This window comes from Diplotaxodon limnothrissa, linkage group LG16, assembly GCF_057381915.1.
Source record: "Diplotaxodon limnothrissa isolate DT_005_m linkage group LG16, D_limnothrissa_male_GT1.1, whole genome shotgun sequence".
NCBI lineage: Eukaryota > Metazoa > Chordata > Actinopteri > Cichliformes > Cichlidae > Diplotaxodon > Diplotaxodon limnothrissa.
This window is the reverse complement of record NC_140611.1, coordinates 22,597,427-22,841,706: the sequence shown is the minus strand read 5'-3', so window position 1 is coordinate 22,841,706 and position 244,280 is coordinate 22,597,427. Positions and strand designations below refer to the sequence as shown.

At 40.4% G+C, this 244,280-nt stretch overlaps 11 protein-coding genes across 14 annotated transcripts; 4 read left to right on the top strand and 7 right to left on the bottom strand.

The window, feature by feature from the left end:
* The first annotated feature begins 11,551 nt into the window (after positions 1–11,551).
* Positions 11,552–44,457, top strand: osbpl6 (oxysterol binding protein-like 6). Of its 2 annotated transcripts, none has more exons than XM_085373709.1 (22): positions 11,552–11,701; positions 24,216–24,338; positions 24,670–24,723; positions 25,682–25,795; positions 25,881–26,051; positions 27,804–27,945; positions 28,114–28,217; positions 28,653–28,745; positions 31,734–31,902; positions 32,550–32,680; positions 35,418–35,525; positions 35,923–36,054; positions 36,856–36,943; positions 38,314–38,567; positions 38,817–38,954; positions 40,414–40,477; positions 40,682–40,760; positions 41,279–41,423; positions 41,669–41,813; positions 41,917–42,043; positions 42,219–42,341; positions 44,346–44,457. In XM_085373709.1, exons 1-22 carry the CDS (start codon positions 11,552–11,554, stop codon positions 44,455–44,457), a joined length of 2,766 nt encoding a protein of 921 aa, XP_085229835.1. The 2 variants fall into 2 exon arrangements, with proteins under 2 accessions (XP_085229835.1, XP_085229834.1); XM_085373708.1 differs by having other exon boundaries at positions 27,801–27,945.
* A 4,484-nt stretch (positions 44,458–48,941) lies between these two features.
* On the bottom strand, positions 48,942–71,276 carry prkra (protein kinase, interferon-inducible double stranded RNA dependent activator). Its single transcript, XM_085374230.1, has 8 exons — positions 71,074–71,276; positions 68,589–68,764; positions 68,013–68,094; positions 66,366–66,444; positions 66,150–66,267; positions 65,973–66,067; positions 65,713–65,875; positions 48,942–49,684 (listed from the first exon to the last, which is right to left on the bottom strand). The coding sequence occupies exons 1-8, from the start codon at positions 71,109–71,111 to the stop codon at positions 49,533–49,535; spliced, it is 903 nt and encodes a 300-aa protein (XP_085230356.1). The 5' UTR covers positions 71,112–71,276; the 3' UTR covers positions 48,942–49,532.
* Positions 71,277–75,164: 3,888 nt separating this feature from the next.
* On the bottom strand, positions 75,165–80,136 carry casp10 (caspase 10, apoptosis-related cysteine peptidase). The gene is made up of 8 exons (XM_085374241.1): positions 79,892–80,136; positions 78,832–79,109; positions 78,611–78,716; positions 78,270–78,405; positions 76,386–76,480; positions 76,045–76,162; positions 75,469–75,967; positions 75,165–75,353 (listed from the first exon to the last, which is right to left on the bottom strand). The coding sequence occupies exons 2-8, from the start codon at positions 79,104–79,106 to the stop codon at positions 75,176–75,178; spliced, it is 1,407 nt and encodes a 468-aa protein (XP_085230367.1). The 5' UTR covers positions 79,107–79,109; positions 79,892–80,136; the 3' UTR covers positions 75,165–75,175.
* A 2,302-nt stretch (positions 80,137–82,438) lies between these two features.
* On the bottom strand, positions 82,439–84,319 carry LOC146616183 (protein FAM237A-like). Its single transcript, XM_085375231.1, has 2 exons — positions 83,953–84,319; positions 82,439–82,542 (listed from the first exon to the last, which is right to left on the bottom strand). The coding sequence occupies exons 1-2, from the start codon at positions 84,317–84,319 to the stop codon at positions 82,439–82,441; spliced, it is 471 nt and encodes a 156-aa protein (XP_085231357.1).
* A 7,529-nt stretch (positions 84,320–91,848) lies between these two features.
* Positions 91,849–113,028, bottom strand: adam23b (ADAM metallopeptidase domain 23b). 2 transcript variants are annotated; one of them, XM_085373836.1, is made up of 26 exons: positions 112,953–113,028; positions 112,095–112,312; positions 111,574–111,650; positions 108,382–108,445; positions 107,542–107,624; positions 107,329–107,392; positions 106,118–106,195; positions 105,604–105,666; positions 105,362–105,427; positions 105,101–105,169; positions 103,145–103,311; positions 102,888–102,972; positions 102,706–102,793; positions 101,549–101,600; positions 100,651–100,750; positions 100,500–100,571; positions 100,321–100,407; positions 100,149–100,229; positions 99,982–100,032; positions 99,837–99,900; positions 99,641–99,746; positions 97,525–97,644; positions 97,088–97,256; positions 95,390–95,501; positions 94,015–94,105; positions 91,849–91,894 (listed from the first exon to the last, which is right to left on the bottom strand). In XM_085373836.1, exons 1-26 carry the CDS (start codon positions 113,026–113,028, stop codon positions 91,849–91,851), a joined length of 2,349 nt encoding a protein of 782 aa, XP_085229962.1. The 2 variants fall into 2 exon arrangements, with proteins under 2 accessions (XP_085229962.1, XP_085229961.1); XM_085373835.1 differs by having other exon boundaries at positions 105,604–105,674; positions 106,123–106,195.
* A 4,997-nt stretch (positions 113,029–118,025) lies between these two features.
* On the top strand, positions 118,026–120,964 carry cmklr2 (chemerin chemokine-like receptor 2). 2 transcript variants are annotated; one of them, XM_085374491.1, is made up of 3 exons: positions 118,026–118,162; positions 118,953–119,053; positions 119,140–120,964. In XM_085374491.1, exon 3 carries the CDS (start codon positions 119,184–119,186, stop codon positions 120,258–120,260), a length of 1,077 nt encoding a protein of 358 aa, XP_085230617.1. In that variant the 5' UTR covers positions 118,026–118,162; positions 118,953–119,053; positions 119,140–119,183; the 3' UTR covers positions 120,261–120,964. The 2 variants fall into 2 exon arrangements, with proteins under 2 accessions (XP_085230617.1, XP_085230618.1); XM_085374492.1 differs by lacking the exon at positions 118,026–118,162 and having other exon boundaries at positions 118,897–119,053.
* A 1,287-nt stretch (positions 120,965–122,251) lies between these two features.
* On the top strand, positions 122,252–129,763 carry LOC146616180 (NADH-ubiquinone oxidoreductase 75 kDa subunit, mitochondrial-like). Its single transcript, XM_085373743.1, has 18 exons — positions 122,252–122,448; positions 122,804–122,907; positions 123,775–123,882; positions 124,032–124,108; positions 124,252–124,333; positions 124,468–124,598; positions 124,684–124,869; positions 124,986–125,120; positions 125,216–125,330; positions 125,439–125,584; positions 125,663–125,791; positions 125,883–126,012; positions 126,099–126,259; positions 126,363–126,517; positions 127,516–127,691; positions 127,778–127,912; positions 128,064–128,136; positions 129,425–129,763. The coding sequence occupies exons 1-18, from the start codon at positions 122,370–122,372 to the stop codon at positions 129,514–129,516; spliced, it is 2,214 nt and encodes a 737-aa protein (XP_085229869.1). The 5' UTR covers positions 122,252–122,369; the 3' UTR covers positions 129,517–129,763.
* A 630-nt stretch (positions 129,764–130,393) lies between these two features.
* On the top strand, positions 130,394–136,279 carry ino80da (INO80 complex subunit Da). The gene is made up of 10 exons (XM_085374242.1): positions 130,394–130,619; positions 132,179–132,425; positions 132,513–133,327; positions 133,444–133,546; positions 133,626–133,850; positions 134,042–134,151; positions 134,362–134,495; positions 134,621–134,844; positions 134,995–135,152; positions 135,249–136,279. The coding sequence occupies exons 2-10, from the start codon at positions 132,208–132,210 to the stop codon at positions 136,277–136,279; spliced, it is 3,018 nt and encodes a 1,005-aa protein (XP_085230368.1). The 5' UTR covers positions 130,394–130,619; positions 132,179–132,207.
* A 7,313-nt stretch (positions 136,280–143,592) lies between these two features.
* Positions 143,593–159,506, bottom strand: stk24a (serine/threonine kinase 24a (STE20 homolog, yeast)). Its single transcript, XM_085375212.1, has 11 exons — positions 159,014–159,506; positions 154,024–154,254; positions 150,058–150,114; positions 149,828–149,936; positions 149,149–149,306; positions 148,464–148,649; positions 148,193–148,335; positions 147,885–148,089; positions 147,736–147,804; positions 146,611–146,747; positions 143,593–145,606 (listed from the first exon to the last, which is right to left on the bottom strand). Exons 1-11 carry the CDS (start codon positions 159,053–159,055, stop codon positions 145,573–145,575), a joined length of 1,371 nt encoding a protein of 456 aa, XP_085231338.1. The 5' UTR covers positions 159,056–159,506; the 3' UTR covers positions 143,593–145,572.
* A 2,148-nt stretch (positions 159,507–161,654) lies between these two features.
* On the bottom strand, positions 161,655–168,731 carry slc15a1a (solute carrier family 15 member 1a). Its single transcript, XM_085374893.1, has 22 exons — positions 168,696–168,731; positions 167,986–168,073; positions 167,583–167,724; positions 167,071–167,190; positions 166,868–166,967; positions 165,696–165,786; positions 165,467–165,550; positions 165,273–165,355; positions 165,071–165,157; positions 164,900–164,989; positions 164,767–164,811; positions 164,621–164,653; positions 164,440–164,528; positions 163,609–163,690; positions 163,382–163,501; positions 163,116–163,259; positions 162,988–163,034; positions 162,720–162,827; positions 162,511–162,622; positions 162,194–162,331; positions 161,997–162,104; positions 161,655–161,885 (listed from the first exon to the last, which is right to left on the bottom strand). Exons 2-22 carry the CDS (start codon positions 167,990–167,992, stop codon positions 161,655–161,657), a joined length of 2,061 nt encoding a protein of 686 aa, XP_085231019.1. The 5' UTR covers positions 167,993–168,073; positions 168,696–168,731.
* Positions 168,732–170,277: 1,546 nt separating this feature from the next.
* On the bottom strand, positions 170,278–225,680 carry LOC146616176 (dedicator of cytokinesis protein 9). The gene is made up of 54 exons (XM_085374633.1): positions 225,459–225,680; positions 215,310–215,426; positions 203,874–203,963; positions 201,753–201,835; positions 200,808–200,877; positions 197,389–197,484; positions 196,904–197,038; positions 194,005–194,179; positions 193,349–193,401; positions 192,520–192,594; positions 192,287–192,427; positions 191,257–191,469; positions 191,024–191,146; positions 190,587–190,669; positions 189,587–189,709; positions 189,252–189,331; positions 188,932–189,119; positions 188,725–188,790; positions 188,541–188,633; positions 188,317–188,440; positions 188,111–188,229; positions 187,573–187,659; positions 187,372–187,461; positions 186,268–186,383; positions 185,848–185,917; positions 185,615–185,740; positions 185,458–185,529; positions 184,672–184,818; positions 184,492–184,575; positions 184,246–184,357; positions 183,001–183,179; positions 182,782–182,898; positions 182,415–182,526; positions 182,195–182,328; positions 181,806–181,970; positions 179,788–179,902; positions 179,598–179,664; positions 179,448–179,495; positions 178,630–178,766; positions 177,701–177,816; positions 177,449–177,586; positions 177,162–177,344; positions 176,923–177,036; positions 176,547–176,762; positions 176,217–176,274; positions 176,007–176,113; positions 175,608–175,730; positions 175,378–175,491; positions 174,077–174,223; positions 173,775–173,985; positions 172,971–173,161; positions 172,772–172,872; positions 172,291–172,429; positions 170,278–170,840 (listed from the first exon to the last, which is right to left on the bottom strand). The coding sequence occupies exons 1-54, from the start codon at positions 225,627–225,629 to the stop codon at positions 170,715–170,717; spliced, it is 6,480 nt and encodes a 2,159-aa protein (XP_085230759.1). The 5' UTR covers positions 225,630–225,680; the 3' UTR covers positions 170,278–170,714.
* Positions 225,681–244,280: the final 18,600 nt, after the last annotated feature.

The following is a 244,280-nucleotide window of genomic DNA, read 5'->3' as shown; positions in this document are numbered from 1 at the left end:
TAATTTCATACTGCAGTGGTGTATGTGGAGAGTGAAAAGGTGTGAGTGGAGAAGTGCTTAGTGCATCACATGAAGTCCTGCAGGAGTTTCAAAAAGGAAAGTTTTAAACCAAATCTTTAAAGTAGAGAGGGTGCCTGTCTCCTGAATCCAAACTAGGAGCTGGTTCTGCAGGACGCGGTCCTGAAAGTCGAAGGCTCTGCCTCCCATTCTACTTTTTTAAACACTAGGAACCACAGGGAAGCCTGCAGTCTGAGACCAAAGTGCTTCATTACTGTGGTGTAATCTGAGGTCAAGACTTTGTATGTATTTCTGGATTCAACAGGGAGCCAATGAAAAGGAGACAATATTGGAGAATAATGATCACTTTCTCTTCCCTATTAGTACTCTCGCTGCTGCATTGGAGGCTTTTTAGGGAGCTATTAGAATGACCTGATAAGAATGAATTACAATAGTCCAGCCTAAATGCAATAAATATTCAGTTATACTATGATACATGGTTTTTCTGCATCACTCCAGTAGAGGATATTTCAATTTATGGGGGGATATTGGGCAAATGAAAGAAAGCAGTACTACATGTTATACTTGTTTGATGTGCACACTGAAGGAGACATCCTGATCAAAAATGACTCACGGTGTTACTGGCAGTTAAGATAATGCCATATATAGCAAGTATCCAGTTAGTTACCATGTTTTAAGTAAATTTGAGACTACTTCTCAGACTACCTTAATCTACTTGGACAAACAAAGACTCATAATGAATTTCAAAGTAGGCTTAAATATGCTAATAGATATTTATTCCTCCATTTTTACAGTATATGTAACATATATAATTGTATAACTCCAACAAAAATGTGTTACAGTACTAAAGTGCAAAGTTGAAGTATCAAATAATCACAAATACCTACTGCAGAGAAGAATAAGGTTCAAATATTTTAATTATTTTTGATTATTTACACCTATCAGTAATTTTAATACCAGCAGACTGACTTTTGTGGCTCAAAAACACCTCTACTAATTTGCCAACGCCAAAGCTCATTCATTCCTGTTTGCTTCCCATTGGCTATAAAGCTGCAACCACACAGGGTCACGCTTGCATGCTTGCACCACCTCGTCTGTCTACACTCCGGCCCTGCTCCGAGTCCGAGCTTAGTGTGACTCCATGGCCACGTTTTGTGCGCAGCCACCATTCACCGGTATTTGATCCATTCCGGCGATTTCTTCCCGCTCAAAGCCAATCTTGCTGCAGGGAGGAGCGAGCGGAGTGCAGCTGAGCGGAGCAGAGCATCATCACAGCCCGCATTCAAGAAACAGGCAAACACAGCACTTTCCCCCCCTTTTTTTAATGTCACTTTCCATCACGTTCTAGCCTACAAGCCTACAAGTCGTTAACACGAAGAAGCAGCTATATCCCATGTGGACACATATGGAAGCCGCTTGTCTCTGAGGAACTGGGAATCTCTGCCCAGTCAAGGGGAGACCCGCTCAATTGTTTCCTGCGCCAAGAACTGTAAAGACATGGTCATCACACGACATCTGGGGTAAGGACACCAGCTTTTCTGTCCCTCTTTCACAGCAGCCTCAGTGGCCACATTAGAGCTCACATTAGAGGAAACTATCGCGCTCCAGCAATGCCGTGTTGGATTAGGACGTAGAGCCTCTTCTTCCTCCATCCAGCCGCTCTCTCTCACACACACACGCAGACCTCAGCTCTCATCCTTTTGTATTTGCATCCTGAGTGAATCACCAGTCAGACATGACCACCTAGCCGCTGCTGACTGAGCTAACTGCTGCTAGTCGTTACCACACGGGGATGATGATGATGATGATGATGATGATGATGGTGGTATTATCCACGGCTCCAGCACATCATCATCACCACATCGTGATGAAGCCCCCTCCCCCCCCCCAAAAAAAACAACAACACACACACACACACACACACACACACACACACACACACACACACACACACACACACACACACATAATGAAGCATTAAAGTAGCAAGGCTGATGATGTAGACGTAATGCGTCACTGACATTTTTACCTTTTTCACTGAGCTCCATGCTTACTGCTCCAGTCCCATTTAGACTAACTCCATGACATGCTGGAGCATTACTTAACAACACGACCTCCCCCCTTCATAATCTCCTTTACCCCACTTATTGTGCTGCCAGTGATGAAACTAATTGAGAGTTAGCCAACTTCTGGTGCCAATGACAGGACGGCTCCACAATCTAGCCTCCTTTTTTACCCCCAACTGAAGGTCAGCCAGTGACTTTGCAGCTGTTTAAAATAGCCTCCAATCACATGAATTAAAGAGCAGCAGAGGAGACTGGGAGATCTCAGTGCATCTGTAGTTTTTGGCTGACATGCCTTCTTGAACAGGGGGTGATTATTGATTCTTTTATATACAGTACTGCTCGCCTCTTCCTGCTGAAGGTGCCCCCATACCATTTACATTATATCCTTGCAGAGCATATATGCCTTAATGACTGATAGAGGGATTGCGTTCTGGTTATTCCTTTCTTTGCCAAGCAATTAACGTAAAGTAAAACAGTAATTACACCGACTGACTCGTTAAATTAGTTGAGAAATGCAAGCAGAAAGTTGAGGGTGAGTTAAAGCAGTATTCAGACGGTCTGATGACTCATGCACGGCCATCCCTTGTGTTTGCTTTAATGAAGGGTTTTTGGTAATTACCAGCACGCCACTTGTTTATTCTCTCTTATTAACCTCATTTGCTTTGTTTTGTTTCCTAGAAATAGGGTGTTTGGTGTCAAATTGTAGGGATACTGTTGAACTGGGATTATGGAGGCGTTTAAGTCAAACATCTAAAGCTAAATGCTGCGTTATCTCAAAGGGACTTTATCTGAATCACAACATTATATACAGTAGTTCTTAAGACTATTGCACTGTGTGATACCCAGGTCTACCCAGGTGATGTAATATGCAGCGTTGAGAAACCGGCTCTGTCCAGTTGGGGCTGTTTTTTAAAAAACGTATTTGTAACAAATCAGACAAAACTACTTAGTTAGCTGCTCATTGCTTCCAGATGTCGCACGAGATCTACGTCCATCTAAATGCGCAGGTAAATGTTCAATATCGACCGCCATGCATTATTAGTCAGCTGTAAACTCAGACACCACTTGTCCTCAAAGACCCTGTAATGTAATGTAATATAAGAACACGAGTCTCCCTTTGTTGGCTCGCTTTAAATATGCAGCAGTGAGGGGGTGGAGGGTATCAGTGGACTTGTTTTGCTATAGCGTGCTGATCAATAATGCGATATTCTGTTCCTTGAATGTGGTGACAAAACAAACAAGCATGTCCTTCTACCCCTGTTAGGGCGCTGGTACCATCACACTTCATCGTATTACCTGTTTGTGACGAGCGGCGCCCTTAACGCCTGTGTGGCTTTGCGTTTAGTGTGTTGACAGCAGCCAACGTGAAGTTTAAAGTGACTTTGAAATGTGTTCCAGTTTTCACTGGTTTGTTTAGTTCTGGGTCTTCCTGTGGTTGACATATTGAGTGTCTTAGGCTCAAGTTTGCTTTCTTCATCCTTCTCAGATCTCACAGAGCAGGGCGCGAGATAGTGGGATTGCCTTCTCCCCCTCAAAAGCCCTGTAGTGCTCTTCTCGGCTTGACCTCTATCAGAATGGATGATAGCTGCTCCTTAATTTGTGGACCTCTTGTTGATCTCTGATGGAGACCTGTGGCTTTGTTCTCGCCACCCTGACTAGGAGAAAGACCCTGCAGGCTGTAGGAATGTGCATGTTACTCAAGGAAACTGTTGTTATTATTGCTGGTGCTGTAAGTTTGCGGTTTCCTGAAACGAGTCAGTTAGTCACTCTTTTTGTTGTGTTTCGTTCCCTTAAGGTAAGAGAGATTATAGAAGAACAATTCAACATAACCTTTGTTATCCTGTGTGCTGTGACTGCATCAGCAGATTTCTTGCACCAGGCCTCAAACATTAAAAGAATGAAAAAACTGAACTCAGTGCTTAAATGTCACTTTGTACTGCCCGAACCTCAGAATTACACTTTTAATATTCCACCAGGGAAATTTTTGGTGTATGTAATATTCAGTTATACTATAAAAAAGACAAGATACTTGGTTTTTACATCTTTACTGAGCTGCCGTATCTGTCAACTGCCCGAGCAGTGACTACAAATCCTGCAGCCTATCTGCTGATAGTCATGCCACCGTGAAATCCCCCGATCTTGCCTGATCCGTTTAGTACTTGGACATGGAGACTGTCTGTGAAAACCAAGTACCAGAAGTCTTGGGATTGGTGTGGCTCAGGCAGTAAAGCAGGTCCTCCAACAGTCAAAGATCGTTGATTTGATCCCCGGCTGTAAGAGTGTCCTGAACCCAAATCTGACACCTCAATATTTACAGCATTGTCAGCAAGGGTAATGACCACTCTGTAAGTTGTATATATGTTATAAATACACTGGTATTGTAGCCTGTATTGGCAAATTAAACCCTTGCTTGCTTTATGCCAAATAATTAATTTAGCTTGTTTGTTCAGCTTGTCGTAAGTGTCCCCAGAGGGTAATGAGCACCTGTTGATGGCGCTGATCTTAGGTTAAATTATTTTTTCCGCATAGAATTTGTTTCAAAGTTTTCATCATTGCCTTTGACTGTGAAATCCCCTCTCCTGAAACTCAGTTTCCTTCCTGGAGCATGAAATGAGATGGAGAAAAGTTTTATGTGACTGAGCATAGAGTGCATTTTGGAGTAAACAAGAGAGATGGGAAAAGGCAAGTTTTGGGGGTTTCTTCTCTTTTTTTCTAGATAAGTGTGTAATAAGTGTGTAATACATCAGCACAGAGGAACAGACGACAAGGTACAAAAATGCATCTTTAATTACTGTTGCCCAGCTACCATGCAGTGCAGGTTTACTTAAATAAAACAATATATATTGGCACTGGTGCATACATATATCTGTATTCATAACAAACAGTATCATGCAGTTGCTTTAAGGCACTACTCTACCCATTTTCCTAATCAACTGTTGGTTTAACCAAAGGCTAAACCTGCAATAAATAAACAACTGTTTAAGGTTTTTAATATGTATTCTCCATTATTAGTAACCATCTTACTTATCATATTAAGAGTTTTTGTGTCTTTATCTTTAATGTGTGTATTTATTATTGTAGATTGTAGCTGATAATGATTTTTCTATAGGTTTTAAAGGTCAAACTACGGATGGACATTACACACCACCTTGGGTATAAATGCTGTGGTCTGTGGCATGGTTCATGTGCCATACATTTGTCTATAAACATAAACTAGAAGTAAATAAAAATTACGGATCTGTTCATAGCACATCTTCATGTCATCGGTAGAAGAACTATCGCTCTGATGTTTCACAGGATCATTCAGCGGCAAAATGTCCTTCCATTTTTTAAGGTTCGGTGACGTTTCTCAACTTGAGGCATTCAGAAAATGTCGACAGAAAGACCCTCCCAGCTGCTTACAACTGCCTCTTTTGTTCCTTTACATGTCTGAAAGACAACTGAAGGATCCTCTTTGTCTCCTAGGATCGGAAATCTTAGAAACCACAGTCCATTATCTGACTTTCAGACTTTCAAACCATACTATCACAAGGGGAGGTTAAGGAGGAAATTGAGTGCACATATTCTTTTGTAATTATAAAAAAAAACAAAAACAAGGAGCCTTTTCCCTTTGGCATATAGTGTGCAGTGTTTGAGTGAAGTACATAGAACAGTATAGTTTTTATTGCGGTCTCACTCAGCTCACTTCTATTCAGTTTTATTGCTTTAAATGAGAAACGCTGAAGCACAGCGGAAGCAGATGCTCATCCATCATCCATCATTACACAGAATATAAGCCATCAGGGCCGTAAAAACAATAAATGAAAACAAGGAAGATGAAACCAATAAATAGGAAGGAGTTTATATAAGATTACATTGGCTTCTTCTTGGAGCATCTTTGTAGTTTATCTACATAAATACACCAAACAGAACTGCACATTTATAAAGATGCTATAGTGTTTGGTTTGACTTTGCAGAGATCTTGACCAGGTGCTTCAGAGGTGTTCGTCCTGTCTGCTTAGAGCTGCACCATAATCACAGTGACTGGATTTAGAACAATAAGCTCATGACTCATCGGACGTTCCCCAGCACGATGACTGGCTTTGTGTGGCGCAACGCTGCCGTCCGTCTAAGTCAAACAGACATTTATGATGCTGGCACCTGCATTTTCTTGTGAACTGAAAGCTTCGGTTAAAGCCCCAAACCTGCTTGTTGTGTCTCTGAGCAACGGGCTTACCAAGAATGATCCGATTCAGTACGTAAATGCCGACTCTTCTTTTGTTTGTTTTTGTTTGGCTTTAATAAACAGAACATTGAATTCATGTAGTCAGTGTTGAAACTATATCTTCTGCTGAAGTGAAACAAATGAAATGAAAGCTCGGTTGCATGCTTTCACTTGACTTTTGCTTCAAGGTCAGCAATTGTTACTGCAAATGCTAACAAACTAGAGCCTGCATGCTCGCAGACTAGCAACAATATAAAACTGTTAAACTTACACTCAATGTGCTCATCACTTTTGCTTTCTAATTAGGTCAAGGGGATTAGATCTGTTAAATAGATGTAAGTGGAATACGCTATCTGGATGGATTTAGTGCCGTGTACTGTAGCTTAGAGCCTTGGCTGGCTTAAGAGAGTGCAGGATGATGACGTTGTTAAAGGATCTGAATTATAGATTACAGTGTGTGAGTATGCTGCATGCTTGCTTGTGATCGTGCAGAGCTCCTCTGTAGAGTCTGCATTTCCTTGGCTCAAGGGAGAGCCTAGCAGAAACATCCGGCAGTTAAAAACCACAGGTTGCTCCAGAGTTGAATACAGTATCTATGAGCACCATGCTGACTGTGCCGTGACACTGTGTCACTGGCTGTGGCAGGAATTGATAACCCTGCATTTACACACAGTTTTCAGAGGAGTCTTTGTTATTGGTAAAGTTTTTTTTGTATAACCAGTTTTGTTTATTTGGTTTTCATTTCATTATTAATGAGAGATATTTTAGTTTTGTAGATTTTAATAATCAATTTTTTAAGGTTTCACTCTAATGCTGTGTGTTTAAGATTATCCTACAATATAAATGTTTTAGTCTCGCCTGATTTACTAGATATGAGCATCATCTGTCTATTTTGATTATTTAATAAGGTCTTCAGCATTTAATAGGTTGATCTAGCTAAATTAGATAATAAATAAACAGGCCACATTACCGCTGTTTGCTTTGCGTAAATTTGGCAACCTCTCGAGTAGGGCTGGGCTATATCGTACCGTTCACGGTAATACCGGTGCAATGTTGGGCAACGATAGGAAAATGAAACATGGCGATAGAATATGGGTAAAACGCGCATGCGCAGTGCCCATGTTTACATATGCACATGGCGGAAAAAGCATGGCGGCGACGCAGAATGAGAAGAGCGAAAGTGGATCGTTGAATGAAACCATGAACCTGAACTGGTTTGTAAAAATGCTGCAGCTTCACTGGTGTGGAACTGGTTTAGCTTTCGTCCGTCAGATACACAACAAAGCACTATTTTTGGTAGAGCATGCTAGCGGACCGTCGTTATTACCGTGTTGTTTGGAAAATACGGCGCACTTAAAATCAATCCTTTGATTTTTCTGAAAGTCGACAGAGCCCCTTATAATCCCGTGTGCCTTATGTATGAACTCTGGTTGTGTTTACTGACCTCGAAACGATTTTATGTGCACGGCGCTCGAAAATCTGTCAGATGTTTCAGTACGACTTTGCTGAGCTACGAAGCCGCACCGCTTGATGGATTGTGGGAGCGTTACGGCTATCGTAGGCGGAGCCTCGCGGAGTGATACGTGCTGTGCTTCAACATAATGTTACCGTATTGTGTGTGTATAACCTCTTTTTAAGTGTTGTGGATGTTATACACGGTTATGCTGAGGATATGTCGGCCAGTTTCCACTGGAAATGCCTTTTGGTTAAACTGTCAGCGAGGAGTTTGCACTGTTACGTTTTTATATAACTTTAATGCACATAAAAACAGCTGCTTGTTTCAGTGAAAATACATTGATGGTTTTTTGCACTAATAAAGTTGAGGAGTTGTAAAGTATTTTGTCTCGTCTCAATTATATCGTCAGTTATATCGTTATCGCAAATTTTCAAATGTATATCGTGATAAATATTTTTGGTCATATCGCCCTGCTCTACTCTCGAGGTCCAAAAGCCACATCGTCAACACTGAGGCGCTTGATAAAAAGAGATATTTGCCCTTGTAAAAGTCCAATAACATCGTCGGTGTCAAGTGTCTCAGTTTCTCAGCTGAACAGTGTTTGTTTTCTACTGTCTTGCGATCGATGTATGTTTTAACAGTGGGACCTCCAGAGAGCTCAGACAATTACAGAGCAGCACTGCAGGCAGTATTATGGGTGTCAGCGTGGCGCAACACAGTGCCATGACTAATGATGAAAATGAGTACACCCTGCTGCTACCTGAACATAAGGTTAACCAGACATTTTGAATCCAATATAAATCTTTCTCCGCCTTCACTGTCTGATGTTTTAAAGGTTACCTCACTGGACAGTGTTCTCTTGCTTGTTTGTGTGTTTATGAGGGTTTATACAGTTTTAACTGGTTTGTAACAATGCAGATAGAGCAGATGTTTTCCTGTATTGATTTGATGTCCTCTTCTAAATTCAATCATTATGATATTTGTAATTAGATGTTTAAGGATTTATGTCACAGTCTTATGGGATGATCTCAGTCTTGTGGAGGGGAGGCAGTGGTTGTAGTTGACAGTTAAAAGTGGTAGTTGCCACAATTCCTAAATTTAAACAGAGTTCAGTCTAAGGAAGTACAAATATATAGTTTGTCCCTATAGGTTAGAATAACGATCCACCAGTTGTGAAATTCTGACCAACATACCAATATTTTCTTTTTTTCATACTGTTTTAGTTCCTGTTTGGTCTCCATAGTAACAAAAAAAAAATACTCGTTACAAAAATACAAAAATAAATGACCTTTTTGAACATTTAGCCCATAGGTGTCAAACTCTGTCAAATTTGGCCCGCAGCCTACTTACATTTGGCCCGCGAAGCCATACCAAATTACTATCAGAGCTGGCCTACTGGTATTATGCAGCTAATATATATATTGTTTAGTATTAAGCTTTGCTTGTTCCATATTCAGTTTTTCAGCAAGACGTGTTTGAGTCCATAAGAAAAGATTCATTCTTATATCTGGAGGAATAAATATATTTCAATAAATATTAACGTTAGCCCGCGACTTTGTTCCAGTTTTGAATTTTGGCCCACTGTGTATTTGAGTTTGACACCCCTGATTTAGCCCATCCGATAGCAATGTGACAAAAAGATAAATAAACAGATAAATACATTTAGGTCCATAATTTATTGGGCAAATATACAATTGTTCTAGTTTCGGCTCTGTACACCAGCACAGCAGATTTTAAAACAACAGCTGTTGTTTGCTTAAGTCCAGACGTTCAGCTTTCATTTAGGGAGTTTTACAAAATTTTTGTCATTAACTGTTTAGGAATTCCAGCCATTTCTAAACACAATTCCCCATTTTTGGTGGTTAATAAATAATTGGACAGTTTGTTTCCAGATGAGGAGACAAAAATGCTCATCAGTCAGTTTTGTTATTTGATGACAAATAAAGCAGACATATCTGAAGTTGATTAAAAGTGTTGAATTTGTCACGGTTCTGCGTCAGTGACCCAGTGTTTTGTGTATTGTTATTGTAATTTGTGATTTCTTGTGTTTAATATAAGTTTTGTCCAGTGCCTCTGAGTTAAGTCTGTGGATTTCCTGTTTTACTTTGAAGGTCTGTCTCGTGTTGGTGTATTCTGTTTTGCTCACCTGGTCTTATTTTGCCCAATTGGTTCCAGCTGTTCCTCATTCTCCCGTCCTGCTTGTGTATTTATAGTGTGTGTCCTTCAGTCCTCGTTGTCCTGCCATTCCTGCCTGTGTGTTCCGTTCACGTGTCTTTTCAGTTTTGTATTTTACCAACAATAAAGCTGAGGTTCTTTTTGAGTTTATTTTTGCCTCCATGAGTCCAGCTCTTGGGTCCTTTTCCTGCCTGCCTGCGCACAGACCATGACAGAATTTTGGTCAATGTCTGTTGTGTTTAAATGTTAGAAGTTCTGTATAATTAAACTGACTTGTAACTTTTCATTGTAGTTTCAAATATAAGGTCCGAAGGGGTATCAGTGGACATGAGGGATGTCATCATATCCAGAAGCAAACTAAATATACTAATCAGAGAGACAGCAAAAACTTTAGGAGTGGCCAAATCAACAATCAGGTGCATTTGCAAAAAGAATGAATGAACTGACGAGCTCAGCAACACCGACAGGTCTGAAAGAGCACAGAAACTAAAGTGCATGATAACAGAATTATTTCCATGGTTATTACAAATAACTTAACAACATCCAACTCAAGTTGTACTAGAATGATGGAAAGAGGAGAGAAAGCATTCCACATGATCTGTTATGGTGGAGGTAATATTATTGCACAGGCATGTATGGCTTCCAGTAGAACCGTGCCACCAGTGTTTATTCATGATGTGACTGCTGATTGAAAGGGCTGAATGAATCTCTTCTCAGATTCAGTATAATGAACCAAAAAATAATGACCAGTGGCTGAAGCAAAGGTCCCGACAAAGCATGTCAAGGGAGTAAACACAGCATTTGGTGATATCTGTGGGTTATGGATTTCAGGCAGTCATTGACTGCAGAGGATTTTAATCCCATATTTAAAAGAATTCTGAATTGCTTCATTTTGAGCCCCTGAAATCCACTGTGGAGGTGTACAGAGGGAAAACCAGAGTAATTGATGTCTTTGTCCAGCAAGTTATAAATGTAACTGTATTGGCGAGTGACATCAGTAAATGACATCACATTTGCTGCTATGCCAACATCAGTTAGCGCTGACTATTTATATATTAGACCATTATTGTGGCCAGTCCCTAGTTAAAATTGAAACAGTCAGTTTATATATCTTTGGATTTGTGACAATTGATTATCTCATTAATTAACATGAAGTAGGAATGTCATTAGTTGCAGTCCTCATATATAAGTTGAGTTTGGCTTTCAGATGATACAGTGAATAATAAAGGAGTAATCCTGAGTGGCGCTGGTCTCATAGCCAACATAATGAAAGGCTTATTCAGTAATGCACTTGTAATGAGAAGAATCTCATGCTTCAAAGAAGAGCTCCGGGTGTCTCAACTGAATATCACTGAGTGAAATTTACATACTGAAAATGATGGAGGATATTTTTCGAAAGCCTCAGAGAAGCCAAGATGCTAATTTTAGTCACAGGCCGTGTGATTTACTGCCTGCTATAAGCAACCGAGGTGTGGTGCAATGAGGAAGCTGAAGTGCATGTGCTAGTGTAACTTCCTCACTCTTGTGTTTCAGATGAACAGCAAGCAGTGATCACGAGGAAGTGTCAGAGGATGCCCCAGATCTGCGGGGCCTAGTGCAGAGGGAGGTCCACAGAGCCGCACGGTGCCCACAATGTCTCACCACCAACACTATCAACAGCGAGGCCCCCACAGCCGCACCATGAGCTCTGAGGAGAGGAGCTCTACGCCGGTGAACAAGATCTCGACGCCAGTCCACAAGAGCACCTCCTCCTCTTCCTCCTCCCAGCGCGACAGCCGGCAGGTAATTTTCAGGCCACGGGCAGAAGAATCCATCTACAAATAGATTCCAGGGATGGCAGGACTTTGAATGAATGCAGCTTTAGCGGAGGTGGAAAAGGCAGGAGGCAACATTAGTTTGGAGTGCTGCAGTCTTCTATCAGTGTGACTGTTTATGCAAGAAAGAAGAGCTATGAGGGAATGATGAATCATGAAATATTCATTCAGCAGTTTTAGCTTTTGTAGCAAGAACAATCAAAGCTATTATAATGCACTGACATAATTAATATCAACTGCCATCATACAGAGAAGTTAGGCATGTCATGTTAAACTGTTCGTGACTTGAAGATGTGCAGAAACAGGATGTTTTTGCTTTGTTTTGTTTCCCTTTTTTTCATTTAAAATAAAGCCAAGTGTATAAACTCGCATTGCAACGAGATCAGCAGGGGAGGCTCCATGTAAACATGAAACCTCCATAAATACAAGTGCTGACAGATGGCTGGGTAGATGAAGAATTTTTAGTCAAGTTAATCTTAACCTCTGTCAACAACAGCATGTGAAATATGTAGCATCCTAGCATATCAGAAACCAACGAAGGAGTGTTAGGGCCACATTAAGAAAAATATATATTGTTGATTGTTTTGAGAAAAAAGTCGAAATGTGGAGATTACAGTTGTTTCAAGACAAACTGCCAAGCTTCCTCTAACCTCTGAGTTACTGAAATCGTACTTCTGAATCAGTTTAAGTAACAAGATAGGAAATTATTTCTCTTATAGAACGTAAACATATTGTGGTGATAAGTATAAGGACGTTGAATAGATGGTGCAGAAAGTTGCATTTGGTCACACGAGGATGTTTGTTGTATCACAAGACGGCTGATCATTTGTTTCACTAACATCATCTTAACAATGCATTTTGTAGCGGGTGTAGCAAACGTCGCAGTCTGTCTTGAAACAACAGCGATAAGCTCCACATTTTGACTTCTTTCTTGAAATACATTTTTGACTTTAATCTCAAAATTTAGACTTTCTCAAAAGGATCAATAATGTGGCCCTAATACTCTGTCGTAGAAACCCTTTCAGTGGTCTTACAGCCAAACGCTTCATATAATTAATCAGGTTTTGTAACCCACTTGAAGAAAATCAGCGATCTTGGCTTGAGTAGCTAAATGCTATAGGCTGAATCCCTGTCTGTGTACAGTTTAAAGATCAGCGCTTATGTTTAACTGATTAATTAACCAAAGATGACTTAAAGCTTGGGGAAAACTCTTCTTTGGTAGTGATTATAATTTATTAAGATCCAAAAGTTGGCTGATTTTCAGTGTTCGTTACGCGGACTGGTGAGCGGTCGATCGGCCACATGTATGTCTGATTATGATTATGTTTCATACATGTGGAACACGAGCACAGTAGCATAGGCAAATACACACAGTTGCAGCCGTACGCTAACATGCCATTAGCATGGAAGTTCTTCGCTGTGAGTGAAGACTTAAAGTTCGGCAATATGAACGGGAGGGGGACCATTACAGAAACACTGCTAACAACAAACCTTCTCAGACACTTAAATCACCTTGAGTCTGTTGAACATTTTAAAGAAGCTAACAGGAAAAGGGAAACATTACCAGAGCTCAGAGCCAGCAGCAAACTGGGAGCCTCGGTATGAGCAAAGGATCAATGGAGCTACGAGGAAAATTATCGAGGGAAAACAAGAGGGGGGGTGATGTTGTCGATTCGTTTTGTTTTATAAATCCATTGCACATGCTTTTGTTTGGCGCAGTAAAATATGACAGATAAAGGGTTGGGTGTACAGCAGCACATTTTCACTTAATTATTTGTACCTTTATTTTCAGTTGTTTCTATGAGAGACGATTCTGTAACTTACTGCAGTTTGGAGGAAATGTTGTTGTCAATGAAGTCAATTATTTCTGGTAAAAACAAACAAACAAAAAAATTGCAGTCAGCATCAGCGGGTCACACATAGAAAACAACTGGAAACTGGGATCAGCCAAGAAAATCTCTACCTTTGATCTGATGATTAAGTTTAATTTCCTTGTTAGTAAATAGTAACCATGCAGAGACATACAGTAGGGTAAAGCATTAGAAAACAAATCATTAGGTGACTTTGCTAGACTTCTTTTAAGGATGTAAGAGGACCCTAATCAAGCGAGCAAAGAGCCCCTCACAGCATTACGGACCCAATGAATCCCCTCTCTGTAGTTGTCAAGGGCTCAGGTTCATTTGTCACTCATATCAGTAAAAAAAAAAAAAGGACTCTAATTTCACAGCTCACATGAGAGCTGCTTAAAATGAACCCCTGTCGTAAGCCACCTGAAGCCCATAACCCACCTTACCTCGTTGAGCTGCTGTGTCACTGTGGCTGTGCAGAAACAGGACACCGAAACTGGAATCTCTGACTACACAGCTTTTCCGTCGGCACTGCGTGATGAATATTTCATGAGGGACAGGCGGAGGCTTGGTGCTCCAGTGAACATGTGGCACACTCTGGTGAGCTGTGTGGAGCTTTGTGTCTTCAGGAGATGGCTCTCGGAAGAGAAAACGGAGCTGGTTTGAGAAATGGGGCCTGTTAGAAAAGCACAGTCGAAGGCGTGCTGCTTGATGAAGCAGACACTCAACCCTTACAAACTCTCTGTTCACTGTTTCTTTAATGTTACCTACTCGCTTTTGAAAAAAGGTGAAAGGAGAAATATTTTATTAACAAATTTTTTGATTGTTGTAGCTGTCACGGTTAAGCATTTTGCTTTTTGCTTGCGCCTGCCTGAAAATAATTTTTACTTAAAAAGATTCACGTTCAAATTTGACATCCCTGAAACTGGCATATAAGCCATACCAAGTCCTGTAAAAAGCTAGGTACAACCTTAGTACTTCCACAGAGAGTCAGAGGTTAAGAAGCAGCCAGGTGCTGCTGATCACATGCACTTGATTAACTGATCATCAGCCAGTTTGAGCACCTGCAAAACACCTTAAAAAGTTTTTGTCAGTTTGTTGGTCAGGGGCATTCTTCCCAGGAGTAGACGTCCAAGCAAATTCAACCCAATTCAACCTTGCAAAGCTCAAATAAACTGCAAAAAACCCAAGCGCTACATTTCAGACTCTACAGGTCTTAGTTAGCATGCTAAATGTTAACGTTCATGAAAGTACAATTAGAAAAAGAATAAACAAATATGGCTTGTTGTTAGAAGAAAGCACCTTCTTTCTGAAAAGAACATGGCAGCAGAACATAGGTTTGCAAAGTTGCATCTGAACTACAAGACTTCTGAAACAATGTCATTTGCACAGATGAGACAAAAGTGGAGATATTTGGGCATAATGCACAGCAGTACACTTGGCTAAAACACACTATATCAGCTGAAACACCTTATATATATCAACTGTCAAGCACAATGGAGGAAAAGTAGTGGTTTGTGCTGGTTTTGCAGCCCCAGGATCTGTGCAGCTTGCACTCATTGATTCAACCTTAAACTCCTATATATGCCAAGGTTTTGTACAGTCAAATGTAAGCTAATTTATCTGACAGCTAAAGCATAGCTTTAATTGGGTGGTGCAACAGAACACTGATCCTAAGCACAGCAGCAATCTATAGCAGAATGGCTGAAAACAAAGAGGTGACCTTAAGAGAGCTGTGCAAAAACAAATACCTACAAACCTAAATGAACTACAGTAATGTTGTAAAGAAGCGTGAAATGAAATTCTGATAAAGTCACTCAGAAAATAATTACTTAATAGCAGCATTGTGAAGACCCAGTGCAGACTTTCTATAGTTTAAATATGAGATTTATAAATGCCATAGGTTGTACATGACACAAGACTTTGTAAATCACAGTTAAACACAAAAGTGTCTTCACAGGCTCCACAGGGTAAGGCCCAGTTCCATCCTTCCACTCTTGGACAAGAGTAACTCTCTGTGACTGCCGAAGGCAATCCTAAGTGAGGATAAAAATATTGCAGCAGGCTTCGGGATGCTCTTATCATCTCTGATGAGAAATGGCAGATTTTATAATCATCATCTGTTCCTTTTTTACTACTGTCAGATGTATATTGAGATCATTTCACAAAAATGAGCCCACTTTGTTTCCCTTTAATTCATACGTTTACAAGCACGTCGTCATTCTTTTCTTCTATTACAACTGATAACAGCTAACTAGTGATGAACGTTATTCATTTAGCGCTTCTCAAAAAAAAAAAAATAAGTGCCTACAGGAAAATTCACACAGACTAAATCAGCAAAATAAATTTAAAATTAGGCCACAAAGAAGAGGGAAATCTTTCCCACGGCATTTTTGTGGTTTGTGTTGCGCTGTGCCAGATATTAAAAAATATGCCTATATTCTCCAAGTATCATGGAGGAAGGAAAAGGGGGCAGTTTTCTGGCTTGCACCGCTGCAGCGGCGCAGGAGTCGCTTCTGATTTTTCCCATGCTCTCTCTGCAGGTGGACTTCATCTAGTTTTCTGAGCACTGCAGGTACTTCTTTCATAAGGTCCTTTGAGTGGCTATTCTGGCTTTCACTCAAATCACCCAGCCCCCCTGATGTGTGGATGATTGTGTGATGATCACATCTTAAACAGATTATTAACTGATTTAACTGCGAGGTTGTTTCCAACATCAAAACACGTCTGTGCTGATGTTATGTAAAGTTATACTGGCGCTTTCATTGCATTCGTGATAGCAGTATTAGTGTTTTCTGTGCAGGCAGTTTGCTTTGAGAAGAGTCAGTACAGCACATCTTCCCTTGGACCGCAGATCTTAAGACCTTAGCTAGCTTGGCCGGGCCTCAGCGTTTGTGGATAAATGAGAGTGGGGGCACTTTGTTTGGGGAAAGCCTTAATGGGATCCTGCCCCCATTTTCAAATCAATACATGTCACTTCTCTCACTGCTGACGAATCCTGTTCACTCTGGAAGCCCTCATGAGAGCAATTAGAAGCAGCACCTGCAGCAAGCGCGAGCTGGCACCGACTCACGCACACAAAAATACACACGATTCTGTGTAGATGAAGATAAATGAACAACTCAACGTGTTGCTGCAACTATCAGTTAATCCTCTTGTTGCCTGTCATTTCCTGTTCGATAAGACATTTTAACTTAGAGATAATCTGGGTGGAAATCACACTACTGTATGTGTTTGAAAAATATTTAGGAAAGGTCCCTTTGATGGAAGCTGGCTGAGATTTATGAGAGCGGGGAAATCAGTGATGAGATCAGTTGTGTTTTTATGGTAATGGCCAGAAATCACAATCTGCTCCCTCGTCTGAAGATGTCTCTCTTTTCAAAGTGGTTTTCAGTCACCAGGTGTTTTTGTTGTGTGAGATCATTGTGACAAATCCACTTCAGAAAAGAGAACTGAAATTAAGACACTGAAGTGGTTTACCTTAGATCAGGGGTGCCCAATCCCGGTCCTCGAGAGCTACCGTCCTGCAGCTTTTAGATGCATCCTTGTTCCCACACACCCGAATCAAATGAATGGCTTGTTATCAGGCCTTTGCCAAACACGATGGCATGCTGAAGAGGTAATCAAACCATTTGATTCAGCTGTGTTGGAGTAGGGATGCATCTAAAAGCTGCAGGATAGTAGCTCTCGAGGACTGGGATTGGGCAGCCCTGCCTTAGATTAACACTGAGTCATGGCCGCTTCCACTCAATATGTCAAGTTTTTGCATATTTTTCTCCAGGATATTAACCCCACTGATCCCTTTTATAGTCTGTTATTTGGGCAGAAAACTAGCTGATGCCATTATATATTTAGTTTTTACCTGGTTATTATGTTTAGCTTTTATTTATCCACGCAAAGACCTCTTTTTAAAAAAAGTGTTTCAGCTTGGCACACTACAATTTTTAATATTTATCTAAATTCATGTGACATAGCAGACATCCACTGACTACTGGATTATTTGCTTAAAGGCTGATGGGAGTTTCTCAACGCAAAGAATTGGGGTATTTTTCTGTGGACAAGCCTGTCACCTGATCTCAGCCCATTAGAGCTTTTCATGCTTTTCTAGTTATTAAATACAAAACTTAAGGCAGAAAGATGCACAAACAAGCAGCAACAAGCAAGCAAGCAACTTGGCTGCAGTGAAAAACAAAGGAAACATAATTCGGTGGTCTCGAGAGAGCTGGGAGTCATTTTAAGATTGGGATTTTCATCCAAATGTTAAAGACAATCATTATTTTTAAAAGGATGGTAGGTTGTTACTTGCTTCTGAGACTCTGAACATGGCAGACATAACTTTATAGTCTTGTCACAAAGGATCCCATGGCTGTAGAAAGCTACAGTGGATAGTCCTTCATGTTTTGATTAGGCAAATATTGACGCCGGATGCCCTGCCAGATGCAACCCCTAAGAGATTTGTGTTTCCTCCCGGGACTGAACCACTTGTTAGGTAAATGTGTAAACCACAATACTATGAAGCCACAAAAAGGAGCCCTTGCATATAATGCACTGTATTAAATCCCTGTGAGAAATAGATCAAAGCAATGGTACACTTTGATGGTTAAAAACAAAGCATAGGCGCTTAAGTCAAGTTGGCTAAATGACTGAGGCTTAAACATAAATGTAACGAAATAAGTACAAGAATGAAATAGAAATATTTCTTGTGTCAAACAAGAAAAGAAAATCTCTAGTCCAAATGGTTGGCGTTGGATTTACTTTGTCAAATACCTGTGAAGCGTAAGCTTTAAAAGTTCAGTAAATAAACCGTATGGAGTTCCAGTACTCATCCTCGGTTATGTCCGTACGTGCATGTGTTTTACAGAAGCAGCTGCAGTATTTCACCTGCAGGCTAACAGGGGACACATGCAGACTTTAAGGCTGTAACTGAATCTGCGGTGGTGTTTACACAGTGCATGACACCGCGCTTCTCTCAGGGTGTTAACGTCCCATCCATGTAGCAGTCTGCTCGCCTACTCCACCGTTTACTGCTCAGACGAACGCTGCGGTGAAATCCATCCTCGCGACAGGTCTTCTGTGGTTTTTAGCTGCTAAAATATAATCTTTCAGCGCAGCTTTGGTAGCTGAGTTTATAACGTAAAGATTACAGTTTCAGTACCTTACTATACAGGAAAAGATGTATTTTAAATTAATTTTTGTGGATTCAGTATTCTTTAACACTTCTCTACCTTCACCTGCTATCTCTTACCTCACCTACCTACCTCCACTCATGTAGCTTAAGACGACCCCACCTTTAACCCCCTAAATTATTCCCCTTTAATTCTATTTTAATTTTATTATATCTTATTTCATAGTTGTTTTATTTTGGTGAGCCTGGTCTTCCAGCGCTGTAGCCCATCTGCCTTGGGGTATTTTGCTTTCAGAGATGCTCTTCTGCATATTTTGGTTGTGACGAGTTGTTATGTGAGGTGCTGTTGCCTTTCCTATCAGCTCTAAGCAGTCTGGCAATTCTCCTCTGACTTCTGACATTAACAAGGCATTTTCAGCCAGAGAAGTGCCGCTCAATGGGTATTTTCTGTTTTTCGGGCCATTCTCTATAAATCCTAGAGAAGGTTTTTTGGAAAAATCTCAAGAGCTCAGCAACTAAATCACCTTTTTTCTGATGCTCAGTTTGAACTTCAGCAGGTCATCTTGACTATGTCTACATGCCAAAATGCATGGACTTTCTGCCATGTGATTGGATAATTAGATATTTGTGTTGAGTAGTTGAACAGGTGTTTGTAGAAGTGGCCAGTGTAGACTGATTTTCTGTTGAACTAACCAGTTAATCCACTTATTGTTGCAGCTGTACTATTACAAAGGTCTTGAAAATGTTTTTGTAAGATCACATGACTGCTTCTCCCTGAGCCTGGTTCTGCTGGATGTTTCTTCCTGTCAAAAGGGGGGTTTTCCTTCCCACTGTCGCCAAGTGCTTTGACATTGGCGGGTATCTAATTGTTGGGGTTTTCTCTGTATTGCTGTAAGGGGTTTACCTTACAATATAAAGCGCTAGGGCTGTGCGATATGACCAAAATCTCATATTCTCATCCGTAAACTCTCTGCATACTCTTTCACGTGATTCAGTTTATTTTGAAAAGTCTCAACAGGATCTTGAGCTTTATTGTGAAAGTGTTATGTGAAAAACAAACAAGCGGACAGCGGAGCCACGCGACGCTACGGTTTTACCGGCACTGTTGCTAACGACAACACCTATAAACAGGCGCTTGTCTGTCTGTAGTGTTGTTATATTAAATATAAGAGAAAGAGAGAACTTTAAGAAATTAATATAGCACTACAGTGGCCATCAAAACGATGAAAAAATGTTGCTGTAAACTTTATTTTACTACACCACAAAACAAACGTTAGCTTATATCGTCATCCGATCTGTATCGTTATATCGAACAGCCCTATAAAGCGCCTTGAGGAGACTGTTGTTGTGAACCTGAAATCTCATGAATCTCATAACCGACTTGTTAACGTAAAACTACTTAACAGCAATCTTGAGATACGATTTATTAATTAATGGACGAGACGAAAAGACCAAATGCCAGTTTTCTGGCCTTTATTTTTTTATTTTATGTTATTATCGCTTCTTTTTTGTTAGAACTTTCTGTTTTATTGTCATCACATTTTAATACGACTTGAATACACTTGCGTTGCGTCTGGTCTGTGTAGTACAGCAACTTAAAAACGGTGACAGGCTCTAAATGTACAGCAGCGTCAGACGTGCAAGAGAAAGTGGCCATCTGAAGTGGGCTGTTATTGTGGCCTCTGATATTTATAGTGCTGATTTAGTGTAAGGCGTCCCCAAGGAGTGTTTGTCCTTTCTCCTGCTCAGAGAGACCTTAACTGTAATAGTTTGATTCATTGCAGTATTAAAAGGTCTGCTTTGCTACACTGCTGAGTGTCACTGCAGGTGGTGGATCCCAGAAAACTTGGCCTATGAAACTGACACAACTAGGCTGTTAGATTGACTTAGGTGATGATCAGGATTGTAGAAGTTTCTTTCGACTACTCAACATAGTTTTTTTTTTTTAAATATATTGGTATCTCATGATTTTATTACACTGATATAGACTCGAGTATCAAGGGAGATATGAAAAGCTATTCAGATGTTTTGGATCAAGGAGCAAACTCTTCTAAATCCGGACATAGAAAAGCAGACAGCCTCTCGCTGATTCTGCCACAAGATCCTTCATTAAATGGGTACACTCACCAAGAGCTCATTCAGCTTTAAATTATTCTGCAGGAAGATCAATACATGTAAGCAGAGTACAGGAAATCACTTTGGGTTAATTCAGCTCTATTCTCCGGGTGAAATTACAAAAGCAATTTCTCTCACTGTAGCAGTACTGTCCATATAAGCCTGGATGAGAATATATATATAAAAAAAGTACATTTTGAGTTTTATTTATTTATTTATTCATTTTGTCAGGGTTAGGGGTGATTCATAATTTTACTGCATTTCTTTTTGTCTACATGAAGTCCAAACTTTATTACCCCCCTAAATAACATTTATTTATATAAAATAATAATTCCCCACTCACCCTGCAGGTGCTCTTTGTTTGTCCTTCAAGCTTAGGTCCTCCATCAGAGGCCTGTGAGCTCCAGGCTGATGCGCAGTATCTTTGCTGTTCCTGTCTCTGGGACATGCAGCTGGATGGTGTAATGGCAACACTGCTCTCTTTGGAACAATAGGTTGAGAGTTCAAATCCAGCGAGGGTCTCACAGACAAGGCTCCCTCATAATACCCCCAAGCCTGCCTTGCATTCAGGACACACTGATGAGAGGTGGGCTGCTAGGACAATGACGTCGAATAACTGACAAAAAAATGTGTATATAAATGTCACTAGTAGTGTAATAAAGATTGGATCGGCAAATGTTAATCGTCCCTACTGCTGATGACAGAAAAATAACTTTACTCCTATGTCTATCTGTTATATAGCAGTATCTAAATTACCATTGATATATATTTTTAGAAGATTTTTTAGGTTTTGATTTACACAGCATGGTAGTCTGTTCTACTTTGGCAAAGTCAAATCATCTCTATGACACTGAGTTTAACAGGACTACATTTTGATCTTCTTCAGCAGCTGTGGCTACCAGTACTCAAGCTTTTTCTTAATTGCCAAAAGCAAACATACAGACCTGTCCAGTGGAAAGGCATACTATGGAATGGCACCTGGCTCAGAGTGATGTGTATTCCATCATCAGAGGGTGACTGCGAGGCTCTGTATGAACACCCATGACCTTAAAACTTTAATTAATTCAGTATGTCTCCCAGCCTTGGAGTCTGTGGCTTTTAACATATGGTTGTTAGGAATTTATTTATTTATATCCCTGATAGTTTGGGTTCTTTGTAAAGAAAACAGATGTATTGCAGCATTTGCAGCTCTATCCATCTATCTGTCCATCTATCCTGCTTATCCTTATCAGGGTCGCGGGGGTGGGGGGGGCTGGAGCCTATCCCAGCTGTCATAGGACAAGAGGCGGGGTACAGCCCGGACAGGGCGCAGGCTTTATTTTGCATGCTACTGATTTGAAGCTGCCTCAGATAAAACCTAGTAAGTTTGTGTGTAGCATTTTTACCATCATCACGCAGCTCAGATGATCTATTTTCTCGTAGTGTAATAGGTACAGTGCTACCTCTTAAGATATGACTCCTTTGCGCAGCGAGGTACATTTTGCTAACAAAGTTGAGCTTTTCCTCTACCCCAATTTCACAGGGCCACTCGGGCGAGCAGCTGCCCTCAGTGGAGCAACATGACCTCATTACCAGACAGATCTGTTCACCTGGTCATTAGATTAAACAAGCTGTTGCCTCCTTGTGTTAAATGTCCCGCAAACCAAGGTCAGGTGTTGTCATGCACACCCACAGAGCTGTCTCCAAGGTTGCAGCATCACATCATGCAGCGTGAAGCCACCGGCTATTAGTTAAGTTGCCAGAGATGCTTGTGAATTTTAAAGTGGGGTTTGCCTTAAAGGCTCTGCTGCTACTGATTTAAGTATGAAATGAAAACTCTGACCTACTTCACTGATCGTTACAATGAATGTGTTCCACATTATTATTTATTTATTTAGATGGATGTCAGATGGTTGCCTGGCAACCTTAGCAAGCAACCTCACATACATTACCTTCATTCAGCCAATGCCATGTTTACTTAAGGCAGAAGGCTTCTCAACCTAAGTATCAAACATGCTCCAACTTTTAGAGTTGTTTGATTTTTAGGCCATAATCAAGGTCTAACAGGACCATAAACTGAAAATGAGCACCAATATGTTGTCATTTCACTTTCATCTTTATCTAATAGTCAATTTCAATTACATTTTTTTATTCAATTTTATTCATATAGTGGCAGATTCCACCAACAGTTTCCTTTAAGGCACCTTAAATTGTAAGGTAAGCGCTTTGGCAACATTAGGAAGGAAAATCTCCCTTTTAACAGGAAGAAACTTCTGACAGAACCCATTTCAGGGAGGGCCGGCCAGCCGCCTTGACCGGTTGGGGGTGAGGGGAGGAAGAAAGGACAAAGACACAAACTTTAAACATTAGAGCATTACCGGAAAAACACCCTTTAACCAGGCGTTAACCATCACACGGCTCATTATCAAATCATTCCCCACACACATTGCCAAAATCATTTTCAGTGGCTATGTTGTATCATTTATTTAGCGATATGCTTTATTGTTAAATAAACACATGCTCTGTTCATTTCGTATCATTAAACAGGTCACCGGCAACCTGACTAAGGTTGGGTTAGAATTAACATTTGCTTTAGTAGAAAGAGAGAGACTATACCTGAAGATATTACCCTTCGAGTGAACTCTCATACAGTGTAGCATTCCAGTTTTACTCTTAAAAGCTTTTCCATTTGATTAAAAAGAGAACGATGCTGAGCAAAATCTGACTCCAACAACAAGCCCAGACTGCTCACTGGTGGCCTGATGGATGTTAAGAGGGTTAAACTGTGTATTTCACCCCAAAGTTTGACTGACAGATTACTACTTGGGGGTTAAAGAGCACAATAAAACACTACCAAGATGAACTGATTGTGGTTTGGCAGCTCTGCTAAGTGGAAACAAAAACAATTATAGGATAAAGTAGGGGAATGCCCGTTTAAATAACTTATAAGAATATCAAAGGTTTCTAAACAAAATAACTTCCAAAATGGGTTATGTGAGGTAGTAGACATGTTTGTCACTCTGTTGTGCATTTTTCTGCCTTTAAAACCTGTATGACAGGAGGATGTCTTACCTGTCCCTGCCTGACCCTGCTGTCCCTCTACTCCAGAGGCGTCACTTTGATTTACTGACCCACTAGGAGCAGGAAGAGCACAGTCAGGAGAAGGCTAATGGAGTGGAAATGCTGAGAGAGCAGGAGGAATTTCAATGGGGCAGTTTTTCTTTAAATGTGTGGCACGGGGGGGGGAATAGAGAAATGTTGCATATATTCCTGCTGCTTTCACCATGAAAACAATCACACGACAGCTGCATCTTATCTTTGTATTATACAGAGAGCGCGTCCGGATTTTCCTTCTTATTCTGGAGGAATAAGTGGATTAATTCTGACACAGCTGCATATTTTCATTTCTTTTCTAGGAGGCAGACAGCTGGGAGATAATCGAGGGGCTGAAAATTGGTCAGAGCAACGTCCAGAGGCCTGATAAACACGAGGGGTTTATGTTGAAGAAGCGGAAATGGCCCTTGAAAGGCTGGCACAAGGTAAGATTCATGGGTAAAGTGAGACACAAAAGCTATTGATGTGGGACAAACATTTTCACATACAGCCTCTATCTGGTTGTTAACAGGTTTCCTGTTCAATAAAGTGTCATTATTTGAAAAAAATTCCCTTTTTCATAAACCCTCCTTTATCTTCTCTTCCTTCAGAATGAATCCACAAAATATTTGCATGAACTATTAGAGAGTTGATTAAACAAGGATAAAAAATAGACTTTGCATTTGCATAGAATCTGCAACGTTAACAGATCCAGCAGGATTTGTATTCAGTTTATGCCCCTCCTGTCATTTATTTTTGTGCTTGTTTCCTCTACAGCGTTTTTTTGTTCTGGACAATGGTATCCTGAAGTACTCCAAGTCCCCCATTGATGTAAGTAACCCTGACTGTAACCTACGGGCAGAAGCGGGGCAGACTGGGCTGACATCAGTTTTGCTTGGCAATGAATCAGCAGAAACATCAGCGACATGGGTCACAATGTTCACTGTGTTTCAGCAAGCTGGGTCACTCTGCAGAAAAGCAAAAACTTCTTTGGCAAACTTTCCATCACTGGAAGGAAACCAGTGAGTCCTGCACATTCTGGAGTTATTGGCATCAGTGGTACATGAGCCCTTCTAGTTAAAAGTGTTTAAATACTGCTAACTAGACAGTACAGACCCATTCGCTGACTTCTTAAATGATCATTACATTCTCAACAAAGGGTCAGTGTCTTTGCTAGTTTCCCACTTTTCTTGATTAAAGCAACTAAAAGGGTAGTGTGTATAGATCTCTGTTAGCTAAACAGTGATCAATGCTCATTTTAAACATGGCCAAAGTTACAAATAATGAAGTCATTGCACTAAATGTGCAGATAATCTCTGTGAGCCAAATGCTCAGTCAAATGATTCAGACAGTTTTATTTAAAACCAACATTATAGCTGGCTTTGAGCACAGAAGCCCCGCCCACCTGCTGTTCAAACCTTCTGTTTGCTTGAGGAGCCCAATTAGAAGAAATTGATTGGTTTGTCTCAGAAAGTAGATGAGTAGATGATCTGAGCAGCAGCACCAAGGCCATATGACATGGAGCTGGAAATGAGTATAGTAGGTCCACTGTAAGAAGAGCACTGGTAACCTGCTAATCTGAAAATAAAATGTTAAATATATTCAAAGCTTCCTGCAGTCGAAGACTTTTCTTCAAGTCACTCAGCCAAACAAGAATCAAATCAGTCTTCTCTGGCTGGTATTGTTAATTGATTATTGTTACATTGTGATATTTTTACAGTAAAAAAATAGTATGAATTACAAATATGTGGAGATATATATACATACATAACTCTGTCATTGTCTTTAGATCCAAAAAGGGAAACTTCATGGCAGCATCGACGTCGGCCTCTCAGTTATGTCTATCAAGAAGAGGGCCCGTCGCATCGACCTGGACACTGAAGAGCATATCTATCACTTGAAGGTAACACTGATGATAATAATCCATCACTGATACAAGCAGTCAGGTGGTGACAGAGGTCGAGGCTTATTCTTCCCCTCGTCTTTAGGTCAAATCTCAAGACATATTTGATGCCTGGGTGTCAAAGTTGCGTCATCACCGGCTTTATCGGCAGAACGAGATTGTGCGGTCTCCCCGGGATGCCACCATGAGAACATTTCCTCCTTCGGCGGCCATGGATTCCCCCCAGCCCACGCCAGCTGTGGTAAATGAAGTCAAGGTGAGCTCTCTTCTTCCTTATGGCACTATTTGTGCTCTTTCTTTGGTCTAAAATTGGCCAGAATTTCTGATTAAAATAACTTTTGAATTATCTGTGTATGTAGACTCATTTACGTTGTGATGCTTGACATAAGCAGACATTTTTAGTCTTGCTTAGTGCTTTCTTGTTTGGTCAAACACCAATAATGCTAAAGGCAAAATAGCTTAAAGCTCTTAAATCCTCTTAAAAGCTCAATTTCTTTGACTAATTCTTGTCTGGGACTGTCTGAGAGGTAGCCAGTGCAGTTAACAGTTTTCAAGAAAGGATCCATCGCACAAGCCCCTGTAAAGCAGTATATTGTGGTTTTTACACAGCAAACAGGATGTAAAGTGAATGAATGAACTTCAGGTGATCCTTAACTCTGAACAAGGCTCCTGGTCTCTCTTCTAGTTTATTTTCTAGTTCTCACATATAATATGAAAGTAGTATTGAAAGCAAATAAATAAGAAATGCCTGACTGATGCTCTACACAAAGAAATCAGAACATTTTTCTACCTCAGAAAAAAAGACATTTTGTTCTCCCTCTCAGAGTCTGCAATTACTTATTCAAGAAGAGCATAACGGTTAGTGAGAGATCTCCTAGTTTTGTCTTTATTGGAAACTGGGATAACGCACCAAAAACATCATCTGTGAGAGAGAGGAAGTAAAGTTCGCGGAACATTCACAGTAATGACAGACATAATGCTCACACATGACTGTTGTCGTCAACCACACCTGACAAGTCAGCAGTTTTATTTATGGATGCCATTGTTGTACGAAGTTGGACCTGAAAACTTGCTTCGCCTCACCCAGACGTTTCCCCTGAATAATAGCTAAATAATATCTGCCTAATGTAGTAAAGTTGATGAGACAGGTAACTAAATCTTGCCCATTAAGACAAGAAGGCTTGCTTTTCTCGGCTGTTTCCAGTTAGGCGTTAGCCTCGGTCCCTGCAGGTGTGCTTGAAGTGTGCGTAAATGCGAAGATTCATTCGCTGCAGCTTCTCCTGGGAGTGATGCTCCATGCCACACGGAGGCCGTTAGAGGTGATCAGTAGGATTTGGATTTCGAGCATCTGGCTGCGGCCTGATGAGCTCTCCCAGAAGAACAGCTTAAATGAGAGACTCTGGTCCTAGAGTCAAAATTAACTACTGCTTCAAAGACTCGGAAGGAAGATAGGCAAGGTGCTGTACAAATAAGAAGCGTGCAGTTTCTGTTCATAACAGCATATTTTTTTCCATGTGAGCATTCATATTAGCTGTGAGCTGCTGACAGCGTGCAGTCCTTTACTTTTGGCTGCTGAACAGATTCACCGCAGCTGTCACACACAGGTTGCGTAACCCTAACCCAGCGTCACTGAAATTGCAAATCTAGACCAAAACTTTCAACTATGTACAAGCAAGACAGACTTTCTTGCCTTCACTGTCAAAAATCATTGTATATATTGTAACAATCTTCCGATTTGATTTGATTTCAGTGATGCACCAAAGGAAAAAAAAAATCTGATTGATGTAATTATATTGGTTCTCATTTCTTCCTCTTTTGTCTGTTGCAGACAAGATTACATTGATCAGAAGAACATTTCATACATTAGCTGGAACCCTAATCCACAGTATCCTTTCTTTAATGACATAAGTGCTTCTTGTATATCTATAGGTATCATCGGTGCCTGATTGACCACTACAGTAGTTTCCGAAATGATATTTTAGGCTCTGTTATTGTGTCACCACAGCAGACCAAACCAAGCAGCTTGCCATGGCAGCCAGCAGCCCCCAGTAACAGCAGCACCAGCAGCCTGCCTGCATCCTACAGTAACGGACAGAGTAAGGTGGTGGCATGGCTGCAGGAGTCAGAGGAAATGGACAAGTGTGCAGAGGGTAAGTGCACACTTTCCCTACGCTTCTAACAAATCTGATTTCACAAGAGGAGTGGATTAAATCAAGCCTTTGGCACGGCAATAAATCCGGGAGAGATGATTTGGTGACCATTTCGTGACACATAAGGCTGAATGAGATCGTGACCGCGCGTGTAAATTTTATTTTCAGAGCTCGCACGCTGCCAGTCCAACCTGACCGAGCTGAGCCGGTTATTGCAGAGTCTGGAGATTCTACAAAGGACACAGTCAGCGCCCAACTTCACAGATATGCAGGTAAAACAAACACACACATAAATACACACACATACAGCAGAGAGCAAGGGGAAACAATTTAGTGCAATCCTGCATTGTAAACTCAGGCTAGCTGAGGCAGTGACGACGGTGCGACCTCTGCAGTCACCTTCAGTACCTGCCCGTCTAGACAGACGAGATCCAGCGATACTCACAGGACACCTGCTGCTTTTCTGACTGATCAGTATCTGTTAATTTATTGTGTTTGTTTTATATCGTGGAGCTTTTTGTTTTGTGATTTTTGGCTGAAATGCATTTTTAATACCATACATTCCCTTTTTTTTTTGCATGTAACCCATCAGTGTCATTTCACTGATCTATGTCTGTGGTAACTTTCTGGTTTTTTGGTTTGTTTTTTGTGATGTGTTTGTCTTATTAACCACATTTTTCATGCTCTGACCCACGTGTGCCCAAAAGACCAATTGCGTTGAGTTATCAAAGAAAGAAAAGCGCTTGAACAGAAGATGGAGAACAAAAAGTGTCGGCAAAGATGCAAAATTCCAGCTTCAGGTACCTGTCTTCAGACGTCTACACAAACACACACACACACAGATGCATATGTCACTGTGAGAAAATCTCTAAGTCTCTAAGCAAAGCATTATTCAAGTTTTTACTTATAACATAATAAGTGTAAATTGTGGGGTAACTGAGAGGTCTGGCTTTGATACGTGCATGTGTAATCAAATTGTTGTCGAGCAAATTGGAAGTGTGGACAAGCTTACGACACAGAAGCCAACAATTTTGTTTCGGCCTCTTCTATTGTTGCTCGTTTTTCTCTTTTTTGTTCTTTAGTCTGCAGTAGGGGTGGGTTCTTATAATCGATTCATCGATTAAAATCGATTCTGGCTTGGATAACGTAAAATCGATTCATTAAAATCCTGAATCGATTTTTTTAATATAAATTTATTTTGCCCGAAATGCCAGAATCTCTGGTGACATCTCACAAAATTTCAAGAACCACCAAACTGTTAAGACAGTAAATGAGAGCAGGTACACGGATTCTGCACATAGACTTAAACACACAGCGCGACCTGCGGATCAGAATCAGTTAGATGTCGCCTTTCTCACGGTCGGGGCTGAAAGCCGACAGCTCGCTGATTCTGATCTGTCGGCGGGTCCACGCTTTGTGTTCACGCCCTTTATGAGCCGATTCTAAAGCTGTTAGTTTGATCTCTCTCCAAACAATATTGACCGAACCAGCAGCAAAAGAAGATCCAAACGCTTCACATAAACATCGTCATGTATTCACTCTGACTTTTACTGTTTTGCTTCCACCGCGATGCACAGCTCTCTCTCTCTCTCTCTCTGTACTTCAAGAACAGTTTCCCTTTCTTCATTATTCGCTTGCTTGTTACGCACAAGTCTACTGTTGTTTACAGCGCTGTCAGCCGCTGTTTTTTTCCCTTTTACATTCTTCCGAAAAGAAAACCTCATTTCTGCTGTTCAATACTGAACAAATTTAAACTTTTTAAAATTATTCAAAATGCAAAACGCTGTGTCTGTAATAAAACCGCTGTAACTTCAGAGGTAATGTTCATATGTTGATTAATGGTTTTCTTTCGTTTTTGATGTACTGCTGAATATTTTATAAAATCCCAGGCCAGGAAAATCACCTTCATGTTTTTCTGTGTTTTATCTTCAGCTACTTTGACACAAAGGCATCTGCTGTGACGCTCACACCTGTGATAAGGTCTTGCGTGTGTCAGCTTCCTTTTTATTGATACAAAAATATGTAAATGTACTGATCTGAATTATAATATTTCTGACTGTCAAAATTTCCCAGATTTAAATCGAATCGAATCGAATTAAATCGAATTAAATCGAATCGTGGATCGAATCGATTCGGGACCTTGTGAATCGGAATTGAATCGATTCTAGAAATCAGTGACGATACCCAGCCCTAGTCTGCAGCTCCACTTGTTATTGTCGTGCGGCTCGGCCTGATTTTGCTAATATATCTTAATTTTGCACGATATATCAGTTTGTGCAAAACTGAATGTGTGTCCATGCAACTTTATGCACTTTGTTAAACCAGTCATAAACTTTTATTAATCCCATTAGTAGTAAAATGTCATTACTGCTCATTGAATGCATTTTTTGTTTCACCATGGCTCCACGCTAAAGCAATTTCAACGGACCCAGAATATTTTCACTCACGCTAACATCTGCAATCAGGCTATGAAGATGGTTATGAACTCGATAAATCATCTTAAGGTTTATGAATCTAGCTGCGAGCATTTTCACATGGCCACAAACATGAACAGTGATACTGCTGATTTTTACAAAGGAAGATAAAACTGTGATGCTGAAAAAATACAAAGACATTAATGACATAATACAGAGTGAAAGTACCACAGCCTGTGCAGGCAAACCCGTGGTATGTGTGTGGTATAAGTGCTTTGGTGAGTAAGAGTGGAAAAGATCTATTATATTAATAAAGTTTAGCCTGTTTGAAGCCAAGAAGGAAAGCGCTGACAGTGTAAATTAACAACACTATCAGTGCTGTGTCATTAAGACGGGGGAGAATCTGATGGATTACAATTGTTATTCCATGAAATGTATATTTATGTGAGGCAAAGTGTATGTGAGACAGTCTTAATTGAGAAAATGCATAAACTGAATTCAAATGTAGGCCTAACTCTGTGTGTAAATTTGAGATAAGGTCAGAAAATACAATCGGTGTTCTCTTTTAGGATCATAGGCTATATTAATGCTTATAGAAAAACGAAATTGCTGTAAGCAGCAAAGTGACATCTTCCGGTAAAGATAAAGATATGCAGTGGTCAGAAAGCACTTCCAGGAATGCTGGCCCATTTTCCAGAGATTTCACTGGTCTGTGGGAGGTGATTTCATACCTGTTGATCTGTTATCTAGAGCATTACATTCTCCAGCATGGCCTATCCTGGTAAGATGTTGTTCCCAGGGAAACCTGGGCTCTTAGACACCTATAGATTTCATGAATAAAAGATTGTTACTCTGAGAGAAGACTATGGAAGCATTTCCTTCAGTGTCGTTTTTAGGAAAGTAATTTTAAAAAGAATCCTCATTGTGGCATGTTGGCATCTCGTGTCAAACCGGGGACCAAATTCTCAACACAAACGTCCACATGCTAACAGAGGCGTGGATGTGACACAAACTCTGTGCATGAACAGAATACAGATAAACCAGGAAAGTAACACACTAACTGCGTCGGTGTTAACAGAGCAATAACTTCATTAACTTTTATTATCTGGTGATATGCTAATTAGCTACATGCTCTTATGCTGTTTAGCCATTTTTAGCTGCTAATGCCTGGTTAAAGCTCTTGTCAGAGGTCCAGTGCTTAAAGGCCCTTCAGATAAAGAGTGAACTGGAAATTTATCAGAATAATGTTTGGTCTTGTCAGATTTAGTTCTGTGGTTCTTAGAGATTGTTTTGGCTGCAAGACACAAAAAGAAGAGCACTGTTGTGCCACACGGGTGACTGACAGTCAGCCTCTGTGATTGTCTCTCTCTCCAGGTTCCTCTGTCTGCCAGTATGTCCCCTGTCCGCCTCCACTCATCCAACCCTAACCTGTGTGCCGAGCTGGTGGACTTTCAGCCCCCTGTCTCCCGCTTGACAGACAGTGTAGAGTGTGCCAGCGACTACATTAAACTTCAAGAGGAGTTCTGCATTATTGCCCAGAAAGGTACGAACGCAGCATGTAGGACAAGGTGGACTTTATTCTCATACTGTAGCTGCTGATCATCATTAAATGATCTTCGTGTTTGTGGCTGTAATGTGACAAAATGTGGAACAGTTCAAGGGGGCCGAATACTTTTGGAAGCCACTGTATATGAAGAGAGAGACAGACAGAGAGAACAGTACTGCACAAGCAAATAAAGACAATAAATGTGGTTTATAGCAAGTGAAGGGCTAAGGAAAAGAGACCGGTCTTTATACTGGTTTTAAATTCCTTGCAGGAGAAGGGAAATCTAATTGTTAATGACAAACTGTTCCACAGTTTAGGGCCAGCAACCGAAAAATGCACAATCATGGTTTTAAAGTCAGTGTGTGGGATGGACAGCAGCGATAGCTCAGCAGATCTGAAAGATATGAAGGGCGAAGTAAGGGGGCAGCACTTTAGTGAAATGATCTGGTTCTAGTCCATGAAGTGGCTTAGAAACCAGTAAACCAGCACATGGTGCATGTTATGTCTCATTCTTGGTACCACTGTGTGACTGATTCTTACATAGAGAGAGCATTGGCGAATAGCGACAGAGGAGCTAGCGATGCCTTTGAACCGGTGCGCGGGTTTCTAAGTTACTGCTTTTCTTTGATCCTGTCTCTCTGCAGTCCACTCGCTGCTGAAGTCGGCCTTCAACACTGTGGCCATAGAGAAGGAAAAGATCAAACAGATTCTGTCTGATCAGGAGCAGCCAGACCAGTCGGCCCAGATCAACTCTCTCAGGAAGTCTCTGTCACAGGTAATGAGCTCCCTTCAGTGGGAATCAGAGTAACCCATGATACGATCCCAGAGACATGCAAGGAGGAGATATGGCACAGAAAGGACGCTGAATAGAAATCAATGAGAGAATTCTGTAACACGCAGAAGTCAGTGATCTGCTTTACAACAGCTGAGTAAAATATGAGCCAGTCATCTTTTTGAAAAAACATCTCAGTTACAAATTCAGTGTTACAGCTTTCTCACCAAAAGTCTAGAGACAATAATAAAATGGCTCCTGTGGCAAGATTTTCTTTAAGCCAGATGCTGATGTTAATCTAACAATATGATCGTGATGCTGTTATGGAAGAACAGTTCTGTTATTATTAATATGTTGCACAATGTCTGTGTAACCAGATATGAAAAAATACAGCTAAAAGGCAAAATGCAGGATTAATCTAGTGTTTGCTGCACTGCAGTGACAGTGTCTATAAGTACTATCATCATTATGTAGTTTTAATAATGTGTTATTAAAGCTCCCTCTAGTTTGGTCTCACCTGCTTTCGGCCATCTTGACAGAGTTTTTCTCTACGGCGACTTAGCTTTACTCGATTAGCGCCACTGTGAGAAGTCAGGAAGTCATAAATCTGGCAGCTGAAACTGGCTGGAGACCATTTAGAGCACCTGCATGTTTTAATGAAAGCCTCAGTATTTGCCACCAGTCTATCTACAGCGTATCACCAGAGGAGGCTGGAGGACATGTTGCCGATGTAATCTTTGGTGGTGATGTCTCTCTTCTCCTTCTATTTAGTCTTTGCCAATCTGTTTTCGTGCTACAAATGCAAACTGTGACGCTGTATCAACATCACAGTTAAAAAGAAAAATGATGTGTGGAGATGAGAGCCCAGGCAAGTGAGCCGTGAACGTCCAATCATCTTTTCCCACATTAATTGGTGAGCGGGAGAAATGTGCAGTGCAGTTCATTAACTCTTCTCCTCAGGGCTGTCTCTCTACCACCGCGATTTAATTGGACTGTTCCTCTGCTAACAGTTGACATCATTTCACTGAAATGTTTCACTCGCTGTTTTATCTCCGTTTCGTTCCTAATTGGATTCTTGTGTGACACGCTTGTCGCAGGATGGAGGTCAGGTTTGGTGGCAGAGCTCTGTGGGAGGTTGATAATCAGGAGTTGTGGTTGCTATAGTTACAGCTGCTGATGTCAGCTACTGTAATCCCCGCAGGATATAAGTGAATGTTATTGCCATCTTAGTTTTATGTATTTAATATTTCCTTTGGCATACAGTAGGTACGTTTATACCTAAACCTACATTTTCTATTTCTTTTTTTTAAGTTTTGATCAAACATCTGCAGAAAGGAACAGCATTGCATTAACTTAATTACATTTTTGGCCACCTGATGAACGAGAGTCTAATACTTCCTCTCTTTTTGTCCCCATAAGGCTTTGAGGCTATTGTGTGGCTCTTAATCAGCTAAATACTTCACTCTGTCCACCAGCTAGTCGCTGTGACTCCTCTCCTCTTCTGCTGCTTCACAGTGGATTTATCACAACTATAAACTGCCCTCTTCAGTTGTAAAAATCTCTAAATATAGTCATGAGAACAAGTAAGAGAACAAGACAAACTGACAACATTTGGACCTCAGGAGTTAATATTGGCCTGCCCTTCATGTATGAGTATGTGAATAATGAATTAAACCTGTGGTGAGTGAACCATCACTGGACACTGGTCATGACCAGGTAAAGTAAACAAAACACACTACCTGGCCACTTTGGTGCAGCTTAACTTAACACAAATCTAACCAACCACCATGGCAGTAGACATCATTGGGATTACCTGCTGAAGTTCAAACTGAGCATTCGAATAGGGAAGAAAGATGATTTTGTGACTATGAACATGGCATGGTTGTTGGAATTTTCAGAAACTGATGATCTACTGGGATTTCCCCAAACAATCATCTTTAGGGTTTACAGAATATGGTCCAAAAAACAGAAAATACCCATTGAGTTCATTAGGTGAAAATTCCTTGTTCATGTAAAGAGTCAGACAGATACATCAAACTTGTAAGAAGATGGACTGGAGCAGCAGGAGACCACTTCTCTCAGCTAAAAACAGGAAACCGAGGCTTCATTTCACAGGTGGCTCATCAAAATCGGACAACAGAGTGCACTCAAATGGCCTCCGCAGTGACCTGATGTCAGTCCAATATAGCACCTTTGGGATGTAGTGAAAACGGGTGATTCTCATCATGGATGTACAAGCTCTTGATATGGACTACAATCTCTGAGGCATACTTTTAGTACGTGGTTTTATGAAGAATTAAGGCACTTCTAAAGGCCCACTGGTTTCAAATCTAGCACTAGCAAAGTGTGTCTAAAAAGTGTCAAGTGATTGTAGAGCTGAATATTGCTGCAAAGTTGTTAAGCACAGAACATTCACCTGAGATACTGGGATGCAAATCCCAGTCAAAACCTATCATTGACATATTTTCGCCCCTTTGAAGCATGCATATGCTCTTGGTCACAGTAAATGCTTTTTATAGATATTCTAACTTTAAAGAAAACTTTTTAAAATCTTGTGACTTTTTAAAATCTGTGGCAAAACAAGAAAATAATCAGTCAAATTGTTCTTTTTTTTTTACAGAAAAAGCAGGATGCAAATAATTGTTTTCTTTATGAAGGACTGAGCCAATTCTTTTTATCTTTTTTTACTTCAAAGTTTCGTGTGAGATTTGAATGTCAGAAAGCATTTTTTATTCTTCAGGCCCTGTCGCAAAATGCAGAACTTCGAACTCGACTCAACCGCATCCACTCTGAGTCTGTCCTGACTGAGCAAGTTGTGAGTGTGAACATCATCTCCACACCTGATGAGGTAGCTCACTGTCTATCACTGACAAATCTCATTGCTTACCCTGATATTGATAAAGCTACAGCTTCGGAGGCTCGCCAGGTAGTCGATGTATTTGCTTCCTGCATTTGTCAGTTGGCTTATTGATTCTATAGACTGATGGCCTTTCCAGTACAGCCTGGCAGGTGAGCTTCAGAAATCATTATTCTATGCAGGACCTGACATCAAGGTTAATGGAAAAACTGACTAATTAGAAACGGATGGGAGGTTGCCTTTTGGCAAGGAGACACATGCTGCAATATGAGCACTGTGTTGTCTTCTGGTTCTGTTTGTCTTCGTTCAGGTCAGTTTTGGTTCTTCAACCTGTCATCATAGCAAGAAATAGTGAACGCCTCCTGCATTTGCTTGTGTTTGCCTGCAGGCCGGGGAACAGATGGGGATCCCTCTGACTCAGCAGGCCTCTAATGAGAGCCGACTCTCCATGTCAGAATCTGTCTCTGAGTTTTTTGATGCCCAGGAAGTGCTTCTGTCAGCCAGCTCGTCAGAGAACGAGGTACAGCGGGGCGGATGAAGAAGCGGAGTGGATGTGGTGATGGATGTGGATTTAGTAAGGTTAAACTATACTGCTGCTGTAAAGTCAGTGAAAAACATCAGCGTGATGCCTGTGTGTGTGTGGAGACAGATTTAGTCAGTAATTAATGCAAAAGTCACGAAGAGCAGAGATGGAGTGTAAAAGAAACGTAAACACAGGAGGGCTCCTTCGCATCTGCCCGAGGCCTAATCCCCGAGTCATGCCTAAGAATCAAAATGATCCTCTTCCACTTTATGCTTTGTTAAAAAGCATCAAGTGGAGGAGGATGTTCGGTCCATCACTCAAATCAACCATTTCTGCCTCCTTCCCTTTTTAACGGCTGTGAACATTCTGCTCCAAATATACTGCGTATGGCCCCTGAAGACCCATCAAGCATTGTAGCTCCCCAGGCATGCATTGAGCCATGCTGAAGGATTACTGAGCGTGGAAATTCATCATCCCCCCTGGCCTGTAGCTCTAACGGCAAGCCTTTTCGCTCTTTTTTTTTGTCACATAAACTGGAAAAGCAGCTTTCACCCAAAGTGGCTACAACATGGCCCTTTCAAATGTGACCTTATTTTGTTTGCTATATATAAAGTATGAATACTGCAGTGTCTTGACTCATGATTACTGCAGTGGGACAGATAGCCGGCATGCTGCTGCAGTTTGTTAGGCAATGGCAAACTGCAGTGCACGCGTGTGTGTGAGTGTGAGGCTGTTCTGATCTGTTCGTGTTGTACTACTGCACTGCCTCACTCCCCTGTGTACCTGTTCCCCTCACAGGGTTCAGACGATGAGTCATATGTCAGTGATGTGAGCGATAACATTTCCGAGGACAACGCCAGCGTGACTGATAACGTCTCCAGACAAAGTAGGTCCAATTCTGCGCCGTCACGAGCAACCGTTGTTTGTACCAGAACAAAAGGACATGAGAAATTAATAAAGGAGGGGGAGATCCCACTCAGTCCGTCAGCCGTGCTGCTTCTACAATAACGTCACATTCCCACGCAAAGACACACACTTTGCAAATTCATTTATCAGTGCTGCAAAAGCAGTTGACTTTGCTATGTTGCCAAGGGCAACAGAAAGGGGGAAAAAAACTACTCAGGCTCCCGCTAGTCTGAAAGTTTTGGAAATGAGCTAGAATTGGTGTTATTTTCTCATGGTGAGTAGTTATCTTCCAGTAAAGCGTCCACTGTCACCAGCACTTCAGGATTAGCAAAGGTAGATGTCACAGTCGGTGGAGATTTATTTATAATCTACGTTATCTAGGTCACAGAGGAGCGTGACATCATCTGCAGGGTTACAAATTGAGTGTAAGAGCTTATGACACTACCTGAACACACTGTATCAGCATCTATATATGTAAATCTAGGAAGGAATCCAATGATGTGACCACTATTCTTTTAAACTTCTTTAAAATCAACAAACATACATACAGAGATTTCTTTATTCATTACAGGGAAAAAATATTGCTTAAAAGCTAAATTAAAGATGACCTATTGTGCTAATTTATGACCCCATATTTTTAATGTTGGACACGACTACTTTGCATGATTCACAGCGAAGAGTAAACCTTGTTTACCTTACGCTGGGTCAAGTTCACAAGTATCTATATCAAACCGTTTTAGTCAACTTTCTTCTGATTGGCTGCTCCTCATAAATCTGTGGTTTTTAGCAGGCAGGTGGGTGCGTTTGTGTTCTCGCAGCCAGATCTATGTGCCTGAGACGATCGCGTCTTTGACATTGCCCGGATCCAAAAGAGGAAAAAGCAGCTTGAAACCAAATGTTTATAAGAATCTTAACCCTGAGCTTTTGGCTCACAAGGATTACTTGTACATTCACTGACATCATTGTTTCAGACTTTGTGTAATATGACCGTCTATCACTGTAACAGCACAACTACTGGTGAAGTACAAGAGTCGTTTCAGTGTATTTGATGTTGCAGCTAAACCTGAACTAATACCATGTCCTCACTACTTAAATTACAAAGTCGGCATATATTAAACAAACTAAGAAAAAATAAGAAAAGTTTTTTCCTAGAATATAAAAAAAAAACCATCCTGCTGCATTTTACACAAAGACTTGCAACACGACCAAAAAATGCTTTTTTTTTTAATTCTTTGTTATAATTATACTTAATTAGGCGTTTCTAGGACTAGCATAGCCTGTTGCAGATAATTACACCAGATGGATGTTGTAATAATGATTCCTTTTTTTCATTATTTATCTTTTTTTCAGTGGCCAACGGAGACTTTGCTGGCAGCGCCTTTCGTAATGGGCGGCGCAGCTGCTTGTCGGCACCCTGTCCTGACACCAGCAACATCAACCTCTGGAACATCTTGCGAAACAACATCGGCAAAGACCTGTCCAAAGTGTCCATGCCTGTGGAGCTCAACGAGCCCCTCAACACCCTGCAGCGCATGTGTGAAGAGCTGGAGTACAGCGAGCTGCTGGATAAGGCTGCTGAGACCGAGGATCCTTTTGAGCGCATGGTAAAGAAGTCGCCGGAGCTTATGAAATGAACTGTTAATCAGTTTCCAGTGTGGTGATTCATTAATTCATTAATGTGTGATGTCACACTGCAAGCCACAAGCTAACATATATGCCTGTGATGTGCTGCCTCCTGTCCTTTGGATAACATTTGAATGACAGATTCTGTTGTTTAGCTTATTCGTGACAAAGCCTGTTATGAGGAGCCTGTAAATCCACTCTGTGTTTATGCTCTTATGACTCTCGTTCAGGTTCTCGTCGCTGCTTTTGCTGTCTCAGGCTACTCATCCACTTACTACAGAGCAGGTAGCAAGCCATTCAACCCGCTACTCGGAGAGACTTACGAATGTATTCGGGAAGACAAGGGCTTCTGTTTTTTCTCTGAGCAGGTAAGCACCTGCTCACACAGTTCAAAATGAGTCAATTTTAAGCAATAAGAAGGAATTTATAGAGTAGCTCATTTTTTTCCTGAGGAGGTCTCATTATGTTGGAGAGGTCTAAAAAGCTCGGTGGAGCTTTCCTTGGAGTGCTTCGGTTTAACCGCAAGGTCTGTGCCTCGCCTCAAAGAACTCGGTTTTATCTAATTTGCAAGAAAGCCCAGTGCTTCACTGTGCTCTTATCTGGAAGAAGACGAAACATAGTAGGAGATATTAAAAAAAAGAAATCAGGTTGAGTTTCTATAAATGCTGTCACATGTTTGCTCCAGAGGTTAGATTAGCTGAAAACTGAAGCAGTGTTGCAAAGTGCTTCTAAGAAACACAGAGTAAAAGAAATGGAAGGAAATTATTTTAAAGAATGTTTATATATATGAATTAAAATAAGACTCAAGTGCAACATCAAAATAACATCAAAATGGCTTGTGACAAATATGAGGCAAGCGCTGCTCTCCGAACGGCGACCGTCTTTTGTCTTTAAGCGTGCGATGGGAACAGTAAACAGTTTCTGCCCAAGAATCTGAGGCTGTGCACTGGTTTGCATACAGGAACAACAGTTTCAGTATATATTCTGGGGCCAGGACACGAAGGGCCTTAACAGTAATAAGTAAAATCTTAATATCAGTTCTAAAAGAAATGGGCATCCAGTGTAGTCATTAAGACTGGTGTAATATAACCAGTTTTCTTGCTTCTTATGAGAAGGCTTCTTATCGATACCGATTACAATCCATTACAATAATCAAACTGAAATTAAGCATAAATCATAATTCTGTTGTTGGCTGAACTACTTTAATAACGACGGAAAATCAGTGGGTTACACTTCAGTTCAATGTATTTCAACACTGGGACAGCTGGGAGGTTATCCCAGCTGTCAGAGGTGTGAGACTGAGCAGGTTGCCCGTCCAACACAGGACTAACACAACACTGTAGCATTTCTGCGTGTGCATGCATGGGTTCTGTCCAGATAGTCTGGCCTCTTTCGCACAGTCCAAACACATGTGTGTGTGGGCTCTCAAACATTACACTGGAAGATCTTTCCTCAAAGTCTCAGAGTTAAATCTGTAAATACAAGGGTTCATCACCAACCTGACACAGAAAGATATAAGCTGTTGGGCTTCCTGCAAGATCAGGGAGTTTCATGCTTGGTCTTTTGATTTCCCTGGGGAAAATATTCCCAGACACCAGGCATAAGTAATTCCAGTGTCTAGCAGGAGAGTGCAAGTTCAGCATTCAGAATAAATTTACAGTGAAAAAAAAAATCACAATTTCTGTGAACCAAAACTGTCAAACGAATATTATAGACAAAATTAAAATCGTCACAATAAATGTGTAATTAAGAGTAGTGGCTGTATATGATGTGCTATCTAAACGACAGCTGCCAGACTCTTTTACTATATTTGATCTTTTCTCGAAGGTGAGCCACCACCCTCCCGTCTCCGCCTGCCACTGTGAGTCTAAGAACTTCACCTTCTGGCAAGGTATGTTACCTGTCTAATTAGTTAGGGATTTTCCTCACAGGAGATATGGCTTAGTGTAGACCAGCCAGCAGGACTCAATTAGCCTTTTTAATAACCAGCGGAAATTGTACAGAGTAAACATAAATGTTATTTGGTATGATTTTAGACAAAATGTTAAAAAAAAAAATTATTTTAATGGGATATTTTTGTTGTTTTTCTTTCCAGATGTGAGATGGAAAAACAAGTTCTGGGGAAAATCAATGGAAATTTTACCAATCGGGAGTGTAAATCTCATGATACCCAGGTAACCTTCACCCAGCTGGTGTGCATGGTAATTGAACATGAAGGCGCAGAGTTTGGTTGGTTTTAATGCTTCATGTCACTGGGATTATGTTAATTGCCAGGTTTCTGCTTTTAATTGCCTTCATGGAAATATCGAGATTTTAATGATGACTGAGAAATGCAGGCTTGTGTTAAATCAACAGAAATTAACAACAAAAACTTTATTAGTTCTGTCAAAGCTGTTAAAAACACCTAAGAGCCCCAGAAAAATCCAGCATCCTCAGAGTTAATCATTTAAGCTCCCCTTGCTCTAAAGCCAGATTTGTTTTGATTGGCTTGATTGGATTTATCACAAGAATCTACTGTATGGATCAACCCACAAATAATAACCTCTTTGGGGTATGATTAAAGTGACAACCTCACAGAAGTCGAAAAGCACTGAGGTTACACAGAAAATGAACATAGCTGTATCACCTACTTTAATAATCTAGCCTTTTTACACCTGCAGTACCTGAAGCTGTTTTTATTGTGGCTTTCTAGGTTTGGTGATCAATACGAATGGAATAAAGTTACCACCTGTGTACACAACATCCTCAGTGGACGGCGGTGGATTGAACACTACGGGGAGATTACCATCAGAAACATAAAGAGCAGTGCTTGCCTCTGCAAACTTACCTTTGTCAAGGTGAAAAATAATTGAGATGATTTGGGTAGCTTCTTGCTTCTTTGTTGTCTTCTCCTCAACCAGTTGTATGGCAATGGCTGCCTCTTCCTGAATGAGAAGTCTCTTCCTGTTAAAAGGGAGTTCTTCCTCCTCACAATTTTCCAGATGTTTATAATGAACCGTTTGGGGTTTCCCTCTAATGCTCTAGGCTGGTTTAGTTTTATATATAACTTGAAAAAGCTAACAGTGAAGTTTATGTTTTTTAGGGAAACTACTGGAGTTCAAATGTGAATGAAGTTCAAGGATTTGTGATGGATCAGGAAGGAAAAGTGATCCACAGGCTTTTTGGAAAATGGCACGAGGGTGTTTATTGTGGTGTCCCACCTTCTGCTAAATGCATCTGGAGGCCAGGTAAGAATCAGTTCTCGCTTCACTCTCACAGCGGGACTTCACTCAGGACTAGCTGTACAAAGCTTTAAAGCTAAAAGGGGACTTTGTTGGCTTTCCTCCCCAGGCTCCATGCCCACAGACTATGAGCTTTACTACGGCTTCACCAGGTTTGCCATTGAACTAAATGAGCTTTGTCCTGAGTTAAAAGATGCCTTGCCGCGGACGGATGCCAGATTCAGACCTGATCAAAGGTACAACATCACATCTGCACCTGGCACTACGAGCTGCTAACGCTGCATATTTTTGCAGCAACTGAGTAAAAAGAGTGTGACTGATTTCTTCCGGTCTGGCTGCAATTTCATTGAAGTCAGTCTGCTGGTAGTAGTTTTTCTCCTCATGTTTACAAATTCTCATCCTTTCATTTAGGTATCTGGAAGAAGGTAACTTGGAAATGGCGTCATCAGAGAAGCAGCGTATTGAGGACATGCAGAGGGTCAGGAGGAAGTGGAACGATGAGAACAACATCAAACACGAGCCACGCTTCTTTAAGTAAGGATGCACAAAGCAGCAGCCAGATGTGCATTATTCACCTTGTAGAATGCGTCGCTTTGTTTTTTTATTTCGTTTCATGTTCGGTTTTGTCTTTCATTGGCTTTGATTGGCTCCATTCAGACAGCCTACTACACACATCTCAGTGTTGAAATGAGGAAAATATCTGGACTGATTAAGTACATTAGAATGAAAAAGATCTCATATTTTGGAAGAATACGGGTAAAAAGAGAAGAAGCTGCTATGAAGCTGATTTGATTGGGGAGCTCTTGCTCACTAGCAAGACCTTGTCTTATTCTCATGAGGTAGCTGATCAAAACATTAAGCCAGACACATCACCTTATTAGGCAGTAATTGCTGACATCAGAAGTGGAGAGAAGCCGTGTTACACAAGATGAGAAAGAACCGGAGTGTAGATAACCACGTAGTTATGGGCAGTCTACAAGTACTAGTCTTTGTCTGTGTTGTGTTGTAATCACATGGCATTGTGTTGCCATGCGATTACATGTGAGAACATTTTGTAACCAAGTGCAATAGAACAATCAAATGTTGTACAGACGCATTCATTTGCTCCTCTATTGCAATAATTTGATCAATATTTGTAAGAGAGGATGTGACTGCGGCTGTGTCAGCATTTTTCCCATTTTTAGGATGTTTAGCAGCTCAACGTTTGCATGGAAAACTCAACATTAACATTATTCACATTCTTTGCAAATAATCAAATGAAGCACAATTTGGTGTCTGTAGGGAGATTTATAGATGAACATGAAAATCTGGGTTAAAATGCATTGTTTTAAAAAATTATGTATGTTTATTATTATGTATTGTCATTCTTATTTTAACTGGCATTGTGTTATAAAATGGGTTGTACAACTACAAAAATGTGAACACGACAACACTTCAATTCAAATTAGTCTATAAATCTCCCGGTGAAAGGATACACTTCCTCAGAGATTTTCGTCCATATTGATATGATAGTTCCAATTTCACTGCATCCCAAAGGTGCTTTGTTGGAATGAGGTCTGGTGGCTGTGGAGCCCATTTACAGTGAACTCACTGTTGAGTTCAGAAAACCAGTTTGAGATGATTTGAGCTTTGTGACATGGTGTGTTATCCTGCTGCAAGCAACCATCAAAAGATGGGTACACTGTGGTCATAAAGGGATGGACATGATAAGCAACAATACTCAGGTAGGTTGTAGTTTTTACATGATGTTCAGCTCGTTCTAAGGGGACCCAAAGTTTATCGGGAAAATATCCCCCACAATATTACACCACCAGCCTGAACTACTGATGCAAGGCAGGATAGATCCATGCTTTCATGTGGTTTATGGCAGATTTTGACCCTGCTATCTGAATGTCACAGCAGAAATCGAGACAAATTACATTTTCAGTGTTCTGATTGTACAGATGTATACTTTTGGTGAGCTCTTAGCTGACAGCTGTGGTACCTTCTGTGGTCTTCTTAACATGAACAATACAAAAACATGGATCCATCTTCCCTTGTATCAGCATTTCAGGCTGGTGGTGGTGTAATGGTGTGTTTGACCCTTTGATACCAACTCAGTATTGTTTAAAGACTACCTGATATTGTTGCTTAGCATGTGTATAACTTTATATCCACAGTGTACTCATCTTCTGACTGGTTTTTCTGAACTTGACAATGAGTTCACTGAGCTCAAATAGCCACAGTCACCACATCTCAATCCAGAAGAGCACCTTTAGGATGTGGTGGAAATTGTTAGGTGGAGATTGTCAACATGGATGTTGCAACTGTGCAATGCTGTCGTGTCAATATGAACCAAAATCTTGAGGAATGTTTTCAGCACCGTGTTGAATCTGTGCTATGAAGACTTCAGACATTTCTGAACTCAAAGGAGGATCCAACCCAGTATTAGAGGGTGGTGTATCTAATAAAGTGTCTGCTGAGTGTATGTAGGGAATAGTGTATTTCTCCCCATTGCCTTTAGGTTTACAACTTCCACTTTTGTCTTTGTCCTTCCAGGAAAGTGGTTGATGCCAATCACAGGGAGAGATGGGTCTCCAACAACATGTACTGGGAGCTCCGCAAAAACCCCGGCTTCATTAACATGGAATCTACAGTGACTCTATGGTAGCACATGGATCTGTGTTTCCATCATCACAGACGAGGAGGCTGTTACCTACGCACAATAAGGTGTTAAGAGAAACGCGACGATGATGAAACATCTTTGTGCATGGATACGAATGACTGCTGAGCTGAGGGAAGGCCCGACGCCCAGCGACCCTGTGGAGGGTCACCCATCCATGGAAACATACCCTAGGATCACCTTCATTGTGCTTGTCGAAGCTGGGTCTCACCGCGCCTATGTAGATGTTTCCTCAGCTCTGTTGACTTCCCAGTATGTCCTTGCCTTAAAAAGACACCTGTACAAGTCACACGATTAGGCGCCTTTAAGTTGAAGCCATTTAATTTCCAACAGCAGTTTGGGTAGACTAGTCTATGAAGTAGACATTTTGATTACCTACAGATTACCTATGATAACATTGCATGTGTAGAGAGCAGCTTTCACTGGTACAAAGCCGTATTTACTATATCATCAGTTATTGTAGAAAAAAAAATAGGTATTTTTATAAAAAATATCTCGGACTCAGAATTTAGTGAAAGAGAATTATGTGAATTGGCAGATTTTATTTATTTTTGCCTTTTAATACTGTCGACTCTGTCGGATGGCAGCACTCTCTCCCGGGAAACAACTCATTTGAAATTAATGTCGACCGCTGTGGAGGAAGTACGGGGCTCTACAAACGCCGTTTTAATGAGTAACTGAGCTGAACATGTGCTGGGAGGTGAGGTGTGATTTAAACGCGAGGCGTTTCGGCCCTGTGGACTGTCAACACTGATCTGTCGTGACACAGTGCAAACGGAAGGACGATCTTCACCTCAGCAGCCCCAGTGTCTAATAATAACCATTCTTACACAAAACCAACTCGTGTGAATCACACAGTTACATAAATGCATACATAACTCTCTCCACTCTGTTCCCGAATGTGAGAGTTTCATTCAAATAATGGGCGCCTACACGTCCGAGTCACGAGTATAAGAAAAGATTTGTACAGGTTGCAGCGTTCTCTCAGATCCTTGGGATTTTTGTAGTACTTCATTTATTAACGAAACGTGAATAGCAGAGTCACATATTTCCATAAAACAGCCGCAGCTTGAAGATGTAATTATTTTGAATTAATAAATGAGTAATTTTCCATCAGAGTCTTGTTACAGTTTACAAAAAACCCAAAGAGATTTTTTTAAAATCATCTTTATTCTGATTAACAACCAAAAAGAATCATTTACAAAGATATAGAGCAAAAAAAGTACTAACTGTATTCATTTATAAATCTGTTACCAGCAGATATTTGGTATTTTTCTTGATATATTACTCAAACCATCTATAATTTATCTTATCATTAATTGATTAAGGAATGATTTAATCTCGCCGTGACTCAATCACCAAACCGCATGCAGTCGTAGTTCATTATGAAACACCAGAGACACCTACAGGTCGTCCTGTAAAAATGAAAGAAGCCAGATTTTCAGATGGATACTGTAAAAACATTAAAACGTCTCAATGTGTCTGATTCCCCAGAGAATTTACTGCTATGCTGTGGGCTTCTTCAAAGCACCAGGTTGAAGTTTAGCTTTAAAATCTTGCCTAGTCTCCTCTTTTTTTGTTTTACAGCTAAAGAAAAAAATAAAAGGGGGCGCCTTTAAAATCAACCCGAACACACGCGAATAGTTCTTAAAGCTGAATCTCTTTGTTCACAGCTGCAGGGCGAGGAGGGGAAAGGTGAATATAAATATGTAGAGCGAAAACTGTTTAAGGCAAATCCATCATGTGTGCACTGATCACACCGTAGATTAACAAACCAAAAAGTTAGAACTGCTTTGCATCCATGTAGTTTAAAAGATAAAAAACAACAAGATACGCGTGGATATAGTTTTATTTTTCCCTGATCACGAACTTAATGCTACAACTCAGCAGCGTCGGTTTCACTTGCTGTGCCTTAATGCATTTATCAATGCCTCACAAACACACAACAGATGAGAATACCCGAGCCAAGAAGAAGGTATGCCATTCACAAGTCAAACGCCGCACATTCTCCATAGTCCGCCTGCCTACAGATGATTAAGTACACTGAGCATTTAGCCGAGGACGGAATACATTAAGGGAAATTTCTTTGACATTAGAGGAGTAGAAAAGTTTTAACTGTATAACGCTTGCAGTGTCTAAAAGTGTTCTGCACTGCTCTGCTACCCCAACATGTAACTGATTCATTTTTGGTGATCACAATAAATGCAGCACATTTAGGGGGGGGAGGAAAAAAAAGTGGGGGCACTACTGCAGCAGCTGATTTCTTTTCCCTCCTACATCAGTAGCTGTGGAGGTAGGGCCAGTGCTTTGTGTAGTGTTTGGTATCACAGAGTCAGAATGTAGTGGAGAAAAAAAAGAGAGAAAATCCTCCAGCTTTCTTCATCCATTTTCTACCTGCATGTCTAGAGCTTGCCAATGAGTGTTGCAGATGCCTTATAAAAAAAGGTTTATGGTTTCTGAATTGGACACTTTTTTTTTTGTCGACTGACATGTATCATGAAGCACTATGTCAGCTCAGTTTGGATCAAATCTATTTCCTGATGGGTACCTTCTAAAGTGCAATTTTAACAAAGTACATATCTTTCCATGAACACTGTACACTGCTGCTACATAGTGCTTGTTCTAATAAAACTGCAAAACTCAAGGGATGAAGTTCTGTGGTTTGTGTTTTTTAAAAAGGTAAGTGTTCTTGTACTCTGATATTTATGTTTCATTTTCATAAGCTGTCCAATGGTCCGATTCTGGCTCCCGGGCCTTATGTTTGACACCCCTGGTTTTCTTTAATAACAGAAATTGGAGCTCCCACAGCACACCTTGGTAAGCATAGAAACACATATGACGCAGTAGTGATATCCACTATTTTTTAAGGCTAGTACCTATGTTTTAAGTTGCTGGGGAAAAAAACACAAACACACAAGCAACAGAGAACCCAATGACAAGGACTTCTTTGCTAGGTGCTCCTGTTAATCTGCACAGCAACACAAATATCAAATCATCCAATCACACAGCAGTGACTTAGTACATTTAGACATATAGACATGATCAAGTTGACCTGCTGAGGTTCAACCAGAGCAACAGAATGGCGAGGAAGGGTGATTTAAGTGACTTTGAATATGTATGACAGGCTGGTCTGGCAACTTCAGAAAGTGCTGATCTATTGGGATTTACCCAAACGACAGAGAATGGTTTGAAAGGTGAAAATGTCCAGTGACTGCCTTGTTGCCAGACGAGAGAGTGACCAGATTACTTCAAGCTGACAGGAAAGCAACAGTAACTTAAATAACAACAGCCAATGTATGCAGGGGAGCATCTCTGAACACACAACACATCAAAGGCTGCATCAGCAGAAGACCACACCTTGTAGGACTCCTGACAGGATCTTCACATCAATTCACATGTGTTACCAGAGTTCAATGATGGAAGATTAAAAAAACTGCCACTTGGTCTGATGAGTTTCAATTTCTGGTGCAACATTCAGATAGTAGGGTCAGAATTTCACAGAAATAACACAGATACATGGCTTCATTTTATCTTGTATCACAGGTTCAGGGTAGTGGTGGTGTAATGATGTGCGAGATACTTTCTTGGCACACTTTGGACGCCTTAGTACCAGCTGAGCATTTTTAAAATGCCACAGCCTGCCTGAGTATTTTTGCCAACCACGTGCATCCCTGTATGACCCATAATGCACCCATCTTCTAATGGTTGCTTCCAGCAGGATGTGTCATGACAATTATTTTACTGTATTTACAGTAGACGACAATCTAATAGAGCATCTTTGGGAGGTGGTCCAACAGAAGATTCCCATCCTGGACGTGTGTCCAACAAATCTGCAGGGCCTGTGAGATGCTGTCATGTAACTATAAAACAAAATCTGTGAGGCACCTTGTTGAATCTATGAAATGAAAAATTAGGATGTTCCAACCCAGTACCAGGAAGGTGTACCTAATAAAGTGTCTGTTGAATGCATATGGATAATAGTGTTGTTTTACTCATTGCTTTCAGGTTTAACTTTCACTGTTGTCATTTTTCTTCTATGAAAGCAGCTGATGCCAGTCACAGGGAGAGATGGGTCTCTGTACCTAATAGAGTGGCCAGTGAGTGCAAATATCACTCTTTAGAGTAAAAAAACCAAATTCAAATAAATAAATTACTGTATTTGACTTTTCTTTGGGCCACTTTTTTGTTATAAAACAACACAAATTAAGTAGAAAGCACCCATGAATTCACTCTGATGTAATTAGCTTTGTACCAATACTTAACAACGGGCTGGCTGATGAATAAATGGCTGTCCAGCGGTCATCTCCCACGGGACGCATTTCAATCAATAACACAACAGCCGGCTCCTGAAGGCGCCACAGCAATTTATTCTCTCAGTAGGCTCTATTGCACGGCCATTAACACACGCCAACACTCATTAACATTTATTTAATGTTATTTCATTTATTTACTGGATCTGAACACTTGTTGTTGCTGCCATTTTTCTCTACCAACAGTAAGTTCATACAGCAGAGAACACCAGTCAGTAAATCTATTAAATATAGAGCAGGTTTTACTTCTATAGCTATACAGAGGCACACTGCAACAGACCAGCAATCATCTTTTCTATTCCGAGTCAAACTGATAAAGAGCGATGGATGAGTGGAAGTAGGACAAAATAAATACTAATAAGAAATAAAAACATGGCCTGTCTTTCTGTCCATATGTCACACTAGACAAAATGTATGGAAAAACTAGACATTCAAACCACTGACTGCACTCACACTGTGTGTAAAAAGATACAAAGAAAATCGTTTGTAATATTCTTCCACTTTTCATCACATACTTTGGGACATTTAAAATAAAAACATAAAAACAACCACACTTCCGCTCGATTCTTTTACAGTTTGCTCGCGAGTATAAATAGAGGTGAAAAATAAAGCTGATGCTTTTTCGGGTTACTGCGCAGTTGAGTCTACTTTGCCATGTGCATGATTACAAAAATATACCCGGGCAATCGCAGACTGGGCATCAGCTGATGTATGTGACACTGTGGGTGCAGCGACTGCTGGCGGCGCCGTTGTTTATTTGATGGAGGCCTTGATGTACTGTAGTGCGCTGTGGGCTGCGTCGTTGTGGGCGTTGCTACAGGAAATGCCTGTGCCGTGGCACACGGTGACAGGGGTGGTGGACAGCTCTGCCAGGCACTGATACTGCCCGTTCACTGTGAGCTCATCTGCAAAACAGTTGAATAGTTAACATCTTGCAACACATATTTTACAGCCACAAGCTGTGGATAATGGTTTCCATTATACTACAGAATTGAATTTAACTCTTCCCCCCCTTGGACTCCTACTGGGAGTAACCCTTGTTTCTCTTTTTCTGAACGTAGAAACTCAACTTGAGCACTAAAAGTATTACAACAGGCCTGGTTCACCCATTCACACACATTTATACAAGCACTTTTTCCACGTCTTAGTGCTTTCTAACATATACATGCCAACAAATGCATTGGAGAGCAACCTGGGCTTCAGTACCTTGCTAAAGCATACTTTGGCATGCAGGCTGGATCGAACTACCAACCTTCAGATTAGTAGATGACCTGTTTTACGACTCTACAGGCATTTTACCAGGTAGGTTCCATCACAATTAGCAATCTTGGTAGACACAGAGGATGTGTGCACAATTTTTGGCCTTTTGTTTACTTTCTTGTTCTCTATGCTCCTATTTCCTCTTCTCTTTCCCCCTCACCCCCCACCCTGTCATGACAGATAGCAGCCACTCCCTGAGCATGCTTCTGCAGGACGTCTCTTCCTGTTAATAGGGAGTTCTTCCTCAGCACTGTCGCCAAATGTTTGCTCACAGGAGACTGATAATTCATTCATTACTGTTTGAAAATACAACCCAGTGTAAGGTTCATGTATTAAATTATATAATGATAATAATAATTAATGATAATATTCATCATGATTATTGTTGTTATTATTTTAAAATTCATTGTTTTACTAAAAAAAACAAAAAACATAGTAAAACACTTAAAAAAAAAATAAGATGCCAAATTACAATTATTTAATCGCAGTTGTGAACAGGTAAATGTGTTTTAGCAAAAATTTAAAATTAAAACAAATCATTTTACGAGGACTTAAATGTCCTTTGTTCCCCTTTTGTTAAAACAGAGAAAAATGCACCACAGACAAATACTGAAGAAGGAAATGGTTGCCTTATATTTACATTGTCTACAAACTCAAAAACCAAATTTCTCTTAGAAATTTAGATTTGCAAATGTGAACAAATCAACTTGTCAGAGATATTCATCTCCACTTGAAAAAAAACAACCCCACAAAACAAGAAAACTGCAGCAAACACCACAATAATAAACAGCATGTCCAAATTAATAAGTCTTCTAATCAGATATTGATGCTTCTTTACTATGTGACGCAAAAATAGGAGACAGATGCTTTTTTTTAACTAGTTAAGCACCCAAATAAAAAAATCAAATGTTTCTATGTTTGAGTCACAGCAACTTTGACAGTAACATCTGCAGTAATATTCACGTCTCTAATGACATCTCACAAGCGTTCGCTTTATTTTGATACAAAGACTGTTTACACAGTTTCTAATTGCAGAGAAATACATTTATTTTGGTCATTTCATTGTCGAGCAGAAAGCTCACCCTTCTTGTTATACCCTTTAGATGAACAGAGAGTTTTTTTTAATTAACTACATATTCTTTAAATAATGTTCCCTTTTATAAAAAGTAGGATAATTATTAAAAAAAATTATTATAGCTCTGTTACATAGGAAAAAACTGTCTTTTTTTCTGTTGTCTCTTGTTTAACATTAGGGACGTTTGTGGCAATAAATTTCTTAATCAACTAAACAGGTCACTTAAGAAATATTAAGTTAGATTTGAAAACTGTTTAAAAAAAAACATATCCCCATTCCACATTCCAAAATGTCATGTGACAATCTGATTGGCTTAGGAGTGATGATGTCACAAGGATGTCACAAGGATCCTTTGAAGTTTTTCTATAAATAGGGGTGAGAAACAGCAATTTTCAGTTCGTTTCTTCGCAGCCTTTGTGTTTGCAGCCTTCAAACGTTCACTACAGAAAAATTTGGAAACCTCTCAGAGTCATCGGATACAAACGCCAACATGTATCCAAGATTACGGCAACCAAGACAAAAAGATTTCGCCGCCTCTCCTTCCACGCGTGGCCGGCCAATTTCTCCAAATGGCCTCTTATCCATCCAAAGGGCATTACAGGAGAGTAGGAATGAAAACAACCATCTCCAGAACAAAATTCGACAAATTGAAGAAGAAAAACGTCACCTGGAGAAGAAGTGCTTACAGATGGAAGCACAAAACAAACACCTGGAAGAAACACTACAGCGCCAGCCCGACATCAACATTATTAATGAGGGCTGGGGGATCAAGTTTGCTCAAGCCAGAGAGCAGATTGTATCCCTCATCAAAGAAAACAAGAAAAAGAGCGCTGAAGTTAAAGAAATGTCCGAGCAGCTTCAAGGCAGGAAAGCGACGATTGATAAAATGGAGTGGGATCTGCAATACATGGACCAAATGAATCACCTGCTCCAAAGAAAGCTTGATGAAGCTGAAGAAAAAAATAAAGAAGTCCTCCAACAGAAGGAACAACAGGACACAAAGCAAAAAGACCTGCAGCGCGAGCTCCAAGGCATGCAGGAAAAGTACAGAATGGTGAAGGCAGAGTTGGAACAAACATTGGTCCAAAATAAAGACCTCCTTCAAGAGAAAGAGCAACAGAAAGAAAGACTGCCAGAAGAAAAGTGCATTATCAAGGACTTTGAGAGTAAAAATCAAAAGTTGCAAGGATTCTGTGATGAACTGAAGGTCAAAACAAGTGAGCTGGAGGGAGAAAAGGAAACACTAGAAAAACGATGCTCACACATGCAGAAAAAGATTGATCACATGGCCAAAAACAACTCAGAGCTCATTAAGGGGATATTGTTGGAATTCAACAACTTGAAGCGGGAAAACACAGAAATGCAGGCCCAAAAGCAAAAACAAGACAAAACGCATGAGGACCTGCAGTGTACGCTCCGCGATATCCAGAAAAGAAATGAGCAGCTAGAAGGCCTGCACAAAGAAGATCAAGTGAGAAATGCAGACCTGCAGAAGGCAAAGCTGACACAGGAGGCAACATCCAAAGACCTCAAAGAAAAGCTTGAAGAAACACAAGCAACATTAGAACAGGTGGAACAAACATGCAAGAAACTAGAGAGGCAAAACACAGAAACCATCGATGAGTTGAGAACCCTCATCCTGGACAAAAAGGCGCTCGTGGAAAAGTCCATGAAAAAGAAGAAAAGATTCTTCAGCTTTTTCCGGTAGAGGGACAATACTGCTTCTTCAACTGATGTAGCCCCGTCTTGCTCCACCTCTGTTCACCCCCCCCAACCAGTCCCGGCAGTTGACTGCCCCCTCCTGAGCCTGGTTCTGCCGGAGGTTTCTGCCCGTTTAAAGGCAGTTTTTCCTCCCCACTGTCGCCTAGTGCTTGCTCAGAGGGGATTGTTGGGGTTTTCTCACCTCTACCTTGTTTCTTTATTTACTTGTTAACTTTTTGCTCTTACCTCATTTAACCTTGTTTCGTTATTTACTTGTTAACTTTTTGCTCTTACTTCATTTAACCTTGTTTCGTTATTTACTTGTTAACTTTTTGCTCTTACCTCATTTAACCTTGTTTCGTTATTTACTTGTTAACTTTTTGCTCTTACTTCATTTAACCTTGTTTCGTTATTTACTTGTTAACTTTTTGAACTTACCTCATTTAACCTTGTTTCGTTATTTACTTGTTAACTTTTTGAACTTACTTCGTTTTACCTTGTTTCGTTATTTACTTGCTTGTTTAACTTTTTTTTCAACTTATCTAACAAAATAAAACAGTTGAATTTATCCTTTGAGTATTGTTCATCTAATCTTTACAGAGTTTTTCCAAAACACTTTCAAACATTCAGATCTGTCTTTCATTTTCTTCTTGAAACCTCATGAACGGTGAACTAAAAACTCTGGAACATGGTTTGAAACACTGAAATTGTTTCAGCTGAAACTGGCAAAGTCATACGTGCGTGTGTGAGTGTCACAGGTGATATGGTGTCACTAGTCCGGTCATCATGTTTAGGCTCATTCATTCCAGAATTATTTAGGCCAAATCTTTAAAACAGCGTCACTGCACACACATTTCAATCACACAAATGCAGGATTAATTCTTTGCAGTATTTTATCTGATTTATTATGAGAATGTCACGCCTGATCATTTGCGCCCACAACATCAAAAATGGGGGCAAAAGGGAGGAGACCACGTTTAATCGATTATAACACGAGGTCAGAAATATAAGTGCTGACATGAGTAGTGTCCACAGAAACCTCTGAATCTCAGCTAAAAGCTCATGTAAACCATGTCTACAAACACCAAACAAAGCAAAGACACCAGACAGTTAAAAGAGCAGTTACTGCACCATGAATCTGTGGACAGGTAATATCCATATTTTGATTTATGATTTTCTGGAGTTAAATGTGAACCGAAGCATATTTTCAAACGTGTTATATGCTATAAAATACTTTTAAAAATTAGGTGAGGGAAATAAAAAACCATTTTTTCTATGTTTGAGTCACAGTAACTTTGACATAGTAACATCTGCAGTAATATTTACAGCTCTGATGACATCTCACCAGTGTTAGCTTTATTTTGACACCAAGACTGTTTACACAGAGTTTGTAATTGCAGAGAAATACATTTATTTTGGTCATTTCCTTTTCAAGCAGGAAGCTCACCCTTCTTGGTATACCCTTTAGATGAATACAGAGTTTTTAATTAAATACATATTCTTTAAATAATGTTCCCTTTTAGAAAAAGTAGGATAATTAAAAAAAACAAAACATTTATTATAGCTCTGTCACGTAGAAAAAAACCTGTCCTTTTTCTGTGGTCTGTTATATAACATTAGGGGTGTTCGTGGCAATTAACTTTTTAATCGACTAAGCGGGTCAAGTAAGAAACACTTAAATATTAAGTTACATTTGAAAACTGTTTAAAAAAAAACATATCCCCATTCCACATTCCAAAATGTCATGTGACAATCTGATTGGCTTAGGAGTGATGATGTCACAAGGATGTCACAAGGATGTCACAAGGATCCTTTGAAGTTTTTCTATAAATAGGGGTGAGAAACAGCAATTTTCAGTTCGTTTCTTCGCAGCCTTTGTGTTTGCAGCCTTCAAACGTTCACTACAGAAAAATTTGGAAACCTCTCAGAGTCATCGGATACAAACGCCAACATGTATCCAAGATTACGGCAACCAAGACAAAAAGATTTCGCCGCCTCTCCTTCCACGCGTGGCCGGCCAATTTCTCCAAATGGCCTCTTATCCATCCAAAGGGCATTACAGGAGAGTAGGAATGAAAACAACCATCTCCAGAACAAAATTCGACAAATTGAAGAAGAAAAACGTCACCTGGAGAAGAAGTGCTTACAGATGGAAGCACAAAACAAACACCTGGAAGAAACACTACAGCGCCAGCCCGACATCAACATTATTAATGAGGGCTGGGGGATCAAGTTTGCTCAAGCCAGAGAGCAGATTGTATCCCTCATCAAAGAAAACAAGAAAAAGAGCGCTGAAGTTAAAGAAATGTCCGAGCAGCTTCAAGGCAGGAAAGCGACGATTGATAAAATGGAGTGGGATCTGCAATACATGGACCAAATGAATCACCTGCTCCAAAGAAAGCTTGATGAAGCTGAAGAAAAAAATAAAGAAGTCCTCCAACAGAAGGAACAACAGGACACAAAGCAAAAAGACCTGCAGCGCGAGCTCCAAGGCATGCAGGAAAAGTACAGAATGGTGAAGGCAGAGTTGGAACAAACATTGGTCCAAAATAAAGACCTCCTTCAAGAGAAAGAGCAACAGAAAGAAAGACTGCCAGAAGAAAAGTGCATTATCAAGGACTTTGAGAGTAAAAATCAAAAGTTGCAAGGATTCTGTGATGAACTGAAGGTCAAAACAAGTGAGCTGGAGGGAGAAAAGGAAACACTAGAAAAACGATGCTCACACATGCAGAAAAAGATTGATCACATGGCCAAAAACAACTCAGAGCTCATTAAGGGGATATTGTTGGAATTCAACAACTTGAAGCGGGAAAACACAGAAATGCAGGCCCAAAAGCAAAAACAAGACAAAACGCATGAGGACCTGCAGTGTACGCTCCGCGATATCCAGAAAAGAAATGAGCAGCTAGAAGGCCTGCACAAAGAAGATCAAGTGAGAAATGCAGACCTGCAGAAGGCAAAGCTGACACAGGAGGCAACATCCAAAGACCTCAAAGAAAAGCTTGAAGAAACACAAGCAACATTAGAACAGGTGGAACAAACATGCAAGAAACTAGAGAGGCAAAACACAGAAACCATCGAGGAGTTGAGAACCCTCATCCTGGACAAAAAGGCGCTCGTGGAAAAGTCCATGAAAAAGAAGAAAAGATTCTTCAGCTTTTTCCGGTAGAGGGACAATACTGCTTCTTCAACTGATGTAGCCTCGTCTTGCTCCACCTCTGTTCACCCCCCCAACCAGTCCCGGCAGTTGACTGCCCCCTCCTGAGCCTGGTTCTGCCGGAGGTTTCTGCCCGTTTAAAGGCAGTTTTTCCTCCCCACTGTCGCCTAGTGCTTGCTCAGAGGGGATTGTTGGGGTTTTCTCTCCTCTACCTTGTTTTGTTATTTACTTGTTAACTTTTTGCTCTTACCTCATTTAACCTTGTTTCGTTATTTACTTGTTAACTTTTTGCTCTTACCTCATTTAACCTTGTTTCGTTATTTACTTGTTAACTTTTTGCTCTTACTTCATTTAACCTTGTTTCGTTATTTACTTGTTAACTTTTTGCTCTTACTTCATTTAACCTTGTTTCTTTATTTACTTGTTAACTTTTTGAACTTACTTCGTTTTACCTTGTTTCGTTATTTACTTGCTTGTTTAACTTTTTTTTCAACTTATCTAACAAAATAAAACAGTTGAATTTATCCTTTGAGTATTGTTCATCTATTCTTTACAGAGTTTTTCCAAAACACTTTCAAACATTCAGATCTGTCTTTCATTTTCTTCTTGAAACCTCATGAACGGTGAACTAAAAACTCTGGAACATGGTTTGAAACACTGAAATTGTTTCAGCTGAAACTGGCAAAGTCATACGTGCGTGTGTGAGTGTCACAGGTGATATGGTGTCACTAGTCCGCTCATCATGTTTAGGCTCATTCACTCCAGAATTATTTAGGCCAAATCTTTAAAACAGTGTCACTGCACACACATTTCAATCACACAAATGCAGGATTAATTCTTTGCAGTATCTTCTCTGATTTATTATGAGAATGTCACGCCTGATCATTTGCGCCCACAACATCAAAAATGGGGGCAAAAGGGAGGAGACCACGTTTAATCGATTATAACACGAGGTCAGAAATATAAGTGCTGACATGAGTAGTGTCCACAGAAACCTCTGAATCTCAGCTAAAAACTCATGTAAACCATGTCTACAAACACCAAACAAAGCAAAGACACCAGACAGTTAAAAGAGCAGTTACTGCACCATGAATCTGTGGACAGGTAATATCCATATTTTGATTTATGATTTTCTGGAGTTAAATGTGAACCGAAGCATATTTTCAAACGTGTTATATGCTATAAAATACTTTTAAAAATTAGGTGAGGGAAATAAAAAATCTTTTTTTCTATGTTTGAGTCACAGTAACTTTGACATAGTAACATCTGCAGTAATATTTACAGCTCTGATGACATCTCACCAGTGTTAGCTTTATTTTGACACCAAGACTGTTTACACAGAGTTTGTAATTGCAGAGAAATACATTTATTTTGGTCATTTCCTTTTCAAGCAGGAAGCTCACCCTTCTTGGTATACCCTTTAGATGAATACAGAGTTTTTAATTAAATACATATTCTTTAAATAATGTTCCCTTTTAGAAAAAGTAGGATAATTAAAAAAAACAAAACATTTATTATAGCTCTGTCACGTAGAAAAAAACCTGTCCTTTTTCTGTGGTCTGTTATATAACATTAGGGGTGTTCGTGGCAATTAACTTTTTAATCGACTAAGCGGGTCAAGTAAGAAACACTTAAATATTAAGTTACATTTGAAAACTGTTTAAAAAAAAACATATCCCCATTCCACATTCCAAAATGTCATGTGACAATCTGATTGGCTTAGGAGTGATGATGTCACAAGGATGTCACAAGGATGTCACAAGGATCCTTTGAAGTTTTTCTATAAATAGGGGTGAGAAACAGCAATTTTCAGTTCGTTTCTTCGCAGCCTTTGTGTTTGCAGCCTTCAAACGTTCACTACAGAAAAATTTGGAAACCTCTCAGAGTCATCGGATACAAACGCCAACATGTATCCAAGATTACGGCAACCAAGACAAAAAGATTTCGCCGCCTCTCCTTCCACGCGTGGCCGGCCAATTTCTCCAAATGGCCTCTTATCCATCCAAAGGGCATTACAGGAGAGTAGGAATGAAAACAACCATCTCCAGAACAAAATTCGACAAATTGAAGAAGAAAAACGTCACCTGGAGAAGAAGTGCTTACAGATGGAAGCACAAAACAAACACCTGGAAGAAACACTACAGCGCCAGCCCGACATCAACATTATTAATGAGGGCTGGGGGATCAAGTTTGCTCAAGCCAGAGAGCAGATTGTATCCCTCATCAAAGAAAACAAGAAAAAGAGCGCTGAAGTTAAAGAAATGTCCGAGCAGCTTCAAGGCAGGAAAGCGACGATTGATAAAATGGAGTGGGATCTGCAATACATGGACCAAATGAATCACCTGCTCCAAAGAAAGCTTGATGAAGCTGAAGAAAAAAATAAAGAAGTCCTCCAACAGAAGGAACAACAGGACACAAAGCAAAAAGACCTGCAGCGCGAGCTCCAAGGCATGCAGGAAAAGTACAGAATGGTGAAGGCAGAGTTGGAACAAACATTGGTCCAAAATAAAGACCTCCTTCAAGAGAAAGAGCAACAGAAAGAAAGACTGCCAGAAGAAAAGTGCATTATCAAGGACTTTGAGAGTAAAAATCAAAAGTTGCAAGGATTCTGTGATGAACTGAAGGTCAAAACAAGTGAGCTGGAGGGAGAAAAGGAAACACTAGAAAAACGATGCTCACACATGCAGAAAAAGATTGATCACATGGCCAAAAACAACTCAGAGCTCATTAAGGGGATATTGTTGGAATTCAACAACTTGAAGCGGGAAAACACAGAAATGCAGGCCCAAAAGCAAAAACAAGACAAAACGCATGAGGACCTGCAGTGTACGCTCCGCGATATCCAGAAAAGAAATGAGCAGCTAGAAGGCCTGCACAAAGAAGATCAAGTGAGAAATGCAGACCTGCAGAAGGCAAAGCTGACACAGGAGGCAACATCCAAAGACCTCAAAGAAAAGCTTGAAGAAACACAAGCAACATTAGAACAGGTGGAACAAACATGCAAGAAACTAGAGAGGCAAAACACAGAAACCATCGAGGAGTTGAGAACCCTCATCCTGGACAAAAAGGCGCTCGTGGAAAAGTCCATGAAAAAGAAGAAAAGATTCTTCAGCTTTTTCCGGTAGAGGGACAATACTGCTTCTTCAACTGATGTAGCCTCGTCTTGCTCCACCTCTGTTCACCCCCCCAACCAGTCCCGGCAGTTGACTGCCCCCTCCTGAGCCTGGTTCTGCCGGAGGTTTCTGCCCGTTTAAAGGCAGTTTTTCCTCCCCACTGTCGCCTAGTGCTTGCTCAGAGGGGATTGTTGGGGTTTTCTCTCCTCTACCTTGTTTCGTTATTTACTTGTTAACTTTTTGCTCTTACCTCATTTAACCTTGTTTCGTTATTTACTTGTTAACTTTTTGCTCTTACCTCATTTAACCTTGTTTCGTTATTTACTTGTTAACTTTTTGCTCTTACTTCATTTAACCTTGTTTCGTTATTTACTTGTTAACTTTTTGCTCTTACTTCATTTAACCTTGTTTCTTTATTTACTTGTTAACTTTTTGAACTTACTTCGTTTTACCTTGTTTCGTTATTTACTTGCTTGTTTAACTTTTTTTTCAACTTATCTAACAAAATAAAACAGTTGAATTTATCCTTTGAGTATTGTTCATCTATTCTTTACAGAGTTTTTCCAAAACACTTTCAAACATTCAGATCTGTCTTTCATTTTCTTCTTGAAACCTCATGAACGGTGAACTAAAAACTCTGGAACATGGTTTGAAACACTGAAATTGTTTCAGCTGAAACTGGCAAAGTCATACGTGCGTGTGTGAGTGTCACAGGTGATATGGTGTCACTAGTCCGCTCATCATGTTTAGGCTCATTCACTCCAGAATTATTTAGGCCAAATCTTTAAAACAGTGTCACTGCACACACATTTCAATCACACAAATGCAGGATTAATTCTTTGCAGTATCTTCTCTGATTTATTATGAGAATGTCACGCCTGATCATTTGCGCCCACAACATCAAAAATGGGGGCAAAAGGGAGGAGACCACGTTTAATCGATTATAACACGAGGTCAGAAATATAAGTGCTGACATGAGTAGTGTCCACAGAAACCTCTGAATCTCAGCTAAAAACTCATGCAAACCATGTCTACAAACACCAAACAAAGCAAAGACACCAGACAGTTAAAAGAGCAGTTACTGCACCATGAATCTGTGGACAGGTAATATCCATATTTTGATTTATGATTTTCTGGAGTTAAATGTGAACCGAAGCATATTTTCAAACGTGTTATATGCTATAAAATACTTTTAAAAATTAGGTGAGGGAAATAAAAAATCTTTTTTTCTATGTTTGAGTCACAGTAACTTTGACATAGTAACATCTGCAGTAATATTTACAGCTCTGATGACATCTCACCAGTGTTAGCTTTATTTTGACACCAAGACTGTTTACACAGAGTTTGTAATTGCAGAGAAATACATTTATTTTGGTCATTTCCTTTTCAAGCAGGAAGCTCACCCTTCTTGGTATACCCTTTAGATGAATACAGAGTTTTTAATTAAATACATATTCTTTAAATAATGTTCCCTTTTAGAAAAAGTAGGATAATTAAAAAAAACAAAACATTTATTATAGCTCTGTCACGTAGAAAAAAACCTGTCTTTTTTCTGTGGTCTGTTATATAACATTAGGGGTGTTCGTGGCAATTAACTTTTTAATCGACTAAGCGGGTCAAGTAAGAAACACTTAAATATTAAGTTACATTTGAAAACTGTTTAAAAAAAAACATATCCCCATTCCACATTCCAAAATGTCATGTGACAATCTGATTGGCTTAGGAGTGATGATGTCACAAGGATGTCACAAGGATGTCACAAGGATCCTTTGAAGTTTTTCTATAAATAGGGGTGAGAAACAGCAATTTTCAGTTCGTTTCTTCGCAGCCTTTGTGTTTGCAGCCTTCAAACGTTCACTACAGAAAAATTTGGAAACCTCTCAGAGTCATCGGATACAAACGCCAACATGTATCCAAGATTACGGCAACCAAGACAAAAAGATTTCGCCGCCTCTCCTTCCACGCGTGGCCGGCCAATTTCTCCAAATGGCCTCTTATCCATCCAAAGGGCATTACAGGAGAGTAGGAATGAAAACAACCATCTCCAGAACAAAATTCGACAAATTGAAGAAGAAAAACGTCACCTGGAGAAGAAGTGCTTACAGATGGAAGCACAAAACAAACACCTGGAAGAAACACTACAGCGCCAGCCCGACATCAACATTATTAATGAGGGCTGGGGGATCAAGTTTGCTCAAGCCAGAGAGCAGATTGTATCCCTCATCAAAGAAAACAAGAAAAAGAGCGCTGAAGTTAAAGAAATGTCCGAGCAGCTTCACGGCAGGAAAGCGACGATTGATAAAATGGAGTGGGATCTGCAATACATGGACCAAATGAATCACCTGCTCCAAAGAAAGCTTGATGAAGCTGAAGAAAAAAATAAAGAAGTCCTCCAACAGAAGGAACAACAGGACACAAAGCAAAAAGACCTGCAGCGCGAGCTCCAAGGCATGCAGGAAAAGTACAGAATGGTGAAGGCAGAGTTGGAACAAACATTGGTCCAAAATAAAGACCTCCTTCAAGAGAAAGAGCAACAGAAAGAAAGACTGCCAGAAGAAAAGTGCATTATCAAGGACTTTGAGAGTAAAAATCAAAAGTTGCAAGGATTCTGTGATGAACTGAAGGTCAAAACAAGTGAGCTGGAGGGAGAAAAGGAAACACTAGAAAAACGATGCTCACACATGCAGAAAAAGATTGATCACATGGCCAAAAACAACTCAGAGCTCATTAAGGGGATATTGTTGGAATTCAACAACTTGAAGCGGGAAAACACAGAAATGCAGGCCCAAAAGCAAAAACAAGACAAAACGCATGAGGACCTGCAGTGTACGCTCCGCGATATCCAGAAAAGAAATGAGCAGCTAGAAGGCCTGCACAAAGAAGATCAAGTGAGAAATGCAGACCTGCAGAAGGCAAAGCTGACACAGGAGGCAACATCCAAAGACCTCAAAGAAAAGCTTGAAGAAACACAAGCAACATTAGAACAGGTGGAACAAACATGCAAGAAACTAGAGAGGCAAAACACAGAAACCATCGATGAGTTGAGAACCCTCATCCTGGACAAAAAGGCGCTCGTGGAAAAGTCCATGAAAAAGAAGAAAAGATTCTTCAGCTTTTTCCGGTAGAGGGACAATACTGCTTCTTCAACTGATGTAGCCTCGTCTTGCTCCACCTCTGTTCACCCCCCCAACCAGTCCCGGCAGTTGACTGCCCCCTCCTGAGCCTGGTTCTGCCGGAGGTTTCTGCCCGTTTAAAGGCAGTTTTTCCTCCCCACTGTCGCCTAGTGCTTGCTCAGAGGGGATTGTTGGGGTTTTCTCTCCTCTACCTTGTTTCTTTATTTACTTGTTAACTTTTTGCTCTTACCTCATTTAACCTTGTTTCGTTATTTACTTGTTAACTTTTTGCTCTTACTTCATTTAACCTTGTTTCGTTATTTACTTGTTAACTTTTTGCTCTTACTTCATTTAACCTTGTTTCGTTATTTACTTGTTAACTTTTTGAACTTACCTCATTTAACCTTGTTTCGTTATTTACTTGTTAACTTTTTGAACTTACTTCGTTTTACCTTGTTTCGTTATTTACTTGCTTGTTTAACTTTTTTTTCAACTTATCTAACAAAATAAAACAGTTGAATTTATCCTTTGAGTATTGTTCATCTATTCTTTACAGAGTTTTTCCAAAACACTTTCAAACATTCAGATCTGTCTTTCATTTTCTTCTTGAAACCTCATGAACGGTGAACTAAAAACTCTGGAACATGGTTTGAAACACTGAAATTGTTTCAGCTGAAACTGGCAAAGTCATACGTGCGTGTGTGAGTGTCACAGGTGATATGGTGTCATTAGTCAGGTCATCATGTTTAGGCTCATTCACTCCAGAATTATTTAGGCCAAATCTTTAAAACAGTGTCACTGCACACACATTTCAATCACACAAATGCAGGATTAATTCTTTGCAGTATTTTATCTGATTTATTATGAGAATGTCACGCCTGATCATTTGCGCCCACAACATCAAAAATGGGGGCAAAAGGGAGGAGACCACGTTTAATCGATTATAACACGAGGTCAGAAATATAAGTGCTGACATGAGTAGTGTCCACAGAAACCTCTGAAGCTCAGCTAAAAACTCATGTAAACCATGTCTACAAACACCAAACAAAGCAAAGACACCAGACAGTTAAAAGAGCAGTTACTGCACCATGAATCTGTGGACAGGTAATATCCATATCCATATCCTTTATTTTGATACAAATATTGTTTACCTCATTCTGTAATGGCAGAGAAATACATTTATTTTGGTCATTTCATTTTCGAGCAGAAAGCTCAGAAAACCCCTGAAGGCCAAACAGGTTAAAGTTAATTCCCAATAAAACTAACTGTGAGATATTGGACTACATTGCTGTCTGTATTATTGTTAAAGTCATAAATGATCACCTTTAAAGTGTTTGTGTTGATAACATCATGTACAGTAAGACAGGCATGGAGAACAGCACTGACTGGGAGAGCCTTTGAACAGATGACATACTCAATTCAGTTCAACATATAAGACTTTAAGAATGCACAAGCATCTACCTCAAATCTATTTTTTTAGTCTATCATCTGTGATATGATTATGTAAAATTATAATGTATTGTTCATCTCCCTTAAATAAACAGGCAGCCTTAATGTGTGAAATATTCATATATTAAAACACTCAAATTTGTCTGTTGTCTCAGTGGCTGATAGTGTCCCACAGGTGTCAATGTGAGCTTGAAGTCATTTATATTTTTTAAGTTGTTTAATGTGTAGGTGCTCAAGATTTTGAATGAAAGCCTCGGAACTTCGGCAGCACAAAAAAGTGGCTATTCTTTGTGTCCATATGGATCAGTCCCTCTTATTACCATTATTTCCTTATGCCATAAGTTGTCTAGTTAAGTATCAGACTAACGTTTAAAGCTTTTACTTGAGTGAAGTAACTCACGTTACTGCTACTGCTAAATAATGTTAGCTAAGTTTACAGCATATTCCATAAATCACCATGCCATAACTAACTGCTATAATAGCGCTGCCGTACTGCATCACACTCAGTGCATTTCAATCATTTCTCCAGTACGTTTGATAGCTAGCAAAATAATAATAATAATAGCACGTGATATGTACACATACTCGAAAATTATTTACTAGGACTCACATTGGTGTAACTTTGTGCTGAACATTTGTGTGGTCAAGATCTCTGTCTAAATAAATAAATAAATAAATCTGGGCAAATTCCCAGATGATTAAACATGCAACTATTTTGCTGGTAATAACTGGAGTAAAGAAATCAACCGCCTATTCATGCAAGATAATTCATAATTTTGTTGGTTAGGTCTGATTATTGGGAGGGGTCATAACCCCCCTGGAAATTACGCCCCTGAGGACTCACCTGTCATGTGACTCAAGAGTCCAAAGTCCACCAGTGTCGTTTTCTATCAAACACTCATTAAAACAGCAAGTTAGTGCATTCATCCCCGACTGTTCGGCGGAGGGGCGGGGTCACACAGTGGTGCATGGCAGCCCAGGTGGAGAAATTTTGCTTTTACACTTTGCAACTCGTTTTATTTCTCTACCTGATAAGAAAACTATTCGGTCATATAGTTATTTGTAGTGAATGAAATACGGCTTCAAGCATGTTTCAAACCTTGAAAAGACAATACTAAAATTCAAGAACTTTCACGGATTTCAAGCACCCGTAAAAACTCTGGGAAGAGCAGATAATTCAAGTCTTATTGACACCAGCCTCACTGTTCAGTCACCTATGCTCTTTCTGCTTCACTCTTTTCTTCTGTCTCACACTAACTGTGAATAGTTGGCATAAGAAAGTTTCTCTCTCTCTGCCGTCACCAAGTGTTTGCTTAAAAGGGATTGTTGTTTTTTTCCATTTCAATATAAACTGCCTTGAGTTGACTATTGTTGTGATCTGCCACTGCATAAAGATAATAGGGCAGCACATGAAGCAGGACAAAGCTCCAACTATCTCAAACTGGTTTCTTGAGCATGACAACGAGGTCACTGTACTCAGATGAACTCCACAGGCACCAGATCTGAATTAAATAGAGTGTCTTTGACTGTGGTGGAACAGGAAATTCACATCATGGGTGTGCAGCCAACAAATCTGCAGCAACTGTGTGACGCTGTCACGCCAGCATTGACCAAAATCTTAGATGAATGTTTGAAGCACCCTGTTGGATGTATGCCATGAAGAATTATGGCAATTGTGAAGGCAAAAGGCATCCGATCCGATCCCAGGTGTAACGTAATGTATGGAAAATGTCTTTCGTCAACCTCACATCTGGGGTTTTTTTTGTTGTTTTTTCTAACACCCTCACAAGTGCCCCACTACTCTGAAGATTTCTCAGTATTAACCATTGGAGCGGTACATGGCCTCATTTGGGAAAGCACAACTGCATAGATGACCCAGTTTTATTATTTTAAAAAGGGATGAAAGTTGAGTATTTAATCAAGACGTTAAATGCGTTCTATGATTAGGGCGACGGGAGTTTTTCTTTGAATCTGATGTGAGTGAGGGAAGCTGGGAACCACATAATCTGAGTGGAAGGCACCAGTATTGCTAACAGAAAAATACAAATGCAGTTTGTTTTCTTACCAATATCAAAGTATGTGACCTCAAAGCCTTGTTCATTGGAAAGGTCCAACATCATCTGAATGTAGTCTGTGTTGGGAATGCTCAGCGGGTTTCTCCTCAGTAAAGATATCTTCTCTGCCATCGAGTTCCTTAAGTTTTCAAATCGCACACTTGGTTTAGGACCCTGAAAAGTAAAAACATCACAACACAAAAGAAATTGCCTGAAATGTTGAAGTTGCCTGTAGACGTCACACAAATGAGCCAAGAAAGATCCGACATACCCATGTGATTTCAGAACAGCCTGATAGACTCTGAAGCTTTGCCACAATTTTCTCTGCAGCCACTTTTTTTGCAGCTTTTTTTGAATTTCCTACACCTGTCGAGAAAAAAAGATAGAAAGTTAGGACAAACGAGCAAAATCTTAGAAATTTTTCTTTGAACGTGAAAAATAATCGCACCCTTCTCTGACAAGGACTCCAATCGACAAATAACCGTGAACTCTCTCTTATGTGGTGGACCAGCCTCTGTTAAAACTGTGTATTCAGGAAGATGCCATCCTCTTTGTAATGCTAACTCCTAATGTGAACGATAAGAAAAGATCATGAGGGAAACACAGTTCATTTCATACATATGGAAGAAATGTTCTTGCATAAACACAGCCATGGCTGGCACACCTGGAGTAACCCCACAGAGTTAGGATGATTGTTTGTCTCTGCTGCCACACCATTACTGTCAGACGTCCCAGGAACATTCCTGCTTGGAATTAAAGAGAAATCACAAGAGTGTCATAGTATTTAGTAGGCGCTACAAGTTACAAGCACAAGATTTAATCTAAGATTTCTCAGGCTGACTTCCCTCCTGCAGCATAAATACAGAGCTGTGCTAAAAGTCTTGAGTTAACCCTCATTTTTCTAGGAAAATAGTAAATTGGTACAACAAATGTACAACCAGGCATTGACATACAAAACGTACAAGGCAATAACAGAGTTCACATCATTCTAAGAAGCTTGACAGTCAATATTTGGTATGATCACCTTTAACGCATCTTTCTCCAGCACAGCCTAAACTCTTGTCAAGCTTTCTTGTCATTTCTATAAGTAGTCTTCAGGAATAGTAAAAGATTTCTGACAGATACTCAGAGCTCTTCTTTGAGTGTTGCTGCCAGATGTATTATTGTAATTGCTAAAATAATAAAGTGGTTGCCAAACCGATGCCCATTCAGATGGTACTGCTGGGTGGATCAAAATCTGATAGTTGACAAGATCCCCAACACCACTGGCTGAAATGCAGCTCCAAGCCATGACAGAATCCCCACTGTATCTTTCTGATGGCTGTAGACACTCACCATGCCTCTGTCGTGGCCTTCTCTATACATAGTGATGACAATTTAAACCAAATATTGTTCATATGTTTGTTTGTTTTTTCCAACCTTAAGTTTCCTCAAATTTTATAAGGACACACTGCACACCAATCTGAGATACTCGAAGTTTTTAGCTAATAGGTTTTTTGGAATCATCCAAAATTGGTCCTTTGCTATGTTATCTGTTAAGTGTAGCCACAAAAATGGTTTATTTTTTGAGTTATGTAGCTTTTTATTGCTTGAATGATTGATAGGTCAGTGTTAGGTGGCTTAAAAAACAAGAATCTTCTGAAAGTGATGATGACATACAAGGACTGAACTGAGTGAAAGAGCAGCCAATGTTTAAAAAAACAAATAACTCTGAATGACCTTCAGAAAGACTGAGGAACTATTGCTTAAAACCATCTTAAAGAATTCAGGAAAGTCTGACTCCTTGATAGTAATCTATACACAAGGAGTGTATAGTCATGGCTTTTCCACAACACTATAACCAATCCTTTGACAGATGTCACTATGACAACATAACCAGCATTATTTCTATAATTCCAATTACTGTTTTGACTTCAGTGTTTAAACAAATGAAAATAGTAAAAGATTCCTGTCATATTCTTAAACATTTGTGTTTTATGCTATAACAGCCAGTGTGAAGTCTATAAAATGTCCAAAATGATTCAAAATGCAGACAGATTGAGTTGTTAAAGTTCCACAACACTGGCATGGTTTTGACTGAAACTAATTTGGGATGCAATTCATTTTTTTCATTGCTCATTAATCTAATTATAGCCTTGACGATTTACCCAGAAAATGAACATAAATTATCGTAGCTTTGCTGTTGCCAACTTTATTTGGCAGCACAAAGTCCGCTTGCTATTCAAAGAGGTAAATATTCATTATTTGCGAACCTCTGAGGAGTACAACTTTTATTTCCAACCAGTAATTTAAATGATTACACTCTACTTACATGACTCCAGCATCTATGTTCATAGCTTTTAGAGCAGCCTCTGCAGCCTGGTGTTTAGCAGCCTTTTTACTCGGCCCTTGACCTGAAAAAAAAGACCAATCAGTTGCCTGTGTTATACAATATCAAAACAGCAATAATAATAAACCTAACTGAAAGCCACAGTATCCTAATCAAATGTAAAGTGTGAGAGGCTAGTGGGAAGAACAAAAAGACTTCAACTTTGAAGCCTTTTTCCCCTAAAGCATAGGCTTGGTGACAGATGTTAAATACAGACACTAAGTCATTTCTCATCACCTCAACATGAAGAGCATTCCAACTGCTTCTCACCCTTTTTCTCTGGACCTGCACTTTTCTATGCCTGAAGTGTGATATCTTTGTTAAAAAACAAGGGATATAGAGGGTAAATTTAAACACTTTGCTTCAGCAACAGAAGAGAAATTCAACAAAGTGACAAAGAACATATTGCAGCCTGAGGCACTCTCTCTGAATTACCACGGTGCAATTTTCAATTCAAATAAAAGCCCTCATTCGGTGACAGCCAGCTATCAGCACAGCAGGGGTGACAGCGTAGCCTACCTATGCCGCTTACGTCACCGACTGTCACGCTGAAGACAAAGCTGGGCTGGTGAGCCTCTCCTTCAGCCCTCTCCATCACGTACACAGGAAGGTTTCCGCTTTTCGTGCCATATTCATGCAGGATCTGTATCGGTGTTTTCCCCGAGTTGCTTTTCTGTGATTCGTTTGTATCCAAGCTGCACGTAGTCAACACAAGGACAGACAAATTATGAGCTATGACTGTAATAACTGACTCATTAAATTTGAATGACAGAATAACAAATGACAACAGGATGACTGATTGTGCACTTAAACTGCTTATAAAGTGAAAACGTCCATGTTTTCCCAGTTTTATCAGCCCTAGTACCAAAAATGTAATTATATCTAATTTTTGTCTTAAAACAAACAACAAAAGGCTGTCAATACAAAATTGTTAATGAACAGAATTTTAGAGGCCAGAATAAGTCAACTTTCTACCAGTTTGCCTTGAAAATTTCTCTAAATAATGAACTAAATGATTAATCAATGAAATAACAGTTTAATCAAAGAACTTTTTGCAATTTCTTCACTGTTCCATAACCATGGCAGCGACACAGATCATCTGAGACATTATCGACTGACAAGAACAGGAACTCCTTTATACTGTCTTAGTTTGTAAATGACTGGTTCTTATGTAGCGCTTTTCTACTCTGTCCGAGCACTCAAAAAGCACTCAAAGCGCTTTATACAGCTAATTCATTCAACCAATCACCCATTCACACAAGAACTTCTAAGCTTAAGTGCTAAGTATCTAACATACATACACATTCACACTCCGATGGATGCATCAGAGAGCAACATGAGGTTAGTATCTTGTCCAAGGATATTTGGCATGCAGCCTGGGATCGACCACCGACCTTCTGGTTAGTGGCTGATCCGCTCTGCCACCTGAGCTACAGCCACCCCAGAAAATGTACAGGAAAAGTATTTAACAGTGAGGATGGTAAATTAAATGGAGCAGTTCCTTTCTGAGTAATGCAGTCTAGTGAGTCTATTAAAGTTTTAATTGCATCTATTATGTCTCAGACTACACTATTGTAATTCCTGTGACATGCCACTTCATTTTCCATATTAGAGCCCGACTGATATATCAGCCGGTATTAGCTATTTGCATACAGTGTATCAGAAAATAGCCATTTATTGGCTTTTACAAACAGCTAATAAATGAAAATTTTAATTAATAAATAAAAGAGTAAAGAACAGACAGTAGAAACATCTTTCAACTATAGTATGAGTGTTGATGTTACAGAGTTTTGCAGCTTTCACCTTCACTTTGTTGTGTTGGCAACACAAAAACCCCAAATACAACAAACAGTGGAACCAAGCAGTCTTGAAGAGCAAAAACAAGTAATCCATGACTTGATGCAGCAAAAAAACTTTCTATTAAAAGTGAATTGTCATATTATCCTAGTAAGAACAATAAATAACAAATAAATACCAACACTTAACAAATGTTAGAGAAATCTGTTCATGTCTTGAGTCTGAAAGAAAAAAAACCCAATTATGTTGTCCAGTATATTGTTGTTGACTTTTTTTAAATCACCAAATATTGGCATCCTATATCAGTCAAGCTCAATCGGAGAAGACTCATAGAGGTAGTGAAAGAGGACGTACAGATGGTTGCTGTGGCAGGTGGCAGGAGATGAGCTGTGGAGACCCTTTAAGGGAGCAGCTAAAGGAAGATGATGATGATTCTGACACGCATTGCTAAAAATTACAATTAAAATTAAATTGAATTAAATTAAATTAAAAGCTCTCTTTTTCTCTGCTTGCACACACTATGTACAGCAGAGGTTTCCCCAATGTGCCACATAAATTACCAAAGCAGCTTTTCAGACTATATACATTTAAAACTGTGAGTGTCAGTCTCTTTGTTTGTAGACTGTAAGGAGGGTATTGGGCCTATGGAGATTCACATCATGGGCGTGCAGCCAACAAACCGGCAGCAACTGACTGTGCGATGCTGTCATGTCAGTATGGAGCAACAATCTCATTCACCACCTTGTTGAATGAGGGAGCACTGAAGGCAAAAGGTATCAGTCATCATCTCTACCATCAGCATCATCGCCCCACGTTTTTAACCCTGGAAGTTGTACCTCCACCACCATCTTTGTTATGACTGAATTCCCATTGATTACAGCTCTAGGATATTTGGCTACCACCTCTTTCTCTCTGATGATGATGTCTCCTTTTCATACAGAGCGGATAGCTGTGGTGAATCAGTGCAGACATTTTTTTTTATTATTTAACGCCATTTATTTAAAAGATTAGTGAAAGAAGCAACACGTAAATACAACTTAAGACCAAATACTTGGCACGACTTCAGCTGTAGCTTCTAGCTAATATACCATAATATGCACTTTAATTTAACTACATTATTATTTGACACAAACTAGATATGCAAGCGGTTTGGTTGATTGTGCACCGTTACCTCGAATCACATAACTACTATCAATAAAACACTGACCTCGCATCCTCGCTTTTCACTGCTGGTGATTGAGACATGTTTGCAGCTCACGGTTCCTCACAGGTCTGATTACAGACTCTGTTCCGGCCAAAACAACTTTTAAACACGACGATGAGATATTTTTCTGGACATCTAGCAATGATTCTGTGATGGACATTAAGTGGCCTGTCAACGCTAGCAACTCCTCACTGTACTTTCGCCGGGGAAACAATCGCCAGTTTAACATTATATCAACATCCGGATCAACGCGGGTCAAACGCACGTCAGAATGTGTGAGCTAAAGCGTTTACTGCCACCTACCGGTGAGTCCTACCTATTCAACTGGACGGGACAGTGTCCCCGTAAAACATGTTTTAGATCATTTTTTTAAATAAAAAAAAATCTAGATTAAATTGTAAAACAAAAAAAACCGTTGTATCTTTAAATTTACAGTTACTATTTCTACTACTGCTACTACTACATAATAATAATAATAATGATAATAATAACAATAATATAATAATAGCTGGCATTGACAAAAAGAACACAAAGAACAGCAAGGCTTGTTTAAACAGCAATAAATAAATAAATCAAAACAACAGGAAACTAGGTATCATAGATTGAGAATCTAAATGATAACATTTTCTGCTGGTTAAAGCCTGGCTATAGAGTAGAGGTGGTTATGGTCTGTCCCCACAGTAAGAGTATGATGCAATTAAATCTAATGAAGTTGCAATGGTAGCACTGTAATTTCCCAGTTGCTGTTTTTTTGTTTTAGTTTTTCATTTGATGTTTATTTTATTGTTCGTTGATATTGTTCTGCATGAAAAAAGCCAGTTCAAAAGAACAATCCTGCTTTCCATGTGGGTACTCCAGAAGGCTGTTTGAACAGTGTTTAGTAGATGAATCCTTAAATTACATTTACTGGGGTAAATAACAAGTGGTTTGGGTGGATAAGGAAATGCATTCCAGACAACCTCATCCCATTCGTGAAACATGGTGGTGATGCTGTCATTGTTTGGGTCTGTTTTTCTGCATACGGGCCAGGACAGCTCACCATCACTGAAAGAGCAATGAATTACATGCTACGCCTCCGAATTCTAAAGGAAAATGTTGGGAAATTTGTCTGAAGTGAATCTCAACTGAAAGCAGGTTGTGCAAAGCAATCAAGTGGTTCTACAAAAGGACGGTCATAGAGAAATTGAGTTATTATATTTAAACCAAGAGAAATCTCATGAAAGAGCCCGAAGTAAGGAAACATACCAAACACCCAAAGCTTTAAGACAACTGAGCTTAAAGCTTTAAGCTTAAGGTTGTGTAAGACTGATATGACTGTCTACTGTTTTCCTAATAATGTTAGGCTGATATTTGTTAGATCAGTTTAGCTGGGTTCACTTTATTACCTTTTACAACTTGCAAATTCTAAAATTAAATAAAGCACACAGTAAAATGCCACATTTGGAAAATCGGAACAAAGGCTAATTCCACAATTATTCATAATTTTGGAAATTATATTCATTGGTGTATATTTCTTAGACCATATTTTTCTCATATATGTATTTAATGTAATTTTGTATGCATAGTGTATTGTGGTTTTATATAACTGAATGCTGTAAATCTTCATTGTGCATTGTGGATGTGAAACACCAACGAGGGACAAGGGTTTGGAAATTAGGGCGCATTTTGATTCACCACTGAAACACATGAAATTGCCTGTAGAAGCCAAAGTTGGTCAGGCCACACTGTTAGCTATGGTTGAATTTCATTCGATCCTGACCTCAACTCACCAGCTTGCCTCTATAGATGTACTTCTTGCTGACTTACTAAAGCAGGCAGCTTTTTTAATGTCAGGGGGTTGGTAAGTAGTTAGGAACCAGATTAAACCCATTTGCTTTTGTATTTTAAGTCCTTTTATAACTTTTACCCTGCAGTACTTTAAACTGGCTGACCATTTCAATGAGCAGGGGACACACTATTTCAGTTATAGTCTACAACTTGCTTAAATTGCTGTCATTCAAACACTCTGTCCATCCAGAAAGAGCTCCAGTGTGGGCTGAAAAGTTATGCAAATTCATAGTTACATTTAATTTTACCATAAACTCATATAATACACACCTAACATCCTAAAGGCAGTGCAGGGCAGGGAGACTGATCTGGGTGTCTGTCAGTCGGACACAAGCAAATCAGAGAAGCAGTTCAAGGGACTTGTATGGAGTCGACCTGAAGGTGGAGACAGAGGTTCAAGTGCAGGGTTTCTGCAGCTCAGACATGGTCAATAACAACAGGAAAGTCAAATCAAACCTACAAAAAACCCCACAGCCATGACTAGTACGAAAGTCATTCTTCGGGTTGTGTCATAGTTTATGTTTTGCCTTGTTTGTCTTTGTGCTCCTCCTTTCTGCTGTTCCCTGAAAATTTATTTTTGGAGGGGCAGACTTTGTTATATTTTGTTGTAATTCAGCCACCAAAGTTTTGACTTATCCTTTTACCCCCCAAAAACAATTAAAAAAAAATAAAAATCATGCACTCACATAGCAACTTTCTCAGTGTGTTCCCTGGTCACGTCTCTGTAGAAGTTGCACTGGCAATCCCTGTCAGACCTAAACATCTACTATTACTTTCAGCACGTGAGCTGCTCAGCTCAACAAAGGAAATTACTGAATGCTAAGAATGTTCTCATGTTTTTGGCACTTTCAGTATATGGTTCAGTGTCTCCCGCTGCAGTCTGGTTCGATAAACAAGACTCAGAGTTAAAGTTGGTGTGCTGATCACTCCATTAGTGAGTGAAAATTGTTGCAATACACATAAATCTCTGTCATATGTTGAAGCCATTTGGAGACAAAACAAGCGAGTGAAGTCTGTCTAAACTGCGAAAGAGGAACTCTTATTTAGTAAATGTCTATGAGCTCTATGTTGCCATGGTAATGTTACCTGTAATATTTTTCATAGCAAAAAACTTCTGCAAGAAGTCGAGCATTTGGAGGGAGAAGCAACAAACAATGCAGTAAAAGGAGAAGGCGGTTGATTGACAAGTGTGACTGGTTGTTACATGGAAATATGGTTTCAACAGATTATCAGTATGTGGAAAATACTTGCGTGCTGAGGTGTTGCAGCGATAGGACGAACGTTTAGGCAGCCTGTCAGAGCAGGTACAGGAACAGAGTGAGGCCTTTCGCTCTGAGTCACACATTCTGTAGGCGTAGCTTTGTCACATTTTACTTTTAATTGTTGCAATTTTTGTTGTAGAGATTTGGACTCCCGATTATTAGACAAAGTCAAACGAGGCTAAATGTCAAAAGGTTCCTTTTAAATCTTAACACATTACTGACTACAAAATATACACAGTACACATCTAAAGCGTTAATGATTGCGGGAAAGGCAGCTGTGACTCACTGTCACGAGGTGGATGGATCACTAAGGAGGCTGACGTTACAAAGTTTCTTGTGTAAGGCAAGTCTTTAACCTTCACTGCGTTTTTGTCTTGTAAGGATGGGTGTGCGTTAGAATTACAGTGCTTGTTGACAAAACATTTTTATAAAGAAACTGAGAAGTATTTTTTAGTAGATTCTGTATTTTGATGTAATGCAGTATTCCTTGATTCACTTTTCACTTACAACAGTTAATTAGGAAAGTAACAAAACGGGGTAAAGTTTGTTTGCTTGTTTTTTAAAGAATGAACAATATTAATTACTCTGGTTACATTTCAATCAATTCTGGCACGGCTCCATATGGAGCTGTGCCAGCAGACTGGCTGCCAACAGACATGACATCCAATTGCAGACTCCACTGCAAGGCTTCATTCATTAGCATCAATGGATAAGCTCTATGGCACTTAGAGAATGTTGTTATAATCCAACACTAACAGCAGAATTAACATTTAACTCTTAAAAACATCCTGATCAAGAGCATGTTAGCATAAGTAGTATATGTTACCACGGAGACCTGGTGAGGTTATTGAGAGCCACATTTATTAAGAACATTAATCCTGATCACAGAGGACTAAAATTCAAAATATTCTACACAAAACTGCATTAAAAATATTTTGATAGAAAACTTCTGCATTTCAACAAATTGTTGCATTTAATTCTTGATCTGCATCCACAGCTCTGAAGTAACGTAAAAATCAAGAATTTGACGATGCTTTGTGAATAGATGGAGTAGGGACGTTGGGAACCGGAAACACCACCTTCTTCCTGAGTGAGAAGGCTGGCTGAGGCATCTGCTTTCTTTGACCATACGGATCACTCTTCTTGCTAACATCTGCATTCACTTTTGTCAGGATTGACATGAGATCAAACTCCCTAGGAAAAATAAGACACAGGGTGAGCTAATGTACAGCATTTTTGTAAAAAAGCATTCTTCTTCATTTTAAAAAAAAAATAAATTTTATTATATTTGATATTTTGGTTCACTAACCTGGGCACCATCTGAACAAGGTTTTGGCACAAAGACTGAATAAACCAGGTGCCATTGGTTCTCTCTCTGAAGGAAACATGAAAAGGAACTGTGGCCATTCCCAGCAGGAAATCTGCACTATTTGGGATACCCTGTTTAGCCTTTATAGCATCAGTCCAATGAAAGCTGTATGCAGAGCTATCAGATTCAATGAAGACAGCTTGCTGCTCGTTGTTTCCCTGGCAGGCCTGGATGAAAAACAGCTTGGGCTTGCCCACTAAAGATGGGCAATTTAATCCATTGAAAAGGTCCGTCAAATCACTGATCTTGACAGTGGATCCATCCACACCGTACACGCTGCCTTCCACACCATGACTCAGAACACAGCACACTACGCAGTCAAACCGACTGTGGTCTCTTTTGCCAAGCTCCTTGAACACAGAGAGCATCTGGTTCGTGTCACAGTCATGGTGGCTCTCCACTTTAAAGCCGAGCCACTGAAACACACTCTGCAGACATTCTGGAAGAAACAGACGATCTAAGGATGATGCAGGACCACAAACATGAAGCGTATATTGACTGCCAAAATTTGCTTACTTTGATCCACTTCAGTTCCTTCCCGTTTCCTTAGTTGGCTGGACTTACTGAAGTTATCGTTGTTAACAATTAAACAGATGCCCCTCTTTTCAGATGTCATGGGATATGTTCCCAAGCCCTACAGAGATAAATGACACAGATTACAGGGAAGACATGATTCAGTGCATTACTTGTAAACTTCTATTTGATCCACAAGTTAAACTCTGGAATGAAAACTAAGTATACAAAGGGAAGAATGATCTGCCTGGAGGGCTCCAGCTCAAATTAAATGTAGTGCCAGGGCCGTAACCAGTGATTACGATTTAAGCATGTCACATATATAAGAAAAAAAATACACACACCTCATCTTGTGTGTTTGTAGATGGCGATATCGGCATGGTGACGGACTCCTTTTCTTGAGTTGATATAGCATCAGTTGTCATAACAGGACAGGTGACTGCAAAGAAGGGCAATAATTGCGGGGGGAACAATTATATTTCAAGGTTTTAAACGTCTGGTATTATTTCACAAAAAGCTAAACAAGAGTTTAGCTATTGTTTGAATCACGACTGCTCGTCTCAGTGCTTAACCCATTCGATTCAGTTTAATTTATACAGTGCTATGTCAAAACAACAGTTGCCTCAAGGCCCTTTATATTCTAAGGTAAAAGGTTTTGCGACAGGGAAGGAAAAACTCCCTTTTAACAGGAAAAAACCTCCAGCAGATTTAGGCTCAGGGAGGGGCGGCCATCTGCCGCAACCAGTTGTGGGTGAGGGGATGAAGATACCAAAGACATGCTGTGGAAGAGAGACACTGTTTATGTGACTGACGCTCTTTTTTTTTTTTTATCTCCCCATAAGAGGAATGCAGGAAAGTCAAATTCAAAGATCATTAAAAATGATTTCAAAACAAATCTTTGACTAATTCCTGACTGAAGCTAATGATTCTAACAAACTGATTTAGAGTATTAAATGACTTTGCTTGTATTCGTATGCAATAGTGATACAAAAATAACCTAAGTAAATTTTGATAGACTTAAAAAAAACAAAAAAACAACCCATAATAGTAGTGTTTCAAACTGTAAGCTTAAGACAAATTTGAAGCCCGCTTCGAACCAGATATGGCTATCCAAGCATCTAAATGGAATGCAAAAGGAAATATGACTTTTACAGTTAGCTGGTTTTCCAAATGGGCCCCTCCCCACTAAAGATCGACAATTGCCCTGATAAGGATCAGAGCAAACAGAGTCCTAGCTTCGCTCTAGTAAAAACATAAACAAAAAACAGAACCATTAATAAGATGGAATGTGACTGTAAAGTGAAGTGAAGATAAGACACAGCACCCTCTATTTAAAGCAAATGGTCAAAGTGCATGCCTGCCCTGCTTTAAGGCTATGGTTACATAAACTTTACTTATGTCTTTTCACAGGCATAAAGTCATAAAGCACTGTACAACAGTTAATAGAATGGAAAAAACAAACAACCTGAAAAAGCAACCTGTCAGAACAGAACAAAAATAATGAAATAAGATAATAATATTAATAAAAAGAGAATGTCAACAGAAGGCCTGGCTAAACAGGAAAATTTCAACAGAAGGTTTTGACTCTTCAGAGTCGCAGAGAGAAACGTAGCTGAAGTGGTAAACTGCTCCAGAGTCTTGGTGTCACAAACTGAAAGCCTCTGTCTGCAAATGAACACTGTGAGAAATAAGATGTTACAGTGAAGAATAAAATATTACAGCTGCATTTAATCATTTATTCCAGGGTTAGTGTTTTGGTCCATCTTCCTCCCCTCACCCTGTTGGCATCAGACAGCCGCCCCTCTCTGAGCTTCTGCTGGAGGTTTCTTAATTCAGACGTTAAAAATAACTTTTTCCTTCCTGCCATCACCATGTGCTGCTCATACGAGGTTGTGTGATGTGATCGTTTACGTTCATTTCCTTATTATGTAGGATGTTTACCTTACAATACAAAGCGCCGTGAGGCAACTCTTGTTGTGAGTTGTAGAATAACAATGGACCTAGAATTGAACCTTGTGGAATCCCACAGATTAGAGGACCTGTGTTTTTGTCCCAACAGAAAAGTAATCTAATTACCTCAGCATAATTAAAATAGAAAAGAATAGAACTTTGTTTCTTTTCCATCTTTACTTACAAAACAAAGTAAACAGAATGGCAAATAGACTCAAAAATAAAATCAAATGAAACTGAAATTACATTCAGCAAGAGACGTTTTGTGAATAGCTTACCTCGCCGTTTTTTAAACTGGTTGATCTTAGCATTCAGCATGGGACACACCTCCCTCACTATGGTCTCCAGGGCGTTTAGATTACTTTCGCTAAGGTGGTCCATGCGCTCCATCTCCAAGAAGACTTCCAGTGTAGTCTGAAAATGACACAAGGTCTTTGCACTGATGGAAAAATGAAGTGTATGTGCGGAAGTTCTGCAGGTTTGTTCAAAGGAAAATGTGACAACGTATGGCAGGCGATGCTACGGGTAACAAGTACACATACATAACACATTGTTATAAAGAAGGACTAGAATGAAATATTATGGGCTACATTTACCACATTTCTGAAGGCGCACTTACAATATGTTCCCCCAGTTTTCTACGTGGGATCATCGTGTTTAACAAGAACTTCACTTCTCTCAGATCACCATCAGTAATTTCTTCAGAGAGGCTGTAAAGAAGCTTCCTGGAATTACGGAAAAACATTTGATAGAAATAGCTTTACAGATTAAAATTTATTTTTCAATGTAAACCTAAATCAGAAAAACGAAACAGTACGAAGCGAAACATGAACGGCATACCTGTAGGGAGAAATAAAGCTCGTTGTTGTATGTGGAGCGAGACAGAGATCCCGGATCAGGGCATGATGTTCAGTAGTGACCAGAAGCTCGGTCAGGAGCTGTGGGTTCTCAGGTGAGAGATGGTCTTGTTTCATCAGGCAGGAGAAGAGCTCACTGGCCGTTTCCACCTTGTTTGGCTTTTGGTCCAGGAGGTCAGTGCAAAGAAAGACCAAGGCTTTCACTTCATCTTTAGACAGTGCCTTACCCACCTTTAGCAACAAATTTTGGAATTCCATTTCCTGTATTTAAAACAAAGTACAAGACTTTCAGAAACCAGAAATTTAAATATGTAGCCTAGGTCTGTTGTTTAACTATGCAAAGTGGTCACATCATGCAAATTGCTCCTTGGAGAAATGACTCAAAAATAGTCATTTCAATAATACTTTTTTGCATTCTAGATGATTTTACGTCTCTTACGAAAAGGCAAATAAATAGGGCTGTCTTGATGTTGTACGTTTTCTCCGTTGTTATTATTATTATTATTATTATTATAGCATGTCTAGAATATCTTATTTGATGTCTAGAATACAAAATTGATGTATCTATAACTCAACGAAAGCTGCCCCTTACTACCAACTGCGCCTCATAATTCCAGCTGACCATGTCCATCCACCCCTTTATGACCCCAGTATATCTATCCTCTGATGGTTGCGTCCAGCGGGATATTACACCATGTCACAAACATCAAATCATCTCAAGGTGGTTTCCTGAACATGACAATGAACTCGTTGCACTGAAAAGCCCTCCACAGACATCTTAATCCAACAGAGCACCTTTGAGAGGTGGTGGAAGTGGAGATCCATATCATCGGTGTGAAGCTGAGAAACCTGCAGCAACTGTGTGATGCCATCATGTCATGTCGTTTTAACCTTATTGAATAACATGGTAACACGCAGAGTTTACTGTATTCTCATTTTTCAGTTAGTCTTATGTCCCGGAAAATACATTGCATAACTTCAGCACACTTAAAGGTAACCCATGGTAGCCATCTGTGCTCAAACACCATCTCGTGCAGAGGTACCTGTATGGACACGCGTTGACAGCTTGTCTGAAGGACGACGACGACGATACTGGTTGTTTATGTCCACATACTTCAAGCGTACTTCATGTTGTCGGTGGCTGCTGAAAAATGGTTTAACTCGCCATCGAGAACGTCACAGACTTCGTAGAGCAACTTTTCAGTAGTTAAAGTAAGTCCAGGCGAGTAAGCAGGAATCGAAAGTGAAAGAGAGTCTGCCGCATCGACAAGCTAGTTACTGTGCGGATCACTTAAATGTAAAGGTGAAAATATAGCAACCTGTTTTCACTCAGTGGGATGTGTACTCCAACCTGCCATTATGTCAACAACTACCTGTGTGACGCACGTGGCCTCGATCGGGAATCACCTCTGCGTAAGCCTGGAGTCATGTCTGGTAGTGATGTGCGGATCGATCCTGAAATATCGATTCCTCCGATACCAATCATTTATGTTCTAGAATCGATTCTCACATTAAAATATCGATATTTTAGTAATTTAGAGTAAATTTGTAGTTTATCATTAACAGGAACACAGTGGAAAGAAACTATAACATTCGGATTGTCTACATTCAAAGGAACTACTTCCTCTTCCGCCTTTCATAGTCATGTGCGAAATACGGCTGTATAAATGTCTCGCAGCGCCTTGGCGTGCGCACTCACAACAATGGCTGAGCGTAATTGTGCGGACGTATTTTACCTCCACAAACAGCTGAGACGTGGTTTGCGATACATGTGGTAAAAAAGTGCTCCAAGAGTGAGGTGTTGTGGCCGTAGCCTACTAGGGAGACATTCAAAAGGTCTGTTGGGGGGGGGGGTGATAAATACATTTTACAGGGTTTATTTATCGGATAAAATACGTTAAATCACCTTTATTATTGGCCGGCCCGGAAACAGCGGGGGTGTCCAAATTCAGAGGCTGCTTCCACTTGAGCACCTGGCCTTCGCGGTCTAAAGAAAGCCGGGTTGTACGTCACGAGCTCCCTCGGTGGAGGGTGAATACAACCGGGCGCTGACGTAAACTCTCGACCGTCTCACACTTCTCTTTAATCATTTTCTGTTTGACGTTTATTCAGCTGTGTGAAAACCCCGGAGGAACCCTCCTGAGGGATTAATAAAGTTAAATTTAATCTAATCTAATAACTTTAATCTCAGCCAAACCGATTTACTCACGAACAAATAAAACACTGAAAAAGCCAAACAATAACATTTTTAAGTTATCAAAGTGACTTGTATATCATGTTTCTATATGATGAACCCTGCATTATTAAGTGATAAGAACAAGTAATCTGATGCCCTGTAATCATTATAACGCTATAATTTGAGATACAATAAATAAAATACGTTTTTGTACAAAGTATCGGTATCGGATCAGTATCGTCGATACCACCCTGAATATTACTTGGTATCGGATCGGAAAGGAAATCAGTGGTATCGCACATCACTAATGTCTGGGCAAGTCCCCGACGAGGCAGGTTAATAATAAATCTAGATTGAGTAACTATAAAGTCTGTAGACTAATAAAAGAAAAGTGCTCACTCCTGTTTACTTTCAAAATATTATGATCACTGAAACATCAAACTCTGCCTTGTGTCTGCTAACAGGATTTCTTTTATACCCATAAAAGACAAATCTGTGTTGCTTTCATCGTTCATTTCCTAATGAATTCTCTGGAAAAATGTAGTTTTGAAGTCCATTTTTTGTTACAGAAGCTCACCCAAAGCACTTTACAGGCATACTCAATTTAGGCCTCCAGTAATCCAATTACACATAATAAGACTCAGACATACGATGATTCAGATGTGTTGTGTTTACTTGGTCCTTAAGACAACTCTAAAACAGTGGCTCTCTTCAAACCCAAACTAGTTGTCTAATGGCAGAAACATTCTCACTCCCATGTTCCAGCTGCTTATATTCTACATGTCCTCCATTTCACCTGGCAGAAAAACCTCAGATCAAATTAGTGAGCAGTTTGAGTTTGGAGGAAATTCTGCTTAAATGTAGATCAAATCGCATTTCTTGTGAAGTTAGAGTCTGACAGCCAGGTTTTATTTGCTGACTGATTTATTTTGACATTCAGTGAATTACAGCTCACAGCAGTGAAAAAGCATTTCTGCCTAAAATGAACAATCGGGCACTACTATTCTGATGAAAAGACAGCCCAAACATTATAACAAAATCACAACTCTTGATATGAACAGTACATCAGACAAGATTCAAATCTTAATTCAAAATAATAATTTTAATAATAATTAAAAATTAAAACTGCATAATCATAGCGGCATGATTTGAGATTGATAAAAACAAGCTGTAGTCATTAAAAGGGTGTGGGGTAAAATTTTATGTTGCCAAATTTTTTTCGCTTTGAAGTGTTGGATAACAAAGCTCAGTGTCCTAAAAGTAATGAGGTCTCACCTCCATTCATGTTTACATAAACCAGATCCTATAAGTAAAAGTCACTTTAAGAAAAATCGAGTTTTTCTTCTGGGAAAGAATGTTTATAAAAAGCTATCTACTTTGAATTATCCTTAATCTTTTCTAGTAGTTGTGCGTTTTATTTTGGCTCTGTCTTCAGGGTCTTGATTTGCCCTCTACGTCTCACTCTCACATGGAGCCACGCGTGGGACTTTGCTCCTGAGCGGTTGAATCTGAAGGATTCTGAAGGAAGGGGGAAAAAAAGACAGAAAAAATGCTAAGCATGTTACAAAATTCATGGGGCAGTAGATGCTTGTATCAAAAGTCAATTGCATTAAAAAAAAATAGACATTTAAGTCAAAAAGCATTGGTTTAAAGCTTTCAGTGCAAGAGATGCAGTAACTATGGCACTTTGGCTCCACATTTGACGCTTCACTAAACAGCTAAAATGAAACAACAGAGAAAAGCCTGCAGTGAGAAGAGTGATAATGGGGTCCTGTGACTGACCAGAAAGCTAAAAAGAGAGGAAAGCAGAGATCAGGCAGCCACAGGGAGCCGTTGTAGTGAACCGAGTAGGGAATGGGTGTGTAAAGCTTTGCAAAGGTTGAATCCCAGCTACAGTCAGATGCAGGAGCTGCAACAAGGTATAAAGATGCCCAGATGGTTAGGAAAGGATAAATCCAGTTGATTTTTATAAAGGAGAAATTAATCGGGATTAGCAACGATTGTTATGTCCCAAGACTAGGGTTGCTAACCGTCCCTTGAAAAACGGGATTGTTCCGTATTTAGAAACAAAAGTATTGAGCTGAAAAAGGGACGCACTTTGTCAAATGGTTAAAAAAATAATTTCACACAAAAACAAGAGCTAAAAAATTCCCCCCACTGGGAAGGGTGAAGACAATCGGGTCGCCCAGCCCTGGCCATGAGGTGTCCCTTATTTATTTTTCAGGGAGTTGGCAACCCTACCCAAGACACTTCCCCCTAGGATGATTCCCAGGTTTCTTGCCATCCCAGCTGGCACCACCACCACCTCATTGTTAGTGACCTGTTCTCTGTGAGAGGACACTTACTCAGCTCTTTCCAGGGTAGAAATCTAATGTTCATTTCTCCCTTTAAGTTTCACCCTGTGCTGTCGGTGTATGACAACTTTAAGTAGAAAAAGACACCTTGTGTGAAGGAAGAGTCACAGTGAAACAGACTTCAACACAGCAGAGCTGCTATCCAACAGGTTCCAGACGCTGTGGATGTTATTACAGTCAGCATCCCCACTGTGAAGCTTCCGATTACCCGTGTGGTTTTCTCCTGCTCAACAACAAAGCTCTGGTTGTCTGTACCACAGTTGTCTCCCCCATCATCTATTAAGAGAACATGTAAGCGAGTCTCACTGATGCAGGGGAGAAGAGGTTTGACAGAATTCATACGTCGACATTTACTGAATGAAGGTGTACAGCCACACCTAATCAATTATAAATGCATGAGGAGCATTTTAAGGAATGAAAAACTACATTTGATAACTGCAGGTGAGTCGTGGACTTTAATCTTCAATTCTCCAGTATAAATACAATTTAATATTAATTTTTCTTTTATTGTAAAGAAACTAAAAGATCCTACTTATTTGTCTTTGCAAGGAGAAGTGTGTGGTTGAGTACTCACTGTCAGTAATGAGGGACTGGACAGCAGTTATGTGTCGACGGCCCAGCCCATGACTCCTGGACACAATGCAATTTAGATAGATGTCCCAGAAGACTTGGGCCAGGTCCCAGAACAGTGCAGTGTGTTTGCTGTTGTTTGAAGCCCTGAGTGACTCCATGAGGTCCCAGAAGGCAGGCACTGTGTCAGCAATCCTCGGAGAGCGCATCTCCAGCAGCAGAGCCGAGGACGCCTCCCAGCATTGCGGATTGCCCCGATGGGCCTTCAGGGGGTCCACCTGACCTGGCTTCTGACCTTGCAGTGGCACGGCGCACATACAGGTCAGTATGAACACTGTGGCTATGCCCATGTTATTTAGCACCAGGACCATCTGCAAAAGAGCACAGAGCAGCTTTTGTATTAGATTGGAGGTTTTGCATATTTAAAATATTAAGAGCAGTCATAAACACTTTCGCACAGCATATTTGAATATGCTACATTTGCAAGTGTTCAAGCTTTACTTTGACCATTTGTTTTTCTGGCAAATAAAAACGTACTTTTTGGGTTTATTATTCATTTTACACTCCTCGGATCTTTAAATAAATTAAAAACAAAAGAAAAAACTGGAAACCATTACAATATTGTACTTAAAGCCTTGGTATTCAGCCCAGCTTTATCAATAAGTGTTGATGGGGGTTTAATAAATATGTTTGGTCTTAACTGACGCCAACGCTTCCCTCCTTTTTATGCAGTGTTAGACGAACGCTTGTCATGTTTATTGACATTTCTTAATATTAAACTTGGTTCATTTCCAGTCTTTGCTAAAGTTTTCACTATGGCTTGCATTCTTTGTCGCTTTCAAATCTTTGGCATCAGAAGAAAAACTGCAGCTGGCTCTTTTAAAATAAAAGGAATGAATAATTAAGCGAATTGTGATGACAGTCTGCTTTTAGCTCAGCTGCAGGGGAAGAGGAAGTTTAGAGAGCAGTGCAGTTGACACACTAGTGAAGTCTCACCTTTATTCAGTAGCATGCTGGAACCTGTGAGGACGAACACCTGCAGCTGTTGCATGTCATACTGAAATTTTGTTTAGAGAAAGCACGGCCTGAAAACCTGCTGTGCACAGTTTGTGATGTCCAGTGTGTTTCCTAGAAAATAAAGTCAGTAGTGCTGACTTCAAAAACCAAAGAACTCATAATAGACTTCAGAAGGAAAAAGGCAGAGATCCAACCACTATTCATAAATGGGGACTGTGTAGAAAGGGTGGCAAGCTTCCGCTTCCTGGGAGTCAATATAGAGGAGAACCTTTCCTGGAGTGTGAACACCTCCGAGCTGCTGAAAAAGGCCCAACAGAGACTGTACTTCCTGAGAATTCTCAGGAGGAATAACATCACACAGAGACTGCTGGTGTCCTTCTACAGAGCCACCATTGAGAGTGTTCTAACTTACTGCATATGCATCTGGTACACTAGCTGCACAGGGGCTCAGAGGAAAGCACTCCAAGGGATCATTAACACCGCCCAAAAGATCACTGGCTGCCCTCTCCCCACACTGGAAGTTCTACACAACGCCCACTGTTTTAAAAAGGCCCAAAACATCATAAAAGACACCTCACATCCTGGCCACTCCCTGTTCGAACTGTTGCCCTCAGGCAGACGGTACAGGGCAATCAGAGCAAGGACTAATAGACTCAAACACAGCTGTTATCCAACTGCAATAACACATCTGAATACTACAAAAAAATGTCCATCACGCCACTCTTGTGTTAATCTATGCACGGTCTGAAGCATGTGTGTGGGAATGTATGTGAATGTTTTACTGTTATATCTTATTAGTATTTTAAGTATTCTATCTATTTTATTTATTGAATTTTATTGTTTTATTTATATTTTGATATTGCTAGGGATGATGCAATGATCGGGGACTATTCTTAATTTCGTTGTTCTCATGACAATGACAATAAAGTTTCTGATGATGAAGCTTTAGATTTAGGTAGACTCATGGGCAGAGGAGTCGTTTGCTGCCAAACTATTGGAGAATGAATTTTAATTTTTGTAAAACAGCACTGACAGGACCTAACTAAGAAGTGCTTTTAATACTCAAGAAGCAGAAATCTGGTTGAGATTTTCTTTCAAAATGTATCATTGGTGCAACTAACTTTGTGTACCCCAGTACTTTTCCTCAATCGACTCATACTTTGATATGACACAAAATACTGAAAATGTTAATAACTCCTCGTTTGAGTGATCCCATACATTTTTACATAATATTCTAACTACAGTAAGCAATAAAATATAAATGTGTAGAAACAAGACTTTTAAAAAAAAAATTTACATACATTTTTTAGAAGGAATTAAATAAAGCTTTATGTTTATTAATCAATTAGCTTTAGAATAATTGTCTGTTGAGTGATATGCATGTATACGGAGTGGAAAAAAGGTTACTAAAGAAAATCCAATCTAGTTTGTGGCTTCAGTAAAGAAAAAAAAAGTTTTTTAAAAGTATTACACAAAGACAGATTAGCCGTTTTAGATATTTTTAACAATAATCATTTATCCAGAAAAACAAGTACAGAATAGCTTTAGTGAAGTATAACTTAAGGTGATACATATGATTAAAAAAAAAATCCACACTTTAAATGCCACGTTCATGCCGCTTGTGATGGAGGCATTACGAGAACCTTTTTCTGTAATATTTAAGATGCGATAACTGAAACTAAAGCCTTATTAGCTCCCATTATATTTTTCCCTATTCAGTTTTAAAGATCAGCTCTCCAAATCCAAACACTAGGCCTAGAAAGGTCTTGCTCTGCCTAAAAATCCAAACCTAAAAAAATTATTGTTAAATAAAATATTGTACTTACCACTTAAAGCCTTGGTAGTCAGCCCAGCTTAAGCGTTGATGTGGGTTTGGTAAATATCAGGTTGGTCTTAAGTGACGTTAGTGCCTCCCTCCTTTGCGTGCAGCGTTAGTCTAACGCTTGTCACAATTATCAATCACCTTTTTTCTAAGCATCATTTCTGCAGATGAACAGTGGCAGTTTAATATTAAACAATTCTGAAATTATCAATTCTCTTGATCACATTCAGGGAAGCATGGGAGCTTAATTTAGAAATATTTGCTATCGTTTATTGCATAGTTACATAGTAATGTGGTTATTTGGCTGATGACTGTTGCTGTATATACAAAATGTGTAAGAACTACAAAAGGAAACTGCTGAAATGCAATTTAAAAAGGCAAGATATTATAATTCAGTGGGAGGTTATTGATGTTTAATGCGCATGTACTGTAACGGAAAGGACATTTATAATGATTCTGCACCCTGATGCTGGTTATGTGGAGACAGAAGCTACTAACTCATCATAATACTTGAGTTAACTGTCTAATGTTAGTTTTTTAAAAACCAAGCAATTTTAGTACAAGAATGTTCAGGGGAAGTTGCAGTTTACTTCCTGTCCACCTGCTGCAGACTGACCACACTTCAAAGATTTAATATATTTTGCTTACTGCACAAGTTTAGTTCAAACTAAGAAGAAAACATGAGCAACCAGATCTCAGAAACTTTGCAGCTTCTGCCAACTGTGAAAAACTTGAAGACCAGTCATCAAGAGTGGTGAACGAGTTACGTTTCTATGCTTTTACTGAAATGTCACAAGCATACCTGATCTCAAATGCAATTACTTTCACAGTGAGAAGCCAACACTAAATGTCCTGGGTGGGTTTCTTACTCATTCATCCTTTTCATGATGTAAAGAAGTAGACTTTACAACAGTTTTACTGCAAAGGCTAAATTATAACTTTTAAACAAATACCATTTTCATATTCATACAAGAAATGTATTGTTAGGATACTTCTACACAGGAAGAGATGCAGCGGAATGAAAATCATCATCATTATGAGAAATTACGTGAATCATGAATACTTCTACAAACCGGCAGGGAACATTTGAGTGACTGCATGTTCGACATTATGGTATACACACCGGGGTCCCTCAAGGGGACCGTGTGGTCTCCCAGCAATATGGATCCAGGCACAAAAATCCCAAGATTCAGACTCTAGTTCACTCACTTTCAAATATTTCATTTCTCTAATGGAACCACAAGGGACTGCACTCAGTAAAGGATTTATTCATCAACAAGGTTTTTCCCACATTCCGGCAACTGCAAGAAAAATTTGACTTGCACAGTAATGACTTTTTCAAATACTTACAGATCGGAAGCTTTGTAGGGAGGCTTTTTCCATCTTTTCCAGATCGGCCCCCAGACTCTGCCTTAGATAACTTATTTCAGTTTGATCCACTCAAGAAAGGACTAATAACAAAAATTCACAACGCATTGTCACAACTGGATGGAATTATCACACTTGACTATCTGAGAGAGGCCTGGCAGTGTGACCTTGGTACGAGAATTCCAGACAATCAATGGACAAAAGCCCAGGAAAATGTACACTCTTCCTCTGTTTGCATTCGTCATGGACTCTTACAGTTTAAAGTGCTACATAGACTCCATTTATCAAAGTTGAAACTGTCAGAAATGTTCCCCAATGTAAACTCGTCCTGCGAAAGATGTAAACAGCAACCTGCTTCACTGGCGCATATGTTTTGGAATTGTTCCTGTATAGCAACATATTGGAATAATGTCTTTCATATCTTGTCTAAAATTCTTTTTAAAAAAACTTAAGCCAGACCCAATCTGTGCTTTATTTGGAGTGAAGCCGGTTGTTGTAGACCTATCAGCCACCCAAAATAATGTGATACGTTTTGTGATGCTGCTGGCACGCCGTTTGATTCTACTAAATTGGAAACAAAAGGTGCCTCCTACCACATCAGCGTTAACACAAGGTGTATTGAGACACTTGCAGCTGGAAAGAATTAAACTCCTACTAAAGGGGAGGTTGGAGGAATTCCATTCAACCTGGCAACCTTTTATAGATCTCTTCAATACTGTACAGATATAAATGATCACTGAGCCTCATTGGTAGTTCGATAAATAGCATCCTCTGTCCAACGTTCTTTTGTTGTTGTTGTTTTTGTTTTGTTTTTACTTTAATTCTTATTGTATATATGTAATCATTTATATTTGAATCTTAGTTGCCTTTATGATAAAGAACACTGGAAAACCAAATAAAGAGATTTGAGAGAAAGAAAAAAAATACACTTTATGGTTGATGACAGGCTCATGTTACAGTAGGTCTGCATTGTTTTGTATTAATCACTTTTGTCACTTGAGTTTCCTGTCAAAGTCCTTCCCAGATTAATAAAAAACAGATTCACGTCTACCTGAGCTTGACGCATGACAAACAGACGACCTGACGACGATGATGAACAAAGGGACCCTAACACAAACATACGCAGGCTGTAATGAGGGAATGTGCAACAGGAGGGAAACACAGCTGGACCTAATTTGACATAACGAGATAGGGAGGAAACAAACTGAATGCACTAATGCAGGACTATCAAAATAAAACAGGGAGCAAGACAAATACTGAGACGAGGACGAAGAAAAAACGTGCAACACAGCGAAAGCACAGTGACAGAAAGCTAAAGCCTAGAATCTATAAATATAATACAAGTCCACACAATACGAGAACCAAAACCATGAATGACACAAAATCAAGGAATGTTAGAAAAATCCCAAAACACATGAACACTAGTTCACGGATCCAGTGCCATGACAGTGACAGCATGGGGCAGAATGGAGTTTCTTTGCATTGGTGTTAGTTATTGACCCCATAGTCCCCCCCCCCCCCGCATTTCAAATGGTTTGTTCCACCTCCTCAAAGTTGCTCTTAAATAACACCAATCACACAATCAGGAGCTGCTAGCAGTTCATTGAGGATTTAAAACAGGGGTCCCCAATCCCAGTCCACGAGGGCCGGTGTCCCTGCAGGTTTTAGATCTCACCCTGGGTCAACACACCCGAATCACATGATTAGTTCATTACTAGGCCTCTGGAGAACTTCAAGACATGTTTAGAAGGTAATTTATCCATTCAAATCAGCTGTGATGGATCAAGGACACATCTAAAACCTGCAGGGACACACCGGCCCTCGTGGACTGGGATTGGGGACCCCTGATTTAAAAGAAAAGAAGACAAACGCTTGGATAAAATTTGTCCGTAGTTTATTAATCAGTCCAACTGTACATAATGCAGTGAGAGAGGGACACCAGACAATGATTAACATGGAGGATTACAACGATGCCAGTGCTATGGCAGCACCTGGAATACACCGACAATCAGCTGGACTGGAAATGATAGCCCTGCACAAGGAAACTGTTCAGGCCTCGATATGTACAGGCACCATACAGAGTGTGTGTGTGTGTGTATAAGTGTGTGTGTGTGTGTGTGTGTGATTAAAAATATCTGTCTGGATGAAAAACACACAAAAATGATTTTCAGTTCCACAAATGTAAAAGGGTGCTCTCTCTCTTATCCTCTGAAATACTAATTCAGTTATTTTGATGATTTCTTTACTTGTCCATCCACAGTTTGAGTACACTGAAGCGAAATGAAAGGAGACATAGGAGTGGGCAAATACAAAAGATTAGCTGATTAGCAGCGGTTGTTTTTTTTTTTTCCTTTTGTAAAACCATGTCTACACCGATATCACTATTACCCATACTTTTGTGCAATATCTTTCTTTGCATAGTAAATAAAAGTTAAATGTTTTTTATTGTTGACATGCACCTATCTTTTGTAGCATATTTTCCTTGCAGATTTTGGGGACTCCCATATAGAATTATAAGCCCACTATAGTGATTTGCATGCAGCATTACCTGTAGAGCTGAACTTGATTTCCACTAAGAGTTTATGAGAGCAAAAAGGCTTAAGCCAGTATAGTGGGTGTTGATGAGGACTGTTAAGTGAGACCTGGCCGGACACGTGAGCGCCTGCATGGACAGACTTCATGCCCTCAGCATGAGAGGCACCACTGGCTGCAGACAGAGGGGAAAGTGCTCCGTGTGCAACAACATCCACATGTTCGGGTGATTGGTTCTTTGGCTTTTGAGTCAGTGTTGAAGATACTTCAAAAACAGGGGGCTAAATCGGATCACAGTCTGAATCTCTCCGGAAATGACGCGCTTCTCCTCGACACCACAGCTTTCTCTCTCTGTCCTCAAATCTGACTTTAGATTTTCTTCTCTAACCATTTTGGCCCAAATCCTAGTCTCAGTTTGTTTGTTTTTTATTTTAATAACATTACCAAAAACACCCGCTATACAAGATGTTAAGATAAAAAACAAAAGCATTTGATGTCCTTGGAAAATATGCTGTCAATTCCAACCCTGAACTCCTTAAATATGTACAGTGGTGTGTGCATGTGTGTGTGTGCGCATTCACTACATGGCCTGCATTGCCCTTATAGGTCCTCACATGAAGTTCTGCTTAAACAGGAGCTTCAACAGGCTTGTCACTGGGTTTGGTTTTTAATGAGGCTCTCTCCTGCGCTTTTTTTCTCCTCTTTCTGTGTTTTCTTTTTTCTTCTTTTTTATTTTTGCAGTATATTCATAGCTTTGGTAGCCATGCAGAGCCCCGCAGAGAGGGCTCTTCATGCCGGGCGCGGGCGGGTTGGGTGGGGGTCGGGCGGGCCAGCAAGCAGCAGGTTTTGTTTCGATTTTATTCATGCCAGGTGAGAGAGTGGTGTGGATTCCGCCTGAACGCCTGTGCACTGGCACTAAAGGATGGAAAGAGGAGCTCTGTCACTCTGGAGATCAGGGTGGATGGGCGTGGGTGAGGTGTAGTTGAAAAAGGCTGCATTTATAATGTCACTACGATGGAAATTTGTTAAAATGTCCACTATGTCTTTTTCAAGTAAATCTAATGCCAAAGAATCAGCAGCAGTAAGTGCAGTCCAGCTGTCAGGTAGCCAACTAAGGAAGCCTTGGAGCAGTCCCTGTGTGATTGCCATCTTCTCCTTGGGTTAAATGGCTGTGGCATTGGGGTCATACCGCCGTTTCTTCACATTTCTTGATGAGGAGATAAGAAAAAGAAGTCAGCATCTGCTATAATTATATATGCAACGGAGCTAGTGCAACCTGGACAAGCAACCACGCTCTCTTAAGGAAATGCTGTTAGTTGCAGTTTATTATGTAAGGCTGTGAGCAAAATCCCATACTTACGTACTTTTTAGTAGTAGTAGTAGTAGTACGTGAGGATTGTTTGGTATAACACATTCTCAGTATGTATCCAATAGCATGCGAGGTACATACTATTTTGGGTAAGCGGGACAGTGAGCTGAAATCTAACATTGATAACTCTTGAACTTGAGTGTTTAAATACATGCTTTCACTCTGCTGTTAATAAAATTTCAGCAAAGGCACTGGAATGTATCCTAAGGCTTAAATCCTACTGTTTAAGTGATACATAGTATGGGATTTTAGACACAGTGTAAGTGTGCCTGATGAAAATGTTCCAAATGTGCACTTTTTGAGGGCTTCAGGATCAAACGCCGAGGACACTGGAGTGAGGACAGGCTGGTCCATGTTGGCCCGCTCAGCCTTGACTGCAAAGAGACAGTCAGAGGTATTTACAGTCACAAACCTGAGGTCTACAGTGTCAGCGATGAGAAAACATCACATCTGCTTTACAGTTTTTGTAGTACTGGCCAGATCTGAAATAAATAAATATGTTTAATTTTTGAAATCAAAGAACAATCAAGTCTAAGCCATATTACATAATTTTTAAGGTGTTACGAATATAAATATACTCTGTTGCCTTCTTGCAGATGTGCTGATCGGCTCCTTCGTGCAACATCAGTTTACAAGGTGAAGTGTAGGAGACACGTGTCATTACCGGTATTGATGGGAAACACATTAGTTCCACTCAAAACAACCATCTGGGAGGAAAGAGCTAACATAACGTGTACTCTACAGCGGAGAGGAGGAAAGAGGAGACGAGCACAGAAATAACGATCACAGCGGCGGCAGCAGCAACAGTAACTACTACCACAACAGTGGGACAACAATGAGTACAACAACAGGAGTGATGCATAACCTCCCCGTACTGTGGCTTGCTGTGGGGCTTCTATCACTCTGTCATGCACCTGTTCCAATAGTCGGCCAGTTGAAGGTGGCACTATTGCTGTGCGTGGTTCATGCAGTGCAATGCGCCGTGTCTGTACCGGGTCTGCGAAGCAGGCAGCAATGGCAGCTGGTGTGGGCGGGTCCGAGAGTCCTGCTCTGCTCTATGGCGGAGCTCAGCCATCCAGGTGGGTGTGGCCAGCCATGGCACAAAGGCTGCAGACAACAAAAAGGTCCTGGCTTCTCTCTCTCTCTGTGTCTGTGTGTGTTGTTCTCATAACTCCATTTAAAGCCTCGGCCTCAAAGAGCGACGGAGTGAGAAAAAAACATCATGGAAGTGATGAGAGCACGACAACCCTCGGACCAAATTGCTCAGGGTTTGTCTCAGCCTTTGTGCAATGAACTGACCTCCTCCAAATCAACAAGTCAACATGCAGAAATGTTTGGTTTCTTATTCTATTTTCTTTCCCTTTTTTTGTTTTTTTTGCTGTTTTAGTGACAACCATGATGCTATCTGGCATGCTTTAGTGGCTGTAGGACCATATTTATTATTTAGTCCTTAGGTCTGTTTAGATTAGGATGCGTAACACCCCTGTTGCTCAAGACAGCAGGCTAATCAGCGGTGGGTAGATTTCCTAGCCATAGAGTGACACTGAATGGTCTAGTTTAAGATTTTAAAGGGGAGTAATTTCTGTAATACAAGTACAAACAAACTTTTTTAACCACTTAGCTGTTATAAAGTATTCTGTCCCCTCTGTACTTTACTATGAAATGCATGTCAAACATTGAACTCTGCCCGTCTAATCAGTTTGAGGTTCTGCTACAGATGCACAGACACCCCCAGCGTTTCCCAAAGTCAAATTTACTCATACAGTATCAAACACCTGAACGCCTTCCACACCCATATGTGTTCTGCATGTCTCCTCGTCAGTGTGAGCCTAAGTGTAGTAAGTGTAACATGTCCACCCCGGGATGCTGTATTCTGTAGCAGGAGCTCAAACCCTGGTGTCTAGAAGCAGCAGGGATGCTAGAGTTAGAGCAGGAGAGGCATGCGGCGTGTTGCTTACTTAAAGCCCCATCCAGTCCCCCCCAGCACTATGGCAGCCACAAGGATGGCTCCGGCGATGGAGCCTATTATTAGATTGGTGGCACTAGGACCTGTAAAGGGTTATGGGGAAAAAGACATGAGTTCCTATACTCATTTACTGTATTAATAACATTTAGCTATACAATGATGATTTCACATGGAACAGAAAACATACCATAAGTATACTATTACAATAAAATGACTGAGTTTGAGAATGCATTTTTTTGCATGCTTTTCAACCCCCTTTTAGTGTTATAAAGAGAATGTAATCAAGCAAACGCCCTGGAAATATTTAAGTTTATCTGGTGTCAGTTGAGGTAGCGATTATCAGTGGTTTGTCTGTTAAGGTTGTGTAGACCCTGGGCATCCATCACTGTAAAGGTTTACAGGTGACATGTAGGTGTGATCTGCAGTGTGAGCAGTACAAAATGTTTTTAGGGGTCCCAGTCACCACACAGCCTACCACTGACTGACAAGCCAGGTCACTAACTGGACACTTCTCAGGACTGTTTTCATCTAAATGCCCCACATGCCCCAGAAAGGAGAGGATCACAGGAGCAACCACATAACGACTAAGAATAAGAGAAAGGAGAGGAAGTAGGGAGGGAAGAGGGAGGATGAAGAAAGAGGCTTGTAGTAATGGGGAACGACAGGAAGTGACAGGAGAAGGAGAGGAAGGAGGGAGGGAGGGAGGGGAGATCCATCAATCAATCACACGACACTGAAAACATCCAATCACATGACAATTATATGGTCATCACCAACACACAAGAAAACACAAAGCCACCGGGACGCACACACGGGCTCAGGCCGGCTCACGAGACCGCCCGCACACTGAGGCACCACTATGAGAGGAAGAGCTGTGAAAGGGTTAAAGATGCTTACTCTATTCCCCACCCTGTGCCTCCAAAAATCACCCCCAGGGCCAGAATGGTCCCTGCTACTGCCCCTATCAGCCTGTTAGTGGCCACGCTCACTGTGCAGAGGGGAAAAGGAGCATTATTACCACCCTGTCAAAAACAAATAGCAGGCTTCTGCTTCAGAGTCATGGATGAAGTGACCACTGCCCCGTAAGCCCCTCCCCCTGTGGTCAAAGCATCATCTTCAGAATCAGAGCAAACAAATCTTACACTGCTTTTACATTCTCCTACAATCAAAGCCTTTATGTTCCCCAGTAGACCTGTGAAACTCAGGAATGTGCGACTGACTCAGATCTAGCAGTGCGTCTGAGAGCGACACTGTAATAACATTTACATTAAACATACGATCAATGTGAATCTGGGCTAAATTAAAAAAGGGTGGATATATTCATTTTTGGATGGCGGATGGCGGGAGTAGAAAGGTTGGAAACCGACCCTTGGGTTCTTCTTCTGGAGTGAGATCGGGCTCTTTAGGCGGGTCAGGCATGCTACAGTCTGTCCCGGCCCAGGTGGTGTCACAGGTGCATGTGGCTTCATTGTTGCATACCTGTGCACAGCAGACATACAGAGGTAAACAGAATGAAAGATGGAGTTTTTTTAAATTCCCCTCAAGGAACTTTTTCTCTTCCATTTTTCCCCAACATTATACAAAAAAATCTGGCATAGGTTTTGACGTATGATAGAAAAAAACACAATAGCTATGTTTTATTCAGCTCCAGTAATCCAAGCTGGTGTGAGCATCACAGAAAAGCATCACAGCGAGAAAAGTGCAGGATGGTGTAAAAAATGTATTTAATTTAGGCAAGCTGGTTTTCGGCTGACTGGCTTACTGGGACTCTTGAAGAAAATCAATCAACCGACGTGTAATTTCCCAGGCAGCTATAGCCCCCTGAGGAGAACTCGCTTGGGAAAAAAACTTCTTTAAGAAACATCTTAAGCTTCATTTATAGTGCTGAACTAAATCCCTGAAGAACCTAACGCTGCAGTTAGTTAACGCTTTGCATTTATACTTGTGCACTGGTGTGTCTGCATTACTTCATCGTCTCAAGTGAAACTCATCCAATCATGTTGGACTCTAAGATAATAAATACTGAACAATGGCTACATGGAACATTTTGAATTTGGAAAAATAGTAACTACTGCATTAGTAATTAATAGCAAAATGCTATTATTGGAATCATAATCACATATTGTAACCATAGGAAGTTACATTTCTGGGAAGATGCACGTCTCAATGCAGTATAGAGCAAATCAAGCTATTATTATTGTTTTGTGTCTGTGTGTTTATTTTATCATCAAAATAATATTTTCAAAAACAATTTGAGTTGCATTTAATTCAGGAAATATAAAGCATTGTATTTCCTGCAGAAAAGATTACGATTTTTGATTATTATGTATTTACATATTTTTAATTGTGGAAATTTCTACCACATCAGCTGAGAAATGATGCTGCACATGCCGGGCCACTCAGAAAGGAAGCACATTTAGAGTTTGAAACGACAGCTGGGATAGACTCGAGTACAACCCTGAATGACCCTGAATTGCATAAGCTGTTAAGAAAATGGATAGATGGATGAAGAGAAGTATTTTATTTATTTTTATTTAAATACATATTATTTAAATATTCTGCAACTTCTTCTTAAAAAAATCTAAATAAAGCAAGTTTGGCTTACTGGTATAAGAGGTATTTGACATTTCCATAAAAGGGTAGAGGTTTTCCCCAGTTTCCAGTTTGTGTTGACACCTGAATAAAGGATTGCCAGTTGCATATTTCCCTTAAGCTTGAGGCTTTTGTTTGACTTTTTCTACTGAGAAAAAGAAAATCAACAACCCTGGGCATTTGAAATGCAATGAGCCTCCTTACTTCTCCTCATCCCTCCAGAGTGAGATTTAATAAACAAAGAGCAAATACTGGTGTTTGCTGAACAGAAACTCTAAGTTAGAGCATAAACAGCCTTTATCCATGACTCAGTAAGCACCCTTTTCATCAAAGGTGTTGGAAACGTTCTGCAGCCCTTACAAACAAATACTACACGCAGTCCATGCTTGCTAATCTTCTAAAAATGAGTGAACACCCTCTCAATTTGCCAGTGAGCAAAGAGTAGGTGTAGGTAAGTGCGTACAAATACTCACCCCATGGCCCGAGCACACATGTCCGTTAGGTCCAATGGGGCAGGTGCTCATGTTAAGTGACTGGATGGGCAGACACTTGCGGTCAAGGCACATCATTGACGGCCCACAGGGAGTCCCATCCTCCACGTAGCCTAAATCAGTTTCATCATCCAAAAGGACGTGGGCACCCCTGAGGAGAAGGATGGAGTAGAGGTGAGGAGTGTTGAAGTCTCCCAAAAAATAAAGCTACAGAAGAAACACTGCCTGTAGGCACCCATTTTAGAAAGAAATAGAAAAACTTCTAGTAACAGCTTGCGTTTTATGAGCAAGTTTATGAGAAAATGGCCCATTGCGACACAAAAAATCCCCCAAATTTACTACAGAGTTTTTCTATTTATTTCCCACATGGGTAAAGAGCCCCCAGGCCCCAGGCATTATATTAAAGTAAATGTGTTTACGTGCACTGTATGACGTTCCCTTGGTGGTTGAAGGAGGTGGGGGTACTGTCTCCTTTCATGCTTCCAATGCGAGGGACACGCCCGACATTGGTACACAAAAGGAAACCACAGAACACGTCACTGTAAAAGAGAGAGATAAGCAACCAAAAATGTGTACAGATAACACTCTTCCACCTATCTAACAATGTAATGTTCACCTCTGCACCACCAATTACCAAAATGCACCAAAAAGCTCTATTAGTTTGGTTCAAAGCGACATCTGTAAAGATCTGAAACCTCGTACTGATAACTTTCATTTGATCTGTTGCAGTCAATGTTTGGTCTTTAATATTAAGTGCAATTTTAAAGTCACACTGCTTACCTTTAAACATGTTTTACAAATACACTGCCTGGCCAAAAAGAAGTCGCCACCTGGATTTAACTAAGCTATTAAGTATAAGCCTTTCATTGGATAATTACTGCAGTGATTACTTAATGCAGCTGGCAACATGTCATTTAATTAACCCTAACTGATGCAGTGAACAAACAACCACATCACAAAACATTTCCCGTGATTGTGGAAAAGATTTTCGTTTGTTTCAGAAGGTTATTGGTCTGTTCTACTGTCACCTTTATATTGTTAGAGACCCCACAGAACTACAGAGAAACCCCAACAATGAGACAACACCCTATGAGCAAGCACTTGGTGACAGTTGGAAGGAAAAAATCCCTTTTAACGGGAAGAAACCTCCAGTAGAAACCACAAGTAGGCCCACAAGAATGCGTGGGCGACTTGGATCCATGCCATGGGTGTGAGGGGAAAGTGAGAGCAGAGGGAGTTAGGACAAAAGGCACACTATGGGAGAGCTAGAATTTAAAATGAATTACTAATAATTAAATGCAATATCCTTCTATAAACACATGGAAACTGAAAAAGAAAGTGAGTGAAGGACATGGGACTCTCCCAGCAGTCTAAGATTACTGCAGCATACCCAAGGAATGGTTCAGAATCACCTGATCCAGCCTTAACTATACGCAAAAAGGAAAGTTTTAAGCCTTCTGTTATCTCCAGCAAAGAAAAACTAAAACAAAAAAAGAAATGTCATTGTGTAAAACCTGGAAGGAGGAACGAGGTCATAAAAAGAGGTGGATGAAATGATGGACCCATCATGCCGAGCGCCTAGTGTACAAGCCTGCAGAGGCAATTTTACAATCTCCGGCTGCTTCAGTTGGTTCTACAGTGTCATGTGGCCTAAAATAAGGTCAGCTGACTACCTGAATATACTGAATGACCGGGTTTTTCCATAGTGGATGTTTTTCTTCCCTGATAGCACATTCATGTTCCAAGATAGCAATGCTACGATTTATCACGCTCGGACTATGAATAAATGGTTCAAGGAGCATGAGACATCATTTTCACATGTGGGTTGGCCAACCCAGACTTAACTGACTTTAACTGTTATTGGGAATATTGCCTTATTAGGAATGTGCCGGAGAAGACGTTCTGATTCCGCCGACATCAGTCTTGTTAAAAAATGAATGCCACTCTGGACGAGAATACATATTGTGAAACTGCATGAGCTTTTTGAAACGATGCCACTGCAAATGCGTGCTGTCATCGAAGCTAAAGGCAGTCCAGTTAAATATTTCAGGCTTCAGCTTTTTTTGGCTGGGCAGTGTAAACTGACTTGACTTTTACCACCACATCCCAGTTAAAGAGAAAAGCCAGGAAGACTGAAGACATGTGTGCTGAGGTGGTTTCCCTGGAATCTGTTTTTAGTAATTGATCTGATTGGTAAAAATACATTCCTGGCATTTGATGGCAATTATCCATTTTAAACAGGGTCCTTTGGCGCCCTCTGTTGGATAGCTGTAAAACAACAACAACTGAGAAACCTGATGCTGAAATTCCACATAACAGGATTAACTTGTACAATATATCTTTGGAATACCACAACAAAAATTTGGGGATCCTAAAGGATCTTGACAGTAAAACTTTCTCACCTATGCACAGCTGGCTGCTTGGTGTACAAAATGGGTGTAAATGTTGGCCGATCAGTTTAGAAAAGTTCAAAATATGCTTTCAGGCACTTTATTATTCAATGAATGTGCGACAGTGTTATTATTTTGTGCTCACTGTTTGCTACACTGGATCCATTTTTCTCCATCTTTTCCACAGTTGCCCTTCTCTGTCCCCTCCGTGTTCAGCTTCTCATAGCAGAACTTCTCCGAGCCTCCAGCCTCTAAAACAAAAAGAGGGGCGATGAGCTGCACGCTGCCTCTCCTTGTGCAGAACCCGTGCTCAAATTAACCCGAGAAGCATTAAACCTTACTTGATCCCCAGATGTATTTACACTGGTTCTCTCTGGTCTTACACTCTCCACTGTAACAGCGACCCTTTAGATAGAGATTAATAAAAAATCAGAAAACTTTGAGCACACGTTGGCATTTATATTTTTGTAAATACCCATTTCTTACCTGGTTTACCTGGCAGATGTAACCATCTTGTTTATGAAGGTTTGGCGGGCACTGTAAAAATCACAAAGAGAACAACCTTTCTTTTTTAACAGCCAAATTTGTGTTCAACGTGCAAAAAAAATGAACTAATTAAAGCTATTTAAAGCTAAATAAACCATAAGCTCAACCTGTCCCGAGTCCCCAGAGCAGGTCTCTGAGATGTCACAGTCGTTCACAGCATAGCGGCAGCTGTAACCTCGTGGGTAGAACTGGCAAGAAAAGGAGAATAAAACAGCGTTGGATTTCAGAAATCAACTACTAGTTTTTCAGAGCTTTAAAAAGAAAGAACCAAGCTTGTACCAAGCATGTTTTATTGCAGCATGGTCCATCGCTGCAGTGTGCCCCATTGGCAAGGGAGCACTTCTTGCAGCATTCCTTTTGGCAGTCCTGAAAACAAAGGGAAACGAGCTTCAAGCATCTGAACAAAGAGAAGATGACAAATGGGCGTGCGTGACGTGGTGAAGTAAAAAGACCCTCACTGTTCTCAGTCCGCAGTCGCACTCCTCTCCCAGTTCTACAAATCCATTCCCACAATTTGCTGCCTCGAACAGCTGTCAGGAGAGGACAAGACGGTGTAAAAGGAGCACGTGTGCGTAAAAGTTTGACATGTTGAGAGAAGGGGCGACTAACCTTGGTTGGCCTGTTGAACAAACAAGAACCTCCACCTTTCAGGAGGAACTCCTTGTAGTCTGAGATGCTGCATTTGGAGAATTTTTGTGGGTGTTGGACTCTGCAGAGAGAAGACAATGATATTTATAAGTTTGTCCAACCAAACAGGATACAGTCAAAAAAATATGCCTAAAATGTTGACTTCAAGTAATCTGAATGCATGCAAATTTCCCAAAAGTCAATTTTCATTAGATATCTCAAAATTTCAGCTTACTGACTAAAACGTATCACTAAGTTTAAAATCTTGAAATAATAACCTGAAATTTTGACCAATGGAAGTGTGTTTATGTTCTCAGTTGCAAGTTTCAAGTTAAATTGAATACAACATGATTTAAATTGTGGTGTCAAATAGAGGCGTGTAGAATGATAAAGCTGGGTATGCTTCTGGTCACTGACAAGTCACTATCGTAACAGCATGCTTTGTCCCTCAGTTTTTGAGTCAGAGCCACTTTTGCTCATCCTGTCCAGTTTCAAAACAACAAGATGGTGACGGCAAAATCCTCTCTAGGAACATAACTAACCAATGGGGGACACCCTGGTGACTACAGCTACCTTTTATATACCCAATCCTACTTTAGCTAAAAGAGTTGCTTATTATTCACAAAACAGCATGCCGAAATTACAGTAGGTGCAACTTATTCATTTTCTTACTTGTGTACTGACTGACTAGGTGGTTAAAAACTGTGTAACTGTATTAAACAGTCGCTCAGAGTTAGTTAATAACAAGCAACAAGGAAAAAAGCTGAACGAGTACTGATTACTACATTACTGAGTGCACACAAACGAGCATTTGTAATTGCTCCGCCATGTGAATGAATGACTGTGTATGCGTGTTTCTCGGGGGTATGTTGGATCTTACCCAGTATCCTCCATTATGCAGCCAGCCCACTGGCTAGTACAGCCGCATTCCTCTGCAAAACAGGGCAGAAAGTGTAGAAACACCAGAGAAAGAGGAACGGACAGAGTAAGAAAAGATAGCATCCACAACTTTCATTTTAAATAAAGACTTAGAGTAGACAAAGTAAGCATGTTAGCATAATTATTTTTTTTTTTGTAATTTCAAAGAAAAGCAGTCTTAATCCGTGGATTTAACTCCTGATATCCAGCTTTCTGCTGAATAATGAAGAATCCTTTCACTTTATTTTACACTGACATTCTCCTTGGCAGCTTTGGGGCCACAAATAGACTTTTGCTGATGGTTAGCATTTTTTCCAGCTTGTAGTTTCTAACCTGGCAGCTGCCTCATTAAGCATGGCGATCTCAAATCTGATGGCATAAATTCTTTCTCAAACGGACATTTTCTGGTCTACTTTTCTCAAATACAGTCAGTCCACCGACGGTGACTTCTGGCAACAGGGTTGCAAAGAGACTTTTTGTTTTAGAGGAGGCCTGTGAATGACATCTAAAATATCAGTTAAGACTTTCAAAAAAATGCATTGTATCCTGTATTTAAACAGTTAAATGCCAATAGTAACAGAATAGTGAAATGTGAAAGTTCACTTAACACAAAACACTTCCTTCTTAGACCTAAAGAGTTGAGAGCAGAAGTATTTGTGGTGCTCAAAGTACTAAAAATACAATTTCGAGAAAGAAAAACACCTACATTTCTGCTACTTCTCCAATTTCCAGATGTGAGGTTACATCCAGTTAGCAGTCTTAAATAAAGTGCATTTAAACACCTGCCTTCAAAACATTTTCTCTACTTTACAAACAACTTTAGCCGTGCAGCAAAAGCATTTCAGTTTTGTGTGTATGTCTGTTTTAAGAGTGAAAAATGTTCCCATCCTGACCTTAATTCAAGCAAAGCTGGATAATGTTAGCGAGGCATCTGAAACCAGTGTAGGGATCACAGGGTCTTCAATAAAACACCAAATGTATCATAACTGACAGGTGCATTTTTGAGACCGCTACATAAAAACTGTTATTTACTATGTGGCATGAACTTTGTGACTTTAGCCTGCCATGCCTATCGTGCTTATAGCAGCTGTGTGTTAAGAAAAAGTGTTTCATGTTTACTTCTCTTGGATGCCGGATCCCACTGGATGCCCAGGTTCTGTGCCAGGCTCTGGGAAAGAGACACTACCATGGACGAGGTGGTGCCGTACTGTTGGCACAACAGTGACAACATATTATTCACCGCATAATCACACTGCGATACGTCCACAGAGCAATGCTGGATGTGTGACAGTAAATCTGACCTCATTGACGCCTACTCCACGGCTCACAGAACACATGCCTCCAAAGTACGCAGTGCTGCTTCTGCGGTAGTGGAAGGTGGCGTTTCTGTAAGAATGATGGAGATGAAGAATAAGACGGAAGATATAAATAGCACAAAGCAGGTAAGAACACAGCAGTGCTGCTTTAGTTACAGGCAGGCAAACAAAGCGTACTTCCATCAGAGCAAAACCAGAGACCACCCCAAACGATCTGTTCAGCCCCCGAAGGGTGAACTTACGAGAGTAGCTGCACAGAATCGGCATGGTGCTTGATGCTTTGCTGCCGGTACTTGGAGAAATCACGCAGCAGTTCCAGCGGCTTCACACTTATGGGGATGTGATCCCTGTCTGTCCAAATCTCCACAGCAACAAGCACCACACGTGTATGGAGTTGCTCTTTGAAGATCTGCCGTCGGAAGCAATGAATGGAAGCAGTAAAGGAAAAAAAACACAACAAAACGTGTGAGATAGAGGCAGAGAGCGACAGCAAAGGAAGCGGAGGACGGATGTAGAATAATGGGAGCGGGGAGGAATACAGGGGAGTGTTTACACACATACAAAGAACACAGACAGACAAGGATAACACTGATGTTTAGCCATGATGTTTGCCCGTTATTTTTGGAGTTTTGAATTCTTAGTTATCTATCTGAGTTTGGGTGTCTGTTTTGCTTTCTCTGTTATTCTAGTGTTTGAAGTTTTGATTCTTATCTGTGGCATGATGAGTTTTGGATTCCTGATTTGATCCTTTGCAGTATTACTGAAGATATGTTTTTTACGCTTAGATAAAATGAAAACAGAAGCCTGTTCTAGTCAAATGTGTACTTTTTTTATGCTTCCTTGTATTCCAGTTGCTGTCTTGAGGTATTGTAGCTCAAGACTAACCAGAGTGAGTTTCTTGTCTGTGTTTAGTATTTATCTTTTGAGTTATTTCCTGTTTTACTCTGTCAGTTGTCTCTTGTGTCTTGCTTTGACTTTTACTTCCTCCCCTGTGATTATCTTGTACCTTCACCCATGTTTCATTTCTCTCCTGCTCCCAGTTTGCCCTCAGGTTGTTTATATACACTCACTACAAACTGCATTTAAATGTTTAATTCTCCGGGCATAGATTCAACTAGATGCTGGAAACATTCCTCAGCAAATCTGGTCCATATTGATGTGACAGCCTCCCTCAGTTGTTGCAGATTTGTCAGCTGCACAATAATGATGTGACTCTTCCATTGCATCCCAAACGTGCCAAAGTTTTAGCAGCACTGTCACTTAAATAACCCGTTTCCCCATTCTGACAGTCAATGTAAGTTTCCGCAGGTCATCTTGACACCTCTACATGCCTCCATACACTGAGTTGCTGCCATGTAATTGGCCAATTCAATGGTTGGGCTAATGAGCAGCTATTGAACAGCTGTACCTAACAAAGTGTCTAGTGACTGTATACTGCCTTTCTTCCAATTAGTCTTTGTCTTCCCTGGATGTGTGCTTGCTGTTTACCCCGGTTCTCTGTGGTTTCCTTGTTTTAGTTATTGATCTACGACGTCAACAAAATAAAAGGTTTGCTTTGCATTATTTTGTCTGCCTGGAGTTGTGCATTTTAGTCCTGTGACGGTCCTGTGACAAGGTTTACCATTGTAGTTTAAGCATCAAATGCAAATTAGACACGAGGGTGAATGAAATGTTAAACATTTTGCAGATAGTGAGCACTGAACAAAATCAAATCTTATCCAGCTTGTGATGCCAGAGAAGTCATGTGCTAGACCGCAGGTGTCGAACTCCAGACCTCGAGGGCCGGTGCCCTGCAGGTTTCAGATGTGCCGTTGATCCAACACAGCTGATTTAAATGTCTAAATTACCTCCTCAACATGTCTGGAAGTTCTCCAGAGGCCTGGTAATGAACTAGTCATGTGATTCAGTTGTGTTGACCCAGGGTGAGATCTAAAACCTGCAGGACACCGGCCCTTGAGGCCTGGAGTTCGACACCCCTGGGCTAGACTGTCAGTATGTTGGTGCTGATTTGGTGATAATAGTAGCTGAGTGAAGTTAGACCTGCTGATGGCAAAACATTAAAAGTCAACTGTTATTAAGTACAGTAGGAGACGTTGCCGGACTTCTAGTAGGTCTTCTACAGATGATATTCTAAAAGAGGTTTCCAAAAAAAGCACACACTCCAGTTTGCTCAAAGGATAAGTAAAAAGCTTACTCACACTATCCACAAGATTAACTACTGACTTGGCAAAGTTCCTCGTGTGCTGCTTGTTCCTGTGTCGTTTAAACTGCAAACAGAAAGGGGGAGGGAAAAATAGCACACAGTGATGTACAGTGTGTAACGTTCGGTGGCGCTTGCTGCTCCCTCTTCTGGGAGGGAGTCGGCCCAGGTCTGGAATATTAAAGAGTATCCTTTTGTCCATGATAAAATACCAGCCACATAGCATCAAATGAGGAAAAAAGGAGAGATTTTTACGCACCATACTGTGGTCACTGACAATCATGACTTCTAAATACTTCATCTCCTCAAATACGCTGCGAGGCATCTGCAAAACAAAACAACAATGACCAGGCAGCTTCAAGTGTATAATTTGGAGTATCACCACAGGTCTAACCTTGTAAACGTCTGTGGGTGTTTTTATTGTAAACTGTGAAACGCAGCCGGGGTGAGTGCACTAAAGTCATTGCATTACTTCAGAGAGAGGTGAGATCAGAGACTTACTGCTCGCTTTTTCCTGCGCCTCAGCCAGGACAGTTCATCCAGCTCGGAGAAGAGCTGCTCCTCCTCTTCCTCTGCAAATAAGCACAAGGAAAGAGTGACACCTCTACAGACTCAAGTGTTTACATCCCTGTAGCCTTGTATTGAAAGAAATCAGTTATGCATGTGACATTTTCCCAGAAATTTCCACAGCGTGTCTCAAAATTTCCTATGAAATGCAAAAAGACGAGTGAAGACAGGGAACTTGGCAAAACGGCAGCGAGGCAAGTGCTTGTGATCCAAGGAAAGTGATATACATTTGGTCCATTTGGCAACTATAACACTAAAATCCAATCCAGTTTGTTTTAAAGGTCTCTTCTGGGGTGACAGCCTATCTGGACCTTCCTGTCCTTGCTTTGTGTCTGAAGACAGGGATGATAATGTCAGGTTTAGGAAGTCAAAAGAGGTGTGGTGCTGGTCAGAGGGGAAGGACTGATAAAGACAGTTATGTGAAAAGGTTAATGACAAGCATCGAAACCTTACCCTGCTCCACTGAATCATCATCCCACAAAGAAGAGGCTGCTCTTCTTAGTTTGTGAGGCCTAGCAGCTGTATCCTGTAGGAGTCAGGCAAACAAATCGGTGAAAAAAAAGGGAGGGTGACTTGTACAAGCAGGTAGAGCAAATGAAAAAAATAAGTTTAAACACATAATTTATCAAGGATTTACAAAAGTAAATGCAGGACTAAATAATTACACAAATAAAAATGTTTGGCGCTGAATGCCTGCTGCACATCTTTTCTGACGTTTAGCTGCTGTTATGTATCAGAGTGAGTACTCTTGAGTTGCTGATTTCAAGAGCACGAGGTGTTCCAGTTTTATAAAGAACAAGAGCACTTATGTTTGCATGTAAAGGGGGAGAAACTATTTTTCCCACCAGCAATGCAGTCAAATCCACTTGTAGTAGCAGGAAAAGGAACATTTCTAGCAGTGCACAAACATGTAGACCGTCAATGCTAGAAAACAGATACTGCGCAATCAAAAGCATGTCCGACAGATTATTACAACAAGAAGAAAGTGCTGGCAATCGCTAAACATCCCAGCACTCGTGATTTTTTTGGCCACAGATTCCCATTAGCACCTAAAGTTCCTCTTTCTCTATAACTATGATATAATTATGACTATTGGTCAGAGGGCCCGGTGGCACCAGTGTCCGGCAGCCTCGCCTCTGTCAGTGCGCCCCAGGGCAGCTGTGGCTACAATGTAGCTTACCATCACTAGTGTGTGAATGTGTGTGTGAATGTGTGTGTGAATGGGTGGATGACTGAATGTAGTGTGAAGCGCTTTAGGGTCCTTAGGGACTAAGTAAAGCGCTATACAAATACAGGCCATTTACCATAACAGGAAGAACTGGTGTGGGCCAGAGCCATCACTGAATAGTCATTCAGGACTAGAAAACCACCCTAACCTTAACCAGCTTTCTACTATGGCTTGACAAATAGGAATTATGATGATTAACATACAATAAAAATGCAGATTATTTGTCTTTTGCTATAGCCATATGTAAAAAAAACATAAGGTCATGTTAATCCCATGTAGGAAATGGCCGTTTCCTTTGAAAACAGGATGATCCTGGTAGGATATCCTTGCCTGAGAACAAAAAGGAGTAACAGCATAAAACATGTGTTTCCATCCAAGGCGAGGATGTTTGTTTGATCGCAGTGTGCGTGTCTGCTAAAGGAATAACTTACACTTGAATGATTCTGTTGTAAGGGCTCAATTAGATACACATGGACTCCATCGTCAAACATCCCACTGCCAGGCAGAGGGAGAATAAAAGGGAGAGACACACCAGTCAATACCGAGTCAATAGGAGCTAAGCAGCAGAGATGAGTACATCCAGAGATATTCTGAGCGCGGCGAGGATTTCACAAAAAAAAATAAAAAATCTGATGTTCACTTACTGCAAACCGTTACAGGTAGATAAGGCTGCGTGGGAGTTATCGTTCCCTCTCACCTGGCCGTGGTAGTAACAGTGCTCACCGCCCTGAGAGAAGAAGACACAGTACTAAGGCAACATCAGCGCTAGCATAATGCACAGAGTTGTGTGTATACCGTCGTGGCGCTGTGTAAAGCTGTCAGTGTGTTTGAATTTTCCAGCAGTCCTAAAAGGGTAACAGCTTGTGTCACAGATGTCAGTTTTGGCTTATTTGCAGCTCACTCCTGCAGGGGGGCTCAATCTATGCTTGTTAAAAGGGGAAGTTAATACACTGCAAGGTGGGTGCCGACACTGTTTGTGACTCAGCCCTCAGACCCCGGGTGAGCGCAGGACCCTGTTTCCCTCTGTCTCTCTCTTTTCCTCTCCCTCACACACACTTCACCCATCCCGTCCTGCACTGATACTGCAGAGTGCTTTCTCTCCCTCATCATGTGACCAGAGCTCCAGCAGGAGGCTGCAGGGGAGCAAAACCCTGCTGATTCAGCTACAGCATGCCCAACCCAGCTCTCTGCCTGAATCAGCAGCAGGAGAAAACAGCTCTCATTTCCATCTCACTAGCTTATATCCTCATCTATCTATCTATCTATCTATCTATCTATCTATCTATCTATCTATCTATCTATCTATCTATCTATCTATCTATCTATCTATCTATCTATCTATCTATCTATCTATCTATCTATCTATCTATCTATCTATCTATCTATCTATCTATCTATCTATCTATTTCTGTGCAAGGTCAAAGCAGCATACACATGGCCCACCACAGCAAAATAACTGAGAAATGTGTCTACTTAAACATTACCTTTGATATAACAGGTTTCTCTCCTTCATAGTGGATCTCAACATAATCTGAAGACAGCAAGTCACTGAAGAAAACAGAGACTGCAGTTAGTAACAGGAGGAGTTGCCAGGAGGAGTAAAAGGAGGTGATGCAGTGAAAAAAACATGCAGGAGTCTGTCTGTCTCGTTTTGCTTTCTCTGACTCACATATTGTGGTTTTAAACTAGTGGTGAGAGAGCAGTGCTTTGGTTGGCGTTTAAACACGAACAGTCATCACCGCCGGGCCCGCATTTGGCTGCACAAACACTCCCCTGGCATCTCAAAAGTGCAGTGGAGATGTTAAATGTTGTCTGCCCTCAGGAAAAATTACTATGCAGGTAACCTGGGGATGACTAACTAGCCCGGCAGAAGATGCACAAAATAAAACTGGATTTGATAAAAAATCTCTCAAAAGCACCCTGAGAACAGAACAGAACAGAAGCAAATTATATCATATGAAGCTACCTGCTTCTGCATCAGATTTGCCCAAATCAAACTGAACGGAAAAGCCTAATGCGATAAATTATCCTAAGGCCTCAACCTCACCTTGAACACAACAGTTCTCTCAGCAGCTCCCTGAGTCAGCGTCCCTCACACGCTCGGTCTGCTAGCTGACTTCAAGAGATAATTTCTGCCACAATGGCGCTTTTTTTTTTTCTGAGTAACCTTGCAAAACGGAAACATCCCTCCTCTCTGAACATATAGCTGTGCTGCAGCAAGAAAAAAAAAGGATGGAAATAGTGGCTCTGTATTGTGACACCAGCAGTGTGACCATTTTTTTTGAGTGATGCGTTGGAGCATGTGAACAGGAAGTGCACCATTACGAGAGGAGAGCCAAGGCGCGAGCAGTCTCTGAGAGATTCCTGAGTGAAGGGCTATTTATAGCTTGACAGATGAGAAGAGTGGGCCACACCAGAGTGTATCGGTGTTTGAACGGCTGTGTGTGCATAAGTGTGTGGTTGGCTCTCTGGCTGGCTGGTAACAAAACTGAGTGTGGAAAGGTAAAGCGCCGGAGCGTGAGCATCTTGACGTGTGTCTGTTTAAATGTCTATGCGCCACGGTTGCGCGTGGAGACCATGAGGAGGGAGTTCTGCCCCAAGGTCTCTTGGTTCACAGGAGACGGAGCGCCACAATGCAGCAGGAGAGGCAGCAGCACATGAAAGGCACAAAGAGGTAAAGGAGAGAGAAGGGACCAAAGAGCTGCAGGAGGTTCTCACGTCTGGCGCCAGATCAAATGTAACTCTAAAATCCTGTAGCAGCACATGACACACTCATGCTGTTCATGCAAGGCAATAATCTGCTCTGAGGCTTAATATATGGAGATGCTATTAAGTATTCAGAAAGACGGCAAAGGAAGAAAATCTCCCAGACAAAGTCGCCATTGTGGCCACTGACGATTTAACTAACGCATTTCAAAAACATCCAGATTCTTTAAAAGTAAGACTTGTATTAGTTTCTGTAAATCATCTTTTTAGTTGCTTACAATTCCAGGTACGGTAAGAGGTGAGCAGATAAAGCAGCACCCACTAGCAGGGTGCAGACCTATCTATATTTAGATCAGTGCTGCTGCAGCTACAACACTAAGCAGAATTCAAACCCCTATTCTTGCACAAAAAAAGCATCTAGTCGAGAACCTACAAGCAAACAGCTGGGAATCAAGGTCACACGTGCAGGCCTCTTCACTGCTGCTGAGATTTTCCTGTTGTACTATGTGGTGATTCCTGAACGGAGTGACAGGCTTTTCTGTCATTTGACATGATGCATGCGATACAAGAAGCGATGTATTTTTCATTTCAGCTAAACCTCACGGGAAATGTTCAACTTAAAACGAAGATAGCAGTGACAGACACTCTGAAGATATCCCAGCGCTGATATGTGATCTCCAAAACCGCAGACTGCAGAAGATTTCTGAACTTGTACATTTGGGCAATAAAATAAATACTAATTGCTCCATACTGCTGCACTGCCTACAAGTCTTTATCAGCCTTGACGTGGGCACTCACATGATACGCAAACCACTATGAAGCCAAAGCTCCAACATTTCCTTCATTATAGCTGAAGTAACAACTGTGTAAAGTAATTTCAAAGCGTGTTTACAGGATCTTAAGTTTATGGCACATCCTCTGTGATCTCAGCAAGCCACAGGCACAAGCTGAATATCCAACCACATGATAAGAAAACATAAAAGTAACTACGTCCTACAGGAATTTTTCACATGTACGCCAGGCTTCTTTATACAGGGAGTGAATCAATAGATGCAGAACACAGAGCAGCCGTCTCCATCCTCATTTTGATGCAAGCTTATTAAATCCTCATTAAATATAGAGATGTTGGTTATCCAAAATCCTTCATATAAAACTAGTCTGGCTGCTGAGCTGACGTCGCTCTTAGCACTTAGCAACCAACGTGCTGACCCACAGTTTCCCTGATTACATTATCTTCAATTGATGCTGCATTAAGCTCTGTTCTGACACATTATACATATCATTTACAAACAAGAGTCAGCTACTCGACGTGGTTCATCGCTTCGTATCATAGTCCGAGTCGACTTTCAGTTCACTGAACGTCTGCTCTGTGCTGTCATGATAGAAATACAAGTGTAGTGCACTTATGCATGTTCTCTTTGAGTCCTACACTGGTCTTTATATTTTGTATCTTTCTGATGACAACAATTTCATTATATTTATTATTATTATGGTACACCAAAATCTGCAACAAGCAGATTTATATTTAAATTAGTAAAGGATTTAAAACAGGAAATAAGAGTTATCTTAATTGTATTCTATACAGCACCACGTATTATAGCGTGAAGACTGTCTATGATAGGCTATATGGATGCTGGTCACAAGGCCAGCATGATACAAGATACTGAAATTCTATTGTTTTCATCTATTTAGTCATTTTTGTTGAGATGACCTTGAGAACAAATACTCTTTTACATGTTCTTATCATCTGGTGTCATTTCCCATAAAGGGCTGTGATGCGTCTTTGTCTCATGCTTGATTAGTACTCAGTCAGTCTGGTGGTGAGATTTTGGGGAAAAAACAAGGACAGGGAGATAAACAAAATCCTTACACATCTCTGAGTTTCACAGAAAAAAAAGCCCACAATCAATAACACTAACCAATTTAAGTGAAATAAATTGCTGTGGTTAAATTAGATTAGGAGAACTTACTTGTTAAGCGACAGATCTAGAACAAATCTGGAGCCAAATGCCTCTAACTGGAAACTAACTTGGGCTAGGTGGACTGCCTGTAGAAGAGAAAAAGAGTAGTCACTGCAGATAATGGTAGCTTGCAAAACAAATAAGATTATAGCAGCGTCTCACTGAGCCAAAATCCTCCAGGGTCTGCCTTCAACTTCGTGTACAGCACAATGCACAAAGAACAGATGTGCTGTATCAATGACGGATGTTAATGTACAGTGGGTTGACGGGAAGAAGTGCTTCTTTCAGCACACTTGCTTTGGCATCTATCCAGTTGCTAAAGAAACACGTAAACTATGCTAAGTGGGTCTATTTTGACTATTATCTTAGCTTTGACTGATTCTCTACAGCAAACTGACATGAAATACTGGGATCAGACCAAACAACGCATTATTATGTACTACAACCTTTGACCACACATCTTGCAAACTTTTTGCACAATCAAGGCTATGCAAGCACTAATCATCTTCATCCACCCCTCTTCCACATACCTGGCCCTCTGAAGCTTGGTTCTTAGCATGGGTGTTCAGGTCATGGTAGGTACTCTCAGAGTCCTCGTTTAGGTAGTAGATCAACCGAGAGGGGTAGGTGATCACATGCTCTACTGCATGGTGTGTTGTGTTGTCTGTGGTGGGTGCTGCAGTTGCCTGTTGCTTCAGCAGAGCCGACACTGCGTCCCTCTCAACCTTGTCCTCTACTCCTTGAACCTCTGCAAGGGATTTTTTACAGCACAGATACATATATATGTTTTTTAAAACTACAGATATGCACAAAGGTATCATCTTTAATTCATTAAACACAATTGTTACACTGAGGCAAGTGGCTTTAGCTTTATGCCAATTTTATGACACAGTTCATCTGCAGTGATTACATGCAGCAGTATACTCAAAAACTAATAGCCACCACCAATTACACTGATTTGGAACACAGACTATAAACTGCCTCATTTAAATAAAAACCACTTTTGATACGGTTATTTCCAAAGTAAAAACTGCACCAGATAAATACTGTTCTCATTTAATCCGGCGTGCCTGGATAATATCACGCACTTGAACAAACACAGAGCCTGTGTGTTAGACTTAATTCAAGCGTAGTAAATATCCATAACAGTGATCATTGTGTTTTTACTAGCTGAACAAAAGATGCTGAGATGCTGTAGTCTGCCCTCATGCAGCATCACGCTAAAGACGCAGCGTATTAAATACAATAATTCCCGGTGGCTTCCGAGGAACGCTGTTATAGATCCAAAGCACATCACCAAACAATATTTCAGCACAAAGCACAGAGTGGTAAGCGTACGCGATCACATTAAAGTGACAAAAAAGCCAGCAGGCTGTGGCAGTACCTACCGAGTGAAGCTAGTGATGGATGAAGCCAAGGCAAAAGGATGCTGACGAGCAAAGTGGCCAGAAATATCAAATGCATGATTCATATTTGATAACTGAAATATCTCAATATCAACACATCAACGCAGTTAATTGCTCGCGGCCCATCGTGGCGGGGGAGGTGCCGTGGAGGGGGGATCTCTTCATGGATGCAGGAGACACCGGGTTTTACTGCTGCAGTAGCGGAAGAGGAGGAGGAGGAAGAAGCGGAGAGAGGAGGGGTGGGGGTGGGGGGCTGAAAGAAGGCGGTGGCCAGGAGGCAGCTACTGGAAGTCTACCAGCAGGTTGCTGCTCCTCCTTGATGAGCTCAAATGCCCTTTCTCACCACAGACACAACCAAGTGAGAAAGGACACTGCCACTGATATAATATAATATAATATACTATAATAACATAGTAGTTACATTATGTAGGCACTTGCCACTGTAAACAATACCAGTATAGAATAATCGTTCGACTTTCAAGTTTGGTTTCTGTGGTTTTCTAATTAAAGAAAATGTCAAACTGTGTCTGCTGGGAGAGAAAGTACTGGGACCATTCAGCAGCACCATAATCTTCTGAAACGGCTCCATGTATTATCAGCAGCGTAAACCAGACCGTGTGCTGTAATTGCTCTTTAATAATTATCAGTATTATTCAATATGTAACTTTTATCTGTTGTGTAAAGGTGCCTTGAGTCAAAACCTAGTTCTAACATCCTTAAAGTGGTAGTTTTTATGATAACTCACATGGTGCATTTTCCTGAATGTTTTACCTGAGCTGTGCGGATGCGCAGAAAACCCGGGGCCAGGTAGTATTCCAGTAATTTGGGACTCTGTGGTGCATAATAAAGCTGCCCCCCCCCATAGTGTGTGCTCATTCACAACTGGGGTCTAAAAGCACATTGCCAGTGTCCGGCAGCCTCGCCTCTGTCAGTGCGCCCCAGGGTGGCTGTGGCTACAATGTAGCTTGCCATCACCAGTGTGTGAATGTGTGTGTGAATGGGTGGATGACTGGATATGTAAAGCGCTTTGGGGTCCTTAGGGACTAAGTAAAGCGCTATATAAATACAGGCCATTTACCATTTACCATTTTCGCCCAAGGGCTAGAGCAAATTTATCCACCCATTCGACATAAAATTACTGTATGCAGCCATAGTTGTACTTAATTAGTTATTACGCTCATATGAGTGAAATACTGCATAACATTTTAAGCTGATGATATGTTTTAACTGCCTAATCTGGTATCTTTGTTTTTGTGAGGGCAGACATATAATAAGAACAAAGCCTCATTAATAGGACACACTTGAATTTGTCTAATTTTTAAAAAAAGAAACAAATGAATCTCAGTAAATGTTTAATGTGGACAATATAGGTGTAATTTAGTTGTTTGTATGTTATACTTTAACACTCTATAAACCCATGCGTAATAATTTTTATGTAATTAACACTTTATTAATCCTAATTAGTGTATAACTAGGGTAACAATTAACTAACCAGGGACTGTAATATAAGATGTTATAAAACAGTAAATGGTTTGTAAATGCATTTGAGGCAAAAATTAATGTAATATTTCCACCTGAAATCTACTCAAGCACTATAAAACAACATGAAACTTACATGCTTATGCAGGGGTGGATCTACAGCCGGGTAAGGGAGGGCAACTGCCTTTGAACACCCACCCCCCTTCACCCAGAACTTTTCTAGTTCTGCCCCAGTGCTGATGCAAAGTATTCCCATTTTTAATAAACTACTAGAAAAAATTTGCATATTCACTTCACTGCTACAGCCTCATTCACTGCAGGTGCTTTCTGTAGCTTTTTGAAAACATCATGTGAAAAAGAACGTTTTCACATGACTCTTTTCAGAAAATATGAAGTACACCCTTACTGACCCCATTGAAATTCAGACGTAACGCAGCAGCCAGGTGCTGGTGATCAAATAAACCACATTAAAAGATCATCAGAAAGTGTAAGCACTTCTACTAAAACTGTAACAGTTTGCTGGTTCGGAGCATCCAGTTGTGCGCAAAGGTGTCACGTGTCAAATTTTTTCCCAAGGTCAGACCATGCAGTGCTCACATCTCAGATCCTACAGTCCTCAGTTCGCATGACAGGTAGAAAGCATCTTCTCTCTAAAAACAACATGTCAGCTTAGGTTACCAACGTTGCATCTAAACAAACCACAAGACTTCTGGAAGACCTGTGATTACCTTTGGACTGACAAGTGGAGGCCATCAGTCTGACAGCTAAAGTTTGGCTGAAACTGGGTCAATCAGCAGGACATTGATCCCATGTACAGCAGCAAATCTACAACAGAATGGCTGAAAAAGACAAGATTCAAAGTGCCAAAGTGGCCCAGTCAAGGTGCAGACATCAACCCCACTGAAACGCTGTGGTGGTATCTTAAGATAATTTTGCATAAACAAAAGCCCACAAACCTCAAGGAGCTTAAGTGCTGCAAAGAAGAGTGAGGCAAAATTCCTCCACAACAATATGCCAGACCGATAAACACATACAGAAAACAATTATATCAAGTCATTGCTGCTAAAAGTGGTTCTACAAGATACTGAGGTGTACTTAGTTTTTCACGGGACTGCAGAGAGTCCTGTGAAAACTTTCTTTTTCACGTGGCTGTATATGCCCTGTTCATGTCCTAATAGACAGAGGACATGCGCATGTGTCTCAGTTCACTATGATAGTGAGCCATTGTAAAAAAAAAAAAGAAAGAAAAGAAAAACAAGGTCTTGCTCTTGAAGAGCACTAATGGATCAGAGCATCACTAATTTTATTATGTACACCATACAAAAAAGGACCATACAGTATAACAGGCAAGCTTCTATTTTAGGATGTCCGGTTATGGATCCCAGCTATAAAAGCAGGACAAATCTACATACTTATTTTTCATACTGACATTTTATTGATGTGAAGTATGTAACATATACCTCTGAAAACATTCTAAATGTAAACAAAAAACAGGAGTTTTGTTCAGGTGAGCTGCTGCTAAATGTTTTTCATCCATCCTATGTTTAAAAAATTTGTACAGTAATTTTTGGTAAGCCTATTTTGGCCACCGATCTGACAAAAACAAGCATGAGTGCTTGTAAATTTCAGCATGAGTGATGTAAATGATCAGCATTTTCAAGAATTTCTTGGAAAATAAGGAATTGAAACATGAAACTGAACAGAAGTGTGCGTCAGTAATGACGACAGCTCTTATAAGTTTCCATAAAAGTCTGTGTGAAACGACATGAGTGTGTGACAGTGCCCATGTATGAATATCACTGGATGATGTAACGGTAAGGTTTGATTGTTAGCCTCCATAATTTGGTGGAAACAGAGCTGTTGTAGGATGTGACAGCTCCCCCCTCAGGACTGCATAGTCCACAGTGAAGCGACATGTTCACTTTGAGCTTAAGATTAATATGAAACTGTGTGAATATCTGATGAAACAAACGGTGATGAGCAAGCAGTAGTGGTAGTATGAACTCCCTGCCAGTTAAATCTTATTAATGATAGGATAGAAAGAGTTATTTGACGATTTGACTCGTAAAGAGGTTTCAGATTGTGATGTGACAGCATGTTTTGTGCTGGACGGCTGATAGAGAAATGTGATGACCTTACTAATTGGAGCGTAGCCATAAGTGCAATGTGTTTCAACATCTCAACCCACAGAGAATATTGTGGCACCACTGATTACAGACTGTAACACAGAAATGTGTCTATTTTTCTCTATAATTTTCGATTTAGACACACATGCCGGCTGTATTTATGTATGTAAACAGCCTGTTTCCCCCTCTGTAATTACATCAGACATTGTTGCAGCACATATTTACTTCCACTTCCATTCCCCAGAGCAAGTAAAGCAAGTTTGAAGCATAAAGTAAAGTTGTGATGATTGAACAGAGAATGTGTGTAGTTAGCCATCCATCACACATAAATGCATTTCATCTTAGTGTGGAAAATATGATGGGTTAAGGTCCTTTAATGTATTACACAGAAAAATAAAACATTATATGTTACATTTAACTGGTCTAACTACGTAATAACTCCATTAAAACCCTATGAGGACAAATTACGCCACTATTAATCATTTTTATTGTTTATTGTTTGCTGTTAACTGAATGTATACCAATCAAGTACGTTTAATTTGACCAGATTCCATTAAAAGTAACATTTTACATTGTACTTCTGAAACAAATTTACATGGAAACTGTACATGTAATTCAATTAGTTCAAGTTTTTTTTTAATTGCTGAATTTTTCTGAGTGTACCTTAACTTTTAAACTTGTGCTTTGCCTGAATTTCAACTTGGCTATGAGAATGCTCACTTTACAGAGCATGTGTTGCATACTTTGAACAACTGAATGTTGAACTGAATGTTTGTTGTGTTGCCGGAGAAGCTTTCATCAGGAAACAAACTAAAACGAGGAGCAGCTGAGTTATGTCAGCTTGTGCTGTCCACACTGTGTATATGTACATGTGGGTGTGTACCGGGAAGCAGCTAATGAAAGGCATTACAGCTGCACAGATTTATGATTGCATGTAGGTGTAGATTTTCATGGATCTACAGTGACACACTTCATAGTGTAGGGCTCAAAATCTGGCTTTTGCAAATCAAGCTTGATTTTTATAAAAAGAAAATTCTGGCCTTGCACATTTTTTCTAGCTTTCTGTCTCCCTGTTTTTCCCCTTAACTGGAATTTAAAAAAAAACCCCGACAAGTCTGCAAATTAAAAGCAGAAGGAAGAAGCTGCCGACAGCCCGGAACCCTTTTCTATGCAAGCTTCCACGGTGTGTTTGCGAGAGAGAAAAAAATCAATCAATGATAAAATAAAATTTGCAACATTCGTAACTTTTCCGTCTATCCCCTGATGGGGGGAAGCTTGCGTTCCTGGTTCGCTCTGCAGTTAGGAAGAACAGCCCCAGTTTTGCTGAATGGCCGCATTCAACTTTCAGAGCACTGACCAATAACTTTTCTTCCCTCTTTCACGCGTCAAACAGGCGCACCCACTGTGTAACCCCCCAACACTCTGCTCCGCGTTTAGTCTGGATGGAAAGAGTTGATGCAGACTAGTGGGAAGTTCAGAACAAGGCCCAGCATAACGGAGCTAAAAGGCTAAGACAGCGGGAGCTGTGACATTATCACCCGGGAGGAGCTGGTGTTTAGACCCAAACGCGGAGGGCTGCGCTCTTTGGTAAGCGATCCACCTTTAAATTCTAAAGGAAAAAACAAAACAAAAACCAAGTCTATGTTTCTTTTCTTTCCAGTGTGCCAATAGTGTGTATGTGGCACTAATTTTGTTAGAGACTGACGCTTCGTATTTGCAGGCTGGTTATTTTGTCCAGCTCATAAGTCGTAACGGTTTACTGGGATCGGTATTGAGATGAAGCAGGTTGGAGCTGTTTTGCAATCTGCTTTCAGTACTTTACTTAATCTTAATTCATACTGACCGCTCATTATTCTACTGTATTCTTAACTGAAATTAGTTTAGCATTGTTTGGTCTTCTAATTATGAAGGGTTGTACTTTTCTTCTTCTTAATGCAACTGATTTTACGCACAGCACTTTGCCCATATAATCACGGTCTTATTTTTTTTTTTTAAATATATTTCTTTTTAAATCAGTTACTCTAATACTTTCAATAAATTTACTAAAGGGCTACATCGAATACTCATATTTTTTCTAGTCCCAAAAAAGAAAAAATATGAGTATTTGCCTGTGCTTACTGATTCAGGGTTAATTTGCTGCCTTATTCTGACCTTGGTGATAATGCTAAGTAGCTTATATGTGCATGTCCCTGATAAAGTTGAAACATGGAATCATGAATTGTTCCCGAAACAGTGTATGTCAAACAGTATTGTTGCATTTTGTTTACAGTGAGTTACAAAGGATTCTTTCTGCCTGATGGGTGAAGCGTCTCACTGTCCAGTTGTTGATTTAAATGATGTTGACATAATGTTCCATGCTTTCTCATGACACACCCAGATCTAACTTCAACATAGGAACTAATTGACCGGAAAGGAGAGACAAGGCAGATATCTGGTTCTTCTATGATAACTTCCTGGCAAAGTCACAAAGAATTTGAGGTGAGAACATGTGTTGAAAGCTGAATGCTTTGCTTGCAGGTCAACTTACAGGAATTCATCCCATTATGATTTTTTTTCCCTCACAGATATATTCAGCAGACAAAGTTCCAGCCGTGCCATCCCTGCAGCCATGAATGATTCCACTGATGACTATAACTACACGTACAGTTACGACCTAGATTATGGTGACATTGACGATATTAGGGTTGAGCACAGTCAGACAGAACCTATGCACATTTTCTCTGTAGTTATCTACATAATCTCTTTCATGCTTGGTGTGATCGGCAATGGAGCTGTTATTTGGGTGATGGCATTTAAATGCAAAAAGAGAGTCAACAGCGTGTGGTTGCTCAATCTTGCCATAGCCGATTTTGTATTTGTGCTCTTCCTGCCGTTCTTCATTGATTACATTATGCGGGACTTCCACTGGGAGTTCGGTGTGGCTATGTGTAAGATTAACTCCTTTGTGTCTGTGATGAACATGTATGCCAGTGTGCTGTTTCTCACAGTGCTCAGTATAGATAGATACATTTCTGTCGTCCATCTTAACTGGTGTCAGAAGTATCGCACCGTAAACCGAGCTTGGTTCGCATGTGGTTGTATTTGGGGGCTAGCCGCCATCTTGAGCAGTCCCGCTCTAATCTTTCGTGACACGATGACCTTGGGCGACAAGGTGGTGTGCTTCAACAACTTCCACACACACGACCCTCATATAGCAGCCATGAGACACATCACGATAGTGATTATCCGCACCACTGTGGGCTTTCTTTTACCGCTGACTGCTATAAGCGTGACGGGTATACTTCTGATAGTGAAAATGAAACAATCTGGGAGTTCGGTTCAGTTGTCTAGCTTCTCCAAAACAGTCACTGCAGTAATCCTCGCCTTCTTTTTGTGCTGGACACCTTTTCATACTTTCAGCCTGATGGAGTTAACCATACATTCCTCACCTTACTTACACAATTTACTGAAAACTGGCTTTCCTCTCGCCACTAGCTTGGGCTTTTTTAACAGTTGTGTAAATCCCCTGCTGTACATGTTCCTGACTAAAAAAGTGCGCAATATCATCAAGCAAGCCTGTCTGGACATAACCAAGAATTCACTTAGAGAGTTCAGCCAGTCGATCTCTGTCACTGAGATCGAATCTGTGGCAGGAGTTTATGAGAATGGTGTTCACGGTGAGCACGTGGCATCATCAACAATCTGATTGTTACTATCCCCAGACTTGTGAAGCTCTCCATTTAAAAAAAGAAGAAGTGGTTAAGTATTACTTTAGCATAAATGTAGAGGGTTATTAGAGTTGTTAAGATTTTTCCTATGTTTTATTTGGGCAGAGTCATGCCAACTTCAACTGACAATTACTCTTCATGGATAATGGAAAATGGAACATAAACACAGATTCAATATCTTTCCATCTACTTTGCATAAACCTAGTTATCTGCAGAGAAACTGGCTAGATGAAATCAAAACCATTAAGCTGATCAACAGAAAATCTATCTGCAATTATTTTAGTTTCTAATCATTCAAATAAATTGCAAAACAAACACACCAGGAAGTCCCTGCTTGAAGATTTTAATGGTCATGCACGAGTTACCGACTGGTAAAACGTCTGCTTGATGGTTGGACTGCTCCTTACAATAATCAAGTAATTTCAACATGCCTCCTTGGCCAGTGGAAAACGGTGATGGATGACTGCTATTAATATTTTACAACATAAATCATGAAATATTAGACCTTGCAACTATGACTACACATATTTATGTGACATTTAGCCACTTTGTCTGTATTTCAAACTTTTCAATCAAGCCATCTTGTAAGTACTGCTTTGGTTCTTATGGATGACAAAAATAGTCCTTTTTGACTGTAGTCTCCTTTGCAACATAGCATTATTTTTGGTTTTATATTGCCATATGAGCTGCTAGAATAATGTATTAATGTATCTTACGGATGTTTATGCTGGTTAAAAACTGTATGAACATGTTTATTCTAATATATTTTAAAGATATATATCTTAATAAATCTGTTCTTCTGAACCTGACTGTGCTTTAGTGTCTTATTTTATGTGATTTGATAAGAACTAAGAGAAGAATTTGATGTTTTATGTAGACTCAGACAAGATTTCCTGCAGTCCTACATAGTTTGCACGCCATCAACAAAGGTCCAGACATGCATTCACTATTCATTTCCCCGAGGGTCTGCTTACAAATTCAGCCATTCCTGTTTTTTCTTCTTTCTTTTTTTTTCCATTTAGGGTGAACCCTGATTTGTAAGTATTACATCACTGTCACCACCCTGACTGGAAGGATGCTGTTTTATATCTGTGGGAATATATGGACAGGAAGCTAACAATTCTTTCAATCTTTTCCAATCGATTTCACTTCAATTGCAGACGACCTTTGACCCCACAGATACTTTCTTTTCTCTACATAAATGTGCTTATCCAGGTGTATGTATAATACTGAGACTAGACTTTAGGGGTTGGTTAGGGAGGGAAAAAAGACTGTTATTGTCACTGAGCCACATCAGAGACAAACAGCTGTAGATAAGATGGATATCTGCTAAGGAGAGGTTTACATCACTTCGTACTGTTGTTGAATTTTTATACTATTATCTCAGACACTGTTTAGTGGCCCTGCTGTTTGGATTACAGGATTACTTAATCCGTGACGCAGCAGAATGGACGGTACGCAATCTGCGGCGCAGGCGGTCTCCTGAGGACAGACATAGACAAGGTAAGTAACCGGTCACAACAAACAATTTTTAAAAAATGATTCATTAGCATTGAATACAGTGACATTATTAGCTTGCAGGGCTTTAGTTTGCGGTTGTTACGTTTACGTGTTTGTAGCGGACCGCGTGACGTCTGATTGAATGCAACAATCAGCTGCACATTAATTTAATTTAACGTCACAAAAATGTTAAAATAACGCCTCGCGCGGCATCACTGTCTAATAATACGAGGCTAAGTTTCACGAGCTAACACCGTTATTATTGTTAGCCTGGGAGACATTTAGCCAGCGCAACGTTAACTGTAATTAGTGCCGCATTTCGAAACATTTCCAACATTTTCTGGGCTTCCAGAATATTAAGCGTTGTAATTTAGTCTCTATTCGTGTTGTTTTCAAATGTGACGCACCAGCTAGCTAGCTTACTTCTGTTTTTGTTTTGGAAGCTGCATGAGTGCTAATTTAGCAGCGGTTTATAGGTCAGACATCCGCATTACACATCTAAAAGCGTTGCGGTAACCTGTGAAGCCTTTCAGTGGAGCTAACAGTACACCTTACACCTGATGTCGTGATTCTGCCTCTCCTCCAGCATGTTGCGTTTGCCTGTTGCGACCCGCAGTCTCTTTCCAGCAGCTATTAGCAAAGGAGGCACGGCTGTGACTCACAATGGTAACATTTTTTTTTTAATTCTTTTATTTTTTATGAGGTTTAAGGACATCATTGTATTTGTATCGCTTCATAGTTAAACTATTTGTCAGTCATCTCAAAGAACTAAATGTTTTAATGCTTGCCACCCTTGTTACTTTCGCCATTAATGGATTATAGGCTGGATTATAGAGCTCCCAGGTACCACATTTGGTGCCGGGCTGTTGTTGGCACAGTTTAACCAAAGACTGTCATAATGAATTTGTTGTAGCACGAAATGATACATATATTAAATGATGCAATGTGTATATTATGGGAATTGGGAATAATGTATTATATGGGAATATTGTGCAGTAAAATGTTCTGTGTGTGCCCGAAGTTCGCCCTGCATCCACTGCAACAGCAGCAGCAGCCAGTAACCTCCTGGAGGTGTTTGTGGATGGGAAGCCTGTTATGGTGGAGCCAGGAACAACTGTGTTGCAGGTAATGGCTAAACTTTAAGATATGCAATGCCGTGAAAACGTATTGCATATTTTTCACACTTACATGTTTCATATTGTCCAACAATTTTTAATAGACAAAGGTAACCTGAGTAAATAGAAAATGCAGTGTTTAATTGTCACTCACATTTATCAAGCTGTTAATTCATAAATTAACTGTAATTAACCACATGTTTTGGAAAACTGAGCTCAGTTTCTTTAGCCACACCCAGGCCTGATGACTGTAAGACTTGTTTAGTCAAAGAATCACTTAAATAGACAAAGTACAGCAGGCTTAAGGATCTCAAAATGCAACACATCATACTACATCTCAATAAACAGCTGAGAAACAAAATTAGGTTCTAGGTTCTTTATTATTTGTCACATGCATAGTTATACAAGTATAACACACAGTGAAATGTAGCCTGACACGCTCCTCGACATGTGCAAAAATTGGGGGGGGTGTAGAGGAAGAACATTATATATATATATATATATATATATATATATATATATATATATATATATTAGTGTGTGTGTATGTATATATATATATATATATTGTGAATCGGAATTGAATCGATTCTAGAAATCAGTGACGATACCCAGCCCTAGTGAGAGACTCATTGCTAGTTATTACAAATGCTTGCTGCGAAAGGTGACGTAACCGATAGAGAGCTTTTGCCCCTTGATAAATGAAATGATCAACTGGAGAATACATTTTCTTTTTACTCGGGTCATCTTTGTCTAATATTAAAATTTGAAACATACAAGTGTGACAAATATGCAAAAAAATCAGGAAAGTGGCAGATACTTTTTCACAGCACTGTACGAGTATTCAGTATAACCCTGCAGTTGTTTTCTGTCACAGGCATGTGAGAAGGCAGGCATGCAGATTCCCCGCTTCTGCTACCACGAGCGCTTGTCAGTTGCTGGAAACTGCCGCATGTGTCTTGTGGAGATAGAAAAAGTTCCTAAGGTACTTTTTTTTTATGATTCCTGTGTGCTACGTTTCAACTCTAGAAAGCCACAAATGTCTCTTTGTGTTTTGTTTCTCTGCCCAGTCTTGCAGAGATAAAAGTATGCCTACTTTAATTATCATGTCATCTTTTTTCATTTATTATCTAGCCGGTGGCAGCTTGTGCTATGCCTGTCATAAAAGGCTGGAACATTTTAACCAATTCTGACAAGACACGGAGGGCCAGGTACCTTCAACCTGTTAATTAAACGTCACTTATCTGTTTTGTAAAGTTTACGGTGAAATTTGGTCACTTTTATTTGTTGTTCTTTAACTTGGTTTGTTGGGATTCTCCCACATGAAAGTAATCTTTTATTAAAAATTTCACAGAGAGGGGGTGATGGAGTTCCTACTGGCTAACCACCCATTAGATTGTCCTATTTGTGATCAAGGAGGTGAATGTGACCTACAGGTAAATTATAGATGATCACCACCACTCTAGATCTGCTCATTATAGTCTTTATTATGTGTAAAACAGATATTATGGGGTTTTGAATTTAGAAATTATTGATTAATTACTAAAACTGAGTGAAATCTCGTGTAAAGGATCAGTCCATGCAGTTTGGCAGCGACAGAAGCCGCTTCACAGAGGGCAAAAGAGCCGTGGAAGATAAAAACATTGGCCCCCTCATCAAAACTATTATGACTCGCTGTATTCAGTGCACTCGTTGTGTGCGGTGAGTCATGCTTTAATATTTAAACAAGTCGAGTTGCCGTGTTCATGTGAAATATTAAAATGCATATATTCTTTTCCTCTTTTAGCTTTGCCAGTGAGATTGCAGGCGTGGAAGAGCTGGGCACCACTGGCAGAGGCAACGATCTGCAGATTGGGACTTACGTGGAAAAGATGTTCATGTCGGAATTATCTGGGAATATTATTGATATATGCCCAGTGGGAGCCCTGACCTCTAAACCGTATGCTTTCACTGCCCGCCCATGGGAGACCAGGTTTTTAGATTATGCTCTACATCTTGTGTAGCTATTTAGGGTTTCAACTAATTATTTTGAGACTTATGTATTCTCTCTTTTTTTGTTGTTGTTGGTTGTTTTTGGTTTTTTTGCAGGAAGACTGAATCGATTGACGTACTTGATGCTGTGGGTAGTAACATCGTGGTGAGCACTCGCGGCGGCGAGGTGATGAGGATTCTGCCTCGCCTTCATGAAGATATTAACGAGGAATGGATCTCAGACAAAACCAGGTTCATTTCACATCACCCAAACTTTGCATCATAGACATAGACTTGTGCTTGGTGTTTACATTATTGCTGAACTGCTTTTTGCTCGAACTTGGCAGGTTTGCTTATGATGGGCTTAAGAGACAGAGGCTTACTCAGCCAATGGTGAAAAATGAGTCTGGGCAGTTGGTTCCCACATCCTGGGAAGACGCGCTGACTCGAGTTGCTGGAGCAGTACGAAATTCTTAATTGAATTACAGTAACTAAGCTCATCAAAACATTGGATAGCAATTTAAAACACTGATTCAGAATACCTGAATACCAACCGTTTTTGTTTGACAGTTGCAAGGAGTTGAAGGAAAGGACATTGCTGCCATTGCTGGAGGTTTGGTCGATGCGGAGGCTCTCATTTCCCTGAAAGACTTGCTGAACCATTTGAATAGTGACAACCTGTGCACTGAGGAGACGTTTCCCATGGCTGGAGCAGGGTAAAAAGAATACCAGAAATGAAAATTGAAGCCATTGATGCACACACGTCCAACTCTTTTACTAACTGACTTTTCTAGATCTGACCTGCGTTCAAACTATCTTCTGAACACTGGAATTGCCGGGATTGAAGAAGCTGACCTGCTACTTTTAGTTGGCACTAACCCACGGTATGAGGCTCCATTGTTTAATGCACGGGTCAGAAAGGGGTAAGTAAATCATGGCTGTTTAACAATGGAAACTGTAAATCTGACAACATAAGTCTGTTCTTCTGTGTAAACATTGGTGTCTCTGCTATAGCTGGCTGCACAATGAGTTACATGTGGCTCTGGTGGGAAAGGAGGTGGACCTTAGTTACACATATGAGCATCTTGGTGAATCAGCCAAGATCCTTGAAGAAATTGCTTCAGGAACTCACCCATTCTTCCAGGTAACACTGACCTTTCTTTTCTTTGAATGTCATCAATCAACTTGAATGTCTCTCACTAATTTTGTGTGTTTTATTCTCTGTTGCAGGTCATGGCCAAAGCAAAGCATCCTGCTGTTGTAGTTGGCAGCGGTTGCCTGCAGAGAGAGGATGGGGCTGCGATAATGGCTGCTGTGTCAACCATTGCTCACAATGCTCGCGTCAGCAGTGGAGTGGAGGAAACCTGGAAGGTTCTCAATGTGCTTCACAGGTCAAATGCTTGTAAAAATTATTAGTAAAGTTTTTAATAACAATACCATGTTGAAAAGGAATTTTTACTGTAGTGAGTGTAACCTTTGTCCTCATCTTATCAGGATTGCCAGTCAAGTAGCTGCACTTGATCTGGGGTACAAGCCAGGAGTGGATGCTATCAGGAAGAACCCACCCAAAGTTCTGTTCCTACTTGGAGCTGATGCTGGCTCCATCACTCGCCAAGATCTCCCTAAGAATAGCTTGATAATTTATCAAGGTCAGCTTTTTGTAAAACCTTAAAATTCCGGGTCACTGTGGAGTCATGCAAACACCGGCACAGAAAAGCAAAAATTGAACCCATGACCTTTTCTCACTGTGTAGGTGTTTTTCTCACGACATAATCTGCCATGTTCCCACAGTTCAAAGGCATGCATATCAGGTTACTCTGTGATTTAAAGTTTGCCCTTGCTGTCAATGTAAGCATAAATGGTTGTGGGTTTTTCTGTGTTAGTCTTGTGATAGACTGGCAAACTCTCCAGGGTGCACCTTGCCTCTCGCACCATGGCAGCTGGGATAAGCGCCAGCCCCACCACAACTCTGGATTGGATAAGGGTTAAGAAAATAGGTGGATGTATGAATAAAGAAAAAGTTTTTCTTTATTTACAGGTGTGACAGAAAACTAAATTATTTAAAGACATTTAAATGGCTTAAGTGCCCAAATGGTATCTCTACAACATCCTTCACTCTTTATCTACCCCTCATATTTTTCATATGTTGCTAGAAAAATGGGAATTGGGTGCAAAAATGCATGGATATGCAGTATTTAAGGGAAACAATATGACCAACTTTATTCTTCCACACAGCCTGAACTCTCTTAGGCAAGCTTTCTTGTAATTTCTTCAGGTATAGTTCAGGAATCGTTCTCCAGGCTTCTTGAAGGATAATTCAAACCTCTTTTTTTGGCTGTCGGCTGTAATTTGACATACCTTTGCCTCTTCTTCCAGTTTCCCTTCCTTAAAAATGACAGTCAGCCTTCCACAGAGACCATTTCTGGTGAGGCTTGAATCAGAAGGCCTGGAGAACTGTTGCTCAATTCCACGTTAAAAATGACAAGAAAGTCTGTTTAACTAGAAGCAGTTCAAGACTTGCACAATCAAATGAGGGCACGTTTGGAAAAATAGTGGTAACCATTCCCTTAGGGACTTGAAGAATACATGTTGAGGAACAATAAGTTTGTTTTTACTTAATTCCAGTTTTCTGTTTCGTAATGCCCAGGTCACCATGGCGATGTCAGTGCACCAATGGCTGATATCATCCTTCCCGGAGCTGCATACACTGAGAAATGTGGCACGTATGTGAACACTGAAGGTCGTGCCCAGCAGACCAAGGTGGCAGTGACTCCTCCAGGCGCAGCCAGAGAGGACTGGAAGATCATCAGAGTCTTATCTGAGGTGAACCAGAGCACAGCATAAACATGCGAGGCTCAGGGAAATAAAATGTGACTAAATGCTCTGTGTTGTTTTCATACGCTTTTAAGCTTGCTGGAGTGACTCTGCCGTATGACACTCTGGATGAAGTGCGTGATAGGCTGGCAGAGGTTTCCCCAAATCTCGTGCGATATGATGACGTAGAGGAGGCCAACTATTTTAAGCAGGCTAATGAGCTATCTAAGGTCAGCTGTTATCTTCTTCTAGCATTTCTATTTTTAGGTGATCATAGAGGGGGAGGAAATGTAAAGCTGGATTTAAATGTTGGTTTGTACAGTTAATTTATCTCTGTTTATGTCACACTGTTCTGCATGATATCTGGCTTATCTATTGCAGGCAGTGAACCAGACTCTCCTTACTGAACCTTTAGTTCCTCCACAGCTTACTGTGAAGGACTTTTATATGACAGGTGGGTCACGAGTAATCCAGTTGAGCAGTGCATGTCTTTTTTTCTTTTCTTTTTTTTTCCTCTGGCTAATGCAGGTCTAATCTTGTTTTCATTCCAAAGTGCTCTAAGTGTATCAAGTACATCAATTAATTAGAACAATGTTTGTTTTCTTTTCATAGAGAGAAAATAATGTAGTAATACTAATGCCTGTCTTTCAAAGCATAAGGAGGGACATTTAGGCACTGTGTTCCTGCTGAAGTGATCAGTGAAGTTACAAGAATTTGATAAATACAAATAGATATTAGATAAAGCCAAACATTTCCTCATAACAGTGTTATTAATCCCAGATAAATGGAAAATATAAAGTTGAGCGAAAAGCTACTGTATTTGTTGCTGTGCTAATATAGAGAGGATTTTAATCTGCAGTTAAAGATGGCAAAACTACTGAATGTATAGCCTAGGAAATGTAAATAGATTAAAAAAAAATTATGGTTGTGTTTTCATGTAACATACATTCAAAATCAATGATGTATATTGAATATAGTGATTTGGTTTTATTAAGTTATTCATGTTGATACAGGAATATCCTTGAAATGTCCCTTTTTTTTATAGTTTTGAATTAGTGACATTATCCTAGATTGAAATAAATACTCATTTTATTATTATCATTATTATTATTATTACGTATATGGTTAGAGGAAACGGAACCCTGCTGACAATTTTGATTTTTTTCAGAGCATTGCAATCGGGCTGTTGTTAATTTGCAAAAGGCATAAGGAGGAATTAAAATCAGCAATTTACATTACTTTTCATTGCAGATAGAACATCTAAAGTAAATAAATAAATAACAATAGCCAATTTAACCAAATAAATAAATCAGTAGTAATGAGGAGCTGCTAGTAACTCTGTGTGTGTGTGCGCAGTGATTTTATTGTTTGAAAAAAATTATAAATGTACTTTCTGTAATGTATAGTTACCATTACAAGCTGTCTGCTTATAGCCAAGTTTATACAAAAATAATCTGCTGTGATTACAAATTTGTAATTTACAGCAGGTTTTAATTTTAGATTCTAATTTGACACTTTTGTTTAAATATTTTTGATATTTTAGCATTAAAATTGTAAGTTATAATTCACTACATTATGTAGTAATGGTCTTTTTACCATTATACATGGTCTAATCTCAATGGTGTGTGTGTGTGTGTGTGTGTGTGTGTGTGTGTGTGTGTGTGTGTGTGTGTGTGTGAGAGAGATATAAATTTTGGCCGGTAATTTGAGGGTACATTTAAGAATTCAATCTTTACCCACAGATCCAATAAGCAGAGCCTCCCAAACCATGGCGAAGTGTGTGAAAGCCGTCACAGAGGGGGCACAAGCTGTGGATGAACCAGCCATATGCTAAAGCACAAATGGATAGCCATCCAGTTCCTAGACGATACGCACAACTCCTTTATTTGCACTTTCCTAGAAATGTATTTGCACTTGTTTTGACTTGGATATTCTACTATAGAGTAAGTTTCATAATGTGAGCAAACATACCTGCAGAAATGTGTCTTAAGTGATGTAGGCTGAGTGAAAATGTCATCTTAGATCTGCCAAGTATTCAAAGATGCACACCTCACAGTTTGTTTTTTTTCCCTTCATCAGTGCTCACATTTTTGTAGGTGTGACCAAAGATTAAAAAATCTTTGTTTGTCTTTCTGTAAAACTGACAATATATTTTCCTAGACATATTTAAAATAAATAGTATTTAAAAAGTGTAGCTCTTTGTAAATGTGATATATATTAATAAACCAATCACCTTTAGCAAGTCTAACCCTCCATTCAAGATTGTGCCATTTTGTTTAAAAGAAAAAAAAAATGTGTTGATGCAGTAAATTCCACTTTTCCTGTGTGAAATGACTTCCACCTGAACTTTTCTATTCACCGGCTGTGGTATTGGCACGTGGTCCATCATTACTGAACAAGCCGGCAACACTGTGGCAGCAGAGCTGATAACTCATTCATATGGAGGATGATAGTCGTGGTCCAGGTGGATTTCACTAACAATTTGCTGGACACCCCTGATTTAGTCTGCTTCCACGCAGTGGTTTTAAAAGGGGGGCAAGTACACGGCACTGCCCTTCACACAAAGTGTTTCATAAAGAAATTAACGTGATAGTTGTGCACTGAAGGAGCTTTTAATAAAGTTGAATTTCCAATATGGTAGGAGAGGTTGTTGTTGTTGAGCGGACTGTTGTCATGTCCCCGCAGTGCCTGTAGTGGTGCTGTGAGGAGTCCGCTGTGGATCCAACAAAAATCCACAGCAGCCTACCTACTGCTTGTAATTTGCTCTGGATAGCCTGTATTTATATGCGTCCTTATTTCAAGATCAACCGAGCTCGGTGAAGATCGCCGTTACTAACCGATCTCCAATATCGATGCGCAAATAGCCTAGCTGATTCTAATAGACATTTCGGCCGTCTATCTGGAGCGAATACCATACAGAGCCCATACCAATTCAAGGTAAGCGAAATCGTATACAGCCCCGGCCTCGATTTCTAAGTGTACCGTTCTGCGCGGGCTTCAGTCGGCCAGTGGTTTTAATAGAGGCCGCTGTCCGATCGAAGCTAAAAGGCCTCTTATTCGTGACATATTTCATGTAAAAGCTTGTGATGTACCGAAATGAGTTGGTGCCTAAAGCAGATGTGGAAATTAAGGAGATGTTTACATTTTTAAGCGATGTGGCCTGCTAATTTCACATTATGTAAGGGTGATTGTTATAATTCATATCGATTGTTATGGAGGCCTTCGGGGACAGGCCATACGCCTCGTATGTATACCCTTTGTTTGAAAGTATTTGACCATAAATGTTTCATGTTTATAAAATGTAAAATCTCATTACTAGGTGAGATTATTTATTAATAGTGTATTTTTAACCTTTTTCTAAATAAATTAAACTGCAAATAAACCTTTATAGTATTGCTATTTGCTTATGTTTCCGTTTCCTGGTTAGCTACCGCCTACTAATTTGTGTTTTTAGCTTTGTAAGCTAACAAGCGAATATGCCTTTCCGTATTTGGCCGTCTTGATACTATATATTTTGGATTCAAGATGGATAAAGTTATATTTTTTTTAATTAGGCCTGAGGTAGTTGTTGTACTTGGATATATTTACTCTGTCGTAGTATAAAGTTTCACAGCTGTCTATCGGCTCCAAGCTAATGTAGCAAGCTAGCTCCCCGGTAACTAACATTACTTTCTGTTTGCTCCCTGCCCGGTTCTCCTATACTAAAGTTGTTAATGTAACTTATGCTGACGTAAAGGACAGGTTTACAACATGTTAACGTGTGTTCAGTGAACACTTTAGCTGTAAGAGCTGTGCCACTATCAACACCAACTTAAAAACCCCTACAAAGTTTAAAGTAGTAGCTGAGCCATACGATAATTAAGCATGTCAAGGTATATGCTACGCGGTGTGTTTGTTATGAAGAGTTCAGTACACTGTTTTAAAAAGAGCAGTCTATTTTTTGTTGTCGAGTCAAAAAATAAAGTATTTTTATAGTGAGTATATTTTTTAGCCTGACCGTGCTAATGCACAGTCAGGTAAATGCTTTGGAGCTTTTGACATTGTCGGACAAACCCACTGTTTTACTTCCATTGTATTATCTCGTAATAAATGAACAGTGGAGTAAAATCAAGTACTTTGTGCCACCTGTTTCTCAATGAGAGAGCTTGAAGCCGAAAATTAAAGGGCCTAACAGGAATGTCCGGATGGAAATGGCTAACACTGTAATTTTCTCAACTATTTAAATTTGAGTTTATTAATCACAGCACACACTCATAGTAGTTTCATGATGAAGCAGATTATTTTTATTTGTTTCAATGTAACACTTAATAATTACTGCTAAAACAATGCAGCTTTTTTGTGATTGATTACCTAATATTAGGAAAGTATTACCTGTTGTGGAAGATGTTGCTTTTGCTCTGCCTCTTAATCCGGCATGTGAATGCATAGTTACCTCCTCACTGTGCTTGTGATGTAATTACTGGTTTGTTTTTTTTCCCTTTCCTTTATCCCATCAGCTGATGTTGTCAAGGACAAGAGTCACGTGATGTATGAAGGCAAACACATACACTTCTCAGAGATAGACAATAAGCCGTTGTGCTCGTACAGCCCAAAGCTCTGCAAACAGCGCAGACTCAATGGCTATGCTTTTTGTATCCGGCACGTTCTGGAGGATAAGACTGCTCCCTTCAAGCAATGCGAGTATGTGGCCAAGTACAACAGCCAGCGGTGTACCAACCCCATCCCCAAGTCTGAGGACCGCCGGTATGTATGATTGATTCTGCTTTGATTTACAGAGCCAATCAGTCATGGGTTTGCAGGGTGTACTGAGGATATGTTCCTGTTTTGCAGATACTGTAACAGCCACCTGCAGGTTCTCGGCTTTATCCCCAAAAAGGAGCGGAAAAAGAAACACGATGCTTTAGAGGAAATGCGCTCACGGGCTGCTCACCTGGAGTCAGTGGCTCTCAATATTACCGTGCCCTCTCTAGCTCTGAAAGCCCCAAATGGTCTAGATGAACTACCACCATCTCCCCCCTTAACACGCCTGTTACCCCTCCCTGACGGGGAAGGCCTGGACCCTTTTGCCTTTTATGAGGATGACACAGATGGCGAGGAGGTGGGCACTCCTCGGAAGAGTAACGCCATCAAGAAGAAAATACAGAGTCGCCTGGTGCTTAACCAGAAACTCTGCCATGACACAGACCTCTTCCAAACACCACCTGAGCACTTTAGTCCTTCCCCTGTCCCCCGCATCTACCCTTCCTCACCACTCAACAGTCATCTTCCACGGCAACAGCCAGGTCTTCTCCAGAAGCTCCAGCACTCCAACACGACTTCCTTCATCATCCCAGGACAGCAGCAGGGTTTATTATGCAATCCACCACCACCTCAGACGGTCAACTTTCTGCCTCCGGGGCTGCCTGTCAATGCAGCACCCAGTCCAGTGCAACATTCTGGGCCATCGCTCAGCAGGAAAATGCCTTTGACTGCTACTCACTTGCCTGCCGCTTGCAAGGACAGTGGCAGCAACAATCAGCGGCATGTGGTCGTCATGCGTCCCACTGCCTTCTCACCTTCTGCCAGCCGCCTTGCCAGGTTGCAACATTTGGTGCAGCTCTGTGCCAAGAGACAACAGGAGCATGGAGACCTCTTTCCTCATCTAGGTAATCAAACTTTTTATAGTTTATGAATTCATGTGGATTCTTATAATGACTGTGAAAGATTGTTTAAAGGTAGATATAAGTAGATAGATGAGCTGCCCTAACACGGTCTCTTCCAGGATTGGACTGGTCGGAGGACAGTGCAGATGATGATGATGAAGTAGAAGAAGACATGGCAGAGCGTTTTTCTCCTTTTCAGAGCTCATGGAGGCCGCAGAATGGGTTGGTACCTTAATCCTCAACCCCTGTTGTATAGCGTGTAACTTCTCATAATGATGATTGTCATTCGTTCCCCTTGTAGGCTGGAAGAGGATGACGGCTCCTCTCGGAGGACGCGACTGTTTAGGCTTTGCTCGTACCTCCAGGAGAAGTACAAGCACATGTGCAGACAGGAGAGGGTGCGTATCCGGCAGAAGAGATACCGCTATGCCTTCCGCAAAGCCTTGCTGCACGCTGCCAGTAAAAACCCCAGATGTGCAGGCCAGCTGATTCAGGAGTTGAGTGGTGCCTCTTGCAGCTCATCGAGGTATTCTCACAGCCATTGCTTTTGTTTAAGTCAAGCTATGTTTGACAGTATGGCTAGTAGGCCTTACCTCGGTTAAACCACTCATGAACCTTATTTATTTCAACTTTAAGAATGTAACTTTCAATGAACCCGACATAAAAAATGTTGGTTTGTCAGTGTTTGCTTATTCCTGGATGTGTTTGTGTCTGCAGTGTGGCTCCACCAACGCAGCACAGCACAGACACGGGGACCTGCACTGGCAGCACAAAGGGCCAGCCCTGCCACAACAGAGCTCTGCCCTTCACTCGACACTGCTTTCAGCGTATCCTTTGCCCCGCCGCTCTTATGCACAGCTGGTCACTACATGTGGAAGCGCATTTGATAAATCTCAGTTGTACATGCTATTTTAAAATCACACACTGTGATATATATAAAGTTTGCACCTGTGCTGGAGTATGTTGTTCACATGGTCTCTGTTGAGTGCATTGCGGGGTTTGTTTGTTTTTTTTTTCCCCTTAACTGTTCTCTGTAGACATTCTGTTGAATCGTTCCCAGCAGCTCTTTGCAAGTTGCACAGCCAAATTTGCAGATGGTCAGCAGTGCTCCATCCCCGTGTTTGATATCACGCACCAGACACCCCTCTGCGAAGAGCATGCCAAAAAGATGGTGAGTTCAGTGTTTAAGGGTAAACACTGTTGGAATTGTGGGATCAATCAAAAACTTCCATTGCCGCAAAGATTGGGGGGGGTCTCAATCTGATTTGCTTTATCTGTTCTTTTCCTTCTGCACAGGATAACTTCCTGCGTGGGGACGGAAACCGACGGGTGCAGCACCAGCAGCAGCAACAGCGAAAGCCACGTAAAAAGACCAAACCACCGGCGCTCACCAAAAAGCATAAGAAGAAGAGGAGGAGAGGCCCGCGGAGGCCTCAAAAACCTATCCCTCCAGCGTTGCCGCAGGGGAACCTGGGAATGCCTTTAACGAGCCTAGCAATGCCCTCACAGGCCAGCATCAGGTGTGCCACAGCTGCGTCTCTCTGCTGCTGTTAGAAATTCAATGGTGTAGGATATTCAGAGTGAAAGACAAGCTCACATGTCACACATGTCTGGACAGCCTCTTCACTACAATAGCATGTTGAATTATTTTCCTCTAACCTTTGTTGCAGGAGCCCTTCGACTCCAGATCTAAGTACAGATGAGCTTCCTGATGATATCACCAATGACATAGCAGACATTCCAAATGACCTTGAGCTAAACCAGGAAGATTTCTCAGACGTGTTACCCAGACTACCTGATGACCTGCAGGACTTTGACTTGTTTGAAGGTTGTCTTGCAGCTCATTTTTGTGCACAGCTGTTTATTTCATGTGTGTGATTCCTCATAGTCTGTGATTTTTATAACATTGCAAATGTTTGTGCAGGTAAAAACGGAGAGCTACTGCCCACCACAGAGGAGGCTGAAGAGTTGGTACGTGCACTGCAGGCTATGGGGTCCTACACAGACTCATTGGTGTGCCTAACCTCCATGGGAGACCTGGCCCCTACAGAAGGAGTGGACCACAGAGCCATGACCGTATTTCCTGGTCCAGTCCAACCAGGGGGCATGGGAGACCTGCTGAACAGCCGCATCCCTCCCGAGAACTTCACCAGCCTTGAGCTGGAGGACAATCTACTGCAGTCTACTGGAGATCACTTTCCCCCCTCACCTCCAACTCAGCCCGTTAACCAGAGCCAAGCGCCGTGCTCCAATCTGACCTCATCCTCTTCTACAGTGGCCCCCTCCACCACGTCCCTGCTCACTCAGACCTCCTTAACAGAGCGGACGTTTTCTAGGACGCACACATCCCACGTTCTCGCCAAGTCGGACGCACCCACATCATCACCCCAAGGCAGCCACTACAGCAGCGAGCATGTGCCATCCCCATACAGTGACCACATATCTTCTCCCCACACCAGCTCTTTCCAGACAGACACCCCTCTTCTCCTGGAAGTCCCTCTGAGCGGGGTTCCAGGACCGCCCCGGTCCACTTGGAACAACCTCGCTCTCCCCCTCACGGACCCCACACAGTTTGGCAGTCTCATCGGATCAGAAAGTCATCTCATATCCACCTCCCTGTCCACTCCACCCGCCACCACCCACTCTGTGACGCTGCAGCCCATGGCTGCTCTCTCGGCGATGCCCCAGAGCGGCTTGACTGGCCTAACGACTCCTCCCGCCCCCTCGTCCTCGCTCCCATCTTCGTCACGCGATCTTTTGACCTCCGCACAGCCCAAGCAACAGCTCCCTCAGTTCAGCGCGGCCTTTGGCCATCAGTTGGCCTCCCACAGTGGCATCCCAAAAGACGTGCAGCCCAGCCACAGCTCCACGGCACCCCCTGCTGGCTTCTCTATAGTTAGTGCCACCGCTGCAAGTGCCAACAGCGCCACGCCACCCTTCACGCAAAGTAAATGAGAGCAGGCGGCACGCAGCTACTGCACGACGGTCTGTGGAATCACAGTCACTTACAATCCAGTTGACTGAGTCGTTAACCACCCCGTTCATCTGCTACATGTGTGCAATGTGGTAATAGTGCACTATTGATAATGAATTTGCACAGCTTCAGATTTTACTCTATTTTTGTTCCTTCCGTCTGTAGCCGGACGGTGTCTGAGATTTTAAGTCAGTGTGAGTCCACGTGTTCGATGCCTTGTGGTTTCGTCAGCAGGGTGGGATGGTGGGGTGGGGGGTTACAGTCAGATTTTGTGATGAAATAAATGGGTGAAAATTGGCAGAAGGACCTAAGCAGAGATTATCTGTGTCACAGTGCTCAGAATTCCTAGAAGCCTCAGTCAGTGGTCAGTTTAGTTTGCTTTGCCAGTTCAAGTCCTGTCTTAAAACGATCAGCTGCACCCTGCCTTGCTCAAACGGCCATTGCATTTTTTTCTTCTTTTTTGTTACCCACCTGTTTCATACACTGCTTCTGTCACCCTCTGAAGAACAAGAGATTTTTGTGATCCATTATGTTTCAAGCTATTTAACTGTCATCATGATATAGAATCTTACGGAGTCAATTTCACAGTCATATGAATTTACCAAAATACTTTTAAACAGCTGTTTTTATATTGTGTATAGTGTATATGTGCTCATTTATTGGTTTGCTCAGACGTCAAAAATCTCTGACCTCACCATTGGTTGTGGGACTCTTGAGTGGCCTAGTAGACACTTGAAGTTGAATAAATCTAGTATCTTAAAGCAATAAATACATGAACATAACTCTGGCATCGTGAGGTATTTCGCTGGTTTCATTACATGTAGCTTCACTCGATGAATCCAGGCTGGATCAGGAAGATATTTTGGCCTCTTTAACAGTTTCCCCGCAGAGCCTTTAGAGGCGAGCGATCAGGTCAGGCCAACTTCTCTCTGAGTGGATTTTTTTTAAGGCTGATTAAATTAGCTTCAGTGTTACAGCGACGATGGTAATGGCACAATCCAGGGACTTTTAAGTGTCTACTCTCAAAGGTGCTCTCTGGTCCACACGTACAATGGTATTTAGTGGCTTGCATGTCTCATATAACAAAAGTTCAGTTTCAGGGCTCGCACTAATACGACAGGCCAGGCTACCCGGAGGAGGCTTACGCAGTGAATTGGTGTTGGACATTTTTACCCATCAGCTAGATGTAACACAATTGGTGTATTTTGCACGTCTGAAGTAAAGCACTGTCTCTTTTACTCAGTTATAAAGCATTTTTTAAAGACCTATGATGAAAAGCTGGTGTCTGAAAAACAAAAAAAATAGCAAAAAAAAAAAAGTGCTCTTCCACGCAAGAGCCTCCACCCCCACCCCGACAGCAGTACAACCACGGCTTTTGATAAGTAATATATTAGACATTTGAGAGATTATCAGACATTGTTGAGTATTAGGTATATAGAATAGCAGTCTCTATCTTGGGGTTTGTTGGTGAATTATTGAGTAGCAATGGATTGAAATTGTTCTTTGCAATGTGTTCAGTGGAACCTGTGTCTGTGTAGAATGAGTCTTGCTTTTAATGGCTATCAAAATGATTGTTAAGTCTTTGTTGGAGGGATCAATGTTTGTTTGTTTGTATGCTGTCTTTCTTTTTTTTTTTTTCAATTCTGATGGAGAATATGTTTTATTTTTGATAGCTATTAAACTTCCAGGAAGAAGTCTTGAGATTGCATGGGGCTGCAACCCTTTGTGTGAGAGCGTAATAGTAGTAATAATAATAATAATATCACGATTAGACGATGATCACTGGCTTCTTGGTGGTAAGAAACATTGGATTTATATGCATCAGATGGTGGAGAAGAACAGATCGGCGTACTTTTTCAACCTAGATTTGCACAGGAGTGGATGAGACCGGTGGTGTTTCATATGTCCCATGTCTGTCTTGCCTTTTTTTTTTTTTTTGCCCTGCTTGGATGCTCATTACACAAACAGCCGACACCATTAGCCGCTCTGAGCCTGTGCCGGACCATCGTTTCCAGCTGTGAGAAGGCCCAGTTCTGCCTCGCCCCTTCCAAAGAGAGAACACAGTCTCAAAGTGTAAACCTGTAGCTCCACCGGGGATGGCTGGGCTTCTCAGAGACCACGGTAACGCAAACAGCGCCCCCTAGAAGTCAATAGGAAGAATCAGGTTTGGGTGAAAGTGTGTTTGAAAATAAGCGAGACAATACTGCTGTATCCTGCATAGCATGAGATTAGTCGCTGCACCGGTTCACTCTCCCCGACAACCACGTAGAACAAAATTTACAGGGCTCGTAGGCACATGTAACTGCTTGAATTCAGAGATGGCTGACAAATTCCTATACTCATTGAATGTACTGTATTACTGTTTTTAAAGATAGGATGAGCTAATCTAGTCACCTTTTGTTATTGGTCCTTGTTTAATTTGTCTAAGGTATTTTTTGTATACAAAGGTTTACATTTTTATGTATATTTTTCTTGTGTACAAATTATGTAATATGTGTACAAACACTGTATGTAATATCTGTATATAGTGTGAGAAATTTGATCTTTTGTTTTTGGATGTATAAATAAAACTTGCTGTGAGGTATTTGAGGCCATGGTTTAACGTGGTTTTTCAAAGGTCACCTAAAAAAAAAATGCGAGGTGAGATGTGCTCGTGTGCACCCTGCCACAGTTTGACAGCTCCTTTTATACGCATGCAAATCATTGTAGAGTCTGAGGGGATATGCCTTATGTTTAATGATATATTTTCTGTTCTGTTTAAAATATCATGGCTAATTTAGCAGTGATAAATTCAGTTTTATCGCTCTCTCTGTAACCTTGGATTTTGCACCTTTGATTCTGGCTGCTGTTAATTCCCAGCTCCAGGTTATGAACTCTGGAGCGCAGCCCCTTCAGTATCCAATCCAGACTACACTGGTAGGACTCTCTCCCTCTTTATTTAAACACGGCTTTTCTGATTTTTAGTTTCACCAGCTAAAAATCAAAAGAAAAACTTTTACCGTGTCCATGCTGTCTGTCTGCACTGGTATGTGCAGTAGCACGTAGCATATTGTCAGCACTCTTTGCCAGGTGGAGTCAGCTGGGGTACCTGATCAATATCACATGATATCATCAGCAGAGGTTTTATTTAGCAGTTATGGCACTGAAGCTTTAAACTAAAGGGCTTAAAGAAAAACTGGAGCCAACTCTAAATAAAAAAATGTGGTATCCACCAGCGTGACAGTGGTGTGGCACTAGCTGTGACTTGGGGTCTTCTAACTAGTCAATATTTGAATATGTTTGAGAATTTAAGGACGCTTGGGTCTTTTGTGTGCAAAGAAAATTGAAGCTAAAAACTGTGGATTGTAATCTGCTAATCACAAGCAGCACTAAACCTAAGCCTCCCAAAGCCACTGTCAGCAGTTACAAATTTGAGCTCAGCAATTTAGTGCCGCCCTGCTCATACCAGCTTGTTGGCACCAGCTTTCTTTTTGTTTGTTTGTTTAGTAGAAATGCGTGTAAGTACTTCTAAACTGGTCACTGGAAAGTGGCAAAATTGGAGTGGTTGTTTCCAAGTTCAGCCATCTGCCTTGGCCAGGACTTGCTGTATGTTTTCCCAATTTGTCCCTCTGTGTTTGTCTTGCAGGTTCCTGGTATGTGGTGTTAATCAGCGCAGCTGGGAGCACTTGGCCAACCTCCCTGGAGCATTTAAGAGCTGGCTATCTCAGTCTTTGAGCCCTCACATTTCACCCAACTATCATTAGTTTGGTTGGCTTCATTTTTCCATTTATTTCACAGTACACAACATGCTTTGCATTCACTCGTCCAACTACTGACACACTAACACACCTTAAAAATTAATAATTAATTATGCTTTTTTTAATAATAAATCTGAAAGTTCTGGTTAACCCTTGGTAAGTCTAAAAAAAAGTACCCCTTATGAGGTCCTAGAGCCAAAAATCGACCACGCCATAAAAAGTGCTATAAAAAGATTATACATTAATATTTTATTCCACTTTAAATTAGCCAATCTTTCAGACCTACTTCTCCTTGAAATATTCATGTCAAGTTTTAATTACATTTCGCGGATTTTAACCCTTTATATCCCGGCTTTGTCACATGAGCGCACGGCCGTTTTTGGCGAAAAAAATGAAAAAATGAAATATTTTCCATAAAATACATTTGAAAGTTATATTTTATTGTACTTTTAATTAGGCCTTTGGGTGGACCAAAGATTGATACCAACAGTCATTTCGATCGCCTTTTATTTTTTTTGCAGGAGCGCATTTCATAAAATGCACACACTATCGGTCCCAATCGACCACGCCCAAAAAAGTGCTATAAAAAATTTTTATATTAATATTTTATTCCACTTTAAATTAGCCAATCTTTTAGACCTACTTCTCCTTGAAATATTCATGTCAAGTTTTAATTACATTTCGCGGATTTTAACCCTTTATATCCCGGTTTTGTCACATGAGCGCACGGCCGTTTTTGGCGAAAAAAATGAAAAAATGAAATATTTTCCATAAAATACATTTGAAAGTTATATTTTATTGTACTTTTAATTAGGCCTTTAGATGGACTAAAGATTGGCACGAACAGTCATTTCGATCGCCTTTTATTTTTTTTTTCAGGACCAGAAAATGGTCTCCAGGCGGCAAATGCTCCTCCTCTAGGCCGAAATAAGTGCATGTTGCCGGGGTACGTCGCGACGATCACCGGGGCACGATCACCGGGGACTGCTTTTTCCAGCCCACACGTCCGATACCACGTGACAATAAATACGTCATTTCCTGTTGACTAAAAAAAAAAAGCACCCTCTCGTGGTCCTAGGGACCAAAAAATGGTCCCGTCCGATCAGCGGGCGAGGCCGCCGCTGCACGCCGGAAATGAGGCTTCATTTCCCGCAGGTCTTTCCAAGAAGCCCGCTGTTTTCCAGCAGGGATCAAATGTGGAGCAAGGGCACCACCCGGTGGCCAAATAAAAAAATTACAATTCTAAGGCCTTGAGTCCAGAATGAAAACGAAACCTAAGCCATCACACAGATATTAACGGTAATAATTGTGCAGTGAAAAATAGCGTTTATAAAGGGTTTCAATGGGGCGATTTATGGCTCTAGGACCTCATGTGGATGGCGGTTTTTAGCTTAGCCACCTTAAGCTAATCGAATAAACGGAGACGGCAATTCTAAAGAAAAATGAAAAAAAAAAAAGGGTTGGAAGGTTTGGCTATATTCTATTCAACACAGTGAAAATGGCCTAATATTAAAAAACGCTGTGGATGATAAATGGCCGTAGGTACTACCAAGGGTTAAAGCAGTGTCTTTACTATTGTTATGGCTCATGGGCTCTACCTGCAGGTAAAACAACACATTTGCATATCAACATACGAGGCAGGTGTCGAACTCCAGGCCTCAAGGACCGGTGTCCTGCAGGTTTTAGGTGCGTCCTTGATCCAACACAGCTGATTCAAATGGCTAAATTACCTCCTCAACATGCCTTGTAGTTCACTAGAGGCCTGGTAATGAATTAATCATTTGGTTCAGATGTGTTGGCCCATGGTGAGATCTAAGACCTGCAGGACACCAGACCTAGAGGCCTGGAGTTGGACAACCCTGACATAAAATGACAACCTTTCATCAAGTACACATCAAGAGATAAACCAAATCCAAATGACTTAAATTCCTCACATGCAACACATTCTGTTCTCCGCTTAAATCACTGAGCTATGAATTTCATATGGATTTTTACCCAGAGCTAATAGGTGTGATAATACATGATAAGAGAAGATTAATTAGACAAAAACAACAAAGCACCAGTTGCACAACATGAAGTTTAAGGAATGTTTTATTCAGAAATGTGTTTGACTGGTTTCTCTATATCCCTATACAGTCCGAAGATGAATCATCGTCTCCGTTCTGATAATGTTGCCAAGAAAATTTCAGTATCATTTCTTATGTTTAAAATTCAAACTGAAAACAAAAACAAACAAACATACTTGCTTTGATCTACGTGCAGCATTCAATTGTGCGAAATGCATACTGCATCAACTGAAAACCTTTATGCAGTAGCCATACATTTCATCTCTTGATTTTGAATATGTGGACTTTGAAATGTGTGGGTTATTATACAAAACTTAAAAAGGAAATTCGATCACATAACCGCAAGCAGCAAGAAGGGTGATATTTCCAAGAGGCACTACAGTCTGAGTCAGGAAAATGTAAAAAGCAAACCTATTCAACTTTCCACTTAATTTTTATTTATTTATTAAACATTTGACTAATTCCAAGAAATCCAACAGCACTGTCCTGAATGAGCAACAACACATACTGGACTGGAAACTTGTCAAAAAAAAAAAATCATTCAAACTGAAATGTACATTTTAAATGATTGCTATCCAGTGTTAACTGAAATTCGAACACATCACAGAATCCAGCTTTACTCCTTCTATTACATAATACTGCTCTTTGGGGTTATAAAAATAGTTTAAGCATATATGCCTACTTGTGCTGAGAGATGACTCCTGCCGATCACACTGCTTTATTGCCAAACAACACACAAAAGAAGAAGAAGAAAACTCCATAACACTGAGTAACATCTTTAAAAAGCAACAGCGCAACACAAAAAGAGAAGAGCCACACTAGATCACGTTAAAGGTGCAGATTGGGGCATAAATGGCACATTTGTTTGAATGAAGAGCAGACTCATTACGTGCAGTCGCTCGGTTAACCAGCTTCTACTTATTCATCTGATCAGCATTTCAACTGCCCTCATTTTAGTCCATTTCCCACCAGAAGTACAACAGGAAGCAGAAAGGAACTATGAAATGGTTTGTTTAAAAGAACAAGGTTGACATACAGGAAATACTTTGTGTTCCTGTTAACTTAAGCACTCAGTGACCACTTTATTAGGAACCCATCTGCAGTATAAATCAGTCGAATACAAATGCCGTCTCTTTATGATGCTCACAATTGTGATGTAAAATCTAAGATCGGCAGATTACCTTTAATAGGAGGCTTATGTTATAGAAGTACAATGGAAACTGTGTGTCGTGCAATAAAGGTACATTCCTCCAATTACATTTTCACTTTTTCGGTGAAATTAAAAAGGTAATGTATCCTGGACTGAATTTTATTCTCTTCTTCTCTAATAACATTTGTAAACAGATGCGGTCTAACTGATGAAAACTGATGAGTTGCAAAAATATTGTCAAAATAACATTGCAGTGCAGTATTACAAAAGTAGATTTTAAGGTCAGACTGCACTGTATACCTAATAAAAAGGACACATTAACTGATTTTATTCTTCTCCTTTCTCCACTACAAATAAAATAAGTATTTCCCAGAATGTCAACCTATTCCTTTAACTTCTCGTGTGTATTGTAAACATTATATCGGCAAAAAATGATTCTTAAACCCCAAAGATTATATATTAAAAAAAGGTTTAAGACAACCTACATACAGGGTAATTTTGCTCATGTGCACCTTCTTTTATGAAAAAAAGAAATGATTTTGATCTTTTTGTCATTCATCAATAAAACATCACTGAATTTAGAAACAGAGGACAAGTCACAACAAAAGCAACAGATCCAACACTTTAAAGCTGATACTATTCATCCCATTCATCACAAATACTATAAGGCTGATCTGACTCTGTTTAGGGCTCAACATTCCTTCAGTCCTGTAGGAGTATGCTACAACGCATACTACTCAGGCCAACCATTAGGCTTTATACTACCATGCACATTCCTTTTAAGCTAGAGTCAAACGTAGCAGCAGTGCCACTGGTCTCTGAACACTGCTTGGCTTTATGTTAATATATACATCTGAGAGCAGTGTCATCTATGCTGTAAGGAGTCTAGAAAACTAGCACACTTATCACAAAGTTAAAAATCAAAATGATACAGCCAGGCAATTATTACACTGCATGACCAACTCCAAAGTCCAAGCTGTGAGACTTGTGGCGGACTTCTGTTCGTCCCGGATGGTAGAGTGAATACCTGCAAAATACCGTAAGTCTCATGCTACTGTTTTATGGCTACTTTTTTTTATAGTCAAAGGCATTTATACTTGAAGTGCAATTAAAGCTGTAGGTACACTGAGGATAGTACCGCTGCAGCTCCTAGGAAGACTAAGAGAGTCTGCTGATTTAAACTCAGACGATGGCACTGCCCTGTTAATGGAATGAATGGACGAAACCTCAGTTTATCAAGCAAATGCTGAAAAAACAAACAAACAAACAAACAAACAAACACAGAAACAAACAAAAAAAACAACAAAAAAAGCGGGATAAGGCAGAGTCCAACAAACCAACACAACTCGAAGCTTTATGGAATTGGGGCTGGAAACGGAGCATCCAGTGTTTAAAACTGCTGGGGCTTCAATAAACCAGCCATTTCTCTCTTTTTCAGACATTCTCCAACATTATTACAGCCACACTAAAGAGTGTGAAATCAAAGAGAATCAAGAAATATACACAAACAAATCAATAGTAAACCATGATAGAGGGCAGCCACTTTCATTCACTGGATGAGTACTTAAAAAGTTTCCAACTAAACAGAGAGAAATCAAAGACAGATATACAAAAGAATAAAGTACAAAGGCAAGGCAATCTCACTTGTGGCCTCTTAAGTCTCTCAAAAATATTCACCTCACAGCCATTATCTACACTTTGCATTTGGCCATTTGTACACAGTGGTTCCAAATGCACCATTAACCTCTCAAGAAACTGTAGAAATCAGCCTATTTACAAGTCTGTACAACCACCCTGCAGAGCTCTTTCCATCTCCCAGTAGACCCAATCCACTAAAAGCGGGATACCTGAGTTTTCAATAGAATGCTTCAAACCCACTCGTCACGCTTCACTGAACATTTCACAGGATCTTTCACACAGCCACATGCACACAATTAATTAAGCAAGTTATTTTCTCCATAAGGATGCCGACTGTAAACCTATGTGGGAAAAAGCCACAAACACACCAAAATCAAAACTTAAAGTCCTTCCAGAAAGACAGCTAATGTGCTCTTAAAATAAAACAATTGAGAAGGAGGTATCGAGAAGGGGAATCTTACAGCAGGTGGCAGCTAACTGAGTGGCCACTGACTGTCTTGAATAGGAACCTCTGATGCTGTGCTAGCATATAAACAGACATTAAGTAGGCCAGGATTTGCTTCAGGCAAATAAGTGATGGAGACCTTCCTGGGAGACTTCATTCTGGCTGTGGAGGTCAGAGGAAAAGATCTGACTGCTGCCACCAGGGTGGAAAAGTGGAGCACAACTGGACTTGGCTCATCTCAGTGAGTGGGGGCTGCATGTGGCACAGAAAACCTGAAAAGAAATAAATAAAGGTCAATATTTACCAGCCTTGGGTTAAGTTGAGACAAAACATTACACAAAAACAAATTGCAGATGGATTAAACACATATACTTGCTATTATTCCTGCATAACAAGATTGAGAGGCTTGGGTTTCCTCTCTGAAAAGTCACCATTTAAGACTCCTCAGCTCTGATTTTCTGGGCTTCAGTAATACATCCTCACACTTAACATGTGCTTGTACCATGCTCACTGAAGCATGGAAAGTCTGATGCTACATGAAAAATAGAATTGAGGTTATTGGAATTTCTTGCCCCTTCCTGAGCCTGGTTCTGTTGGAGGTCTCTTCCTGTTAAAAAGGACTTCCCACTTTCGCTAAAGTGCTTGCGTTAGGCAGGGGTCATCTAATTGATGGGGTTTTCTCTGTATTATTCTACCTCAGTAGACTGGTTTTTTGTACGTTTCTGGCTGTAAGTCAATCATACTCCAGTCAGTCTCAGACATATCACAGTTAAATGAAATCTTGTTTAAGCTAAAATCTTAAATCTAGACAGTGACCATTGTAAACACTTTACCAATCTGTTAAAGTGCAGACATCCTCATAGAGGAACTAGCATAGCTATAGACTCTCAGTAGTATTTAGAAATGAGTGAAATCCTTTTAAAGTGCTGTCAACATTGTTTACTGTACATCAATATGATCAGATGACTCCATGATCCCAACAGAAACTGCTGTCTCATGGAAAACTTTGTACAAAATAGTGCTTTTGATGCATCAGTGCAAGTGACTATACCAATAAGTGTATTCAAAAAAGTGCATATTTTCCAGCCAAATTGAATTAAAGCTTTTCCCTTTGTCATTGGAAACCAGTTGGTTTACAATTAAGCTGCCCCCTTAGGCTTACATCCTGCCACACAGTCTGCTTTAATATGAAATCCATTCAGGAAGTAATTATGCAAATTCACAACCTACTAAATGGAGGAAAAAGTTAAAAGTTACTGGTGTGAACTTCACTTGCCTCTGAAGTCTCTGCACTAGTTCAGCCACCAGGGAGTCACAGATTCCTGGATATTTTTCTTCTGCCTGAACAATGGCCTTTCGCAGCTCCTCTGCAGCTTCTGGCTTGCCATTACTTGTCTCGCCTTTCTGTTTCAACTGTGAAAGTGACAGCTTTTAGATGACATAATGTGAACTGCCTAATTCTAAAGAAAACTGCAGCCTCTAACATAAAATGGAACATAAACTTAAAGGTACACTGTGTAGGATCAGTTGCCGTTTGTAAACTCTGCTGACTCTAAAAAAAACTGACAGAGAGAACAGCGGTGGTTCAGCAAGCTAGAATGAATGCAAAGGGAGCAGCACAGGCAGGAAATTTACTGCTTTACTACTTAAAACATTACATTCAAGGGGGAAATGGTTAGTTAGTTGTTGTTTTTTTAACTCACTGTTGTTCTGGTTAGAGGTAAAACTAAACACAGCAATATGTGTACATAATCCTGCAGGAGGGTGTTACGTTACAGGATTTAATGAGGCTGAAATGACAGAACATGCCTCACATTGTCTGGTGTCACCTTTCTGCTGTGTGTGTGGCCATAATCACACAGGCCTAGAGACCAGTTGGCAACCACCTGGGAACCTCTGTTTGGCTTACTTTCAAGGCTATTTTATAGCCAGGACAATCTGCTAGCGACCAAAGCAACCACAAGAAGGTTTTAGGTACACACCATAAACTTCTTTTCACACTAGTGCATGTGTGCTACCTCCAGCAACTACTCTCCACCTGGGTGGGAAATGCATATCTTTCTTTAATGACTTGTGATGCCAGATGGTCACCAGGCCTGTGTGACTGGGCACTTAAGTTTCTCTCACCTGCTTCTTCCTCTGCTCTGTAAGTGTCTGTTCAACTAAGATTAATTTGCACTGTTTACAGTATTTACAGTATATAGTCCTTCCTATGACATCCTGAATGCTGCTATAGGCTGAGGACTCCACACTGAGGCCCTTCAACATAAACATATACTTCCATTGTTAGTAAAATCCTGCTGGGTACACCTTAAGTTGGTGTGACCAGTTGAGTACCAATTACTTATGTATTCATCAATGATGAATATTTTAATATGGGACAAGAAAGCGATGCTTGTACCTCTGAAAAAACTGGAGAAAAGATTGTTGATAAGCTTTGTGACAAAGGCCTCTTTGGATTCTCCTCCACCTGGAAAAAACAAAATACTTTAATTTGAAAAACCAAATAGGAACCTTGAATAAGGCCTTTTGAAAGAGCCCATTCCTTACCCGATTCCTTTCCAACTCAGCAGGCCGTGCTGCTCCATTCTGGACCTTTTTCAAGTCCTTTTTCAGGTCCTTTTTAGGGTCATTTGTCAGGTCATTTTTCAGGTCATTTTTCAAATCGTTTTCCAGATCCTTTTCCTTGATGGTGTTGAAAATCCATTTATCATTACTAGCATCATCACCTCCAGATGCCTGGCCATCTTGTTCCCTACAATCAAGCAGGGTTTTAGGAACATCAGTGGACTACAGTTGATAGACTTTACACCTGCACCCCAACACTGAACTGAATAAGGTTGGTTTAGATAACTTACTCATCAGATTCGGAGCCAGATTCATCCCGAGACTGTTCTGACTTCCATCTCTTGTATCTGTCAATCAGCTCCGTCAGGTAGGTCGTCTTTTTGGCATGCCTTACAATATACCTATGTTTTAACAACTCTTTGGCAGTTGGCCTCTATAGAGAAAACATAAAAAAAAAAAAATTGAGCAATTAATAGAGTGGATTTCCTCTTCTTCTTTTCATTTTCAAGCTTAAAAATACAACAAACTCAAAAAATGAACTTTTTTTTTCTTAACACTTACAAAGCTAGCCTCCTTATTTAAACAGGCTTCAACAAATTCTTTAAGTGGTTTACTGTAGTTTCCTTCCAGTGTTGGCGGATTGTTCTTTGGGATGAGGAATAAAACTTTCATCGGATGAAGCTCAGAGTGGGGAGGCTCTCCTTTAGCCAGTTCTATTGCTGTTATCCCTAATGACCAGATGTCTGCCTAAAAAAAGGAAAACATTTGCAACCAAATGCCTGGTTTTTAAAATAGCAGAACACAAACATTTTGACAGCAAGCTCCATGACATGACACTCACATTGACTGACTTAAGTAACAAGGGTGTATTTGAGGAAACTGTGCAAAAACAAGACTGTGACATAGCAGCTGAGTAGACAAGCCACACTGACTCATGTTGTGGTCATAAAAAAAATAAATAAAATAATATGGGTCATTTTTAGTCAAGAATACTCATCTTAAGCAATGCTGACAAAAAAAAAAACAAAGGTCAACAAAGCACTAACATGAAAAACAAATTGGGAACAATTTTATATGAAACAGTATACATTCATGACTAATTGTACAAACTTGTTTTAAAGCAAAATATTGATCTCGAATTTTTTTCTTTAAAAAGAACACAAAGTTATGACAAAGATTTTGCTGGGACAGCTGTTTTTAAGTTTAAATGTGACCGTGATAACACACAATATAAGATAATGCTAACCTTTGAATCATAGGCCGATTGCTTTATGACTTCAGGTGCCATCCAGAAGGGAGTTCCAACAAATGTGTTTCTTTTTATCTGTGTATCTGTCAACTGGCCCGCTACTCCAAAGTCTGCAAGCTTCACGTCACCCTGTTCTGACAGCAACACGTTGGCAGCTGAAACAGCAGTGAGAAAAATAAAAAGCTAGTGAGATGCATCACATAATGTCAAAGACCTATTGGTAGAACCATACCTTTTAGTTACCACAGGAACTAAAAAAAACACTCTAGAGAAAAAAAATTCTGACACTATTTTCAGCCACATTAACTTACACCTGTAGAAATGTTAAATGAAATGGCCTCCTCCATCACCCATCACTACTGTAAGACAAATATTATCTATGATGGTGTAGAAGTTGAATATTACAGGGCTGAACAGGATTTCAACTAAGTGTAAGACGTGGACAGATATTAGTGATATGGCTTGTGTGTAAATATAATTATGGCTCAACACTTAGACAAAAAGAAAAAGACATAACAGATGCTGGAAGTTGTGAAATGCAAGCTTTTGTAAGTAATTTCCTAGCAAAGAATGACACAAAAAGATTAAAGTCTCACTTCAATATTAGCAAGATGATAAAGGGCTTGCTCTCTAAATATATTTTTTAAAACAAAGGCGATGTATGTACCAGACTGACCTTTGATATCTCTATGTATTTTCTTTTCAGAGTGCAGATACTCAAGACCTTTCAGGATTTCCCTTAGGATGGTGGCGATCTGTGTTTCATCGAGTAGACCCGGCTCCATCTAGGAGAATGGATAAACTCTTGACTCTGGCTGTTATTGTGACAACTGTCATCATGGCCTTACATACAAACAAACACTTTAAGTCTAGATTATCTTCAGATCGCAATTCATAACAACTTACCAAATCAAGGGCGGATCCTCCACCCAAATATTCCATAATAATCCATAATTTTGTACCCTGAAAAATAGACAAATCCATTGGACAGTGTTTAAAGTTATGGTAGAGACAGAAAACAGTACTCATTCAGGTTTCTAATAACGGGAATAGTTGTGGGTACTAGTTATGTCATGGGGTGTTTTGTGGTGGGAAAAAAAATCATGTTAAATAAGTGAATGATAAATAACCATTTTAATAACTGTTCCACTACTGTACACTATATGCCACATCTTCAGAGGTACAAATAGTGGAAGATCAATCAACTTTAGTTTTTTGATTGTTTGTTTGTTTGTTTTTTTTTCAGCTCATTCTGATATTAGTACTCTCACTGTTTGTTTTGTTTTGAGGGGTTTTAAAAATAAATTTGGTGTGCCTTTGCGCTTCATATTGTTCAAGACTTCTAGGAAACAACATCACACAGAATTAAATGTAATAATTGGAACTGTGTTATTGAGATTCAAGAAAACCTAGTTTTGGTTTATTGAACCACTATATAGATAGACCAAGATAATTAAAATTACACCCTAATTATGACACAAACTTTCAAATTTTATGATTTGAAATTTTATGATACACAACTCACTGGCTGTTATTGTGACAACTCTCATAATGGCTGGATTTTGAACATGGAAAGAAACAAATACGTTTTCTATCTCATAACAACCTGTGACGGTACATCAGCTGTACAGTGAAAAGTCAAATTATAACTACAGGACCCTGCGAATGTCATTTCATCTTGCTTACACTTACAAGTGCATGCAATCTGCATAATATTATACATCAGCAGATGTTTTCTCAGTTGGTGCTGCTGCCTCACAGATGGAAACCAACACCCACCAACGCAGCCACACACCAATATCTGGACTTTCTTTTATTTGCATTCAGAGGATGGTCATTTTTCTGACTTCTTCTCATTTCTTTTGATTTTACTTTGCCATACACAAACTTCAGTGTCAGAAGCTCATTGTTTTTTGTGGGGGTTTTTTAGCTTTACAACCACACCCATCATCAGATCAGTACTGTAAGGAACACCTTGGTTTATTACCAGTTCTTGTGTTATTTCTAATACAGATGCAACAATCCAACTTTTTCCAGTTCTGATCCTATACAGAGACTCGATCTGGTATCAGACCAATCTGATACCAGTGTTAAATAAATAATCTGTATTTCTCTCAGTGAGAAAGAGTCAGGGAATTAGTCTTTATGTGGAGGGCAACACTGTCTTCCTAACTTTCTAAAGTAAAGGAAATAAACACCTTCAAGAGTATAAATTTTACAGGACTGGTATTTAGAAGCAAAATAATAAATGACATTGGACCAAAGTGACAAAATAAAAAAATGAAAATATATATTAACATAAATTCATGTTTTACCTATTTTATTTGTACTCAGTCATTAAAGTCACTAGTTTCCTTTCCTCTGACTAACTACTTCCTTTTACAGCTCCTCACATCACACATAAAGTAAAAGCTTATGCTGCACGATCCACTTCTAGGAATAAGCGCTTCACCTCCTGCGGTGCCAGACATTTGATTTTTGTTTCACGATATGTGCGAGTGAGAGAGAAAAAGCATCGCTGTTAGTTTTTCAGTTCCGTCGATGCACCTGACTGCAGTTAAATTAAAAACATTTCTAAACTTAGAGATGAAGGCTGCCGGTGGAGCTAGACTGAAACACTTTAAACTGCTGTCAGCTTCTTCAAATCTTCTGCTAGCAAACAAACCACTGATGATGTGTAGCATGTAGGGCTGCCACAAACGATTATTTTGATAGTCGACTAGTCACCGATTATTTTTGCGATTAGTCGACTAATCAGATCATCATCCATTGGACGCAAAACTACAGCTTATTGCACCAGCAGCATCTGCTCTTATATAACTATCATTAGCTTACAGCTTTAAGTGTTTAAGGTCTGTGCTAACTAAAAATAAAGACAAGATGATAGTTTATTAAATTTTAATGAAATTTGCGGATTGTTTCGGTGAAGTTTAATAAACTCCTTGCTATCTAAAATATAACAGGACACTGGAGTATATTCTGGAGCATCTCACACTTCTGATAATCAGTTGTCTGCTTGACGTTTATTCAGCTGTGTAAAAACTATAACTTTAATCTCAGACAAACTGATTTACTCAGGAACAAATAAAATACTAAAAAAAAAAGCCAAACAATAACATTTTAAGTTATCTAAGTGACTCATATATATTTAACCTGAGTAGCGAAAGACGGCGGTGGGTTTGAAAATGATTTGCGGGGAGTCCGGTGTTCTCTTAAACGTTTATTTTGTGACCCAGAAAGAATAATAAGAGTAACATTAAAACTAACTAGCTGCCGCCATTGTTGGAAACTGCGCTGGGCCGCGCTATGAATTCTGGGACACAGCTGCTTCTTCTTCTTCTTCGGGGTTTAACGGTAGCTGACATCCTTGTACATGCAATGCTGCCATCTTCTGTTTCAGTCCGTTATTACACTCTTAAATCCTGCCACTTATTCCTGCGTCTTTTGTGATCTTACAAAGCTTCAAACGACGCGTCGACTATTAAATCAGTCGTCGACGATTTTGATAGTCGACGTAATCGTGACTAGTCGACAAATCGTGGCAGCCCTAGTAGCATGTGATATGCAATCCAGTTTTTCAAGCCAGGTTCGCACTAATATTCAATCCTAACATTGGATTAGTGCATTTCTTATTCCTAAGTGGTTTTATAAAAGTTCATGTAGTGGACACCAAAATTTAATAATATACTGAGGAGGTCTAATTAACACTGGTTATAAAACGATTAGAGTACCATTTTTGATGCAAGTTGCAACAGCTGAGTGTCAGAACCACTTCTGCTTCTCCTGCCCACTATAATAAGCAGATGTTAAAATGCTGACCAGACAACAACAACTAACTTCAAGTTGATCTATAACAAGGCACACAAACACACATTATCCTCGTTTCTCCCTCCTAAACCTATGTGCGACTTATCCGACTCAAAAAGGCAGACGTCCCTAAAACAACAACAATAGGTGGGCAGATTTCTTAGTTTATATCCATCCATCCATCTTCATCCGCTTTATCCGGGGCCGGGTCGCGGGGGCAGCAGCCTAAGCAAAGAGGCCCAGACCTCCCTCTCCCCAGCCACCTCCTCCAGCTTATCCGGGGGAATACCAAGGCGTTAGTTTATATGGTACAGCATAAAGCACGAGCTGCTGTTCGTCAGCTGCTGACTTCCAGACCACTAGACTGATTAAAATGAGAAGCTATCTGTTCCCTGAGATGCATGTGGGATCAATGATGGATGAAAGCAGATGATATGGGGTTTTTTCACGCAAATAGCAGTACCAGTCTAGAAACTCCATGGACACAACATACACATCATATTTACATACTAGAAACACATTGGACTCAATTCTCTCCTTCAGCCAGTCACATAACTTGAGCTAATGGACCACATCTCTCGTTTCTCATCTTAAGTACCACAGTAAATGCTCTGAGAGCCACTCTATCACATTTAGTGTGAAAATCTATTCTAGTTACAAAAAAGTGTCTCAGTGATGCTGTAAATACAGCTACTACAGTAGACCCACGCTTTTACTTTTTCCTTCTCTTTTTTTAATCTGCAAATAAAACACCAACACCAAAGCTGAAATTCAACAGTTTGACATTATAATCATGTCTCTTTTACATATGTACATATGGCTTATAAACTTTGCCGTAAACAGCCCACAGGGCATACACTACTGTAATCCCAGGCCAAGTCGAGTTATTCTATACTAATCTGCACCATTTCACAGACAATACTTCCTCCATTGTCTATTTGCATTATTTATTTACCTAAATTGCCATCACTTGCTTACAAGAACACACTACAAACAAATCCATTATGTCAAGCTTCAGCTTTTCCAAGTTCACGCAACAATATTCTTCCTGAGATTAAAGCTTACCTTGAGATAGGATCCAAAATACTTGGTGATGAAAGGACTGTCACACTGGCTGAGAACTGTGATTTCCTGCTGAATATCTTCTATTTCATCCTCCGCTTCCTCCAGATCAATAATTTTAATGGCCACAACTTTCTGAGTTCGATTGTCGATGCCTTTAAAGACTTCACCGAAAGAGCCTTTGCCTATCCTCTCCAACTTGGTGAAAAGCTCCTCTGGATCAGCTCTGAAATTCTGATTGACAGAGAAAAAAGACGTCGAGAGAGAAAAAAAAGAGGACATTTAAAGTAACATCAAACCTTGTCAGAAAATGTAAAATCTTAAGTTTAACAAATAAATATCCATCCATCATCTTCTTATTCAATACATGGTCGCGGATGGGCTGGAGCCTATCCCAGCTGTCACTGGGTAAGAGGCAGGGTACAACCTGTCCAGGTTGTTAGTGTTAGCCAGGTTGCCAGGGCTAACACAGAGACAAACACTCAGATTCACAGCAGAAGACCAGACCAGGTGTCACTCTTGTCAGCTAAAACCAGGAAGATGAGGCTACAATTCTCACATGCTCACAAAAATTGGGCAAGAGAAAATTGGAAAAATGTTGCCTGGTCTGATGAGTCTTAACATCTGCTGTGATGTTCAGATTTTTAGGGTCAGAATGTGGTGTAAAAACAACATGAAAGCATGGCTCCAGCCTGCCTTGTATCAGTGATTCAGGCTGGTGGTGGTTATATAATGTGGAGGCCATAGTCTTAGCATACTTCAGGGCCCTTAATACCAACTGAGCATTGTTTAAAAATCATAGCCTATCCATTAGTGTAACTAATAATGTCCATCCCTTTATGACCACAGTAGGGCTGCCACGATTAGTCGACTAGTCACGATTACGTCAACTATCAAAATCGGCGACAACTAATTTAATAGTCGACACGTCATTTGAAGCTTTGTAAGATCCCAAAAGACGCAGGAATAAGTAGTAGGATTTAAGAGTGTAATAACGGACTGAAACAGAAGACGGCAGCACTGCATGTACAAGGATGCCAGCTGACGTTAAACCCCGAAGAAGAAGTGTCCCAGAATTCACAGCGCGGCCCATTGCAGCCCTGCTCAGTTTCCAACAATGGCGGCAGCTAGTTAGTTTTAATATTACTCTTATTATTCTTTCTGGGTCACAAAATAAACATTTAACATATTTTCAGGCGAGAATGTAGCTGTGTAAACCTCAAATATCTGCTCAGTTTATCAAGACACCACATATTTTCAAAAGCGCCCTGACGTTTTCGGAGACGTCTGTTACCCACTAGCTCGATAGCTAGCCGGGGTTCAAGACTCACTAGAGCCCGTGAGAACACCGGACTCCCAGCAAATCGTTTTCAAACCCACCGCCGTCTTTCGCTACTCAGGTTAAACATGATATATAAGTCACTTAGATAACTTAAAAATGTTATTGTTTGGCTTTTTTCAGTGTTTTATTTGTTCCTGAGTAAATCGGTTTGGCTGAGATTAAAGTTATAGTTTTTACACAGCTAAATAAACGTCAAGCAGACATCTGATCATCAGAAGTGTGAGATGCTTGAGAATATACTCCGGTGTCCTGTTATAGTTTAGATAGCAAGGAGCAGACGGCTGAGTTTATTAAACTTCACTGAAACAATCCGCAAATTTCATTAAAATTTAATAAACTATCATCTTGTCTTTATTTTTAGTTAGCACATACCTTAAACACTTAAAGCTCTAAGCTAATGATAGTTATATAAGAGCAGATGCTCTGCTGGTGCAATAAGTTGTACGTTTTATGTCCAATGGATGCATAATCTGATTAGTCGACTAATCGCAAAAATAATCGGTGACTAGTCGACTATCAAAATAATCGTTTGTGGCAGCCCTAGACCACAATGTAGCCATCTTCATATTGGTGCTTCCAGTAAGATAATTCACCATGGCACCAAGCTCAAATCATCTAAAACTGGTTTCTTGAACATAGCAATTCATTTACTCTACTGTGATGCTGTCATGTCAATATCGAGCAAAATCCCAGAGGAATGTCCCCAGCGCCTTTTTGAATCTATGCCTTGAAGTAATAAGGCACTTCTGAAAGCAACAAGGGTCCAAACTAGTACTGGCAAGGTACACTTAATAAAGTGACTTGTGAGCACACTTTACAATGAAACAGATCTGCAATAAAGAGGTAGTCTGCTTGTTTAGCAGTACACTGTCAGAAGGTTCAGGGAATTGTTTCCACTTAAATAGTAGAAACAGAGACATCCTCTTCGTGTTTTCTTGTGTCAATTTAGAGGTTAAACACAGCCTCCTTAATCCAGCACAGATCCAATGTAGACATCATCAACACTGTTAAGCACGTATCACCTTATTGACAAGTGATATGACAAGCTTTCCATGTTAGAAAAAAAATAATAAGAGTTGGGTTTAGGAAAGTCAATTCTGATCAATAACAACATGCTTCGTTTGGCTGTGATACCAATTTAGAAGATTGGTTTAGCTTTTAAAACCCTGTCCACATGAAAAAGGTTCCCTCCTCCCCCACTCCTTTGTAGCTGACAGTTGGTCAATAGTAGACTTTCCATCCAGTTACAAGTCCATCAAAAGTATACTTCTCAACTTTTAGGCAACACAGTTGGAGTGTAAGGTTAGATGAAGTCACCCATTTTTTTGTTTTAAAATCAGCTGTCACCACAACAAGCCTTTGAATTTCCTCTGACATTTCACAACTCTCTAATTACCATACTGTGATGACACATTATACATTGAATCCAGTCATCATCAAATCCTTTGTTACCAAAAATACAAACATTAGATTTACAAACTGGCCTTGACATATGAATGCAGATTAACTTTATCAAGTCAATTGGGTAATCTCATTACACTTGATAAAAGTCACTCTATATTAAATATTTAAAACTTATCAAGTCAAATTTGTGGCTTTGAGCTACACTTACATCAAAAGACAGCATAAACAGACCTGACAAAAGCTTAATGACCCTTGCACCACAAAGGCTAAGCATAAATTGAAGGACTACACCCTGAATTATTGACTGAGCTAAATGGCTTATTTCCCCATGGAGAACCAGGAAGGCAATAATGGTCTTCAAGCCAGGCAGTTCAATTTCCCTTCATATATGGCAATCATTAACCCAAACAGCCTGAGCAGAGCTTGGAGTGACTTACTTTTCATAGCAAAGATGGCACAGAATATTGAAAAAAAAAAAACAAACAACAACCTCCCTCTAACGCTACAAAGCTAAACTATAATAAAATATTTATACATATTTTACAGCAGCTTTGATTTTTTTTGGGAAGATTTTAATGTTTAATTTACCACATAGCTTTGGCTTAAGTTGACACAATATATTGCTTGTGAGTTTCCTAGATACTAATTTCCTGTAAAAGTGCTAATGCAAAGTGGTCAAACCTTTTTAGAAGATGAGTTGAGAGCTGCAATCTGGCAAAGAGTGAGGCTGCTGAATTTGATAGAAATGGAACTTTACAAACAAATAAATCAAAGCAGTGCAGAACAAAGCAGAGTAGAAACAACAACCAAAATACTATCATAACACTGCTGTGATCAGTCATCCAGGTGAAAATCATAACGTTGAGGCCGACCTCTGAAAAAACAATGTGGAAAAACAACAAAGGCACTGTGACCACAGACGACACATGGGAATGTACTTGCCATATCCACAGTCAGCAGGTTTACTCCAACAACCAAAGCTGCCTGAACCTCGCTCTAAAACCTTGTGTTTAATGCTCTGCCAGCTGCTCTATACAACTGTGTAGTCTAGTGTCATCCACACACCACAGTGCCGCACCCTCAGGGGCGAAGACTCAATGTCAGCCACCCAACTGCATGCAAAGCTATGGGCACATATCTGATGTTACCTTTTAACCTGTGTTGTCTGTGGACATGTAAATGATTAACCAATAATTCATAGAGTTTCACTGTGTGCAATCAGTTACCTGCAGACAATCATGCATGCCAAGTTTCATTCTTACATGCACTGTAATGTGGCCTACTTTACTTAAGCAGGACGTGGCATGATAACCATAAAGTGGTCGGTGCATTTGATAGATAAAGTTATAAATTAACACAACTAATTTCCAAAAAAAGTTTAACATTAAATAGAAATAGTAATGAATTAATGAACTGATTTTCAGGACATAACGAATCCACAATTATTCTCCTCTGATATTACACTGAAGATTGTAAGATTCTTAAGTGCTGATGGGTGTAAACAAGTGATCTACTTTTTTTTACAGCTATATTAATACATAATGCTGTATGGTTTTATATATTTAGTTATTGGGACAGGGCTAGACATTCTCTAGCTTCAGCTTCAGAAATACCAAGAGAATTAATTTCTCAGGTTTTCCTTATTTTAAACAGACCTATTACTCTTATTATTGCTCTTTTCCAAATCCACTAAATTTTCCAGCTTGTTTTTATTCTGGGATTCTCTTGTTGGAGCTCTGCAGGATTTCCAGTTCACATTGATCGTTCTTTATGTTAAACTGTGCTTTGGTGTAGCCCCTCAGTTCATCCTTTTCCCCCTACATTTAAGCCCTTTGAAACTTTACTCATGTTTAATATAAGCATTCATTTTAACAGTATATATGATAAATAAATTACATTTTAAAACTCCAGAAATCAGTCCAAAATGCAATCTTTAACCTTGGATCTGATCTCGACTACAATAAACATTATATGAATTGACCGGCCAGATGAATTACAAAATCATTTTCGATAATGACATTCTTTTTTTTTCTTTCCAAAACTCATCTAGCTGGACTTTGGCAAATACGACAGGTGCATTTATTGGAAAGCAAAGGTTGCACATTCTCGGTAACTCGGATGCACATTACTTTCGGTTATTTGGCAAACTTGAAAAAAAAAAAAAAAGAAGTGAAAATGCCAAGTGACCAAGTTAGCTCGCAGCTGAATGTCAGATAATAAAACACAACACAAAAAATTTCAATTTACCTGAATCCCCGGCAGTCCGCTCTGAATTGGAGAGTGAGCCATGGCGTCAAGTCAGCAAAGATGACGCCTTTCCTCGTCTTTTCACCTCTATTTATCAGAGGTATAACGTTTCTTTCCTAACAACACCCTGCTGTAACTGACAGAGCTCCAAACTATGAAAGACGTGCTACCTTATTAAAAGACGTCTCCAAACCAAAATAAAGTCAGGTTCACTTGTCGGCTCCTACTTTGAACCGCCTGCCTGCTTTCTCCTGACTCGCCTTCCGCAGTTAACGTTAGCAGACGTTAGGTAGGCTAGCGACTTTAGCAGCTGGTTAACAAACAGTTAGCAAAATAACTGCGTCGCAGCGTCCTCTCCGCGCGTGTTTGACAGTTTCCGGGTGAAAGTAATACAGGCGTGGCATAAAATAATCGCGCAGAGCGAATACATGCAAACTGTTATAGAGTTTGGTCGCTTGTTGTTCTATTCTCTCATCACTTTTCTCTCTTGCCCGGCGCCATCTTGGTTAATATCATTTTCGTTTAGCGAAGGACCAATCAGCGCGAGGCACAGCAGATGTCGTCATTCGTAAACCAAAAAACGTCACAAGTTAGTACCTTTCACTTTTCTGCATGGACATTTTTCTGGGGAAAACAAAGATATATTTGATGTGATTTTATTTTAGTCATGCCAAAACGGAAAAGCTCATTCTGTTCCCAAGAAACTACAGAAACCAAAACTGCTGTCCTACACTATTTATGAGCTTAAACAATAGCGCCTTTTCTTATTTCTTCTCCTTCTTTCAGCTGCTCCCTGTAGAGGTCGCCACAGCGGGTCAACTGCCTCCATCTCACCCTATTATCCTAGCATCCTCCTCTGGCCTCTCTTCGTCCCCAGCCTGCTCAACCTGAGCTGCCGCCCCCCGTCATATCCATACTGACAAAAGTGTCAATTCAGTCCAATTTATTAAATTGATATTTAATTATTTTTTAATTTGAGTGGGTGAAAATCTTTACAAATAAGTGTCAGTCGTTAAAATTGTCAAAGACATGTTTATAAAAGTCTGCTTTTTTTCCTTTTCTTTTTTAAATGACATCTATATTCTGTATATTTTTATGCATAAATATATACATTTAAGTCTCAAACTTAAATGTATATAATACGTGAATAATGTTATAATAAGTAAATAATGAGGGAAAAATTGCTTTTACTTCTTCTGCTTTATTACAGCATGAAGGTAAATACCAGCATTTTACACAAAATGCATGAAAAAACTGCACTTACCTAAATTTGCATTTAATAGCTCCTGCTACTAAACTTGATATTTAGTTATAAATGGTAATGTTTAATTAGCTTTCCTTATAGTAGCTACACTATTAAAATACTGCTTAATGTATGCATTTGAATATCCGTAACAATATTTGAATACTAATCTAATAAGGATAGCTTATTCTATACGCTTTCCTTTCCTGTGTTTGGGGATATTTTGTTGATAATAATTTCTATTTTTCTCCATAATCCACTTATAATTTGAATTCTCTAAGTTCTTTAAATTCATGTTTTCTCACTGTTTTTCTCCAGACAGTGGTTTCTTTCAGTGTGCTGCGACAGAGGTATGTGACGAAATTTCCAGAGAAAGGAAATTTTACACTATAAAACTGTTGGTCATTTGCAACACATCAATGTCAACAAACAAACAAACAAAGGCGTCATGCTGGTCTTATACTGGTATGAAACTCTTTCACTTGCAGTATGGCTCATGGGACTGGGGTGCTAAACCTGGCATGTGTCTCTCCACTATAAATGCAGTGTTTTATATTCCAATGATCTGTCTTACCTACTTAATAGGGGAAAAAAACTATCTACCTACTACCTTAGCTACCTGAAAATGTTATAACTTACTTACATGGAAGCTGTAAGGGAAAATTTATATTATACAAAACAAGTAGTAATACAGAAGCATGAGAAGTTTATGATTAGGTACCACAGTTATTTGACATCTGAACTAATTACACTCCAAAGTATGATTTCACCAACAGTGCATTAACTGAAAAACAAAAATAAACAGACATAAAAAAACATTACATTGCAAACTTTATCATTTAGTTAGTAATAATTTTGTTGATCATTTTCTGATATTTGAACATTTTATGTTCACATGTGTGAGCTTGCCGGCATGTCACTGTAATTATTTAAACAAGCAGCAGATGATGTTTTGTTCAAATATTGAACATATTAGTAAAGGCAATAGTAAATTATACTCTTCCTAAAATAATATAAGATTTTCTGTCTCAATCACCAGTGCAATGGCAAGAATACTTCCACTGATAACACAGGTTTTTGCTGCGTGATATTGGTGCTTTTTGACTTGAAGACTGAATGAGAAACACATGGAAAGGATGAATGATTATGAATAATGATTATTTAATCATTTTTTCTCACAGCTTACACACGTATATAAAAAAAAAGGAATTATATCCCATGACATATAATTGTTCTTACCTTATTCTCTTTTTAATTACTATTGTTTATATGAATGCCTCTGCCATAACAATATAAAATATTTCACAGACACACACAACACACACACTTTCCCCTGTACACTTTTTCTTATTCACTAATAATGCATTTTTTTAATGATCTGCTTTTATCTTAAAGTGTTCACATATTGGATTGTTTGTAACTGTCATCGTAGCTTTCCGCTGAGTCTCTCCTGACCATCTTGATCTCTGCCTTCTCACGCTTGTCTTTATCATCTTCATCTTCATCAACCTTTTTACTAAACTGGTCCTCAATTTCTGAAGGGTCAATATAAGTGTAGAAATACGCCATAGTGGAAAAGATGATGCACACTAAAACTAAGAGAGACGCAAAAAGGACGTACTCTGCCCACTGTAAAAGAAGAGGGGAGAGACAGGGGGACAAATACAATGTTAGCATTTTTGCACATGCATGGCTTCTGCATGTTTGATATGTATTTGATATGCTGCATTTTTTTCTTACTTTGTTGGGAAGTTTTGCAATCTCAGCCACAATCAGGACTATGAAGTTACCAATAGCAACTGTAAACAACCAGCCGGCTTGCAGCACCGCTTTCATGTTACTAGGTGCCTAAAGTCACAAAAAAGGGACCCAAAATGACAAAAGTCATGGAGAAAGAAACTATTTCATAGACTAATTGACTTGTCATTTAAATGTACCTGTGAGTAAGAGAACTCCAGACCAGTAACTGAAAACATCACTTCACCAGCAGTTATGAAGAAGTACTGTGGGATCTGCAGGGCCATGTGAACTGAGTTGGGTTCTATGTCCTCTACCACAGTAATAGAGTCCTGACACTAGAATAAATAGATGGAAATGTTTAATTTTTACACGTGAGAATCCCCAAGATAAAGCACAATAACACCAATATTTCCATTATTTGTCTGTTTGTTCATTTGGTGCTCTTTTCTCTTTTCTTTTCTTTCTTCTTTGGATGATCAAAATTCATGATATTAAAATCATTTGGAAGACTTACATCTGGTCCAAAGACAAAAGTGCTGGGTATGAAGAAAGTGTATGAACCTCCAAATCCAAAGTCCTTAATGTATTCGCATGACTGTGACCCACTCAACAAGGAGAATTTGGTCCTGATCATTAGAAAAGAAAATATTGCTAAGAAACTGTAGTACTGTTTGCATAAATTATTGCTGTGTTAGTTAGTTAAAGTAGAAACATAATTCTTACTCTCCATTCTTTATTGTGGAATAAGTGGAGTAATAAAATGGCTCAATTAGTCCCAAGTCCACTGCAGAAGTGGTCACGTTCACAGGCATGTTCATTCCATTTACAAATCTGAAATATTTACATAGTGAGCAACAGCATTAATAAAGTTACATCAGTGTATGCAGTTCCTATCATTTTCAATGATTTATTTAGCACATAAAGATTATGATTGTAACTAATATGATTTTCTGACTTGATAAAAGGTTAAAACAATTTTAATTTCACTTACCGGATTTCATTGTTACCTTGTCCTGGCTTGGAAGTCAAGTCCTGAGTCTGTGAAAATATAACATTGCATACTTAATAATTTAACAATTAAAAGTCCTCTTGTGTGTCTTTGAATTCATTATCGCTCACCAGAAGCCATTCATTACTAATAACTGAGGGAATAAGAAGAGTTTGTCTGGATTTCCTCTTCAAGAAGATGGCTTGTGTCATCCCAGGGCTGCCAACTGAAACAATGATTTGCTCTGTTTCAAATGTGAAGTATTTGTCACTGGCCTGGAAAACCGAGAAAGTGTTTAAGAAGGTCAAACAGTGGTAATATTTTGTACATAAACATATTTTCATGTCATTTTCAATTCGTTGATAGACCGTATAGTGTTATGAATAAGACGACATACCTGAGCTGCATTAAGAGTCAGCGACTCGTTGCCCGGCAGATTGACTGTGACTGCACTGCTGCCCATGTTAAGTAATTTCAACTGACTCTGGGAGGCAGATGGAAACACTGGCAATGTTTTCTGAAAAACAAGGAATACGTGTTTGTTTTTCCAAAACTCAAAGAGTCAATAAAATGAAGTGAGTTAAAGTTTTGCTTATTTTACAACACATATCTTTTTCTACTCACATCAATTTCAACTTGGACCAAAGCAGCACAGACAAAAGCCATAGCAGCCAGAAACATCCCCACTGTCATTCTTTTTAGTGGTCTGTTGGATTAACATGAAGTTTTGTTACTAATTTGTGATTTTATATATTTAAAAAAAAACAACGTTTATTTATGTGAAAAGAATAGTTTTCTTTTAAAGTCATCTAATATCTGAAAATTCAACATTAACATGAAAATTTGGGGTTTTATTTAGATTGTGTAGAAATAGAAACAGGTGTGCAAGCTCTTCCTTTCCCTGTCTTCCGTTTTTGTTGAAAAGCAACATGATTCATACAGCTCCTTAGGCTCAATATTAATGAAATTGCTGCTAACAGCGAGCTAGCTTAACACAGTCATTTTCAACATAGGAGTTTGAATCACATCTCAAAACAGCCTAAAAAGCATTTTAGCATTAGACCACTGTTAATAGACCAAAAGATTTTCTGGACAGAACACCTGACATTTCAGAAAGGTCAGTTATTATTCAGTGAGTCATGAATAAAACTACGGACATTTTTGTATTTGTAACATCTATAAAATCACAGGCTGTGTAGAAGTTATGGGGTAGCAGCGCTATGCTAACGTGGACCGACCACCTGCTAGCTTCCAGACGTGGAATTAACTGTAATTTCATCATCGACCATTTGATGAAAAATATTAAATGGAGCTGATCTATAATGATGAACTTTGATAGCAGATCAAAACCGTAACAGTAAAGGTCTTTTAATAACCCTTTGAAGTTAATGTTATGGTGTTATGAAACATGTAAACCACAGATACTGAACGTAGTTCATTGTATTTCTCACTTACGTAAAGTTAAAGCCACATTTCTTAATCAGGGGGTAGATTACGCTGTCCATGACAGGTACCAGAGTCAGGATCAAGATGGGGTTGAAAATCTTTTAAAAAATATTACTGCATCGTTAGTATCCTCTTAAATAACATGTATTATGTCATTTTAAGTCAATACGATGAAGCTGCTTTAACTTACCTGCATTTGATCGGGCTGTATAACAAGTTTCCCCTGCAGACATAAGGACAATATTATAACATGAACACACTGTATTGGTCAATTATTATGATTACTTTTCGCTGCAATTTTTTATTTTATTTTTTATTTTTTGTTACCAAACTTACAAAGTATCCATTCATTGTGGTAGCTTGCAGCGTCCATCTGGATCCCTTTAAATTAGACCACAATTTTAATTTCCTCTTAGCAGCAAGTGATTTAAATGAAGTCCATTTAAATTAAAAACAAAATTTACTGTACCTTTTGGTCAAATAGGGTCCAGAACATTGGCAGTGGGATGTATAAAAAGAGGACTTTCAGCACCATTTTGATTTGAGCAATCAGGAGTTTCTACAAAACAGGCAGACTGAATGTAAACACAACAACATTATTCTTATAAGACATTAGAGAAATATATAAAATGAAACTTACATCATATTTTTCCTCTGCCCAGTCCATCCAGTGCTGTCTCCTGGGGTACTGATTGCTCCTGTGCCTGTAGTGGTTATTAATGGCAAACTGAGAGAAGAGCAAAGAGTGATACTGTTTTTAGAAACATTGATTTTTAGAGTTGTTACAATAGCATTTATGGCTGATCACATGAATGCAGAAAAGGCTTATATAAACGACTTACCCCAATACATTTACACACATCCAGCATTATGTTTCCCTCGGGTTCAGCTTTGTAGTACATACCACTCCCGACAATAAACACCACTGTTAAGGGAACATCACGGGCAAATCATTCGTTTCAGAATACAGTTTATTTACCCACCCTTTACTTTTTGCTTCATGTTTTGAATTAGTGCCCTAATAATTTAGACATACCGAGTGCAACCACCATTAATGCTGCAGGGACACCGAAAGCCAGGGAATAACATTTCTGCTGACTGTAGATGCCGCACTCCTGACCTGCAGATAGAGGCAAACAACTTTCATTCAACTACAACTTCAACTAAAAACAAGCACTTTTCCCTGCATGATTATTAGAATGTAATTGTTGTCATTCCTGCATGTTCATGGCACTTTAACTTGATATTTTACTTTAAATGCCTACCTCTCAGGATTGGAGTGATAATGGTGGACAGGAGACTCCCACCATTGATACAGAGGTAGAATACAGAGAAGAAAGTTCTCCTTTGCTTATCCTGCGTAGAAAGACAAGTCAGTAATGTGTTTTGCAAACAGTACAAATACTAAAGTGATAATTATCTATGTAAACCGCTGCCTTGTATGTCTTTGAAAAGGTGGTCGAGTTGTATTAAACTCATAATATAAATGGGTTACAGCATAAGCTTAGTATAGCTATATAAGTGGTAATTCTAGGCTTTTAAATATTAAATAACAACTATTAGTTAAACGCATGGTTCTCTAAAGGTTACATGGGTACAAGATTGAGGAAAATGAACAATTTGGTAACTATAGTAACTTAACCACCAATTTAAGATTGCACTCCTCTAACAACATCAAACACCTGTTTAGCCAAGAATATAGATCTCTACATTACTCACACTACACTTGGCTGTGTTATACTGGTGGTTCAATCCGGTGTGTCCCAGTTATAAAGCTTGAATACATTCACTTCCTAATTACTATCATTTCTAGCTTTTATATCACATCATGTATCATAAAATAGTTCACGTTTAATTTTAGATTTATTCCATATTTTGATGAACAGCACATTATACAGATGTGACATGCTTTTGTCTTTCCCTCAGATTTTTTTCTTATTTTTAAACTGTAATGTTCACAACCCAGAGACAAAGGTTTCTTGGACTTTACAGACAGATTTCCTAGACCCCTTCTTCAGGAGCCACACATGTAGTACTGCTACCCATCGTTAACCACCATCACCTCAAATTTGACATAATACTCATAATTCCCATCAGCCACATCTTTAATTTGTGTTTGGCTTGAATGTAGAAATGTTAGCATGCTAACAGGTGAAATAAGAAACATAGTAATAGGTATACCTGTTCGTCAGTTTTAGAATTGTCATCGTGAGAAAGTGAGTGATGACTTTGCAATTTATCTGAGCTCATTTTTATTATCACAGAATTTGATAATGGAGAGTTGCATAGAAACCAGGGGGAACAAGGGGATATATTACATGCAATAAAATACTTGAACTATGGATGCTGAAATTACACGTTCAACCACATGCCAGAGGTTAAACATTAGAAGAAGACTCAGCCAAAGAAAGTATTTTGAGAAAGTTAACAGTCTAACCTGGTGCTCACTAAATTGGTCTCCACCAAAAGCAGCCACACAGGGTTTAATGCCACCAGTGCCCAGAGCAATGAGGAAGAGACCCACCATGGACAACGCACTGAATGTGAGGAAGAAGAAATGAATGAGCGCGGTGCATTGTAGAAATATATGATGGAAACTGTGACTCAGTAATTTAAAACTTCAGAAGAAAAGATACCCACACATGAAAGGTCATGTTGTCTGGTGTCCCATCTCTGTTTGAGTCGGTAATGTCATGAACTGCACTGACAGCCATCGCAACCTGTCCAATTGTATAGACAATGGACAAGTAGACGATAGTCCTGAGTGAGGAAGATTGAAAAACAGAGCAGTGAGAAAGTACACGTGTACGTTCCTTAAGTAAAGGCTCCACTCGTCTTTACAAATGAACATTCAGAATTAAATTATGAGCATTTTATTCATTAGAAGACTAATACAAATTTTGTACTATTATGTGTAAAAGTATTCAGTTAAATGCCCTTTGTCTGTCGTATTATTACACAGTTATCAGTATCTGCGAATATGTTTCTAATCAGTTCAGTAGAATTGAAGTTACCTTGGTGCAAAAAGAGGATGATCGGGTAAGCGCTGTAGCTATACTTATTTAGATTCTGCCACAATAATAAGGCTACAAGAAATAATAGGATGATAAATGTCTTCATGCATTAAAGAGGAACATGATCTTGTGACTCACTTGAACTTTCCCAGCCAGGAGTCAGCCACAATGGCCCCAAGGATAGGGGTCAAGTAGCAGAGAGCCACAAAAGTGTGGTAGATGGATGTGGCCAAGTCTTCATCCCACTGCAAGAAGTACTTAAAGTACAACACCAACACAGCTGTGGACAGGCAGGGAAAAGAGGCCTTCTTATTTAATTATTAAATGTACATTATTTATGGCATAGGTTTTGATGTTGCCTTAAATTATGCTAATAAGGACCGTTGTAGTTCACGCAATAGTGTCATCCTCCAAAACAATCAAATAAAGGGTTGGTTTAAGCACAAAAATCAGAGGGTTAAGTAGGCTACTTAGTAATTCAAGTGTCCGTGTTCACTGTCATGGCTACATTATTCATGGTTCCTGGATGAAATGTTCTCACCTCGCATTCCATAGTAGGAGAACCTTTCGCAGAACTCATTCACAACAATGAAGAAGATACTGAGTGGGTAGCCACACACATCTTTGCTCTGGTGGGTGGTGAAAAAGTAAAAGGATGAACACCACACCAAAATAAAAGCGTACAAAACTAAAACTAAAACAAAAAAAATACTTGGACCTGCATAAAGCTGAATCGACGGTGTTGAGGAGTACCCAGAGAGTTTGTGGAATCAGTATAATTATTCTAGCCAACTGTTTGCAACTGGTTAACAGTAGTTACTGCTAGGCACTACTAGGTAGCTTAATTTGAATATCTTAGCACAATTTACTAATAGATTTGAATGTATCGCTGCAAAATAAATAAGAAGAAATTTGCTGATAAAATCAATATAGTAGAATAAAAAACACAATGATTGCTGATAAACACTGAAATGCTTAAAGTACAAGACAAACTTGTCAAAATGTAGCGCTTAATTACATAAATATAGAAGAAGAATGAATAGCAAAGTACAGCATATGCAACGTAGAAGCATAAATAACTTTAGTGCTGAACTGAGGTTTTTACAGAGGTACTAACATTTAGTTAATAAAAATATATCTTTATAGCTTTATTGGTATTTATTGCAGCAATAATACAGAGTTGGTGTATAAAGTGCTGACGTCTCCTTTGTTCTTATGTAGCTGTATAAAAAACCCAAAACTGTACTTTACCTTTCCTTTACCTTTCCCTCGTTTCTTGGGATCTTCTTTGTCTATGCAAAAATGAATGTAATTCTTATTATGATTAAAAAGCAGAAATAAAAGACTAATATGCAGGCCTACCAACTTCCTCAGTGTTATATAAAAAAAGCATTTATCTGTCAATGATTCATTGTGTGCAGTAAACAAGAGAGCGATAGATATGTAGATAGATAATTTATTGGTCCCACAAAGAATATTGTTGTGTTACAGTAGCAGGATAAAGAATAAAAAATAGTACAGTCTATTAAAAAAAACAGTGCAGTTAACAAAAAAGGTGTTACTGGCACCTGGTAAATATAGGTACACAACGGTGATAGAAAAAAACAAACAAAGAAAAGAAAAACTGTAAAAATAAGACTGAAACTGTGTAAGACAGTAGTGCAAATTGCATTAATAAATAAATCTGAGATCCTAATATGTTTGGGATCTTTGTCCTGACAGGTGCATTCACCTGTTAAACTCCAGAACTCTTCATTCTGTAAGTTTTTAAGTTAAGAACATGGAACTTGTTTTCTTTCTGTTAACTTCTCCCTCTTTGCACATTTTTTTCATGTTGTGCAGCAGAATATTTGTGTTCTGTGAATTAAAATGAAAGAGTACATAATAATGCATTTCTTTTAGTCTTACCTGCCATGATGTGAAGCTATCACCTGCTTTCTGCTATAGCATAAAATCCCTTTAAGCTTCCTGCAGGGAGCAGATCATTTATCTTTCTCTGTTCACTAGTGGGAGTGGGAATGTTTCCTGTGATATTGCTTTTTATTAACCCTTGATCAGCTTTTCACACTGCCGACTGTATTATTTTTATGATGGGTGGGAACATGAGATATGGGAGCTAGGGAGTCAGCAATGATCTCTGAGAATAATAAGGTTTATTTCCCACTTATTTCACAAGTGAGCCAAGTGCGAGAATACCACAAAATGAAGTAAAACAAATAAGGACCTATGGATGCAAATGCAGAGAAATGAGTGTATTTTATTTAAAAGCATTAGGGAACGTCTTTGTTTACAGCAGAACAGTGACTTGTGTTAAATAAAGTTAAAAAAAAAACAAAAAACATTTCTGCCCAAATAAAAGACAATTTCTGGAACATAAAATGATAAAATTTTCATATTACTTGCACAGTAGGCGTCCTTTCCCAACACCTCATCACTTTGGCAAGAAGGTGAACGTAATCTTTACAGTGTATGAGCCGCACACAGCATGATACTTTGCAAATATTGCACACACTCCTTGTTTTATATACACATTAATACACAACTTTGAATATACCTTTTTGTATGCAATGGCTTTAAATACTTTAAAACTCTCCCATTCTAAGACATCAAAGTGATTTAAGGTTGAATGCTAATGTTACATCGTAGCAGGCCCTTATTCCAAAATTGCATTTTTCTAGAAATATACCTTCATGTACAGGGAGAGGAGCACTGATGTATGCAGCATATACCATTAATCAAGACATCAATACAGTCGCTTATAAAAGTGAAATATTGTCCATAAAAAACATTGTGAAACATTATCAAAATAAACAAAAATGGACTGTTGGGAGAGTGTAGGCGTAATGTAGTGACATGCATATTAAAAAAAATCCCAACAGGAATGTTTTTAAAGAAAACACTGCTCAGTCTTTTCAGGTAGAAACACGTAAAGACAAGACAGGTTATGTCTTATCAAGCATCACGTCATCATAAAGGAGGAACAAAGTCCGTGTCCTGTCATCTCTGCTGCAAAGAGTCTCATCTTTGTCTTCCCCCCACCTCCATCACACAGCCACCATGCTCCCTTATCCATGTTAAACAGGTCCAGTGCCTTGCTCATATTGGTCTTCGGTGGCCAGACAGAAAATAGAAAAATGAGACTTGTCTGTTTTTCCCATCAGTTTCTCTCTAGGCTGAGAAGCAGGATTAAGTTCTGGAGTGATAATATGGCATCACTGGCATGCCTGCGTTGGCAGGCTTAGGCAGCTCTGAGTTTCACCCAGGCTGACATCAAACCACAGAGGATGAGCTGGGAATGCCCTGGATGGTGGCACTGGTTGGTGTGCCACTGATGGCATTAAAGATGTGAAGCGAGTCTGGGAGAACGCTTTTCATGCCATCCTCCACTGGAATGATCTGGAAAGAAAAGAGTGTGTAGGGAAGAACAGACAGTCTTAGCAAACAGTTACTGCAAGTGAATCTTAATTTTAACATTGCTCTAGTTAGCTTTCTTGCTAAAAGTTGATGAGGACACTGATACTACTCTCATGTATATATGCAAAAATATGACGCTACAGATGGAACACAGCTAGCTTAGCTAGGCAAACAGACTCGAAAAAAGAGGAAACAGCAACTTCTGTCTAAATAGTAACAAAAACTGTCAGTTAGCACTTCTAATTAACTAATTAACATGTCAGGCTATTAGTTGGCTTTGAACAGAGCCAGGCAAACAGTTTTTCCTCCCTTTTGAGGTTTTGTCTCGGGTTAAGCTAACTAGCTTGCTGTAGCTGTATATTAACCAAGCATATAAAGACATATAAAGCTAATTTAAAGCAAAGGTATTAATCAGGAAGCTTAACACATACATGAAACCAAAAACAGCTAGGTAAAAACAATCAATCCACAAAACACGCACACACAAAAAAATCTGAAAGCAGAAGAAAAATTTGTGCATGTATGTATGTATGTACATAAACAAATAATGTAAATTGATGTTACATAGCACACACATTCTGAATCTGATCCACAAACATACTGTTAATTCACACTCAAATACATGTAATGTACACACATATATGTACATGCATATACACGGTACATACTGTGTATGCGTGCAAGACAATAACTCGGCAAGCCAAAACAGAAAAAAAAAGCCAATATGTGATTGTTGGTGTAGCCAGACGCTGGAACAAGTATATTTAGAACAGGAATGTTTTATGTTTTGATTTTGGAAATTGCTGCAATAGAGTTGAAATACTTGAATGTTAATGGCTTCAGTCTTTGCAAAGGGCACTTTTTGCAATTTCCTGGTGAGCTGACTAAAATAATATTTTATGTGTGGCTAATTTCAGATTTATTGCAGGGATGTAAAGATAAGTCAGTGGCCTGATTAGATAACTGTGTCTCAATCTATCTAGTGTTTTTAAGGTCCTCTAGCTTTACCAGCTTAAAAAATTCTAATGATATTATTAAGAAACATTTGGCTAATTAGAATTGAGAACAAGGACTTATTAATGTTTGAGTCTGTTTTATAGTCTAAAATGTAATGTGTACACCAATTCCACCTCAAGCCACTTTGTACCATCAATCCTTAAGTTGCACAGACATCTGACGGAACCAACAATTAACGGTCTTTATTGCACACGTATTTGTCTTTCATTACCATCATATCTGCTCATGTCAGCACAAAGAGAGAACAGAGAGTGATGTTATCAAAGAGCCCATTATCACTTAATCAATCATATAATAAATGACACACTGTCTACCTGCCAAAACCCTAATTCAGAGTCAGATTACAGGTATAGCATTAGCAACGCTCAATGTAATTACACTATTACTTGGGCTGAGCAACAGCTAATGTACTTACTTGTTCGTGCATGATGATGGACAGCTCTCTGGCTAGTTCTCTGTAGTTGGCCTTCATCTCATCGTGGTACTCCTGCTGGTCTTCTTTGATCAGTCGTTCATTAATGCCCAAACCGTGGCCACACGCATCCACAAAATGCCTGATCGCAAAAACAGTGTTAAAATGTGCTAAAGGGAGATCTGAACAATCTTTGCACAGAAACACACACAGTCATGTTTTCATATCTTTGTGAGGACATCTAATTGACATAATGCTTTGCCCTAGCTGCTTACCCTAACCCCAACCATCAAAAATGAAGTCTAACCTTAACCCTAAACCTAACCATAACCTAATTGTAACCCTGACACTAAAACCACATTGAGCCTCAGAAATGCCTTCAAACTTCTGGGGACGGGAACTGTGTCCCCATAAGGGCTGTTGGTCCCCACAAAGATATGCAAACGTGGTACTCACACCCTCACGTAAGTCAGCGACAGCTCACCTGAAGACCTCTTTCAACTGTTTGACCTTGTTATCAGGATATTTCTTGGCACATGTATCATCGAGAAAAGCTCTGGCATACGCAAGAGGTCCTGCATTTACCTGAGGGCGGATGTGATAGATTTTTTTTTTTTGTGAGTATTGTATGTCAGGTTTGTATTGTGTTGCTTTTACGTTTCACAGAACTTAAAAGCAGGCACCTGGACGCTGATGCTGCCCTGCAGTTTGAGCTGCAGACGGATCATGTCCACCTCGCTGGAGGAGCACAGCTGTTTGATCTCAGCCACCTTCTTGCTCATCTCGTCGATGGCAACCTCGATGGGGCTCAGATCAGTATGGTGTTGATACATCACCGCGATCCGTTTCTTTACATACGGAAAGCAATGAGTGGCTGGAGGAGAGAAAACACAATGAGGTTAGTGGTGAATAGCGAATACCGGTAGACAGATTTTCTTAGTTTTGCAGCTCAGGATCTGTACAGCCTGTGAAAGCCGCCACATAATAAAGATAAGAAGACGTGCTTGAACTTTTGAATCTTTTGCACTATAAATGAATAAAACCAGATTAGGATTACGAAATGTCCATGAAAAAAAACAGCTGACATGTTCAAAATCTAATCAAGATCTTCATTCATCCACAGTGACTAAAATAAATGGAAAAAATTACGTGTGTAATGAACAGTTCAAGGCAGACTTGCTCTGTTGTGCTGCCCAAAAAAACCACAACCCACTCCCCCCAAAATAGGAGGAGGCAGCCAATAATTAGAGAGAGAAAAAAGTATCTAACATTTAGGATATAAAGAGATTAAGTAGACTTTAATCAGAAAGAGCAGTTGAAGTCTGATAATGGGTTTATCCTGTATTTATCAGATCACTGTATTTTGAAAACACTGATGTTTATCCAGGCAAGAGACATCTAACAAGACACAACCTGAAGACTGAAAGTCAGCGCTGTTTGACTGAATCCATGTTCCACTACAACATAAATATAAGCTGGGTATTTACTGGTAAGTATAGTCCTGCGTTTGCACTGCTCCTCCACACCGCCTTGCTTTTTGCCCGAAATGGTGAAAGGCATCTCGAAAACAAATCGACGGATGTTGTGGCTCTTTTCAAAGTCCGTTTTCCTGTCGACCAGCTCCTTCTCCTCCAGGTATGGAGTCACATGTGTCACTTGGATGTATGCGTACTTTGAGTCCAGGTCCTTGGGGTTGATCTGCAGAGAATGCATGAGTTTTAAAACTGTATCAGCCTGCGCAAAATAACTAAATAACTAAAAATAAACGATAAATTAACAAAAGTCTCACCCGCCCAGAGTCCTGAATCATCTTCACATTCTCCTGACCAAACTTATCAGAGTATAACTTGAGGAGCCGCTGAGAAATCTCTGAAAGAGGCGTGAATTTGGGTTCTTTGTAGATATACTCCTTCCCATCTTCATCTTCAAAGAAGCCCTAAAAAAATAAATTAGGAAAAAACCCATATAAGATACTTTCAAATTGTCAGACTAAATGAAAACGCAGCGTTTATCTAATAGATAATACCACATCAAACCATTCATGGGTTGTGAGTGGGAGTCATTTCAGTCAAGACATTTTTTTAAAGATATGAGAATTTGGCCGACTCCAAACTATCCACAACCGTCTATTAAACATTTAAGAACAGAGACCAAAACTACAAAAAAGCCAGTCTTAGGTCGTTGATGTGAGACACGTCAAAGGACTGACATAGGTACATGAATTTCACACAGTCAGTGCATGTTAGTTATTTGTCTTGAATGTAAATGGGAATGGGAATGCCAGTGAGATTTATTAGCCCTTCAGCTGTTTCCTGCAAAGATTAGGATAGCACTAAAGCTGGAAAATACGAGGAATTAAAGGGCTGGAAGATAAGCAATGCACGTGAAACAGCACTGACTGCATTAGCAAAGGAGCACAACACAGCCTAAAACGTCACTACAGTTCCAACTGAAAGGTTGGCTTTCATATTGATTTACCTCAGCCTCTGAGTCAGTAAACTGGTACTGCTACAGGGGTGTGGACAACACACGCACATACACATAAAAACAAATGAAATTACTGTTATACCAGAAACCTATACTGTGAAGAAATTTAATGGCATCGATTTCTAAAAACATCTCAAAGATAGAAGCAACCACACCCAACAAATTAATTAATAAACCTTAAAATAACAGTCATTACTAAAACTTAGCAAACTAAAGCATAAACACTTGATGAGTAAATGAGTGCCATGCAAAACAGTCTCCCAAACGGAAGCAGCAGCGCTGACTGCCTGCTACTGTAGCTCGAAGCAACAAACTATGGCTGAGAAGTGCAATGAATTGAAGCAACACCAAAGTCACACACAGACTCAGGCCGCTCACAAGGGCTCACGGGGTCTACTGCATAACTTACCGCTGCCTTCGAAGAGGATTAAAAAGAAGCAGAGAGGTGTATTAGAGCGGGTCTGAAAACACCACAGCACGTGGTCATGCTCGTCAGCATAATAATCGTAACTGAAAAAACCCCCCAAAACAAAACTTAACCTCCTCAGCAGCTGCCGTGCTTCAGACATCAAGTGTGAATGAGTCTAAGCTAGTTGAACTCACCTGGCCAAAGAAAGCCACTCTGAAGTACGTGCCCAGCATCCTCTTCCCAGTATGCATGACCTCCGTCACCTTGCTGTACGCTCGATGCAGCGTGTCATACAGGTGAGCCAGTTTCTGTGTAGAGTCAGTGAACTTGATCAGGATTTAAAGATGCTTATGCTGCACGCTTAGCCTGAATCGAACAGAACTGTTGCGGGGGGGATAAAACACCCGACAAATAGAGTTTGTACCTCAAAGTCCCTCCGCTTCTCATAAATGGGGATAATGAGCTTGTAGATGTCAGAGATGAGCTCGTAACGCTCCGCTTTCCACAGCCCATCTGCGCACTCCTCCAGAAGCTCCATTAAGACGTCCTGAGGGATGAGCACAACAGAGATGGAGAGCTGCTGGTGTACAGTGCAAAAGAAACACAGCTCACAGCGTGTCAGCAGCTCATTTTATCACAATTAAAATGCACCAATTTTAAAGACATACTGAAAGAAAATAGTTGCCTTCTTTGATTTATTCTTTCTTATAAAAGAAAAATAGAAATAGTAACAGCTTTTGATGTGACTAAATCTGCTTTCCTCCAGCAAATGCGATTTCATTTTATTTTATTTTTTCATTTTTAGCACAAATGATCAAAGTACTTCATTAAAGTGGACGTCTTGCATTCCGACGTCCTCCATCATTGCGGCTTCTTCGTCGATGTTTGGAGTCACAACACGAAACGCCGAGCAGCCCTGCTTGAACATGCCTGGAAACACCGAAAGATCAGGCATTATTATTCTTTTTTTAAATCAACAGGGCTGCTATCTAATAAGCAGGAGAAACATTTCCATCACAGAATACCGAAGTACCTTTTCTTCGCAGGTATTCTGCCACGAGTGCTGCAACGTGAACATAGCACATGGCTGCCTGCAAACGGCAAAAACAAGTCAGGTCAGATAAGCGTGGGTAGATAAAAGCTCTGATTATGCTGCAAATTGGTATCGCTCGAAAAAGCAGCACATAGTAAACAGGGCAGTTTGCAGCACTTGATGGTGGGCCTCGCTGCACGCCACACTGGCACTGGTGCTTTGATACAAAGTAAATACAGTCTCTATCTGATGTTTAAGATTGTTGGGCCCAACATCAGACACAGAAATCAAAAGCAGGACCATTCAGCCACACAGACTTTCACCACAAACCTCAGACAGGTCTCCATTTTTCACATGGATTCGGGCCATGCTGTCAAGCCAGGTCTTGCGCAGCTCAGGTGTGCTGGCATAAGACTTTGCGAGACTGTACTGCAGGTCCACCAGCATCTCTGGATCTCTCTCATGCTCCTTCATCTGCGCTGTGGCCATCAACACTGTTCTGATGCGTTTAGTCAGGTCTTTCACATCCGATGGGAAAGCTGTGTTCTGTTGAAGATGACGCACTAATGTGAGCTAAATCATCGTTAGCTTCCTTTAGGAAAACTTGATTCTAACTGGTTTATTTTATTCATTAAGCTCAGGCATAGTTTTCAAATGGCCTCTTTAAGTGGAACCAGGATGAACCTGTTGCACGTGTGTTCCTCACCTTGATAGTTTTATCACTGTTAGCACAGTTGTTAATTATTGACAGAGACTGCTGGAAGCGAGTACTTCCTATACCAATGACATCTGCTATCAGCTGACTGACAGCAATCACAACCTAAAGAAAAAGAAAGGTCAACAGTTCAAAAGAGGAATGAAAATGCTTGTGGTCTCTAGAATCCCAGAAAATTTGGCTTAAGGCAGGTAGATATTAAAGTTTTACTGTGGCGACAACTCTCTCACCTGTAAATGTGTCCGGACGAAGGACTTGCGACCAGTGTAGTCAAAGTTGCTCTTCATGAGAAAATAGAGCAGATGGGCTGCGTCGCTGCGAATGGAGCTCAGCTTGGAGTTGCAACATTTCAAAATCTCATAGCAGAAAGCAGCACACATGTCTGCACGCCCTTCAAAAAACGTGCACGGGAACTAAGGGGTCAAGAAGACAAAAATCAGTCAGTGGCTTACGTGGTCCTCTCATGGGTTAACAAAAGGAGAAAAATTATTAAATAAGGCGCGTAAGTCCTTCATACCTTGTAAATGAAGGTGCGCAGTGAAGTGAAGACCTGCTTGAGGGCCGTTTCTGACTGATTGATCCGCAGGAAGCAGAGGTGGACATCAAACACCTTCTTCATCAGTGGACTGTGGCCGTGATCAGCACACAACTGTGTCTGTGGCATAAGAGAGGATCATCGGATTTAAAAAATAAGCCCTTATTTCACAATAATGGGGCAGAACAAGGTTAATTAAGTAAATACACAAAATACAGTGAATTTGTTTGGTACCTTAAAACTCATGATGAAGATGCTGAGTGTGTCCAGGACGGTCAGGCAGACTTCAGTGGCAATGTTGGTCTCCAGCAGTGACTGATTTAACACGTCAGCATCCGAGTGACTGTAGGCTACAAAGACAAGAAAAGGCTGTAGTTCTTTCAATCACCACCAGTACACTCAATGTAAAACCTCTCCTTTGTTATATATGGTCATGTCTCTCAAAAACGTAGCGTTAGAGGCAAAGCCGCTGCATGAAAGTTTGAGTTTCATTCCAAACTGAGGCCAAAATTATCTGACAAACTAAAGCATTTCATGGAAAAATTGTCACAAGCTGGCGAGGCATTTTTTTCTTTATAAACTACAGCGATGATTTTATTTGATTGCATGAAGTTCAAATGTTGACATTCTTTTTTTGGAACGTTTTGGAAATTTTGGAATAAAACCCTTCATAATTCACGAGGACTGCTTTCGCAAAGCGAAATGTAAAAATGTAGAGTTGAGAGCAGAAGATGAGCTGGGGTTTTGAAAGCTGATGTTCTGTTAAAACAGGCATGCTCTTAAATCAACCAAATCAACATAGCCAGTATAGCAAACGTCCTAACATCCTGGTACATTCTTACCATGGTCTACAGATATGCCAAGAACACTTGAAATCTTTCTTACACTGAAAACACAAAGAAACTTATTATTAAATAATGCCATTTAACAAGATCACCGCCTAACAGTGGACGGCTGCACAGCTTCCTCCCCAGTTTCTTTGAATTTACTGATGCACACATGTTTTCTAAAGGCTTTTCCTGCTGGGATGTAGTATGATGGAGAAGAAGAGGATGCTGATGTTGAAAGAGAGGCATGAGGAGGACGAGGGCCCTGTGATGGAGAGTGTTTGATGAGAAGTACAGTATGAGGGGAGGGGGGGGGGGGGGGGGGGGGGCACTTACTGTGGTTAAATGTGTATGAGTTATCCAGGCTGCTGAGCTGCTGTAAGCGGGCATGCATCATTCCCGCCCTGTTACGGGACACAGGAAGAGTCTGAGACTTCCGCTCATGTGCAACAGGTCCTGCCCCATCCTGGTTCCTGATGAGGAAACAGGATGAGTTAATGAAGCTGCAGGTTACGGTAAATAATACATAGATTTTACAACTAACACTCGAACGCCCTGGGAGCGATTTGAATTTATGAGATTTTAAAGGCGAAAGTAAAGCTGTGAGTGCATGTTTGCCATGCAGTTTAAAGCTGAGAATAATCAAAGTGGTATTGACAGCATTTATTGGTTTAAGCTGAAGCCATGCATGTAAGAATGCGAGAGGCGATGAACTTAAAGCGTCGGATGTGTCACAGCACTGCAACTTTTTTTCTTTTAATGGTGAGAAGTTATCATGCAATTGCTCTCAGTTTCACCTTCAGGCTTACCCAAGCAGGAGAGGGCAGGAGCCAGGTTTTATTTCATTATGTTAAACTTGCCAGCGTTTCAGTGGACAGAGACAGAAACAGTGGTGGGGGGTTAGACAGAGTGAATACATAAAGCCTTCTGGGAGTCGCGGCGAGTTCCCAACTGTGATTCAAGTACAGTGCGTGTACTCTGATCAAATCAAATTAAAATAACAGTACAGTCAGACTCTTCAATAGTAAGCAACATGATGGCTTACAGACAACAAACAGCTGGATACTCATAAACTGCATAAAACCTAAAAGTTGCGTTGATTTGTCTTCTCATGATAAACAAGTGCTGAGAAGTATGGGTGACAGCAACATTACCTTGCAATGTATCTCTTTCCCATGTATCTGAACTGATGGAGGCACACTCTGAGAAATGGAAAGTGGGTATAAAAAATTAAAAAAACTCAGTTGCTATGTGTTTTTCTGCAATGCGTGTAATAGCTGGTTATTCTCTATAAGATGTCTTACTCGACTAAAGTGAAGAAGTCCATCAGGTCAGAAGATGATGCCTTGTTCCAGTATGTGAACAGAGCATCTAAAAGAGACAGAGATGGACACTGTGGAGACTTCTTTTGGGTTTGTTTTTTTTTTTTAAACGTAGTGTAAACAATTAAGTAAAGCTGGAAGAGCAGGAGCTGTCGCAGAGATGAGAGTTTACCTTCAGACATGCTTTTGAGCACATGTAAGAAACACATGAGGAGGCTCTTGATCTCTGCCTGGTCCAGTTTATCACATCGCAACAGCGGGCTTCCCAGGGTCGAGGCAGGTTGGTTCTGCAGGACAAACGGGACAATCAGGCATGGATAGAAAAATACATAATCCTACCAGTGTATTGGCTCCAAGTAAGATTTGAAAAACTAATCAGGTTATTTGAGACTTACCACAGCAATGCCATAAAATCTGTCGCCTTATTTGATAGCATCAGTGCATTTTCACGATATTTTTGACCATTTGATAAACAGCAATCAATAATACAAGCATAGCACAACGACTGAATATAACGCTGAGGATTTTCTTGTTTGGCTCTGGCTTAAAACTTTTTTTTATGTAGGAACAACCGTGTGATGTGGGCTCTAAGCATTTGGATAATGATACTATTCCCCAGTCTTTCCCCACAACAGTGGATTTTAAATTAAACAATCAAGATGTGACTAAAGTCCAGATTTTCAGCTTTAATTCAAGGGGTTTAACAAAAGTATTGCATTAACCGTTTAGAAATTGCAGCACACATAAATCCCCATTTCAGAGGCTCAACATTACTTTAGCAAACTAGAATAGCTAAAAAAAAATGTTTCTAATACTGCAAAATATTTGGTATCCAGTGATTGTCTTTAGTCTAGAACCCTGTGAAATCACCAAATGCTGTATTTCCTCCTTTGAGATGCTCTGTCAGGCTCGTATCACCACCTTCAGTTGCTGCTTCAGTTTTGTCTTTGGTAACTAAAAAAGCATGCTCTGCTGAAATTGTTATGGCCACTGAAGAATATGCAATTTCTTTGCCATAATAGACTTTAAGGTTGGTTTTCCAGTATGCTTTGGGTCAATGTCCTTTTACACTGTAAAGTGCTGCATGATCAGTTTTGGGCAGAGAATGAAACCTAATACTGAGCGTTCCAGTGAGGGAATGCCACGCTACCAAATACAAGTTAAACACGCCAGGTCTTTTATCTGCTTACTTTGCCATGGAATAGTGAGGAAATAGACCTCACCTTGTCCAATTGCTTATTCCTAAACAGTAATGCAATACTTTCCTTAAATCCTCTGAATAAAACTGAAACCTGCACTCTAATCATATCTTGATTGTTTCATTTCAAACTCACTTTTTGAGATTTACAAAGGCAAAACTACAAAAACTGTATTATTGTCCAAATACTTAAGAGGTTTTCAGAAGGTCAGAGAACTACACTGCAGTGAAATGATTCATCCAGATGTTGCAGGGATTTGTTCCCCCAGCTGAGGCACACGGCAGGGAAAAAAAACAAAACCCAAGCAGCGGAGCAGCAGCTTTACCGCAGCAAGAAGTTGGCTATATACCAAGCACGTTCCTTTGCCAGCAGTTAGTCTAGACCATGAAACTAGCTGGGGATGACTTCATGGAAAGCATGATGCTGTTGCTTTGGATTTTTAAAGGGTGTTTTGCAGACTGGAGAACTTTAAGGCTAAAATTAGGTTGGAAAGGCTGATGTGAACTTCAAAGTCTGGTACACTTTTGGGGCTTGAGCTATTCTTGAGTTGCTAATAGTTGTGTGTCTTCTTGCCCCCTCAGCAGGGAAATAAAGCAGCTGCTGCACACCAGAAACAAAAGCAGTTCCAACACTGGGTGAAACACGACAACAAAAATCCAGTCCTTTGTGTTTAAATCTTCTCAGATTTAGTTTGAGGCTGTTTATCAGAGAGAGACAAGAAATCACATAGCACGAATGAGAGGAAATCAAAAGCATGCATGCTTATCACCATCTGGAACAAGAAAAGCGCTAAACGCTCGTGAGGCCCTGAGGTAAAACACGTCTGCTTTACAGCAACAGAGAATAAACAGGACAAAGCCTGACAATCTCCTGGCAAAGTAAGGGCTTAGAGTTTAGGGCATCAACACACACACCTGCGCACACACACACTATCATTCCCAGATGGGACACTCCTAGGAGGGACTGTGTGGAGCAAGGAGGTGTTTTGTACTTGAAGTGAACTGCTGGACTGCAGGGCCCTCTCTGGCACACTGGGGACAGTGAGCAGGGAGAAGTCCATGGTGGCACGCTTGGAGTGCATGGAGAGCATGGACTCCTCAGTCTCCGTAAAGAATTGCAGGACATTGACAGAGTGTCTCCGTAGAAACTTCTCCGTCTGCCATGGCCAGCCATACAGTGAAGGTGAGGAGTTAATGGCACAAGTTAGCAAAGAGAGACTTTATGTGGCAGTTTTTCCCATAATAAGGGGACATCTGATGTGCCTGAAGTGCCATTTTGAATTGCATGTTAGACACATGCGTCAAAGAAAGGCTAAATTGGATTTCTAATACATATACATAAACATTTTCCGGGAATCTCAAAGCTCATTCTGTCAAATACCTTGTCAAGGGAACTGCCCTTGTCATTGTTCCTCTCAGGCAGGCTGTTCCCAGAATCAGTGCTGATGAGCGATCCACGAGAGTCGGCGTGGCGCACAGAGTTGATGTTGGGGGTGGACGCCGCATGAGGTGAAGCTGTAAAAAGGAATAAGAGTGAAATGTTACATAAAATAAACATAAAGTAACCTGAAAGGGAAAAAAAGGAATGTCTTATCATTTACCGGTGCCAGAGATGGCTCCAAAAACATCTTTGTGGAAGCCGGTGTCCAGAAAGGTGCTCGACCTCGGAGGTGTCATCAAAGTGTTGTTATGGAGAGAATCGTCTCTTCCATTCTGCAGGACAAATAAAGAGTTTAATGAATCAAACCCACATAAAACACTGTGTGTGTTTTTTTTAATGAAAGTTAACAACACGGACAGCTCTAAAATCTCTGATCAAAAGCACACACAATTATATTATATTTATTTGTTACATTTATTTTGTAGTATTATTGAGATATTTTTACATGCATTAAAATTTGGATCAAATGGACACAGCACATGGATAAATACATAATACTCAGAAAACACACTAGGTGGCTCCCTTACACTGGTGCAGTGGTTGACGGTGAACGGCGACACTTCCTTCACATTTAGCCTGTTGACGTTTTCTTGGAGCAGACCAAACAAGGGCAAGTACAGGGTGACTAACCTGGCCTGCTGGCTCTGAAAAACAAAATGAATAATTTAAAGAAATGTCTCAATATCACACACGTCTCACAAACACACTCATAAAGACAGGGACAGGGGTGTGAAAACACTGCTTACTTTTGAGGTGTAGCGATCGTCAAATGCATGCTTCATCATGAGGCTCTTCAGCACTTGGATGGCAATCTGACGAATCTCCCTGAACTCCTGCAGAGCTGCGCTGGCTTCCCTGAGCAGCAGTCCAACCAGGAAGTGATTCTTACAGAAGTCATCCGTCAGCGAGTAATCCAGCTGGAGGTCTGTGAGGATAAATGGGACGATAAGGAGACTAGGACTGACCGACAGGAGAAGTAGATGAAGAGTGTGAAAGGAGAAACCCAAAAAACTCACTTACCAATTTGACACAGAGACAGTAATCAGAAAAAAATGATCAACATTTAGAGAGTATAGCTACTGCAGCCAGCTTTAAAACTCATTATAGGCAGATGATTCTTATAAACATCATCAAACAGTCTAAAATGAGGAGAAAACAAAGGGAAAAGCTCAAACATTCATGTTTGACAGATTCACACTGTGGTTGAGCTGCACTTCCACATCAGCAAACGTCGCTGAGAAACGCGACTAAAGCTAGCGGCTGAACAACAGCAGGTTTCCAGCAGCATTTTAGACACGTAAAGAAAACCCAAACACATGACTTTATTCAGAAACCTTTTGCTTTTATCTTTTTAAAACCTGCATTTGAAGCACACAAGAATTAAAAAGATATCTGGTTTCTCAGGAACGATGGAAAATAGTTTACTCAGTATAGCCACAAACCCCCAAACCAGTTCAAGATAGAAACCCCCCCCAAAAAACAAACAAACTACAAGCACACCAAATCCCCCAAACCTGATGATGATGACAAGTAATAAACAGTCTAATCTGACAAGATCATAACCTGAAATCCCAGATGAACCAGCTTACAGGAAAGCTTAAAGAACTGACAGGTTCAGATTTTAGAGGAAATTTGAAACTAATAAACGATCGGCATTGAAGTCACGACACCTTCCACCTACCTACTGGAGTGTCACATGACTCCACAGTATTACATGGAGGTAATGAGGCTAATTGAGGAAAACACAAAACAAACACAGTGTACAGTGTACATTTTTTTAAAGCAAAAGAAATCGACTGCATGAGCATTTATTTATTTAAAAAAAAACAAAAAAAACGCTGTATTTTATTGTATGTGTGCAGTATGTTCTGTGGGTACAAGTGCTTTATTTTGTAAAAAAGTTCATGAACTACTTTTGCGCTGCTGCCCTTCCACAGCAAAGCATTTTATATATGCAAACACTTTAGCAGTCATTATCACAACTTTCTCACCTTGAAATCTCAAAATCCGTCCCTTTCCAAACGGCATGGGCAGGTTTAAAGGGACGAAGTGCTCGTGGTTGCACACGACTCGCAGGAACTCAAACTTGAACTCAAACAGAGTCTGTATTGAGAATAAACCTCAATTAAGAATTATGGCTGATAATAAGGCTTTGCTTTATGACTTCAAGTTGAATAAATAAGTTGTTGTGCAATTTATTTCTATAAAGGCTGTTGCACGTTGTTTTGTCAGCCCACCTTTGGGTCTCCAGGCACAAAACAGTTGATATAGTTGTTGATCTGCTTGAACACAAAGCCTCTGTCCATCAGGTTGAAACAACGCTACAAAATAAAGAGAGCACAGTATATTAGTTACCATTTACCTAAACGAAAAGCACTTTGAAAGCCATCTGTGATAAAGTATCTCTGGTTTCTGACCTTGATGAAGACTGCCAAGCTGTGGTTGGCATTCCGGGCAGCATCTAGGTTGTCCTTGTATTTCTGCGTGATGTGTGGCATGATCATGTTGACCAAGGTCTCCACAGTGTGATGGAACGATGCAGAGAAGCGCTGGTTCCTGGACAGCTGGAGGGCACAGCAGGTAAGTTGTTACAAATGTTGTTATTCAGCATGAAACATCCCAAAGAACTCCCATGAAAAGATCAAAGGTTCAAAATGTGGGAATTGTGGTTTATTTGAGTCAATCTTACATCCTTCAACAGTAAATAAATACTCAGACTTTAACTTCAAATATGAATTCATCCTTGTTTTATCCTTGAAACAGAAATAATTTGCTATTAGAGCTAATGTAAAAATAGCTATGTAGCAGATAAATGGTTAAAATAGTAAGCTTACATTTACAGATGCATAAAATAGTTAAATGTAACAGAAATGGTAAGCTTATTTTTTTCAGCTCAAGCTTAAAATGATTTCTTTAATCCATGGATTGTGACAGTCCTACACATGAGAAGCAGCATTTTAAGGACATCATAGTGGTGGATGTTAAACACAGGGATGTGGTTGCCTATGGGGTTCGAACAAATGCCGCTAATTAAATTGCACAGCAGTGTGGGACAGACTGTGGATACATAAAACTTCCACTGTGGTGCTCCGGCTGTCCACAACACCCGGCATGCTGCAAACTACTGTGAAGAACCTAAAGTGTAATAAAGCGGGCATTAGCGGACACCTCGGAGTCAAGCGCACATGCTGCGGCGAACTTACCTTTACTTTACAGCTCTCAATCAAGTACTGAGCCATGGATTTGACTAAGGCTTCGAAGAAATACCAGGAGTACTGCACAACGGACAATTATCAGTTAGAGAACAGACGGCTATAATTAAAGACTGTGTAATCCTTTAAATAAGAACAAATGTGCTACCTTGAGCAGCTTGTTACTTGTGAGGAAGTCAGTGGAAGGCTTCAGGATTGCAGTCATGGCTTTAGCCAACTCCTCGTGCACCGTTCGGGTGGTGGAGGATGTGTATGGCTCAGTCTTGAAGACATACTGCATCAGAGACACGCAAAGACAGACATGTCAATTCATACGTGACTATATATAATTATGTAAAGGTCAAATACAACAGAAATATGGATCTGACATGTGAAATTTACCTTCACGTAAGATCTAAGGTAGTGCTCCAAACCTTCCTCGTGGCACTGCGCCACAACGTGAATCATGACTCTAACAGGACGAAAGGCAAAAGCTCAAGTGAGATAACAGTTTCTACGCTAAGATTCTGCTCTCACGACACTGGAAAATTAACTTCCATTCATGAATTCATTCATTTCTCTCTGATCACAGCAAGACAAAAGGGGAAAAAAAGGAATTTAGCAGTTATATTTCAGGCAAAAGCAACAGCTTATATGTGACTACCCCTCACACATAACACGATATCTAGCCGATGGCAAACTGAGCTGCTTTCTTTCAATATTTTTAGCATATATAATGATATATGACTGATATTTCAATAACAGTAAATTGCATGGAATTTAATTTGCTCTATAGAGATGAAGCACTTCATGGATTCTTGCCTGGTGACGTTGACTGCCACGTCTTCCTGGGTGGCACTGGTTAGCACCCTGAACAGCTGATTGAGGATGGTGGGCAGGAACTTGATCATCACGTGACTCTCCATGGCATGCAGACTCTGAGATTAAAGCATCACCACAGATGCTTACATGTTTACAAAGGATTTGTTCACAAACCTTTTGTGTAAAATGAGGGAAATAAATGTTAAAAAAAACACGTTTAAAATGTGCATGAAAGGCTAATTGAGAAGACCTTCAGGGAAAGCTAATCTACTCACAACAGGAGTACACGTGTGGATAACACTGTGCTAATCATCCACACTGTATGCTTCAGCGCCTTGAACGTGGCTGGGAGCAGATACTGGTGCATCGGTGCCTGCGCACAGGAAACTAACATGAGCCTGCCAAGTAATTTGGCGGGTTGCCAGTCGGCACAGCTGACCTGCCGTTTGACCCTCTGGCTATTGTTTGTGTTCACTGCTCTGTTTATATTATAGCCCAAGAGATGCACTGGACCAAACGTGGCTCTCTGTGTCAACGTTCACCAGGGGAAAAGTAAAGCGAGTTTTCCCGTGGACTGACAGTTAGCGACGGAAAAGGCGATAACTGAGCTGCCAGTATCACAGAAAAATATGGAAAAGACATCATGCAAACTAGGAGAAGACCTCTGACAGATTTACTGGTATCAGCCCAGCCTCTGCAGTTAAACTCTGTATAAACGGGGAAATGGAACAAGCTGTGCACAAACTGTCCAGAAGGGTGCGATATTGGCAAGCCACAACACACGCGCACACAAAAAAAACAGAGATCACTAATCTGCATGTGATTCAGCACCAGCCCAGTGTGACTGTTGCGTTACAACCAAACAAAAATAAGCATTTCCTTCCAACAACAACAAGAGTATATGCCGAATAATAACAACCACTTTGCCTGTATAGCACTTTTCAAAACACAGAGTTACAAACTGCTTCACAGTTTGAATAAAAACGGTCTCAGTAGCTCTGATATATAAGCAGGGGCTTGTCTATTTAGCGCTTTAAATGTTAATAATAGGGTTCATGAATTCTAGTTAATTGGAACCCTTAAATTTTGCAGTGACTGATTTACCTTCAGGTATTTGACCAGCTCTCCTCCTGACGCCTGGGCGCCTGATGCAATGGTTTGACAGTAATGGAAAAAATTGTGCAAATGCTGATCCTGAAAGACAAAGCGAAACAAAACCTTTGTTGCTATGAAGAGCACAAACCGAGAACACAAAAGAAATAACACACTGGTAGGGTGCAGACGAAACAGGGGCGGAAAACTAACCTGAGTGTAGACAGTGGACACAAGGTGGGTGGAAACTTTGAATAACGGTTTTCCTCCATCCACCCATTTCACTTCAGGGCCCAAATGCTGTAAAATGAGAAAAAGAAAAAGCATGTTTCTGTCACTACCTCCATAGACATGGATGCCACCAACGGGTGAGTTACTGTCTCTCAAAGCTAACTCCCAAGACCACAACCTGTTCTGAACTGAGTCAAACTTCTGTTAGAGATTTTGGGGAAGAAGTGGCTTAATATATTTTAAAAAGATCTCTCAGCTCTCTCTCCAGCTATATGGAGCTCTCTCAGCTCCATATAGCTGGACAATCATATCATAAAGTGAATGAGAACATACGTAGAGGGACACTTGAGAACTCCTATCCAGTGTCTAAAAGGTGTTTGTTAAGTGGGTTAGCAGCACTAAGCAACTGTCTGACATGCAATCTGGACAGAGCATATCCTACTCAGCAGTTTCATATTTGTGCTATGTATAACCTCAATCGGTTTTCATCAGCACTTTCATGGCTAGTAGTGCACTGCACCTTGCTGGCACCCTCCTGACAGCTGAGGTATCCGGCAGGTAGGTTGGCGGCAACCGGGATCTGACTCTCATTCATGATCACCCGACCGTCCTTCAGCAACGGGAGCCAGGCGTAACCAACTGAGAGCAGAGACAGAGTAGGACGTCATCAAATAAGAGCTTTGCATATCTGTGCCGAGAGTGTTATTTTTAATCATGGTGCCTTACCTTGCATCTCAACCTGCTCTCTCTTTTTGGTGCTGGCCTTGCTGTTGCTATCGCAGCTGACGTGATAGAAGGTGAAGAGAAGATGATGCTTCTCGTGGAGCTGGGTTGGCAACTCAATCTTAAACTGAAGCAGAGGAGCACAAATAAACACTCTGTCGTGCATTAATGTTTAGAACTTACAATGATTTTTTTTTTCTTTTAAAGGTTAGGTAGAGTGTGCTTACTTCATCGTAGAATTCAGGATTTTGCTGGTGATGTAACACGGAGGCAAAGGCATTTTTGGTAAACAAGGGTCCTCCAGGCCGGCCGTAGATGCACTGAGAAACAACAACAATAGCCCATTAACTCTCGGACTGATAGGATTATCCTCGGGGGATTTTTCCGCATATTTTCCTGCATGCATTTTACCTTAAGTGCAACAGCCTCTTCCTCATCCGAGTCCCTGAACTCGATGCAGACAGCTATGTTTCTAGCCTTAGGGCAAACACAAACGGCAAATCTGAAATAAACTGGCTGGAAATTTGCGAGAAACCTTCACAGAGGCAAAACATGTAATATACCTGCGTTCCTACATCAATAAACCAACAAAATAACAGCGCAGAATAAATGAAATACCTTCGCAAATGACTTTTGGCTGTCGTATTTCAAGTGCTTCGGGTAGACATAGAGGTGATTGTTGTAGATGGTGAAAGGCTGAGAACATTTGGCAATGCACGGCACAAACTCCTCCACTTCAAAGAAGATGTTGCTCTTCTCGCTGACATCAAACTGCTTCACAGGGATGTAGGATGAGGTAACACAATCTATAAGAGAGAAACAGGAAAGAGAGAGGGAGAACAAATATACAGCCTGCAGACAATGTAACCTGTCTAGTCTGAGCAGAAGCAGTTCTCATCTCTTATATTGGCTTCATAGGGTGAGTTTAGAGGGCTTACTTGACAAGTCTGGGGCTACGTTGTCAATGGTAACATCGAGGTTTCCTAGGATTACAGGCAGCTTGGCCATCTTCTCTGGCCTGAGGAAAGGAAAATAAACTCAAGTTAAGCCTTTGCTATCGTTTACCACAGGCCGAATAAGAAACAGGCGGCTGACGTCGAGAAATTCGATGAGCCGTATGTGAACACGTTAACACTTCTGAGCAACGATCTGATTTTTATATACTAATAGTCCAGCATTTTGCCAAAACCCAACCTATAGGCTCATATTTTCCTTACAGAGCACCTGCAAACTATTCATACAGTTTATATTAGAGTGGAGAAACATTACTAACTTCCTGAAATCAGCCAGCAGCTTGAGCATATCGTCGTTGGACAGTTTGTTGCTGTCTTGTCTGTATAGAGCGGAGAAGCGAGCAGTTTTGTCAAGAGTCCCTGAAGCATCTTTGAACAAAGGTCTGCAAGAAAAAAAGAAAAGTCAGAGGCATCTAAATTCCTTTTTATCGATTATTATATTTGAACAAAGGAGACCTGATAGCTTGCTGGACTACACTAGACTTCACAATATTTGTTCATTTCTTTATTTATTCAGGTTTTGGAGTAAATGTTGAGTGTATAATATGTCACGAGACCACAAATCAAAGAAATCATCATCACTAGAGCCCAGGGAAACAGTTTCACAATGAGTATTAAAAGCGCACCCAAAATTTAAGCATACATTGATATAAAAAAGAGAAAACCTTCAGGAATAGTTCACTTTAAACATCAAATTACATGTTTTTCTCTGCCCTGTAGTGACTTTCATCTTTCTAGATCATGTTAGTGCATGTTGTCCAGTTTTAAAGATAATGTTTGTAGAGGTTTCCCTTGCCCACATGACTCACCTACCGCAGGGCTATGCAGAAGAAAGCATCTATCCACCTGTGACAATGCTTGTAACAGGATGCTAACATTAATGACACGTATGCTTGGGTACGCTGAAGGCCACCAGATGGCGATAGCTCTGGATGCAAAAAGACCTGGGCTCCTATATAAGACTATGGGAAAACACCTTTCAGTCTTGACCTCAGTCAATGCTTTCCTGCTAATTTTATGGGCTCAAACATTAAGTCTGTTTGAACTTGATTTGTTGAAGTAGAGCAATTAATTCTTAATGCTTAATTCTTTCTCTGTGACGGTTTAATCGCAGCAATGTTTGGTGACATTTGGGATTTAAAATCACTATAAAATCACTTCCTTAAGCACTTGTGGAGTTGGTTTATGTCCGTTTGAATTGTGGTCTTGATGTAAAACTCACAGAGATAGCATGCAGATGTATTTAAGGAGGAAAAGTACCTTGCTCCCCAGGCAAAAGGCATCCTGTACTGGCCTAACCGGTTGCATGCCAGCTTGGCGTTTTTCAGGACCTTCTGTGCCACCTGGTGCAAAACAGAAACACGCTTGAGCTTCGACACAAACACGCACAAGCTGGACCTCGTCTCTTACAGTAACTGTAACAATATTCAGCAAGCTGCCAATCTCAACCAGAGTACGCACACATTTGAGAAAACAAACACACGCACACAGTCCTTCGACCAACATGCTGGACTGAATCACATTACTACCCACTGTTCTGCCCTCGGGGTGTGCACCTACTTTGTAGAGCCAAAGTCAATGCTTTTGTTGAGTTTCTGCGCAACTGGTCAGCGATTGCAAACTGGGAAGATTATCTTTGCATAATGTGGAATAATTTGGTGGAATCTGCTGATTCTAGAGGAACACGGGGTCAGTACCTTGGTGGAGTCTGAACTCTTCATGTATGGCTCGGCACAGTGGTTGATACCCCCCTGAAGCACCTTCTCTATGCGGGCCACCAGGAAGATATCTGGGTGTGGGCATGTTACCGAAAACACTCCCTATGAATCGAAATGTTAGAACAGATTTGAATATGTATTGGTAGATTTCCCCAGTGCAGTCATTAAGATGAAGAAAAACAAGAATCAGTGTTTTTCAAGTATTTATTTACCTGTCTGGGATACTGCATGGCTGCTTCTGGCATCCCGTGGATCAACCGCTGGCTGTCGGGTCGGCCATCGCCTCCCCCGTTCATATACTGACTGCTGTTATTGGGCATCATGCCCCTGACAGAGGGGTGGTTTAGGTCAACGTGGAAATCAGAGGAGATTTTTCTGCCATTCTGGATGTCAAACAGCGACAGGGTGATGTAGAATGGCTCCACCTGGAGAAAGAGCACAGTGTCAATTTATTAGAACGAGTCTGATAGTCCTGCCAATCAGACTAAAGTACTATGCACATGTGTTAGGTATGCTGTGATGTCTTTGGGCTGCTATGATGGCTCCTTTCATCTTGTACTACACTAAGATATCAAAGTATGACTTGGATAAAAGATACTTTAAAGGATAAAGTATGATGTTGATAAAAAAAAGCAGTGTATTTGTCCTTTATTGTGCCTACAGGCCACATAAAATGCTCCCAAGAGCCACAGCTAACAATAACTAATTTTACTGAACTTAATGTGATGTGCACTGGTGTAGTGTAGATAAAAATAAAGAGTATTAAATAATAAAAGCATAAATATAACTAATTACATTGTAGTATTTCAGTGGATCCAGTGTCACGTGACTTTACAGTACATATAAATATATTTGACCACTGGCATCAGAGAAAAAGCTGGACTGATGGACACGTGTCTCACGGACAGCTAACAGCTATTGCTGTAAAATTTCAGTGGAGGGAGCTGCGTGAACGCACTTCGAAGCATTTGCTCTGCGTGCGCGTGGACCATGTTGAAGTTTTAATAGACAGTTTCTGCTGGGAGGGACAGCAGGACAGCAGACTTCATTACGCAAATTGTTTGCCATTTCTGAGCCTGGTTGCTATGCCAACGGGAGTCGTTCACCAGCTCAAATAATAAGACAAGTCCATCCGGCCTGCTGTAACAAACCCATCTCATCCATCCTTAGTCAGGCAGATAATGATATTTCTGTTATTTAAGGCCTGATGCGGAAAGAAAAAGAAAAAGAGATCCAGCTTACGTTTGTTGTTGGCCCTTCCTCGTTCTCGGCCACGCAGCTTTGCAAATTAAACGAGAGGTCGTTGCAGTTCACCAGCACACGCTTGCCAAACTTCTCCTCAAACTGCTTCACGTCTGGCTCTATTCCTGAGAAATCGAGTTTCTAAAGATAGTTCAAAAGACGGTATGGCATTAAACTGGGTCGGGTGTTATCACCAAATGGGACAAAGTGAACATTAGTGCGCCTTAATTTACCTGTGTGTCCGGATCCAGCGTGAACAGCTTCAGCCTGGTTTCATTCTTCATCCTAGACTCTATATCTCTTGTGCTCTGCGGAGAAGGAAAGCATTTCCTAAACTGAACCGCAAACTGTCTGAAACAGTGGAAGCGCTGGCCGGGAGATTCACGGCGAGTTGTTTTTTTTATTAGTAGAACATTTGTCATTCGCACCGATCTGGAAGTCAGGCTCCATATTTTACAGGCCGATTGTGCTGTGCAGACGGGGGTGAGAGTCAGGTGGTACCAGCACACATTTCCCTGGAGCACACTCTATCCTGTCAAACTGTTTTCCACCCAACTGTTACCACCAGTTTCCATGCACATATGGCTTTACTATTACGTACCACTCATCACAATAACAGCAAGAAGAGCTTTTAAAAAAAACAAAACAAAAAAACCACCATAAATATCGGAAAAATATTTGCAGCCTGCAAGTCGTCAGACAGTTTCCCCGTTAAATACCAGAGAGGATTCTATCCTCAAAAATCATCAAAGCTCCTAATGCTTTTCTCCCTGCTGGGTCTCTTGGATTGGATATTGCTGACTGTATGCATTCTGTATATATTCTGGGCAAAACGCGCTCTTAAAGGAAAAATCATATTAGATATAATCCTGAGAAGGCCAATAGGAGGGAGGGGTCCAGTGATTCAAATGAATCACTGGGAAATTGGCTGTGTCACCCTCAACATTTAAATCTAAATTTAAGACGCATGTTTGTAGCAAGGATGGTTCCTTCTGTGCCTTCTTGCTCCTTCAGTGAGGACAGGAGATTGCATGCACATCCAACAGAGAAAGTAGGACCTACCTGAAAGCTGTCCATACTGCCAGAGGAGCTGTCTGACTTTCCAAGATCATCATCTGTCAGAAAATACAAGAAACAATGGGTGTGGGGAAAATATGTAAACCTTAAGAAAAACCACCTAGGGTTGTAAAACCTCTTTAATCACTCACTGACACGTGAAAGTTCGGTAAACAGTAATTCAGCTGTGCAGGAATCACCCGGGACTGAGATGGGGATACTGCAGGTCTCAGTGGCATATTTAAAAGAAAGCTTCCAGATCTTTTCAAGCGCAATAGCGCTTTTATTCTTTCCCCTCTCTCATGCACAGGATGATTAATACAAGCAGAGGAATTAGAAAGATTAGCGGAGTGTTTTATGCAGAGGCATTCAGCCTCTCTGCTTCACGGCTAAGCCTCCTGTGAGACAGGAAGTGAGTATTAAAAGCCTGGGTGGTCTGGTATCACATCTCCACATACTACATGCACACGGCCAGGGAAAAAAAAGTGAGATTAAGTGAGAAGGTCGCCCTTATTAATAACTGACTAAGCATGAAAATTCTCTTCATTAATCTGCACAATTTCACAAAACCTTTTCCCAGAATAAGGAAGCTATCTCGACAGGAATACCAACAAATAAAGACTCCCTTTCATGTGGAAGAATCCAGACAAACGCACACATACCATCGTGAATGTCTCCATTTCTCTTCTCCTGCATGGCGATTTCAAAGCTACTGTGCAAGATCTTATTGAGCGTGTTGATCCATTCCTCCATCTCCGCCTCGCTGTCTGCAGCCAGCAGGTAGGTGCTCTTATCCTGCATCTTAAGCTCGAAAGCAAACCTTCGAACCTTGTTGTTCTGCAGAGACGGCATGGTGGGGGATAAAAAGGAAGGAAAGAGTTGTAGACAGTGCAGATAAAAACTTATTGAACATTGCAAAACAAGCGTTCAATCATTAGTTATTATTAATCTCTGGCTCTCTTCCACAGTGTGTTTTGTGTCCTGTCTTCCTCGCCTCACCCCCATCTGTCGTAGCAGATGGCTCCCCCTCTTTGAGCCTCACTCTGCTAGAGGTATCTTCCTGTTAAATGGGAGTTTTTCCCTCCCACTGTCACCGAATGCTTGCTCATGAGGGGTCATTTGATTGTTGGGGTTTTCTCTGTATTATGATAGAGTCTCTACCATGTAACATAAACCACCTTGAGACTACTGTTGCGACTTTGAGCTATATAAATAAAAATGTATTAAACTGAATTTAAATTATAACGATAGAAAAATAAAAGACCTGTTATTACTGAATAGATTGGATCAGTGGAATCTCATACAGACAGACTGAGTTTAATTTTTCACTTTTAAACATCAACCATCCAGTAGTGAACATAGTGAACATGGCAGAAGGGATGTTTCACCCCCCTCTCTGAAGAGAACACGGCCCCATGAGGCAGTAGTTGCTCTTATTCCACCATCACCCTCACTTCATTGTAATCTACGGTTAAAACCTTCAAAAATAAAGACCTGGTATATATTTGAATATTGAGTCCAAGTTTGGTAAACATGTAAGCATCGAAACTCAAATTTAATTTAAATGCTGCAGTGAGCAAATGGAAGGAACGTGAGTTATGGAGGGACGAAGCATTTACATCTGGATAACAAAGCCCTTCTGCCAGTGATGACCTCAAAACAGCCACGAAGGCTGATGCCACTGCCTCATTTGGGCTTTCGTGTTATTCTATTAAAGCCCATTCAGAACCAATGAGGGCTGACTGAGCTGCAGTTTGTCTATGACTCAGTGACTCTGAGGTCTGATGCTTATTAGGGTACTTTAATAAACGACTCCAGAAGAATTTGTTTTAGAGAAATAGAGGAGCCATTTTATTATTGTCAACAGTCACTGGATTGTGTTATGGTGGTTATCTCTGCAGCTTTCCTGCAATGTAGTGGGAGTGACTGGGAGGGAGAGACAATATCTGCAGACTAGCTGAGTAAACACAGAGAGGGGTGTTTGGGACAGAAATAAAACCAGAGTCCTGATAAAGAGACTTAACCAGTGTCATCACCTGAGGTCGGAGACTCAACTCAGGGAAACTGACTCGACGGTCCTTAAAATGATTCTGTATCCTTACTTTAAAGAGTAAGAAAGAAGAGAGCAGAAAGGAAAACTTTTGGAAAACTGAGTTATAGAACACTTAACATTTTTTAGCTGTTTGTTATTACAAAGAGAGTGCTGGTCAGTTGATATATGACAAATGCAGTGTGTGTTTGACTGTATGTTGGCGTCTTTACAAAGTGGAGGACCAGCTTGAGGCTCAGCTTGAAGCCTCTTTAGCATCTCTAAGCTGCAGCGTTAAAAACAACTGCAGTTATACTCATGGAGCAACTTCATCTGGGCCAGCTTAAATCATTAAACAAGGAAAAGCAGTTTAGCTTTAATATTCATTAAAGTGGACCTATTGTAGTCATTATTTCTGGTAATACTTGGCCTTGAAGCCCCTCAGTTCATCCAATGTGTGGGGAAAAAAAACACCCTTTTAGCTCCTCTCTAAGTCTCCACTCACCTAAGCCAGTTTTCTTCTGATTGGCTAACACTCGCGAACAGAAGACTGCAAAATAACCGCAGTACTTAAATCACTCCCGTAAGACGCATAAGGAAAAAGGATCAAATTAAATGTTCTTTATCACTGATTTATAATCTGGTCCCATTATATCTCAGCTCTTGAGACCAGTTTGGAGTAGTCCACATCAACAACACTGAGTGTGTTGGATTTGTCGCTGAGCTTTTTAGTCACACAATGATTTTTAAAAAATAGCCTCAAATGGTTTTTCTTTTTAATTACTGAGATTCTCTGTTAAAAATGAGCTCAGAAAGCTGGCAGTGAAGCTGCTGGACTGAGCCAGGAGCTGCAATTATACGAGCAGGGGTCTTTGGTTGAAAACTGGGCGACGTGGAGGTTCAGCAAACCCGAGGAATGGCACAGCCGCTATAACCCACACACATCTTGAAGCATTCAAATATCCTGCACACTCCCTTCAGCTTACACTTGAGGTAACCCAGCCAGCTGGGTGCCTCAGAGGTAAAAAAACAGGTTCTTTCCATCTGTTCACGCTGTAGATAGATGATAATGCATCCAGTGAGCGTTGGCCTACATTCAGCTGTTAGCACGTGGCATTGATTGTGAGGCTCGGGGAAAGTGCTTAGAATCGAGACCTCAGCATTCACCTTGTTTCAACAGCTGACAGTCAGCAGAAAAACACGACCTTGGGGTAGAGCGAGCTCAGGTTTCATAGAAGTGGAGAAGAGAAGCTCTCACGGGCTCACTTTTCAGCAGCAGCGCATCACTGTTAGAATAATTTCAGTTCAAATTTTGCCTGTTACAGATAGTGATTCATCCCGAATGCTGAGAAATAAATTTATACAGAAAACAACTGGAAAGAGGAAATCGTTATAATACCGGTTCATTCTGGGGAAACTGCGTTTTCCCCCAGGGGCCACACTACCACATGTGCAGACAGGGATATCCCGTTTGGCAAAGCATGCAGGTCATCTTGGGTCAATGAGGTTTAGCAATCACTGCCTTAATGTACCTGAATCACACCCATACAGGAGTCCAAGAAAATAGTTCCTTTGGGCTCTTTGGAGATCTTCTCATCCTTGTAGAAGTTTAAGTTATAAGAACCATCTCCAAGTTGAGTCAGGTGGAAATATCTCCTCTTGAATGACTGAAAAAGAAGAAAGACAGGAAATAAGAATTATTTGTATTTGCAAAAAGATAACTAAAACAGGTTAAACTGAACAGCGAGTGGTCATATGAAGGGGAAAAAACATGAAATAGTAAAATGAGGAGAACTTTCCAAAATGTGAAATAAACAACAAAGATGGCGTCATGTGCTCATTTGGTTCAAAACATTTTGGGTGCCATGATATAAAACAAAGAAAAGAAACAGACCCCAACATTTGAAAAACTGGAACTAGTAAATGTTAAAAAATTTGCACAAAATCGATTACTTGGGTTGAAAAAAATAAAAATAAATCATACAGTCAATTAATGTGGTCTTTATTGCCACCTTACCCTCATGGTGACACTGATAGCACTGTTCATGTTTCCTTTATACAGCCAGCCCTGTTTAGTGATTCCACCTTTCTGGGAGCCTAAGGAGGCTGTGTCCTGCAGGAGACAAGGACACAAGATCAGACAATTACATAACACCAAAAGGATAATGCATACATCTTAACCAGCCATATAGATTTAAAATCTAGTCGTCTTCATAGCATATGCACAAATGTGCCAATTCAGGAATTAAATCATTTCACTTTTCTTTTTGTGTGTGTGGTTGAAACAAGCTGCAGTAAATAAACATGGAGACAACGTGCTCCAAACACACACACACACATCATGTATACATTTCAAAACAATGTCTGATTTTATCTAAAGAAAAGTTTGTGCGACTTTATTTGGACATTTTTGCGGTGAAGCGGCATACAATAATATGTCACCAATTGCCCCACCCTGCCAAAGCTCTGTCTTGCTGTGCAGAAAGTCTTTGATCTTGTGGTCTGAGATGACACAGATCCCGGCACTATGTAGGACTTTCTCAGTCCAAACAACCAAGGCAGAAGAACATAAAACAAACTATGACTGTTAAACTAAATAAATATATCTCAGCTTTCATAGCAGATCTGTGACACATGGGCCCAGTCATCTCAAACGTTCACGGAGGTTTGTATGAGATCACGCCTTTCACACAAACACCGCTCTCGTGATCTGTAAAAATAAACTAATTAGGGGAATAATGATGAAAGAGGAGATACGGCGGTCAAACTCTATAGTTTGGTCCAGGTTTATATCAGCCTTACATATCATTTGCAGATACACTTTCCAAATTTGAAAGAGTACAATGAGAAGAGCGAATGGGCTTTCAAGATGTTATCATTTGAGTCCGGCTTCTTCTCTCAGCCCAATAAAGCAAAAAGGATTTGCTTTATTGGGCGTTGGCAGGAATTATAATATTTTCAGTGTGGAAGTTTGTGAAGTGAGCTGAAAAGCACCTGGAAAGGTTCAGAGTCCCATTTCCACTAGTCAGTGTCTAGACAACATTTGCAGGTCTGCAGAGAAGCAGAAAAGTCTCTGAGTTTAGGATCTCAGAACTCTCTTTGCCTGAGAAAACTTTGTCAAGGACATGATTAAAAAAAAAAACCCAACTCAAAAGGCCACACTAAAAATCTACAGTCAGACAAAGTGCAGATAAACCACATTACACAGCTGATAGTGAATGCGGTCTCAATGTACGGTTAGAACAGGCACGAAGATTTCTTTCGGGAAATTTACAGGAAGGCTTTATATCCTTTTCTCTCATCTACATGAGGAAATTCCCCATTTAAAAATATTCTGTAGTGTGGGTCGTGAAGGATGAGCCTTTCTATTGTGTTGAAGTCTTTCCAATCCTCCTTTCCCAGATTTTACTCTCTGGGGACTTGCACTTCTTTCAATCAAAGCTCCTTTTATTTAAAAGGGAAAATACATTGTGCAGCGCTGAGTTCTAGAAATCTTTCTAAAGATCATGTATTATATTTCAGCTCCTATACTCTCTTGCCTATAGGAGGCACAGTTTGACATATTGTGCAACAAGGGCAGGTCAGGATCTTCATCATACATCCTATGAAGCAGTGTGACCTTAACAATTGTATCTGTAACAGCTCTGCATTATCTTTAAGGCTTTGAAGACTCCCAACAAATCTGAGTGTCTGTCAGGTGACTTATGAGCCTCCTTGTTGTGAATTCCTCCCAGTCATTCCAAAGACAACAAGCACTTGTTTAATCTGTACAAGACTGCACACCCACTCTGTCATACATGAATTAGCAGAGGATAAAAAGGTCCAAATGTTGCACTGGAGCCCTTAAATTTCAATGTGAAACAAAATACATGGTGCACGTGCAACGCTGTAATTACTGTTAACTCACCTATTAGACACAAAAATGCCTTTTATCTCCGTACAATAAAAACATGAAAGGCGTAAGTGGGGATAAGTGAAATTTAACAGTGCACAACATTTTTGAGGGTGAGGTTCGTGTCATCAAGAGGAATCAAGAAACTCAACTGTGCGAAAAACTAAAAACTAACATGAACTAACATGAACTCTTATTTACAGGAACAGTTCACACCCAAATTAAACGCTGGGATTTCTCCCCCTCTCTCTGGCACGCAGTGCCATTTATCCATCTAGTTTTTTTCCCCTGTCAGTTGCCAAGTTTCACAAGGAATTGAAGGACTATGTTAAATATAATAGAACTAAATGACAACTAAACTCAGCTTTTTCAAAATCACGATCCAGTTAATCAAAAAGTCCACAAACTTTGTTAAAAGTTCCTGAGCTATTTTATCTCTTTTTATTGCAACCTTGTTACTGTGCAGGAGGAAACCTGAATCTATCAACAGACTTTCACTAGTGGCATTACAAACATTAATGGAGCTCTGTTCTGCACATTGACACACTGGATGTAATTTGGTATCAAACACACGTTTTATTTTTTATTTTTTATTTTTTAAAGGTACCTTGCTAGTACTGGGTTCGATCCTCTGTTACCTTCAGAGTTGCCTTAATTCTTCATGGGATAGATTCAATAATGTTCCCTGAGAACTAGTCCATGTTTACATGATAGCATCACATAGTTACTGGATGCACATCCATGATGCTCTGTTGGATTGTGATCGTTTGACTGCGGAGGCCGTTTGAATACAGTCAACTCGTTGTCATCTTCAAGAAACTAGTTTGAGAAGATTTGAGCTTTGTGTCATGTTGGAAGCGGCCATCAGAACATGGATACTACGTGTTCTATGTGGCAAAATGGATCCATGCTTTCATGTTTCAAATTCTGATCCCACCTTCCAAACGTTGCAGCAGAAACTGAGACCACTCTCCTGTGACCCACAGAATTTCTGCACACTGAATATTTTCTTTTTTCTGACCATTCTCTTAAAAATCCCAGCATATCAGCATTTTCTGAAATATTCTGAAAACTGAATTTCTGTCTGGTACCAAAAACTATGCCACCTTCAAACTCACTTAAGTCACCTTTCTGCTCTTATTCCAAAGCTTGGATTAAACTTCAATAAGTCATTTGGAGCATCTTTACATTCCTAAATGGTCATGTGATGTCATACGATTGGCTGAATAGATATCTGCATTAATGAGCAATTGAACAGGTGTATCTAATAAAGTGGCTAAAACTCCTCATAACAATGTTTGTGCATTATTTATGAATAAAAGAAAAAAACATCCATTCATAAATGTTTCTAAGTTTTAAGTGCTGTTTTGGTCTTTTGATGGTTAAATAAGCACAATCAGGGAGAGGTCAAATATACACATTTGATTTTTTCACTTTGAAAGTGTCCCTAAGTTACAGTACGTGAAACTTTAGGCACCCTAGAAACTAAAAATAAGCAATGGGTGTTTCTTCACACCGTCCATATCTTCTGACAAAGAACTCACCTCATCTTTGTCGACATCTTCATCCACTTCAAATACATGGACAGCCAATTTATCAGGCCTGGACACTTTACTGGAAAAACCCAAATACAGTGTAAGTATAATAGCTCAAGGGGAGATATGTCAAGTGAATCTATTCATCACAACAACAAAAGCCTGCAGGTTTTTCATACACACACAGAGCACTATAGACAGCTTACGATGGCTCTTTCATGGCTTTGCTAATCTATCCAGCATGTGTGACTGAAGCGGTTTGGTGAGATCATTCAAATTTTTTTCTTCCTTATTTTTTATAATAAGTCATTTTACATTTTGAGGCTTTCTCAAGAGGAGCACAAACGACTTTTCGGCTCCTCGTGGAAACACAACGCACACACAGCTTGCTGGAAAATGAGCAGGTGCCAAAAGGTGAGAATCACCATCTAAAAATACTGTTAATTTTTTAAACTGGCGACCGACGTCACGATGCATTGTTTCAACTTCCCCAGATTCAGTAAAGTGACAGAACATTTGGCAGCAGTTGTACCAACAAGGTCACTGTCAGCTCATTTTCTAACACGCTGGTTATAAAATAAGGATTCTTTACGGGAGAAGCTGGAGGTGATGACACAATCTCTAAACAATGAGGGTGGTTTCCACACTGGTTGCGTTCAGAAATTGCTCAATGCACTAGGAAAAGGAAACAGTCTTTTAAATGTGTGCAACAGTTATTTGTATGCTGTGTTTCCTTCTAATTAAGTCACGCAAGTTGTCAGACACAGAAAACTGAATAGGCGACAGCTTGCGTGTGTGATCGGGCTAAAACAAACAAAACTGTGTGACTGCAGGATTTAGCTTTAAACCAGCTGTATAGCATAGCAGTTCTTCTTAACCCCTCATAACAATGTGACGGCACCTCTATAACCACACTGTAGTGCTGAGTCGAGGATTTTTTAACTATAGACTTACTTTGGAAGCTGTCGGAAGTCCCCTGAATAGTCCTCATACTTGTAGTTGACCACATGCCAGTCTGACTTGTAGGTCTTAATGCACTGAGGAGACAACAGAAATTAATTACAGACCACTGTAGCACTGCATTGACACAGTGAGGTAGCAATTCAGGGCTATGTGAAGGCTGGAACTGGGTGTCATTCAGTCCCCTCTAAATGTGTTTCCATTTTCTCATCTCAACATGCTACATGAAGCTAATATACCACTAGGATCATCACTTTGATAAAGCTGAAGAAACTGTCGAACCATCTGATGAGAATTTGAGGCTTAGGATGTGAGTCCGTTTAGTCTGAATTGCTGGTGAGATGGTTAACAGATTTAGAAAGCCCTGCTCTTACTTAGTTCAGTGCTGCACGATTTCAGTAGCTTAGTGACAAATAGATGCTTCACAAAGATGTTTGACAGTGTCTTCTTTTCAAAAAGTCTTTCATAAGTTCCAGTAGACAACTCACTAACATACACATTAGGACAATATTTAATATTTTCAACCATTAAAGCTTCTCCTTGAGATAAAAAAGGAGGAGTGTATGCACGGTGACTCTGCCACAATCCAACGTCCACCAACACAAATTGGGAGTGTTTCGCTGTCCTCCTTTCCTTGGATAGAAAACATCTGTTCATTGTTAGAGTCAGTCACAAGTGCAGCTCCCTGGTATCTGTTCTACAGAAACTCACGCCATTTACAAGAACTGCTCCTGCAGGGAGATGAAATGCAACCTGATCAGGAGGCGAATCGGAAACGGAGAGGCTCTCGCTGGGCTAATCTCCACAGCTGTCCTGGTGATGTCACACAGCGCTTAACCAGGTGTCAGTATCTTGACTTCAGACAAGGCGCTCTAAATGCTGACCTTTGACCCGGAGGGAGAACTGTCGGTTTTCAGCTGGTGTGTGGCTTAAAAAGCTCTGCTAGAGCTGGATGATTATGATTCATCGTTTTAATCAGCAGCAACTGTGAGTTACTGATAAGTATATTTTTAATTAATCCTGCACTACATCAATAAAATGTCACATCTGGTGAACTTCCTGTGATTTTATTTGCTTTTTGCCCTTTTGAACTTTCAAGATGCCACAGCTGACCAAAACCAGGCTGAACCACTCAACAGCAAGACATGATCAAGGCTCAGCACTGACAGTAATAACTAATGACAGGGAACAAACAGAAGCTTGATAAATTATCAAATTAGTCGAACTTAATTTCAGTGTATTGTACCATAAATAGATTTTACTGAGAAAAAAGGGCACAAATACTTCCAATGATGATCTATAACGAGGCTCCTTGATGACTTCCTGATGCGCTATGACTTGCAACATTCATAACTGCTAATATTAGGTAATATATGAGCCAAATTAGCATTACTGTAGCATAGCTCTGTGGTTTATGACTGATATAATTGACCAAGTTCTTACTAGCCTGAAGCGCTGACGCCGTTTTCAAACGTCTATCATGAAAAAGATACATATACAATCATATTAAGTGTACTTACTTACTTTGTGCACAATAGAAACATTTGTTTTGCAAATGAACTTCGGTGTGCTTTACATGTCTTTTGGACCATTACTGTCAACAGGTATGAAAGCAGTCTCTCTCAATATAATATACTAGCATATATCCATGGTACAGTACTGTTTTTACTCTGTTTGTTAATGGTTGAAAAGCTTCATAATCTGTTATCATAATATGTGAGACATAATTCAAGTTTTGTGGATATAAACGGGTCATTTTAGTCTTTTTTCAGGTGGTTGCTAGGTAACATAATGATGTCATCATGTCTGATATAAATAAGAGCCTTCAGGGGCCTGAGATGTCCTTGTGTGCCAATTTTGGTTGCTCAACTTTTGATTGTGTAAGAGTTTGGATGGAAACAGAAAGAGATTTCATGCATTATCATGTAAGATGATTTAATTGGCTCTACTTGGTCTTAGAGTCTATTCCACTATTAAATGTTGTCAGTGGTTCAGTTTTTTGGGATTATTACCCCCAATTATTTCCAATATTTGGATTCAATTATTTCACTGTGTCTTCCTGCAGGCTCTCTGTGAGTGAAAGTCCTTCAAAAAATATCTTAAAAATCAGCCCACCTCTTGGACGAACAGACTCTGGGCCTCCCTCTCTGCATTTTCAGGCACTGTGGGGTACAGGGTTCTCCCTTGCCTCCTCAAAGTTGAAATCTGCGAAAACAAAGCAAATGTTGAAATCGTCAGAAGAAATGTAACTGTGGGATTACAGCAGACCACAAAGGATGACCAAAACTGAAACTGAAAAAAAGTGTGCTTTCACTTGAAATGGTCTTGTGAAATGACCACAGGTTATCTGGGGTTCAAAGCGTGCAAGTAAGTCAGAGACACAGTGGGATGCCTGCCCACGTCATCTGACTTTTAGGCCTACTGATGGATGTGTTTAAGCCTAATGACTAACAGGTTGACTCTGCAGACAGGCAACACAGTAGCAAAAATAATCAAGACCCTGTAGTGTAATTAAAGTAAAAAGCCTTTTAATTTTATTTAAGCAAGACCAACACAGCCGCTTTTATCGATCACTAAGGATGCAAATTCTAGTGCTCGACAAACATCAGCATGCCAAAACGCTCAAAACGACAGCGCCAACAGGTTGATTAATGTGACTTTCATGTCACTAGATCCTTGGCAGAGATGTAAAAATTATTTTAATAACCTGTGGAGATGTAATAAAGTAGTCAATCGACTATTGTGCGTAACAACTATGTAACTTTACATTAATTCACACTGATTAGAAAAAGCATTCTTTTTGTTTTTGCTCTTGCAAAGCATCGGTGGAGTTAATCCACAAAAGCTCATTCTGAGCCAGGAAAAAAACCTGCTTTAGAGCAAGCAGTGTTGGATATGACTGAGGTTTCCAAAAATGAGTTTCCCAGTTGTTATAAGAATCTGAAGCTGGAGTCCTGGGTATACAGTATTCACATTGGTTTACTGTATGATTTCTGTTCATCTGGACGTAGCGTCGTCCGCTACGTCCAGATGAACAGAATCAACTTCTGGAGATTTACTTTCCTGGATGATTGAGAATGCGTCAAGATACTGTATGCTTTCTTTTTAGTAGCTTTATGGCCTTCAAAGAATATGCACCTCAAAGATCTGAAATCAGATTCACCTGATTTCATTAAAATGAAGCTACACAATGTGATAATAAGTCAAATGTGGTGTTTCGCAGTTACGGGATAAAAGAAGTTGTTTCACAAAAGCTTGTTTTTCTAGATATCTGGAATGACCCCAAGACAAATACTAAAACTGCTGTCTTTGCCTCCCCTGTTGCCCTCTATAAACTTGCATGTGGTGTTAGATCCAGTCCTTACTGTGTTAATGTCAATAAATTCCCCAGCTCTTAATTGTGAACCTTAAGTCTCCCTTTTCCTGTCTGCTACCAATGTTTCCTGCAGGGGAGATAATGATCTTTGCACTGAAAGCAGCAGAAATAAACAGGCATGGACGCCAGAGGCAACCAGGAAGTGGGCAAAAAGAAGCATTTAATTGGACTACAAGTTGCCACAGAGAATTATCAGATCCTCTGGTTTAAAATTCCCCAAATTGTTATGGGAGATGGACAAGTTCAATAAGACCCCATCAATATTTTATCTAAACTATCAATCTTCTTTATCCAAGCTGAGCTGGAGACAAGAACTTGACCACTTCCCAACAGCTCCGACAGACTGAAAAACAAGCAAAGCAGTGCTTTGAGCTTGTGCAAATATGTGCTTGCCTTCATGTATGCCAGGTAAAATATTTACTTAGCAAGCTGATGAACTGTACTTAACTAACACTCACTAGTAGTAAATACTAAATTATGCCAATGCTGACAGTTATGTCATTAGTTATGCAAATATTTGGTATAGACTGCGTATAATGATTGATGGACAGCAAGTCTGAAAAGTGACACCAGTCCAGTAAAGCCTTAAACCTGAATCTTTTCTAATGGCCAGTGGTAGCCAAACCTCCTTGTTGCTCAGTTTACTTGGATTTTATACCGGCCCATTGGAAAGAAGACCCTACCTCTCACTGGACTTTCATTCTGTTTAAAGTCCCCTTCAATACAACATGATGTTCATTAGATACATTTAGGAACAAATGCAACCTGTAGCTAAATTCCTCCACAGAAATGAGGAATTTGGCTGCAAATTCCTCCACTCAGGATACTGTTCATTCTGTGGAATGGTTGACAGAGAATATCATATCGAACACTGGTGTTACCATAACCTTAGGTACACGGCAAAGTAAAGAAACAAGAACAATGCTCTGATCTGCAGATTTCACAGTGAAGGGGGGCCTTAGACAAAGTGCATATATCAAATTGAGGAGAAAGGAAGACTCCTATTGTCATGGTCTCCGTGCCTGCCCGGTCGGCCCCACAAGGCTACAATTGCTGTTGCTGTTTTCTCCCTCTCTGCCTGGGCGGAGCTCACTGTGGGCTCCCGCCCTTGGCCCACACACACACCTGACAACACTCACCCATCATCACCGGGAGCACTATTTGAGGCTGGAACACAGATCCTCTCGTCGCTGGATGATTGTACCCCTAACGTTAGTGTTCTCACAGCTCTTGTGCTTCATATCCGTGACTTGTGATTTGTTGGTGACCTGCCTTCTCGTCTGCTTCAGATCTCCCCCCCCCCCCCCGGACCTGCGACCTCCCTGCTACGGGAAAGTGTGTGAGTGTGAGCGGAGAAGACGTGAGCGAGTTACCCTGTGATTCCCCCCGGAGTTTTTGGATCCCTTCACTGTACATATATTGCACTGCACTGTAAATAAACCACACCTTGGAGATACCTTACCGCTCTGCGTTGAATCCCTGTACCAGATCGTGACACCTATTCTGCTAATCTTGGACAAATTTCTCCAGGAACCTCACACAGAGAGAGACCAACCCAACCCTCCCTCCACTTTGCCAGCAGTATCTTGATCAAAAGCAGATGGAGCTGATATAAACATCGCCTACCAGAAGAACAGCTCATGACTTTTGATGAGCCAGAGGGAATAAGATAAGGTAGAGACTTGATAGAGGTTTCCAATACCGGGAAACAGACAAAAACTGTATTTATACAAAAATAACTCAGAGATAGAGGAGGTCTTTCTGCCTCGACTCATGACCTGTAGAAGTGTCTTTACGCAGACTGAGATTTCTACATAACACTCACTGGTCATACACTGACACAACTCCCCCAAAACACTGAAAGCTGATTACAACCTTGCCTGAACAAGAGTCTGAACAGGCAGAAACAGATGTTAAGATCAGTCACTGAGCCTCCCGTGTTTTTTTTTTTTTTTTTTTTTTTTTAACCCCCCCTCAGTCAGAATCACCTGTCAGCCCCTGACAACGTACTGTTTGTGTGTGAAGCTGGCGTGTTATGCTCATAGCAGCAGGCTAAACGTGGATATGCATGAGAAGTCAGAGTCAAGGCTGTCCTGCCGTCACCAAGCACCCAGCTGCCAGGCCTTACAAACCGTAACAACCGCTTCTCTATCCAGAGTCAATTCCAAAGTTAGAAACACCAAGCAGACCTGGTGCTTTCATTTATATTCTAATCATTAAAACTGTGGCTATACACACCAGTGACAAGGAATTATTTAAAGGTTATTTTTCCCAGATAGACCCAAGTCCCCATTAACATCCAAACAGCAACTTTGGCAGGTTTGTGGGAAGACTGATCTCACATGCGAAGATCAACCCATGTAACTTAAATCAAGTTCTGTTTGAGCATTTGAAAAAACTGATTATTTCTAAAAGTGTTCATGTATGGTTGCAATGATTCTCCAAATCCACAGGTTGGGTCATAACTAAATCTTTAGCCAATGACTTTTAACTATTTTAATAGTGATTAGTAAGAAGTTTATGACAGCATGATGACGTAACCATGACTGGATCATCACCTAAAAATAAAAATTTGTTATTCTGATGTATTTCCAGTTCACTCTTCATTTAAGCAATCATGTTAAGCAGGGCATTCATTACATCACACAAAACACTATGAAGCCATCACTAAAATACCATTAATCATCCTGTATTTGCAATCTTGCTTAAAAAAAAGAAATACATCAAAACAAAACATGCTATTCATAAAGACTCAAGTTAAAATGTATTTCACCACAAAGCTCAGTAAAGAAACCTTTAAGATCCCTGCAGTTGGCAATTACACATTTACAGAGAATGCATCCTTGCTTTGACAAAAAATACATTAAAAATAAAAATAATTCTGAGCATGTATTGGTGTTAAAAAGCCGTACTCATTATGCTAATGACTTGAAATGTCACAGTCATTTGGGGCATTTTGCACCAACATCTGAAGGAAGAAAGAGCCATTAAAGGCTGAAGGGATTTATAGATGCACTAAAAACTGACTATGGGAGGCTTATGTGTTACGTTCCCCTGAGGGGTCTAGGCGGTGAGGGGGAAGTAACAAAAGGTGTCCAGGTCAGAAAAAGGAGTCAAGGAGGCAAAAAGGGTTAAATTAAAGAGTTTTATTAAAGTAGCTCAACTAAGAGAGACGGACAAGCCGCTATCACCATTTAAGAAAAACAAACAAAACTCAGGCGTTGGTCAATAAAGCAAAGTCAAAAGGAAAGCGCAGCTCACTAGCTGGAAACCACAAACACAGCTCACTAGCTGCAATCACCACAAAACACAGACAGCTCACTAGCTGCAATCACCACAAAACACACACAGCTCACTAGCTGCAAACACCACAAAACACACACAGCTCACTAGCTGCAAACACCACACAAAATGGCACTCTGGCCCAGAGCTCACCTTTCCCTGGGCTTAAATACTTTTAATTACTGATGTAAGTCAGCTGTGTTACAGGGAAAGGTGGCACCTCAGGCAGAAGTGGTGGGACACGCCCACACAGGCACCTTCAGGAGGAGGCCCTGCTAGGGCCGTAACACCCCCTCCCATAAATACAAACCCGTGGTTTGTCAAATTATCTCGATAACCAAAATGATTAATCAAGTCCGTAACCATTGCATCACCAAATTGCAGGTTTTCCACCTACCAAACCCCATAGCAACGGTTAGGCATTGTCAGTGGAAGCTGCCAACCCCATCTCAATGGGTTCAAAATACTTACTGAAGGTGGCCCCAGACCCTCAAAACAATGTCTCATGTGATGGCTAGGGCTTTTTTGAGCCATCACATGTGGAGAACACAGGCAGTCAGAAGACCTTTCTGCAACACTTTGCAGACGATTCCTCAAGTCACCGGTACAGGCATGTTTGTTAGCCAGGGTTGCGGGTCTTACTGGTGGTTTTATACACAGCCTGTCCCCCTGCAGGTCATTTTGGGGACCTGGGAAATTGTCAACCAGCGGCCGCTCAGGGTTAATTGATCCCTTACACTGACCACAGGAGCCCCTTGAACAACTATGCCCCAAGTGTGGTCCTTTGCTGGGCCTGACAACCTTGTTAGTTTGAGAACCATGAGTGACTGTTTTCAAATCAGGCCTTCTTCCCTTTTGATACGCTTTCCGCTTAAGTGCCAGTTTCACACAATCAGCAACCACATGGCCAGGCTTGTGGCAGAAGAAACACAGTTTTGCTTTGGAACTTGAAACCACCACTTTTTCAGCCTCGTTAGCTGGCTCCCTCCTAGCTCTCCAAGATGTATTGTAGTGAGAAGGGATGTCACATTCTACAGCATTTGTTTTATGAGTTAGGGTAAACTCATCTGCCAGTATGGCAGCCTGCTGTAAAGTGGAAACCCTCTGTTCACTTAAATAAAGAGCAATACACTCAGGAACAGAGTTTTTAAAATCCTCCACAAGCATGAGCTCACGTAACGACCCCAAACTTTTAACCTGGCTTGCAGAGCACCACCTGCCAAAAAGCTTTGCCTTCTCCCGAGCAAAGTCAAGGTAGCACTGACCCTGTGCCAACTCCAAACCTCGAAAGTTCTGCCTATAGGCCTCAGGCACAAGTTCATAGGCTTGGAGGACAGCACTTTTAATCTTTTCATAAACTAGGCTGTCCTGCATAGACAGACCAGAGCAAACTTCCTGAGCCTTACCTGTGAATTTACACAGCAACATCACCCCCCACACATCTTCAGGCCACTGTAATGCAGTTGCTATGCTTTCAAATACACTGAAGAAGCTCTCAACACTGGATTCACAGAAAACGGGAACCAGGTGGATGTTATTACTTACAAACGAGCTTCTAGACACCTGTTCACCAACAGATGTAGGCCCAGTGCTCGTCAGCTCCAGCTGATTCAACTGGAACGCCATTTCAGCCTGAAGAAAACCACCCCACACACCTGTGCCAGTTCTCACAGGCTAGCCAACAATAAATGGTAACCGAACAACTTACTCTTCTTGACCAACTTACCTTTTGCTACACACACATTAACAAATACAACCTACCCAGTTCCTAAGCACAGCAAACTTTACCTACCTATCTTCTGGAGCGTGCTGGGCTCGAGGCAACTTGAAAAGCAGAACTTCAGCGACCGGAGCCCTGAATTGCCTACCCCCAACAGGGAACTAATCCCCGCCCAGGATTACTCCGAAAATAAAAAAGGCAAAATAACAAAAGAGTGCCCGAAGGAAGAACTTAAAACGAAGCTCAGCTGGACACTCACCTAACTAAACTGGGAAGTTGAACCTCTAAAGGTGAAAAAAAACCCCCAAGATAATCAAAAACCAATTCCAACTCAAAACTCCCTTTTCAACTATCCTGGACGAGCCCCCACTTGTTACGTTCCCCTGAGGGGTCTAGGCGGTGAGGGGGAAGTAACAAAAGGTGTCCAGGTCAGAAAAAGGAGTCAAGGAGGCAAAAAGGGTTAAATTAAAGAGTTTTATTAAAGTAGCTCAACTAAGAGAGACGGACAAGCCGCTATCACCATTTAAGAAAAACAAACAAAACTCAGGCGTTGGTCAATAAAGCAAAGTCAAAAGGAAAGCGCAGCTCACTAGCTGGAAACCACAAACACAGCTCACTAGCTGCAATCACCACAAAACACAGACAGCTCACTAGCTGCAATCACCACAAAACACACACAGCTCACTAGCTGCAAACACCACAAAACACACACAGCTCACTAGCTGCAAACACCACACAAAATGGCACTCTGGCCCAGAGCTCACCTTTCCCTGGGCTTAAATACTTTTAATTACTGATGTAAGTCAGCTGTGTTACAGGGAAAGGTGGCACCTCAGGCAGAAGTGGTGGGACACGCCCACACAGGCACCTTCAGGAGGAGGCCCTGCTAGGGCCGTAACACAGTGAAGGTGGCAAAGAGCTGGGCATCAAACATTTTGCCCTCAAATTTTGTGATTTCGCCCATGTCTTATGTAAGGACTCATGATTCGATTAAGATTTGGTGGAGCAGAGAAAATCTCCATCCAACTGTCAGGAAACTCCTAAGTGACCAGGAGTTCAGCACTCACACTTGGTACACAGTATACCTACTACATCTCTGCCCATTAGCTTTTATTTATTATGGATATTATGAATTAACATGTTGCCTAGCAACCATCTACTAGACGTTTACAGACTGAGTGTCATGAGTCGGTCCGTTTCATGCAACACGTGGACAGCAATGCAGGCGAATAGTCACGCTCACATTCACAGCCAAATGCTAACACATTTCTTCCACTAATATGTCACTAGCTTGGAAAGATTTCACTGTGATTTGAAGCACAAAGTTCACCAAAGTAAACAGTGGTTGAATGGACACTGGAATGTCTGGACAACAAACCCTGTCGAATTAACAATAGGGCTGAACGATATATCGCATTTGCGATAATATCGCGACATGATCAAGTGCAATTTTCTAACCGCAAAGGCTGCGATTATACTCTGGACATGTCCAAATTCATGGGCTGCATCCTCCTGAGGCCGCATTTGTAGACCGATTACGTCACAGCGACGCGCCGAAGGCTGTCCAAATTACTACCATATCCCAGAATTCATAGCGCGGCCCAGCCAAACTCCAGTTTCCAGCAATGGCGGCCGCTACTAAGTTTTAAAATTACTCATACTAATCTTTCAGGGTCACAAAATAAACTTTTAACATATTTTCAGGCGAGAAAGTAGTTGTGTAAACATCAAATATCTGCTCGGTTTATCAAGATATCCCATATTTGCAAAAGTGCTTCGACGTTTTCAGAGGCGTCTGCTACCCACCAGCTCGACAGCTAGCCGGGAGCTCGAGGGTTACTGATGCGGCCGAGAACGGCACAACTCCCGGCACATCATTTTCAGATCACCGCGGAGTTTCGCTGCTCGGGTTAAACGTAATATATAAGTCACTTAGACAACCTAAAAATGTTATTGTTGGGCTTTTTTTCAGTGTTTTGTTTGTTCGTGAGTAAATCGGTTTGGCTGAGATTAAAGTTATTAGATTAGATAAAATAAAACTTTATTAATCCCCCGGTGGGTTCCTCCTTGGTTTTCACACAGCTGACTAAACGTCAAACAGAAAACTTATTAAACAGAAGTATGAGACAGTCGAGAATTTACACCAGTGTCTGGTTATATTTTAGATAGCAAGAAGCAGACGGCCGAGTTTATTAAACTCCACCGAGACAGCGGTGACGCTAATCAGAACTAGACCGTCCAATTTCACGCCTTTAAATTTTAAAGGCGTGTTTGTGTGTGTGTTTATACAATTGCTATTATGTTTGCACTTTATGTGTAATGTTACTGACTGCAGAGATCAGTAAGATGTGTGTATTTTTTATTTATTAGTTTTATTTATTTAATATTATTTTTTAATTTAATGACTGTCTAGTAGTTCACATATGTCGAAAAACTGAGTGTGGTAAAGCCACTGATTTTTTTTATGTATATTTCTGCAATCTGCACATTGTACTGACTTTCATTTTAATGTTTACACCAGGGTTCCTTGTCAGCACTTTATGCTCAGATGTTTGTAAGCTAAAAATAAACTATTGTGTATGTTCAAATATACTGTTGTGATTGAAGAAGTTAAATAAAAATGTCAGTCATCAATTCATGCATCACCTCATGTCATCATAACAGAGGTCTGTCTTCCAGGAAAGAACAGTTTAAAATTAATGTAATATAGTATTGGCCATACTATATGATGTATTGCTTGTCTTTGTTTAATAATACAGAAGACAAAGACCTTAAAAAATAATCGCATATCGCATCGCAATCGCAATATTGGGGCAAAAAATCGCAATTAGATTATTTTCCATAATCGTTCAGCCCTAATTAACAACACTTAACCCAACTGAACGTGGATATTAAAAGGAATCCAAACAAAGAAAAGTGGACAAATCTAAAACTCTACAGTGTTCAGAGCTAGCCATCAGCAGCCTCTGTATCAGCAAAGGACAAAAGCAGTTACAAGGAAAAGTACGGAGACAAGTGAAAAAGAAAAAAAGGGATGATGTCCTCTTATCTGCTAAACAAACAAACAAACAAACAAAAAAGCAAGGTACCGGCCAATTAAACTGCAATCCTAGTATCTCGAGCTAAAATGGGCCATTTTTACCATTTATGCACTAATAACAACTTAGAAAAGTGTTGTATAATTTTCATTACATTACTACCTAATTCATATCCACATTCAATTCAATTTAAACAGCACCAAATCACAGCAACAGTTACCTCAAGGTGCTTTATATCGTAAGGTAGACCCAACAGTAATGCATACATAGAAACACCCAACAATCGTATGACCCCCAATGAGCAAGCACTTTGGCGACAGTAGGAAGGAAGAACTCTCTTTTAACAGGAAGAAACCTCCGGCCGAACCAGGCTCAGGGAGGGGCGGCCCTCTGCCCCCTTTTCCCAGTCAGTCACAAGACAACCTGGGACTGAGATACAACAACAACAACAAACTTTATTTATATAGCACATTTAAAAACCAGTGGTGTACCAAAGTGCTTAACATGCTAGAGGGTAAGATGAAGTAACAGGAAAGGATGAGGGTTATGGCAAGGTACCAAAACGTGCTAACAGGTTGAATGGCATTAAAACACACGAAGGCAAAAGAATTGCATATAAAAGCATAAAAGAAGGATAAGTGTAGAGGATAAAACAGTCAAAAAATAAATAAATAAATAAATAAAACTGAAATTGAACAAAACTGAGTTTATACCACCGATGTGTCCCTGCACAACAATCCCAGTTAGTTTATTGTGTGGCCCGTTATCTGGCAACCACCTAACAACAGACTAAAATGACATTTACAGTGAAGAAGACCCACAAAAATGCCCCAGTTTTTATACTCTTAAAGGGATTGGACAATGGATGGTATAATTCTTATATTTACTCATATAAACAAGAACTACCATATTTTTCTTTACTTTTCTCAGTGTGATTAACTATATCAGTTTGCCAACAGCATGAACAGACCCAGTAATACTGTAGCATAGGTGTGTACTGGTATCAGAAACACATGAAATGTTTCTGATACCAGCATGTATCAGAAACATGTATCAGCACGTTTGTCTTTTATTCTCACTGCATCAATTCGGTGGTATAGTGTTGATAATAAAGGACCAACTCCACTAGCATAAAATTAGAGCCAATTCCTGATGTAATGCCAAAACATTCCAAAATTTTCCAGGTGAAACTTGTACTTTGCAGTTCCCGTTACAGGAGAGGATGTTGACACAAATAGATTTCTGACTAACTCTTTGGATCAGAGCAATCTGAATGACCCGTACATCCTGAGGAATACACATACCATTTACAACTCCAATAAATAATAACTGTATTCTTCAACCAATGTGGGAATTCAGACAAAAGATGTTAAAGTCATTAGACAAACCCAAAAAAAGACTTCCCTTACTGGAATGGTGTTATATTAAAGGCCCAGACTCTATAAAGCTTTGACAGCAATGTGAGACAAAGTGGTAGGGTTAGATCTGAGGATATACTAACATCCTTCAAAGAAGTCTCATTTCCTGAAGTACCAGCTCTGGGCCAGATCTCCATTTTCGATTTTCCAGCTGCAGCGTGGAAAGTGTGAGGGACGCACATCCTGCACGGTGTGGCTGGAGATAACACTTACTCTGTCACAACATGGGACACAGAATGAGCCAATTAAACAGATGGCCCCTGACCCATCTCTTGCTGCAGCAGAGGAGGATATAAACAAAAGGAAAGCCTTTGTCAGTGGCTACACCCATCATCACAATGGCCGCGCCTGGGCCAAAGGAAAAACCACTTCAAACAAACACAAAAAAGAAAACACGCAAGTGGACGAGTAAATATTAATATAGTATAGATACCAGTAAATGTAACGAGCTCGTGTGTTTAGCAGCAATACACAGGAGGACAGTTTAACTCCTGTCTGCCTGACTTTGCACCAGAAGTGTATAGCAACAACGGAAACCAGAGCACTAAAGATGCACACCACCATTTGCTGTGGAACATTTTTCCATAGCTTCATAGCTGCTTCCCAGCAATTTAACCCCAGAGCCACATTTACTACAGCAAGACTCACCATCTATACTTCTGCAAACATAGATGGCGAGTCTGCTGAAAAATGTGCATGAAAAGTTTAGACACTCACCTCAAAGTCCTCAAGGGGGAACTGCAGCATGTCTCTGAGGACATCGCTAAGGATCTGCGTCTTCCTCTGCACCAGCACATTTTCATAATCGAGCGGCTCGATCACCTTTGGTTTTACCTACAAAACACATAAACACACAGTTGGGGATTAAACTACAAAACTAAAGCAAGTAACATGAAGGCACAGAAGAAGCTATCTGTGACGTTATTGGATGGATTCAGAAGAGAGATCAAGGAAACGAGTAACAATATGCAAACAATCAGGCATAATAAGATTACTGTTGGCATGCCAACCCCTCAGCATTGGAGAGTAAAAACCCATTAGCTCCTTTCAGTTTTCAGACCTTCAATACTTTCTCATCAACTAAATGAAACTTGACGACAGGCATAAATTGGTTTCAAAGGACATATCAATTTATTATTGCGTTTGTAGAGATCAGATATAGGAGCAAACTTCTGAATAAAAACTGCCCATTTTTAGCACAGAATATTTAAAAAAAAAAAGATGTGCATTCGGTGCGAGCAAAGAAAAGACTTTCAAACAAAGGCAGTTTGGTGTGTGGTTAACCTATGTGATGATGCTTACACTTACATAGTGGGGGATCTTGATGAATAAGCAACAAAATAAAAAACAAAGCTGGTAAACCATAACTAACAGGAATGCACTTTAAATAAGCATGTGCAGGAGAAGAGATCACAGTCAACAGACTTGGATTTATCCAGCCGTGTGACAGGGCACAATAGGACATGTTTTCTGTTAGATGCACAGTGACAAGTCAATCAGGGCTCCATCCGCCCAGAGAAAGTGCATCTGCTTCACTGATAAGGAGGGTCTCAACTCAACTCTTTACGATGGCACACATCATACTACACTCCATCTGGACAACATACAGGACATTGTAATTTTTGTCTACGACATAAAGCAATGAAGGCAAGCTGTCAACGCTTTTATCTGTTGGGATGGGAGGATAAATCCAACAACGAGCAAAGTGAAAAACAAGCAGTGACAGATCAGCAGACTTCAGGGCTGAGCGACAGCACTGCTCACTCATTCCTCCCACATCTGGGACTGATAATGTTAGCATGATCTCAGATGGGGGAGTCATGCATGTAGACCTGCCTGAATCTATGCTGCTATGTAGTAACCTTTGTTAGTAACAGAGTAGAGCAAGGACAGAGGGGGCAGGACCTTGTATCAGTTTCAAGGACAGGGAGGGAATAGGAGAGCAGAGATGGTGCCACCATGTCTGTCAGCTGAAGCAGGTTGTGACATACCAGACAACTTCTTCTCCACGTTTTATTTAAACACAAATATACAATTATCTGCAGTTGAACTTTAATAAACTGTGCTCCCCTTAGAACAGAAAAAAATTGATGGATGGAGAGATTTCTAGATGTAAGCCAGGAAAGAATTTATGGAAAGATAAGATAAATACGTGTATGTCTTACTTAATTCGACGCCTAAAATCTCCATATCTCCACAAACAATCTGAGAGCCTCTAGAAGATGAAGTCTTAGGAATGTCAGGCAAACACACCTATACTATCATTATTAAGCAATGACCTGGGGGAAAAAAACCCCCAAAACACAATGAATCAGGTTTGACTAAACCAAACACCTGCAATGGATACTCTGGAGCAGAGGGGCCATTCTACTTTATAGGCAACAAATGGCCTGATCTGATCTTACATGAGTAAAATCAATATACAATAAGCTATTTAATAGCAAAACAAACTAAAATTTCCCCTTTTTTTAAGTGAAAATGGAACATAAGCACATTCTGACAGTGTTTATATATGATGAGCAATCTTAGAAAACAAATGATGAGCAGGCAAGAGACGTAAATCCAGTTTTAACAGTGTGATCATGGTAAAAAAGAAAAAAAGAAGTATAACCTCTTTCAAGTCTGAGGTTTTACCACGTCACCATGTTAGTCTTTGTTTTTGGTTTTTGCTAAATACAGCCAAACCTTGTGACAAACTAAAGATACCCTTAGTGCTTCAACATGAAATAACAAGGTCAGTAGCAGCCAGGTGCTGCTGCTCAAATGCACTCCATTGTCAGCAAGTGAGAGCACCTCTATAAAAGCAGACGTTTGGGCAGTTTGCTGATTTGAAGCATTTCGATGTGTTAACACAAGGAAAAAAATCAAGGTGTTCCAGTCAAAGTCCAGACCTCAAGCCAAATAAAATGCTGGCTGTACCTTAAGCAAGCTGTGCGAAAACAAATACCTGTAGACCACAATGTATTGAAGCAATGCTGTGGAGAAATATTTTTCAATTTCCATGTGCCACTCCTATCACAGTGATGTCATCAACACACCAGGACTGTTTGTCAGGGAAGTTCTGCCATAAGTTTGAGACTTTTGGAATGGAGGGTTTAAGCTAGTACAGAAAAAGTGAACAAGTGAGCAATCTGAGGCTGAAAGATGCCAAAAACAAACCAAATATATACTAGAAATAACCTAATGAAGCCTCTGCTGTATGGTCAAAACCAAGCTAGTAAAGATGTGGTAGTAACTACATTTAAATAAAGTATGTGCTGAAAGATTTGACCCCGTTTTAGTGATGGTGCCCCTTTTCTCACCAGTAATGGATATCTGAACCCACTCAAGTGCTGCTGATTCCCTCCAAACTCCTCTGGGTGCCTCCACATTGCTTTGTCAGTGACCCAAAGTGGTCAACCACACAGTGCACTCAGCACTGAGCGCAAAAGCTCTGTCATTCTCTCAACCCACAGTGCTGACCAGAGTCGATACATAGCCCCAAATTTACACTTATTGTCAAATTAGTCCTTTAAGAAGGTATTTGAAATCACCTGTTGAACAAATGCCTTCAAGACTAACGGTAACGTTTCACTGTCAATCAGAAAATACTGAAGCTCCAGTTATATTTCTTGGTTGTCTACACACCCAAGCAGAAACATGCAGACTGTATATTCAACAGCTGTAAACTCAAGTCAGCAAACAGGCGAGCCAACCCTGTAAGAACAGAAAGCAGACGCCCATGAAGCCATCCCTTCCACTCCCTCTCTACAGCAATTGGGCAGCTGTTTATCTGCATCTCCCACTCCTCCACATCACTGCACCCTCACACAGCCTGAAACAATGGTGCTGCGTAGTGCCTCTCAATCTAGTCACTGACTGTTTGGTTGACTCTGCAGAGGGCCTGACCACTGGACACCTTCGTTAAAGGGCAGGAAATGATCACTGTCGCGGTCGCTGACTTTTGCGCCAAATAAAACATTTTACGAGCCAAAGCAATCTTTGAGAATAAAGTCGAGGGACCTGCGATGTATTCGCCCAGGTAGTAAAGTGCTAATAAAGTTCAACCTTCCCCCGTGCTGGTGCTAACACTGCAAATTTGAAATGTGAGCTGGCAGCACTGTTTCTATGAAAGGAGGCGAGAGAGTGAACCAGCACAAACGCTCACATGACACCTGCTTTTGGCACTTTATGGCTGAGGTTAACCTTTACACGACTTACTTTCTCAAGGATCAGAGCAAATTTGACACGTCAGTACTGATTTTCTTTTTTCTTTTTAAATGTAAACCAAAAAGTCTCACATCTCTATGTGAATTACTTGAATGACTTACCACCACCTGTGGCACTGGATCTACCTCAGGCTCAGCTGCAACCAACCTCTTGTACTGCTGTGGACTCTCAATGACCAGCTCCTTTTTTGGAGTTTTACTAGCCCTTCCTTGCATTGTCAACACTTGTGGTAAGATATTTCCAAGACAGATCCCAAAGAGAAGTTGCAAGCCAGCATATCAGGTAGAGAAAAATCTTTGCACTGGAAAAAGTTTGTATATCTCCCTTTTCAGTCCCTAGCTCACTCCAAGCTACGGCTGCTCTGACTGAAAGCAGTGGACTCACACCCAGGCTGAAGAGATGGCCCCTCCTACACTCAGCTGTGCAGCCTGGGGGAGTTAAACACCCTCTCACCCACACACACATACAATGAAGCTATATGACCCCACACTATCCACCTGCACAGCAACAAAGGGTTAAAAAAAGAAAAGATACACATTCCTCAAGAATTACAGTGTGGTCAGGCACAATCCACGCCTTATGTGGGACAGCTGAAATAAGAGCTGGGTTCAAATTCATCAAAAGCCCAGAGTGAGTGACACAACAATGAGGCACTTTAGTGGCACATTAATAATAAGCCTGATCAAGTTTTCTTTTCAAAGGTTAAAGATGAGTTTCCAGGCTGAACCCAAACCCTAAAGATTGTAGCAGGACTCCAGAAGCAACATTTACAAATCTTTGCCACCTTTTTGAAGACGTAAGACTGAGCAGGATATGAATCAGCTGTATCAGCCAATATGACAGAGTTATTAGTCACTTAAATGTTCTTTTTTTTTTTTTTTTTTTGCCCTCCTGCTTCCAGTACATGACTACAGCCGAGACAGTAGCTGTAATCACAGATGACAGATTAGGTCCAGCTTCTGTCTCCCTGCTTGTTGATGCAACTGCTTAAGGGGGATTCCAGCATGAAGCAGCCCCTCTCAACCCACCCAGGAGTGGGCTCCACCTACAGATTCCTCTGGTGGGCCACCGCAGGAGTGGATGTTATGGTTTCACGCCTGCGCCTCAGTTTAAAGAGAAAGAGAGAGAGCAGCTGCTTCCTTCAAAGGGTTACATGGGACACACTTGTGTAGGTAATTCGATCTAAATCAATAACAGGATATTAAACAGGCAAGTTTATTGCTATAACTTATCCTTATGAAATTAAAGCTGATTGCACCCTGCCCATTTAAGGCATAGTGCATTCAGCTTTCCACAGGTAGCTGAAATGATGGCTGGTGAAAATGGGTGAAGAGGTGTTAATATTTTTTTCATATTAACACAAACTGAGAGAATTTATTAAGAACGAATAAATAAAAATCAATCAATTAAATATTTTAAGCAAAAATAGTGGTATAAGCCTAAACACTGCTGAAATGCCATTTTTCTATTGCCTAAAAAAGGCCTTATTTATTTACAGTGAATATCTTAAAGTTCTGAACTTTAGGAAGACAAAAGGCATGGAGATGTTATGGGGATTTCCTTCAGGGCTTTCTAACTACACTTGGGCAATTCTTGCTTGTCACGTGTCCGAGAATAGTATGGTGCAGTATAAGTATATAACTGCTGGGTAAAAGTTTCCCTTTACTTTGACCTTAGCCCTAACTAACCATTACCTAAACAACCCGAGGGTAGCTCTCTGGTAATACTGAAAGAAAGAAAAAAGACACCAGATGACTGGTGTCTTTGTGCTGCATATTGATTGAATGTTTGGCCAGAATAATGAGAGTTGACAGAGAAGCTCTTTATGCAGGACCTGATATGAGCTTCACTTTAACATATATCCCGATTCCTATACAAAGTAAATATTGTGCATATAGGTGGAAGGTACTTTCCAGAAAACTTGCATTAGGAACTTCCCCATTGAGCTGCATGTTTAACTGAGTCTTTACCAAAAGCAGAGAATCAGTTGAGATGCTCTCTAGAGTTGATCCTGACCAATATATTGACCCTCACTGATATAGTCAGCCAATATTATCTAGATTTCTAATAGCTAATAGTTAATTTAAAAAAAAAAGGTAAAGAAGAGGTGGGAGAAACACCAGTCAAACATGTTGAATGAGTGTTGATGTCCTGTTGCTCAGCAACAGGTGCACGGAACGCCGCAAACAAATGATATTGAAATGCATTTATGTTTCATGTGTTTGAAAGAAAACGAAAAGTATTGGAGAATATATTGGACTTTTTTAATTACCAAATATTGGTATTGATTTTGGTATCGATGCAAGCTCTGCTCTGCAGTATAATTGACCCCTCTCAGTCTTCCAACTGCAGTCCTGGAGCCAGTAAAAGTCTTTACTGTATCACATTCTTCAATTTATACTGTGTCCATCTACAGCTTTACTCATTTACAGTTTAGTACATGAGTAAATCGAGTAAACTCAAATATTAGCACACATTTGTATGACTATACGTCCCGCTCCACTAAAAACACACACGGATAAAGAAAAGAAGAGTAATGCAGTAGATGCTCGACTTTTTGAATCCTCCTAGATATCTCAGCAATCTAACTTATTGAGGACATGCTGGCGTGGCACAGCACTCACATTTTTTGGCTTGGTGCTTAAATCAAATTCCGTGGAAACGATTACAAACATATTTCTTTGGGGCAAGCTGGCACTGGGTCTAAGCAGGAAGGCCCGCTGAGGCCTTTTTAGTAGCAGAACAAACACTGAAGTTGCCAGAAGAACACTCAAAGGATATTTTGGGAAGTGTATTCTGATCAAATACAATTTCATACGCCCTCCTGTGAGTGCGAATAAACTGACGGCATAAATGTACAAAAAGAAGACTGTTTGTTGACGACTCACACTTTGTTGCTGTACCTGTGGACCTGAAATGAATGCTCAGGAATAAAAAAAATCTAACTAAAAAAAAAAATGTAAACAAATCGGAGCTGTGAGCCGTGTTGGAAACAGTCAGGGAAAATGTCCTCTTATTCTCTATGAGGGTTTTCTCTTGTTTTCTGGAAACGCTTAGAAATTTCGTTTGGTTTCGCTTTGCGTCATTATCAAACCATTTCATGACAGAACTGGGAGGCAAGACAGACAAAATGAATTTGAAGTCCAATATGGCACTTAATCTTGACCTAAATGATGTAATCCACTTATGTATCATTACACATCGAATAAATTATATTTTATTACAATGTTTTTGCATGATACGATTCACAATGGAAGTTGTAAAATTGTATATTCAAGGATCTGGACAATCATCAGATGTCCATCCTGGGCTTCAATTTTTCTCTTTGTCTGGTAATAAAAGAAACAAAAGGGAGGAAATGACTAATATTAGAATAGGTTAAAATATTAAGCAATTACCCACATATATCAAGCTGTGATCCCCACCCTGGACGTGACTATGACTGGACTTCTCGGTTGCGTAACAAAGGTTTGATGCAAGCAGCGTCTGAGCTAAAGCAAAGCAGGGCGTAACCTGGAATGTAATGTAGCAAAAACACAGCGCTCCACTACAGCGGCAGCTCAAGCACCCACCCCTCTCTGCTCTGTTTTCGGTCACTTCTCCACACGGTCCTGTACTGTTGACTAAACCAGAGGTAATAAAGATGCTGTACTGTGTATGCAGTCTCTGTTAATAACATCACAGCAGTAGGATGTGGGAAACAATGGTATTGAAAATAACAGGATGCAATCATGAGGCAAAGAGTCTGCAGCAGAGCTAGAAAATAAAAAAGTCTCACTTTACATTACAGGAATGCACTCGGGAATAATGCAGCTATTAGAGACAGAGAGCAAAATTGCTTTATTGATGAACGAGCCTTAAATGTAACTAACAGTATTGAATACGAATAAAGCTGCTTTTACATCTCCGGGAAAATCAAACTACTGTTGCCAGAATGCCTTTAAAGCACATGAGCCTGAGTGCTGCAGACAATGTATCCCATGTATCAGTCACCAAGTGAGCAACATAAACACTGAACACATGCACTGGTGGTGCGAGGAATGATGCAAGTAAGGCTGACATGTCTCGAAAGTAGGAAGCAATCACTAAGAAAAGCAGATGTGGTGTTGTTGTTTTCCTGTACATGCATCAAACACCAAAACTACAAAGAGACTGATCGTAGCGTTTGCCCAGTGTGGTCAGGAGGGGTGTGATGGGTGAACATAATGTGTGGGTAAATATCAAAGAGAAGTCATGGGATTGAATCTATTTAACTGACTTAATCTGAACAACTTCTGGATGATGTCATGCAGGCTCTGTTTGGTATTTTAACTCCTTAACACAAGGAATGTATAAACATGTACCCATTTGGCAAAGGTCATTGGAAACAGACCATCACAGATCTTATGTTGGGAGTGGGAGTCCCAAAACAGATGTGGACAAAAGGTACTATCATCTTTCACCAGTTTTTCTTTTTCCATCACTTCAAGTGCTTCTGTTACTGAGTGAGTCAACCACGTGACAGCAAGGCTTTCTCAAAAGCAACAAGACAAAAAAAATTACCATTGCGCAGGAGCCCACACATGATCTCATATCTGCGACTTTTCTTTGAAGGAGAACGATACGAGAGCTTTCACGAGGAAGGAAAAGGCTGAGCTGTTGTAATCAGCGAGTGAATCAACAAAGCGGTAAACGGGCAATGTCTCCAGACATTAAGCGGCTCACGGACAGCTTCCCATAGTCAGCTTCGTCTAGGATTGTCTGCAACTAGCTGAATGCACGCTTGGCTTAACATCTATGTTTAAAATGCCCAGAAGTGATAACCTGCTGCAATCAGAAGGAATTAAAAGGGCAAACATAATGGCTTGTGTCTTTTTATAACCGGGCTTAATGGATTAAAAAGGTGCAAACAGTTCCCAAAGCAGCACACATCCTGCCCAGTTTTAGACATTTTTGTAAGAAGATAATAATAAGGCCAAGGCTCATATGAAAACTAAGAAGGGAGTAAAAGGTTACGACTGCTACGGTACACTTTTTAAAGTAATCCAAACAAAAAGCTTGCCTGGTTTGTGTTTTCTCTACAGCAAATAAAGCGATGAAATCAAAAGGAAATAAAAACTTAAGAGAAATTCAAACTGTTCTAAAGAGTTCAAAAGAATTGCAAACCTTTAAACTTTTCCTTTCGCTTCAATTGTCAAAACAAAACAGGTATGATAGCTGTCAATACCTGTCACCTGGTCATTGTGTTTTTCAGCTTCTTAGAATGTCATTCATCAAGTTGGGGGAATGATGATTTAGCTGTTTGCTAATAATAGCAGTAAGCGTAGCTTTAGTAGTGATATATTTAACATTACTGAACTGGTTGGTGTGGTTTTAAGAATTTTGCTTCTGCTAGGTAGTTTTTGTCAGTTTCAGTTCCACTCTGGACTGAACCATATCCCTCGCACATTTTAACTATCGATTATAAGCCCGTGGATGCTGACAGAGGATTAACAGCCCCTGTTTGGGTGATAAGACCATTCCGGAGCCAAGAGAAGCAAGCGTGCCCTTGACCCAATTCCCTGCCACTGTCACTCAGCTCTCTGCTGTGGATACGATGAACCAACAACACATCACACACACAGCAGTGAGTAAACGCAAACGAGAAGAAGAAGAAGACAAGCTGGTACGGAGCAGCAGAAACCCTGCCAAGCCCGCTGGTTCACAGATGAAGAGCGGTGATTGATTTCCAGCAGACACAGGGCTCACTGTCCCTCCTTACCCTCCTCACCCCCCATCCCTGCTCACAGAGGCTTTAACCCGTGAAGTGCTTAGCAAGAGGCAACAGTCGGCCCTCCTACTGCCCTACTTTTACTGGTAACTTTCATAGGTGCAGAGTCATGTGACACAAAAGACAGTGCTTTGTAATTGTGTAGCTGCTGAATATAAATAACGGTTGTGTAAATACCATAAGGTTAAACTTAGCTTTGTTTCAATGAGTCTACCATCTGAATAATTTAATTAGTCATATATCAGGTATTCCTTCAGTATGTTAGCAGAGCCAATCAGCAAAGGACATCCTCTGACAAGATTTACAAATATTCAAATAGTGCTGAAGTGTTATTGATTAGATATTGTCAGAATATACTGATTTTCTCCCTGTTATATTACTTCTGAGGCGCTACAAACATATCTTACCACTACTTTTATGATAGCAGAGCTTTAGTAGACAGAAGCGCCACTTTAAAAGGAGTTTCAAAACTAAATTCAGCGACGTTAGCCATCGCTCTGATTGGATTAATGCTGAGATCTTAGTTTATAATGTATTTTGGCTAAAACCATGATCCAGTTCATTGAAAAACAAAAAAAGGGCATCAAACATCCTGCTTTTCAAAATAAGACTGTAATAAAATGTGCTGCTTGTTGATTATTTTTTGGCCTGTTTAATACCACAGTACTAAACAAAAAAGGTATGGGTTGGATGGTTAGATAAATCAATAAATATTAGGTTTGTTACTGTGTCCTTGAGGCATTTAACATTATAGTGATTTAAAAAAATGAATAAATAATGTAAGCTTTTTTTTTCCATATGGATTTTTGCTCAATACACAAACAGTTGTGTTGCTTTTGTTGGTAGAAAAATAAAAAGCTACTATATTGGGTTAGAGAGAGTGCACAGACACACAGACACACACACACCTTAAGTATTCGTGGTGTTGGCAATACACGCGACTCTCTCCGACTCAGTGCTCGCTCAGCCTCAGACGGTCCAGTGAGCTCTGCTGCTTCCTTGCAGATGTAGCCACTACAGTTCCTCTCCAGGACAGTACGCAGCCCATCAAACACAACCGCGCTGGTGGTGCACCCCATCCCTCCAGGTCCAAACAGGCATCAGTCAGGAGAGCCTGCCAGTGACCCAGTTTCCTTCACTGTCTCCTGCTCCCCTCTGGTCCATGATATTACTCTGACATCCACATCCGCAACTTCTCACCCACACAGAGAGCATCAGAGTCCATGGGAAAAGGATCCAGGGAGAGGAATAGCTGGAGACTTTACACACAAACCTCGCGCAGAAGAGTCAAGGCTGTCCCAGTCTGTGCTTGTAGAAATACCTCAGTCAGCAGGCGAGATACAGTGAGTGAGTGAGTGAGGGAGGCAGAGCAAAGAACGAGGGATGGGGGGGATGAAGGATGCTGTGTGAGCTCTGCTGCAGCTTCAACCAATGCTGAGCTTCGGTGCAACACAGGCTCGTGCGTGCATCTGTCTCACTTATTCAGTCACTTGCTTGATCTCCTCCGAGCCACTCTGGATTTCCAAATTCTTCCCAATCCTTTTTTGCCTCCTCTTTTCAATCCCACATTTGCATACCAAAAACGAATTAACCCATTTCATTTTCCACTCCACAAAAATGGGACTCCTTTAGGGATTCAGACAAGTAATAGCAAAAATAAGTGGGTTACACTAAAGGCAGTCCTTCATATCCAGAGGGAGAGTCTGATTCCATGGTTAGGCAAGCAGCAATATGGCTCAATGCTTATTTAGTTCAGCTAAAAAAAACCCAGACCAAACAAGCGCATGAATCACATAAATGGATGCTATATAATATGCACAACAGTCTGCGAGAGATATTGCAGTAAAACCACAAAATAAACTGAAAATATGATAAGAAATCCTGCCTAACGCACACAAACACACTAAATAAACAAAAGAAAAAAAGCACTGAAATGTCCAGTGGCCTGACTCAAGGCTTCCTAAAAATCTCCATTTCCAAAACAGACCGAGGACATGGGAGGATTTAAGCCTTTTAGGCCAAGACATCAAATAGGGAGCACTTTCCTGACCAAAGATTAGCTGCACTTGATCACAAGCTGCCCGCTCTGCCAAACACACAGAAATACTGGGAATGGAACCCCACAATTTGATCATACACAGGCTTTTTCAAAATGTCAGGGAATGATTCATCTGCTAGAACTGCCTTTGATTAAAATGTCTCTGGACTGCGATCGGGAAGACTGAAGATGAAAGCAGGAAAGGAAATATTTTTTTCTAGGTCACTTTCAAAATATTGTTGCTTCTACATTTGCAAATCTTTAGTTTTATGTAGTTCTTGTGCTACCTTTGGGCCATTTTATACATGTGGGACAAAATCTCATTAAAAGCCTACACAATTATCCCATCTGCCTCCTGTGTTTGCTCGTGTTTTACATCCTGATTATAAGGAATTGGGAGGGGAGGAGACGAGGAAGCACCGCAGTATTTGTCTTGGTTTATTTATCCTGTCTGTTCACTTCCTGCTGCTCTAAGTCGCACTCAAAGACCCCTTAAGACCTCAAAGTCAACTGTCAAAGTGGCGTGCACATCCTAAAGCTACACAAACACTGCGAGTCCCCCTGGCACCAGCTACGCTTAGTATGATTATGCTTAATGCTTCTCTCAACAGTAAAACATGGTGGCATTGATTTTTTTTATTAAAACTGTTGAGCAATGAACTTTCATCTGTTCTTTAGTTCACTTTAACCCAAATGATCGCACACGTACACGTCTGGAGAGAGGGATGCATTCCCTTACATCACGATGGTGCACTAAGCCACGAATGCTCGCACGCATTTCTGCTTGCTGCTGTGTTAATATTTCAGTGGTGCTTGACACACTGAACTACATTCGAGTGCAGGATGAGACGAGCTGCAGGGGAAAACAGCTGAGCCCCCAGATGAGGGGATTCAGCAAGAGAAGGAAAGAGAGAGGGAAGACGAGGGAGAAAATAAACTGAGGGGAGGGAGGGGACGAGAGTATGATTATGCCCATTGATCTGTTGGGAAATACGTTTCCTCTTTTGGTTTATCCCTTTTCTCACACGTCTGATCCTGTCTCCATCCCCCCGTCACTGCAGCGAAGGGATTTTAGGCTTAGTTTATGGAATAACCAGAAGCAATCTGCTGTAAAACTACTAAAACTGCAAAGTCATAAATCTCCTCTTTGAGGCCGTGTCTGTTTATTTTTGTCGACTTTTGTTGCAACTCAAGCATGTTTACTACCATCTGTCAGTCATCACTGAACTGTTATTACTGAGCACCAACAGTAAGACGTCGCTCAAGCAAGAAGCGGTCATTGGTTTAAGTGTGACAGCTGGTCATTGTAAATATTTTGTCCCCGTGCACGTAGGAGCACGTCTGCAACGACATTGTGTTGAGGCGCTAACAATTTTGCCGCGAATGCAGGATTTCTTAAAATGATGAAAAAGAATGAATCTAGTGCATCACGCGGCACATTTTAAGAAATGAACACCTGAATCAAACTAGTTTCCTGTTGAGCAAAGTATATATGTAACAGTATATAAATGAAACACTTATGTCCATGAGGTTGTTTGAGTTAACAGGACGCCCATTCATGAGTTATCAATCACACAGTGTGTTTGCTGATAATAAATAACAGCTCAAAGGCTCTTTTTCCCGTTAAAACAAGCAAATCTTTGGTTTAAATATAGTTATGTGATGTTTTCGTTTATTGTTGCGCTTCATTTTGAAGCTGTGGATTTTTTGGACTGTGGATTTTCAGTCAAAAAAGTTTGATTACATGCCCCCAAATTGCTCGAGAAAGATGTTTTTGGGCTGCGTTGTGCAAGAGAATTGTAGTGCGGTGTAAGGGCGATACATTATTAAGGTCAAACAGGGGATCGGTGGGTCATTAGATGTAGTAATATTTCTCTGTACTGCCAGTCTTCACAAAAAAAGCTGCTAGGTAAAAAAACCAATATCATTTATTTTAAGAAAGAGGTTCACAACTCCAACCCACTGTGACACACACTGTCTTAATATAATCAATCCTATACGTCTTCTATGGTATAGGATTGATTATATTAAGACAGTGTACTGTGCTTCTCTATAGCTCACAAATGAAGTGGTCCTGTAGCCTCCAGCAGTAGACAGTTGGACTGTGTCATCCATACTAAATCATGAGTCAGAGCTCCAGGCAAGCCAGTGAGACTAGTGGGTGGACTGAGGTGGGGGGGGTTAGAGTACGCTGCTGGAGCACAGAGGGTGTCTGTGCATGGATATTCAAGTGTGAACATCCTCTGTGTTATGTGGAAGCTCTGCTCAAATCTGCAGCAGCAGATAAGGGCTGGGCTGAAGCACTGCTCGCTGCGTGGAGCGTCATTGATTACTGCTGCTGTTGTTACAACACTGCTTAAGTTCCCTGCAGTGGACTGTACTTCCTGGCATGGTGTTATGAACTTGGACAAATTCTATTTTTAAGTGTTACTGCATGTTTTATATGAAGCATAACTGAGTGATTTGTAAGACGTTTAATGCCTGGTGGACGCTCATAAACACGGACAAAGTTTCAAATAAAAGCTTCAGGGTGCTGTAAATGCTCAATTTTAGACACATTTTTGCTACTCGTGTCATATCAGGTGAACAGCTATGGTGGTGAGAACCACAGCCTCCCACCTGCCAGTTAAATCTTCTGTTTTCAAAACAGAAGAAAGTCGGTTTAAAACTGTAAAAATGGCTCCTTTCACATAGATTAACCGGGGGAGCTGAACAAAGGCCCAGTATGGGATAAACAGGGATTATTCTGAACTGTGAATCCTGCAAAGCTACTCTAGTAGAGTGCAAGAATAAAAATATAGAGATGGAAATGAGAACAACGGGTCACTTCAGTTACCCTTCTCCCAACAGTCACTGTGAGCTGGCTACAATTGTCAGGATCTGAGTGTGAATGCAAACGTCAGCCAGAAACTGTAATAGACAGTAATGTTTGTCATCCAATCAAATTCTTTATTGCAAATGTGAACCAACAACAGTTGCCTCAAGGCGCTTAGCTGTAATGCGTGTGTGTGTGTAGGACTGCTGTGATGTCAGATCAGATGGTTTTTATTCTTTCTTAGTGTTGCAGTCAACACTTCCTCTGAGATTTCGTAAGCAACTGTTGCTTTCCTCCAGCTGGACTCACCAAACACTTCCAACATCTGCTGCATGTGGACGCCATCACTGGCCTGCAGTAACCCGCCCCAAAATAACATCATTTGTACCAATACAGCCATTTCAAGCTGTTAACAGCTAGGTTTGGGTGCAGTCAAATTGTAACAAAAAACACATCAAAGCCAGCACATGTGGACAGCAAAGCGTAAAAACTTGAGGTTCCCCTTTCACACTCAGGAGTGGACTATCTCACGCACAACAAAGACAAAAAATGTCTCCACGTGGCTCTGAGGAGTAGAGGGGAGTGCGGGTGGAGCTGGCATCTCATCTGAGGAGCCTCTCGACTTGGAAGGTCAAGTCCACAGCTGGCCGTCTTTCCATACCCAGGGTGTGCTGTGGGGCTCTGCAGGGAGGAGTATGTGTGTTTCAGTATGCTTGTTTGTCCAGAGCGAAGTCAGTACGCAGCGGACCACAGTGACATCACCCACAAATCCAGCACGACAGGGCAGATAAAACACAGTGCCTCCCAGCTGGAACTGCCCGGGGACTCTGAAAGGGAAGTGGCTGTTTCCTGCTGATGTGTGTGTGTAAACCCTGTCGGAACAAAGCCACCTTTAGCTCCACCGCTGTCGTTCAAACTTCATCACTCAATAAACCCCCGAAAGCTTGAGTGTTGTGGAAATTCTGACAAAGTAATGCCTTCCTCCAAAGTTTCACAACACAAATGGAAGGAGTTCAATTTTACTGAAGGAGGATGAAGCCAGGAGTGCTATTAAGAAATATTAAGCATCCTATGTAAACATTAGAATCAGCTTCTCAAGGGTTTTTGTTTACAATGCGAGTCATGGGTACTGCCCTACAGTTACACATGTGGGTGGGCTACAGAGATAAGCCTGGAATCTCACTACTTCACTTTTTTAGATGCTAAGTTTACACTACAACCTACAAAATGCTTTAGACAACGGGAGAGACTTCAATCATTGTCTGGGGAGAGTATTGCAAGTATTTCTTCTAGTTTTTTTTTTTAAATGTAACTACTACTTGGATTCAATCAAAGTCTCCTTTTGACCTGTAGCTGACACCCAGGTTATCCTCACCCCCGTAAAATGGTGCAAAATAAATACAGGAGGCCACATCCCTTTCCTCTTGTTATTTTGGGAATCATTTATTTATCCCAGGAGAAGAAAATGACCCATTTTCCTGAGGGGTACCGCTTCCTTTACTTTGTAGTCAAGCCACCAGGCGCAGAATAAGTATACACTGCAACCACACACGCCATTCATCTACACTCGTGAGTGCCATGAAGCTCTGCTGGATCTGCAGTGTGGCTTGCTGCAGTTGGTTTAGTTAATCATTAATGTATGCTTCAACCAGTGAGTGCCTTTCACAGCCTTTGCTGCAACACCAGCAGAGATGGTCTGAAGCAGAGCCAAAGCCCTGCAGGGCCTGCAGTCATCCTCTTAGTCCTTCCAACGGTGTTCTGGCTTCAGAAAACACAACATGGAACAATCCTATTACAAAATACTTGCTACTTATAGTATCAAGGACTTACACAATCGATCACATTGCATATTTAAAATTACCCTTGGCAAAAAGTAACATAATTTATGCTGCCTTCAGGTTTTTTTTTTTTTGTGTTTTTGTAACACGCAAACACGAATGATGAACGACTGAAGCACGTCCAAGAAAGCAACAAAAAAAGCTGCATTTGTGATAAAAAAAATTTTTCAGATTGACTTCATGTCTGCGTCAGATGGAGGCAGAAAGAAGCCAATTAAACTGTGATCACACAGATGTGTGGGAATGCTGTAAGGGGATACTGAAAAGCTCTGTCCAGAGGTAAAAGATACAAAACAGAGTATGAAAGAAGTCACTGCCACCTACAGGCAAGTGATGATACAACATGGAAACCCATAGGATTAACTGAATTTACTTTAAGCCCTTCAAGACACATTATTAATGAATGATGGGAAATATTGTGTAATTATGAGTTACTTGTGCATTATGACACAATTTTCCTTTATTGAAGAAGCACAAAAGGATTATACTGCTGCCGTGTGATACAGTGTTTCAGTGGCAATGGCCTGCACTCGTAATGATCACTGGGACGATAAACCAGCCATTGTTTGATGCACAAGCGTCATTTCCAGGGCCTCAGAGTGAAAATCATCTTTCCCAGCACAGGAAGAAGAGGTGACCCATGTGCTGCCTTAAGAGGAAGCGAGCGTTAGAAGAACCCTGCTGTCACAGTGTTTACACAGCTCTAAAACTCATCCAAATTACAAGCATGAGAACTGTTGGCAGCTTATACTGCGATACTGTGAGCAAGACTGATTTCCGTTCAGGTTATTTCAGTTTAAGGTAGGAACGCGAGAGGAACTACGTGTCAAACTGAGCCAAACAATGCCGATGGGGTCATGTCGCATCGTAGTGAACTTAGAGTTTAAACACCTCTCGGGAGGTAAGTGGCCAGCACCCAGGTGTGAATGAGATGTTAGACAGAGTGCTGTCATTACGGTCAGGCTCTGACACGCATGAGGAAAGCTGAAAGCTGTCTGCTCCTGAAACAAGCCCATGCTGGCCTGACATGACGGGCCATGACGGGAAGAAACAGACACACTTTGTCACAACCACTGACTCAGAATTGTTTTAAATGTTTCCGGATCATTAAATGGGTCATTTAGTCTGGATTTAGCACCAGTCAGAGGTATTGCTCGGATCACCCTGTGCCTCAGGACAATGATGCTGTTCTTTCACAGTACACAGAGTATTTCAAACTCGCTCATTTATAGACTGAGACTGCACCGCAGATCCAGATAGAAAATATGAACTATGGGAGGAATAACATGTAGTCTGGATGACCTCAGGTTCCCATTAAGGGAATTTTCAACCATTTGATATGTGCCATTTGGCCATCCTGATGGCTTTCACTGTAACATATAACCAGACTGTTATTTCCAGCATTTGTTCTGATCAAGAGACAGCTTAACACAAGCTTTTTTAAAGCCAGTTTCATGATAACACAGTCCTCGCTACTCATTAACATGTAGTTTAAGCATTACACAAGCTATATAATTTTTTTAAAGGACCAAACAGCAATTAATCATTAATCCAGGTGGTTTTCTTTCTGTTTGGAGCATTTAATTAATTATATCCTCACACAGCATTAGGGCGGAAAACTCCAACAGATGGTCTGTTCTAAGATTTTTTTCAAAAGTCCTTCAGTGAAAGCCATTTAGACAGGGTGGATTAAATACTTTCAACAGTGGACTTACCAAACACTGCCGTGATGCTTTAACGAAAAACCTACAACAGAAACTAGTTTGTTTATTATATGTACAACTTCCACTATACTGTGGTCTTCAACATAATGCTGTGGGCCATGGAGCCAGACATACGACAGCATCACCTACAGGATTACTGATCAGAAGATCATGATGGGCCGAGTCCCGAGTGTCGACACTCCCCTTAGAAGCTGTTAGTGATTGCTAATGTTTTTTTGGTCTCGTTGTAAAAGGTCTCAGGTGAGAGAAATACGAAGAATACCAGGAAATTGACACATTGCACCCTCGGAGGAGAGCGTAACCATGGTCACATGCAGAAGAGCGTGATACAGGGTTTAAGTGAAAGTGTAATCAAAGGTCTGCAGTTACACGTGTAGCTGTGAACACTAATAATGTAAACGGGAGGAAATAAAAATAAGGTGGCAATCTTTCATATCTGCTGTTCAGAAAAAGCCAGCCTTTTGCGGTTTGGCAACATGCAGGAGGGAGACAGGGCAGGGATAATGGAGGAGTTTGGGAACCCTTAAGGATCAGCTAATCCCATTTGGCTCTTTGTTTGGAATCAGTGGAAATCCTCTTGAGCCTGGTTCAATGAGCGCTACTGACAATCAAGGGAAACAGAGGATGAAGGAGAGCAACGCATGTCCGTGCACCTGCACAGTTAAACAGTGGCACTGGATTTAGCTTTATTACTGTACTACACAGTTGCCCAGTAAGGCCACAAACAACTGGCGCAAGGAACTGTCACAAGTCATGGCTACAAAACGGCCAAATCCATCTATGCGATCTATACAAACACGGAGAATATAACAAAAATCGACGAACAATTATAGATTATGCCCCAAACAGCCATGGTCAAACATCATATTATCCAATATATTTTAGTTAAATCCCCTGCGTATAAATTAAGGTGAGTTTAAGTCAATCAAATCTTGTGCATGGCACTGTGTAAACATCTTTATTTCCATGCAAACACCAGCATATAATAACTGCATAGTATAAAAGCAATAAACTGTGATTTTAGAAGAAAAATAATCAACATTTGAGTCACTAAGACCATTAAAACAAGGCAATCACTGCTTTATCAGCCCTGCTCCACTTGAGTGGAAAGCCAGGAATGGCACACCGCCTTTTTCCTGTTGTATTCACATTTGCTGGCACCTGTATCAAGCTATTCCCTGACACCCCCACTCAGAGGCCCCCACCCTTCCTGACAGAGGAAACACATGTTGTGAGATACGGGTCTCTTTTAGTTGCACCATTAGTAGTACAGTCAGTATTACTGAAGCCTTTATCTCACAGGCTATATGTGCGTCTTGACTATGCCACCTTCAGCAACAGCCCCCTGTCATCTTGCAGTAACACAACCACACACACAGACACACACACAGCGGGACCTCTCATGACAAGCAAATCTCATTATTTGCCACTGCTTATTTCTCTGTTGTTAGCATTTTATGAGACTTTTTGGATTAGGTTAATAACACAGTGAGCAGTGCGGCTGCCTGGCAACTAAGATGGATTTGACATTTTTCCTCAATCTTTAGGAATTCTCTTGGGATAACTTTTTTCCAAAAAATGAATGCTACATCTGCAATTAAATTTGAATACATCATCCAGAAACTGTTTCTTAGTCATTTAAGGCTTATGCCACATTTTGAGAAACATCTAATTAGTCCAGCGGGTGAAGAAAATCCAACACAGTGTTCTAAGTGGAGGGTGTTGTTGCTGCTCTTAAGACAGAGTAGAGAGTCTAAAGGGAGATTAAGACAAGTCAGGGATACTGAGCTGTTTATCTGTGCAGGAGTGTGTACAGTGGAGAACAGGGCTGCGGTCCTGCATGTTTAACGCTTGCCGTCACAAGAAGCGTCTGTTTTAAAGCACTTCATACAGAACAACGCTCTTCTAAACGGTCCAGGTTCACATACAGACCTTCAGGCACATGGCCGCACCGCTGTTTCTCCATAAAGCACCATGCAGCTAACTTTATTTATCCATCCTGGCAAGGCACACTGTGGCAGCATACTGCTCACTCTGTAATACAATCCAGCCTCCTGATGCTAAGCCCCTGGAAAACAACCAGGAAGCAAACAAAAAAACAAAGCCTGAAGGAGAGCTGGGTCTCTCTCCTGAACACACAGGCTTTGACAGAACAACCAAACACACATTATCAAGGTCACATGACTGCTTACTGTGTAAGACGTTCATTTGAGTCTTCAAGCTATTGTGCGGCTTTCCTCCTTCTCAGTTTTGTGAATGTCAGCTGATATAACAGAGGATGAAGGACCGTTTAGCAATACAGCCCCAAACCTCAGTGAATGTGTCACTTAAAATACAACTCATTTGTTTATTGTGGGCAGGGAGCGCACAATAGGCTTATGTCAGCTTTACAAGGAAAAAGAAAAATAGGAACTCAGTGTTTCATGTGGAATGTTTTTTTACTGAATGGGAAACTACAGAAACTCATTAACATTCCTTTTACATCCAACAGCTTGTCAAAACTTTGTATGGAAGCGCTCGGCCTTTGACAGAATAAGTATACACCGACACAAACACTGTGTCTTGGTGGAAGCGTCTCACACTGTGGGACGCTATGACTTGCAATTTTTTTCCAGCTCTTTGTTTTGAACTTCAAATCCCATTAATCACCTCCTGACCTCTCAGACAGCTTTTAACCTGGTTGTGGGAGATAAATTTCTAGATGGGAACGAGATAATGGTCCATCAGCCACCTTCACCTCAGTTCATGTCGGGTCGTTCCATCTCAAATCCTGACATTTTAGAACAATTACTGTTCAGCCACCTTTGATTTCCATTCCCCTTATTTTAAGCATTATGATCTATCTATAGACAGACAGATCTATATATCTCTATCTCTCTCTACATATATATACATATATATACACATATATACTAGGGGCGCAACGATATTCGTATCGATATTGAACCGTTCGATACAGTGCTTTCGGTTCGGTACGCATATGTATCGAACAATACAACATTTGTAATTTATTTTATCAACTTTCCTTCTGACGATGCTGTCTGTGTTGAGCGCTCAGTGAATCTGCGTTCGACTACTCCGCCTAGGCTGCACTGTCCAGCGCAGATCCACTGAGCGCTCAACACAGACAGCATAGTCAGAAGGAAGAGCGCAGGGCAAGCTAGCAAGACAGAAGTTAAGCTCTCCTTGCAACATGGACCTCCCCCACCCTCATTCAGATCTGGCGTTTGGAATTATTTTGGTTTTCATGTGACGTATGACCCTGAAGGTAAGCGAGTCATGGACTAAAGTAAAACAATATGTTGGATGTGCCATGCAATGCTCAATTACATGGGTGGGAACTAGTGTGTTAGCGCAGTTAGCTCGTTAACGTATTGGCCGTCTAGCCCCATGCACGGGGCGATCGGCGGTAGCTCGTTAACGGAGATTTGCCGTGTTGTGGCGTTAAGGTCATTTCAACGAGATTAACATGAAAGCACTAGTGGGAACACAACGAATATGACTGCACATTTACGCCGACATCATCCTAGTGCAAAGACAAGTGGAAGCAGACAAAAACAACAAGCATGCTACTAACTTTAGCCGAGTCATTTAGACAGCTGTTAGCACATGATTCTCCTTATGCTGCTGAGAATATAGCCCAGAAGAAGCGGATAGTATAGCTTTTATTTTGGAAAGAGCCATTTTTCTGTAATAAACTCTCTTTTCCAAAGATGAGTGATTCCTCAATCAGATACAGGGCTCGCAAAATCGCTAGCCCGACGTCCTGGGGCTAGAGATTTTTCCAGTCGGGCTACCAAAATCTATCTCTGCCCTGCCCATCGGCCTATCGTAGGAAGGAAAAATATATGTCAATGCTTTTGCATTCTTTCGGAAATGTAGCTGGGTAATTATGTCATTGACATCGGTGAGCCACTGTCAATATGTGACATATTGAAATCGCGTTTGACTTTGCGCTTGTTTTTTTGCTTTCACTTTGCAATCGCGTGAACTGTGTATAGAGAGAGCGACAGTACTGATTGGTGAGTGATGATAATTTGTGCACCAATTCCTCTGACATTGTCTTATTAATCGTTAGCTTACTATGCAAACATGACAAGTGAAATCTCCCGCAGCTTAAACATGTGAGAGGTTGATCGCGCAGAGAATCGCTGAGCTTATGTGAGTGCGTGTGTAAAAGCAGCAGGATTTATATTTCAGTTCTGCTGAGCCAAATAAGACAGGTCAGGGTGAAGAAGTGACAGCCAAAGAAAAGCTTACCACAAAACGGAGAAGTTATGACAAATCAGACTATAAGGCAAAAAGAAAGTGCAGCTTTATGGTTTCATGGACAAAATAATTTCTGTGGCTGCGATATGATGAGCTAAATAACCAGGGGTGCACATAAGTGGTCTGCAGGTGCGCATTCGCTGTCAAAATAAAAAAAACACGCACAAGGGTTAGGGTTAAATTTAAAAACTGTACTTTTGAGTTAAAATATATATTTATAATTTTAATAAATGACAAATTAAAAAGGCATGAACATTTTATTTTGTATCGAAAAAATATCGTACCGTGACACTAAAGTATCGAACCGAACCGTGAATTTTGTGTATCGTTGCACCCCTAATATATATATATATATATATATATATATATATATATAATACCTTATAAAATGGTAAGGTATAAAAGGTAAGGTGAAAACCGTGCCCTAAAACCATCTTCCCCTGCTCCGCCCTCTGTAGGTTGCATCCCTCCCCCTCACTATCCCACTCTGGCCTACACTGTGTCCAAGCGAGGAATGCTAGCTATGCAGTCGGCCTGGTGAAAAGTCATTATAGTTCATCCCCTCTGGCTGGCAGGTCCCATCCACACAGTGGAAAATGCTATAAGAGTGAATTCTGAGAACTTAGACTTGGTTTAATTAAGCTAACAGCAGGCACTATAGGAGGGAGGGGGAAATCATTGGCGATGGCTCACTTTAACTACATGTTAAGGTGCCTCTAAGCTTCATCTATTTGCCCAGCTGATGACACCTATGAGCCAGAACAACTTTCAGGGAAATCCCACATGAACAATAACATCAGAAGCAACTTTCACTTTCATCAGCGTAGTCACATAACAATTAAATATAGACACAGAGCAAGAATCTTTTGTAGTTTCCTCACACACGTCACAGGAATATCCATCGTCATTTTGACTCCAGTTGAGAGAAAAAAAAATTGCTGTCCAGTCTGACTGAAGTGGTTTTGAATTGCAAGGGCCAGAACAAGCTCATCCTCTCCATTTATAGTTAATTTATACAGTCATAGATCTGAATCAATACAGGAAACCAGCTTTTGTATTTGCTAATTATGTGCTAATCCATCCCTTTGTGAAACACAATATCTGCCCTCAGCTGATCCGAGTGTGATGGGAGGTCACTCTCAGGCAGAGCGGACTCTTTGCTTGACACTAGGCATGAGTGATAAAACAGACAGGTGTGAAAAGAAAGCAAAAAGTAGATGCTTCTATTTTAAGTAATTCTACTGACTGGATAACTTTTTAAGATAACAATACATTGGATGACAACAGTGACATAAGACTATAGAGTTTTATAGAGAGTTTCAGTTCACTGTTTGGTTGAAAATTTACATTTTCTGGCCCAGACAGCCAAACAGTACGCTGGATTACAGCATTGTTTACCTGCTGTAGTATACCTGCTCAGAACCAAACAGCAGACAGATCATTTAGCTATTAGCTGGGACATACTGGAGTCATTAGCTGTTAGGAGCTGGAACTGATAGAGACTAAAATCTGAGCCACATAACATTATTACATTAAAAACTGAACTTATCACCTGTCAAGTAAACACACTATATAGACAACAGACTACTGTAAGTTGTTACTTTAGTTACTGGTCAAATAGCTCCACTAAAAACCACAAATGTTGACCTCGTGGTGACTCCAGAACAAGTCAAGAGAAAGCCATTAACATCTATACATGAGTCCATATAAACCCATCAGCTTTTATCAAGATGTTTTAGTTAGAAAAGACATGAGTTTCCAGACTAATAGACTCAGTTTCTCCATCCCTATGACTACTAGCACTCAAAAATACAAGTTTTTAAAACCTTACCAAGCAGAATACGTTAAACTTTGAGTCAACTCCACGCTTCAAAACCTCCAAACCATTTACTTTACTTTCAATTTCCATTGATTCAGAAAAGAAAAAAGTGGAGTGTTATTCTGCAGTGCACCCTTCTTGGCTGGCTACAACAGACACGTTCCCACAATGAAGAGTTAATGGTCAGCTGCATTAAAAGATGGGAGGGAAACATCACTTTTATAGGCAAACCATGAGGGGGATAGAGACTAAATCCTCACAAAAAAGAAACATGCAGGGTCTTAAAATGAAATTTGCCAGTCATTAGTCTGCTCTTTCTAGACATTTTCCATGAGCCAACACGGACGTGTTAGTCTATAGTCACGGGAGTTGTCGTGCTTTCAGGATTTAATCCAATGAGCTTAATCTGTAGGCCTGTGCCTGCACGCAGAGGGTGACAGTTTTGCCTTAGGGGTTTTAGGCTGGACTAGGATCACCTCTCTGCTCTGCTCGGCCTGTTGCAAAACTAATGAATAAGTGATGGTGGCCTCAAGAGTATCCATACGCCAGATACATTTTCTCATTCACTTACTCCAGTGTGGGCTGAGCCATGTAAAGACTTGTTTGTAATGGTGCCATTCATACAAGTGTTAGGCCAACAAAGACTACTTCTCAGGGCTCTGATGGAGGGGAGGCTAAACGAGAAAGCATTTGAATCGACTGTCGTTAGAAATGTGGGTCTATTCTTAGAAGATAACTGTATGCATTAGAGAGAACGACAGATTTAGAGCAAATACTAAAATAAGAATCTATATTTTGTGAGTAATGTGAGATGTAGGATTAGGCACAGGAGTGCTGATATGTCTTAACTGTCCTAGTTCATGAGTTAGGGCTGCAGGTATATTTGGAGAAAGTAAAACTTCAACTGGACGATCCTTCTAGATTTCTGGGATGTAGAATTCATCCCAAGAGGACAATGCAGAAAAATACATGCCTGTGCTAAAATCTTTCCATTTAGAAGTTTGCGTAACAGACAAAGAGTCAGCATCAGGTTGATAGCGTGGCTAAAATTGGAGGACATCATGTTGCAAACACTTATTTTAAGGTGTGTTCGCACATCGCTAAAGATACAAAACAACCTTTGCATATTTGTACGATGCATAAACAACAAACTCTGTTCCATTCATTCAAATCCATTTCCTTATTAGATTAGAGATGAAGATGGCAAATTTGCTGCCAGCGTAGAACAGGAAGAAAAACTAGATTAACAACATAATGATAACTGAGGGAAGTTTGTGTTCGCCAGCTGCATTGAGGTGTGTGCCCTGCTAGCTTAAAAATAGCAACCTTAATGGCCTGGAGGATGGAAGCAGAGCAATACTCTCGTTGATTGCCAAGCTGTTGCTGAACAGCTCTCAACAGTAAGATGGGAGAGCAGCCTGGATTCAGACAGATGTGCACTGTATGCATAAAAAAATTAAAATAAATAAATACATGAGGATTTATATAAATGTTATACGATCCCATAATGGCGACGACCACCCTAAGCCTTCTTTCGTCCATGCTAATCTCCATTTGGATGGTTAAGAGAAACAAACTGTCAAAGTCATTACGGAAGAAATCACCCCCCCCCCACAAAAAAAAAAAAAAAAAAAAAAAAAAAAAAAAAATCACTTCAGCAGAACCTTAACTGGAAAAACTTCCAAAAATAGAAACAGCTGAGTAGGAATGCCTCCATCATTGCCTTTTGCATTATGAATAATAGAAGTGTTTACAAAAAGGCCATTTGGGTGAATTGGGGGGAAACAAGTCCCAGAGTGCTGCTATGCTCTTGCTAACAGGAAAACACCCACTGGCCAGGCTCTTCAGCAGGCTCTTTCTGTTATGGTAACCTCTCGTGTGCTCCAAAACAGCTCTGCTCTATCAGGCAGAACACTCAGACAGAGTGGGCGGTTTAATGCTGAGCCCTGCCCAGCACTTCTGCTCAGCCCAAGTACAGGAAACTGGCTCTATCTAGGAAAAGTTAGGCCTCTGCTCTCCCACCAGAATATGAAGGACGGGAAGTTATGGGCACTTCCCGCTCAGGCAGGATGAAGGATTTTGGAGAGTGAGTTCAGGGGGCTAGTAAGTGTTATTCACTTATGAAAAATGTAGATCTGTGTACATGCAATATACTGGGTACGTGTGAATTCTGCTTAAGCATCCATCCGCCCATTCTCTGCTACTTATTCTTTTCAGGGTCGCGGAGGGGGCTGGAGCCTATCTTCAACCATTCGCACTTACATTCACACCTACATTTACACTTATGGACAATTTAGACTTTCCAATGTACCTATCCCCACTAACTGCATGGAGGAAGAAGGAGTGCTGCCACTCTGCTTAAGCGACTGAGGTAAAAATCACGAGATTACAGATTTCAGAGTACACAGATTTGTTAAAGCAGTAAAGAATGCCCTCGTTTTCACACCGAGCCAAGAAATCATTAAGTAATTTCACGGTGTGACCACGATTGATATTTTGGGATTCATTTCTGGCTCTAACTTAATATTTAACACTTACTTTGACATGCGGTTAAAGTACACTGTCAATTCGTGCCCGTGACATGTAATTCGTTTTCATTTGCACTGGAACAAAATCTGTCTGTCTGGCCTGTGGATCATTTGAGTTGGCTTTGCTACTGCAATATTTATGTGAACTAACCGGAGTAGCCCTAGCTTGAATGGAGGAAATCCTTTATATTTTTTTGACTGAGTGCTTTATATTCTCCCCAAAATTTCTATGCTCAGTTGAGGATTTCTCAAGCTTCCCACACTTAACTGCAAAAGCCCCGAGTGGCAAATCTGGTTTGGATTATAATCACAACTGCCAAGAGACGTGCCAAAATCCAGGCAGACAAATTTCACAGTGAGTCTGATGGGCGTGTTTTATTATTTTTTATTTTATTTTGCACTTTTCTTAAAAGCCTCCATTCCACAAGTCATCCATCACCGCCTATAAATGGTTCTGGTGGAGGTTTGAATCCTGCGTGGATACTGTACAGAAAGTTGTATTAGCACACCTGGAACACCAGCTTAAAACTCTTTAGTGCATTTAGTATGACTATAGAAAATAAAATGTAGGTGATTGAACTTAATATGTGAAAGCAGAAACAAAGAGCTGTATCCAAGATACTCAAGAAATAAAATGCCCAGAAAATCTGAAAAATATACAGAAAATGCCACACTGCCTATTTTCAAAACCTGTAGCCAGTGAGGACAACCAATGACTTTCAGACAACAAAATTAAAACAATGACAGAAGGAAACTTTCTGCAAAGAACATGAGATCATTCAGTGTTTTTTCCATTTCGCATAACAAATACATAACAAAGCTGTATTTACATAATAAATAAATGCAGCTGCTAGCCAGAGACGGGCCCAGTAGTTCGACAGGGTTGCTTAATAGTTTAAAAGTTATCGTACCTTTTATGCACAACTTTAAGCAATGACATAATTTAAACTGGTAGGCACAAAATATTAAGACCATAAGCAATTTTACCATCACTAAACATTTCTAGTTCCACTCTTAAATTCAAGTTTTCAATTTTTTGCGATTTTAAAATCTGTCACATGGCTCAAAAGTTACAAGTCTAAACCCATTTAAATTTGTGGTGCTAACGTGCTCAAGAAAAATAAGTAAATCTTCTTTTTTTTTGTTGAAGCAATGTAGGCGGTGTGGCAAGATAACCAAAAGACCTGCACCAATAAGACCATACCAAAAGCTAAAGTTTCATGATGCCCATGCAGACCTATCAACACCTCTCCAGTTTCAACAAAAACTGCCTTTCATGAAGGAAGCTTCACTGTGCAGTATTTTTATAGTAAGATTCAGAGATGTCACTATGGTGTGAACTCTGAGGCAGCACAGGGATCTCTGCTTCTTATGAACTAGAAACGCTCTTAGGTGTTTTAAAGTTCAACAGGAATTGGGGAATTTGGCGCCAAACAGCATCATAGTTTTCAGTTTGTCTAATCTGGAGCAAATGGGAATGAGACTCTTAATGGGTGCAGTGGTTACTAAAGCAGTCTCATGTATTATTGACCCATCTGCTCTCCAATCTCTACCCCCCAGGTTTTGCTTTCGCAGGGTACCATTTACCAACGGGGCAGCAGAAGCAGCTTATGTGCACTTTTACTCTGATACCAGTGCTCCTTATAGAGGTAGACAGAGCAGGAACTGCACGGGCAGGTCAAGCTGCTTAGGCCTCGCAACACAACGCGGTAATCTTCTGACTGGCTCGGTGCTACAGCCTATGTGACAGCCAGCATCTGCTCCAAGGAGACAAAACATAGCAGACTGATTACTTTCTTTTCCACTGATTTGATGAACTCAGATAATGAGCTGATTAATGATTGCGGAGCTTTAACCTTAAATTCGTCTCATTGCGGTTCCAGCCTCTCAAGCACATTTTTTGGCAAACTGAATGGCTAACAAATCCAGCTTCCCTGCATGACAGAACATGTTTTTTTCATGGCAAAAGATCCAAACAGGGAGAAATAAATTCTCTGACACATTTGTATTGTTTGAAAAATAGCCCTACTTAGAGTAACACACCCATCTAAGGTATTTCTGGAATTTCCACATCTTGGGAAAATTTACAGACTCTTAAAAAAAAGCTAAAGAGGAGAGGTGTGCAGGTGTGGCCCAGAGGGCTGACAAAAGCAGATTATTGTACAGTTTTCATTCACAGTTGGAAGAGAGTCAGCAATGCCATCATCAAGACATTTAACACTGCAGCTTCTATGCAGGCTCTTATTACTTGCAAGCTTTGCCTTAAGGAAAGACAATCTAAAAATGTTGCTTTTTACACTATACAGAAACACGAATCTCAAACGACAGGAAAGCAGTCTACCTGCCAAACAGCCTAAGGGGCACCTAAACTATCCAAGTTGCTGACTTGAAAGAGGGAGAGCTGCATTGTTGAAATGGTTGTTCTCCTTAAAATGGCAACACCTTCTCTACAACTGGGGATAAGACTGATAAAATCTCTTATGCTTAATTCCAAAAGCACTATTCTATAGAGCGACACGTGCATTCTGGTGATAGTTATACATGTTAATGCTCGTCTTTGCAGAGCATAAATGACAGCCCCACTTTCCCCTCTGGTTGTAGAGCTGCGTACGCACTGGCTATAGACGGCTAATAGCATCACTCCCACATAATGACACCCATCTGGTGTACAGCTCCCTCGGGTCAGGCACATAGCAGGA

Bases quoted from the DNA above. Each gene is read 5' to 3' on its own strand.
- osbpl6 (XM_085373708.1), top strand. From the start codon at position 11,552: ATGTCTCACCACCAACACTATCAACAGCGAGGCCCCCACAGCCGCACC. The intron at 11,702-24,215 runs GTAATTTTCAGG...TTTCTTTTCTAG, and splicing joins CCCAGCGCGACAGCCGGCAG to GAGGCAGACAGCTGGGAGAT. The intron at 38,955-40,413 runs GTAAGCACCTGC...CTTTTCTCGAAG, and splicing joins TCTGTTTTTTCTCTGAGCAG to GTGAGCCACCACCCTCCCGT.
- prkra (XM_085374230.1), bottom strand. From the start codon at position 71,111: ATGTCTCAATCACCAGCAGTGAAAAGCGAGGATGCGAG. The intron at 65,876-65,972 runs GTATGTCGGATC...TTTACTTTTCAG, and splicing joins GCTGTTCTGAAATCACATGG to GGTCCTAAACCAAGTGTGCG. The intron at 49,685-65,712 runs GTAAGAAAACAA...ACTGTTTTGCAG, and splicing joins GGTCACATACTTTGATATTG to ATGAGCTCACAGTGAACGGG.
- casp10 (XM_085374241.1), bottom strand. From the start codon at position 79,106: ATGGAATTCCAAAATTTGTTGCTAAAGGTGGGTAAGGCACTGTCTAAA. The intron at 78,406-78,610 runs GTAAGTGCGCCT...TGTCATTTTCAG, and splicing joins GAAAACTGGGGGAACATATT to ACTACACTGGAAGTCTTCTT. The intron at 75,354-75,468 runs GTTAGTGAACCA...TATTTTTCCTAG, and splicing joins CTTGTTCAGATGGTGCCCAG to GGAGTTTGATCTCATGTCAA.
- LOC146616183 (XM_085375231.1), bottom strand. From the start codon at position 84,319: ATGGTCCTGGTGCTAAATAACATGGGCATAGCCACAGTGTTCATACTG. The intron at 82,543-83,952 runs GTGAGTACTCAA...CCCTTCCTTCAG, and splicing joins CCAGTCCCTCATTACTGACA to AATCCTTCAGATTCAACCGC.
- adam23b (XM_085373835.1), bottom strand. From the start codon at position 113,028: ATGCATTTGATATTTCTGGCCACTTTGCTCGTCAGCATCCTTTTGCCT. The intron at 105,675-106,122 runs GTAAGGTTTCGA...GCTTATTTGCAG, and splicing joins TGATGATTCAGTGGAGCAGG to AGGAAGAGGAGGAGCAGCTC. The intron at 101,601-102,705 runs GTAAACATGAAA...CCTGTTTTGCAG, and splicing joins GGATCCGGCATCCAAGAGAA to AGGAATGCGGCTGTACTAGC.
- cmklr2 (XM_085374491.1), top strand. From the start codon at position 119,184: ATGAATGATTCCACTGATGACTATAACTACACGTACAGTTACGACCTA.
- LOC146616180 (XM_085373743.1), top strand. From the start codon at position 122,370: ATGTTGCGTTTGCCTGTTGCGACCCGCAGTCTCTTTCCAGCAGCTATT. The intron at 124,599-124,683 runs GTGAGTCATGCT...TTCCTCTTTTAG, and splicing joins CAGTGCACTCGTTGTGTGCG to CTTTGCCAGTGAGATTGCAG. The intron at 128,137-129,424 runs GTGGGTCACGAG...CTTTACCCACAG, and splicing joins GAAGGACTTTTATATGACAG to ATCCAATAAGCAGAGCCTCC.
- ino80da (XM_085374242.1), top strand. From the start codon at position 132,208: ATGTATGAAGGCAAACACATACACTTCTCAGAGATAGACAATAAGCCG. The intron at 134,152-134,361 runs GTATCCTTTGCC...TGTTCTCTGTAG, and splicing joins CACTCGACACTGCTTTCAGC to ACATTCTGTTGAATCGTTCC. The intron at 135,153-135,248 runs GTTGTCTTGCAG...ATGTTTGTGCAG, and splicing joins GGACTTTGACTTGTTTGAAG to GTAAAAACGGAGAGCTACTG.
- stk24a (XM_085375212.1), bottom strand. From the start codon at position 159,055: ATGGCTCACTCTCCAATTCAGAGCGGACTGCCGGGGATTCAG. The intron at 149,937-150,057 runs GTAAGTTGTTAT...CCATTCTCCTAG, and splicing joins GAGGATCCGCCCTTGATTTG to ATGGAGCCGGGTCTACTCGA. The intron at 145,607-146,610 runs GCAAGTGAAGTT...ATTTCTTTTCAG, and splicing joins CTAGTGCAGAGACTTCAGAG to GTTTTCTGTGCCACATGCAG.
- slc15a1a (XM_085374893.1), bottom strand. The intron at 165,158-165,272 runs GTAAGTCGTTTA...CTCTTCTCTCAG, and splicing joins ATGTGTGTAAATGTATTGGG to TTTGCCATTAATAACCACTA. The intron at 163,035-163,115 runs GTGAGCGATAAT...ATATTTTCACAG, and splicing joins TTAGTAATGAATGGCTTCTG to ACTCAGGACTTGACTTCCAA.
- LOC146616176 (XM_085374633.1), bottom strand. From the start codon at position 225,629: ATGGGGTGCACCACCAGCGCGGTTGTGTTTGATGGGCTGCGTACTGTC. The intron at 188,791-188,931 runs GTATTTCATTTA...GTTTGCCCTAAG, and splicing joins GCCAAAAGTCATTTGCGAAG to GCTAGAAACATAGCTGTCTG. The intron at 174,224-175,377 runs GTGAGTTCAACT...TTATTTTTTTAG, and splicing joins GAGTGGCTTTCTTTGGCCAG to GGCTTCTTTGAAGATGAAGA.